The sequence below is a fragment of the Plectropomus leopardus genome, chromosome 8 (assembly GCF_026936395.1).
Source record: "Plectropomus leopardus strain MGB_pleo_1.0 chromosome 8, ASM2693639v1, whole genome shotgun sequence".
Lineage (NCBI taxonomy): Eukaryota > Metazoa > Chordata > Actinopteri > Perciformes > Serranidae > Plectropomus > Plectropomus leopardus.
Window position 1 is genome coordinate 16,789,084 of NC_142183.1, and position 246,958 is coordinate 17,036,041.

The 246,958-nt window shown below is 39.2% G+C and overlaps 10 protein-coding genes across 17 annotated transcripts; 5 read left to right on the plus strand and 5 right to left on the minus strand.

Annotated features, from left to right (window-relative positions):
* Window positions 1–16,093: 16,093 nt before the first annotated feature.
* Window positions 16,094–105,655, minus strand: ccdc88b (coiled-coil and HOOK domain protein 88B). Of its 3 annotated transcripts, none has more exons than XM_088080996.1 (28): window positions 105,432–105,655; window positions 103,704–103,852; window positions 101,064–101,172; window positions 91,612–91,681; window positions 91,359–91,417; window positions 89,220–89,303; window positions 88,212–88,352; window positions 83,038–83,183; window positions 82,573–82,654; window positions 81,336–81,494; window positions 78,732–78,878; window positions 77,615–77,789; window positions 77,276–77,391; window positions 76,825–76,893; window positions 74,581–75,273; window positions 74,122–74,301; window positions 69,654–69,994; window positions 69,314–69,473; window positions 66,309–66,683; window positions 62,600–62,761; window positions 61,674–61,951; window positions 61,301–61,444; window positions 58,441–58,627; window positions 53,017–53,162; window positions 47,296–47,403; window positions 45,261–45,412; window positions 41,721–42,065; window positions 16,094–16,370 (listed from the first exon to the last, which is right to left on the minus strand). In XM_088080996.1, exons 1-28 carry the CDS (start codon window positions 105,489–105,491, stop codon window positions 16,306–16,308), a joined length of 4,902 nt encoding a protein of 1,633 aa, XP_087937122.1. In that variant the 5' UTR covers window positions 105,492–105,655; the 3' UTR covers window positions 16,094–16,305. The 3 variants fall into 3 exon arrangements, with proteins under 3 accessions (XP_087937122.1, XP_087937123.1, XP_042348731.2); XM_042492797.2 differs by lacking the exon at window positions 16,094–16,370 and adding an exon at window positions 41,142–41,341 and having other exon boundaries at window positions 105,432–105,654; XM_088080997.1 differs by lacking the exons at window positions 101,064–101,172; window positions 103,704–103,852; window positions 105,432–105,655 and adding an exon at window positions 94,142–94,172.
* A 1,900-nt stretch (window positions 105,656–107,555) lies between these two features.
* On the minus strand, window positions 107,556–116,098 carry rom1b (retinal outer segment membrane protein 1b). 2 transcript variants are annotated; one of them, XM_088080998.1, is made up of 6 exons: window positions 115,625–116,097; window positions 115,347–115,502; window positions 113,258–113,500; window positions 111,831–112,018; window positions 110,635–110,881; window positions 107,556–108,383 (listed from the first exon to the last, which is right to left on the minus strand). In XM_088080998.1, the coding sequence occupies exons 2-6, from the start codon at window positions 115,494–115,496 to the stop codon at window positions 108,141–108,143; spliced, it is 1,071 nt and encodes a 356-aa protein (XP_087937124.1). In that variant the 5' UTR covers window positions 115,497–115,502; window positions 115,625–116,097; the 3' UTR covers window positions 107,556–108,140. The 2 variants fall into 2 exon arrangements, with proteins under 2 accessions (XP_087937124.1, XP_042349895.1); XM_042493961.2 differs by having other exon boundaries at window positions 115,347–116,098.
* A 3,747-nt stretch (window positions 116,099–119,845) lies between these two features.
* Window positions 119,846–138,800, minus strand: LOC148188883 (uncharacterized). The gene is made up of 7 exons (XM_088080999.1): window positions 134,372–138,800; window positions 132,144–133,773; window positions 127,847–127,875; window positions 125,835–125,963; window positions 125,101–125,167; window positions 124,776–124,883; window positions 119,846–122,739 (listed from the first exon to the last, which is right to left on the minus strand). Exons 1-7 carry the CDS (start codon window positions 134,494–134,496, stop codon window positions 122,095–122,097), a joined length of 2,733 nt encoding a protein of 910 aa, XP_087937125.1. The 5' UTR covers window positions 134,497–138,800; the 3' UTR covers window positions 119,846–122,094.
* A 9,618-nt stretch (window positions 138,801–148,418) lies between these two features.
* scyl1 (SCY1-like, kinase-like 1) lies at window positions 148,419–160,854 on the plus strand. 2 transcript variants are annotated; one of them, XM_042493519.2, is made up of 18 exons: window positions 148,419–148,632; window positions 149,887–150,027; window positions 151,791–151,913; window positions 152,009–152,235; window positions 153,329–153,419; window positions 153,863–154,018; window positions 154,341–154,499; window positions 154,631–154,738; window positions 154,974–155,087; window positions 155,199–155,354; window positions 155,473–155,661; window positions 156,436–156,511; window positions 156,746–156,943; window positions 157,496–157,644; window positions 157,777–157,851; window positions 158,237–158,551; window positions 158,662–158,740; window positions 159,359–160,854. In XM_042493519.2, the coding sequence occupies exons 1-18, from the start codon at window positions 148,525–148,527 to the stop codon at window positions 159,481–159,483; spliced, it is 2,589 nt and encodes an 862-aa protein (XP_042349453.1). In that variant the 5' UTR covers window positions 148,419–148,524; the 3' UTR covers window positions 159,484–160,854. The 2 variants fall into 2 exon arrangements, with proteins under 2 accessions (XP_042349453.1, XP_042349452.1); XM_042493518.2 differs by having other exon boundaries at window positions 148,421–148,632; window positions 157,777–157,866.
* A 2,224-nt stretch (window positions 160,855–163,078) lies between these two features.
* Window positions 163,079–167,516, minus strand: LOC121947982 (phospholipase A and acyltransferase 3-like). The gene is made up of 5 exons (XM_042493198.2): window positions 167,371–167,516; window positions 166,574–166,637; window positions 165,486–165,594; window positions 165,029–165,297; window positions 163,079–163,913 (listed from the first exon to the last, which is right to left on the minus strand). The coding sequence occupies exons 2-5, from the start codon at window positions 166,586–166,588 to the stop codon at window positions 163,791–163,793; spliced, it is 516 nt and encodes a 171-aa protein (XP_042349132.1). The 5' UTR covers window positions 166,589–166,637; window positions 167,371–167,516; the 3' UTR covers window positions 163,079–163,790.
* Window positions 167,517–169,337: 1,821 nt separating this feature from the next.
* ints5 (integrator complex subunit 5) lies at window positions 169,338–177,517 on the plus strand. The gene is made up of 4 exons (XM_088081000.1): window positions 169,338–169,607; window positions 171,147–171,393; window positions 172,318–174,294; window positions 176,331–177,517. The coding sequence occupies exons 1-4, from the start codon at window positions 169,513–169,515 to the stop codon at window positions 177,048–177,050; spliced, it is 3,039 nt and encodes a 1,012-aa protein (XP_087937126.1). The 5' UTR covers window positions 169,338–169,512; the 3' UTR covers window positions 177,051–177,517.
* A 2,326-nt stretch (window positions 177,518–179,843) lies between these two features.
* Window positions 179,844–200,159, plus strand: ganabb (glucosidase II alpha subunit b). Of its 3 annotated transcripts, none has more exons than XM_042493773.2 (25): window positions 179,844–179,896; window positions 181,740–181,841; window positions 182,324–182,432; window positions 182,848–182,975; window positions 184,567–184,746; window positions 184,914–184,979; window positions 187,596–187,653; window positions 187,780–187,861; window positions 187,994–188,090; window positions 188,201–188,381; window positions 188,502–188,655; window positions 189,092–189,327; window positions 189,524–189,650; window positions 189,794–189,873; window positions 190,845–190,985; window positions 191,491–191,587; window positions 191,689–191,790; window positions 192,714–192,957; window positions 193,555–193,619; window positions 194,638–194,714; window positions 194,872–194,946; window positions 195,438–195,551; window positions 195,643–195,752; window positions 196,251–196,351; window positions 197,405–200,159. In XM_042493773.2, exons 1-25 carry the CDS (start codon window positions 179,877–179,879, stop codon window positions 197,512–197,514), a joined length of 2,856 nt encoding a protein of 951 aa, XP_042349707.2. In that variant the 5' UTR covers window positions 179,844–179,876; the 3' UTR covers window positions 197,515–200,159. The 3 variants fall into 3 exon arrangements, with proteins under 3 accessions (XP_042349707.2, XP_042349709.2, XP_042349708.2); XM_042493774.2 differs by lacking the exon at window positions 179,844–179,896 and adding an exon at window positions 179,915–180,155; XM_042493775.2 differs by lacking the exon at window positions 184,914–184,979 and having other exon boundaries at window positions 179,845–179,896.
* Window positions 200,160–201,128: 969 nt separating this feature from the next.
* On the plus strand, window positions 201,129–210,535 carry LOC121948384 (pre-mRNA-processing factor 39). The gene is made up of 15 exons (XM_042493776.2): window positions 201,129–201,285; window positions 202,805–203,055; window positions 203,206–203,331; window positions 203,454–203,572; window positions 204,534–204,701; window positions 204,971–205,154; window positions 205,241–205,345; window positions 205,924–206,050; window positions 206,146–206,300; window positions 206,630–206,756; window positions 208,169–208,440; window positions 208,602–208,786; window positions 208,884–208,958; window positions 209,641–209,812; window positions 209,991–210,535. The coding sequence occupies exons 1-15, from the start codon at window positions 201,228–201,230 to the stop codon at window positions 210,069–210,071; spliced, it is 2,205 nt and encodes a 734-aa protein (XP_042349710.1). The 5' UTR covers window positions 201,129–201,227; the 3' UTR covers window positions 210,072–210,535.
* A 3,137-nt stretch (window positions 210,536–213,672) lies between these two features.
* Window positions 213,673–219,725, minus strand: ubxn1 (UBX domain protein 1). 2 transcript variants are annotated; one of them, XM_042493244.2, is made up of 10 exons: window positions 219,615–219,725; window positions 219,026–219,090; window positions 218,852–218,905; window positions 218,572–218,699; window positions 217,747–217,828; window positions 217,421–217,612; window positions 216,355–216,406; window positions 216,107–216,229; window positions 215,721–215,904; window positions 213,673–214,304 (listed from the first exon to the last, which is right to left on the minus strand). In XM_042493244.2, the coding sequence occupies exons 2-10, from the start codon at window positions 219,082–219,084 to the stop codon at window positions 214,264–214,266; spliced, it is 915 nt and encodes a 304-aa protein (XP_042349178.1). In that variant the 5' UTR covers window positions 219,085–219,090; window positions 219,615–219,725; the 3' UTR covers window positions 213,673–214,263. The 2 variants fall into 2 exon arrangements, with proteins under 2 accessions (XP_042349178.1, XP_042349179.1); XM_042493245.2 differs by lacking the exon at window positions 219,615–219,725 and adding an exon at window positions 219,332–219,578.
* A 3,946-nt stretch (window positions 219,726–223,671) lies between these two features.
* On the plus strand, window positions 223,672–242,594 carry ehd1a (EH-domain containing 1a). Its single transcript, XM_042493006.2, has 6 exons — window positions 223,672–224,469; window positions 232,271–232,368; window positions 238,182–238,423; window positions 239,106–239,276; window positions 240,961–241,125; window positions 241,458–242,594. Exons 1-6 carry the CDS (start codon window positions 224,081–224,083, stop codon window positions 241,989–241,991), a joined length of 1,599 nt encoding a protein of 532 aa, XP_042348940.2. The 5' UTR covers window positions 223,672–224,080; the 3' UTR covers window positions 241,992–242,594.
* Window positions 242,595–246,958: the final 4,364 nt, after the last annotated feature.

The following is a 246,958-nucleotide window of genomic DNA, read 5'->3' on the forward strand; positions in this document are numbered from 1 at the left end:
AAGAGGGGTCAATATTTGACATTTTCGACATACTATACTATGGCGTTTGTGGCCATTTTTGTGACATGCTAAATTATGAAGTTTTGAGACTTTTTGGGCCTCTATTCCCACTTTGTACACCATGACACCTCTCTACAAGCCATAATATGTGGTTTTCAGCCATTCTTAAGACGGGTCAAAATTTGACATTTTCGACATACTATACTATGGCATTTGTGGCCATTTTTTTTTAAATGCTAAATTATGAACTTTTGAGACTTTTTGGGCCTCTATTCCCACTTTGTACACTATGACGCATCTCAACAAGCCATAATACGTGGGTTTCAACCATTTTTAAGACTGGTCAAAATATGACATTTTTCGACATACTATACTATGGCGTTTTTGGCCATTTTTTTTGACATGCTAAATTATGAAGTTTTGGTACTTTTTGGGCCTCTATTCCCACTTTGTACACTATGACGCATCTCTACAAGCTATAATATGTGGTTTTCAGCCATTTTTAAGACGGGTCAAAATATGCCATTTTTCGACATACTATACTATGGCGTTTTTGGCCATTTTTTTGACATGCTAAATTATGAAGTTTTGAGACTTTTTGGGCCTCTATTCCCACTTTGTACACTATGACGCCTCTCTACAAGCCATAATATGTGGTTTTCAGCCATTCTTAAGACGGGTCAAAATTTGACATTTTCGACATACTATACTATGGCGTTTGTGGCCATTTTTTTGACATGCTAAATTATGAAGTTTTGAGACTTTTTGGGCCTCTATTCCTACTTTGTACACTATGACACGTCTCTACAAGCCATAATATGTGGTTTTCAGCCATTTTTAAGACGGGTCAAAATATGCCATTTTTCGACATACTATACTATGGCGTTTTTGGCCATTTTTTTGACATGCTAAATTATGAAGTTTTGAGACTTTTTGGGCCTCTATTCCTACTTTGTACACTATGACGCATCTCTACAAGCTATAATATGTGGGTTTCCCCCATTTTTAAGAGGGGTCAATAGTTGACATTTTCGACATACTATACTATGGCGTTTGTGGCCATTGTTTTGACATGCTAAATTATGAAGTTTTGAGACTTTTTGGGCCTCTATTCCCACTTTGTACACTATGACGCCTCTCTACAAGCCATAATATGTGGTTTTCAGCCATTCTTAAGAAGGGTCAAAATCTTACATTTTTCGACATACTATACTATGGCGTTTGTGGCCATTTTTTTGACATGCTAAATGATGAAGTTTTGAGACTTTTTGGGCCTCTATTCCTACTTTGTACACTATGACGCATCTCTACAAGCTATAATATGTGGTTTTCAGCCATTTTTAAGACGGGTCAAAATATGCCATTTTTCGACATACTATACTATGGCGTTTTTGGCCATTTTTTTGACATGCTAAATTATGAAGTTTTGAGACTTTTTGGGCCTCTATTCCTACTTTGTACACTATGACACATCTCTACAAGCTATAATATGTGGTTTTCAGCCATTTTTAAGACGGGTCAAAATATGCCATTTTTCGACATACTATACTATGGCGTTTTTGGCCATTTTTTTGACATGCTAAATTATGAAGTTTTGAGACTTTTTGGGCCTCTATTCCTACTTTGTACACTATGGCACGTCTCTACAAGCTATAATATGTGGTTTTCAGCCATTTTTAAGACGGGTCAAAATATGCCATTTTTCGACATACTATACTATGGCGTTTGTGGCCATTTTTTTGACATGCTAAATTATGAAGTTTTGAGACTTTTTGGGCCTCTATTCCTACTTTGTACACTATGACACGTCTCTACAAGCCATAATATGTGGTTTTCAGCCATTTTTACGACGGGTCAAAATATGCCATTTTTCGACATACTATACTATGGCGTTTTTGGCCATTTTTTTGACATGCTAAATTATGAAGTTTTGAGACTTTTTGGGCCTCTATTCCTACTTTGTACACTATGACGCATCTCTACAAGCTATAATATGTGGGTTTCCCCCATTTTTAAGAGGGGTCAATATTTGACATTTTCGACATACTATACTATGGCGTTTGTGGCCATTTTTTTGACATGCTAAATTATGAAGTTTTGAGACTTTTGGGGCCTCTATTCCCACTTTGTACACTATGACGCCTCTCTACAAACCATAATATGTGGTTTTCAGCCATTCTTAAGACGGGTCAAAATTTGACATTTTCGACATACTATACTATGGCGTTTGTGGCCATTTTTTTGACATGCTAAATTATGAAGTTTTGAGACTTTTTGGGCCTCTATTCCCACTTTGTACACTATGGCGCCTCTCTACAAGCCATAATATGTGGTTTTCAGCCATTCTTAAGACGGGTCAAAATTTGACATTTTCGACATACTATACTATGGCGTTTGTGGCCATTTTTTTGACATGCTAAATTATGAAGTTTTGAGACTTTTTGGGCCTCTATTCCCACTTTGTACACTATGACACGTCTCTACAAGCCATAATATGTGGTTTTCAGCCATTTTTAAGACGGGTCAAAATATGCCATTTTCGACATACTATACTATGGCCTTTTTGGCCATTTTTTTGACATGCTAAATTATGAAGTTTTTGGACTTTTTTGGTTTCTATTCCCACATTGTACACTATAGCGTGTTTCTTCAAGCCATAATATGTGGTTTTTAGCCATTTTCACGATGGGTCAAAATTTGACATTTTTCGACATACTATACTATGGCGTTTTTGGCCATTTTTTTGACATGCTAAATTATGAAGTTTTGAGACTTTTTGGGCCTCTATTCCCACTTTGTACACTATGACGCATCTCTACAAGCTATAATATGTGGGTTTCCCCCATTTTTAAGAGGGGTTGATATTTGACATTTTCGACATACTATACTATGGCGTTTGTGGCCATTTTTTTGACATGCTAAATTATGAAGTTTTGGGACTTTTTGGGCCTCTATTCCCACTTTGTACACTATGACGCCTCTCTACAAGCCATAATATGTGGTTTTCAGCCATTCTTAAGACGGGTCAAAATATGCCATTTTCGACATACTATACTATGGCATTTGTGGCCATTTTTTTGACATGCTAAATTATGAAGTTTTGAGACTTTTTGGGCCTCTATTCCTACTTTGTACACTATGACGCGTCTCTACAAGCCATAATATGTGGTTTTCAGCCATTTTTACGATGGGTCAAAATATGCCATTTTTCGACATACTATACTATGGCGTTTGTGGCCATTTTTTTGACATGCTAAATTATGAAGTTTTGAGACTTTTTGGGCCTCTATTCCTACTTTGTACACTATGACGAATCTCTACAAGCTATAATATGTGGTTTTCAGCCATTTTTAAGACGGGTCAAAATATGCCATTTTTCGACATACTATACTATGGCGTTTTTGGCCATTTTTTTGACATGCTAAATTATGAAGTTTTGAGACTTTTTGGGCCTCTATTCCTACTTTGTACACTATGGCACGTCTCTACAAGCTATAATATGTGGTTTTCAGCCATTTTTAAGACGGGTCAAAATATGCCATTTTTCGACATACTATACTATGGCGTTTGTGGCCATTTTTTTGACATGCTAAATTATGAAGTTTTGAGACTTTTTGGGCCTCTATTCCTACTTTGTACACTATGACACGTCTCTACAAGCCATAATATGTGGTTTTCAGCCATTTTCTGACGGGTCAAAATATGCCATTTTTCGACATACTATACTATGGCGTTTTTGGCCATTTTTTTGACATGCTAAATTATGAAGTTTTGAGACTTTTTGGGCCTCTATTCCTACTTTGTACACTATGACGCATCTCTACAAGCTATAATATGTGGGTTTCCCCATTTTAAGAGGGTCAATTTTTGACATTTTCGACATACTATACTATGGCGTTTGTGGCCATTTTTTTGACATGCTAAATTATGAAGTTTTGAGACTTTTTGGGCCTCTATTCCCACTTTGTACACTATGACGCCTCTCTACAAACCATAATATGTGGTTTTCAGCCATTCTTAAGACGGGTCAAAATTTGACATTTTCGACATACTATACTATGGCGTTTGTTGGCCATTTTTTGACATGCTAAATTATGAAGTTTTGAGACTTTTTGGGCCTCTATTCCCACTTTGTACACTATGGCGCCTCTCTACAAGCCATAATATGTGGTTTTCAGCCATTCTTAAGACGGGTCAAAATTTGACATTTTCGACATACTATACTATGGCGTTTGTGGCCATTTTTTTGACATGCTAAATTATGAAGTTTTGAGACTTTTTGGGCCTCTATTCCCACTTTGTACACTATGACACGTCTCTACAAGCCATAATATGTGGTTTTCAGCCATTTTTAAGACGGGTCAAAATATGCCATTTTTCGACATACTATACTATGGCGTTTTTGGCCATTTTTTTGACATGCTAAATTATGAAGTTTTGGGACTTTTTGGGCCTCTATTCCCACTTTGTACACTATGACGCCTCTCTACAAGCCATAATATGTGGTTTTCAGCCATTTATGCGACGAGTCAAAATTTGACATTTTTCGACATACTATACTATGGCGTTTTTGGCCATTTTTTTGACATGCTAAATTATGAAGTTTTGAGACTTTTTGGGCCTCTATTCCCACTTTGTACACTATGACGCATCTCTACAAGCTATAATATGTGGGTTTCCCCCATTTTTAAGAGGGGTTGATATTTGACATTTTCGACATACTATACTATGGCGTTTGTGGCCATTTTTTTGACATGCTAAATTATGAAGTTTTGGGACTTTTTGGGCCTCTATTCCCACTTTGTACACTATGACGCCTCTCTACAAGCCATAATATGTGGTTTTCAGCCATTCTTAAGACGGGTCAAAATTTGACATTTTCGACATACTATACTATGGCGTTTGTGGCCATTTTTTTGACATGCTAAATTATGAAGTTTTGAGACTTTTTGGGCCTCTATTCCTACTTTGTACACTATGACACGTCTCTACAAGCCATAATATGTGGTTTTCAGCCATTTTTACGACGGGTCAAAATATGCCATTTTTCGACATACTATACTATGGCGTTTTTGGCCATTTTTTTGACATGCTAAATTATGAAGTTTTGAGACTTTTTGGGCCTCTATTCCTACTTTGTACACTATGACGCATCTCTACAAGCTATAATATGTGGGTTTCCCCCATTTTTAAGAGGGGTTGATATTTGACATTTTCGACATACTATACTATGGCGTTTGTGGCCATTTTTTTGACATGCTAAATTATGAAGTTTTGGGACTTTTTGGGCCTCTATTCCCATTTTGTACACTATGACGCCTCTCTACAAGCCATAATATGTGGTTTTCAGCCATTCTTAAGACGGGTCAAAATTTGACATTTTCGACATACTATACTATGGCGTTTGTGGCCATTTTTTTGACATGCTAAATTATGAAGTTTTGAGACTTTTTGGGCCTCTATTCCCACTTTGTACACTATGACGCCTCTCTACAAACCATAATATGTGGTTTTCAGCCATTCTTAAGACGGGTCAAAATTTGACATTTTCGACATACTATACTATGGCGTTTGTGGCCATTTTTTTGACATGCTAAATTATGAAGTTTTGGGACTTTTTGGGCCTCTATTCCCACTTTGTACACTATGACGCCTCTCTACAAGCCATAATATGTGGTTTTCAGCCATTTTTAAGACGGGTCAAAATTTGACATTTTCGACATACTATACTATGGCGTTTGTGGCCATTTTTTTGACATGCTAAATTATGAAGTTTTGAGACTTTTTGGGCCTCTATTCCCACTTTGTACACTATGACACGTCTCTACAAGCCATAATATGTGGTTTTCAGCCATTTTTAAGACGGGTCAAAATATGGCATTTTTCAACATACTATACTATGGCGTTTTTGGCCATTTTTTTGACATGCTAAATTATGAAGTTTTGGGACTTTTTGGGCCTCTATTCCCACTTTGTACACTATGACGCCTCTCTACAAGCTATAATATGTGGTTTTCAGCCATTTTTACGACGGGTCAAAATATGCCATTTTTCGACATACTATACTATGGCGTTTTTGGCCATTTTTTTGACATGCTAAATTATGAAGTTTTGAGACTTTTTGGGCCTCTATTCCCACTTTGTACACTATGACGCATCTCTACAAGCTATAATATGTGGGTTTCCCCCATTTTTAAGAGGGGTTGATATTTGACATTTTCGACATACTATACTATGGCGTTTGTGGCCATTTTTTTGACATGCTAAATTATGAAGTTTTGAGACTTTTTGGGCTCTATTCCCACTTTGTACACTATGACGCCTCTCTACAAGCCATAATATGTGGTTTTCAGCCATTCTTAAGACGGGTCAAAATTTGACATTTTCGACATACTATACTATGGCGTTTGTGGCCATTTTTTTGACATGCTAAATTATGAAGTTTTGAGACTTTTTGGGCCTCTATTCCTACTTTGTACACTATGACACGTCTCTACAAGCCATAATATGTGGTTTTCAGCCATTTTCTGACGGGTCAAAATATGCCATTTTTCGACATACTATACTATGGCGTTTTTGGCCATTTTTTTGACATGCTAAATTATGAAGTTTTGAGACTTTTTGGGCCTCTATTCCTACTTTGTACACTATGACGCATCTCTACAAGCTATAATATGTGGGTTTCCCCCATTTTTAAGAGGGGTTGATATTTGACATTTTCGACATACTATACTATGGCGTTTGTGGCCATTTTTTTGACATGCTAAATTATGAAGTTTTGAGACTTTTTGGGCCTCTATTCCCACTTTGTACACTATGGAGCCTCTCTACAAGCCATAATATGTGGTTTTCAGCCATTCTTAAGACGGGTCAAAATTTGACATTTTCGACATACTATACTATGGCGTTTGTGGCCATTTTTTTGACATGCTAAATTATGAAGTTTTGAGACTTTTTGGGCCTCTATTCCCACTTTGTACACTATGACACGTCTCTACAAGCCATAATATGTGGTTTTCAGCCATTTTTAAGACGGGTCAAAATATGCCATTTTTCGACATACTATACTATGGCGTTTTTGGCCATTTTTTTGACATGCTAAATTATGAAGTTTTGGGACTTTTTGGGCCTCTATTCCCACTTTGTACACTATGACGCCTCTCTACAAGCCATAATATGTGGTTTTCAGCCATTTTTACGACGGGTCAAAATATGTCATTTTTCGACATACTATACTATGGCGTTTTTGGCCATTTTTTTGACATGCTAAATTATGAAGTTTTGAGACTTTTTGGGCCTCTATTCCCACTTTGTACACTATTACGCGTCTCAACAAGCCATAATATGTGGGTTTCCCCCATTTTTAAGAGGGGTTGATATTTGACATTTTCGACATACTATACTATGGCGTTTGTGGCCATTTTTTTGACATGCTAAATTATGAAGTTTTGGGACTTTTTGGGCCTCTATTCCCACTTTGTACACTATGACGCCTCTCTACAAACCATAATATGTGCTTTTTCAGCCATTCTTAAGACGGGTCAAAATTTGACATTTTCGACATACTATACTATGGCGTTTGTGGCCATTTTTTTGACATGCTAAATTATGAAGTTTTGAGACTTTTTGGGCCTCTATTCCCACTTTGTACACTATGGCGCCTCTCTACAAGCCATAATATGTGGTTTTCAGCCATTCTTAAGACGGGTCAAAATTTGACATTTTCGACATACTATACTATGGCGTTTGTGGCCATTTTTTTGACATGCTAAATTATGAAGTTTTGAGACTTTTTGGGCCTCTATTCCCACTTTGTACACTATGACGCATCTCTACAAGCTATAATATGTGGTTTTCAGCCATTTGTAAGTCGGGTCAAGGTATGCCATTTTTCGACACACTATACTATGGCGTTTGTGGCCATTTTTTTTTAAATGCTAAATTATGAACTTTTGAGACTTTTTGGGCCTCTATTCCCACTTTGTACACTATGACGCATCTCTACAAGCTATAATATGTAGTTTTCAGCCATTTTTACGACGGGTGAGAATATGCCATTTTTCGACATACTATACTATGGCATTTGTGGCCATTTTTTTGAGCTGCTAAATCATGAAGTTTTGGTACTTTTTGGGCCTCTATTCCCACTTTGTACACTATGACGCATCTCTACAAGCTATAATATGTGGGTTTCCCCCATTTTTAAGAGGGGTTGATATTTGACATTTTCGACATACTATACTATGGCGTTTGTGGCCATTTTTTTGACATGCTAAATTATGAAGTTTTGGGACTTTTTGGGCCTCTATTCCCACTTTGTACACTATGACGCCTCTCTACAAGCCATAATATGTGGTTTTCAGCCATTCTTAAGACGGGTCAAAATTTGACATTTTCGACATACTATACTATGGCGTTTGTGGCCATTTTTTTGACATGCTAAATTATGAAGTTTTGAGACTTTTTGGGCCTCTATTCCTACTTTGTACACTATGACACGTCTCTACAAGCCATAATATGTGGTTTTCAGCCATTTTTACGACGGGTCAAAATATGCCATTTTTCGACATACTATACTATGGCGTTTTTGGCCATTTTTTTGACATGCTAAATTATGAAGTTTTGAGACTTTTTGGGCCTCTATTCCTACTTTGTACACTATGACGAATCTCTACAAGCTATAATATGTGGGTTTCCCCCATTTTTAAGAGGGGTTGATATTTGACATTTTCGACATACTATACTATGGCGTTTGTGGCCATTTTTTTGACATGCTAAATTATGAAGTTTTGGGACTTTTTGGGCCTCTATTCCCATTTTGTACACTATGACGCCTCTCTACAAGCCATAATATGTGGTTTTCAGCCATTCTTAAGACGGGTCAAAATTTGACATTTTCGACATACTATACTATGGCGTTTTTGGCCATTTTTTTGACATGCTAAATTATGAAGTTTTGAGACTTTTTGGGCCTCTATTCCCACTTTGTACACTATGGCGCCTCTCTACAAGCTATAATATGTGGTTTTCAGCCATTCTTAAGACGGGTCAAAATTTGACATTTTCGACATACTATACTATGGCGTTTGTGGCCATTTTTTTGACATGCTAAATTATGAAGTTTTGAGACTTTTTGGGCCTCTATTCCCACTTTGTACACTATGGCGCCTCTCTACAAGCTATAATATGTGGTTTTCAGCCATTCTTAAGACGGGTCAAAATTTGACATTTTCGACATACTATACTATGGCGTTTGTGGCCATTTTTTTAACATGCTAAATTATGAAGTTTTGGGACTTTTTGGGCCTCTATTCCCACTTTGTACACAATGACGCATCTCTACAAGCTATAATATGTGGGTTTCCCCCATTTTTACGACGGGTCAAAATCTTACATTTTTCGACATACTATACTATGGCGTTTTTGGCCATTTTTTTGACATGCTAAATTATGAAGTTTTGGGACTTTTTTGGCCTCTATTCCTACTTTGTACACTATTACGCGTCTCTACAAGCCATAATATGTGGTTTTCAGCCATTTTTAAGACGGGTCAAAATATGCCATTTTTCCACATACTATACTATGGCATTTGTTGCCATTTTTTTGACATGCTAAATTATGCAGTTTTGGTACTTTGTGGGCCTCTATTCCTACTTTATACACTATGATGTGTCTCTACAAGCCATAATATGTGGTTTTCAGCCATTTTTAAGATGGGTCAAAATATGACATTTTTCCTCATACTATACTATGGCGTTTTTGGCCATTTTTTTGACATGCCATATTATGAAGGTTTTGACCTTTTTTGGACTCTATTCCCACATTGTACACTATTACGCGTCTCTACAAGCCATAATATGTGGTTTTCAGCCATTTTTAAGACGGGTCAAAATATGCCATTTTTCGACATACTATACCATGGCGTTTTTGGCCATTTTTGTTGACATGCTAAATTATGAAGTTTTGAGACTTTTTGGGCCTCTATTCCTACTTTGTACACTATGACGCATCTCTACAAGCTATAATATGTGGGCTTCCCCCATTTTTAAGAGGGGTCAATATTTGACATTTTCGACATACTATACTATGGCGTTTGTGGCCATTTTTTTGGCATGCTAAATTATGAAGTTTTGAGACTTTTTGGGCCTCTATTCCTACTTTGTACACTATGACACGTCTCTACAAGCCATAATATGTGGTTTTCAGCCATTCTTAAGACGGGTCAAAATATGCCATTTTTCGACATACTATACTATGTCGTTTTTGGCCATTTTTTTGACATGCTAAATTATGAAGTTTTGAGACTTTTTGGGCCTCTATTCTTACTTTGTACACTATGACGCATCTCTACAAGCTATAATATGTGGGTTTCCCCCATTTTTAAGAGGGGTCAATATTTGACATTTTCGACATACTATACTATGGCGTTTGTGGCCATTTTAATGACGGGTCAAAATTTGACATTTGTCGACATACTGTACTATGCCATTTTGACCATATTTTTGACATGCTAAATCATGAAGTTTTGATACATTTTAGGCCTCAATTTCCACTTTGTAACCACCACTTTTTCAAAATTTGACATTTTTGGACTGTTATGGCTGGCTTTCACACTGCAACAAATGACAAGGATGCGGGCACATGTAAAGTAAACAACCAATATTTATTAATATAAATGATGCAAAACGTAGTGGGTTGTGGATATGAAAATCAGGGGTGAGTGAGGGTGTATGGATGCATTGATCATGTGTGGTGCGTGTTGTAGAGTGCAAAAGAAACAAAATGAAAAGCAATGTAGGGCGGCGTGGCTGGCTGGCATCGAAACAGGAAAAACAATAGGAACAACAGCAGCACAGTTTAAATAATCAGGACCGCTGGCCCGGTACACCTGATTAGGCAATCGGCTCCATGTGGCTCAGGACCTGGAGACACAAAACATACACAGTATACAATCTCAGAGGACCCAACCTCTACAACCCATGGCCCTGACTCTGTGGTGGTCACATGACTTTCTAGAATATTGCGTTTTTGGCCATTTTTTTGACATGCTAAATTATGAAGTTTTGGGACTTTTTGGGCCTCTATTCCCACTTTGTACACTATGACGCATCTCTACAAGCTATAATATGTGGGTTTCCCCCATTTTTACGACGGGTCAAAATCTTAAATTTTTCGACATACTATACTATGGCGTTTTTGGCCATTTTTTTGACATGCTAAATTATGAAGTTTTGGGACTTTTTGGGCATCTATTCCCACTTTGTACACTATGAAGCCTCTCTACAAACCATAATATGTGGTTTTCAGCCATTCTTAAGACGGGTCAAAATTTGACATTTTCGACATACTATACTATGGCGTTTGTGGCCATTTTTTTGACATGCTAAATGATGAAGTTTTGAGACTTTTGGGCCTCTATTCCTACTTTGTACACAAGGGCGCCTCTCTACAAACCATAATATGTGGTTTTCAGCCATTCTTAAGACGGGTAAAAATTTGACATTTTCGACATACTATACTATGGCGTTTTTGGCCATTTTTTTGACATGCTAAATGATGAAGTTTTGGGACTTTTTGGGCCTCTATTCCCACTTTGTACACAATGACGCATCTCTACAAGCTATAATATGTGGGTTTCCCCCATTTTTAAGAGGGGTCAAAATATGAAATTTTTCGACATACTATACTATGGCGTTTTTGGCCATTTTTTTGACATGCTAAATTATGAAGTTTTGGGACTTTTTGGGCCTCTATTCCCACTTTGTACACAATGATGCATCTCTACAAGCTATAATATGTGGGTTTCCCCCATTTTTACGACGGGTCAAAATATGAAATTTTTCGACATACTATACTATGGCGTTTTTGGCCATTTTTTTGACATGCTAAATTATGAAGTTTTGGGACTTTTTGGGCCTCTATTCCCACTTTGTACACTATGAAGCCTCTCTACAAGCCATAATATGTGGTTTTCAGGCATTTTTATGACGGGTCAAAATATGCCATTTTTCGACATACTATACTATGGCATTTGTGGCCATTTTTTTGACATGCTAAATTATGAAGTTTTGAGACTTTTTGGGCCTCTATTCCTACTTTGTACACTATGACGCCTCTCTACAAATCATAATATGTGGATTTCAGCAATTCTTAAGACGGGTCAAAATTTGACATTTTCGACATACTATACTATGGCGTTTGTGGCCATTTTTGTTGACATGCTAAATTATGAAGTTTTGGGACTTTTTGGGCCTCTATTCCTACTTTGTACACTATGACGCATCTCTACATGCTATAATATGTGGTTTTCAGCCATTTTTAAGACGGGTCAAAATATGCCATTTTTCGACATACTATACTATGGCGTTTTTGGCCATTTTTTTGACATGCTAAATTATGAAGTTTTGAGACTTTTTGGGCCTCTATTCCCACTTTGTACACTATGACGCCTCTCTACAAGCCATAATATGTGGTTTTCAGCCATTTTTACGACGGGTCAAAATATGCCATTGTCGACATACTATACTATGGCGTTTGTGGCCATTTTTTTGACATGCTAAATTATGAAGTTTTGAGACTTTTTGGGCCTCTATTCCCACTTTGTACACAATGACGCATCTCTACAAGCTATAATATGTGGGTTTCCCCATTTTCTGACAGGTCAAAATCTTACATTTTTCGACATACTATACTATGGCGCTTTTGGCCATTTTTTTGACATGCTAAATTATGAAGTTTTGGGACTTTTTGGGCCTCTATTCCCACTTTGTACACTATGAAGCCTCTCTACAAACCATAATATGTGGTTTTCAGCCATTCTTAAGACGGGTCAAAATTTGACATTTTCGACATACTATACTATGGCGTTTGTGGCCATTTTTTTGACATGCTAAATTATGAAGTTTTGAGACTTTTTGGGCCTCTATTCCCACTTTGTACACTATGACGCCTCTCTACTAGCCATAATATGTGGTTTTCAGCCATTCTTAAGACGGGTCAAAATTTGACATTTTCGACATACTATACTATGGCGTTTTTGGCCATTTTTTTGACATGCTAAATTATGAAGTTTTGAGACTTTTTGGGCCTCTATTCCCACTTTGTACACTATGACGCCTCTCTACTAGCCATAATATGTGGTTTTCAGCCATTCTTAAGACGGGTCAAAATTTGCCATTTTTCGACATACTATACTATGGCATTTGTGGCCATTTTTTTTGACATGCTAAATTATGAAGTTTTGGTACTTTTTGGGCCTCTATTCCCACTTTGTACACTATGACGCATCTCTACAAGCTATAATATGTAGTTTTCAGCCATTTTTAAGATTGCAAAATATGCCTTTTTCGACATACTATACTATGGCGTTTTTGGCCATTTTTTTGACATGCTAAATTATGAAGTTTTGAGACTTTTTGGGCCTCTATTCCCACTTTGTACACAATGACGCATCTCTACAAGCTATAATATGTGGGTTTCCCCCATTTTTACGACGGGTCAAAATCTTACATTTTTCGACATACTATACTATGGCGTTTTTGGCCATTTTTTTGACATGCTAAATTATGAAGTTTTGGGACTTTTTGGGCCTCTATTCCCACTTTGTACACTATGAAGCGTCTCTAGAAGCCATAATATGTGGTTTTCAGCCATTTTTACGACGGGTCAAAATTTGACATTTTCGACATACTATACTATGGCGTTTGTGGCCATTTTTTTGACATGCTAAATTATGAAGTTTTGGGACTTTTTGGGCCTCTATTCCTACTTTGTACACTATGACGCATCTCTACAAGCTATAATATGTGGGTTTCAGCCATTTTTACGACGGGTCAAAAATATGACATTTTTTGACATACTATACTATGGCGTTTTTGGCCATTTTTTTTTAAATGCTAAATTATGAAGTTTTGAGACTTTTTGGGCCTCTATTCCCACTTTGTACACTATGACGCCTCTCTACAAGCCATAATATGTGGTTTTCAGCCATTTTTACGACGGGTCAAAATATGCCATTGTCGACATACTATACTATGGCGTTTGTGGCCATTTTTTGACATGCTAAATTATGAAGTTTTGGGACTTTTGGGCCTCTATTCCCACTTTGTACACTATGACGCCTCTCTACAAGCCATAATATGTGGTTTTCAGCCATTTTCTGACGGGTCAAAATATGCCATTGTCGACATACTATACTATGGCGTTTGTGGCCATTTTTGACATGCTAAATTATGAAGTTTTGAGACTTTTTGGGCCTCTATTCCCACTTTGTACACAATGACGCATCTCTACAAGCTATAATATGTGGGTTTCCCCCATTTTTACGACGGGTCAAAATATGAAATTTTTCGACATACTATACTATGGCGTTTTTGGCCATTTTTTTGACATGCTAAATTATGAAGTTTTGGGACTTTTTGGGCCTCTATTCCCACTTTGTACACTATGAAGCCTCTCTACAAGCCATAATATGTGGTTTTCAGCCATTTTTACGACGGGTCAAAATATGCCATTTTTCGACATACTATACTATGGCATTTGTGGCCATTTTTTTGACATGCTAAATTATGAAGTTTTGAGACTTTTTGGGCCTCTATTCCTACTTTGTACACTATGACGCCTCTCTACAAACCATAATATGTGGGTTTCAGCAATTCTTACGAAGGGTCAAAATGTGACATTTTTCGACATACTATACTATGGCGTTTGTGGCCATTTTTTTGACATTCTAAATTATGAAGTTTTGGGACTTTTTGGGCCTCTATTCCTACTTTGTACACTATGACGCATCTCTACATGCTATAATATGTGGTTTTCAGCCATTTTTAAGACGGGTCAAAATATGCCATTTTTAGACATACTATACTATGGCGTTTTGGCCATTTTTTGACATGCTAAATTATGAAGTTTTTGGACTTTTTGGGCCTCTATTCCCACTTTGTACACTATGACGCCTCTCTACAAGCCATAATATGTGGTTTTCAGCCATTTTTACGACGGGTCAAAATATGCCATTGTCGACATACTATACTATGGCGTTTGTGGCCATTTTTTTGACATGCTAAATTATGAAGTTTTGAGACTTTTTGGGCCTCTATTCCCACTTTGTACACAATGACGCATCTCTACAAGCTATAATATGTGGGTTTCCCCCATTTTTACGACGGGTCAAAATCTTACATTTTTCGACATACTATACTATGGCGCTTTTGGCCATTTTTTTGACATGCTAAATTATGAAGTTTTGGGACTTTTTGGGCCTCTATTCCCACTTTGTACACTATGAAGCCTCTCTACAAACCATAATATGTGGTTTTCAGCCATTCTTAAGACGGGTCAAAATTTGACATTTTCGACATACTATACTATGGCGTTTGTGGCCATTTTTTTGACATGCTAAATTATGAAGTTTTGAGACTTTTTGGGCCTCTATTCCCACTTTGTACACTATGACGCCTCTCTACTAGCCATAATATGTGGTTTTCAGCCATTCTTAAGACGGGTCAAAATTTGACATTTTCGACATACTATACTATGGCGTTTTTGGCCATTTTTTTGACATGCTAAATTATGAAGTTTTGAGACTTTTTGGGCCTCTATTCCCACTTTGTACACTATGACGCCTCTCTACTAGCCATAATATGTGGTTTTCAGCCATTCTTAAGACGGGTCAAAATATGCCATTTTTCGACATACTATACTATGTCGTTTTTGGCCATTTTTTTGACATGCTAAATTATGAAGTTTTGAGACTTTTTGGGCCTCTATTCTTACTTTGTACACTATGACGCCTCTCTACAAGCTATAATATGTGGGTTTCCCCCATTTTTAAGAGGGGTCAATATTTGACATTTTCGACATACTATACTATGGCGTTTGTGGCCATTTTAATGACGGGTCAAAATTTGACATTTGTCGACATACTGTACTATGCCATTTTGACCATATTTTTGACATGCTAAATCATGAAGTTTTGATACATTTTAGGCCTCAATTTCCACTTTGTAACCACCACTTTTTCAAAATTTGACATTTTTGGACTGTTATGGCTGGCTTTCACACTGCAACAAATGACAAGGATGCGGGCACATGTAAAGTAAACAACCAATATTTATTAATATAAATGATGCAAAACGTAGTGGGTTGTGGATATGAAAATCAGGGGTGAGTGAGGGTGTATGGATGCATTGATCATGTGTGGTGCGTGTTGTAGAGTGCAAAAGAAACAAAATGAAAAGCAATGTAGGGCGGCGTGGCTGGCTGGCATCGAAACAGGAAAAACAATAGGAACAACAGCAGCACAGTTTAAATAATCAGGACCGCTGGCCCGGTACACCTGATTAGGCAATCGGCTCCATGTGGCTCAGGACCTGGAGACACAAAACATACACAGTATACAATCTCAGAGGACCCAACCTCTACAACCCATGGCCCTGACTCTGTGGTTGTCACATGACTTTCTAGAATATTGCGTTTTTGGCCATTTTTTTGACATGCTAAATTATGAAGTTTTGGGACTTTTTGGGCCTCTATTCCCACTTTGTACACGACGCATCTCTACAAGCTATAATATGTGGGTTTCCCCCATTTTCTGACGGGTCAAAATCTTAAATTGTTCGACATACTATACTATGGCGTTTTTGGCCATTTTTTTGACATGCTAAATTATGAAGTTTTGGGACTTTTTGGGCATCTATTCCCACTTTGTACACTATGAAGCCTCTCTACAAACCATAATATGTGGTTTTCAGCCATTCTTAAGACGGGTCAAAATTTGACATTTTCGACATACTATACTATGGCGTTTGTGGCCATTTTTTTGACATGCTAAATGATGAAGTTTTGAGACTTTTTGGGCCTCTATTCCTACTTTGTACACAAGGACGCCTCTCTACAAACCATAATATGTGGTTTTCAGCCATTCTTAAGACGGGTAAAAATTTGACATTTTCGACATACTATACTATGGCGTTTTTGGCCATTTTTTTGACATGCTAAATTATGCAGTTTTGAGACTTTTTGGGCCTCTATTCCCACTTTGTACACTATGACGCATCTCTACAAGCTATAATATGTGGGTTTCCCCCATTTTTAAGAGGGGTCAAAATATGAAATTTTTTGACATACTATACTATGGCGTTTTGGCCATTTTTTGACATGCTAAATTATGAAGTTTTGGGACTTTTGGGCCTCTATTCCCACTTTGTACACAATGATGCATCTCTACAAGCTATAATATGTGGGTTTCCCCCATTTTTACGACGGGTCAAAATATGAAATTTTTCGACATACTATACTATGGCGTTTTTGGCCATTTTTTTGACATGCTAAATTATGAAGTTTTGGGACTTTTTGGGCCTCTATTCCCACTTTGTACACTATGAAGCCTCTCTACAAGCCATAATATGTGGTTTTCAGGCATTTTTATGACGGGTCAAAATATGCCATTTTTCGACATACTATACTATGGCATTTGTGGCCATTTTTTTGACATGCTAAATTATGAAGTTTTGAGACTTTTTGGGCCTCTATTCCTACTTTGTACACTATGACGCCTCTCTACAAATCATAATATGTGGATTTCAGCAATTCTTAAGACGGGTCAAAATTTGACATTTTCGACATACTATACTATGGCGTTTTTGGCCATTTTTTTGACATGCTAAATTATGAAGTTTTGGGACTTTTTGGGCCTCTATTCCGACTTTATACACTATGACGCATCTCTACATGCTATAATATGTGGTTTTCAGCCATTTTAAAGACAGGTCAAAATATGCCATTTTTCGACATACTATACTATATGGCGTTTGTGGCCATTTTTTTGACATGCTAAATTATGAAGTTTTGAGACTTTTTGGGCCTCTATTCCCACTTTGTACACTATGACGCCTCTCTACAAGCCATAATATGTGGTTTTCAGCCATTTTTACGACGGGTCAAAATATGCCATTGTCGACATACTATACTATGGCGTTTGTGGCCATTTTTTTGACATGCTAAATTATGAAGTTTTGAGACTTTTTGGGCCTCTATTCCCACTTTGTACACAATGACGCATCTCTACAAGCTATAATATGTGGGTTTCCCCCATTTTTACGACGGGTCAAAATCTTACATTTTTCGACATACTATACTATGGCGCTTTTGGCCATTTTTTGACATGCTAAATTATGAAGTTTTGGGACTTTTGGGCCTCTATTCCCACTTTGTACACTATGAAGCCTCTCTACAAACCATAATATGTGTTTTTCAGCCATTCTTAAGACGGGTCAAAATTTGACATTTTCGACATACTATACTATGGCGTTTGTGGCCATTTTTTTGACATGCTAAATTATGAAGTTTTGAGACTTTTGGGCCTCTATTCCCACTTTGTACACTATGACCTCTCTACTAGCCATAATATGTGGTTTTCAGCCATTCTTAAGACGGGTCAAAATTTGACATTTTCGACATACTATACTATGGCGTTTTTGGCCATTTTTTTGACATGCTAAATTATGAAGTTTTGAGACTTTTTGGGCCTCTATTCCCACTTTGTACACTATGACGCCTCTCTACTAGCCATAATATGTGGTTTTCAGCCATTCTTAAGACGGGTCAAAATTTGACATTTTCGACATACTATACTATGGCGTTTGTGGCCATTTTTTTGACATGCTAAATTATGAAGTTTTGGTACTTTTTGGGCCTCTATTCCCACTTTGTACACTATGACGCATCTCTACAAGCTATAATATGTAGTTTTCAGCCATTTTAAGACGGTGCAAAATATGCCATTTTTCGACATACTATACTATGGCGTTTTTGGCCATTTTTTTGACATGCTAAATTATGAAGTTTTGAGACTTTTTGGGCCTCTATTCCCACTTTGTACACAATGACGCCTCTCTACAAGCCATAATATGTGGGTTTCCCCATTTTCTGACGGGTCAAAATCTTACATTTTTCGACATACTATACTATGGCGTTTTGGCCATTTTTGACATGCTAAATTATGAAGTTTTGGGACTTTTTGGGCCTCTATTCCCACTTTGTACACTATGAAGCCTCTCTACAAACCATAATATGTGGTTTTCAGCCATTCTTAAGACGGGTCAAAATTTGACATTTTCGACATACTATACTATGGCGTTTGTGGCCATTTTTGTTGACATGCTAAATTATGAAGTTTTGGTACTTTTTGGGCCTCTATTCCCACTTTGTACACTATGACGCATCTCTACAAGCTATAATATGTAGTTTTCAGCCATTTTTACGACGGGTGAGAATATGCCATTTTTCGACATACTATACTATGGCATTTGTTGCCATTTTTTTTGACATGCTAAATTATGCAGTTTTGGTACTTTTTGGGCCTCTATTCCCACTTTGTACACTATGACGCATCTCTACAAGCCATAATATGTGGTTTTCAGCCATTTTTACGACGGGTCAAAATATGCCATTGTCGACATACTATACTATGGCGTTTGTGGCCATTTTTTTGACATGCTAAATTATGAAGTTTTGGGACTTTTTGGGCCTCTATTCCCACTTTGTACACTATGACCTCTCTACAAGCCATAATATGTGGTTTTCAGCCATTTTCTGACGGGTCAAAATATGCCATTGTCGACATACTATACTATGGCGTTTGTGGCCATTTTTTTGACATGCTAAATTATGAAGTTTTGAGACTTTTTGGGCCTCTATTCCCACTTTGTACACTATGACGCCTCTCTACTAGCCATAATATGTGGTTTTCAGCCATTCTTAAGACGGGTCAAAATTTGACATTTTCGACATACTATACTATGGCATTTGTTGCCATTTTTTTTGACATGCTAAATTATGCAGTTTTGGTACTTTTTGGGCCTCTATTCCCACTTTGTACACTATGACGCATCTCTACAAGCTATAATATGTAGTTTTCAGCCATTTTTACGACGGGTGAGAATATGCCATTTTTCGACATACTATACTATGGCGTTTTTGGCCATTTTTTTGACATGCTAAATTATGAAGTTTTGAGACTTTTTGGGCCTCTATTCCCACTTTGTACACAATGACGCATCTCTACAAGCTATAATATGTGGGTTTCCCCATTTTTCTGACAGGTCAAAAATCTTACATTTTTCGACATACTATACTATGGCGTTTTTGGCCATTTTTTTGACATGCTAAATTATGAAGTTTTGGGACTTTTTGGGCCTCTATTCCCACTTTGTACACTATGAAGCCTCTCTACAAACCATAATATGTGGTTTTCAGCCATTCTTAAGACGGGTCAAAATTTGACATTTTCGACATACTATACTATGGCGTTTGTGGCCATTTTTGTTGACATGCTAAATTATGAAGTTTTGGGACTTTTTGGGCCTCTATTCCTACTTTGTACACTATGACGCATCTCTACATGCTATAATATGTGGTTTTCAGCCATTTTTAAGACGGGTCAAAATATGCCATTTTTCGACATACTATACTATGGCGTTTTTGGCCATTTTTTTTGACATGCTAAATTATGAAGTTTTGGTACTTTTTGGGCCTCTATTCCCACTTTGTACACTATGACGCATCTCTACAAGCTATAATATGTAGTTTTCAGCCATTTTCTGACGGGTCAAAATATGCCATTGTCGACATACTATACTATGGCGTTTGTGGCCATTTTTTTGACATGCTAAATTATGAAGTTTTGGGACTTTTTGGGCCTCTATTCCCACTTTGTACACTATGACGCCTCTCTACAAGCCATAATATGTGGTTTTCAGCCATTTTTACGACGGGTCAAAATATGCCATTGTCGACATACTATACTATGGCGTTTGTGGCCATTTTTTTGACATGCTAAATTATGAAGTTTTGAGACTTTTTGGGCCTCTATTCCCACTTTGTACACAATGACGCATCTCTACAAGCTATAATATGTGGGTTTCCCCCATTTTTACGACGGGTCAAAATATGAAATTTTTCGACATACTATACTATGGCGTTTTTGGCCATTTTTTTGACATGCTAAATTATGAAGTTTTGGGACTTTTTGGGCCTCTATTCCCACTTTGTACACTATGAAGCCTCTCTACAAACCATAATATGTGGTTTTCAGCCATTTTCTGACAGGTCAAAATATGCCATTTTTCGACATACTATACTATGGCGTTTGTGGCCATTTTTTTGACATGCTAAATTATGAAGTTTTGAGACTTTTTGGGCCTCTATTCCTACTTTGTACACTATGACGCCTCTCTACAAATCATAATATGTGGATTTCAGCAATTCTTAAGACGGGTCAAAATTTGACATTTTCGACATACTATACTATGGCGTTTGTGGCCATTTTTGTTGACATGCTAAATTATGAAGTTTTGGGACTTTTTGGGCCTCTATTCCTACTTTGTACACTATGACGCATCTCTACATGCTATAATATGTGGTTTTCAGCCATTTTTAAGACGGGTCAAAATATGCCATTTTTCGACATACTATACTATGGCGTTTTGGCCATTTTTGACATGCTAAATTATGAAGTTTTGGGACTTTTGGGCCTCTATTCCCACTTTGTACACTATGACGCCTCTCTACAAGCCATAATATGTGGTTTTCAGCCATTTTCTGACGGGTCAAAATATGCCATTGTCGACATACTATACTATGGCGTTTGTGGCCATTTTTTTGACATGCTAAATTATGAAGTTTTGAGACTTTTTGGGCCTCTATTCCCACTTTGTACACAATGACGCATCTCTACAAGCTATAATATGTGGTTTCCCCCATTTTTACGACGGGTCAAAATCTTACATTTTTCGACATACTATACTATGGCGCTTTTGGCCATTTTTTTGACATGCTAAATTATGAAGTTTTGGGACTTTTTGGGCCTCTATTCCCACTTTGTACACTATGAAGCCTCTCTACAAACCATAATATGTGGTTTTCAGCCATTCTTAAGACGGGTCAAAATTTGACATTTTCGACATACTATACTATGGCGTTTGTGGCCATTTTTTTGACATGCTAAATTATGAAGTTTTGAGACTTTTTGGGCCTCTATTCCCACTTTGTACACTATGACGCCTCTCTACTAGCCATAATATGTGGTTTTCAGCCATTCTTAAGACGGGTCAAAATTTGACATTTTCGACATACTATACTATTGCGTTTTTGGCCATTTTTTTGACATGCTAAATTATGAAGTTTTGAGACTTTTTGGGCCTCTATTCCCACTTTGTACACTATGACGCCTCTCTACTAGCCATAATATGTGGTTTTCAGCCATTCTTAAGACGGGTCAAAATTTGACATTTTCGACATACTATACTATGGCGTTTGTGGCCATTTTTTTGACATGCTAAATTATGAAGTTTTGGGACTTTTTGGGCCTCTATTCCTACTTTGTACACTATGACGCATCTCTACAAGCTATAATATGTGGTTTTCAGCCATTTTTAAGACGGTGCAAAATATGCCATTTTTCGACATACTATACTATGGCGTTTTTGGCCATTTTTTTGACATGCTAAATTATGAAGTTTTGAGACTTTTTGGGCCTCTATTCCCACTTTGTACACAATGACGCATCTCTACAAGCTATAATATGTGGGTTTCCCCCATTTTTACGACGGGTCAAAATCTTACATTTTTCGACATACTATACTATGGCGTTTTTGGCCATTTTTTTGACATGCTAAATTATGAAGTTTTGGGACTTTTTGGGCCTCTATTCCCACTTTGTACACTATGAAGCCTCTCTACAAACCATAATATGTGGTTTTCAGCCATTCTTAAGACGGGTCAAAATTTGACATTTTCGACATACTATACTATGGCGTTTGTGGCCATTTTTGTTGACATGCTAAATTATGAAGTTTTGGGACTTTTTGGGCCTCTATTCCTACTTTGTACACTATGACGCATCTCTACATGCTATAATATGTGGTTTTCAGCCATTTTTAAGACGGGTCAAAATATGCCATTTTTCGACATACTATACTATGGCGTTTTTGGCCATTTTTTTGACATGCTAAATTATGAAGTTTTGGGACTTTTTGGGCCTCTATTCCCACTTTGTACACTATGACGCCTCTCTACAAGCCATAATATGTGGTTTTCAGCCATTTTTACGACGGGTCAAAATATGCCATTGTCGACATACTATACTATGGCGTTTGTGGCCATTTTTTTGACATGCTAAATTATGAAGTTTTGGGACTTTTTGGGCCTCTATTCCCACTTTGTACACTATGACGCCTCTCTACAAGCCATAATATGTGGTTTTCAGCCATTTTTACGACGGGTCAAAATATGCCATTGTCGACATACTATACTATGGCGTTTGTGGCCATTTTTTTGACATGCTAAATTATGAAGTTTTGAGACTTTTTGGGCCTCTATTCCCACTTTGTACACAATGACGCATCTCTACAAGCTATAATATGTGGGTTTTCCCCCATTTTTACGACGGGTCAAAATCTTACATTTTTCGACATACTATACTATGGCGCTTTTGGCCATTTTTTTGACATGCTAAATTCTGAAGTTTTGGTACTTTTTGGGCCTCTATTCCCACTTTGTACACTATGAAGCCTCTCTACAAACCATAATATGCGGTTTTCAGCCATTCTTAAGACGGGTCAAAATTTGACATTTTCGACATACTATACTATGGCGTTTGTGGCCATTTTTTTGACATGCTAAATTATGAAGTTTTGAGAATTTTTGGGCCTCTATTCCCACTTTGTACACTATGACGCCTCTCTACTAGCCATAATATGTGGTTTTTAGCCATTCTTAAGACGGGTCAAAATTTGACATTTTCGACATACTATACTATGGCGTTTTTGGCCATTTTTTTGACATGCTAAATTATGAAGTTTTGAGACTTTTTGGGCCTCTATTCCCACTTTGTACACTATGACGCCTCTCTACTAGCCATAATATGTGGTTTTCAGCCATTCTTAAGACGGGTCAAAATTTGACATTTTCGACATACTATACTATGGCGTTTGTGGCCATTTTTTGACATGCTAAATTATGAAGTTTTGGGACTTTTTGGGCCTCTATTCCTACTTTGTACACTATGACGCATCTCTACAAGCTATAATATGTGGTTTTCAGCCATTTTTAAGACGGTGCAAAATATGACATTTTTTGACATACTATACTATGGCGTTTTTGGCCATTTTTTTTTAAATGCTAAATTATGAAGTTTTGGGACTTTATGGGCCTCTATTCCCACTTTGTACACTATGATGTGTCTCTACAAGCTATAATATGTAGTTTTCAGCCATTTTCTGACAGGTCAAAATATGCCATTTTCGACATACTATACTATGGCGTTTGTGGCCATTTTTTTGACATGCTAAATTATGAAGTTTTGAGACTTTTTGGGCCTCTATTCCCACTTTGTACACAATGACGCATCTCTACAAGCTATAATATGTGGTTTTCAGCCATTTTTACGACGGGTCAAAATCTTACATTTTTCGACATACTATACTATGGCGCTTTTGGCCATTTTTTTGACATGCTAAATTATGAAGTTTTGGGACTTTTTGGGCCTCTATTCCCACTTTGTACACTATGAAGCCTCTCTACAAACCATAATATGCGGTTTTCAGCCATTCTTAAGACGGGTCAAAATTTGACATTTTCGACATACTATACTATGGCGTTTGTGGCCATTTTTGACATGCTAAATTATGAAGTTTTGAGACTTTTTGGGCCTCTATTCCCACTTTGTACACTATGACGCCTCTCTACTAGCCATAATATGTGGTTTTCAGCCATTCTTAAGACGGGTCAAAATTTGACATTTTCGACATACTATACTATGGCGTTTTTGGCCATTTTTTGACATGCTAAATTATGAAGTTTTGAGACTTTTGGGCCTCTATTCCCACTTTGTACACTATGACGCCTCTCTACAAACCATAATATGTGGTTTTCAGCCATTCTTAAGACGGGTCAAAATTTGACATTTTCGACATACTATACTATGGCGTTTGTGGCCATTTTTTTGACATGCTAAATTATGAAGTTTTGGGACTTTTTGGGCTCTATTCCCACTTTGTACACTATGACGCCTCTCTACAAGCCATAATATGTGGTTTTCAGCCATTTTAAGACGGTGCAAAATATGCCATTTTTCGACATACTATACTATGGCGTTTTGGCCATTTTTGACATGCTAAATTATGAAGTTTTGAGACTTTTTGGGCCTCTATTCCCACTTTGTACACAATGACGCATCTCTACAAGCTATAATATGTGGGTTTCCCATTTTCTGACAGGTCAAAATCTTACATTTTCGACATACTATACTATGGCGTTTTTGGCCATTTTTTTGACATGCTAAATTATGAAGTTTTGGGACTTTTTGGGCCTCTATTCCCACTTTGTACACTATGAAGCCTCTCTACAAACCATAATATGTGGTTTTCAGCCATTCTTAAGACGGGTCAAAATTTGACATTTTCGACATACTATACTATGGCGTTTGTGGCCATTTTTTGACATGCTAAATTATGAAGTTTTGAGACTTTTTGGGCCTCTATTCCCACTTTGTACACTATGACGAATCTCTACAAGCTATAATATGTGGGTTTCCCCCATTTTTACGACGGGTCAAAATATGAAATTTTTCGACATACTATACTATATGCGTTTTAGCCAATTTTTGACATGCTAAATTATGAAGTTTTGGGACTTTTGGGCCTCTATTCCCACTTTGTACACAATGACGCATCTCTACAAGCTATAATATGTGGGTTTCCCCATTTTCTGACAGGTCAAAATCTTACATTTTTCGACATACTATACCATGGCGTTTTTGGCCATTTTTTTGACATGCTAAATTATGAAGTTTTGAGACTTTTGGGGCCTCTATTCCTACTTTGTACACTATGACGCATCTCTACAAGCTATAATATGTGGATTTCAGCCATTTTTAAGACGGGTCAAAATATGCCATTTTTCGACATACTATGCTATGGCGTTTTTGGCCATTTTTTTGACATGCTAAATTATGAAGTTTTGAGACTTTTTGGGCCTCTATTCCCACTTTGTACACTATGACGCCTCTCTACAAGCCATAATATGTGGTTTTCAGCCATTTTCTGACGGGTCAAAATATGCCATTGTCGACATACTATACTATGGCGTTTGTGGCCATTTTTTTGACATGCTAAATTATGAAGTTTTGAGACTTTTTGGGCCTCTATTCCCACTTTGTACACAATGACGCATCTCTACAAGCTATAATATGTGGGTTTCCCCCATTTTTACGACGGGTCAAAATCTTACATTTTTCGACATACTATACTATGGCGTTTTTGGCCATTTTTTTGACATGCTAAATTATGAAGTTTTGGGACTTTTTGGGCCTCTATTCCCACTTTGTACACTATGAAGCCTCTCTACAAACCATAATATGTGGTTTTCAGCCATTCTTAAGACGGGTCAAAATTTGACATTTTCGACATACTATACTATGGCGTTTGTGGCCATTTTTTTGACATGCTAAATTATGAAGTTTTGAGACTTTTTGGGCCTCTATTCCCACTTTGTACACTATGACGCCTCTCTACTAGCCATAATATGTGGTTTTCAGCCATTCTTAAGACGGGTCAAAATTTGACATTTTCGACATACTATACTATGGCGTTTTTGGCCATTTTTGACATGCTAAATTATGAAGTTTTGAGACTTTTTGGGCCTCTATTCCCACTTTGTACACTATGACGCCTCTCTACTAGCCATAATATGTGGTTTTCAGCCATTCTTAAGACGGGTCAAAATTTGACATTTTCGACATACTATACTATGGCGTTTGTGGCCATTTTTTTGACATGCTAAATTATGAAGTTTTGGGACTTTTTGGGCCTCTATTCCTACTTTGTACACTATGACGCATCTCTACAAGCTATAATATGTGGTTTTCAGCCATTTTTAAGACGGTGCAAAATATGCCATTTTTCGACATACTATACTATGGCGTTTTTGGCCATTTTTTTGACATGCTAAATTATGAAGTTTTGAGACTTTTTGGGCCTCTATTCCCACTTTGTACACAATGACGCATCTCTACAAGCTATAATATGTGGGTTTCCCCATTTTTCTGACAGGTCAAAATCTTACATTTTTCGACATACTATACTCTGGCGCTTTTGGCCATTTTTTTGACATGCTAAATTATGAAGTTTTGGGACTTTTTGGGCCTCTATTCCCACTTTGTACACTATGAAGCCTCTCTACAAACCATAATATGTGGTTTTCAGCCATTCTTAAGACGGGTCAAAATTTGACATTTTCGACATACTATACTATGGCGTTTGTGGCCATTTTTTTGACATGCTAAATTATGAAGTTTTGAGACTTTTTGGGCCTCTATTCCCACTTTGTACACTATGACGAATCTCTACAAGCTATAATATGTGGGTTTCCCCCATTTTTACGACGGGTCAAAATATGAAATTTTTCGACATACTATACTATGGCGTTTTTAGCCAATTTTTTGACATGCTAAATTATGAAGTTTTGGGACTTTTTGGGCCTCTATTCCCACTTTGTACACAATGACGCATCTCTACAAGCTATAATATGTGGGTTTCCCCCATTTTTACGACGGGTCAAAATCTTACATTTTTCGACATGCTATACTATGGCGTTTTTGGCCATTTTTTTGACATGCTAAATTATGAAGTTTTGAGACTTTTGGGGCCTCTATTCCTACTTTGTACACTATGACGCATCTCTACAAGCTATAATATGTGGATTTCAGCCATTTTTAAGACGGGTCAAAATATGCCATTTTTCGACATACTATGCTATGGCGTTTTTGGCCATTTTTTTGACATGCTAAATTATGAAGTTTTGAGACTTTTTGGGCCTCTATTCCTACTTTGTACACTATGACACATCTCTACAAGCTATAATATGTGGTTTTCAGCCATTTTTAAGACGGGTCAAAATATGCCATTTTTCGACATACTATACTATGGCGTTTGTGGCCATTTTTTTGACATGCTAAATTATGAAGTTTTGAGACTTTTTGGGCCTCTATTCCCACTTTGTACACAATGACGCATCTCTACAAGCTATAATATGTGGTTTTCAGCCATTTTTAAGACGGGTCAAAATATGCCATTTTTCGACATACTATACTATGGCGTTTTTGGCCATTTTTTTGACATGCTAAATTATGAAGTTTTGGGACTTTTTGGGCCTCTATTCCCACTTTGTACACTATGACGCCTCTCTACAAGCCATAATATGTGGTTTTCAGCCATTTTTACGACGGGTCAAAATATGCCATTGTCGACATACTATACTATGGCGTTTGTGGCCATTTTTTTGACATGCTAAATTATGAAGTTTTGAGACTTTTGGGGCCTCTATTCCTACTTTGTACACTATGACGCATCTCTACAAGCTATAATATGTGGATTTCAGCCATTTTTAAGACGGGTCAAAATATGCCATTTTTCGACATACTATACTATGGCGTTTTTGGCCATTTTTTTGACATGCTAAATTATGAAGTTTTGGGACTTTTTGGGCCTCTATTCCCACTTTGTACACAATGACGCATCTCTACAAGCTATAATATGTGGGTTTCAGCCAATTTTATAACAGATCAAAATTTGACATTTTTCGACATACTATACTATGGCGTTTGTGGCCATTTTTTTTGACATGCTAAATTATGAAGTTTTGAGACTTTTTGGGCCTCTATTTCCACTTTGTACACTATGAAGCATCTCTACAAGCCATAATATGTGGGTTTCAGCTATTTTTACGACGGGTAAATCCTTACATTTTTCGACATACTATACTATGGCGTTTTTGGCCATTTTTTTGACATGCTAAATTATGAAGTTTTGGGACTTTTTGGGCCTCTATTCCCACTTTGTACACAATGACGCATCTCTACAAGCTATAATATGTGGGTTTCCCCCATTTTTACGACGGGTCAAAATATGAAATTTTTCGACATACTATACTATGGCGTTTTTGGCCATTTTTTTGACATGCTAAATTATGAAGTTTTGGGACTTTTTGGGCCTCTATTCCCACTTTGTACACTATGAAGCCTCTCTACAAGCCATAATATGTGGTTTTCAGCCATTTTTACGACGGGTGAGAATATGCCATTTTTCGACATACTATACTATGGCATTTGTGGCCATTTTTTTTGACATGCTAAATTATGAACTTTTGAGACTTTTTGGGCCTCTATTCCCACTTTGTACACTATGACGCATCTCTACAAGCTATAATATGTGGGTTTCCCCCATTTTTACGACGGGTCAAAATCTTACATTTTTCGACATACTATACTATGGCGTTTTTGGCCATTTTTTTGACATGCTAAATTATGAAGTTTTGGGACTTTTTGGGCCTCTATTCCCACTTTGTACACTATGAAGCCTCTCTACAAACCATAATATGTGGTTTTCAGCCATTCTTAAGACGGGTCAAAATTTGACATTTTCGACATACTATACTATGGCGTTTGTGGCCATTTTTTTGACATGCTAAATTATGAAGTTTTGAGACTTTTTGGGCCTCTATTCCCACTTTGTACACTATGACGCATCTCTACAAGCTATAATATGTGGGTTTCAGCCATTTTTAAGACGGGTCAAAATATGCCATTTTTCGACATACTATACTATGGCGTTTTTGGCCATTTTTTTGACATGCTAAATTATGAAGTTTTCACACTTTTTGGACCTCTTTTCCTACTTTGTACACTATGACGCATCTCTACAAGCTATAATATGTAGTTTTCAGCCATTTTTACGACGGGTGAGAATATGCCATTTTTCGACATACTATACTATGGCATTTGTGGCCATTTTTTTTGACATGCTAAATTATGAAGTTTTGGGACTTTATGGGCCTCTATTTCCACTTTGTACACAATGACGCATCTCTACAAGCTATAATATGTGGTTTTCAGCCATTTTTAAGACGGGTCAAAATATGCCATTTTTCGACATACTATACTATGGCGTTTTTGGCCATTTTTTTGACATGCTAAATTATGAAGTTTTGGGACTTTTTGGGCCTCTATTCCCACTTTGTACACAATGACGCATCTCTACAAGCTATAATATGTGGGTTTCCCCCATTTTTACGACGGGTCAAAATATGCCATTTTTCGACATACTATACTATGGCATTTGTGGCCATTTTTTTTGACATGCTAAATTATGAAGTTTTGGGACTTTATGGGCCTCTATTCCCACTTTGTACACTATGACGCGTCTCTACAATCCATAATATGTGGGTTTCAGCCATTTTTACGCCAGGTCAAAATATGAAATTTTTCGACATACTATACTATGGCGTTTTTGGCCATTTTTTTTGACATGCTAAATTATGAAGTTTTGGGACTTTTTGGGCCTCCATTCCCACTTTGTACACTGTGACGCGTCTCTACGAGCCATAATATGTGGGTTTCCCCCATTTTTATGACGGGTCAAAATCTTACATTTTTCGTCATACTATACTATGGCGTTTTTGGCCATTTTTTTGACATGCTAAATTATGAAGTTTTGGTACTTTTTGGGCCTCTATTCCCACTTTGTACCCTATGATGCGTCTCTACAAGCTATAATGTGTGGTTTTCAGCCATTTTTATAAAAGGTCAAAATTTGACATTTTTCGACATACTATACTATGGCGTTTTTGGCCATTTTTTTGACATGCTAAATTCTGAAGTTTTGACACTTTTTGGGCCTCTATTCCCACTCTGTGCACTATAACGCATCTCTACAAGCTATAATGCGTGGTTTTCAGCCAGTTTTATGACGGGTCAAAATTTGACATTTTTCGACATACTATACTATGGCGTTTTTGGCCATTTTTTTGACATGCTAAATTATGTAGTTTTTGACCTTTTTTGGACTCTATTCCCACTTTGTACACTATGACGCGTCTCTACGAGCCATAATATGTGGTTTTCAGCCATTTTTAAGACGGGTCAAAATTTGACATTTTTCGACATACTATACTATGGCGTTTTTGGCCATTTTTTTGACATGCTAAACTATGAAGTTTTGAGACTTTTTGGGCCTCTATTACCACTTTGTACACAATGACGCGTCTCTACAAGCTATAATATGTGGGTTTCAGCCATTTTCATAAAAGGTCAAAATTTGACATTTTTCGACATACTATACTATGGTGTTTCTGGCCATTTTTTTGACATGCTAAATTATGAAGTTTTGGGACTTTTTGGGCCTCTATTCCCACTTTGTACACTATGACGCCTCTCTACAAACCATAATATGTGGTTTTCAGCCATTCTTAAGACGGGTCAAAATTTGACATTTTCGACATGCTATACTATGGCGTTTGTGGCCATTTTTTTTGACATGCTAAATTATGAAGTTTTGACACTTTTTGGGCATCTATTCCTACTTTGTACGCAATGATGCGTCTCTACAAGCTATAATATGTGGGTTTCAGCCATTTTTATAAAAGGTCAAAATTTGACATTTTTCGACATGCTATATTATGGCGTTTGTGGCCATTTTTTTGACATGCTAAATTATGAAGTTTTAACACTTTTTGGACCTCTTTTCCTACTTTGTACACTATGACGCGCCTCTACAAGCCATAATATGTGGTTTTCAGCCATTTTTAAGACGGGTCAAAATATGCCATTTTTCGACATACTATACTATGGCGTTTGTGGCCATTTTTTTGACATGCTAAATTATGAAGTTTTGAGACTTTTGGGGCCTCTATTCCCACTTTGTACACTATGACGCGTCTCTACAAGCTATTATATGTGGGTTTCAGCCAATTTTATAACAGATCAAAATTTGACATTTTTCGACATACTATACTATGGCATTTGTGGCCATTTTTTTGACATGCTAAATTTTGAAGTTTTCAAACTTTTTGGGCCTCTATTCCTACTTTATACACTATGACGCCTCTCTACAAACCATAATATGTGGTTTTCAGCCATTCTTAAGACGGGTCAAAATCTGACATTTTCGACATACTATGCTATGGCGTTTTTGGCCATTTTTTTGACATGCTAAATTATGAAGTTTTGAGACTTTTTGGGCCTCTATTCCTACTTTGTACACTATGACGCGTCTCTACGAGCCATAATATCTGGTTTTCAGCAATTTTTAGGACGGGTCAAAATATGACATTTTTCGACATACTATACTATGGCGTTTGTGGCCATTTTTTTGACATGCTAAATTATGAAGTTTTGGGACTTTTTGGGCCTCTATTCCCACTTTGTACACTATGACACCTCTCTACAAGCTATAATGTGTGGTTTTCAGCCATTTTTATAAAAGGTCAAAATTTGACATTTTTCGACATACTATACTGTGGCGTTTTTTGCCATTTTTTTGACATGCTAAATTTCAAAGTTTTGGGACTTTTGGGGCCTCTATTCCCACTTTGTACACTATGACGCCTCTCTACAAGCCATAATATGTGGTTTTCAGCCATTTTTATGACAGGTCAAAATTTGCCATTTTTCGACATGCTATACTATGGCGTTTGTGGCCATTTTTTTGACATGCTAAATTCTGAAGTTTTGACACTTTTTGGGCCTCTATTCCTACTTTGTACCCTATGATGTGTCTCTACAAGCCATAATATGTGGTTTTCAGCCATTTTTAAGACGGGTCAAAATTTGACATTTTCGACATACTATACTATGGCGTTTTTGGCCATTTTTTTGACATGCCATATTATGAAGTTTTGAGACTCTTTGGGCGTCTATTCCTACTTTGTACACAATGACGCATCTCTCCAAGCTTTAATATGTGGTTTTCAGCCATTTTTACGACGGGTCAAAATTTTAAATTTTTCGACATACTATACTATGGCATTTGTGGCCATTTTTTTGACATGCTAAATTATGAAGTTTTGAGACTTTTTGGGCCTCCATTCCTACTTTGTACACTATGACGCGTCTCTACAAGCTATAATATGTGGTTTTCAGCCATTCTTAAGACGGGTCAAAATATTCCATTTTCGACATACTATACTATGGCATTTGTGGCCATTTTTTGACATGCTAAATTATGAAGTTTTGGGACTTTTTGGGCCTCTATTCCCACTTTGTACACTATGATGCGTCTCTACGAGCCATAATATGTGGGTTTCAGCCATTTTAACGACACGTCAAAATTTGACATTTTTCGACATACTATACTATGGCGTTTTTGGCCCTTTTTTTACGTGCTAAATTATGAAGTTTTGAGATTTTTTTGGCTTTTAGTCCCACTTTGTACACAATGACGCATCTCTACAAACTATAATATGTGGTTTTCAGCCATTTTTAAGACGGGTCAAAATTTGACATTTTTGCACATACTATACTATGGTGTTTCAGGCCATTTTTCCACTGTGTATACTATGATACATCTCTACAAGCTAGAATACATTGTTTTTAGCCATTTTTTGCACATGTCAAACTTTGACATTTTTTGACATACTGCTGAATACATGCTGAATTCCACTTTTTCCACTTTGTATACTATGACGTGTCTTAACAAGCTGTAAGCTGTTTTGTGAACATATGAAAATGTCATAAAAATGACTGTAAACAACATAGTATAGCTTGTGGAGATGCATCATAGTGTGAAAAGTGGAAATAGGGGCCAAAAAAGTCGAAAAAATTTATAGTTCCGCATGTGTAAAAAATAGCTAATATTTAATAGTTAATAAAGATAATTTAGCATGTCAAAGAAATGGCCAAAAACGCCATTGTAAAGTATGTGAGTGTGTGTGTGTAATTTTGACCCATCGTAAAAATGGCTGAAAACTACATATTATGGCTTGTAGAGAAGCGTCATAGTGTACAAAGTGGGAATTGAGGCCCAAAAAGTACCAAAACTCCATAATTTAGCATGTCAAAAATATGATCAAAAATGCCATAGTATAGTATGTCTAAAAATGTCTAATTTTGACCCATCATTAAAATGGCTGAAAACCACATATTATGGTTTGTAGAGAAGCGTTGTAGTGTACAAAGTGGTTATAGACTCCAAAAAAGTCCAAAAACTTCATAATTTCACATATAAAAAATGGCCAAAAACGCCATAGTATAGTATGTCAAAAAATGTCAAATTTTGACCCGTCGTAAAAATGGCTGAAAACCACATATTATAGCTTGTAGAGATGCGTCATAGTGTACAAAGTAGGAATAGAGGCCCAAAAAGTACCAAAACTTCATAATTAAGCATGTCAGAAAAATGGCCAAAAATGCCATAGTATAGTATACATACATACAAGTAAGTATGTATATAAGTATATATACATACATATAAGTATGACGTTTTTATGCTATTTTGTACGACATGCTATACAATGACTTTTTTTTTTGCAAGATTTTTGTTGTCATACTATACTATGACTTTTTAATGCTATATTCGACGCCAACCTTTCCTACGACTTCTTTTGTGCTGTTTTGGACAAAATACTATACTATGACTTCTTTTTTGTTATTTTGTACAACATACTATAGTACTTTCTGTGGTTTTTTTGGACAACATACCACAACTTTTTTTGCTATTTTGGATGACATAGTACACTATGACCTTTTTGTGCTATTATGGCCAACATACTATTGTGGAGTTTTCTGTGCTAATTTGGACAATATACTATCATTTTATTTTTTTGTTAGGTTGTACGACATACAGTAGTAACCTATAACTTTTTTGTGCTATTTTAGACAACATACTATGGTACAACCTTGTTGTGCTACTTTGAAGGGCATACTGTGGTATGACTTTTTTTATGCTATTTTGAACGACACACTACAGTATGACTTCTTTGTGCCATTTTGGATGACATATATTATTTAGAATTTTTTTGTGATCTTTTGGACGACACACTGTAGTATGATCTTTTTTTCTAATGTGGATGACATACTATGGCATGACTTTCTTGTGCTATTTTGGATGACATGCTATACAATGACTTTTTTATGCTATTTTGGACATCATACTGTTGTATGACATTTTGTGCTACTTTGGACGACAAGGTTCACTCTGACTTTTTTGTGCTATTTTGGACGACGTGCTATCGTTTTACTTTTTCATTTTGTTTTAGACAACATAGCATTCTGTGACTTTTTTCATTGCATTTTTGAACACTTACTTTAATATGATTTTTCTGTGTTAATTCAGATGATACGCTATAGTATGACTTTTTCAGTGCATTTTTGATGACATGAATAGTGTGACTTTTTTAAAAAACAAAACTGGACCACATCCAATACTACTGTTAAATTGTATTTTGACATCATGCTATATTATCACCTTTTTATATTGTATTTTTGGACTATTTACTACACCATGACTTTTTGTACCAAAGTTGATGACATACAGTACTATGAATTTTTCATTTGCTATTTTGAACAACATGCTATACTCAGATTTTTTTAACGACGACTTAGTGTAGTTTGACTTTTTTGATCATATAATAGATTTTGGACAACATACTTTTCAATACTACAACGTTTTAATACTATTTTTGACAGCATACTGATATACGGCTATTTTGCTATTGTAACACATGCTGTAACACATTTTTTGTTCCTTTTTGGAGATCATGCTATAGCATCACTTTTTATGCTATTTTAGACAACATACTTTACAATGACTTTTTCATATTTCGGATGACATACTATACTACTTTTAATGCTATTTTGGATGACATGGTATTGTGTGACTTTTTTAGGATATTTTGGACAACAATCTCTACCATGACTTTTTTTTGCTAGATGACATGATGCACCATGACTTTTAATACTTCTCATGAGTACAAACTGTAGCATGAATTTTCTATACATACTATACTTTGACTTTTGTCTAATATTTTGGACAACATATCTTACTACTACTTTTAATGCTATTTGTTACAACTTATTGTATTATGACTTTTTATGCTTTTTTGGATGACAGACTATGTTTTGATCATTTTATGACCTTCTTTAGGCAGAGCTAACTCAGACATTTTTGTAAACTTTTATTACTAGGTATTTTTAATGACTTTTTTGACATGTTATACCATTACGTTTTCTGTTTTTTTTTTCGTGACATACTATACATTGACTTTTTTTTTTTTTTTAAACTTTTATGCCATACAATACTATAGATTTTTTTTTACTTTTATGAAATACTATTCAGTGGCTTTGGGTTTGTTTTTTGAAAGTGTTTATGATATTTCATACAAAGAACCTTTTTCAAAAATGTTTGACAAATTAAAGGCTTACTAAGACTCATTTTGTATTTTACTTTTTAATACACTTTTAGTTGAAATGACTATCCTCTGACATTTTAATGAGACACTATATTTAAATATTTACTACATACTACACTCTGCTGCTCTATTTTAGTGAAGTCATCCATACTGTACTATCGCTTTTTTAGCAGGGCACAGTTTGTTGCAGTAACAGAAAAGGGCATTAACTGTCAGCTATGTGAAGATTTTTAATTGTAGGGGGAATGTTTAAAATCAAATGCTTGTATTTCATGCCACTTTAAAGGGCTGCATAAAATGTTTCTGAGGGCCACCATTGGTCCGCTAGCCACCATTTCAGAAGCTATAATCTAAATTTTTCTTGAGTGCATGAGTGTGTGCATGAAGGGAGGAGTGTTTTCCAATGAGTATCTGGATGTATGAGTCAGTGACACACACATTCACGCGCAGGTGGAGCTCTGGGGCCCAGGACGACAGGCTGGATGTCTCGACAAGTGTTTTCCCACACCCTCGGGACACGGGGAGTCTTTGGGGGTGGGTGGGTGGGGGATTTTATTTTTATTTTGAGTGTTTAATGTATTAAAAGGGGCCAGGGTAATGAATTATAATCTTTAATGCAGAAACCGATCGATACCACCAAGAGAATAAATCAGCTTTTACTGAGAGCGTCAAAGCCCCTTAATACACTACGGGAGAGAAAGGGAGTGCATACGGGAGGAGGGAGGGAGGGGAGCAGCAGGGACAAACTGTTAGGAGAGGAAGAGTGATCCTGAACCAAGAGAGAGAGAGGAGGATGATGAAATAGGAGAGAGGGGGGATGTGGGGATGTGGGGTAAGGATGGAGGGCTGGATGGAGGCAGAGGGAGGGGACTTATAGATGAACAGACTCACATTTGGGATAACCTCATTGAGTAAAAGCCCGGTGAAAGCATGGAGATTTTGACAGTTTTGTGAGGAGACGAGGTTGCAGGGTCAGCCGGTGTGCGCACACACTCCACTTACTTGTTATTTTTTCACCTAGTTGTATTGTGTTCCCTCTCAATGATCCCCTCCCTGACTTCTGCTGCCTGGAGCAAAATATAATTAATTGAATTACACCACCACTTCTCGATCAAAGATCACCTCACTGCTCTCTTGTCTCGGTGCCTGCCCAACCGGGCGCCTCTGCAGGGAGAAAATGCCTAACAACAATCTATGAATTACAACTTTTTATTAACCCAAAGTGAAGTTTGGGTAGTGTGCACTGATTCTTAATCAGCCGGACTGCAGAAACGAGCCGCAGAAGAGTCAGAAAACAGCTTGATTTGGATTCAGTTGATAGTTGCACAGATTCATCTCAGAAGCAAGCGCCAGGACTAAACAAAAATCTAACGCGCCTCTTAGTATTTAGGATGCCTAGCCGGTTCAGTTAGCGGACCAAGTGGTTTAATTGAGGTTTTTAGTCGCTGAAGGCTCTTTAGAAAGACAGTCATTAAAATTTGATAGCTCAGGCAAGGGCTGTAGGTAAACGGGTGGCGGGTGAGATGAAGAAAGATATTCGTGGGCTTCAGGGGTGGGGAAAGTCTTCCAGTTTAGAAAAAAGAAACAGAGACGTTCTCTGAAAAAGGAAAAAAAGATGGAAATCTTCGGAGCGAGAGGAGGACTTTACAATAGGAGGAAGCCCAAACATTGAAAAGGAGGGTTGAAAAAGTGATGTTTGCTGATAGTGTTACACCCCTTAGGTGCTCAATAATTAAGCAGCTGAGCAGACTCCTGAGATCCCACCGTGATGTCAACTGAGGCAACCATCCATCATTCATCCCTTTGGGAATCACGGGTGCCACTTAATCACTCATTTTGTGCCAAGACTTCTCTCTCACTACTTTTTTTCCCTCTAAGGCTTTTTGTGACTGATTTTGCACTGTGCTGTTTTTTTATGCTTTCAGGGACAAAGCCTGCCTTTAAAAAAAAATTATACTGGTTCATTTTAGTGAGAGATCCTGCTGAATAAACAAGGGTCAAATTGCAAACATATCCTGTTTTTTATTCATCCTCCTTTTGAAGTGCCCGTCTTAAAGAATTTCTTGATAGTGCACACAGTTTTAGAAATGACAAAAAAACAACCTGAGCGCTCTCGCTGCGTGCATAACCACAAGGCTCCCCCGTCGAGAATTTAAAGCCTTACCCTTCACTTTTTGTCGGTGGGCACTGTCTGTCTGTGTGCCTGAAAGCGTGTGATTGTTGCATTGCACTCATAATAAGCCTCTGAGTGACTGGCAGAACCAATATCTTGCTATCGCTTTGCCCTGCGCTTACTCAGGCGGCTCGGTGTGTGCAGCCCCCGTCATGCATCTCAATTCCACAAACACAATGTTCGGAGCCGAGAGAAGGGGCCTGCTTTTTGATTAATGTCACCATGACAACTACATAATTCATGAATTGTATTAGCGACCCATTTGTCATTTGCAAATCATAATTCAGGATGTGCGTTTGGGGGAGAGCTGGCTCGAGAGAACGAGATCTGGCCTGCCATTATCCGTAGTGTTGTCTTTGGCACTCACACACACTCGAAAACATCGCCAATACCGGAAATGCTGACGTATCTTTATCCTAATCTGGGAGGCTGGAGCTGTTTTGAAGCTGCCTGTCCTAAACGAGGGCCCTTTAAGCTTCACAATGAACTCTCAGGTCTGTTCATTTGTAAAACGGCATGCTAATTCCCTCCTCTGCATCTGTCTGTCTGTCCGTCCGTTGGCAGAGGCCTGGCCGGCTCTACACTGACACCATTTGGTACGACGGTGAAAGGAGTTAAAGAGGATTCTCATTAAAGCACTAGTGCAGATCATTTGCTATTAGATCAATGACTGGATTTACACAGGAACCCTAAAATGAAATGGGATTTTGAGCCATATGTGAGCCAGATGGCGGGGTTTCTCCGTGTTTATCCCGCTGTGCACGGATCAGATCTGGGGGTTACAAGGAGATTTACCGTTAGATTTATGTATTTATTTTGCTTCCTGCATAAATCCAACCCTCAGAGCAGTGCCTCAAGCTGGACCACAGATAACTTAATCATTTTTTCTTTACTTAATCTTAAACACATTTTTTATTACGAGTGTCAATTCCAGTGATCTTTATGCTTTCAGTTCACCTTGTCTCAGCGCTAATATTCAACATTTTATGAGTAACAGCTTCTCCTTTTTACCTTGAAGCATATCTTACAAAATATGTGATCAGCTCTTAAAAGTGGTACTTTTTTGACTTTGAGTGAGCCAACTTAGAGAAGAGGCGATCAGAGGGAACAGCAGGAACACGGAACATTTTTAGTTAATCCTATAAAGGTTTGTGGAAGACGAGATGAAGCACTTTGAGCGCTCAACTTTAATGCTTAAGTGAAAATTTGCATATGAGGGCTTTTACTTGTACCAGATCAGCTCCACTTGGGTATTTCTAACACCTCTGAACTACACAGATGTAACATTTGCTATATGGTCTCCCTACTTTGATATTCTTGATGTCTTCGCTAAGCATCTGTATTTGACTGATCCCATACACACTGCAGAGCTGCTGTCTGGGTCTCAGCAATTTACACAGTGTTTGTAGAGTATGAAGCTCGAAAACCAACAAAATAAAGTGAAAGGTTAATAATATAGAAAAAACATCAGTCAGGATCTTCTCATTATAGGGAGGCACACTAGAGATTTCGTCTAACTTCCGGTTTAACGCTACACTAACTTAAATGATTTCTTTTTGTGGCTAGTTTCGATTTTCAAGATGTTATTGGACCAAATAGACAAATCCCAATAGTGAAGCAAGTCATTTTACAGGGGTTGTGATGCTTAAACAAATGTAGCCACTGATTTATAGATGCCTCATTCGCCATGTAAGTCAAGGGGAAAAAAGTCTTTTTGGGCTGCAGGGCATCACATGACGCTGCAGTTACACTGTTTGGTCGTTACCAACATTGGCTTTAAAGCTCGGCACACTTCCTGTGGCTCTGGTATTAACCAATACTACAACAGAATGAAATTTGTGTGTTTCTGTAATAATAATTTAAATGTAAATATTGTAAAATAGCAAAAACAACAGTCAACCTTCTTTATCTTTGGTATCAAGTATTTTCAAGTCAAAAGACGCAAGTTATTGATTAAAAATCTATGTTTAGTTAGTCAAGTCTTTTTTGATTTTGTCGAGTCTAAAGGCTGTGACACACCAAGTCATCATCACAGAACTAGCGGCAATGAAAGCCCCTCGCTAAGTTGCCCTCACGCTGCCGTGTCTTGGCCAAAAAGTTGCACAAGAGCACAGCAAACCGACAGCCAACAAGCACATACTTTCTGTGCCTGTGTGAGACTGCGAGAGGAAATACCCCTTCACACCAGCAGACAGTGGTCGGCGCTAATAGTCATTCAAAATAGGAAACTGGAACTGCATCTTTACGCTTGTTAGCACATTAACGTCACAACCCAATGTTGAAAGAAAAGAGCATATATACTGTTGGCTAGTGTACAACAACACAAACCATCAGGAAATGTTTCTGTTCAGAGCTCAATGGTTAAAGAAAAACAATCTTAACTCATACAACAAGTTTGTTTCAATCACTCCCTCCTAATTTTAGCCCTTTGTTAGGAGTGAGTGATTAATGTCACCTCCATTTCTCTTCTCGTGGCTGAGCTTAATGGGCAATCAGAGAGATTTCATTCACAGATGGGCTCCATGGCCGATTCAACATGCTGTATCAGCAGAAAAAAAGACAGTCGACAAGGGCCAACGTGGGCCGACAGCCGATCATTGGCTTGGTGTGTCACGGCCTTAAAATGACCGAATTTGTGAATCAAGTCCGCTTTAAAGTCCAAGTCATGTGACTTGAGTCCACACCTCTGGCCCAGGAAATAGGCGATTTATTCCTTCACAACTGGGAATCATTGTCAAAAGGATTTATTCATTCATGTATTCAAAAATACTAGGAAGATCTCATATTTAAAGAAGTCATCCATCAAAAACTGGCAAGACAGTTTGCCAGGAGCACATAATAAAAAAAAGTTGTTGTTTTCTCTTTTTTTAATTGAGAGTCGACTTCTGTCTCAGGTTTTTGCGGTGTCATTACTGGATTGTTGATTATCTGAAAAGGAAGAGAAGATCACATCTAATAGGCACATGCATGTTTAATTAAAAAGAAAATTAGCTGTATTCTGAGTGCAGATATTATTGCTACTCTGGGCAATTTCAATTTACAGTCTAATTTCCATTTAGCTTGACATTAAATGTGTTACCCTAAGACCTTTCACCATGCTGAGCACATGGCATACACACACAACCACTTTTAAAACGATCCATCTGAACAAGTCATTTATTTATAAATTTTTAATAATCTACATTTTTCATATTCTCACTTGTTTTGCAGTTTTCATTAAAAAAAACAGATAAAATGACTTGTTAGGATGGACATTTTTGTACAGACACAGACACACATCCTCCTCATTTCACTTTCTCCACCTCACCTCTGCCTTCATCCTCCTCGACACTCTCCTGACTGCTCAACGGTGCGTCTGCTGCCTGGGGTGTGTTTGTTTCGCCTCTCTGTCCCTCCCAGAGGACAGTGGGGGTGTGCGGGTTGGAGCGCAGCCGCAGGCGGGGCGGTGTTTTGTGATCACCAGGACTGAAGGATTGGGAGACTCCAGAGCCTCCTTTGGCCAACCCGAGCCCCCAGCCGTGACGGGATCCCAGTTTACGACGGCCCCCGGAGCCGGAGCGCATGGCCGGAGTCCCAGGAGCTGAGATGTCAAGCTCTGCCTGGGATGGAGCTTTTCTCATGGGAGAAGGAGAGACTGGAGCACTGCGGGGGTCTGAAACAAGATGAATTCAAGTTTATTACTACTTAATTCCCTTGTTTATATGAATTTCATGATAGTATGGATATCCGTGCAACTCTCTTGACACTAGTAAATCAATGTACAACGCCCACAGCATGCTGGTTTTCAACATTTGTCTTTCACTGTGTCCTACCATGTGAGACATTTACTGCACAGTTCAGAAGGTCCATAACTTTTATTCCAATGCAAATGCATCTTTGGGACTCTGACAATGGCAGCTGCAAAAATAACTTAAGGAATTATGGTGGTGGAACTGATCTGTCATTAATAACATTCAACCCCCAAAAATTTCTCTTAACGGTCATGCATCTTTGCTAACCGTCAGTTTGTGAATGTGTCAGTGAGAAGCACTGTGAAGCACTTTGTTCTGCTGAAGTAGAAAAGCTCTGTAAAGTAAGTACTTCACCTGTTTTTTCAAAGCCCCTTTTTAACAATTATAAGCAGTATATAAACAATTACAAGCACATGCTTTGTAAAGTACACTCATTTAGTTTAGTTAAGCAAATGTGTTTATATTTATCCATGCATTTGGAAAACTGCAATTCCTTGTGGGATGCATCAAACAGTAATTATAATTCCCGAAACAATGTGTAAGTGAAAGCAGTGCTCTGTTGATTTAATTTTGGGTAAACTGTTTGGGTATTATATTATTTTTATATTTTGTGCTTTCAAGAAAATTCACTGTGAATAAGAACCAGTCTTATTTTGATGCAAAGATTTGTACAGGAAGTGAAAGCTGAGCTCTGTTGTGACGGCATAACAAAACTATTTTGTCCCTAAAAACAAAGAATAATCGAGACCTCAATATTGATCAAATAATATAATGTTGGCCATAGTCATGCAGCTCTACACTGTACAGATCTATTTGAAATGTAGCAACCTCACCTTCACAACTGTCTTCTTTTTATACAATAAGGCATTTCAAATGACAATTATAATCCATATGTTCAAAAATGATAAAAATGATATTTAAAATGGGTCGACAACACAGTTAGTAAATTCATTATGAGTGTGCTCAAACTGTAATTCAAGTATATTAAAACACCTAAATAATAAAATACATTTTTCCAGAACATTTAAAACCACAGTTAACTAAAGAGCTTAACATGGGGAGAAGCTTGACCTTTATATTCAAAAAGGCAATCCTAACTTATTTAACAGCAGATTATATCAAATTCAAATAATTTAAATTATTCATACATTCTGACTTTGTTTAATTAGATGAAGAATTGCTGTGGCAGAACTCGCCATGTCTCAGTCTGTCCAGAGAGGTATAACACCAGCTGTAGCTGAGCTGAGACCAGCAGTTAAGGTCAAGTTAACCTGCAGCAAAGTGGATTAGTTTCAGGGTTAAATGTTTGTGTTGTGGAAAATGTCACCTCAGACACAGAAGAGAGGAAGGAGGGGAGTTTGTGGAAAATGTCTTGACTGGCCGAGACAATCTCTTTTTAAAATACATCTAATTTATTAACAGCAATTTAACTGGGATTTTATTTATTTTTTTAACATATATTCAGTGTTTGCTACATGCACCATCTTTAAAATACGTAAAGTCAAATTCATCCGGAAGACATTTTCTGTTAGTTCCACTAACACCCACCAATATCTGGCTTTTGTATTTAATCAAAAGGTTACAATCAGCATTCACTCTGACAAATGACTCTTCAACTGGCAGTGATGGAAATATAATATATTCTAGCCTCTTTGCTGACACAATGAAATGAAGGGCCGCCACAAAAACCCTCTATCTGTCACACCAGCCCTGCCCCGTAACCTGTCGTCGTCACCTCTCTGTGTCCCGTCACTGGGGCCCAACCAGAAGTTTCCTGCCCGAAAGACAATGTAGTTCTTTTTTTCCTTTTTCTTTTTCTTTTCTTCTCTCTTCTTTTCTTTTTTATTTTCTGCTCTTTTCTGTCTCTCTCTTCTTTTTTCGTTATCTCCCCTCTACGTCACCAACATGGGCACTTTCACACACGCACACACACACACACCTAATGGAATTAGAACCACAAAATTTGAGTCACACATTACTTCTCCTACCTTTGATGGTGTTGCTTTTGGTTTATTTTCTTGTTGGGTTTTTTGTTTTTTTTAGGTTTTTTCTTGTTGTTTTTTTGTTTATTTGTCGTCTCTGTTTTTGGTCTAGTGCCCCCCCCATTGTCTTGTGCTGTCATATGTTTCTTCTTCCTGACCACTTGTATTGCACATTTAAAAAAAAAAAAAAAAAACCCTCTATCTACACCCAAGCAGCGCTCGAACATTGTTGAAAATTTAGTTTGCACAGGGTTTTAAAGAGTCTGAATGAGTAACAGATATAATAAAGAACTAACCACCGTAACATTTTCACTGGCCTCCATACTGCTTTCTACTGTTTACTTGTTTTATCTTGGCCTGTCCGTGACATCAAGCATGACATGCTAAATAAAAAAACAAACAGAAAAGCATATTCATCTGCTGCATAGCCGTGGCCATGAGAAAGCAGTTCATTGCCTATTTTAAATGGGTTTTTCTGCATTTAAAAACCTGCATACACAAGCTAATTTTGGTGAAAAAAGGGTATTGGAGTGCAGCTGAGATATCAAGTCTCTCTCTCTGGGAAAAAGGCTCAATAAAAAACACCAGTTCTCTTGTTGAGGAAGAGAAAGAGCCAGGCCTCCCAGTGTTGGTCCTGACACATAGTTTAAGAAAGCAGGGTTTAAAGGCAGATAATAGAAAACACAATGCCAGGAAAAATAAAATTAAATGGGACAATAACAGTAAGTCACAAATAGAGGGAAAAAAAATCATAAATGTGGGTTTAGGCTTAAATCTTGGCTTTGAAAATGTCTGCAGAGAGATCTTTTTTCCTCTTTCAGCCAGTAAAATGCATTCCACAGTCAAGGTGCATAAAAAGAGGATGAAGCCTTGCGAATCTTTTCCTTTCAACATGTGGTTAGCAGAGAAAGCCGGTCTCAGTAAGTCTTGGCACTCTACAGGGAGAGATCTAAGGAGAAGAGAGTGGTATCAATGCCGACCACACTTGGTAGTCATGAGATGATTTGTATGCATGCCTGTAGCCTCGCTTGATGGGGTGAGCATGTGAGCATATCTTTGTGAAAACCAGTCTGCTGGTGTTTGTGTGAAATAAAGAGACGTAGTGTGCTGGGCGGTGTGTCTGTGTGGTCTCACCAGGGTGAGGTGTGTGCGCGTCTGATGTAAATTCAGTGCTGTCGGCCAGGTTTTCCACGCTGCCTGCGGCGGTGAAGAGGGCACGTCCCTCTTTTCCTACTCCCCGGGGTTTGATTAGCTTCTTCATCCTGTCTGCAATCCAGTTAGATTTCCTGCGAGGACACAGAGGACAGGGACCATTTACAAAGAGGGATGAGCTCGAAAAGAGTGTGTGTGTTTGTGTGTATGTGCAGTAGGAGGATGCCAAGTCTAACAAGGGCTGCATGTTTTCAAAATGAAAAAAAAAACAATGTTCCAGAAGGTGCCAACTGTCATCTATTGTGCTAAAGAAAGCACTTTGTAACATGACGTCGAGAAAATCTTTTTGGAAATGCTATAATTAAAATGTCATTTCCATATTAATTTGTAACACAAGGGACGAAACTGCACTTCTGTGACAGTTTGGCAATTTGTACACAACAATACTAATTATAAGATTTTCATTTATCGCGCAAATCGCTCGCCAGCTCTCCAATGAAAGACAGGTAGACTTCCTGTAAATAAACAGAGTGCTGCAGGGATGACAGGTTTTTTTTTGAGGCCACCCTGATTTCATTGGATTTTGATTAATGCAGAAAATAAGCTTAGATTATGATACTTATAGTTTTGTTCAGCATGATGGTCTTCACAAATGAACACCACTTTTAGCATTTTTAAGGCGCAAGTGCTTCTGTCTTGTTGTACATTACTTTGTCCTGTCTGCAAATACTTATGTCTTGTTGACTATAACTGCTTTTTTGCTAGTGCTTATATCTTGTGCATAATTGTTCTTTTCCTCCTTATTTTTATATCTTGTACATACTGTGTCTGTTAGTTTATGTTCTGTCAAGTAGAATTGTCTTCTTCAAGTGTTTATGTATTATTCTAACCATTTGGCTTATTTTTACATTCATGTTTTGATCCATGCTTTTAATTGTTTACATGCTTTTACGTCTTTGTGCTTTAGTGGCTGTCTTAACACCTGGCCCAAGGACAACTGTTATAAAAATAGCCTTTGGCTAACACTGGCACATTTATAGCAATGTTTTTTTTTTATGTGCACCTTCCCTGTAAAAATAAAATAATAATAAATTAATAAATGCAATCGCCAGAGGTAAAATGCTAAAGTTAGGCTATAAACAATCTACAATATTAAAGCTCTGCAGTCAGTCCTGTTTGTGAAACATATCTGTTAGCACCTTGTAAGACATGTTGACTCACTCTGGGGTTAAAGAAGGGTTTCTTATATTCTGTCCACACTTGACTTAGTGGACAAATCAAAACAATTTTACAATATAATGCAATAAAAATTACACAGCATAGTTAATGAAACTCCTCTTTGACGTAAAAACTAAACATGAACAAGATCTGAAAAGCATAAAATTGGTTGTATTCCAGTTTTTGACTAAAGACTAGGGATGCATGATCCTAGATTTTTTGCAGATACCTGATATGCCGATATACAACAACTAATAACTAATACCAATCTATCAATATATCCACTATTTCCCCACCTAATTTTAGTAGTCATCAAGTCTCTTCTGCAGTGGAATTAACATCATATCATGCATACTCTTATTGTGAAGGCCCACCAGCAGATGGGGACATGAAATACTATGTTTTACATTATATGTAATATTCATTCACTGTGCAAAATAAGAAAAACACTTCAACTTATGGCTGAATTGTTCACTTTGTTAAAAAATAAATAAAATATGTTGGCCGATTCCAATATTTCATTTTACAACTAGTATCTGCCAATATAGATGACGTGCTGATTTCAACATGTATCCCTCCTGAAAACATAATTTCATATTATCAGTGTGTGCCTTGCACATACTCCCTGAACTGTCCACTTTCAAAAATGTTTTGTATCCATTCATGTTTTAATGTCTATTGTTGTATTTCTGCACTTCTTCTGTGTGAAAGACAGACTGCCTTCTGCAGTGACACTGTACTGAGACGCACATACATGGTTAATTGATAAATGGGTGTATAGTATAATTGTATACAGTACTTGGCTTTGCTGGCTGAAGGTTGCATGCTGGGCTCGAGGACTCTATACTGATCCATAATCTTCTCCACCAATTTCTGCTTCTCCCGACGGAGCTCGCTCAGCTTCTCCCTGAAGGAAAACACAAGAACAAAGCAGCTGAGTGGGAAGGTCTGTTCGATTCATTTCATGCATTTATTATCAGTGCGGGTAGATGGGATTAGATGGAAGTGTGTAACGTGGCTGATAGTGTATGAATCAGCCTGTCCCTGTAAACCCACTACTGAGAAGCCTACTGTGCTGTTTGAACTGGATTCTTATTAAACGAGCTGATCAGAAAAGAGACTGCATGTGTGGATGTTAACGTTCATGTGCTGGTGAGCAGAGGGCTCCGGGTTCGAGCTGCGGTGTGTGGACAAACATAAAGCAGGACACTGATGAAAAATAACCTGCATGCTGCATGAAAGATGGCTCAAAATAAAAATACTGCACACAAAGTTGTATGAGCTGACCACGACACGCAGCTGTGAGCCAAAAAGATCTGGAAGGTTATTAGAGATGAGCAACAGTCAGTATCGAGGTCTGTGTACATTTTTAGCTGCGTGGCTCCAGGCATGGCCATGTCTGTTGGTCACTCAGTCCACCACCATGGTTCAGACTGAAATATCTCGACAACTATTGGATAACTACTCAGATGTTATGTGCCCATTGCAATTTGGATCCATGTCTGTCCAGACTCATATGTAGCCATTACAGTTGACAATGCTTGCGACAGCTGTGGCTCAGGAAGTAGAGCGGGTAGTCTACTAATTGGAGGGCTGGCAGTTCGATCCTTGGCTCCTCCGGTCAACATATCAAAGTATCCTTAGGCAAAATACTAAATCCCCAATTGCTCCTGATGGTTGATCCATTGTGAATGTTTTAAAACAGAATAGCAGGTGGCATCCTGTACTGTGGCCTCGGTCGCCTCGGTCACCAGCACTGTGAGTGGTCAAAACACAGAAAAAGAGCCACACAAGTGAAGGTCCGTGTACATTTCCAGGTCCAAATACGGATGTTGCTGCAGAGGAGCTAAATATTCTTAAATGTGGACACTTCATACGCATCTTCCCCCAGCAGCAGAGAAGATCTATCCAATCAGCAGTTTCAAAGAGGACACACATAATTTGGGTCACTAATTCAGTATCTGACCAAATGTCTTCCCTTCTGTTCCTGAGTTATGATGTTAAGTAATTTGAAGAAATTTCCTCAAAGTGTTCTTCAGATATTTACGACATCTATTGCAAGTCTGTCTATCCTGGAAGAGGGATCCCTCCTCAGCAGCTCTTCCTGAGGTTTCTTCCATTTTTTCCCCTCGTTACAGGGTTTTTTTGGGGGAGTTTTTCCTTAGGCGATGTGAGGGTCTAACGAAAGAGGGATGTCTTATTCTGTAAAGCCCTCTGAGGCAAACTGTGTTTTGTGATAATGGGCTTTATAAATAAAATTGAATTAAACTGAACAAGAATGAGTAAGACAAGGTTAAAGTGATCTTGTTTTTTGACCTATGACCACTAAAATCTAATCACTTTGTACTTGAGTCCAAGTTGATGTTTGTTCTAAATTTGAAGAAATTCCCTTTAGGCGTTCTTGAGATATCACGTTCACGACATAAACATAATGTCTCTGGCCCTGGCTATTACCAGACACATAAAAAATCACCACCCGTGCAGTTGTTATGGATATTGACTAAAGCAGATTTTTGTTCCAGGCTGTAACCATGTTTTTTTGTGCTGTAAAGTTGATTATTTTAACGGTCTGTGGAGACTGACGCTGTCTTGGAGCCGGCCTCAAGTGGTCATTCAATTTAACTGCAGTTTTAGAGCTGCAGAGATTTTTTTTTTGTTAGTCTGAAACATTAGCGTGACACCAATCGTATGTCAACCGGATAATATTTACGCAAAAATATTAAAGTATGGATCACTGGACACTACACCGGCATGAATATCAAATAATGCAGTGTGGTAGATAATAACAATCACAACGGACAGCAACCAAGTCAACTCAGTATTGTCAGTATCATTTCAGTTTAAGTCTAAGTCTAAGGTTTCACTTGGACATATTAAAAACTGTCACACACTGTTATAGCGTACTCAAGAGCACGCTATTATGGAATTTCAGACACAACCTTTGTCTTTTTTTTATATTTCTCATATGTGAGTGAAGCCATTTGGATGTTCTCCAATGTAATAATGTGGCCGTTGGCTCAGTTTATTTTTGTGTCTTTCACACATGCTCTGTATTATCTCTTCAAAAATCTTCAGTGTGTGTCTCCACTACAAACCAAGGCATCAAGCTGGCAGGAGATCAGTATCAAATTTATTAAATATGTTTAGAGTTTGATGAAGCACTATTGAAGGCCAGTTCAGTTCATTTTCTGAAAGCTTATGAGGCCTCCTTGCATGTTTGCTCTCTGAATTCACAACATTTCCCGCAACATTAAGTTTGGGGGGGTAAAGTCATGGTATCATTTGCTCTCCGTCACTCACACAAGAAGTGCTTTTGTAAATCAATCTAAACTGTCTTATGCACTTTCCAAGGTCTTAAATATATTTTGCCAGACACTTCTTCAATGAAAATAAAGAGATGAGACTGACTGAAAGGCTGGAGGTCCAGATGTCTGTGAAGTGCCTCTTTAAATCTGCTTTCACTGAAGACAGTGTTATGTTGATAGACAGTTTATCTTAAAGGCATACTTAGAACTATATATATTTTTTTTTTTAAATCTTAGCCGGACTTGATATGTGATATTTGGTGCAGTTTTGTAGTTGGCCTGTTTACTCACACATCTAACAGACTAATATGAAGCGTGATCACTGGACTGTTTCATATCTTTTTATCATTAACTTTTCTTTGCTTTTTGTTCCATCCAAAAAAAACCCAGAGAAAAAGCCGGATATGACTCAGTTTGCCTTCACCTCATACTTTAATGCCTGATTTTCTGAGCAAGAGAAACTACCATCCACACTCCTTTCACCCTATTTGGACTCGTATCCTGGAGTTAGTTTGGATTACACTCTCACTCCTAATGAAGCCTACCACAGTTTACTTGGATCAGGACCGAGACCTGCATTTCCTGCTCAGATGAGCCGAGCCGCAGGCATAAAACACCCCAGTTTAAATAAACTGCTCTAAATATGCACTGCACGCCTTAGGTTGAGCTTCAGACCTTGGGATGATAATACCTAAACCAACAATTCAGAGGGAAAAGGACTCATCGGGGAATCTGGTGAGGTTTCAGCTGCTGGAACAAACATGAAACCTTTTCTGTACTCAGTTGTAGTTTCAAGAGCCCTACTGTTTTTTTAGTACCATTGTTCTGCATAATCATTAATGACTTCAAAACAGCCCTTTATTCAAATAATATCTGCAGTAAGAGTTGATAGAGTGATACTGGTTCAGGTCAGGATTTGGTGTGAACTCAAATAAAACTGTCAGAATACAGTTACATCAGATGTGCTTGATATCAGTGAGACCTTAACAATCAGCTTCTAATTTCAGTAGTCTGTCACCATAACATGTATTCACGTCCTTTTAACAATGATGTGTACTGAAGAACAATTTGCATTTCATAGCACATCCCCAAGTCAGCAGTTTTGTGCCTGTTAGGTAGCACACAATTTTGTTTTGAATCTGTTTATAATATCTAAAAAATGCAATATTCAATATTCTTATGAGGATGTGTAATCCTGAACTGTTCTAAGTAAAGTTAAAAAAAAAACAATGATCTGACAGACACTAAAACTCTCTGAAGCATCAACACATTGAGTCTATGAGGCCAGTGGGAACCTGCAGGCGGAGCCAATAACGGGAGAAACACAACTGCACATATTCAAAGGGCCAAATATCCTGGAACTAAACCCAGAAGCATAAAATCTTGGTGTTCAGTATCTATATATTATATTCTATTGCCAAAAAATGTATCATAATGCCCATGTCTTTCCCCCTTGACATAACAGGATTAGGGCAGTATCATGGTATTGCAGTATTCCATTTTTAACATCTAACTTGGTGAATTAAGAATTTATTTCAACAAAACCGGAGAGTTTGAAGTGTTTTATGATGAGTTATCGAGGCAATTCAGTCTCGTCAGTCTTCTGTGACCAAGAGAAAGTGGGACTCAAAAGGTCTCCAGTTATGGAAGGAAAATGGGTGAGAATATTTCTTTTGTTAACATATTGCGGTTTTCTATTGTGGGTTTTATTAGTCTGAAAAAGCTGAAAGTAAGTAGTGCACTCGCCATCAGGGGGTTGGGTTGAAGAAGAAGTTGAAGGTGTAAAATATCACATACCACCCAAGCCTGAAAGGATATTTTTAAAAAAGAAAAAAAAAGCACATATTGCTACTTTTGATCAAAAACTCCACAGGGTGCCTTTGAAATTTAGCACCCTACCTTACCCTAAATTATTGTTAACTAGCTTTAAAAATCAGATAAAAACATATTTTTCCTATTGTGTGTCAATCACATATTAGCACAACATACAATGCCTGTTTCTTCCAGTGATTCAAAGAATTTAAACCATGCTACAGTATAAATATAAAAGTTCTTAGTAGTCAAACCCAAGATCCTTTTATCTTGAATACTTCAATGCCCTGCTTATCCAATTATCCCAGCATGCACTGGAAATTTTCTTTATTTGTCATTCAGTGTAATTTCTTTCTTTTTTTTATGATATAATTGCACTGATATGGACCAAAGATTAAATTACATTTCTGTGGGTTTAAACAATACATGGCTATTAAACATGCACTGGTCATAAAGACCCACCAGTGTTACAGGTGTAAGAGGCTGCAGGCCTCACATGGCAAGATCAGTTTTTGAAAACGATCTTTTCAAGAAGAAAGGCTTAAAATTAAGCTACAAAATGATGTAATTTTCAAGAATACGGCTCATTAAACTTAAAGGGTGAAGCCAGCTCTGCATGCTCGCTGTTAGCTCTGAATTAATCTCTTACCAGTCTATTAGTCATTTAAAATGACAACTGCTGAGGGCTGTTTGACTGTGAAATTGTTGTCTTGCAGTCTCAAACCTTTACATAAGTGCTCTTATGTCCTGGATATGAATATTGAGGCTGTTTCCACCTACAAGGGTTAGAAATGTTCATAATTTACTTTAGTTTACTCTAGCACACATTACATAAAGCTGAATTTGAACAATAATAATGTTAAAGGGATGGTTCACATTTTTGGGGGATTTTTTGAGTTACTTATCCATGATCAGTTTATTACATGCAGTGGAGAAGTCTGATGAAAAGGTAAAGCGGTGAAAACACTCAATAAAACGTATACTTAAACTGATTGATTGATTTCTTTTTCAGGTGGGACTTTCTTAGGGAGCTAATATATATTTAGTTGCTGCCCTCTTCACAGCAGCACTTCACTTAGCTTCCACATTTGACTCCAGTCTGCTTCTCCAAACTGGGGGCGTACCAGCTGACTTCTACTGTGTAAATACGCTGACTATTAATAATATTTCATACAACCCAAAATCCAAACTACCCCATTAACATGCTTTGTTGTTCCTCTTCAATGCACGTCTGTTTTCTTATAAATATTCCTAAAAAAAAAACCAAATGATCTGAGCTGTGTGCGTGCGTGCGTGCGTGCGTGCGTGCGTGCGTGCGTGCGTGCGTGCGTGCGTGCGTGCGTGCGTGCGTGCGTGCGTGCGTGCGTGCGTGCGTGCGTGCGTGCGTGCGTGCATATACTGACTGGTACTCCCTCTGCTGTGAGTAGTGCTGGTCACGGCGCTCCAGGCTTTGCTCCAGTAAGGCCCGGTTCTCCTTCAGTAGACTCTGGTTCTGCTCCGCTAACTGGCGGTTCTCCTCCTCCATGTTCCCCTTCAGTTGGGTCAACAGCTGCAAACATGAGGCCATAAACATCAGTCAAAATATATATATATATTTTTTGTATGTGTGTGCACGGGCACATATGCATTCACAAGTAGTAGACAAAGTAGACATGAAATGTAAAAGACAAAAAACAGTGAATCTGCAGAAATATGTATCAGATATGGTTGAATATCAGTCAGCAGTATCGATTGTGTTAGCTGTCTCAAAGACTTTTAGAGTGTAAAAAGATATGAGACACAACTGAAAGAGACACAAAAAGACCCAATAGCTGGGATATTAGTTTTAAAATTGCACTCTTTTTATAAAACCTGACAGAACTGTGAAGCAAGAGGTCAGAGCTTACCACTGACTGACTGAAAGGAACACAAAAAACGTACTGCAGCCTCACAAATGACCAAAGAATTCATTCAGCTGCTCGATGAAGCTGTCTGAACAATACATGAGCTCTGAGAGGTTTTAAAAAATGCAGTTTAAGGCAGCATCCAAGGCCAGCACACAAAAACACATCATCTTGTGTATGGGTTGACTGAGCAGTGAAAAATGTGAAAAGAGCCAATATTATAGTACATCTTCTACATCTAAAAAATGTGTTGAAAGTTCAGGAAACTCTCCAAGAATGTCCACTTTTTAAAGAATCCAACTCATATCATAAGAAAATCGTAAGAAAATAAGTCTTATCGCTCCTAATTCCCTATTTGTGAATATGCTTCCTATTATTTTTGGCTTCTTAGCTGCAGCCCTGTTCAGTTAGTCGGTCAGCACAGCTGCTGCAACAGGTTTTAATTGCAAAAACTCACGTGCTCCCAACAGATTTTTTTCCTCTTCATCAAAGAGAAGAGTTGCTACCTTTCAACTTCTCTACAAAACAATGTAATGAGAAGTGCGAGTGTCTGATTCCCAGAATCTTAACCGACCTAACTACAGCATAACATTGTGGGGGGCTGAATGAGGCATCCAGTGAGGCACATTCAGGTATTTAGGGACTGATTGTGACCTATGAGAGGGGATGGTGCAACATGGAGAAGATTTTTTTACTTGGCTATGGGTAGGGACATTCAGCTTTAAAAGTTTGAGACCTGTTTTCCTTAAAAATGTCCAAAATCACACCATTTTGCACAGCCAGTAACTGTGAAATATGGTTATTCGTGGTGGAGGGAGGGGTCATTCACTTTCCCCCAGTCACTCAGGAGGCTCAAGGAAAAATATGTGCAGCTCCTGGGAGTGGCACCATCTCCCACTAATCATCAGGAGCTCTGAGGTGGAGACTGAAGAAGGTGGACCTCTCCATCCCCGCCATGACCATGTCCTACAGAGGCACCATTCTCACTCACTGCATCTCCTCCTGGTTTGGTAACAGCACAGCAGAGGAGAGACACACGCTGGACAGGATAGTGGGAACTGCTGAAAGAATCATTGGTGTCTCACTACCACGACTGCAGGACATCCACACCGAGCACTGCAGAGCAAACAGCATCATAAGGGACTCCGCTCATCCCTCTCATGGCATGTTCACGCTCATGTGTCCCGGGAAAAGATACAGAAGCATTCGATCTCGGACTACTCGGCTGTTAAACAGTTTTTTTTTTTCCCCAAAGCAATCAGACTGCTTAATCAAAGAATGTGGACCACACATAAGAGACTGTTCTTTAAGATTATTCTTAATTTCTTTAAATCTTTGAATAAAATCGATTTATTTTATTCTAATTTAGCGTAATTTTAGGTTATTTATTAGTGCTCTTATTTATCAGTTTATTATTTTACAGTTTTTGTGGTCTTGCACTGAATTACTAAGTGGTGGATGTGTGAAACAATTATGTTTTTATGTGAAGCATAAAAATGACAAATAAAAGAAATCTGAATCCGTCACACTTCAACAACCCCCCTATGATAAGTAAAGTGCAGTTCTTTAAATATTTGTACTTTGAATTAAGAGGCAGCTTAACTAAATAAGTCTGAATATTAACCTCGAAATAATGTAATATGTGACAAATTAGACTCATCAGACTCAACAAAGACCCTTGTTCTGCCTGTTTAATGTTTTTTTTAGCATTAATCTGCGACTAGTCAGTCATTTAGAAGAATCCACATTGTGCAAAGCAAGTTAATTTGCCTTCTTGTCGAGAGTTAGCTAACAAAATTAGGAATTCAAGACATATATCAGACAGGCCACTAATGAGAAGTGAATATTATTATGTATTATCCCTATAAAGAAATTGAAATCGATATTTTATGAATAAAAATTATGGTTGTGGGTGTACTACAGGTTTTAACTTTCTTTTTATACATATATTTCATACACAAATATGAAAATATCGGTTATCTTATATCGGTATTGGCCATGAGAAGCAGGTAATTTTTCGGCTGAAAAAAATCCATATAGTGCATCCCTAGAGAAGATCAATATCACTGCCATATATTTTCAGTACTTATCGAGCTATAGTGCCACTGCCAGCTGTTGATTAGCAGCTTAGCAAAAAACACTAAAACCAAAAGGTAACGTCTTGCTTTGTCCAAAGGGAACAAAATCCACCTTCCAGTACCTCTAAAGCTCACTGATTAGCGCACATTATGTCCTTAGTTCAATCCCTACAAAAACTGAAGTGTAAAAATGAGAATTTGTCATTTTATGGACAATTATGTATGAACGATTTCTTGGCCGGATGCTGTAACTTCCTGCAGTCTCTGCTGGTTGCCTGGCAACTGCTCAGAGTGAAAAAAAAAAACAGTATGGCACATAACACGCCGTAAAACCCCAACAATGAGATACAATGTGTTAATTAGTGAGCTAGAAGGCCCAACGCACTGAAAGTGATAATTGAAGCATCTCATCCGACGTGCTTCAACTGATGCTCCTGTGGTGCACAGCAGGCATCAGATTTAAATGCCAACACCATAGAACCAGCAGTATTTTAGGAGAAGGGTTTTATTTAGGCATTTTTTTTTTTGCATTTTACAGATAGCCCAATTAATTTTCCATAATTGTCTATTTGAGCAGCCTATAATGTTACATAAAGCTGGGAGGCAACTGCTGTGAGGTTGCTGCTGCTTTTTTTCAGTTGGTCGGAAGTACTATAACGGCAGTAAAATCACTGGGAACCGGCCATCTCATTTCATCTTCTATTTGTATTTTGCGGTTGGGTAAAAAAGTCACATAAAGCACCTCTAATCATAACTCTATACTGTGGTAATTAATTGCTGCTGTTGGGTTTATGTGGCAAGTAAAGTTTTATGACAGTAGATGTCTGTAAACATTCATGACAAATGACAGAGTTGAACTGTTATGCTAACAGAGTCTAACCATTTATTTTCTTTTATTTAAATGTATCTGACATGTGACAACACAATACGTAAGATCTATAGTGTTATAGCTGTTGGTGTTAGCATTAGCTTTTTTTTTGTTTGTTCATAAAGTTTTAAGTGAAAGGGACACTTAAGACAAAATTAGAAATACATATTTTTCCACCACAATGGAACGAGATATCACTTGGTTTGTGGTGTTTAAAATGCCAAAAAAGAAAACAAAAAAGTCAAGCGGCACATCAGAAAACAGTTAAATACTAGGTGCTGGACAGAACAAAAGTATTACCTTGTGGTAATATGGGAGCATCATCTAGCATGAGGACTCTATTTATGTATTTCTGTAAAATGCCAAAAAATACATTTAGAAAACTCAACAGCAATGTCTCTTTCTGTAAATCATGACCCGCTTACTGAAGATAATCTACAGACCTTGTCGTTATCAGTTTCATGTAGGATCTATTTTCTACATCCACCAGCCATATTACCGCGCAGAAGAAAGCATGCATCTGCAGTAAAACATTAATAGCTCGCTCGGTGTTGATGCACGTTTTCTTCTGTGCAGTGATACGGGTGGCAGGTGCAGTTTGGTAGAATAGAAATTTTCGACTGTATTTTTGGATGTTTTGACCCCCATAAACTGAGTGCCATCCAGTTCCTTTACATTTGAGTGAAAGAAGATATATCTACAGTTGATATCTCAATTCACATCAAAACAATCTAGATAAATAAAAAGCACTTCAGGAAAGAGGAAAGTTATGTGCTTTAGATTTTGGGGTGAACTGTCCCTTTCAGCTAATGGAGCTAAAATCCCCCGTCAGCTGTTGCCCAAAACTGTAGTATCGCTTTTGCTGCATGTTGGCCGCTCTGTCTTATAGACTTTGGTCGCTGGAATCTCATTTAACTCTTTAAAATTAAAACAAGCTTTGGGTAGGTTATCAAAGCAGTTTAACACTCCTCATAATGCTTTTGGTGTGTGTTTGGCCATTTAAAACAATTGGTGTGCTTCAAAACGCGTACGTCAAATGCTTTCAGGTAGATTTTTTGTTACCTTTCACCAGAGGCAGTCCAGCTGGTTCCTGTCTATATGCTAAGATAAGCCACATTCAGACATGACAGTAACATCCATCTCCTAGTCTAAAGCTTATTTCCAAGTATTCCTTCAAAGGCTGGTTTCGTCCTAACTGAAAATTGTGGACACGGTTCAACCAACTGACACTAATCCAGAACACAGGCACAAATGTGTGAATCCTGCAGTGATTTTGTGTATCTGCTACTTTTTGTACTACATTTCTTCACATATATCAGCAGACTAAAAGTCCTGTACCAGCTTTTGATTCAGGTTCGTTTTTTTTATGAGCAGCAGATCAAGCGGCAAAACGTCAAATGTGCTGGTTGACTTCTTTACAGGAAAGTCAGTTTCCACCCGTTTTGTCTCCCAAACAACTGGAGAGTCTCCAGCTTGAAGAAGGTTTTCAATATTCAGCGCTTGTTTGACAGAATTACACGGAAGACTTAAGCTGTTCTGGAGGCAAAGATGCCCCCGATCCTTATTAGCTACTTGTTATTCATTTTCTGTTGGGACAAATGTATCTTTTTTTTGCTGACGTGTCAAGCTTTAATTTGCTTTGTATAAGGTATTAGAAATCAGCCCTCTGCTGCTCCCCACTGATGATCTGATAGCTGCTCCTCCCTGACCTCAGCTGTGTTAAATACTCTCTAAAACCTGAAATGAATTCATCATAAATTTTGTTTAATTGCCCAGTTACACTCTAAATAAATTTGTTTATTTTATTTCAAGAGCGTCATGTGTCTGAGTTTCTCCACTGTGAAGCACTAAATCCCTTTTTTACATGTCAGTGGTCAGCTGGCTGCATGAATACAAAACACCTGTGTGTATCTGCAGGTGTGTAGATATACTTCTGTGCGTGCATGTGTGTGTGTGTGTGTGTGTGTGTGTGTGTGTGTGTGTGTGTTTGGTTAATACCTGGTACTGGCTGGTGAGGCGGGCGCTGCTGAGGTCCAGGCTCTGGTTGGTTTCTCTCAGTGCGCTGAGCTCCCCCTCCAGTCTCGTCCGTTCCAGCTGGGAGGCGCTCAGCTCCCCCCTCAGCACTGTGCCCTGAGCCAGCAGCTCCGCCTGTGACGCCAACCACTCCTTCTGCTGGGCCTGCAGCCTGCAACACCAACACACACACGCGCACACACACACACACACACACAGGCTTTACTCATCACCGTCACTGTTCTGTGTCCTGTTCAGCGCTGCTGTGTAGCATTTGTTTGGTGAGCACTTTTTAACTAAAGCTCGTTGTTTTATTGTTACACAACAGGATGAGTCCTCACAAAGGCAGGAAACAACTAAAAGATAAATCTGACATCATCTCTCACAAAATGGTTGAAGAGCACATTACGAGGTCACTCTGTGGTTTTAGACCATTGATTACAAAATATAAGCAATCATCTGTGTTTCATTTTGTAATGAGAACTGCAATAAGATGAGATGAAACTCTTAATGGTCACTGTGGGGGGAATTTGGTAATATTCAGTAATAAACATCAGACTTTTTATGTTCCCAACGAGGATTCAAAGTGTTTTGGAATTAAACTTTTTATGTAAGTTAATATTGAATCAGCGTACAGCATGGCTCAGTATTAAACAAATCAGCAACTGTCTGATTTAAACTGTCTTTAGAGCTTCAGATAAGGATTGTATTGATTATTATTATTATTAATTATTTCTCAATTAATCGGTTAAACAATTGGTCTATAAAATCTTAACAAATAGTAAACCAGAATAACCGCCTTGCCACTGAATGCTTCGGCCAACCCGTCGAGCTGCAGCTCACATCCATGTCTGTCCAGACTCATAATATAGTAAAGACTTTAATAAAAATTTAATAAAAGGTCTTCAGTGTATTTTTTGGGTGGGGTTGGGGGTTGAAGTAATCACATATACTGAATATTTTCCAGTGAGAGACACGTTGCCTTAGTTTAGAGACTACTTTACAAAGGACAACAGAGGACAGATATCGAGCTTCACACATAGTGCAACAATAATCACATAAAGCTTAATACCAGTGAGCTCGAGTGGACTACTAGAGGAACAGGACAGAGCACAAAGTTGTAGCCATGACAACTGATAATGCCTGAAATATGGATGTTGCTGCAAAGAAGCTACAAATTCGAAAACAAGGACGCTCCACACATTTTCAACCACGCAGCACAGAAAATCTACACAATCAGAAGTGTAAAACTGAGCACCCAAAATGAATGTCACCAGTATCTGACCAAATGTCTCCCCTTCTGTTCCTGAGATATGAAACTGAGTAATGGCCAGAAAAGTGTTTTAGGCAGAACATTATGATGTCAAGTTGACTTTTGACCTTTTGGATATAAAGGTAATCCCGTCATCATTTTTTATCCTATTAGACATTTGTGTAAAAATGTGTCATAATTAGCATTTAAATTACTGTGATATTGTCAAAAACATCTTTGGTGACATGACAGTCATTTTTGACCACCAAATTTCAATAGGTTTATTTGTGCCTAATTTAAATGTAAAATTCCTTCGAGACCTTCCTGAGATTTGTTCACCAGAATTGAATAGACACACAAACGAAGAAAATACGAGAAAAATAATGTCTGCAGCCACGGCTGACGCTGGTGTGAAGGCATAAAAATGCCGAGTTCCCAGAGCCCATGGCAACATCTTCAGATTCCTTGTATGTTTTTTTTTCTAACCAACAGTCAAACTGCAAATATTCACATTTGAGAAGCTGGAACTGCATTTTTGACAGTTTTTCTTGCACCTACAATACAATTTTTGGCCACAGCAGCATAAACAAGTTGTGAACACATTTGGCAAGCTTATTAGCAAACAGTTGATATACACATCCAGCAGTTACGGAGACATTATTTGCAGTCATGTTTCTGAACACTTGATTAATAGAAGCCCAATATTCTCCCTTATAGTTTTGTTTCTGGTCTCTACAGACTCCCAAGAGAATCTGCCACATTGTCATTTGAGACATTATTATTATTATTAAAATAATAAAGCTGTTGATTATTGATTGATGATTAATCATATTATTAATTATCATAATACTAATTATTATGTTATTTAGCTTACTTCACAAAAATAATACATGACTAAACAGGTTGAGGAGGCATTTTAAATGCACAAAATTGCCTATTTTCTATCTTTATTTAATTATTTTTGTCGTGTCATCTGACAAGCAGGAGGTCGTCCCATCATTTGAGACAGTTAGTGTAATCAATCACATCAATATGATGATGAAAACTTGGTTGATTACTTAATTAAGGTACATAAGAATCATATGATGATCATCATCATAATTATATACCCACCACCCCCCAAAATAAAATGTAATCAGAAGCACTCTGAACTGTTTTCAGCCTCAGGTCTTAGTAAGACTGATCTGTGGATTAAATACACACAAATCTGAGGTAAAACTGTGCATTTACATCTAAGATTAATTAATTTGTTGACTCAAAAAGCATTACTTTTTCAGCTTTTTGGGAACTGGGGTTGTAAAATATCCAGACAAACCTAAATTTTTTTTTTTTTTTTTTTGACATCTTGTGCTGTCGTTTTGTGCCCAAAAGCCTTTAATCAGGTCCAAAACTGCATTCTGTGCATTCCTATAGTACATTTAAATTCAAGCCAGTTCCTGTGTTGCTCCCTATGCTTCAAATAGAGACCTTAATGCTGCAGCTGCACCTCCACAGTCAAGGCAACACGCACCCATTGAGAGGAGAGAAGTGAAAGGATGAACAGATCTCATTAAAGTGAAGCTGAGGAAGCTGATTGGTGAGTGTATTTGTTACCTCTCGTTGTCGTCTTTCAGCCTCTCCAGCTCTCGTTCTCTCACCACTCTCCTCTGGGCCTCTGCTTCCATCTCCTCTCTCTCCATCTTCATCTCCCGCTCTCTCTCCTCCAGCTGGGTTTTACCATCCAGGAGCTCCTTGTACCTTGAGATTGCAAACACAACATTCACCCCAACAAAAAAACAATTAGGACTTAAAACATATGGCAGAACGAGAGAGTGTGTGTCTTTAAAGGTTGTTTTTGTGCGTGTCATTTTGTTCCAGGGAGAGCTACACGTCCTCGCAAGGGTAGAAAACAACAAAAAACCAAAACGACCTCATGTTTTTGAGTTTATAAAGGGTCTAATTTAATGCGGTCAGTGTGTGTTTATACCTGGCCTCCAGCTCCCTGTGCTGGGCCTCCAGGCTGCGGTTGTTGCTCCTCAGCTGCGAGTGCTTGTCCAGCAGCTCCTCTAGCTCCACCTCCTGCCGCTGCTGCAGAGCCGTCATCCGCTCGTGGTCCCGCCTCAGAGCCTCCATCCTGGCCACCGACTCCTCCCGCTCCCGCGCCCACACCTTGGACTCAGCCTCCAGAGCCGCACAACGGGCCTCGCTCTCACTGCTGCGTGCCAGCACTGCTGCATGCTGGGAGCTCAGGGAAGCTTGCTCCACCTGTGTGTTGTAAAACAGAGAGATAATGTTCGTGCCGACACTGAAAGCAAACAACCAAAACATTTAAAGTTTTTACTACAAATTTATTACCCTTTTACTTCCCTGCGTCCCACCCGCAGTACGCTAGCACTATCAAAAACTTTTACAAACTGCTAGTACTATGAAAACTACATCACTGTGAACATAAAATCAATAGATTTGAAACATTTTTCGGGTTATCGTTCTCTTTGTTGAACCTCAGATTCAGGAGGAGCAATGTATGATTCTGATTTTGATTAGGATGCCTCCTGTGCGACTCCCATTAGAGAGAACCAAGAGAATGAGTGAACCAAATTTCATTTAAGTCTGAAACCAAATTTCAGGGCAAGACGGACCAAACAGCCCAACACTAACATCCACCGAGCCACACGAATGGTGACCATGGCTAAGAATTTCATGTTTACTACATTAAAGCAGTCTTGTAGTCCAATAAATAATAATTTTCAAAAACGTTGCCCAAATTCTAATAATCATAACATGTCTGTTTGCATTGGATCAGGTTGACCAAATGGTAAGAAACAATGTGAAAGTAGAGTCCAAAAAGCTTTTCTGTTTTGGAAGTTGAACAAATAATTTCAGGCATATGCTGTCTATCTGTGTGTTTGTCACCTGTAGTTGGGTGTTGAGTGTCTGTAGGCTGGTGCACGAGTCCTGCAGGCTGAGGGAGTGTCGGCGCAGAGCTTCCAGCTGCTCCTTCAGGTGCTCACACGCCTCCTGGGACTGAGACAGCCGCGACAGCAAAGCCTCCTGTCCTGCAACCACCACCGCTTTCTGAGGGAGAGAAATTACATATCAGGAGAGAGTACATCGCCGCATACTGTGCAGAGGAAGCAGCATCGGGGGGACTGCGCTTTAGTCTCACACATGCCTCAAAATATCCATATTATTTGAACTTTGACCTCTTTTGCAGCTCCCAGTCAAATAATAACTTTCATGACATCTGTCTATAAATACAGACATGAAATTCATCCTGTGTTTAGAGGCGTCTGCATTAATCTGCCATTTATAATTTTTGCAAGATTTCAGTGATTGAAATCTTTGCACACAAATACATTTATAATCCAACCAGAGAATCTAACCAGAAAATCTGCACACTTATTTCTGAGTCTTGACTGTGAAATCTGCTCTGATAAATACAACAGGGTGTTGACTGGATGCTGTGATGAATAGATTAAAAATGAGCAGACAATGTTGTAGTTTGCAGAATTGCTGGAGGTAAAAATTCTGGTGTTTTTTTAATATAAAATTGAAACGAGCTTGCGGCACACCAAAACTCAGCTCTACACCCGCTGAACAATGTGAATTTATGTGAAGATTTTACAAGTACTGGCACAGCGACAACAAATTTCATGTATGAGTCACCTGGAGGGTCTGGAGCTCAGTTTTGGTGTGCAACAACTTCTCTTTTCGTTTTTTTTTTTCATTTTGGATTTTTTCCACTACTTTTTTTTCTTTTTACCAGACCCTGACTAAATCATAGTGCTACAAAGGAGATTGGTGGTTTTTTCACAGGCTCTTTCAGATTTCCTGCTTTTTTACTTTTCTCTGCAAAAGTCAATAGTAAAAAGTGAATATGTACATTTACTTAAGCACTGTAATTTCAGTGAGTTTAATGCTGAGGTTCTTATACTTGAGTATTTCCATTGATGCTACTATATGCTAGTAATCCAAAACATTTCAGAGGAAAATATTGTAATTGTAACTCTCCTGCCTTTACGTTACATTTCAGTTTAAGATTTTACCCCCTCACTTGAGGGGGTCATTAATTACAAAACAATGTTAAAGATTAAATCAGTGCTTCATAATATTTTTTGGTTTTCCAACATGCTTGTAACCTCTTACAAAAACCGTTCCATTAAAAAGATGTTCCCTCTTTAAAGTTGGCCCTGGATGTGTGTGGTTTATCTAATTGCAGTGCGCCAAAAGTACTCCAAACAAACTTTACACATGCTCGCACCAACCTGCTACACCTGCCAACTGACAAAACCTGAAATGAAGGAAAACACATACAGCCACGAGAAAATAATCACAATATAAAATACTTGTAAATGTCCATATATACCATTTAGTCAACCTAAAATGCAACAAAACCACTCCAATCTCAAAAACAAAACCAAAATGTGCAACTCGTCACCACATGCCAGAAAGCTACAAACACATTTTAAACAACTATCAAAACTAAATTCCATGATACAAATGGAAACAAAATGGACAAGCCCTCAATTTTGCAAATCCTGGGGTGTGTTAATCATTGACTTTGGTAGTGTTCAGTCAGATGTGAATGGATATTGTAAGTGTGTAGGTGTGAGGTGTTGTGGGGTAACAGATACAAGCTTAGCAAGGCAAAAGGGGTTGCAGGGAAGAGAGCATGAAGCTGAAAACTGAGGCCTTTATGTCTGGCTGATCTGGCTGGACAACAATCAGGCTACTCTGACACCTTAAAAAAACAACATATGAAAACCACAGGTAACTGACGCAGCACACACACAAGCAGACAGAGCAGGGGCCGTCATATATCTCATCAATTATCTCTTGACCCCTAAGATTAATGTTGTGACCCTTAGGAGGGGGCCGACCTGTAGGTTGGGAACTACTTGTCTAAACTAGCCAGCTGCATATAAAGTTTTGAAAATCAGCTTCACCTCGAGCAGCCAAAAAAAAAAGCAAAATGCTGCTTCCTCACTAATGCATCAATTTTTTAAAATCTAATATAATGTATCACTCACAGATTGAATACTCTTACTTTTGATATTTTAGAGGGATAGCTCAGATTTTTTGAAGTTGAGTTGTGCGAGGTTGTTAGTGTTTTACCTACAGCAGATTTCAGTCGAAACGCCCCCTGTTTTGGTAAAGCAGGCAGGAGTACTGCAACAACTGCAACAAATGTGTATTTTAGTCACCTAAAAAAATCCCACCTTAAACGTCAGTGTTAGTTTAATTTTATGCTATATTTTGAATATATCCACTCATTTTCCTTGAAGTCAAACAGTGATTCCCAGCAAGAAACTAAAGCCGTTATTTCACTCTCTTGGAAGCCAGACCTCATTGAGGAAAACAGTAATTTAACATCACTGAAAATAGGAGCTGCTACTCTACAGTTGCTTCCATCCATTAGTTTGTTTGAATTATTGTGTGACTTTCGCTTTTTGAAGGGTTAGTTTGGATTCACCAAAGTCAAACAACAACACAAACTAACTGATCAGAGCAGCTGAAGATCAGCAACTCTTGTGTTCAGCAAGCCAAAATTATTTTCTCATTCAAGTGTCGTGGCTTTGACGAGAGCATGGATTGGGAACTGAGACCGTTCATAGCTTTCCTGCTGGAACGAGCTGTCTTACAAAAAGGTAAAACTGTGAAAGTAATTAAGGCATAGTGGAAACTTTGATTTTTTTTTTTTTTGGTGGGGGGGATGTTTAAGTGGCTAAAATACTGTAGATTTTAGTGCTGCGCTCGTCCTCAACAGAACATTGCTTTGCTTCCACGTCAGTCTACTGACATCTGCTGTAGGTAATACACTGACTATGGTAAGTAGCTCATATATAGATATATAAAGCCTTCATTTAATCAGGTAAAAGACTTAATGAGATTTAAAATCCTTTTTTTTGCAAGACTGTACTGGCCAAATGGGCAGCTTAAAACGTTTTTACAACAATATATACAAGCAGACAAATATAACTATCACACATTACAAAGAGCGAGCACAATTTCCAGTTAAAATGCATCATAAAACAATCATACAACCCAACTCAAAATCTGAATGATATTAAGTAGATTTTGTTGATGACACGTATGATTTTTTTTTCATCCATCTCAATCAAAAATCAAAATCAAAAAATCCTGACAGCGTTAAATGCAGCAACTATGCCGAGGAACGCGATGAATGAAATACCCGACCTTGGTGGTGCTGGAGCTGCCTCCTTACAGCTTGATGTTAGAGTTCATGTGTGCGTGTGTCCGTCAGTGTGTGTGTGTGTGTGTGTGTGTGTGTGTGTGTGTTTGAGAGAAAGAGAAAAAGTAGGAGCTGGAGCAAGAGAGCTGCAGACGAGATAAGGAAGATTAACAGTAGCCGAGGTGACATTATAAAAACTGATGAGCAGAGATAAAGAGGTAGTCCTGGAAATAAAGTGCTGCACTCGTGGAAGTGGCGGCCCACTGTGAGTTGATAGTCGTCAAGCACCCCTAAAGCAAGAATTTCAACATAATATAGATCATCTCCATCACACAGGAGTTTCACCGAACCAGACAGACATCACGCAAATGAGATTCAAAGGCTCCACACACATCAGTCACAGAAATATATTCAAACACAGATACGCACCTCTCTTTCCAGCTCTATCAACCTCTCACTCAGATGCCTCTCCGTCTCTCCTGTGGCATCATCGTGGGTCACGGAAAGGTCACGACCTTTGCCAGCTGCGGGGGATTGATCCAGATGTGATGCCTTCTGGGTGTGCATCTCACAAATTTGTGTTTCATTTGGGGAGTCTGAATTTGAATTAGATGTAGCATCCTTCTTTTGGAGAACAGATTCACTTTTCTTGAGGCACTGGGAGAGCGACGCAATTCTTTCCTGTGATTGGTTGAGAGAATCGGTTGTCGTCTTTAGTTGAGCCTCAGCTTTTTGAAGTTTGTGGCTCAGACGTTCGACATCTGTCGACAGCTTCTGAGAGCGCGCCTGCTCATTGGTTAGGTCCTGATAAGAGAGAGATAAGAAGTTATGAAGGATTCAAAAATGTGAATGTGTGGAAACAGTGATCGACATGAGACAAATCAAAAAGTCTAAATATAGACGCTGTTTTTTCTTGAGTTTCACATGATAAAGACAGTCCTCGAGCACACCACTACCTCATTTTTTAGAGACTAAATTCATTTTAATCAGGAAGATTTGTTGGTTTACAATGTGCTTTTATGTATCTTCGTATGTCGCTTCAGTACTATTGTCATGCCCCAATCCTATTTGCATACATCTTTTTTTTAAAGATTATTTTTTGTGCTTTTTTGCCTTCATTTGCGCTTCAGCTTGAGTGTGAAAGGGGCTGGAGAGAGAGGGGATGACATGCAGCAAGCGGCCGAGGCAAACCCGCGGCTACTGCAGCGAGGACTTAGCCTCTGTATGTGGGGCGCCTGCTCTGTCAACTGAGCCACTGGGCGCCGCCTGCATCCTAATTCTACACAGTAATCACATCTATTTATATTTACAGTTGAGTTAGCAGTTAGAGGACAAGAAATGAATGTATGCTAACAGGAAATTATTTACTGCAGCGACAGATATAAATCAAACTGTCACTTTGGATAAAGTCAATTCAACAAGAATAAAAAAAAAAAGCTAAATGTTTTTTCCCTCAGATATCATCTAAGTCAAGAATCATTTACTCATTTGTTTCTCCCTAATTACTATCTAGGGAGTTTTATGTTGAGGAATAAACTGTAAACTCAGTGGCAAAATTTTTGAAAATAATAATAACTGATCATCAGCTGATGGACAATCCATGATAAATATTGACAGGAAAATAAATTCCTGATAAAGAAATATTAGGTTATATAGTTACTCAGTATAAGTAACACACAATTAAAAAAGTGGTTTTTTTTGAAGAACAAGTACTTTTCACATTCCTTTTTTAAGCCGCATATCAACTCTTTACTCAAGTATATATTTGGGTCAATAATCTACTTTTTACTTCACTAAATTTGCCTTCTGTATAAGTAAGTCTGCTCTAAATGCAGGGATTAAGGAGAAACAAGCATCACCTGTCTTTTGATCACAATGCGAAGATGAACCCAGAACAAAGGGCAGCTTCAAGTGATAATCCTTGATCCTTTGTTAAGGAAAATGAATATCAATTTGTGAAGTGCATGCTGTTCCTCCCACAGAACACTGAGAACTTTGCTTTAAAAACTTTTTTAACCTCAATAACCACAATGAAGTAAGTTCAGCATACTGAAGTTGAAAATGTAGTTATCTAGCTAACATGAGCGTGTTAATTTTTCATTTTTTCACAGCCAGTGCTGTTTTTCAATATTTTGCATTGACCCTGCTCCTCAGAAATTATTGAAACTGAAAGTAACTTGTACAAAACAAAATCATTAAGTGGGTTCTTTTTTTGTACTTTTTCATAGGTATGTTTCTCAAATGGTAAGTCTCACTTCTACTTGAGTCTTTTTTGTTGCAATAAATGTACTTTTACTCAGTATAGATTTTTCAGCCCTCTACACACCACTGCAAATTAATAAATAATAGTTTGTGGTCATTTGTGTTGCGATGTGCTGCTCTACTTGCATCAAACGTATTTTTTTGTACAACTCAGGAACTTGTCTCGTGTCTGTCAACAAGAGAAAAAAATAAAACTGCATTCCCATCAAAAATACTTCTTAATAACAGTCTTTGCAAAACAGCTTTCTGCGAAAATGCTACCCAATATCAATCCTTCTTTCTTTGTGTTCATCTCATTCATATATTTTTGTTTATTAGAACAAACAGGCTCTCTGGACAAGGAAGACTGAGACAAACTGCTATCCTTTTACAAGGTCCCCAGCGCAATGCACAATATTATATAGTGCTTAGTTAATGACGATCAGTTGTTCAGTACTTGTGACGATGCATTATCGGATACATTGAGTTCACTTTATACAGTGCGGTACAATAATTCTCAGTATACGTTCGGACACCTCAGCTGCTCCAGTCTGCTGCTGAATGCCTCGTCGCATTCTGGCTCAGTAAAAACACCCTCAGTGATTCTCAGTGAGTGACTCCAGAAACAGCCTTGACGGAGTTCTTTCTTCTGTTTTTACTAACCATAACAGTATTTTATGTATCTATAACACTGCATTTTCGGATTCTCAGCAGAAATTTGTGTTTTGTTCCATTGTAGGAATTCTATAGAGTGCTTAAATTTCACACTCAAGAAAACACACTTGCAGGCTGTGAGCAGAGTCTCCTATTCTCATGAGCATGGCATTGTGGGACAAAGGTGTCTATCAACAACGCACTGAAAAATCCACCAAATTTTGTATGCAAATCACATTTTTTGAGCATACTGGAAATTTGTCACTGTTCCAGCATGAACACACTGAATTATTATTCAGTACAGGCACATGGAAACATAATAGAATGAACTATTAGTACTTTGAATAAGAACAGATCTCAGCTCATAAATTAATTTCTGCTGTCTAGATAAGGGGAGAAGTATGAGTGTGGGTGAGTTTACCCTCTACTTCATCCCTGAAGTCAGTGACTAAACTACCACATCTCTCTCTTTCTCTCTCTCTCTCTCTCTCTCTCTCGCATACACACACACACACACACACACACACACACACACACACCTGGGACAGTGAGCTGATCTTGGCCTGAGCATCTGCGTACTGCTCCTGCAGCTGCTGTTTACCCTCCTCCACGTTGGTTAATCGAGTGCTGAGCTCTTTCTCCAGGTCCTGCAGCCGAGTGCAGAGCTCCTTTGATTCAGACAGCTGCTGACCCACACGTCTGCACGAACACACACGTGCACACACACACCAGCGGCCACACACAGGTTGAATGAAGAAAGAGTTGACATTAAAGATAAATGCATGGTGAAGTGAAGTAGCTCTCTCTGATGTCTTGTAAAGTTAATCGTGTACCTCAGCTTGCAATAGGGGTTAAGTGTGTGAACAAGAGTGTGTGTACCTGTGTTCAGCGTCCAGAGCCCGAGCTCTCTGGTTGCTATGCTCCAGGGCAAGGGTCGTGCTCTCCAGCTGCTGCCTCAGCCTCGCTGCCTCTCTCTCTCTCTGCCTCCCCTCCTTCCGCTGGTCATCCAGCTCCGACTGACACACCTCCTTCTCCTGCTCCAGCCTCGACGCCTCCAGCAGGGCCTGGTCTCGCGCCCTGACCAGAGATTCGGCCTCCACAGTGGCTTCACGGAGCTCTGCCTCCAACTCTTCCTCCCGACGACGAGATGTCTCCAAACTTCGACCTTGTCGTTCCACCTCTGCCCTGAGGGTCTGCGTGGTGAGCTCCAACTGGTCACTCTAGCAAAAGAGACAAGACAGATCATTAATGCTGTTTGAGTCTTACTGGCTACTAAAAAGTAGACACATTTTTAATGCCTAGAAGGGACACAAGTTTAGTCACCTACGCACATCGGCAACTAACAAACATAAATCAGACAGGTCACAATAAACACAGTATAAACTTTAAGCTTACTTTAGCTTCAAGAGGCCATTTGTATAGCTCAGGATCCTGCCAAGCCACTAAATCAAAAGACTATCTAATTAATAAATAAAAGACTAAAAACAAGACCAAAAATAAATATGTCAAAAATATAATCCAGTTCTCAATAACAGCTGTGGGCACTAAAGGATCCTCTGAATTGTTCTGTGGGGTGTCTTGGGGTCTCTAACTAGCCACTCAACATACTTTTTAGACTTTTAAAACTGAAGTACGGTTTGGCCTCGTCTCTCTGTTTTTCTTTGTGTATCTTGTAGAAATTGTTGGTCAGAAATTTCTTTTGGGGGCGCCTGGTGGTTCAGTTGGTGAAGCAGGCACCCTGTGTGCAGAGGCTGTGTCCTTGCCTCAGTGGCCACGGGTTTGAGTCCAGCCTTGGCCCTTTGCTGCACTTCATCCTTTCTCTCTCCCACTTTAATTCCACATCTCTCCTATCTAATAAAGGCAATAAAAGCCCCCAAAAATATTTTTTAAAAAAAAAAGGAATTTCTTTCAGGTGCCCTGTGAAAATATTTTTTCCTTCAATAGTACTACAGATCAAATCATGTTCAGATTCTTTACTTAAGTTAAGGTAGCAATTCAGCAAAGTAAAAGTATGCCATTATGAGTAACAGTCCTGTATCAAATACAATACTTAAAGGGACAGTTTACCCCAAAGACAAAAGTAGATATTTTTCTTCTTACCTGTAGTGCTATTTATCAATCTAGATGTTTTGTTGTGAGTTTCTGGGTGTTAGAGATATCTGCTGTAGAAATGTCTGCCTTCTCTCCAGAATAATGGCACTAGATGGCGCTCAAAGCACAAAACAAATAAATAAATAAAATTGAAAAGCTCAACAGCAAAGTCTCTTTCCAGATTCCAGAAATCATGACCCTTTTACTCAAGGTAATCCACAGACCTTGCTGTGAGCAGCTTTATGCAGAAACTATTTTCTTTTAACTAAACTACACCTGCCAAGTGCATCACATCACCCACCAAGCGCATCACTGCGCACTGAAGCATGCATCTACTCATGGATGAGAGGCTCGTTGTGACAGTGGGAGATGTAAACATTAATGGCATCCTCGGCTGAGCTGTCTTATTAGCAAGCTCAGTAGTGCAAGGTGAGCTAGAAGTAGGTGGGTGCTTCCTACTGCACCGTGATACAGTTGGCGGGTGTCGTTCTATAGAAAGAAAACAGTTCCTAGATAAAACTGCTTACAACAAGGTCTGTGGATTCTCTTAAGTAACCGGGTCATGGTTCCTGAAAAAAGGCATTGCTGTTTGTTTGTTTTTTTAAATGTTTTTTGTTGGTTTTTTTGGTGCTTTGAGCAACACAAGCCAAGTTCCATTGACTTAAATTAAATTTATATCTGTACAGCTGATATCTCCCAAAACTTAACAACTCACACTACATGCATATGTTTGATTTTTCTGTAAACTGTCCCTTTTAGTGTGCAGTTGAGTTTTCCCCTATTTCACTTATCTACAGAAACTCAGCAATGTGCAAACAAAGGCAGTGAAGACAGAACTTCAGATTTCTCTATGTTGCCTTTATGTTGTTCTATATGTTTTTATAACGGATACAATGCACTGAACACATTTGTTAGAGCTCAAGGATAAACACGATCTGTTTGGTGTGTGATACTGAATGTAAACATAACTCTACAGGGAACCTTTAATGCTCCTTTAAGGAGCCATTTCCTCCAGAGTTAGAATCACATCACAGTTATAATGCAAATTAAATCAATCTTTGCACCATATTTCCGCATGAATGGACCTAACGAAATGACCAAATCAATACCACATTGTTGGTTATGTTTCAATACAAAGTAATTCAGTAAATAAATAAACAACAAGAAAGAAGCAAAGGAGAAAGAGGATGTAGATGAATTGTAATTTCCTATTTGGGTTTTATTCACCCCTACAGCTGAAAGAGAGTGAGTGCATTTCATGTTTCATTTAACACAGACTGTTATTGTCTCCATTAATCTGAGTCTTTTCTTCTCATTGTGGTGGCTGTAATACAAAGTCTACCTCAGACATAATTGAAAACTCTTTCGTTTTATCAAGTAACCCATCAAGTATTGAAAGGAACACATTTTGATGCTGGCTATTGAGATGTAAACTAACACAGAAAAACGGGCAGTATTTCTATCTAATGTATTTAAAATACACTTTTGATTACTTCTGAGTATTTTGTCATTTCTACTCCTTTTTAGACATGAAATGTAAAATATATGCCTGTTGTATATGTTCATTATTATTTTTGTTTGTGTTTTTTATGTGCATAGTTTTTTATTTTTTGAAATGTTTGAAATAAAATGTATTCAATTCAATTCAAAAATTCAATTTTTATTTTATTTTATTTTGTAACTAAATTCTTGTATTTGTGTATCTGAAACACTTAAAACACATTATTTGATTTGTCATTTTATTTTCAAATGAGACATATTTTTATCCTCTGGTTCACTGTGGCGATCAGCTGAGAATCCCGTCTCCACTGAGGGACTATCTGCAGTTGAAAATGAAACAGAGGAAAGGATAACTCAGAAGTGAGTCACGTTGAGCCGAGCTATGAAGTGGAAATGAGGCTTTTGACTGACAGAAACGACCCAGCATGCACCCCGGACTTTGCAGCCCTTCAAAAAAACATGACTGGCCATTTCAGATCTAAGATGTATAGAATGATATTTTTGTACTTTTAAATGCATGCAAATTACGTGTATTTTATTAAAATACATTTTCTCCTAGTTTTCTTTTCATACATGTGATGAGCAGGTATTTGTAAGTTGTAACAAAATACTTTTTGATGTATTTGTGCCCCTATCTAATAACATAGATGCATTTAACCTAATTTAATGGTATCATATAGCTGTAACACATGCATTTATAACATCTACACTGAATTGGAAATTGCATATTGTAGACAGTAGAAAAATGTCTGAAAAGTAAAAAATGATATTTTCTCAGCCAATACTTTGTGTATTAAAAATATATATGTTCAGGTTTAGGTATGTTTAGGTTAGTAGGTTTTTTGGTACAACATGCACAATAAAAAGTTGATTTCTTTATTAAAGAGGTCCGGTAATACAGTAGAATATTACATCAGAGGGAGGATTATGTACGACTCTCTCTGAATGGGAGGTATTCATGAACCCCTTTTATGGTATTTCTTTAATGCTGACTTAGCACTGTTTTTCTCCTTAGCTTGCAATTTCTCTGATGTCTTGCAATTTTACTGCAAATAGCACATTAAACACATCAGTCTGCACCACTTCTACATGCTGCGATGATGTTTCTGAAAACCGGGAGATTTGGTTCATATTTTTTCTTGAACCTTCGAGGGAAATGCACTAAATAAGTTGTGTCAAACCCTGTGATCTCTCCTCTGAGTGTGGATGAGTTCTTTGTCAATATGTGAACATCTCAGTTCAAAACAGACTTGATCTTGCAACACTGGGTGTATAAAAACATGTTGTTTCGCTCTCAGCTTGAATCATCTGTTTCACTTCATGCTGTCAGATTCACCTCCTGCTGAACACTTTCTGCAATAATATAATTAAATTTCAGATATAAACTCGTAACAAAACATTTATTTGGCAACCAGAACCCCTGTCTATTGTTAATAATTTATAGAGATTATTAAACAACTAGATTTGCTATTAAAAATTTCATCATTATTGGGGGTTTGTACTATGTCTCAAAAACTGTGCTCCTTTTCAATTAGTTTTTACATTTTTTCCCTGTCCCTCGTCCATCTACCCTAAAGTAAAATGACATCTGCCATGGTCATGACAATGTTTGGTGTCACAGCTGCATCATATGTCTGTGCATGTGTGTGTGTGTGTGTGTGTGTGTGTGTGTGTGTGTGTGTGTGTGTGTGTGTGTGTGTGTGTGTGTGTGTGTGTGTGTGTGTGTGTGCGTGCGTGTGCACGTGTACTCGCCAACCTTGCGCTGGGCGGTGCGCAGGGCCTCCATGGTGCTGCGTAGTGTGTCCCTGTCTCTCTCCAGTGTGGCCCGCTCTCCCTCCAGGGTGGCGATGACTGTGGTCTGCATCCTGTGGAGCTCCGCTTGGCTGCGCAGGCGGCACAGCTCCTCCTCCATAGCCAGACCCTCCGACTGAAGAACCTGAGAGAGCATGGGGAGGATATTGAGCTGTGGTGCTGTCGATCCATCAACACTGACATCTGCACGTGCACTTATACTGGAAATAAAAATGTAATGGGTGATGTTTTATCATATGGGTAATGTAGTTTAGTTTCCATCCATCCATGAATCATTCCATCCATCCATCCATCAATACATGCATTCATCCAATCATGCATGCATGTATCAATCCATCAATCCATCCATCCATCCATCCAATCTTCTATGCATCCATCCATCCATCCATCCATCCATCCGTACCTCTATCTGCCTGCGGGCGTCTCCCAGACTCTCTGCAGCTTTCTTCAGACGCTGCAGCTCGGCCTCCAGGACCACCAGTCTCTGTTCAGCCTCCCAGGTTTTCCTGCTCTGCTCCCCGAGCTTGGCGCGCAGGTCCTGGGCCACCGTCGCTTGTCTGTCAGCCTCCTCCTGGGCTTCCCGGAGTTGGTTTGTTAGAAGCTCCACATCAGGACCAGACAGGGAACAAACAGCCTGGTCTGCAGCTGTCGTCTCTGGATCATCTTCTACACCTTTTTGATGATTTTGGATGTCAGTTGTTACTGAGGTCTGTTCTATCTGTATTTTTCTTTCTTTCTCCTTCTTCTCTTTGTCTTTCTGCCCTCCCTCTGCCTCTCCTCTCCTCTTGGACTCAGCCTCCTCATCATCTCCTTTTCTCCCTTCAATATGGAGGACCTCTTCCCCAACTCCTGCTTCCCTCTGGGTACCAATGACTTCTCCTCTTCTCTCCCTCAGCCCCATCAGCCTCACCCTTCCTTCCCCCTCTCCCCTGCAGGATTCAGAGCCCTGCACGCCTCTTTCCACTTCCTCCTCTCCCTCTCTGTCAGGCGTCTTCACTTCTTTCTCCTCCTTCTTGTCTTCATGGAGTTGCAGTTTGGTCAACAGCTGCTCCAGGTGCTGCTTCAAAGTGGCATTTTCATTCTTCAGGTTTTGAAACTGAAAATATATATATTTTTTTAAAAAAAGAGTATAATGGAAGTGAACTTTCAAAGCTTTAAATCTCCTGCATTTTTGCTTCTTTTTTTGTCCTTGTCCATTTTTCAGTCCTCCCATGTACTGAACATGACTAATGCTGAATGCATTGTGAGTATACACCTCTTGCTCTTACTCAAAATACATCCAGGTTCAATACAAGGAAGTAGAAAGGAAGTAGCAAAGATGAAAAAAGCTTAAATGCCAGAGGGAAAATTAGAGATTGATTTAAACATCTTTCGGTTGGTTGTAAAAATAGTACAAAAAGGCACAAATAACCACAGAAAACTCAGTGCAACCTGAAAGGGAGGACAGGCAGCAGCCATCATATATAATAATACAACCCAGAGAATGTGAAATACAATGTGCAAATGATATGGTAACACAGCATTTGTGTATTTAAACAGTTGCACTGCTATAAGTTATCATTGTTTTTTACGGATATGTGGATAGATCTTTTTTACATGGCATTAATAAAGCTTCTGTAGATGTTTGTGTTTGAGTTATATCTAATATTCATATTATTGCTATAGAAAGTACTGTGTTAACTGCTAGTTCAAACAACAGTAACTTAGAGTTATTTTTAAATCAGATTCTGTATGACATTCATAAAGCTCCTCTCATTGAAAACATTGATTATTTGAGTTTTATATATTTCTTTCATCTTCAAAAAATAACAAGAAATATCAATCACAGGGTTATTAGAACCAAATCTGATATCTTCACACGTGCATAAACAAGAAAATGGTAAGATACCATGAAAAGTAGAAAATCTCAATATTTGATATTGATTACACAAAATAAGTTATGAGACTTGTGTCTCGTGTGTGTGTGTGTGTATGTGCGTGTGTGTGTGTGTGTGTGTGTGTGTGTGTGTGTGTGCATACGTGTAAGTATAACGGATATATATATATATATATATATATATATATATATATATATATATATATATATATATACACATATACATATAAGGGATGTTTTTGTTTGTATGTAGTTTCATTTTGAAATGGTTTATGTCATTTGAGAGTGTATTTTGGTATTTTTGGCAGAAAGTTGAGTCAGGTAGTTAAATAATAAAAAGTTAATAAAACAGATTGATAATACGTTATGGTACTCATAAGCAGTCATTTCAGCAATAAATTTAACTTGTTTGCCACACAAACTATGACATGTTTATTATTACTGAATGTTTTGTGTCAAAGATAATGAGTGTTTCAAATATGCTTTTCGGTGCTTTGAGCACCACAAGCAGAGTGCCTTTTAGTTTCATGATACTGCAGAGACAGCAGACATCTCTACGGCTGATATCTCCAACACGCAGCAACTCACATCAAATCAATCTAGATTGATTAACGGATCAGGTGGTAAGAGAAAAATATGTGTTTTTGTTTTTGGAGAAAACTGTCCTTTAAGTATGCCAAAGAGCTTCATGTTGCTCAGCACTGTGTCTGATGTAACAGATTTCTGTTGAATTCGGGTCTGTAGCAGGTCTTCATTTTACTCCCAGCTCACCTCTCTGAGTGTGTTCTGATGCTCCATCTCCAGGCAAGCCAGCTCATCCTTTGCATCTGGAGAATCAGCCTGCGGCGAGAGGAGATGGATGTTTAACTCCTCCAACTGTTGCTTCCTGCTTTTCAAGTTTCATTTGCCCAAATAGTGACAAGCTTCATGTTTGACTTTAGTGATGCCAGGTTGACTTAAATGGGAAGTCTACTGATGATTTTATTAAAAATTCTGCACTGAAATAGTTCTTCCTACCAAAACATGATCAAATATAATATTAAATGCACACTTAATGTGAAAGTGGTATAATTTACATATCACGGAGTTGGACATGTGTTTCTAAAGTGCAGACAGGCATATTTACTAATTATAATGACCTGCTTCAGTGTTTAACCACTGAGAGATTAACTGTTATAGATCATTTCTGTGAGTCACAACCCTCAAACACCTGAACCCTGACCTCTTGCTGGGCCTGCAGCTCCTCCAGTCGTCTCCTAAGCTCTGCGTTCTCCTGCTCAGCTCCCAGCAGCATCAGCGTCGAAGCCTCGCCAACCTCCACACTCAGCGGCTTCTGATCTGAGACAGAGGGAGAAAGAAATAAAGAATAAAAAGAGAAAGACAGAGGAGGGAGAGAGAGGCAGATAGGCAGAAAAAAAAGAGGAAAAAATGATATATGAAGAGATTCACTCGGTTATTGTTGATTGATAACCTGTGGGCCAGTATTACCTCAACATATTTTCTCTTATCAGTTAATTAAAATGTCTTAAATGACAAGGTGCAGAAAGGCAGGCGCTCTGACCAATCAGCTCGCTCAGCTCCTCGTCAGAGTCCAGTTCTGATTGGAGGAAACGGTGGTGAACCACAGCGACTGGAGCAGGAACGCTGCCACTACTGCTGCTGTGCCTCAGGTCCGCCTCAAGGCTCATGTTCATCTCCAGCAGCTCATCAACTCGCTGCCTCTCGGTATCTCGCTCCTACACACACACACAACCACACACACACACACACACACACACGGTCACGGGCTTTCATTCATCATGAAATGCCACTACTGTTCCATAAAGAGTACAAACTCATTCAAAGATCTAAGGGAGGATGAAGGCAGCTCCTTATATATTAAACTCAAATGCATATCTACAAAAACATGTAAGCACACATTAAAGAAGATCTATTTTGCTTTATTTTATTTTCTGTCATATATAAGTTGCAATATCGTATGTTCATATTAAATGTGGCCAAAGTTTCAAATAATGAGGTAAACGTATGTAAAAGTAATCCATATGATCAGGTCTCAGACTGTTCTGAATACTCTGTTTCCAATGTTTTTTTCTACTTTGGCTATAAAATAACAAAAGATCATAATGTATTTACTGATATGACCTTCTGCTCCAGGCAACCTACTGTAAGTATTTATATTACTTAGCCTACCCTGCTACATGAAGCTATGTGCTAACATCAGGGAAACATGCAAACTTAGTTGCTGATGTTAATTCCTCCCGGATTTCAGATCATATAGATGTCTGGTTGTATTTAGATGTTTTCATTTGTGTTTTTGGGTTTTTTTTTAATGTTCATGCTTCATTGATAATGGGAGAGAGAGATGAAAGGTGAGAGAAAGGATATAGAGAGGTGATAGTCATTTCTGCGGCGACAATGACCGTGCAGAGACGCTGAAAGACAGAGGACCTGGAAAAGTTGGTCAATTAGAGCAGAATGGGCTTTTTCGAGAGAGGTGCTTTAAGAATCAGGCACTAAAAGGAAGCGTTTTAGACAAAGGAAGAATGCAGGTGTTCCAGCAAATACATTTTGAGAAAATGTGTTTTTATATTAAAGCATTTAAACTGTTCAAGCAGACACACAAATTACAAGAATGAACCTGAAAATGAGGATAAAAGGTGCCCTTAAATTACACCCACCGCTTCTACGTTTGTGATTCTCTGACGCAGCAGAAGATTGTCCCTCTCGAGCTCCCTTATCGAGGAGCAGCGCGCTCGTGCGTCTGCCAGCTGCTCTTCCAGAAGAACTTTGGTCTCCTGCAGCGCTGCACACAGTTGCTGCTGTTCCTGCACAGAGACACAAAACATATGTGGTGATATATACAGTAATTTCTGTATATATATATATATGTGTGTGTGTATATATATATATGTGTGTGTGTGTGTGTGTGTGTGTGTGTATATATATATATAGTAAAGTCTTCATGTCAGTCAGGCCTTAGAAAGATGGAACTTCAGACCAAACATTTGCTTAAAGAATCACATTGTTTATCTATGTGTATGGAAGCAAGTAAGAGTCGAAATTATTTCAATTTTTTTTTAAATTGTGGAATACTTACCACTGAGTTAAAACTCTTTTTTTGAAACCATGTATCTTTATTTATTTGTTCTGAACTCATCTCTTTTAAATTAAAATACATTTTTTGATTTGCAGTTTCAAAAGCTGAATTTGAATATATTTTTCAATATTCAAAGATCAGATCCAACAAGTTTCAGAATAAAAAAAAAAAAATCCGCATTCAGGTTGCTCAAATTAGGAAACTGAATTGCAGATCTAAAATCTTTAGCTGAGAAAATTCAAACACAACATCAATCAAATTCAACTGGTCAAATTCAGATCCAAAAATTCAAGTTTTTAAAATAGCACCATCTTGACTACCCACGACAAAATCAAGCCTGAATGAAGCCAGTCTTGTGGTCCAAGAAAGCGGAAACAAAAATTGCAATCCAGTGATGACTACCAGGGAGAATGAAAAGGCTCCTGTAAGTTTGATGTTTGTACATAAAGATTCAGGCTTGATTACTTATCCTATCCTATCCTGGGTAGTCTGCTCTTTGAAAATATTCAAACTTGAACATTTGAAACTGATTTTGACTAAACAAATTTGAGCAACCTGAATCTATTTCTTGGCATTCGAACTTTCATTCTGGAATAAAAACTTGAATCAAATTCAGCATTTGAAATTGCAAACCAATAAATTACATATTTTTATTTCAAAGAGGGGAACTCAAAACAAATTGATTCAGCCGCAAGGGTTTCAAAGTAAAGTATTTCGGTGCCATGATTTCAGTGGTGGTTAAAATTCAAATACTTATGTCCCTTATTTGCTTCATTATATGTCCTTAACTGCTGCAGCCTTGAGAGCCTATTGATCTTTGATCCACATTTGTTCTGTTTATCAGCAGCTAAGGAGAGTTTCTAATAGATTTGACCATCATTTCCAGCAGTGATAATAACATTTAATAGCACTCTAAGATTAGAAAACACAGCGACATTGCTACAACAAACAAGCCACAGGGTGAGAAACACATGCAATTAGACAATCAGACAGGTTGTAAACCAGCCAGCAGTTTAGCCAGTTTATCTAAAACACTTGACTCAGTCATTAAACCAAAGTGAGCACACAGAACATATCAGTAATAACCTGACTGGTTTTGTGTTTTCTCTTTCTATGATCTTTTTAGTGATATCTTGTCAGATAACTGATGTCTCCGATCTTTACAATTAACTTGGTGTGAAAAGTACTTTTATTACCGAGAGGAATGATGGAAACAACTGGGCAAATAGCAACAAAGATGTGATAAAAACCAAATTACTCTTGAAGTGTCTTGTGGTGGATATTTTTCTTTTAAAAGAGAAAACCTCTACATGTAAACATTCAGCATTCACTCCTGCGGTTTAAACAACCATGCAATAGTTCCCTGTGAAATTGTGAAAATTAATTATAAACCCAAACACGAGGAAGAAATCATCCTGCCAGCTAATGTGGGCTGTCAGAGAGATGCAGTACGAAGGCAGAATAAATCAAATAAGACTGAGAAGGTGACAGTGAGGACACTGTGAGGTGTTTTACAAGGATATGAGCACATTTTCTGCCTCAGAACAGTTATACTACCTCAGAATAAATCTCATTTAGGTGTAAAAGCTCCAATAACTGAAGACGTACTCCTGCTCTTTGTCAATGAAGCAGCTCCGGGCTGTAAATCCTGATGACATCATACAATATAATCTCTCTGGCTTTGTGCTTCAGAGTTGTTCATACTCACTCTTGATTGAAATGCTCAGGGCCGTGAGAGGGGAATATATGGCTTTTGAGATAAAGTGGTACTTCTTTTTTAAAATACTTACTCGGAGTGAGGTTAAAAAAGGGGATCTTCTTCATGTGACCTTCCCTGGTTATGTTCATGTGATCCTCGCACTGTGAGAGGCGCATGTCTGTGTGCACATGTGTGTAAAGGCTCTGTGAGTTTGATTTTGATGTGTATGGGTGACTCCAAAATGCAACTTACTTTCAAATCAATTTGAATGTATTTCATCGTGTAGAATAGATGCTGCTCATTTTCTCTCTGGTGTAAATGACTTATTCAGAAGTATGTTTATTGAGCTGTGCATTTGCATTATGTGTGCATATGTGTGTGTGTGTGTGTGTGTGTGTGTGTGTGTGTGTGTGTGTGTGTGTGTGTGTGTGTGTGTGTGTGTGTGTGTGTGTGTGTGTGTGTGCCTGTGTGTGTGTGCGCATGTACCTTCAGCTGAGTGCGTGTGAGCTCCAGGCTGCGCAATCTGTGTTTACAGCTCTGGAGCTCAGTCTGGAGCTGCTCGGCCCGCGCAGCTCGCTCTCGGGCGCAGTCCAACTCATCCCGCAGTGCACGCATGCCCCTCACCTCACCCTGCAGAGAGCGGTTCTGCAGACACACACACACATTCATATAGCAGTGGGGATGAGGTCAAAGAAGGTCGTGAACGGATCTCGGGTGTGCAGGAAAGCAAATGTTGACAAAGTCTAACACAGGGAGATGGAAAGGTAGGGGTGTAGGGGTGTACGTGTGTGTGTGTGTGTGTGTGTGTGTGTGTGTGTGTGTGTGTGTGTGTGTGTGTGTGTGTGTGAGTACAAGGGTAGTAAGCAAAATACCGAATTTTGCTGTTTCCTTTTCTCAAAGATTTAAATCCAAAGGGACATTTCTCTCCCAAACCAAAAATAATTTTTTTTTTCTTACCTGTGGTGCTATTTATCAGTCTAGATTGTTTTGGTATGAGTTGCTGAGTGTTGGAGATATCAGCCGTGGAAATGTCTGCCTTCTCTCCAATATAATTGGAACTAGATGACACTCTGCTTATGCCAAAAAATACATTTGAAAAATTCAAGAGAAAAGTCTCTTTCCATAAATCATGACCCAGTTACTCAAGATAATCCACAGACCTTTTTTGGGACTTTGAGCAACAGTGCCATCTAGTTCCATTATATTGGAGAGAAGGCAGAAATCTCTACGGACAATATCTCCATGACTCGGCAATTTACTCCAAAACAGTTTAGATTGATAAATAATGCTACAGGTAAGAGGAAATGTTTGTTTTTTGGAAAACACAAGGAAATTACTTGGGGAAAGCCTCCTGTGACCTTCATGTGTTTTGTTTTGGATTGTGAATATCTAAACTGTCTAATTCAGCTGGGAAACACGTTTAAAAACAATGTTCTTCTGGACAAAACTGCAGTTGGCTGCAATGTGTGTTGTCTTATTGCTGCTAAATACATAACCTAAGAGGAATCAACTTATTGGCTGTTAAAAGCCACCTGTGTTTTGTGCTGTTGGCTGTGCACACATACAGTATCTTACAGCCGTTGCCAAACTAGTTAAATTTAATGTGTGGTGAAGTCTGCCTGCATATCCAAAGCGAAGGTATCTTTTTCAATTTGACAGAGTAAAAACTAAAACAGAACACCTGGTTTCAGTTTCAGATCTGGTAGTTCAGGTCAGGCTGTACCTCTTTCTGAAGTTTCTTGATCTGTTCCTCCATGGTTTGAATCTCCAGGTTATAATCCAATATCTGATCACCTTTATCTTCCCTAAAAAATAAGTCACATATAAAAGCATCAGCACCAAATATGCAACTACACAATTTTTTTCTTTGCGGGTGTTTTTTCTGTTATACACTGGCTGATTAAAAAAATAAGATAAGAGTAGATTATGTTTGCTAGAAATCATTTTAAAATAAACTGAGATTGTATCCAGAAATTATAACTTGCCAACAGTGACCTTTGTGATATAGTCATAGCAGTGAGTACCTGATTTGTTCCTTACTCGTTGCTGAGTAACAACTCACAGTTTTCTGTGACAAAATCATTTGCACATTTTTCATGTTGACCTTTATTGCAACTTTTCTAAAGGTTCTCAAGTTTTTTTTTTTTATCTCACACACACAAACACACACACACACACACAAACTCACAGTTGTTGTTTAAGGCGCCTGAGTTTGGCCTTGCTGTGCGCCAGCTGGAGTGCCAGACCTTGGGGTGGCTCCTCGCTGTGACCACCCAGAGGCACCATGGTTGAGTCAGACTGGGCCTCCCGCTCCCGACACAGCTCTGCTATCCTCTGAGAGAAGGAGGGAGAGAGAGACATGCCAGAGACAAAGAGGACAGAGGAAGAGAAGAATTGGGAGAGAAAATAAGAGACACGTAAGATAGAGCATGGGAGAATTAAAGCAAGTAAAAAGAGACTGGAAACTTAAACAAACTAGAATGGCACACGGAAAGCAGAAAGGCTTATAGTCCAGTGTTTACAGTCAAATCTGAAAGAGCAACCACTAAATGTGTGTGTGTGTGTGTGTATCTTGCAGACTATTATAATTATGTCATAATATGGTTGCGCCTCATCGTCTCAGCTGTGCATTTATAACGTACTTTGAAATTCAAAATTCTTCCAATATTTAACATACATTTGCAAAAAACAGAAAACACCATGTACAGATGTACAAAAATAAAATGCTCAGACTGAAATAACATCGTGAACATGACCACTTGTTGTCAAAAACATCTGTTACGAAACATGTCATGCTCTCAAGGAAGATTTTTTTTTTACCTGGGGTCAAATTTAACCTAAAATCTCTGGTAGAGTTTTTTGCAGCCAAATCACATTTGTGTGTAAGTAAGAATAAAACAAGTTGCATGATATGTGTGTATTTACGTTGCCATAGCCACAAATTAGTTTGTCAAAAAGCATTGTTACAATTATACCATTTCTCCCATGATAGCACTGTCCCCGAGGCAAATTTGCATTTTCAATGATGAGTGCGAGTAGGTTATAAAACGGATTAGTCTCAGCGTCATATTGCATCATATCAGTGGGGGGCAACACACGCACAGTAAAACACGGTCTGCTCTTTCCAAAAGGCTCAATAGTTTGCACACTACAATAGAACACGGGGATGATTGATTTGTTTCACTGAGGTGTCAGCAGTCGGCCTTAGGTTGAAATATGTTTAAAAAGATATGGGTGAGAATTACAATTTTGCGATTATTAAAAAGATACTTATTAAATGACCATAAACAAATGCTTTCATGAGAACTTTTGGCCGCCGTACATTCGAGTGTACCCAAAAGATTCTGTCAGGACGAGCGCACCCAAGGAGGCTTAGCAGATACCGTATTTTAGCACCTTCGGCTGTAACCCTCCAACATCGCAGCTCAAGTTGCACTGCACATGTGACACACCCCACATTGGCTTTTTTGAACAGTGTTGGGATAGCAAATGAATGAACCGCCTTACTCTTCCACTAATTCGTCTGTACTCGTTGCCTCTAAAGGTTTGATTGGTTCGGTTAAGGCAAGAAGAGAAAGGTGGAGAAGGTGGGTAATTCTTTTGCTATCGTCAGATATGCAAATTTTGCGTCCCCAAGTGCTCCGTAACAACTGCTTTCTGTATGAAAGTGGAGCACCTACATGTGTAGGATACCCCAGAGGATTACCTTCACCCGTGAGTGTGGATTGTGATAGTGAATCATCATATTTCTACATTTGACTATTTCAGTGAATTTGGTGAATTTTACTACCATCTACTGGATTTTTAGATGCATAACATTTCTTCCGCCAAGATCAAATGCCCAATCTCACAACGTTTACTAAAGTGGAAAAAGAATTGTAGACATGTCCAGATCAAGTTTGTTTTTCCACGATCAGTCTGGATCATTTAACGCTGAGCATCTGCTGATGCCAAGTCCACAAACGACACCTCTATTTTCCTAAATAACACAGCTGCAGAGTGTACTACCGCAGGGGAAGCTCAGACCCTTCTCTTCCACACACACACACACACACACACACACACACACACACACACACACACACACACACTTCACAGTAGTGTCCAGAGAGACAGCGGGGAGTTGAAGAGTCGATGAGGCTGCACTCTGCTTTGCTGTGCATGACAAAGGATCGTATCAGGTTCTATAGGGTCAATATAGCTGATCCCAATCAGCTAAAAAATGCCTTGATCGCTAATAATTTATGTATCCGCCTTATGATTCAGATCCACTCCAAAATTTAATAGGTTCTTCTTTAGCTCAAGCTACATGCTATCAGGTCAGTAGTTTTTAGTAATAAAAACTAGTAGTAATTCTGGTGACAACCAGAAAAACAAAACAAACCAAAAACATAATCTCCTCGGCAGAAGAAGTGTTGGACGCTCAGAATGTGTTTGGTATAGTGAATTATGATGTCGGTACATTTTGAACTAAACGCAAGTACAATGTTATTATAATGTTTACACACCTGCTGGGTTTCAAACAATTTGCTTTTCTACAAAATGAATGTAAAATGACTGTTCTCTGTTTTTATGTGATTACACTAACTATGGGAGATCAAAGTGAGCCCTTGTTTCATCAGGGTTTATTTGAGTCAGTGAAAATTATTTGATCAAAATTTAATATCTCATGTTGCTCTGATCTCATATTAAAGTCGTAGCTAAAGGTTTGGAATATTATTCATTCTTGAAAACAAAGGTAATCTTTTTAATAATGCCCTTTAATCTCACAAAAAGATGGTAAGAGATCTCAGTGGATTTGAGGATGCAGGATGGAGTCGAGCAAAGAAAACAAGCTTATATATATGGGACTATATTTGGGGTCCAGGCTTTCATGTTCTGAAAACAAGAAAATTACCTTGCTGTGCATCTCAAAACACAATTTCCTGTTTTTTCAGAAAGTGGTCTGACATGCATTTTATTTTCAATTATTGTTTTGGGGTTTTTTTTTAAACAAACTTGCATGGACAACAAAGCACAGAGCTATTCAACCTCAGATTTCACAGTATATTCATTTTCTCTGAATTTTAATCTATTCAACAGCCTACTCCACTGAAATGACATTTTACAGAAGAATTTTACTGCTGGAAAAAAGGTCTTTTCATAAAACGGGGCTGTCTACAGAGTAGAAAGATGCAAATACTTTTGAAATCTCTCTCTCTCTATCTCTCTCTGCCTCTCTCTCTCAACTTCTGTACTCTTTGTTTCCATGGTGGCAGGCATACAAAAATGTGGAAGTACAATCTCCAAGAGTGAGTCAATCGCCATAGACCCTCATGTTAAAATTCCCAACTTGAAAGTAGAAGTAAAGTTTACAGCCAATTATGGTTTATTCAGCTAATTTAAACATTCATGACAAGGAAAAGGGGTGATTTTTTCAATAACTCATGTGTTTTCATTTTTATTAAGGCTTATTGTTACCCATAATTAAGGGTGTGGCCTTTTTGAGTGACAGGCTGTCTGCCGTCCTTTGACAATAAGGTTAGGTAACACAACTATGGCGTATCCCCAGCTTCACAGAGGCATAGCCTTGTCTGCCACTATTTCAGTGTGTTTTCAGTCCTGACAGCTAATTGTAACGTTTTGGTCACCTAAAAATGTCATGTTCAGCATTTTGGTTGTGCTAAAATACCCTCTTAAGACTCGGGTGTTCAGTTACTCCGGTAAGCACATTTTGTTTTACTGGTTTTAGGCTTGTTATGTGCTAGTGAAAATTAGCATTAGCACATTTAACCATAGCTGTAAATGCACTGTGCTAACAAACCCAGCAGCCAGTGTTGCCAACTATTCTACAATGACATAAGTACTTGTTTGAAAAGTCCCTAAAAGTTCCCAAATGGCATCATACACTCATTTGCAAATTGGTGACAAAACATCTGAATAGCAAGAGCGCTATGCCGCACTTTAAATCCAGACAGTGAGAGAGTCAGTATGACCACTAAAAGTTGCTGCAAGTGAATTATCACAGCGAGCAGCATCTCCTCTTCTGCTGCTTGCCCCACTACTGCCCAGTAGAGGGGAAGAAATGGGTAGAGACCGAGATTAGTAGAAATTTAATATGCTGTAAATATTTCTCGCTTTTTCTGATTCAGTCTCATTAAGCCACAAAATTTGTCGCTATACGCTTTTTAGAAATAAAAACACCAAACAGGTCTGAAAAGTCATTAAGTTGGCAACACTGCCAGCAGCTACAGTTAACACTACCCTGTGGTGCGAATATGGTCCCTTCTGGATCCAAAAATCCAAGGTGACAGCCAAACTGCCAAATGTAAAGTTCAAAAGAGCAGTTCACAAACCAATGAGAGACGTCACTGTGAGTATGTCCATTATTTATAACGTCTGTGAGTTTGAGTAATAGAACCAGACAAAATTTGAGCTGAGAGATGCGCAGGGAGATCTGGTTGCTGGTAAGATGAAAGGACGTTTACCACAGTTCATTTACACATACTACCCACACTGTTACTAAATAAAGCTGGTTAAAAATCTGCAAAGTATCCCTTTAATATGAGATTGACTTTTATATTTTTTGTGCCTAAAAGGCAGAATTACTACGACCGTGAGTGGTAATTAAGAGCTACAAACTGAATATGAGATCTGAGCAGCAACAGATATAAAATGTTGATCAAAAATGTGACACAATTAAGCCCTGATGAAACAAGTACTTACTTATGTATGTCCTAAGTTCCAGTTAATTCAAAGTAGCAACTCCATAAAAATGAATTTTCTTATTGTAGTGTAATGGAAATCATTGCTCAGGTCAACGTCAAACATATTTTTTATGCATCAAAGGTCTCCAGCAGGAGTCAAACCAGGGACACTGTTGTTAAACTATATGTTATGTGTCTGAGCCACCAAAAGGCTCATGTTTAAATCATTTTAAAGCACAAAAAAATCTGTCTGATGTATCTGAGTCCATCTGCATGAACAGATGGTGTACATGTATAAAAAGTGAGACAGCAGTTTAATGTCTCGTGTCTGCAATTAGATAATTTCCAATCAGCTGTATTATTCAGTGGGTCGGGTAATGACTGCATTGCTTATAGCTTAGGCTCCAGTATTTCTCACATTGGTGTCAAAACATCATCACATGATATTTTTGGAAATACACTTATTCGCTTTCTTGCCAAGATTTAGATGAGAAGATCAATACTACTCTCATGTCAGAGAGTGGTATCGATCTTCTCATCTAACTCTCGGCAAGAAAGCGAAAAAGCATATTTGCCAAAATGTCAAACTATTTTTTAAGTGTATATGTGTGTGTGTGTGTGTGTGTGTGTGTGTGTGTGTGTGTGTGTGTGTGTGTGTGTGTGTGTGTGTTTATACCTCCAGGTGTGTGTCTCTCTGTGCCAGCAAGCTTTGGATCTGTTTAGCCATGGAGCTGAACGCCAGCTGTAAGTCCGCACCTTCAACCTCCACCAGCTCCTCCCACCTCAGCGGCAGCACCATGCGAGGGTCCTGAGTCACCTGCAGCAAGGACAGTGTTTCAGGCCACATGATAAGATCAATGCGCGTCTAGGAAACCTGACACGAAATGGAAGACATTGAGACAACAAACAATCCAGGCAGTGTGAAGGCTGTGTGAATACAAAGCAGGGACGAAACTGCCTATAAAGCGGCACAAAAAACATATTTTTGTGGCAATGCATCTGTAAGGGAAGCGTGTCCAAAAACTAATGCCGGCAAATCTAATGATTATGTAGACAGGTTTGAAATGTCCTCGGGTGGAAGGCATATGAACAGCGAGCAGGGGGTGCATCCATCCACACAGGAAGAGCACCTCTCACCTCAATGATTTATGAGGCTTAGAAACCTGGCACAAAAAAGGCTGGTGGGCAACACGCTGTTACTGTAATTCAGACATGCTGGTATGCAACATGCTGTTTTTGTAATGTCGGCAATTATTCACGGGGGGGATTTTTTTTTAAAGAGTACAATTTGGCATTTAGGCAGTATTGGAGAGGACAGGGAAATGACAGAAAAAAAGGTAAAGGCGAGCAGAGGATGTGACAGAGGTGGAGGTGGAGAGGTGGACATGAAGGGTGGAGGATCCATTCTACGGTGGCAGCAAGGGGCACCCAGAGGTCCTTAACAGGCTGCCAGCAGAATAACAAGCAGCTCATTTTCACACTCACTTGAAGCACCAGGAGAAGGTATAATAGTTTCAGTGTCTCTGCCTGCAGGCCAGACAGCGAAGAAATTCTTTGCTAAATCATATTTCGGAACAAAACTCCTCTTAGAAGTGCCTCCGCTGGATAATATCTCCTCATACTGATGGTCAGTCAGCGAATGACTTTTATATTTGGGGCTGTCCTTGATTTGATTAAAACGTACCTGCTGGATACAGCTGGCTATGGCTGCCTGAGTCTCAATGTCCAGAGACTGGATCTGCTGAATGAACGTCTCCTTCTCTTCACACTGCAGACACACAGGGAGAAAAAAGAAGTCTCAGGTGTGTCTAAGATCAAAATATATTGATGTCTCTGGCGGTGTGACCCTACTACGCCCCCAAGGTAAATAAAACATGATAAGGTGTACTCCAGAGTGACCTTAACATTGAGAAAACATGATGCAATGCCATATATGCTGGCTACATGCTGGAAACTTACTGTGCACTGGTGCCCTTTTCAGTATTTTCACCCTTGATCCTCAGAGCTCACCACTGATCCACATAATACAGTATATCCAAAAATGCACAACATTCAGTTAGTTCCTGCTTCTATAATGTGATAAGTTAGTGCTTTTCTTTGATATTTTACTTTCTTTATTCTTTTCTTCTGTTTGTACAGTATTTTAAAATTGTTTATTTTTGGGGTTATTTAATATTTCTTTTTTCCAAGTTTATCTTCCTCTTTTTTTTGGAAATGATAACAAAAAACTGTAGATATTTGATTTTGTGTATGGGGAAGTATGCATATGTATGGGTTTAAATGAATAAGTAACCTGGTTAATCAAAATTCAATGACTTATGGAGAAGGGGTGGGATTAAAAAAGTTGTACTACTTCTCCCTCCTTTTTTGACCAAGTCATCATATGTTTGACCATTTCTTTTGCTTTATGTCTGTAAATATTACTTTTTTTGTCTGTCTGCTTTTGTATAATACTTTTTCCATTTCCTTTATTTACATGTTTGGAATAAATCAAACCAAATTAAATATCTTTAGGTTTTTACAGCTGTTAGTTATAGGCTGCATGCAGCATCTTGAGCTCAGAAAAATTACAAAGGGAATTATTTTTATTTGTTTTTATTTTTTTTACTTTTTGTACATGTAATCTTTCTAAACAAACATTTAAGATTAGTATCCGTCCCCATCTCTATCCTACCTTTTTTCCCCCACCCTTCCTCTCTTCCTTCCTGGTGATTGTATTATTGGACAGCTATGGGCAGAGACTGTAAAAAATAATGGATGCAGCTACAGTGACGCCATCCATTGATTTGTTGACTGCCATTTTGAAGCCTTGGGGCATTTCAGCCCTTAGCATCTTGGTTTATTGGTCCTAGACGTGACCAAATTTGGACAAGAGGGTGGAGCTGTGGATGAGTGAGGTATGGATCTGACTTTTGACTGTGGTGACGCCTCACAGGCAGCCTGTTACTGAAGTGGCCATGCCGTTCAATATACTGTACAGTTGGGCATTTTAACAAGGGGAGACTGATTTTATTCTGGAGCCTAAAGTGGTTATTCAAGGAACTGCAGTTTTGGGCACTGTCACTCTGAGTGTATTTTTCAGCCCTGGAGGTTGCTGCTTGGCAGTCAAGCAATTGTCAGCCGAAGTGTTGGTGGTTCCACCCCTGGTCCCTGCAGTCTTGAAATATCCTTGGGCAAGAAACTGAACCCCAATTTGTGTGTGAATGTTTATCTGATGAGCAGGTGGCACCTTGTACAGTAGCCACTGGTATGTGAATGTGCATCAAAATGGTGCTTTAAGTGGTTGCTAAAAACAGAAAAGCCGCATTTAAATGCAGACCTTCAATTTTTTCACTCAGTTGACATTATAAATGCATCCATAATGTGGGCAGGATGTTGTTTCCATGTATGGTATGCAATTATGCTATTTGGCATCTTTTGTCTGTTTCTCTTGTTTTTACTCTTTCTTACTGAAAAATCAATAAAAACCATTTTAAATGTATAAAATATATTTTTCTATAATCTCTATAAACAAATACATTTTTCATTAGAATGACTTAATAGATACTTTAATCAGAGTTATCCTGTCATGACTGAGGTGTTGGATGAGCAGAAATAAAAAAAAGTCTGGGCATCATGTAAGTCTTCAATATTCATTCTTTGGTGACTGAAGAAAATCCATCTAATAATTATTTTACTCTGAACCAAAATGTCGGATCAAAAGATGGATAGACTGAAATGTAAAACACTGAACAACATACTGGTTGCCACAGGTTCAGTCAAACAGCACTGGTGTCATAATTGACCTTCAAAAAGCATGATGGTCATGTGAGTGTGTGATCACCTGCACTGCACATCCTAGTAAGAGCAGCAGCAGTCGCCTGAGCTCTTCCACGGCTGCCTCTGAGGACACAGAAATAACTGTCATCATCATCATCATTATCATCATCATCTCCACCCCCCGTCACCATCCTCCCTATCATTATCACCTTAATGTGTTTCGCAGATAGCAGAGATATGAACTCGTATATAAAGTATAATTACTTTCTTGCTGCTGAGAGACATGGCACTGATAGGATCATGTGGTTATCTTGTACCTGTCAGGGGGTCCTGACCCAGAATGGCGACATTTGGGAGAGGCATCAGTATCAACTGCTGCAGGTCTTCCTGAAAAGAAATGTGAAGAGTTAAGTGAGAAAAATACTCGAGTGATCAGCTGGCCCGTCCTGTCTGTCTGCCCACAATGAGCCTGTATAAACAACAGCAGAAAATCTTTCACCCAGCCTCCTGCAGTTTGTGGTGTAAACAAAGAGCTGATATCTGATGAGAGTTTTTGTTTTGTCCTTCTAGGTCAACGAGTCTTTGCACAAATTAGATTTAATATATTTCAGCAAGCTCACTCTTTGTATTCTCAATAGAAATATAAATAAAAGATCTGATGAATGAATAACATTCCTGTAACAAAAACCTTGACTCTGTTGTTGCCCTTGTGGTTTAAAAAATATGCATAATATAGGTTGTGATGGGTATGCAGGCACATTGACAATATACAGAGTCACAGTTAACATCAAACAACCACAACACATTACAAGCAACAAAGCAAAGATTCCTGTCGCCAACAAGCTGCTTACTGACTCATTCATATATATCACAGATATATCAGTGTTGGTGACATAACTGGATTTGAGTCGAACTTAAAGGGATACTCTGCCGACTTTTCACCAGCTTTGTGTTATAACAATGTGGGTAGAATGTGTCAATGAACTGTGGTAAACTTTCCGTCATATAACCAGTGCTTAGATCTCCCTTCTCCGCCCCCAGCAAATCCAGATGAAACGTTATGCGTCATCCGGCAGACTTTTGCAGACTCTCGGCTGTCACTCAAACTATTGCCGCAACTGCGGACACAAAGAGTATAAAAATCGACAATGGACTGTATAAAAAGATGGACAGCATTACAGCTCCCCCAAAATGAGCCTTAAATATCTCGATCACCCCTGGTGTCTAGCTGCAGTAGAGGCCATCCAGCCCACCCTTTTCCATGTTGGTGAATGGGACAAAATATGCCAAACTAAAAACCCAAAGTGCACGCCAAATACATTTTTCCCAAAGATGGTTTCTGCCATCTGTCACCCTGGTGTTTGTTCAAATGATCTTTTTGTGATAATTTTTGTTTTCATGAGTTATTTAGTTCTACAAAAAGGGGGTTTTCCACCATGATTGACAGCTTTGTATGCTATCCCATGTGCTTGTGTTCAATGGGGCTGCTCGTGAATGTTTGGATGAGTGTTTTGGTGAGAACCCCCCCCATCGTGGAGATCAATACTGCCCAGAATCTGGCTCCGACTGACATCACCAGTGCAAGATAGCAGCAGCTTTATCCAGGATATTTTGGCTCCACTAAAGCATTGCATGAGTAAGGCAGCATGTTGTCCATCTTTATATACAGTCTATGAAATGGACCAATAGACACACCTGCCCTCTTGCCCTCCTCTTTCTGTCTCTCAAACTTGGACCAAACTCCAAACAAACGGTAAAATGAATATAATCGAATACAATCAAATATAAATCAAGATAATGCTACAACACTGCCTATTTCTTGCCAAAAAGGTTTTAGAAACACGTTTTAGTCTACTGTTTGTAGTCTGTTGTAGCTGTAATAGCAAGTGGAGGGAAGTGGGCATCATAAAGTTTCTAGTGTTAACACGATTTCTTTATGTGTTGTACCCATTTGTACTTCAAATGTAAAACTGTCTGTGTAAAAAACCTGGCACCCACAGTGACTAGTTTAATCCGAGACAATTGCAGTAAGACTGAACCAAGAAGGAAAAGAACTTGATGTTGCAACAGAAAAGATTCAAGGAGAAGGAAATTGCCTCAGCAGCCAGACCGTAGAAATAGATATTTCTATTATAAAGACCCCCGACGCAGAGTTCACTTAAGAGTTGATTCAGAGAGGCTCAGGCAAGAAAAATTCCAGGTACATAGTGATGTGATTAATTCTTTAGTCAAATCAGATCTTCAGCATTGGTTAATGTTACTATTAAAACTGTTACTTTAGCAGACAGATTATTCAGCTCATAATTCCTGACATTGCTCTCTCCTACATGAAACTGCTTTCAATAATAAAAAGCATATCTGTAATTCTGGGCTTGTACTGATTTGTATTTGATTAAAACCATTTTGGTTTTGGGTTTTTTTTGTATCACCCACCCATACTCTGCACCAAACAGAGTATGGGTGGGTATACCTAAATACCTAAACCAGGCCATGGTTCAACCAGACTCAGGACCTTTCACTCATATGTGGACTTGAAGCTTCCAAAATCTGGATGCATGATCCAATTTGTTATGAAAAAATAAAACATCAAATGTTGATCTGGGGTCATCCAGACTATATTGGCTCACTGTCTGAATTAAGCATATTTTGTGTTACAATGCTAACCCAGGCCCTGTAAGAGTAGGCTGCACACTAACAGATACATTTTAGTGCACACTGTCAGCATTTGCCTTGTTCAGTAAATAACCATTAATTTCACTTATTAAATCATTCCATTCAAATTCATGTTTAAGTTATATGTAGTTTCAATACACCAAATGTTTGTAAATAAGCTCCCATCCATATTACCTGCTGGTTGTAGATTCAAACTGCCAAACAGGAAGTGGAAGTTTCCAATGTGCTTTGTGGTGAAGGGGGACTCAGACTGTACCATGTTGAATAGTACAGAGGGGGGTTCATTGTTTCAAGGAATAGTCTTTTGAACTACCCTAAACAACTTATATTGTTGCTAATATTGCTATGTGAAGACAACTGTAATAATTCTTAGGAATTGTTATGCGCTAGCTTTGGTTTAAAGGGAACTAATCTGTTTTGTTGACTTGTGGGTTTGTTTGTTTTTTAATTTAAAGTTTTTAGAAGCCTACTCTTGGTTCTTTCCTATTTTAGTATGTAGGTCTTTTTTCACAATCTCAACAAATAAGCCCTAAGTGCCTGTTTCTATTGTGTAAATTTCAAATAAAACATTATTACCATTAACATTCATTACCCATCAATCAACCAACCATTACATTATGTGTCAATAAAACTGAGAGGTTTTGAACTACTTTTGTAGTTGGTTTTGATGTAACTGTTTTGATCAGTGATGCACAATACTGGATTTTTGTTGATATTCATTATGCCGATATTTTCCAACTCATTTTCACCCAAACCAATACTCATATATGCACAGATTTTTCCTCCTAATTGCAGGTAACATCAAGTCTCTCCTAAGGTTGAATTATTGATATTAATATCATTATGTCTACTGTTATTGTGTGTTAAAAAAACAACACTTTTTATAATGCACACATTCACTGGGGGAAAAAAAACTACAAAAGCATTTTTGTAGCAAACAAAAATAAAATTAATTCCACTTCAACAGGCTTGGATGATGCTCTCCCTGGGACAGTCCTGACAAAGCCACAACCAGTGCAAATTTGACTCATTTCAACTCATTAAAGTCACATAAAGCTTAATTTTATCAGCCTGTCATATTGACATAAATGGTCATTTCAGGCGGATATTGATATAATTTCAAAGCCTTTACCTGCCGATACCAATGAAATGCTGATATTATTTTCATGCATCCTAGTTTTGATGATGGTAAGCATGCATGTTCTACCTACAAACAAGCATGAATTTGCAATAACTCTGACCTTGTATGCAAATGCAACCACAGGTTTATGCACTCACAATCATACAGCCTTACAAACAGTGTGCGTATGTCAGTCTATCTGTATGTGTGTTTTAGTCATTGGCATGAACATAAGCACAAACCTTTACACTTGACCTCTATGCCAAACTGACCGTCCATCCAACCAACTGACTGACCAACAGAGCAACATATAGAGCTGCCTGTCGCAGCTAAAAATGCAGCTTTTAACTGACAAAGACCTTACATTGCTGATTATAGGCACTGTATCATCTCACCTGAGCAGAAATAAACATGTTTACAGACTGGTACAAAAACAGTTTGGTTTCTATAGCTGATTTCAACATTCGTGACAACTGTATGAGGGGGGGGGGTATATGAGTCACCCGTTTACATATTATTAAGGCCAAAAGTTATGCATATTTAAGGGAAGCGACAGGCTGTCTGCAAGTCATCATCACAATCTATCAGTCATTCCTCCACAGGTCCACCCTCTCACCAAATATGGTCACACCGGCTCAAACAAATCAAGATGGCGATGGCCAAAGTGCCAAACCCAAGGCTTCAAAATAGCAGTCCACAAACCTATGGCTGATGTCACTGTAGCTGCGTTCGTTATTTATACAGTGTATTGTTTAAAACAGAAAAATACAAATTTTTGATATGAGACATAAAGCATAATGCAAGATTAGAATTTAAATAGTTGCTTAAGCCAATCTCAATTTAAATATCAAAATAAGCTGTTAATGAGCATAATCTGTATGTTTCTATCCTTTTCTGTGCTTGAAAGCATTTCCAATGCGCTGAGCAATAAATGGGGTGATTCAGGACGAGCAGAAGGCCCACCAACACTGTGGTCAGCTTGTTTTATTTCCTGCTTCACGATCTTGGACAAATCTCCTGGCAGATTCTAAATGACGTTTAATCAAGCTGGATGGCAGACGCCTCACACATCCTCCGTCCAGAAACCTGGCTTTCCTGGCAGCAAAAACAAGTATTTTTTCATGAGGACCTTCAGTGCTTTGCTCCTCCTACATTGCCATCTAGTGCAACACCAGAGTATCAGACCGATGACTTCGCTAAAAGAATTTCAGCGGTCACCCGCCTGATACTACATTACTTTTTTTACTTGGTCTACCGAACAATTTTCCTGTTAATTAAAACTGTTTCTGTCAAAGAGCCACACACTGACGTTGGCTAGCTCCTTTCCCAACTGCTCTGAAAGCCTGTTTACATCCTCCTGCGATCCATCAGTGCAAAATCACCAGAAGCAAGTCACAATTACAGCTCTCTCTCTCTGCTGCTGCTTACTGTAATTAATAAACTGTACAGTGAGAAAGGCAATGTACCAAGAGGCAGGCGTTCCCTTCAGCACCTTCATCGTGAGTGAGTTTGGCAAGCATGTGCAGCCAACCTGAAGTTTGTGTTCCTTCAGGGCATGTAGAATATTAGCCACTGCAGCTCTGTGTTGGTCATCGTGCAGCTCATGGTTTATGATGCCAAAAAGACCTGATTAGATATTACATGGAAGCTGCTTCTTTATGTGGTTTGCATGCTATTGTCCTCGCATCAGACAGCCAAAATACATGCTGGCTGGTGTTTGCTTTAGGCTCTCATGCACTATATCTTATACATCATCATTTGGTACGATAGTAAACCCTGCTCGAGTAAGAGATATACAATATGAGTAACACACGGCGCCATTATATGTGCTATGATATGATTCCAGGCCAGTTTCTCTCAAGGTTTCTCTCTTTTTCTGGTGACAGCATGGTAAGAAAAAGAATGAATTAGCCTTTATCCCTCAGTGAAAATATTCTACTGTTGTAGAAAGTCTGAATTTGGAATGACATTTCTCATCAAGCTGCTGGCTGCAGCACTGAAGGGAATTAAAATCCATCTGCAACATTATCTTTTCCAAATTCCATCTTTCTATCAATAATTCCTCTTTATGTTGTTTGGATTGGTGCTGCTTTCTGTTTTACTTGCAGACAGTTTTGATTTTCAATGCGTCTACTGGCTGTCTCGCTTTTCCTTTATCTTTTTTTTTTTTTGCCTTTGTTTGCATGTGCACACCAGATTTCATCTGTAGATTTTTATATTAATTGTAACATGATTTATCGGATGTTCAGAAGTCTTAAAAATATCCCGGCTCAATCTTTAAACGTAGAAGGTCAATTAATTAGAAGGCAAGAGAAATTAACATTTAAAATCCCATTAACCAAAAGCTCTCCATTCAGACGCTTTCAAGACTCTTGAATGGAAAACAATGGAACAGTACAGAATAAAGAATAGAAAACAATAGAACTGAACAAACAGGATAGAAGAATATAATAGACCGCAACTGAATCAAACAAACAGGATAAAGAGAAAAGAAGAGAACAGAACAGTGCCGAATAGAAGAGAACAGACTCAATCAGGATAGACTATAATAAAAAAAACAGCATTAAGGAGCAGGGAAGAGGAACAACAATACAGAACAGATACGAATCAAACAGAATAGAACAAACAAGATAGAATAGAAGGGGACATACAGAATAGAATAGCACCAAATGGAATTGGGTAGAACAAACAGGATAGGATGGATGAGAAGTGAACAAACAGAACCAAATGGATTGAACAGAAAAAAAATGAGCAAATAGAGAAGGATAGAATAAGTGAATACACTGAATAGAATAGAATGAAATGAAAATGGAATAGAAGAGAAGGGATGGGAAGCATAGAACACAAGAAATGAAATAGAAAATATCTGAAATCAACAAATAGAACAGAGCAGAGATGAGAAGACAGCAAATAAATAACAGAGCAGAAGACCAATAGAACAGAACAGAAAATAACAGAATAGAAAAATCTGAACGAAACAAAATAATAGCTGCAGTAATACAGTAACTGTCACACAGATGCTTTCAGATGAACCTATATAATACAGTAAATACTGTAGTTCATATTGTATTTATCCGTATATTCTGCCTTTACGCCTCGATCATCTTACAAATAGCTCAGTATTATTATAGAGCTGAGGTCACAGCAGAGAAAATTAAGTCCTGCTCGGCTGCAGATTGTTGCTGTGGCTTACACTCGCTACTCTCTTGTCATTGTATTTCACAAATACACACACACACACACACACACACACACACAGATACACAGCAAAACGTTGTCAAAAAAAAGCAGCGAAAATCATAACCAAGGTGGAACTGAACGTCCACAGCGACAGCAGAGCCTTTCCTGAGAGCACCAGGTGAAATTTTAGCGTACCACCGCTTGATATCAGCTTCCCAATTATCGCCGGCGTCTTGCGCTCCTCTGCACTTTCAAGGGACATTAGTGATTCACTGAAAATGAGGATGTGAAACCTTGTCGACTCGTGTTCTTGTGTTGTGTGATAACTTAAGCAGCGCATGTTCAGTCCACCTGACGACAATTCAGGAGGTTTTCTTTTGCTGAGAACAGAGGCCTTTGAATCATCCTCCGGGGAAAGAATTGTGTCATTTCCTCCGTGGCCACAGGCGTCTACAATGCACGTTATGAAATGCATGATACTGCTGTTTGATTTTTGTTCACTTTCCGTCCTCAACCCCCCCTAACCACAACTGCAGCTAAAAAATTCAGCTCACCACTCCTCCACTCTTTCCTCGCCCCATTTGCCCGATAATAAGCAGGGACACGTCCACTGAGGACGGAAATTTACCGTGTTTCATCCTCTCTTTCGTGCAAATGCTCCGTCACCCCCCTGCACACACTTCAAAACTTTCTCTCCTTAAGCGAAATATTTGTGTTTTGAGACTGATTGTTGAGCTTCATCTTGTCCTCTTGTTTTTTTCTACCTTACAGCTAGACAACTGCTCCTCCATCACCCCGTCTCCCTCGCCATTTGGTGTGGCCCTGAGTTATGTTTTAGAAGGATATTTTTTTTTACAAGACTTTTCTATTTATAATAAGCTGAGAGTCATTTCAGTAAATCCACAAAAAAACCTGTTACGCCAACATTTTTTCCCTTTTTTTGACGGAAACGCGAGAGAAAGTATATAGAGCTATTCAAGACATCTGTTTAAAAAAACACACATCAAATGCAGAACTAGACCATTTCCAAATGATTGTATAGTCTGTGACTCAGTATTACCTCTCTGTGTGATGACTTAACTTACTGCTGAGATATGAATGCCAGAGTTTGATAAGATATCAAAATATCCAATTAAGCATTGTTGAGGTTTTACTTACAAAGAGATTTAAGTCTGATACTCCAGGAGGTTTCTTTTACATTTTGTGTTTTTATACAGATCAAACTAAACAATACATAACATGTCAATTTTAGATCAGAAATGGTGCTGGGACAATAGGCGGATTTTTGATTTCTGTTTCCTCACATTTCTAATCTTTGTGCTAAATTAAGCTAGCCGACTGCTGTATGTTGTTTCACAACATGAACAGACAGATATGAGACCGATGTCAATGTGATCATCTAATTCTGTGCAAGAATCCAAATGAGCTTATTCTAAAAAAATATTGAAAAAAAAAATCAAATTTAAAAGAATTCAGAGTAAAGGTTACTGACTTTAACAACATGTTCAATGGCAAATTTTTCAAGTTAACTAAAAAGCTAAGAGAAACAAGGAAGACAAATATAAACTTCAAAACCTGCATCAACTACAAATGGCTGGTTATTTGGCTAGTTTTTGATGTGTTACTATACATATGCATTCGGAAATGTTTGACTAAATATTGTCTCCAGCTGGTAACTTGTGAAAATAACATAACATATTTACATATTTTAACCGTTCAGCTGTAAATTGAGACAGTTTGTGACCCAGCTGCCATGTTGCAAACAGTTGAGATGAAAACTAAGCACTATCCATATAGGCAACACAGTAACATAATCTCGACTCATATTTGATTAGCACTGCTTATGAGCAGTGATTGACAGCTGTGTTAGAGGCTCGTCGGCTCGTAGTGGTTGTTCATGTGCGGTAAGCCTATTAGAAACACTGTGAGCAAGCAGATGAACATGATTTCTTTTCACAGAGTATCTGTCTCTTGTACTGCTTTGAGAATATTGTGACGGTTTTACCAAATATGACAAAAAGTTAGCTTTAGAAAAGTTACCAACAGCTTTTAAGCAACACTAAAAGATTTTTTGGACACTCAGCTAATGAGCTGTAAACACAACACAGACAGGTGATCTTTGTTCGCAAACGCTAACACATCCATCAGACAGTCATGTTTCTGTCTACCTGATAATTACAAGTCCAATATACTATCTTCCTTTAGCTCTATTTTTGTCACCAACAACTCCTCAGAAAGATGGTTTTCTCTTTAACAGTTGAATGCTCAAGTTCATTCACCAGCTATTTGATAACACTGCCTGGCATTTGATGCCGGGGTAGTAGCGTATACAGGATTTGCCAAAAGCTTCTCTACTTAAAAAAGCTGCCTGTTGCACCTTAAAACAATGTAAAAGTGCAAAACTTCATGCTATAAAACCAAAACAATGAGCTAAAAGCCGCTAAAAATCTTTATAGGGCTAAGGAGAACTACAACGTTGGATGACAGCTCTCTGTGGTTTCAACACTAAAAATGAGGTACATAAAATAATGCAGTCAAGCAGAGAAAGATAGAAGAATAACTTTGGTTACTTCCGTTGTGGTCAAAACCTCTTACAAATTTTATCTCAGTGATAAAGTGCGTAATTGGACTGAAAGTTCATTATACATTCAACAGATTTCATTCATTTGAGATTGGAAATGTTTAAAACTCTTGAGAAAACCTGTGCATACTCTATTAAATTCTCACACCCTCACATCTGATTTTGCTCCTGATTATCTTCACCTCACCCTCCTCCCCCCTGTGACTCTCCCCTACCTGGTAGAAGGCTCTGATGTGTCGGTTTAAAATGGAAAAGTTCTGGACTCTCAGCATGTGATCATCTCTCCCGCTGTCGTACAGCCTCTCCACCTTGGGGTTTGGGTCTCTGAGACGAACACAGAAAAGACACGTTGGTGTATTTACTGCAGGCTGATCAAACAGCCCAGTGCCACGACTCTCCAGCGGAGACATTCTCATGCAACGGTGCATTTAAGCAGAGTGAATAAAATTTTAATGAGCTTGAGAAGCAGGCTGTGAGAATCCACATGCAATTATTTGTTGAAATAAGGAGGCTTAGGTCAGACCAAATTAATCAACTGTTCAGCAAATACTGACTAAGATCTTGTCTGTTGAGGGAGAAAGGGTTTAATTCTGCTGAAGATAAGGAAATTTGGCTAAGATGACGAGCATGGTGGCACAAATGCACATCTTCATTTGATGAGTCACTGGAAATCTATAGCAAATATGAACCGGTCCTACATTTGTGCCATTCTTTCACACAGGTTGCAGAACAATGTGAGGTTTCAAAAGGAAATGTGAAGGAAGTTACATCAAATCTTCTGCAAGTACAAAACTAAGAGTCTAAAGTCATGCTAGCAGCTCTGTGAGGCTGTCCTGAGCAAAAGGCTAATACTAGCATGCCAAAAATAACAATAGTAACATGCTTACCATGTTTACAAGCTTATTTTAGCACAGTAAAATTTGTTAAAAAGAAATAAACACAAATTAATGTCATTATTTTTCAGGTTTTTGGTCATAAAACAAAATGCTGTACCAATGTCGACTAGATGATGACAAAAGATAAGCGACGCTTTGAGGCTGTACTGAGCTAACAGCTAATGCTAGCATGCTAACGATGATGCTGACATGCTGTTGTTAAAGTTAATGTTAATAGTTTTACAGGTATTCATAAAACAAAGTATTGGACATATAACAATATAACAATGTCGACCAGATGATAGCTAAAGATGCTAGCAGCTCTGTGAGGCTGTACTGACCTAAAGGCTAATATGAGCATGCTATCAAGCACAATGCTAACTTGCTGTTGTTAAGAAGGTATAATGTTTATCATGTTTACAATATTAGTTAAGCATGTCAGCATGCTAACATTTGCCAATTAGCACTATATGCAAAGTTAATGTCAATCATTTTGAATGTATTCGGTCATAAACACAAAGAACTGGACATAAAAATGTTGCTTAGATTAGCTACAAAACTAATGGTTTTAAAACCGTGCTAGCAGCTCTGAGAGGCTGCACTGAGCTAAAGGCTAATACACAATGCCAACAATGACAATGCTAACAAGCTAATGTTTACAGTGTTTGCCAGCTGAATTAGGCATGCCAGCATGCTGACATTTGATTATTAGCAATAAACACATTTATCTGTAGGATTTATGGGGATATATTGGCAGAAATGGAATATAATAAAATAAGTAGCCATATGTTTACTTTAGTGCATAAAAAAAGAAATAAGAATGAAAATAGGAATCCTCGTGTTGTCGTTACCTTGAATTGAGCCATTTCTATCTACATACAGAGCAGGTCCTCATCCAGAGTCTGCAATGTTGTTCTACAGTATCCAAGAAGGGACAAACCAAACAGTGGCTCTAAATGGGACCATTACTGTTTCAGCTACTGCAGTTAGCAGCCCCTCTGCGATGGTCAGCGTTGGAAAAATATTGCTTTTTTTTATGTGTTTATTCAGGGACCTCTGGTTATTTTATCATAATAATAGGACATATTTGATATTCGATTTAAAACCATGCAAATCCGCCATGTCTGTAATTTGTTAAGTAAAAATTCCAGGGCAAATTACCTTCCATATTTCTGCAAACACAGAGGTCATGCTAGGGACATGAGAGAAGATTCAGCTGGTTGTAATCTGCAATCCTCAATGCTAGATGCCACTAAATCCTGCACACTGCTCCTTCAGTGTCATTAGTTTTTCAGGTATTTGGTCAAAAAATAAAAAAATGTACAAATAAAAATGTTGATCTGAAGATAGCACTGGATTAGTCCTACGTGCTAGGGATCACCAAATCTATATCCTAAATACTATACTACCTACTATGACTGCATGTCCCAGATTTCATGGTGATCTGTTCAATAGTTGTGGAAACATTAAAGAACATAAATGTAAATCTCGGTGGTGGCTCTAGAGGAAAAGTCTAGGTAACAACAAAGTCATTATGATTCATTCTCTGGGGAACATGACTGTCTGTACAAAATGATATTTAAATTCCCTAGAAGTATGTCACTAGCATATCTTAAAAAAAACAATTCATATTATTTGAATGCTTTTTAATGGCTCTTCACTCCAGAATTGATTTTTGGTTTAATTGGAGAATGGGTTGTGGGCACATTTTTACATTTTTTTAACCTAATAATAAAAGCCAAGGCCAATGTTTGCAACTGACTGCAAGGTTACACAAGTTTGCATTTTCAGTTTTCTACATTAAAATGTTCTACAAAAGGCAGAAAACTAGCAATTTAGACTTTTTTAATTTTGTTTTCAAATTCAAATGGACCTCTTGCTTTACAGATTGACTGAGAAATTTCCACACGTTCATCAAATTAGGTCTTATTTTCTTATGGCTGCAAGGCTATGAAACAAGAATGTATTGATCAGTCTTACATGACCCTCATGATCTCATTGAGGAAAATCCCATTGGTCAGCCTCATGTAACGATCCCGGGCACTCTGGGAAATTGAGTTTACTTCCATGTACTGGCTGTAGAGCGGGAGGCCGTCCTGACTCTCAACCATCTTCTCAAACAGTTGAACCTGTGAGAGACGGGGAGGGAATATGCGTGTGAGTATGTGTGCAGAAAAGTGTGGCATGAGTGCACTGTAAAATAATAACTGACACATCTCTTGTACCACAAATCGATCCTTAATTTTTCCCAGGAGATCGTACTCAGAGGCAGGCAGAATTGCATAGTGAAAGCTTGGCTAATAGCAAACCAATTTTAACACTGTTGTTTTTCATTGTTCTATAGTCATTTCATTGTGCAATTATCATTAAATTCAGAATTAAATGTGTAAACAAATAAGTTATCTTTGGAGGCTTTTACAAAGATAGATATTAAGTGTACATAAATAAACACTAACAGTAATATTTACTTGTTTTTTTCAAGGCAGTCAGTTTCCTCTTTTTTTTTTGAGCAAAACCAATTCGTCAAATTTTACAGTGTGTCTAGCAGGAGGTGGACAAAGAAGGAAGACAGAGACAGGAGCAGAAAGAGGCACAGAGAGAGAGAGAGAGCAAGAGCGAGAGAGAGAGAAGGGGATGGAGAGGTGCAAACATTTTCACACAGGAAGCCACTTGAGTCGGTGCACCTGTCTGGACAGGTGGAATCTGTGCTCTCACACTGGGAAGCACTTCACAGAGACAGGCAGCCAAGCAGGACAGCAGCCAAGGTCTCTCTCTCTCTCTTTCTGCTCAGAAAAGCGGTGCCAATGCAAACTGCAATATAATGAGGTTTATTCCCACCTGCACCTTCTAAAAACTGCACCGTCTGTAAACACAGAAACAAGCTTGAATTGGTTCGACTGATAAGGTGAAGCAGAGCGACTCAGGACCCTGAGCGACAGGATAAACAGGGTGGCAGGGTTACAGTGGACGTCCTTCAACATATGTGGAGCTCTCGTGTCAGTGAATAACTGCCCCGAGTGACCCCAGAGCAAACACCAAAGCCCGGCCTGCTGCAGGCATCCTGTTGAACCTGACCTCTGACCCTCGCTTTGGAAAAGGGCAACAACACAGATATCCCTTCAAGGTTCAGAACAATATCACATTATATTATAAACACTGTTCATTTACCAGAATGAGAGGAATGATCCCCCTGGGCTGATGCACCCCCCCATATGGAAAACCCAGCTGGAAACCCAGTCTGTCACAACTGCAACAAATCCTCTACTGGTTTTACTCTTGAACACATAGACGATAACTTTGTATTATTTTCAAATCAGAAACAGCCCAAGGACACGGAAGTGTCAAAGCTTTAGTAGAGAAAAAAAGCTGGTCATTAAGAGGCAAGGGAAGCTGCCAAAAGGAGAAGTAGGGTGTTTGTTTTGCTGTACACACAGTCAGAAAGCAGTATCTAGGCTATTTTTTTGCTGTTTATTAAACGCCTACTTTTATATTTAATCTGGTGAATGGAATTGGAAAGCAGGCTGCTCCAAAAGATACCATGTCATAACCTATTTGCGACTGGTAATAATGTTTTACTGCACTGCTGGTCATTGTCCAAGGCGAATTTCTACGGAGTTTCCACAAAAACCCTGTTTTATTCTCCTCTCTGTGCCGCTAAAAATTATGACCTTTTCTCTAACTGGAAGTGATAAATGATAAATGACATACCCATTGCGCCAACGCACTTTCCATGAATTCCTCTATTATCTCCATGATGTTAGAGTCCATTGTTGTGACACGAAAGGGACACTAAACTGTGAAACACTACAGAAGACGGCTAATTAACAAATATCACCAACAATGTCATGAATCAAACACAGAGGATCCATCTCGCGTCAAGTGAAGTAGTTTGACATTTGTGCGGCCCTTCCCCTCCCTCCACCCCGCTGTCTCTTCCTCTCTGACTGTGACAGTTTCATTGCAAAACCACACCGGAATTTTCTAAAACGCACGCTGCTTTTTTTTTTTTTTTTTTTTGTTAGCCGACGTCTTAACACGCCCTCCATACAACGGTTTACATACACAAAGATCTTTAAATACACACATGATCGTCAATATACAGAAAAATGTCAAAACTTACACGGGGTTTTGTGCGTAGAGACAGATAATCTCGATTTTTGAGCGCTGGAAATTTGGGCCTCATTTTCTGTGGTGCGTTTTAAACAACATGACCACAGGCCTGTTTTTTTACACTCGGCGCATTGTGAATGAATGACGTCTGTGTGTATTGAACGGCTGGGTGAAAATGTGTCTGCCCTGTAACACTTTTTTTCTCTGTGAAAATGACAAAAGATTAGACTAGAGACCTTAAAGATGTCAAAAGTGTAGTTTTACCAGTTTACATTCATGTTCAAGCCAATTCAAGTGCTGTCCAATAGCAACCTCTGGTGGTGTATATGAAAGTTTCTAACTGCCCATTTAAAAATGATGCATTGCATCATTCCCATTAAATAATCACTGGGGGGAAGTGTAACCAAGCAGGGCTACTTTTTTTTAGATGTTGTACATTCTGCACAGTATTTTAGAAAATCACCTCTCAGTCTGCAGCATAATATGTGACATTTTGTAGACACTCATTCTAGCCGTGATGTGGGGTTTATGGAGTTTTTTCACAGCAGACATCTTGACTTGTCACAGTAGAAAAAGCACAGGTGAGACTGATAATATTAACGATGGCTCAGTGTCCCAGTGAGCTATTCCAGTGAGCCAGCATGGAGTACAGCGGGGCCTCCCCTCAGCTGAACATCATTAATGTTACTGAATGCACCAGTGCTTTTCTACCATGACATGTCAAAATGTCTGTGGTTCAAAGGTCTGTTGTATTTATATGTACCAGTTCCTATCCAAATATGTAACCAGTTGGTTTATAGATTACTACTAATGTTGTATGTATAGAGAGGTTTCAGTTGGTTACAGAAAATCTTGAATTTGTAAGAACTGACAATGAAAAATTGCAAAGATCTTCTTTATTTTCTATTTTAAATGTGTATTCATTCATTCACTTTCATGGATTTATATATCCACTGTTTTATCTAAGAAAACTAAATTAAAAAACCTTTCTTAAACCACATCATTTAAAATACGCTTTGAACAATACCTGTTAGAGATCTTATTTGCAAACACTCCCTACTGCTGCTGTTGTTCTATTTATCTGCATTTTTTCCCTAATGTTTTTGTTTTAAATATTATTTTATTTTGTTTTAATTATTTAAGATTATTTATTCATTTATTTATTTGTTTATGGGTTGTTGGGTTTTTTTTCGGACATGATTAAAACTGAAATCAAACTTTCAGTCTCTGTTTTGTAATCAATATTAATAAAGACCATGTCTATGCAATCATGTTATTGTTATTAATAAAATAAAACATTCATTGAAGTTATTCTGTGATAGACTTTTATTTAAGAAGAATAAGCACACAGTGCAAGGCTAGGACAAATCACAGTATTATATTCTTTGCAAATAAAAAGCACTTAAAAACTGCTTTTGCTTCATAAAATAACCTCCAGCATGTATGGGTGTGTTGTTCCTGTATGAGTGTGTCTCTGTGCGCTGGCAGTGTGTGTGAGCTGATACTGCTTGTGCAGCAGTTCTGGGATTAACCACATCAGGATTATCAGATTGTTTCAGAGCTGCCAGAATAGACAAGATGACAGCTTCATATAGGGCACCACACTCACTCGTGCACACATACGCACACACACGCGCGCACTTAATCCGACTCTCCTTGCTGAACTCAGATAACCCATACTCGGGGAATTTGCGACGTACAAAAGGAAGCCGACACTACAAAGCAGTCAAAAACTTCTACCTTTAATATATAATTCATGTGACATTTTAACAGGTTCCTAAGCATTTCATTGCAGTTTAGTACAAACTCTACAGCCGTGAGGTGAATAATACAGTGCACATGGGATGAACTTCAGCATCATGTGATTTAACAACTTTGAGCCAAATGTCAAAAAGCATTTAATACACGTGTGTGTGTGTGTGTGTGTGTGTGTGTGTGTGTGTATGTATGCGTGGGTGAATGCTAAATCCCTTTAAACTGAATGTACTCTCTTCTAGATAAAATAAAAGGTACTACACATCTCCTGAACAGATTCTCTGATGGTTACACATCCACGAGGACCTGCACAGAGGAGATGTTTGTTTCAGTGTCTGTGCAGGGCTTGATAAGATTCCCTATTTGTTGCCTTGTTTTGGCTGTGTGCGAGGACGCTGCTGCATTGGATGGAATGTAAATCAAGTCTAACATGTCAAAACACAACAGGTGTTTTACCCGCCACCTGCCAACTCACACCACCAAGAAACCTCAAACACATCCCCTCCCCTGAATCCCTTCTTCCTCAGCTCATATTTAAAGATTTTTTCCCCTCTAACTAGCAGGAGCAGGGGTTGCAGCTTTCTCTGCGTCTGCAGCCTCAGAGGAGCCTTCGGCAGCACTGGGGTCCACCTGTCCAAACTTTAGCATGGCAAGGGCTTGGACTTTGAGGTCCTCAAAGGTGTCCTTCACACCCTTCTCCAGGAGATAACCCTCACTCTCGTCCTCTGGGTTCTCCAAAGCCATGGCTGATTCCACAGCCGTCTGCAGGTAGCGCAGGCTCAGAATAACTGACAGCTAGACAGAAAAAAAACAATAAAATGATCACAGAAGGGAGAGGTTTTCCTTATCATTTGAGAGGTGTCGTAAGCTGCACAGATTGAACAGAAAAAGTTACAACATGACCTGCATTGCTCAGCAGGCCCTGGACTGAACTCGGTTTGAACTTTTTGCACTTGTACATCAACTCTTTGCCTGTTGGGCTACTTGCTCACATATTTCCTTTTTGTGTGCTCTGATGAATAATGGGATAAGATGTTTGCTGCTTTTTCTTTTTCTCTTCTCTCTTCTTTGTACTAGAACTGAGCTGCCATGCTGTACCAGAACAATTATCATCAACTGATGTGTGGCAATAATAATAAAGTATCACGTATCAAGTAAAGCCCCCTAAGGCAAATTGTAATTTGTGATATTGGGCTATTTAAATAAAATTGACTTGACTTGAATCATATCAATAATTACTGAAAGAATTCGAGCATGAAGATGAGTGAGTCATTTTGAATAAGTATTACAAACATTAACACTTTTAATGAACAGTGGGTTAGGGACTGTGTAGTCTCACATCATATTTAAATTTTACTTCAGGCTGCCTTTGCACCATATTAATACACATTAAGATTAAAAGTCCCCCTCCACTCAAAAATGTGTTTTTCTTCTGTTTGTCTCATAAAATGTCTGACTTTGACTATACTTATATCAGTACAAAGTTTGTCAGTAGAGAGGTGTTTTACATCCCTCTACTGAAGGGGACAATGTCTTTGCACTTCCCTAAAATCTAAGATTCAAGTGTATGCTGGGAAAATTAGATTAGGTATGCCACTAATATTAACGCCAACTGCTGTGTCTGACACAGGAATCATGTATATCAATGGGGGGCATACTTCGAAACAACACTAAGTTAACATAAGCATAGTGAAAGTTTTAACAGCAAACATGGTTGTGTGATGTTGAGGCAAATTAAATTAAAGCTTTGTTCCACTAATAAAACCCATCATTGCAGATATTATTGTATGTGCGTATGTGTAAATGATGCAATACAGTGCATATAACACTTGAATCGGGAAGGCTGCAATCATGTATCCAATGCACTGATGAGAGTAAAGAAGGAAGTAGTACAAAGAGCCAAAGTCTGCGAAAGGAGGCAGATTTGGGTGGTGGGTGGGTCAAACACACACAGGAATTTCACCCAGGAGATCGGTGTTTGTATCCTGTGTGCAACTAAGTAAACTTGGGTTATGTTAAGGTACGTTATCACTACGTTTCTTCTCCTAAACCTAACCTACATGACTATATCTAACTTCATGATGCCCAACCATGTTTCCTAAATCTAACCTACTTAACTTTCCATTAAGTATGTAACGTGAAAACGCCATTTGCCATTCGAATGCAAATGTGTATATAAACCATTTTCAGTGTTTTCTTAACTATTATTTTGGAAAACTATGTTTGACAATATATTAGTATTTTTACATAAAAAAGTGTCTGGATGAAGACTTCAGGGTTAAGGTCAGGGTGCACTTTCCTAAAATTTTTCTAAAAGCTTAAATTTAAATTCCTACACACCTTCCCCACTAAAATAACTTTCATACAATCCCTTGCACAAAATGGGTTCACATCTCCAGAGTTTGAGAGTAAACACCGCTGCAGTCCGAATAAAAACGAAACAAAAGAGCTGTGACACAGTCAGCGCTGTAAAACATATTTTCAGTTTTATCTCCTGCTTCCTTTTCCCTCTCTTGCTTGATCTTGCAGCTACATGATTCAGAGCAGGTTTTTGGCTTTTGCTTGAAAATCAGACGTTATCTACAACTCAGCTTGAGGCCTCGTTAGCTTTCTGCACGGCAGCCATCCATCCCCATCATGGTGGACTAGAAAAACAGCCGTACTGAGCTGCTGTGTTTAAAAGAATAGATTGTTTGGCTGGCTTCAGGCAGTGTGGTAATGATGCTCTGTTAAGCATGTGTATGGGTGTCCTGTTCTGGCCGGAGGTCCTGTTTGTTATTTGAAGAGAACGCGTAGTCGATATTGTGATTTGACAAAGGAGTGAAAGTACATGTCTGATTAAAAGACAGAAATCAATGTGTGTCAGTGAGGGTTTCTTTCTCTCGGTTGTCATGGCACCAAGAGACAACTGTTAATTCAAATTCAGGGGGTTTTCAATGTGTGAGTGTAATTCTGGTGCCTGGAGAAGCAAATATCACAGTTTTATTCAGTTAAATGAACACTGTGTCTCGGATAAATACTGTATTTTCCCACCAGTACATCCCACCTGTATTAGGATGACTGACAGCACGCCAGGACCAGTTGAGTTCATCAGCTCCATGTAGTAGTCGGTCAGAGCCTGCCTGCAGCCACGGTTGTACAGGTTGAGTTCTTCTGCTTGGTACTCGTAGTTGTAGTGAGCGTTGTTATCTGTCAGGTGGTACTGCAGGCAGGGGCGAGGGGAAGCAGGGTTACAGCAGCTGAAAGGAACGCCATCCAACAGGAAACGGCCGTCCACATTACTCCTGATACGACTGGAGAAAACAGATTCGAAAAAAAGTTAGAAATGGGAGAAGAGTAAGAGAAGAGAGAAAGAAGAGAAGAAAGTTAACCCTTTGAAACCTGAAAAAATATGTGAATTTGTAAAGAATACAAAATATAGGAAGAAGGCAATAACACGAAAGAAGACATGACCAAAAAATTATCAAGAAAGTTAGTAAAAAGTACAAGAAAAAAAGAGACAGAAAGAAAAGAAAAGCAAAGAACAACAATAAAGGAAATGACCTGGCAAAAAGGTGCTTAAAAATCCTAATTTTGTAATATAATTTTCAGATCATTATGAATGTAGTTTTTTTCCCTAGCCTTTTTTAATTTTTTCCCTCCATATTTGTCCTTAACTTCTTAAAAACAATTTTCTAAAGTCACTAATTTCTTGCAATTAATAAAACATCTATTACCAAGATGCTCATTGCCTTGTTTTTGAAATAAATTGCACCAATTTGTTTAGAGTTCAGAGGCTGAAATACTTGTGAAAGGCATCTGAAAGAAGCACAAGAAAAGTGATATCCCTCCAGGTTTAAAAGGGTTAAAGGCCTGACTGAGAGCTCAATACACACTTAACATTAGTGAGAAATGAGCAGCGCCTCTCTACAAGTGCCATCACGTCATAACCTTTCAGTTTACTCATTCCTTTTCACTTATTTCATCTTTTACCAACCTTTCTCTGCCTGCTTCACGACCAACCTTTCCATCCATTTCTGTCATCCTCATCAAAAGTAAAGGCCAGATCTATTTTTAATACCCCCAACTTCACATCATCCTCTTCCTCCATCCGTCCTCTATAACTTATTGTTTGACCTTTTTGGATGTGAAGTCTAGTCATCTGTCATTCATCTCTGTTTTCTCTTCCTGTATGGCTCTCATCAGTCCAGTTTCCTCTCTCCTCCCTGCATCTCATAACTCGCTGTGCTTTGATTCACTCACTCCTTGACGTCCTTGGAGGTGAAGTCCAGGTATCTGTTGCTGACCCACTGAACTTCAAACCAGTCCTTGAAGTTGTTGTTTCCACAACAGCGAAACTCCATCTGCAGACGATCGATGGTCTCTTTCTGGAAACAACGCCCCGGCACATCTGTGTCCTTGTAAAACCGAATACCGTTCCTGAGGCCAACCTGACAGTAGAGAGAGAAGAATGAAAGAGAAAAAAGGGGATGTTTCATTCAGTGTTTTATTGTGCTGGATAAAGACGCAGCTGTGTTCTTTTTCTAGACAGACAGACATAAGATTGAGATTTTAGTCTAATTTGAAACCTGTTTTATTAAATGATGTTTGGTTTGCTGGAAATATTATTTCACATTGTAAATCAATTTTGACAATTCTTAAAAATACGAACACTAACAATTTTGAGGGCTGATTTTTTTCAGCATTTAAACAAGGGCATAAGTTTTAATCCTACACTATATTGTAGGGTAATACATTTAAAGTGTGTAAGATTTAGTGGCATCTAGCTGTGAGGTTGCAGATGCAACCAACTGAAACTCTTTTGTGTGCAGAGAATATCGAAAAACTACGGTGGTCAATGCAAAAATGCTAAAAACGGCAATGGCCCGATCTAGAGCCAATGTTTGATTTGTCCATTTTGGGCTGCTGTAGAAACGACATGATGGACTCTGTGGAAGAGGACGAAAAGGTATAGCTGCGGTTGGAACAGCTATGTGACTCGCCCATTGTCTGTCCATGACCAGCCCCCTTCACTTGGTCTGAAAGCAGAAAGTTAGTGTATAGCTAGCTATGAAGTGCTAGGTTAATAAAGAGGCAGTTAAAGATGGGATAAGGGTAATGATAATGGTTGCATTTCATTACTTAAAAGGTAAATCAGGTCATCATGTATAATGAATAAAGCAAATAGATAAAGTGGAGTATTGGTATGTTTGGCCAAACATTTAGTACTGCAAGTTGCATGGCTAAAAAAGGCTCATTATATGCTAATGAAAACCGTTATGAATATTATATTTCATATCTGCCAATAGATGCCTCTAAATCCTGCACACTGGACTTTAATGAATTTGAAATTTCAGAAAATTGTGAATATTTTCTGTTATACCGATAAATGCACATGTTTTGTTCTGGTTATAAAATTTTGTTTCTTTCTTTTTTTTAAATTCCTATCCGCATCTATTGTTCAACTTGCAGGAGTATGAACCTTTTCTCAGCAGCCTAAACCCACTTAACTCACTTACATTTTCATCTTTTATTTTAGACAGTTGTCTGTCTCTCTCAGCCGCAGCAGCTTTAGGTTTTGTTTTGTGTTTTCCATGAGGATCAGAAAACGCCATCCTGTCATCACAAGGCCATACTGATCTACCCTTTCACCTGACCTCCTCCAATCATTACTAGTGACTCCCACCCACCTTTAGGGACTCCTCCAGGCGTCCCTGCAGGGCAAAGCTGAGCACCACAACAGTAAGGAGCAGGACACACAGCACTGCAGCTACAGCAAACCAAGCCAGCAGGAAAACTTTCCAACGGGGGAAGCGGGTTGCATCCAAGGAGTCCTGACACACGCGGCTGGCAACCCAGTTGGTACCAATGGAGGCCAGGCCCACCATCATCAGGATGTTGGGCACCACATGGATCTCTGTGTTGTCCATCACCTCGAGGAAGAAGAGAGCACAGTCAAAGATAATACCAGCCACAGGAGCAGCAGCCAACTGCAAGTCACTTTGTCATTTCCTCTGCACTCTTTAGCAAGTAATAATCCTGCATTCAATTAGCCTTATCTATTCTAAAAATTACCTTGGCAGCCAAGAGATTCAATTAGCTGCTGATACGCTGGATGCAAAGGCTACTACGGCAGTGTGATGACAAATTTAATTCATTGCCCTGGTTACAGAAAAGTCAATTATAGACTGAGTTTATTATTGGCAGAGTATTCAGAAGCCTGGCAGCCATAAAGGGCCTTTGCCCCATTGTTGTTTTAAAAATTACCATTAAGAAACTCAGCTCATGCCGGCCACTTGTAACATCATCATTCTGCAATCCAGCTGGGTGAGTTTAGGACAAAAATTTTGGAGATGTGGACTAATTATTTTTGTCAAACATCTGCACAAGTTAAGTATGTAGAGTGGAAAACAAACTACCTAAATGATGTATTTGCATTTTCAGCTCTTGTGAATTCTGTAAGATCATTCCTGATACTACTCTGTTGGTCACATCTTCACACTGGGCTTTTGCTTTGACAAAATTAAATACATTTACACCATAAACTGAAGCAGAAAATGCAGAACTTGTCAGTTCGCAAAATTAAGTGTTTAATTCCTCTTAACTTACAGTGTGATATTGTTGTATGAATCAGTAGCCTACATATAAAATACTACTGGTTCCTACTAGTAGCCCACTTACTAGTTAATGTAGTGGAACAAGGGAATAACTGGGGATTTCAAAGGATAAATGACTTGGGGCCTGTTCTGTGAGTGTCTTTGGAAGTATTGGACACCGATGTGATATGTTAGAGGAAAGGCAACGACTAACTAACTACTAAAAAGTGATTTTGAAACTAAACAGATACAGGTGTCCACTAACAACTGATCAGATTTTTTAGAGCATAACCCAAATGTGAAAGGAACAAGAAGTGAATTTTCCCAAAATCCTGCCTCCCCAGCATGGTTGGGACAGTGGGTAAGGTCAGTTGAGACACCTTGCTCTTTTTATAAAGAAAAATACTGCAGTTTAAATTTGAACACCTCATAGTTACAATGCCATCTCACTAATTTATTTGAGAAATGTTGCTGAAAATGCATAAATCGGTGCATAAACATCTTATTGCAGGGAATGAATTGTTTGTTTTTTTCAAAATGTTCTGATGGAGAAACGTAACTTACACCCTTTTTTACACTAACTCAATAAGACTTTGCTGCACACTAGATATCATGGAATCTCTCATTGGAGATCAATTACTATCAGCATGTGTTCATGGCCTGCAGCTTTCCTGTGCAGCTCACTGGATATCAATGCCTGCAACCTGCTCAAATCGATCAGAGATCAATCCAGCCCAACGACCAGCAGATTGGACAAATGCACCGTTCTCGTAGAGGTCAAAACCTCAACATGCTGGTCACGTTACCTAAATTCAATACACATTGAACCCCCAAGACTTTGGAAAAAAGTGTTGATTTTTACAACAGCCTTTTAAAATCCTCACAACTTTACATGCACGAGTGCACCTAAGTGTCACTGTTTGCATGTTTACACTGTCTGCTGCCTGTTTGTATTTGTGGATTAAAATGTAGAGCTAAGTTTAAATAAAAGTCACAGATAAGCGACAGAACAGCAGACTCAGTCAACAACCATCAGCAAAGGCAAAGGTCTGAACACATAAACCTATGTTTGTGTAACTTTGAATAAACGCCATGTGTTTTCCACGCCATTGTTTTTAAGCCCCCGCGAGTCTCTTAAGTTGCATAAATTTGTGTGCACATGAGAGTATTTCCCTCTCTCTACCTCGGCCCTACGGAGCAGCTCCGTCTTAAGGTAAACACCCAGACAAAAGATGATGGCCCCCCACATCACTGCCATCCAGGACAGCAGCCAAAGGCCCTGCGCCAGGCGCACCCGCCGCTGCTGGGTGAACTTTATCTTCAGCAGCACCATGGCTCACTACCATGCAACACAAAGACAGAAGAGAAGAGTAAGAGAAGGGCAGCAGTACAGTTCAGTCAATTCTGGTCAAAAAATGAGATTCAATCCAGAGGAGGCCAGCTGCATGTAAAGCAACAAACCCAATAGAGGTCACAAGAGGGGGTTTTCAGAGTCGCAGAAACACAGTGGTCAATGCGGGCCTTGTTGTTTGGTGAGTTATTAGCAGGTTGAGCTCATCTAAGTTGTTCCAGGTGGAGGGGATAAGCAGGTAGATCCCTGTGTTGGTAAAGGACACAGTCGACCTCAGAGGATAATCCAAAAGCTTTCACTCAGATGCTGAAATTGTCCCAAAGATTTTAATTTATAATCCAAGTCAGTGCAGAAAAACCATGAGAAAAAGTATAATAATTATTAAATAACAAAGTATGGAAGACAAGAGGTATTCCTTTTTTCCAGAGATGACAGGTTTTCTCCTCAAGTTAATTGTTCACTCCGCTGTAGCCCCCCCTTCAAGCTGATTTCTTCCTCTTGACGTGATGTTGTCTTTTGATGGCGCCCCTCTGGGTCTTTGCGTGTGCAGCGACCCCCTAAACCACTGTTCCCATAGTTGGAGGATGCAGAGACTGGCCAAAGAGAGAGTTTGGAACCGTAATCCCTCCAACAGAGTCCCTGGGATCCTATTAAAGTCCAGGGGCCAATGGGAAAGCAGGACAGTGTCTGATCAGCAAAGTTGTCATGATGGACACGTAGTATGAGAGGGACTATTGGACTGTTATGACAGGTGGACTTACCTGAAACCAGCACAGGCTGGACTCTATGGATGCCTCAGAGGCAGAGTAGATATCAGGCACAGTTCGCTGAGGCTAAATATCGTCATGCGGGTGTGTGGAAACATGAGTAAGCATATCTGATTTACCGTCAGTAGTACCGAATGTGTAAATTGTGTAATAAGGCAAAGATAGGAAGTAGGTGGAACGAGGGATGATGTTAAACAGGCCCAAAATTCCTCTCACACACTGGCAAATGTTCTGTGTTGGAAAGAGTATTCAAAACATTTACTTAAGTAAAGGTACCAATACCAAATACTCCAAGCAGAAGTCCTGCTATCAAAATCCTATTCAAATTAAAGTACAGAAGTATCATTAGCTGAATGTACTTAAAGGAACCAAAAATATGTATTTTTCGTCTCACCTGCAGTGCTATGAATCATTCTAGACTGTTTTGTGCCAAGTGTTGGAGATATCGACCATAGAGGTGTCTGCCTTCTCTCGAAATAATGTAACCAGATGGCACTCTGCTTGTGGTGCTCAAAGCGCGAAAAAAATACATTTGAAAAACTCAACAGCAATGTTGGTTTCCCAAAATTATGACCCGGTTAATCCACAGACCTTGTTGTGAGCAGTTTTATGTAGGAACTATTGTCTTTCTATTAAACTAAACCCACCAACCATGTAACTGTGCAGGAGGAAGCATGCATCTACTCATGGACAAGAGGCTCATGCACAAAGCTAGATGTAAATATTAATGGCGTCCTCCATATCTAAGCTGTAACGTTAAGGCCCAGACACACCACACTGACATTAAAAAACTAGCAGCGACAAAGCCAATGTTTGCGTCGCCTCTCGTCACCTCACGTTGTGTCACATCATCTCATGTCACCACACGTTGTCAGTCTTGGCCAGAAAATTGCACTTGAACACACCACAAAGACGACAAACAACGGCCAACCAAAATGCATGTTTTCTCCTACGTGAATGGCAATAACTCTCAGCACGAGTCTAACATCGACATTCAAAAAGGCAAACCAGAAGACCGTCTTAACTCGAGTTAGCCATTAGCACATTAACAACACAATCTAATGGTGAAAGAACCAATTTACTGTGTGCCTGTAAACAACAATACAAACCATCAGGAAATATTTCTGCAGCTCAAAGTCTAAAGAATAATAACCTTACCTTTAATATCAAGTTTGTTTCAATCTCACTCCCTCTTGAATTTAGGCATTTGTTTACATTTCTCACTTATGTTTCCCTTCTCGGCTGAACGGCTAGGATGCCAGTTCAACACGCTAAAAAAATTATACAAGGGCCAACAGACGCTCACCAACAGCCTAACACTGACCGTCAGCCCACTCGTGTGTCAGGGCCTTTCGCTAGCTCAGGGGTGCTAGGTGAGCTAACAGTAGATGCAGGTTTTCTTCTTCGTGGTGATACGGTCGGCTGGTATAGTTCAGTAGACAATAATAGTTTCTTTATAAAACTGCTCGCAACAATGTGTGTGGATTTTCTTGAGGAACCAGTTCACAATTTCAGGAAAGAGACATAACTAAAGTTTTTCAAATGTAGGCCTATTTTTTGGGACCACAGCACCACAAGCTGAGTGCCCTTCAGTTATGTTATACTGAGAGATGGTGGACATCTCTACAGCCGATATCTCCAACACACTGCAACTTACACCAAAACAATCTAGACTGATAAATAGCAATACAGGAGAAATTAAAAACATGTATTTTTTATTTTGGAATGAACAGCCCTTTTAACTATGGCTGTCAAAAAAAATGATCTGGAGTGGAAGTATAATGTAGTATAAGATAGAAATATTCAAGTATTATTCTGCAATCAAAATTGTACTTCAGTGAAGCACTTGAGTTGATGTACTTAGTTACTCGCTACTACTGCAAATGTCACCTTTAATGAACCCAACTTACTGACCCTGAACCTAATTGCATTCAAATTCTGCATTTGTCTGTTCCAAGTTAACAGAGCTGAAAATCTGCACTTACAGTATTTATGATGTGGCATTACATGTGACTGTATGAATAAATGTCAAAAAGAAAAAGACCACATATCCACTGATTAATTTATTGGATGAAATGAGGTGAAAATTGTCCCCAAAATGATCTCAGGGATTTTGTGGGGGATGGCAGCACAGGCTGTCTCATGTGAAGTGAAAGTAAGACAATAGACAGAAGCGCTTGTGTGGGATTATCTATGCAATGCAAAAGGGAGGGAGGTTGGTGAGGCTGGATCAATAGGATTAAACTGTTATTAAACGTATTTATGACAGCTTGAGTCAGTCAGGTTGAAGCCAGTCTCGTGTTACTTTACAATGCACCAAACAGAAAACTAAATCAAATGCTCACCACTTATGCATTAATGTTCTTTAACCACATCACCACTGATCACATTTACAGTGACATCTTTAAATAGTGAGATTGATGGAGAGACTTGCTCATGAGTACACTTCTTCAGCCCTCTAGTGGCAGAGATGGTAATGTCCACCAGTCAAGTTAGAAAAAGTTGTCTGGTTACACTTTACAATACAGCCAGAAACTATAGTTCCCAAAATTTACTGCCTAATTCCTCTAAACTTACGATGTGATATCAGTAGCCTTCTTAAAAAATACCACTGGTTCTTTCTGGTAGCTTACTCGCTAGTAAATGTAGATAGAGTGAAACAAGGGAGTAATTGGAGATTTTAGAGGAAAGGAGAAATAACTTATGGCCGACATCAGGTGTAGGCAACCTGCCACTCTGGGGGCGCATGCAGCTGTTTAACCCTTCTTTAGTGGCTTCCAGTGGTTTCGTCAAAAAATTATGTAGAAATGATGAATAACTGTGTTATTTTAGAAACATTTTTCATTCATGGTCTTAGGCCTAAAGTGATTCTCCAGTTTTAAAAGTGCATAGCCTATACACTAAGTAAAATCAGGTTTAACAGTTTAGTGCATCATATATCTACAGCCTGGTGCCTTTTCCTCTAAATGTCAAGGAGCCAAGGAGCAGTGAGTTTTGAGTCTCCCTTGCGAGACAAATTATGGATTCCAAATTCCAAACTTTGAAGGAAAATACAGAATTTTTACAACTTTATTTGCCAGTGAACAAGGTCAAAGTGGCCAATAATTATATATATATCCCACTGCAAAGTAGCCACATTTTGGCAAAACATGAATGCTCATTTAGCCTAAATAAATGTGTTACTTACCTTCATTGTAGAGGTTCAAATAAGCTTTTAGGCTCAAGCTTTTTTGGCTCCTCTAACATACCTCGTAGGTATAAATTATTTGTACTGAAGGTATACTGCAGTAAATCGGCACCATACCCATAGGTACCATTTACAAAAACATAGTATAATTCATTACTAATTTCCTTAAATTCCCTGTAGGTACACACTACTCACAAAATAACTTAGTATAACTTCTTTCTTGCACCAAATTAAGGATAAATATGACATTTTATAAAACTAATATTAAAGGTTTGAGAAGAGTCAAGCTCCCTTGATGTTGTTTGTGATATAACGAGAAATGTCTTCTTATGATGTGTAAAGTTGACAAGTACAAGGAATGACATCTGTAATCTGCATTCATTTAGGATGATTATTTTTATTGGTAACACAACCATAATGACAGTTACATATTTATGTAGACTAAGAGTATTAATAAATGCATAATGCAGGGGGTAAAGTGTACACTGATGACAGACGGGGGCTATACAGATTCAAATAAATAACAATGTGTTGCTGCTGCACTCTATCCAATCTACGTTGTCACAATACCTTCACGTAATGACATCTTTCACATTTGTTCTGCCCACCAAAGCTCTAAACATCTGTTCAGTTTCATTTCAGAGAGGACGTTAATTCATCATATATACACATACACAAATTCAATGGATATTTACACAAATCTCTACATATACACGAGTAAATGTTTCACTGTCTAATAATTTAGCAATATATTCACATAAATAAGCAAATCACTTGAAAACTTTGACTTCGTATCAGTTGAACTTTAGTTTATCTTGATCCGATCTGTCAGTTATCAATCACCTTCCTACATATTTAAAAAACACACAAGGAAGGTAAGGAAACACAAACGTGATTATTTCTGCGAGAAAATGACAAGAGGTATTTCTGCCTGATTGAATTGTTATTTCAGTTTTTTTGCTTGAACACCTCTGTCCAATCTAAAGTTATATTTTCAAAATACACTGAACTGAATGTCGTTGGTCAGAACATTATGTTTGCAAAATTCTTTAACAGTCACAAAACATTAAAAAAAATGCCACAAAAGCAATTACTTCCATAAAACGACACAACGTATGGACAAATCAATATATCCTTTTAGCCTTTCAGGTGTTCACCTTTAGTTTAACACAGTTATAATACGGTAGAGTTTGGGTTCTTTCTACAAATCCTGTGTTAACTTTTTTGTGTAAAACCAATGAAAATGTTAAACAAATGTACAAGAGAAGCTTCTGCTGTATTATGAAGGTGATGGTAAAGATCAGTTGGATCCCAGTTTCATAAACGTGTCATAGCAGTTAAGAAAAACTGTAATAAACGTGATAATAAAATGTTTTTCATGAATGGCACGTGCTCAGAGAGGTAAGTGGCTCTCTCAGCAGCAGACTGGATGCTGTTGGGTTTGAAAATGTTGTTCATTGTTCAGGTAGCTATTATAAGTCTTTTGCATTGAGTTATTTAACTTTATAGCACAGCCATATCACAAAATCTATTTTTTTTTAACATGTAAGAGACTACAGTTGTTGAATAACACCGTGTGTTGACCTCAGACTCATTATTGCTCAGAATAGAAGTCCTTGATGTCTCAGACTTTTATAAACCTCGTCTCTCATTGTGTTGATTAGTCTGCTTCCACTGAATGAAGAGCTGCTTCTAAAAATACAGAGCATTTATCTTAAAAAGCTTTTTAAAGGTCATTCTTTGCATCAACTTGATGACTATAATCACAGACAATACTGGATGAGGGTTTTTTTGTCATTTCATCTATTCACACTGGTCTGGATGGTAAATTACATATTATTAAAACAATCGCTTTAATGGAAATATATTTGGAACGAACACTTGGAAGGCGTTTCCTATAATTGTATTTAGTTTTCTATTACTGCATGTTCACATTTGATTCTATATTTTGGTATTTAATTGGTGGGTTGAATTTTTCCACTTCAAACTTTTTTTCTTTTAGTGTTGATTGGATTTGCTACACAGTTCTTTGATTTGGTGTGCGGAAATCTTGCACTTAGAGACTGTTCGTTGTTTATCAGAGGAAGCGGATCACTGTGTGACCGAGGGAAAACCTTCCCTCCTTTAAACGAGACGTGGAATGAAGTGGTTTTGATGAAAAATCACTATTAAAAGCTTAGATTTGGTTTTGTTTCCTGATGAAAGCTTTCATTGCACATGTCTTCAAAGATGGTCAGAAACTTGAATATCCAACAAAATATTCTGCACTCAGTATCGTATCGTAATACTCGTATCTTGCTACGATAAATGGTGTAATTTTAGCGATTAAAAAACACAAATCAACAACAACAAAAAAAAACTTCCCTTTTACAACAATTCCGTACAATATTGGAAATTCTAATGTTTCAACATAATGCAAAAATGTCTACCTTTTCCTTTTTGTATTATTTTTTGTAATTCTTAATGGTACACCTAAAAGTACATTATACACAAGACAAAAAGAGATTTTCTGTTATTTTGGGAACATGCAATGCATGTGACAGCAATGGCTTATATATGATTAAACACATATTTCAATGTAACATGAGAATGTACATTCGTCTTGCCATACAGTTGGATGACATTTTCATTCTGCCACTTTGCCAGTTTGCTCCGCTCCTCCTGCCCACTCCTGCCCGCCCTGCTGCTCCTTCCCTCCACCCGCCTCCCCATGAGGATGCAGCTGCTGCAGGAAATCATCCAGGATCTGCTGGGCTGACACAGAGGTCACATCCACAACGTCTTGCTCCAAAAGCGTCACCTTTACCCCGCCCTTCCCACCCCAGCTGTCACCACCCACATGGGCCTGCTGGAGGTTTTTTGGGGTGTCAGCATGCTTAGTGCCCAGTGGAGGCTGCTGCTGGCTCTGCGGATAGAGAGGCTGTGGTCTGGCAGCATAACTTGCAGCCATTTTCTTATAGATGGCAGTGCTGATGTCTGATACACAGAAAGGAGGGCTGTGGCTGGACTCGTGCTTACTACAGAGGCTGCATTCAGTTCCTGTTGTGGGGACCTCTTGCTTAAATGGTATGAAGGCAGTCGTCCTCTGAAGACCTGTCGCTGATTTCATCAACCAATCATGTGCGGCATCCTCCATTTTTGCAGCATGGGATTGGCCGTCTGCTTGTGAGGTCGCAGAATGGCTGTTTGGAGCAGAGGTGGTCAGAAACTTCTGTATGGCTTCAGCTGAATCAAAGTGCTTTTCCAATAAGTCCTTTATCAAGCACGGCACCTGAGACACAAAAAAGCACAACATTAACTCTGAATTCAGCCCATGGAAAACATTTTCATTTGACCGAAACAGCTTTTTTTTCCCACTTATGAAACATTGCAAAGGTACGGCTATTCCTATCCTCTAAAGACGCTGAAAACTTATTCATACTTCTATTTCAAGTGGATTCGATTGTTGCAATGCTCTTTTTTACCAGCCTTCCAAAACAGTCAATTAAAAAACTTCTACTTAGCCAGAACTGTAACGCTAGACTTTTAACCAAAACAAGGAAGAAAACTTTATTGCATATAACCTCGATGTTAGCTACACTCTACTGGCTCCCAGGATATTTTAAAATAGATTTTAAGGTTCTTTCGCTTGTTTTTAATGCTTTAAATGGTTTGGGACCTGCATACATTGCAGACTCTCTGTCGTTCTATAATCCCTCACAAGCTCTTAGATCATCTGGGTTTTTAAAAACTCTCAACTATACGCACAAGAAAATAGGCAGCGCAGCTTTTGTTAAGTGTAACCACAAGCTGTAAGAGAAGCAGGTTCAGTGAACATTTTTAAACAACAGCTGAAAACCTATTGATTTAGTATGGCTTTTAATGAATGTAATTCTTGTAAATGTTATTTTATACAATTTCTCTCTTTTTTTTCTATTCTTACTGGCGTCTATACTTTTAATCTTCACATTTATGCTTTCATTGTTTTTGAGCTGCATCCAATAAAGTTTATGAATTTATTTTTTATATATAAATGGAATAGTGGATCTCCTGTATTATCGCAACCTTTTTAAAAACAGCCTGTTTGTTTTACCTGCAGTCATTTCATTGGAATTAATCTGAGTTACATTAATGGATATGTTTTCTTGCACACATGAACAGACATATGTATGGCCTACACCCAACCCGCTTCACTCTGCAGGTCCTTTTGTGCCTTTTAGCAACATTTTGCGAGTTAACCAGTACTTAAGTACTTTACTCACAGTAAGTACAATTTTGAGGTACTTTTTCTGGGAACCACTGGACTGAAATACCACTAAACAATAAAGTAGTTAAAACTAGCTCCACTTTAACAGATTACAACAGTAAAATGCTCCTTATTGATGCATCAGCATTAATAATCTAACATTTTTAGACATAAAAATATATCGTACACAGGGCACATCTGAATGCATTTTTACTTGAAATTAAGTATTTTTACATCGTTGTACTGGTATAATGCAAAATACTATAGGGTGTTTAACAAAATAATATAGGAAATATTCAATGTACATTATATCAGTCAGCAAACATATTCCATTGTATTTGGTTTATTGATTTCAAGGGAGCTTTTTTACAGCAGCCATTTGGAGTTGTCATAGTAAGAAAAGCCCAGGTTAAATTGATAATATTAATGATGGTTCAGTGTCCCAGTACGGCATCCCAGAGAGCCAGCATGGACTACACCAGCACCACCGTGTTATTGAATACTCCTGTGCTTTTCTAGCTATGACAAGTCAAAATGTCAGCTGTGAAAAAGGTTCATGGAGGTTGACGGTGGCTTAAGCACAGCATGTGCAGCAGTTTCATGTGGAAGAAAACAGCCAAAGTAAAGGCTATTAAAAATAAATCAGTCTCTGTATCAGCAGTTATGCAATGTAAAAAGATCATGAGCCAAAAATGCAATCAGGTCATCACCACTTTTGACTGTGCTCTCTGACTTGGTGATAAGCATTTCTACAAACAGCCACTTAAAACAGAGTGCCCAGTATGACAGTTCAATAATTCATTAAATTGGGGGAAAATGATTTCAAGGTGACTGCTTTATCATCTTGGGTGTGATGAGGTTCAAATTGAGATGAGGAGCAGTGCAAAGATCGGTTTAAACACATGCAATGCAAACGTAACTTTGAAAACAGGGACACAGGTTGGTGGGGTTTGGTATCTCATTTCAAATATTGAATGGCCTGCTTAACCACAAAGAAGAATGACTCATCCCAATAAAATCTTTAGCAAAATATTCGCTATCTGAAATGCGTATGGATGTCCAGTAGGTGTCACTATGCTCACATTGATGTTTTCCAGAGCTGCGATGGTTCTATGGGCGTCCTCCAACTCTGAGCTCAGCTGTGACACTCGGTTCAGCAGGTACTTTCTCTCACTGCTCAGGCTCTCTGACTGCACAAACAAGACATACAACAGTGTGACGTTTACATGAAAGTAGGTCATGGCTTTTAAATGCAGTGAGTTCAGCGCAACATCAGCCTGGTAAAGCCATCCTGATGACGTGAGCTCAATTATCAAAGGGCAAAACAGTGTTGGGCTCTCGTCATAGAGATGGTGTCACCAGGCTGAGATCCCACCCAAAATCTTATGTCCATGCAAGTTTTCTCACCGCTATATGCAGATGTTCCCCCAACAGGTTATTGGCCTGCTTGGTCCCAGTGTGAGTCTCAAGAAGGCTACAAGACGCAGAAAACCAAAGAGGAAGCAGAAAAGACAACCATCAAAAGACCTATAATTTAGACAGTATCATTTCTGCACACACCACTCTATAACCATGTCATTAGCTTTCATCCAGGGTTAAAGACAGTTGTTATCAAGCCAAGTGGCAACCACAAACTCTCCTAACAAGTGTGTAACAACTGACACCAAACTGGAGCCCAGTGTGAGACGACCATTCACTGCAGTTGCTCAGTCTGTTGAAGAATGTGTGGCATGTGCCTGGCAGGCCACCACAGCAGCGGTTGTTTGGTGAGAGATACAGGCTTGAGGGACACAACAGATGTCTCGAGTCCCCCGGTCTATGTTGACGGGGGACACGTGTCACTGCAGAACCAAAACACTCACAGAAATGCACATGGTAGAATGTATGTTCCATGGATCAATTGATCTATAAAAAGTGTTATGTAAAGCTGTAGGTTAGACTGATGGATTTAGGCTATCAAATCAATATGTGTACTCTCCCTCTCTCATGTGGAACAAGTTGTTCTTTATATACTGCATCATCATACTGCACATGGAAGAGATGTAAACTTTAGTACTTCTTTGTGCATACTAATCATGGGTTATAAACAATGTTTTTCTGATATATGCATGTTGAGTTTTGTTCTGTTTATGATCCCAAACCTTTTGTATTTCTCCTTGACATGACTGAGCTCGTCCCTGGTCCTCTGCAGCTCCGCCTCCAGGCTCTCGATGCAAACAACAGTCTGCAGCAAGTTCTGGTGAAGATCTGCATTCTCATCCTGCAACGCCCTGAATGTAGAGGAATGATGGGAGATGAAGTTTTGTTTTGTTTTTTTTAGAAGATTACAATGTGTTGCAAATTTTGGACAAATATTTTTAAACATATCCTGTTTTAATATATTAAATAAATACAGGGGTTCTGAAAACAAGTCATTTGCCAGTACTGACCTCAAGAACTATTCCCTCCAAACTAATTGCCAGAAAAAAATGTTTCTGGACACCTCAAATATGATACATTTGTAAGTTATTATGTACTAAAACTAGATGACTTTTCATGCAGAGGCAGCAAGTGCCCTCATAAATGTTTGGACAGTCTTGTTTCAGCACTGTATTCCAGCACATCAATTAAATGTGTGTGCACTGTGAAAACATCTGTTAAACTTGTGGCCCTTTTTTGCACCTTGAAGAGTAAAAGGGGTGACAAGTTTTTCACTATTCACCCAGTATGAATGTGAACACTATATGCGTCCTTTCTGAAAGTCAGCACTTCAACCTCATAGCCATTGTTTCATTTGAATTCAAGTGTGCTGGTAACCAATTCGGCAGTAAAAAAAATGTTGTCATTGTACATTTACTTCACCTTTGCACCATATTATGACCTGGATACCTTGAAACTTTGCATTTTAACAACACTGTGGTTTATATGTGGTTAGGTGTAGGCACAAAGTCAGCTGGATATGGTTTGGAAAAGATCCCATAGTGGCTTAAAATACGAGCTTTTGGGTACACAATCCAAGAAGTGATAGGCTCTGTAAGATATAACCACATTCTGTGCTGCTCTCCCGGCAAGAGACACAGTGATGTCACGTTAAAAAGGGAAAACACTTTTAGTGGCATTATCCCTGCTGGTAAAATAGTAAAGGGTCACTAAAAACACTCACATTTTGGTGTCCGAAAAGAAGTTGGGAACACAGCAATGACTGACAACTAGTTTTGTTGTTTGTTGGACTTGAACAGTCTGCAGCTTGGCAGCCATCTTTCCTAGGTAATACACCACGCCATCGACCTCCCACCGACAAAGTCAGCTTATATTTTATGCCACTTTAGAAACTCTGCTATGACAGGCTACATGCGAAACGTGCAAATGGAGCATATTTGTGGTTTGCTGAAACGTACAATGCCAACAATGTCTCTTAGCAACTGGGCTAACTATTCAAGATGCGGCCATCTTTCATATGCTTCAATTTACAAATCTAGTCATCTTGCACAGTCAGGCAGTTATTGTTTTTTTACATTTTGAATAATGAAGACAAGCTACATTTTGCATCATGTTGATATCAAACTTTGTTACTACAAATAATGATTTAGAATTCAAAAGGAAAAATGTATTAATATTTGTTTGACTCTCAAACAAACACTACAAAGATGGCTGCTGCATATACCAGTTAGCACAATTTCAGCTGTAAAGCTACAGAGATCTGGCAATCGGCTCTGTAACTTGACTCAAAAAGATAATATTATACGTGTCAATTTTACAGGTGCATCAGCCAAATATACTACAAAATTACATGAGCAGAATAGGCTGGGAAAAACTGCATCAGTGGACATGCATGTGTGCATTGTGTAACTGTTTGTTTTTGTTATGAATACTAATATTTGTTATGTAATGTTAAAAGTCCTCTTTTATTTGGTGCTTATCTCTCTTTACTTTCTCTTTCACATATTCTCATTTCTAACAATGTAGACATGGTTATATAAATGAGTTCCATAACTCCCACATCTCTTCCTGTTGAAGCAGGGGTGGAGAGGATGCTCATTAGACTGATCAATAACCACTGACCCATCACAACATAGACAGAGCGAGGTAGGACACTGCGAGACAGACAGAGACATATGAAAAAAGCTGCAATCAATTGTGAAGTGAGCAGACAGGAAGTATATAACACACTTACTGGAGATGGTCGGCGTCACACAGTGTGTCCTAGAAGAGAATAAAAGAAGGATGAGAGAAAAGTGAATTATACTCATAAGATATGTAAGCGATTAAGTTATTTAGGATATAATAGATTAATTGTCATGCAGTGCAATCACAAATGTTTGGACAGTCTTGTTTCGGTGCTGTACTCTAGTACGCAACACAAAATAAAACGTGCACTGTGTAAAAACTGCAAAACTTCTGGCCCTTTTTTAATTTAACTTTAGTTTAAGTCGAAGAGTAAAATGGACAAGTTCTTTGCTGTTTACTCAGTATGAATATGAAAACTCCCTTGTTAAGTCACAGCTTCAACCACAATGTCTTCATTTCATTTGAAATTCAGTGTGATGGTGTGGAGCCAAAACAATGACAAGCATATCAATGTCTGAGTCAGAGGTGGAACAGGTGTGGCCCCTGGCGCTCCAGCCCAGAAAGATTTTTCAAGGCCTTGAATCTCCCATGTGGTTTAACCTACTATTCGATGTCCTAAAAAAAAATCTAATATAATGGAGTAAATGTTCTTCTCTTGCTCTAATATTTAATTCAGAGCACTTAAGACTACATTTACTGGGATTCTTGATTTGCACTTGAGCAGTCAAAATTATTGTGGCACGTATTCAAATGTAGCAGACTTGTTGGCTAGACATTAATTTTGTTTCTTTATTTCAGCAAAGTAAAACAAAAATCAGTTTCAAGGTTAGAAATGCTGTTTACAACAATTCCTCTTTTATCTGTTATGTAATTTAAAAATAGTAACATCAGCCAAGTTTTGTAATGAGTCATCCTCAATATTTTTTTTTGTGCTACTGTTTCAGCACAATAAAGACAGTTGGAGAAAAATGTATCCACTTTCTGAACATAGACACACACACCGGCGAACGTCTGTGTTTTGAACTTAATAAGAAAGGTTACAATTGAGATTCACTCCTGCGACGAATGTCTGCAGTAGTAACAGGTATTTATTGGCTCCAGCTCCAATCGACATGATAATTTTTGCCCCTTATGCAGCATGATACAATGCCGTGCCGCCACAAAATACTGTTCATCTCTGTCCAAGCAGCACCAGAAGATCATTTAAAATTAGTTTGCACCGAGTTTGAAAGAAAGCCTAAATACATTTTTGTTAGAAAGAAATAACCACCAGAACATTTTCATTGGGCTCCATGCTGCTTTCTACCGTTTAGTGACTTGTTTTTAGGCCTGTCCTTGATGTTAAATGTGACTCACCAGAAAAAAAAGACAACTACTGCTGCAGACTACTGCAGAGCCATGTACTCACCTCTGGTCTACTGCCAGTGGTAAAGGAGACTATAACCTATTTTTTTTACAGGTTTTATCACATTTTAAAAACCTGCATATTATTATAATTTTGGTGGGAAAAGGGTATTATTTAAGAAATGGGACATAGGCTTTAGAGTATGATTGTATTTTCCTGGCAGATTTTTAGGTATTCTATCATCTGAAATGGTGCATATCGCTGGGGGAGAAAAATCTATTCCTGACACCCCTGGGTTTCGGCTGAGTCCAAGACATTTACAGTGTCTGGCTCCGCCCCTGGTTCTAGTACAACATGCACTGATAAGACAGGCAAATGATGACTTGTGTGGAGTCCCTAAATCTACAGGAAAATGCAAGCAACACAAGCAGTTAAGGACTGATTCAAGGTTTGGTGAATATGTGATATATAAGGAGCAGTAAGCAGTAAAAATAAGGACATCACATCCATCCATTAATTTTCTATGTACATCAAGGGAGCTGGAGCCTGGCCCATGCACTCGTTGTGTAAAAGGCAGGACACACCCAGGACGAACAACCAGTCCATTACTGAGGACATGACAGATTGAATAAACTATTGAGTTATGGCAGACCTGCTCCCGGAAATGGACTCTACAAGAATCAATTAGGTCTTAGCCCCTCTGTATGTGTGTGTGTGTGTGTGTGTGTGTGTGTGTGTGTGTGTGTGTGTGTGTGTGTGGTTATGTATATGTCAGTGTGAGTATGTACAAATTCACTGAAGCTTAACTTGAAAAGACAAACTGAGTGAGACCAAATCATACACAGCATCCACATGGAAAAAAGGCAATGTTATGCAATGTTGAGTGTGTTATCAGTACATAAGAGTGCCAGTCTGAGCAGTTTCTTACATAAGAACAACGTGATACTTGTTCTCTAGCAACCAACTCACTCTCACATTTTACATAGTGCCTGCTGCACAAATGTGAGAGGCTGATCTCAGTAGACGTGTCATGTGTCGGCTTATTGTTACTTTTGCCTACGTTGTTGATTCAAAAAGCATACAATAGCTCAGGGCTGGTGCTTTAAAACAAAAAATTACACCATTTAAATTGATAAGTAAGGTAGTTTCAAATGGAGTTTCCCCTGAAGCACACAGCAAGAATCTGCTGCAATGCTGAAGAATGACTCAGCTCGCAGTGCGTAGTGTTTGACACGTCCCACACAGCCTGTGACTCAGCTATACAGCCTCTGCAATAGAGGAGCAGCGCTGCATTCATTACATTCATCCTCTTGTTTCTACGCAGAGACATCCTCTCCTCTGTGAACTATTATGACTTTGGGAGCTTCATCACTGACTTGTTTTACAGTCAGACTCATGATTCACCTTTCTTTCTGAGGAGTGACTCGTGACATCACAATTTGATTCGTGTCTTTCTTCACAACACCATGCGGGTGTTGATGGTCATTTGTGGTTTAATGCCAAGGTTAATCTTATTTGATGTTTTTTTTTTAAATACCATATATCTTATAAATGGGTATAAATACATTATTTTAGCTGACTATGATATATTACTTAGGGATAACACAACATAGATATGTATTTGACAATTATGACAGTGGAGAAACAAGCTTATAAATAAACATGCTTTTGTATTTAAAATGATTTCAATCATGATGCCTGATATAACTCATTCCTGCCCTTAAGACTGGCGAATGTCAGTTGTCAGATAATGCAGTTGTATAATATTAATCACATACACATACTATATGTGTTTAAAACATTTGATGTCATCAACTAAAACATGTTTTCATCTATGTTTCCTGACTTTTTTCTGAACTGAAATAATCCAGTGATGGCAGTTCCAGCAGCCAGAAAAGGGACAGTTTATTTTGTCCAATTGTGGGGCTTAATTCATGCTGAGTTTGAGCTCACTGAGCAACTTATTTCTTCTGGCGAGCCAAGTTTGAGCCAATGCTAGGCCAGTTCATTTTTACATCAGGCTAATGGAGTTGACGTGACTCTGGGGTGTCAGTCATGCCATGTTTTAGCAGAGTCAGGCAACCTAGATGAGGCCCCGACTTATTTCTTTCGGCATGCCGCTTTTGGGCCGATGCTAGTACATGTCATGTTTAAAAACGACCCAGTGATGCTTCCGGCATCATCATGCCCAGTCACAGCCAAGTGGATCATCCGGACACGGCCTGACTTATCTCTTCCAGCATGCCGAGTTTGGGCCAGTGCTGGACCAGGTCATTTTGGCTAACTAGGAAGGTGTACCCAGTGTTAACATTTCATTTTTAGATTGAAATGTCCCTCCCTGGCTGCTGTTGTTTTTGTTTTGCCTGTTTACCTTACTGCTTGTGTATGCTACTCTTGTAATGTTTGTTGTATTGCCGATCGCTTTTGTCTGTTGGCTACCTAAAGCTAGTTGTCACATGTAATGTTTGTTGTTATTGTATATAGTCAGGGGTGTTTTGGGAAACATCTGGATGTGTGCTTCTGTCTCTTTTAACTCTTAAACATTGTAACGCTTTCTTGTTACATGTAACATTTGCTGTTTTTATGTAATTACTGGGTTTGGTTTTTTTTTTGGCAATTTGTAATTTTCTAGTAATTTTTGACCACTCAAAGCACTTTCACACTACAAGTCACATTCACCCATTCTCACCCATTCTCACCCACTGCTGACTGGGACTGCTATACAAGCTGCAACCTGCAACTCAGTTTTTAGCCATTCACACAAACTCACACACTGACTGAACAGCAATCAGGAACAATTTGGGTTTAGTATCTTGCACAAGAATACGTTGACATGTCAGTTAGAGGAGCCAGGGATGGAGCAGCCAACCTTACATTTAGAGGGCCACTCACTCTACCTCTGAGACACAAAAGCCATTGGCTTTTGCCCAGCCACCATTGTGAGAATTAAGAATTTGTTCTTAATGACTTGCCTGGTTGAATAAATTTAAATAGATTTCCTCTTGCCCCTCCTGTCTTTGTTTAAAAAAGAGCAAAAATACCATTAAAGTGAACTCACCCTGTGTTGATTAGAGTGCCCCACATGCTGTGACTGGTGTCGGCCACTCTGCTCTGAACTGTGGGAGGTAGCTGTGGATGCCGTGTCTCTGGCTCTGGGTGAGTCAGATTTTGAGGATGAAGACTCCGAGCCAAGGCCCTGCCCTGCACCCTGGGCTGAGGATGGAGGGGAGCTGGCGGGTCCTTTGTGCCCGACGCCATGGTGCACCTGCTGAGGCTGGTGCTCAGGGAAGTGCTGGGTATGTTGACTGTGGGAGGCAGTGGGCTGCTGTTTGCGGTGGTGACGTTGTTTGGGCTGGATGGGTTCAGGGCTGGTGCTGGTGCCATCTGTGAGGTGAGGGCCACATCTAACGTATCTGCCCCCTGATGCGGAGCTCCCGGTGGGTGACGGCCTTCTGTTTTTACGGATGCTTTCATGGTGAGTGTTATGAGAGTAATGGTGAGGTGGGGGGCTACCATGGTGGTTCCTAGCTGCATATGAGTTAAGTTTGTCAGGATTTGAGGAGTCCTGGTTTTTACGTGAGCTGCTGCGAGCTGCTCTCTCCTGTCTGCTGTGCTGTTTTGGGTTCTGCTCCTTCTCCTCCCCTGAGCTCTCTCTGTGCTTCTTGGGTGGCAGCTGAGGCTTGACTGGGCCAGCTGTTGGTGCTGGTGTAGGTGTCTTGCCACTGGTTTTATCATTGCTCACACCCAAGATGTTTAGAGCAGATGGACTTATAACCTGTTTTGTAATCTCATCTAGAAAGGCTGAGAATTGCAACTTTCCCTGCACAAAGTTCGCCCTAGCCTGCTCTATCTCGGCTTGAGTTGTTCCTTTCCCTTTCTGTCCACTGGGATCTTGCCCTTTGGAGACTCTTGGGGACAGCACCTCCATCGACTTAGCCTTGCGAATGTCAGTATTAGGCTCCTTGTTTTTGAGGATGCCTTTGCTAGGCAGCTGACTAGAGGACACTGCTCTCTTGGGGCCCTTGGAGACCCCTAACAGAAAGTCCTCATCACTGAAAGCCAAGCTTCGGTTCAAACTAGCTGCCTTATACAGAGGTCGAGAGTTGATGTGCTGTACCCTGGATCGTTCTCCTCCAAGATCACTTTCATTTCCCTGCAGGAGGCCTTCTTCACTTCTGCTGTGACCTCGGTCAAGAGAGGCAAAACCATGCTTCCCCCTCTTTTGTCTACTCCCCTGTATCTCACTACAAACACTGCCATTCTTGTTGTGTCTGATGGTGGCAAAGACGATGGGCTCGCTGCCGTCATCCTCCCTGAAACCTGCGCGCACATCTGAGATGTTGGAGCAGGACAGGGAGTGCTGTGGCTGCGCAGCATGGCGGAGAGAGAACGGATCATTTGCACTTTCTTCTGTGTACCATGAGGAAAAAGAAGAGGGCGAGGAAGAGGAAGAGAGTGAGGATGAAGAGGCCCTAGAGAGAGTTACAGGTGTGTCGTGGTTGTACAGTATCTCGTCCTCTTCGCTTTGGTGAAACTGCTGTGTGTGATGACGATGGTGGGCACTGTGATTGCCGCCGTGATTGCCACTGTGATGGGGGTTGTCATGGCGATAGCGTCCATGTTGATGGTGACGGTGGTGCCCAATGCTGTCATCTGTGTTTCTGTCTGTATCATCAAACAATGAGTACCTACAACACACAGATGCAGAATTATGAGCAACGTTAATGATGTCTTTGCTCATATACAAGTATAATCATAAGAAGAATAAAAAATAACTTAATTTATATAGCACTTTTCAAAACTTCCATTACAAAGTGCTTCAAACGTGGCAAACAAACAGCACGATAACATTGTAATACAAATTCATAGTCAACAAATAATAAATAAAACAGCTAAAAATGAAGAAAAAAATGATTAAAGTGCCCATAAAAGCACTGAAAACATAGAAAACTAATTAAGAAAATGCCAAACTGTAAAAGTGAGTTGTATGAGACCATTTAAAAAAGGGCTGACCGGTGCGTATCATACTGCCGTGACGGGTGCCTCTCTGCGCTAGTCTCTGACGCTAGCATCCACTGACAAAGCAGGGGTATTTTTTTCAGTTTGAGAAAGAACTAGATCTTTCATTAATTTTGATGATCTTCAAGGAGTTATTCATACCTTTACCACTCTGAATTATTTAAATGCCGTGTTTACATGCCTTGGCCAAAACATCATTACATGACTTGACAGTGTTAATACCTTTTCTATTAGACGTGAATGTAAATCTGGCAGACTAGATCGTACCTGTGTGACTGAGAGTCTTGGTGATGGTGATGGTGTTGGTGTTGGTGATGGCGATGGTGCTTCCGAGGCTTGATCTCATCCGAGTCTGAGGGGCTGTGAACAGGCTTAAAAAATTTCTCCATCATCTGTATCTCCTCTTGTGGTAAGTGGTCGATGCCGTCCTGGTTGGGCTGACGAGCAGCACTGATGGGGATCCCTGTTGGTACTCAGCTTTTTCCTCTATTATTGTTTTTTGTTTGTTTTTGGAGAATTTTTGTCTCTATAAGGCTGCAACTTGTCTTTTGGTGTCGGGTGCGGAGACCATTACTTTAAATCAGACACCAACCTACTGCTGTGCCCGACCATGATAATACATAAAACACATGATAAAGCGCTTTAAAAAATAAATCATATTCAAAACTAAGAAGTTCTCTCCTTAAAAAAGTATCTGTCTCAACAGAGGATGAATCTCCAAGTGTATCAGCAAAGTGTCCAGTTGTTGAAATGTTTCTGAATAAGTTATTCTCCCTCAGCGGCTGGTTGTAGAATAATGAAAAATGCTTGTGAGCAGGAATGTATGAGTTCCTGGATGGTGGTTTGATTTTGCATCACGTCTGATGTAACAGCTGGGTGCTCATTGAACCAGCTAAAAGAGCAAGACCTTTGTCCTCATACAGGACACAATCGAACCGAGCCCTGTGGAACAGGATCTATAACATGGTTCATTTAACCCACAGATATCGCTCGCAGAGGTGGGGTTTGCCCATGTTTTTGTGCTGTTTAGTGCTAAAACTCTGTGTTTATATCTGAGAAACCTGTGAGAGAACTTTGGTTGTCTTTGTTTTCACCACTATTATTATTTTTATACAAAAATCGAGTATGAGCATTTAAAAAAAAACTATTGAACTGCCCTAGGCTGGCCCATTGATTTTTAGGTTTCCTACTTCCATCCGTCTGCAGCCAACGTGATTACATTTATGAGGGGTGGGCGATATACGGTACATACCATGGGATGTAAAAATCTGTCAGCCATCAGAGATTGTGACATACGATCTTCACTGCAACTGTCACTTTAGTGTCTCTGATTGTTTTAAATCATTGTCTGCAATGTTGCAAATCTATAAGCAAGACTGCTATAAATTTTATACAACCATGATTCCAAATATGTTGGGACACTGTATAAACTACTGATAACACAGCAATTAATGTGACAGTTGGATCAGGCAATGGTATTAATAACTTAAAAAAAACACAATGATAAAAACATTTGGCATTTAAATCCATAAAAATTATGAGCAAAAAAGTGGAATGACACAGGAAAAAAAGTATTGAACCCACTAACTGAAATGTATCTAATATTTAAGGAAGCATTTGTTTACAATGCCAGCGTCAAGACGCGTCCTGTGTTCAGGGGGGGTTTTGGACCATTCTCCCACACAGACAATATGTCAATCTTACGCTTATAAAGAAAAAAAATCATTTAAAAAACTTAAACAATGCATGTCCTCGGTTCCCTTAGTAAGTGTTTTTAAAAGACAAGGTGATGTAAGCGATAAACATGCCCCTGTCCCAACGTCTTTAGAAAGTGTTGTAGGCATCAAATTCCGAATCAGTGCTTACATTTACAAAAAACAATAAAGTTTTTCAGTTTGATCAATAAAAGTCTTGGACTGTATTCATTTAAATATGTCAAAAAGGGCTTCCAATTCAGTACATTTTGTCCTTATTTACGTTTTACATAAAGTCTCAACTTCTTTGGAATCTAGCTGTAAGATTTTTGCTTCATTGTGATGAAGTGCTTCCATATGTTGGGTAATTTGGCAACTTGGTCAGAAAAAAAATCTTTTTTGGGTGAACTGTTTGGCAATTGGTTTTCCAGTTTTGTTTTGGTGTGCAGTATTTCAATACTTGAATTCAATACAATTGATTCAGGTTTCGTCTCTATTTTCCAAAAACCTCCCAGTCGTTATCACAGTTGAACGCGTCTCGCAGCTTATAACACAATGCCTGAGTCGTTCAATGCAAATAGAGAACAGCTCCTTCAAAATAACGTTGATTGGCAAGTATCACACAAAGGTCTTTAGGAGCCCACAAAGGCTTTGGTGTGGCATGGTTATCACATGAAAGAAAATGTCTGTCTCTCAGTTCATTCAGGTTGTGAGAGGCTGACACTCACTCAGTGGGCAACGCACCACACCCGGCTGTTGCTGATCAATGACAGTGATCCTCCCAACCCTTTGATTTCACACATTGAGCTTTTACTCACAAATATGAGCTATCAAAATGAGTAGGCCATATCAAGTCTTTCTTGTCTTCTAACACGAGGACATTGAGCTTGGCCCAGACCTCTGTAGAGGGGGTCAGGGCTTATTTTTAAGGCACTCTGGAACTTTCTTTATCCTTAAAAAACTATTTTGTTCCATGAATAATTATGAATTTTGATGTTGAAAATATTAGTTAGTATTTAGCATTGAACAAAACACTTTATAACCGCTATCAATTAAAACTATTTCTGTGGGTAGCCTAAAAATAAACTTCATTACAGATTATAAGAACTGTGCTTTTTATTTTTATTAGGCCTATTCGTATTTTTCAAATACAATTAGGTTATATTGCAGTATATTCAGATGCTGCTCTATTTATTAAAACATTTGGGGGGCGTCGCGGACAGTAAGGCATAACAATGAAGGTTTTTTTTTTCTTTTTTACCAAATGCAATTAGAATATTGACTTATTTATTGTGTTTTTGTTTAACCAAAAGTCCTAAATCAAAAAATGTTCAAGAGATTTAAAAAAACAGAATATTCGGTTGGGTATTTTTGCCCAGTGAATTACCTCAAACTAGTAATCGGCTCTAAAAATTGCTTCCACATTATTCTGTCGACTGACTTTATTTCAGTACTCGCTTAACTGAAAGGTGGGCAGAATCCCAAAGTCACTGTGGTCACAGAGAAAACATGAATCACAGGCTTTCATTGCCTGGATATAATGACCTACTTTATTAGCAAGGAAGGAATTGCATATAGGATTGATATGCTTTACACCAAGATTATTGTTCTTAAACTGTGTCTGGATTTTAGGCTGAAAACTCGCACCTGGCCAGGCGCTTCAGCCCTGAATGATTTATAAATAGTCTGGATCTAAATATGTAGGCTATATATATTTTTAAAAAATAAGACTAGGCCTAATAATAATAAAAAAAAGGCCTGAATCTAGTAATCTGACATTCTGTTCATCTTTCTAAAAAGAAAATCTGCAACTTGACATAAATGTCTTACAAATTGCAAGAAAATGTTAAAAGCTGACAAAAAATACCTGAAAATTAGCTGATCAGAAAGAGAGCAAGATTTATTAGAAAATCATCGTAAAATAAGAAGAAATGTCCAGAATATTATAATTATCATAATCATTTATCAAAATTAACTTACAGACAAAAATATAAACTGTATATTTATTATTATTTCTTCTTTTGATCTGTTTTCATTCTATCACTTTTTATTGTCATTTTCTGTTTTGGATTGTTCGACTTTTACTTTCTTTCTTTTTATGTGTGGTAATTTTTTACTAATATCTTGCCAATATTTGGGTACTTTCTTGTTAGGTTGCTTATTGCCTTCGATCAATGGTTTTGGAATGAATCAAACCAATTTGTTTAGTTTTCAAATGGTTACTTATATCATTTTTTAAGTAGTCTGAACACTGATTACTAACAACTACTAATATTTTTCACAATAAAATTCATAGTTGTTATTTGAATTATTGGTAAATAGGGTGCCAGATTGCATTAACAGATAGATAGATAGATAGATAGATAGATAGATAGATAGATAGATAGATAGATAGATAGATAGATAGATAGATATTGTATCAATAAACGGGAGCTATCATGACAATAGTTGCATTAAGGGAGGTTGCCCAGACATGTCCATGATAGTGTAATCCATGTTGATAACCAGACCAGCAGGAGAAACTATGCTGGGAGGGACAGACCATGGGACAGACATGACAAATGGCACGTTTTTCACTGCACCCTCTGCTGGTGAACAAAAGTATCTCCTGTTTTGGCCTTTCCGTTCCTGTAATTTTCCACCCACAGGAGAAGGACCTCACCGTCTGGCACTGGAAGTTTCTGGATATTTCTAGTTTTATCACGTATACGCTGCAGCTAACACTTACACAGTGATACTGTTTCACTTATGTTCTGGTTGAATTTGACATTGAAGCTCAGACTAACATGAATAATACTTGTAAAATGGGTCAACATGATACATAATACCACAAACATTTGATTTTAAAAAATACTGCCAGGGCAAGCAGCTTTTGTGTAGCTATGAAACATACCATAGGCGTTATTGAACATGGGCCATCCAAAGTTAGAGGAGATGAGTTTGCTGTTTTCTTTTGTTCTTCAATCACAAATAGCAAATCAATGCAGTAAAGGGGAAGTAGATCCGGCTATTCAGTCATATTCTAGTTTGATCCGGTTTTTGGGACCGTGTTACACTCAAGTAAAATCAATCCGCCTATCCGTGCCTGTGACGTCAGCTGTTTTGGATGTTACTGCATGTAGTGCAGGAGATACAAAATGTTCCGTTTTACATGTAAATTACGTATGTATTTTGTGTTTCACATATTTCTAAATCGTAAATTATCAGGCAAAACTAAAACAATCACACTTTACTCACTCCGTGTGAGAGAATTTGAACGGGAGCACTTTTGCCTGTTTACTGTGATCGAGTGCCCAATTTACCATTCATTTTCAAATATGGATTACTATTCTCATTATATTTAATCGCATTTCATGTTCTGGAGTCTAATGTAAATCTACAATGAAGTTTTGTCGAGTGAATGTGGGACTACTTTTTTCACCGGAAGAATACCTTCAACTGCCGTAGCCGGACAACCCAAACAGTATAAATATCGCGAGTGACGCCATTTCAACTCACTCTGCATTGACAAGAGCTCGTTGCAAGATGAGGCGCGGCAGGTTAACCCGATCTTGCTTATTTCCTTTCAATACTTAGATTTACAATTTAATCTGACGAAGAAATGTAGATTTACTCTACCTAACTTTATTTGAGTTCGGTTTTTTTTAAATAGAGTGTCGATCTGTCAGGGAGCGATAGGACCTGTCTGTAACGCCTAGTTACAATATAGATTGAATCTTACCTTCTAGTGTCTTTTTAAGGAAAACTTTTCAGCAATTAAGCTATTTGTTTTTATACGTTTTAGTTGGCAAATGTCAACGAAAATCAACCTTAAATAGAAACTTGGGCTTCATTATTTTTTGACGATGCTAACGTTACTTAGCTATTGAGCTAAAGGCAGGCCAAGAAAGCAAAATACAGGCTACATGTTATTGCAAATGTCAAACGTTACTTTCTAACGTTCATTTTGTTAGACCGACAGCAGTCAAAGTAACATATTTACCAGTATTTTGGTAAACGTTTTATTTTTTTAAATAATGCATCGTATCCAGGTTTTTAAACTGCGTAACGGCTGTTGGCTTAAAATGGGAGCTGTGACGTAGCATTCCAGTAACAGTTTACCATTGGTTAATTTGAATAGCTCGTGACGCAGCTTCAGACTGAAATAAAGAGGGAGTGGTCAGAATTTAACCAGCTGTTATGTCAGCAATGTCCGTAAAAAGAATGTTCGATAGCCTTCGACAACTAAAGATACAAGAACAGCGAGTATTTTATTTAGTTGGTCTTTAACAACTGAAGATGCAAGAATTGCATTCGTTTATTTCATTTATTTTTTTGGCATTTAAAAACTGAAAGATAAATGAACTGCAAGAATTTATGTAGTTGGCGTTTAATAATTGAAGATAAAGGAACCGCAAATATTTTATTTTGTTAACGTTTAACACCTGAAGAATCAAAGAGCTGCAAGTATTTTATGAAGTTGGCCTTTAACAACTGAAGATACAAGAACCAAAAGTATTTTATTTTGGTGGCTGTAACTAAAGATACAAGAACCGCAAGTATTTTATGAAGTTGACCATTAGCAACTGAAGATACAAGAAGCAAACTTAAAAAAAAAAAGATGGCATTTCATGGTGTGCTGTTGAAGATTGCCAGACAGTGAAGTTGATTTGGTCATCTCAGAAGGAAAAGGTCAGAATGTTACAGAATTTAAAAAAAAAAAAAAAGTTTGTATCAAATATCAGTTGACATGAAGGACAGATGCAACAGTCTTGGACCAGCAGATATGATGAGGATACTTAAAAAAAGTGAGAGAAGAGAGTCCTTGACTAAAAAAAAAAAAAAAAAAAGTGAGAGAAGAGAGTCCTTGACTCAAAAAAAAAAAAAAAAAAAGAAGAGAGTCCTTGACTCAAAAAAAAGAGAAAGAAGAGAGTCCTTGACTCAAAAAAAAAAAAAAGTGAGAGAAGAGAGTCCTTGACTAAAAAAAAAAAAAAAAAAAAGAACCAAAGATGCAATCAAGACAATCAGTATTGTTGAAGATAACCAAAACAGTGACACCAAAAGGTCTGTCATTTTTTTAGGCAAGCTTTGATATGCTTACTTTTTTTTAAACTCGATTCCTTGAGTTTCAACCCGATGTTATTGCACATCTAGAAGTTTTTATGTTCTGAAGTTTGAAGCGATCGTCTCTTCTTTGACAATAGAAGCAAGAAAACTACAGTTAAGGAGTGGCAATGCTCAGAAGTTTGAAGTGATCGTCTTTATATTGAAACAAAAACGCAAGAAAACTACAGTTTAGAAGAAGGGGCAATGTCCTGAAGTTTGAAGTGATGGTTGTTATTTTGAAAGAAAAACAAGGAAGCAAGAAAATACAGTTAAGAGTGGCGATTTAAAGAAGTTTGAAGTGATCGTCTTTATTTTGGAAAAAAAAAAAAGAAAAAAGGAGCAAGAAAACTACCGTTTAGAAGTGGCAATGTTCTGAAGTTTGAAGTGATCGTCCTTATTTTGAAAAAAGAAGCAGAACTACAGTTAAGAAGTGGTGATGTGATCATAAGAAAGAAGCAAGAAATCCAAGTTTTAAAGTTGCTTACGAGGAATCAAAGCATATCAAAACCGCTCTAGCTGTGGTTCAAAGGGACCACATGCTCAGATGATTCTATGGACTTTTTTTTTTCCTGTTAACTTTTTTAAATTGCTTAGAAGACAGAAGATTTTTTTTTTTTTTTCTGGGGGGGAAATGGACTGAGTTACCGGGGGGAGGAATGGACTTAGTTATTATGAGGAAGAATGGACTTAGTTATTAGAAGAAGAGGACCGGCGAGGACGTGGGACGCAGGGAGGACCAGAGTGGAGCCAGGCAGGACAGGACCAGAGGGCGAGGGAGGACCAGAGTGTTTCCAGGCAGGACAGGACCAGAGGGCATGGAGGAAAGAGCAGAGTGGGCGCCAAGAGAGCAGGAAGCAGCTGTCGGCGAGTGTACACCAGAGGGAGCCAGAGGCACAGGGCAGAGTAGCAGCAGCAGCCATCGCTGAAGCAGTCGAGCAGATCCAGAGCAAGCCAGCCAGTGATGAGAGGGTGGGACAGGGCGCTCAAGTGTCTTCTAGCTTCACAAGTTTAAGGCGTTGGTTTGTATATTGGGTAGAGGTATCTCTGTACCATTCTCAGGTATTTAGTTTGATATAATCCTTTTCAGAACACAATTTCTCGCACAGCTTTCTCTTCCTTTTTTCAGGCAAGCCGTGTAAAGCGTTTTGTACCGTGGTCTCCCCTCCTGTTGTGCGATGACATAAGTGTGGTGGTGTCTGCTGTGATGAATGCCTTGGTAGTGTGCTGGCGAGAGGAACATCCTATGGGACTTCTCTACCCCCACTGCGATCACAAGTAGTTCCCCCAGCCGGCGGGAGAGGCTGTCCTTTGTTGTTCGATAGGTCTTCCCCCAACGAAGCTTTCGGCATTGGAGTGTAAGAGTGGATGATCTCCTGTGCGGCCGATTGATGTGTGTATACAGCAACCCTTCAGTGCTTCAGCTGCGCATCATTGGTACAGATCAGCTCCATCTACCTCTTAATGTGAGCAGTGAGTGAATGCATGAAATGTACATGTGGGTGTAACTATCCGGTACATTAACTCATCATTGCCTATGCTGTCTAGTAAACAGTCATTTTTTTTTGCCATCAAAAGGAAATATATATAAATATATATTGAAATAGTTGATCCTGGTAGTAAAGTTTGTTGGGTTAGGGGGAGGGGGCATTTAAAACGTGTTTCGAGTTCTTCTTTTTACAGGCCTGGCCCCCTAAAGCTGATCATCGAAAGAACCCCCCCTGTGTGATAGCTGCTCGGTACAAGTTGAGCTCATCCTATTAACTATAGTGCTTTGGATCGGGATCATGCGCATCCACTGCGGTTAAAAGAGATTTAGGAAGGTATTTGGTATTCAATAAATCCATTAGATTTATCATATGATTTTTCACTGTATGGACCGTGTTGTAAATTGGGTTTTATGAATCTTTTGGGTTATGGAGGGTGGGTTTGGGGGGGGGCGTTAATCAGTCTCTTCCCTAGACTTTACAGCTCCATGTTACCCATCGCGAAATGGCTTGAATAGGAATCGTCCAGGCACACCAAACAAGATTGAAGTGGACTCTTTGCCCCGCAGGATAGCAACTTCAAAACTAGTCTCCCGGTGTAGCAAGAAGCTCTGTTTTCCGAGGGATCGTGGTAACCAGTCTCTTTACTAGAAGTCATTGTAATTCTGTCCAGGCTTCAAGTTGCTTTGTGTGGTTGGGGGAGGGGGTTGTGTATTTGTTACTTTTTGCAGATTAAGTATTATGGGCCGCCCTTCAAAAATCTACGTTCAAGTCCACGTCTACAGTTCATAAGGAAGGAATCCCCCTCGCGTTCAGGCTTGTGGTATTTAAATGTTCCTCTAGCAAATTGATTCAATCTTTTTTACTGCTGTTTTCATAGTCTTAAAGTTGTGTCCTGCTAAGGGAGCACTGTAAAGTTATTGACTTGTCGTTTTGTACTGCAATTGGAGGGGTATTGTGGGGAGAGAGGTCTTTTCCTTTGCATTTTTCAGTGTGCTGTGTCCTGTGCGCTTTCCAATACCCGAGACCATCAGGATCTCTCCTAACTCATTGTTTGTACAAGTTTCCTTGCGCATCGAGCATCACGTAAGATCACTAAATGTGTTCACCTTTCTCTTAACATTCATTGTCTGGCTAAAAGCCCTCCATTGCAATTCCTTACAATTAGTTATCATGTCTTGTATTGACAATACAATGAGTGAACTATCTGTAAAGGATTTTCTTATTGCATAATAAATGCATAGCTTGTCGTGATTGAATACAGTTTTGGTATGCATTTGTCCTTTTTGGGGGCTTGTGTGGGGGAGCTTTTCTTGTGCTTTTTCAGGTATGACTAAAGCTTGGAGCTTTGTAGAGCACGGATGTGACCTGGGCTCGAATGACATCCTTTTCAAAGTGGAAAGTGAAGGCAGATAAGTTGAATCCATCAAACATTGACGTTGGAAATCAGAAAATTGTCAACCCTAGAGGGGTCACCTATCTTGAATGGGCTCAACTGCCCTCATTGTTCTTGACACGAAAGCAACTTGCTATACTTGGCTGTAGAAATAGCACTGTTGTGCTTTCTTACCAAGAGTCTTGTGATAACGGGAAGCTTTGATGGAGCCTCATTGATTCTGACGTTATCTGCAGTAAAGCATTTGGGTAAGGATAACAATAGTCAGTTCTACGATACTGTGAGGGGGGGCATAGGGGTGTCTCTTGTCTGCCTCTTGATCTTACAGAACAGTCCAAAAGAAGAAAGCAGTCGACAACATGAGAATCATCCAACACGCAGTTGAACAGTCAGGTTATTTTTGATGTGTATAGATATGATTCATTAGCTCTCAGCTGCTCGCCCTTGTGCAACTGTGCAAGTGGCAGGTTGATTATATGAAATTGCTGGCAATCGCGCAACTGTGCGAAGGTTTCAAATTTGAAGCAGCTGAGGAAAGCTGTGCATTGTGCAGCTTTGATTTGGTCTGAAACGCAGCGCAAATGTGTTGCTTTAGTTTCTATTGTGCATTGGTTTTGGTTGGGTGTATCCCTACGCTTCTCTTCACAGAAATCAGAGTGCAAGACTGGTTCAAGCACGAGTGATGTCCTCTAACCCGGAGCATGTAGTAAGATGTTGGCTTAATTCGTCAAAATAAACTCCTGCAATGTTGTAGTTGACAAAATGACATCTTGGAACTGGCTTTATGTTAACCTCAAATCATCAGTAACAACAATGCTTTACTAGCATATTCCTCTTTGGCCACGGGGCCCTGTTGCTTTGCATCTTAAACCATAAGATGAGTAGAACTCGAATCTTTGAGTATTGTGTGGTGGGTGTGTTGTGTAGATCACTCTTTGTTTCAGATCATTCTCGTCTGTCCGCTCCGATCTCGCCTGCCTCTGAATGCAAAGCCATCTGTGGAAGCTGTCAGCGAATATGAGTGTGGCCCCTGAATGAAGTACCAACCCCATGTGCGCTTGAGCTTAAATCTGATCCCCCCTCCGACGTCCTTCGCAGAAGCACCGCTCTCTGTGTGTTTGTGTGTGTGCCCTTTTTTCTTTTCCCCTTTGGTTTCTCAGGTCGAATTGCCTAAAATTTGTCTTAATTTGTCATCTGGGATGGCCTAACCTGTGATGGAGCACTGAGAAATCCAGTCACATTAAGATCAAGAGCTGCAAGCTTGTCTCGCTAATACTGCATCACTTCAGTCTCATGGGTGCTAAGTTAAGTAATTTCGGTTCCCTTGATTTTTCTTTAACATACCATGGCTTTAATGTGTAACTCAACATTTTGCATGCACATCAGCTCTGCATAACATTTTATTCGTAACACACAACATACTGTTCATGAAGTCGTTGTCAAAGCATTGCCGTAGTTTTTTTGGTCTGGGGTGTTTTGGGGGGTGGGGCAACGTTTTTCTCTCTTCTTTCAGATATCTCGTTCAACTTAACTTGATACTGAGCCAGGCGACTTTAACCTGCGGGAGTCATGAGATGACTTGGTACACACTCTTAAATACTTTGAAGAATTGAGCTTCATTGAGGAAGAAATAGCTGCAGTAAATGCTGCCACGCCAGTCGCGGTAAACTCTGATCGTATTGGCATCATTTGTCATATTGGCTGAGAATTGGTAAAAGTGTGGGGTGTCTGTGGGAGGGGGGCGGGGCTTAAATTGTCTGTCTTTTTTCTATTACAGTGTAGACCCACGAGTCCTGCTGAATTGCAAGCTTTGAGTATCACCAGGGACGCTGGTATCGTGGCTTTGTTATCAAACGCATTCGGTGGAAATCAGTCGCACAATAATGCAGTGTCGTGGGGGATGCTGGGGAATGGGGAAACCAGTTGTCTCTTTTTTTCTAGTTTCAGCCTCGTGACCGAGAGAAATCCCCATGTGGTGACACGAAAATATAGAAGCCAGGTGTTGAGGGTTTTCTTTTCCTGGAGGAACAAAGCTTTTGTTCCTCCAGGTTTTGCTTTTGCCCAAACTACAGCAACAACAAAAAGCAAAAGACTCCGGTGGTGGCACTCCTGACCTTGTCGGGACAGGGTTCGATCCCCTGCGGTGTCTTGCTTTCATAGTATGCTGTTTGGGGATAAATCACGTAGCCATTCAATGAGCTTTTTATGTAGTAATATTGAAAACAAATGGCTTAATATATATAAATAAATGGGACAGCAAAAGGGTCTTGGATAGTACTTGAAATGTTCTACTACACAACATTTCTTTTCACAAAGAAACTGCACAGAAATGTTTAGGTTCATGATGTAAGACGGACAAGACAGACGAGCAGGACACATACAGGTGACAGGGTTGTTATTGAAACATTCGTAAATGTTATTTTGTATTACTGTATATGTATTTGTCTCTTAAAAATAGCATGTTAACATAAGTGTGATCAATAAAACAACATTCTGTTGTTGTGGTTTTCAATTTGATTTCTCATTTTTCTGATTATTTTTCAGTTAAAATGTTGAAATTGTGACTTCAGAGGCTTCACACTTTGCAGATCAAGCGTTCATAATATTAAGAATTAAAAACCTTATCGTTGGGGGGTCGTCATAGTCATAATTAAAGTGTGTAAAATATAGAAATAATTGCTACAATGTATTACACTATCTGAAAAACGATACAGAAGTATCTGCTGCCGAGCCACCAGACTATGGAGCGGCTTCTTTCCCCGGGCTGAGAGACTCCTCAACTCCTCCTTCAACGTCAAAAACATGTAGCAGGATTTGGGGTCAAAAGTCATTGCATTTCTTCTTAAACCACATTTGACGAAAAATGACAAATCAATCTAACTTGTACCTTGTTAAATGTTAATAATATAAAATGTGCATAATATGCTAAATATGCCAATTGCATAAACAGTATAGAAATATGTTCATGCCACATTACATTGTTTAGAACTAGTGTGTAAGGTTTTAAAAAATCTTAAGATTTTGTTATGTTACAATGTACAACAATGTACACATCATTAGAAATAAGTGTGTACAATATGTGTGTTACATTTACAGACTGACTGTACTCGGATCTTGCAAGGTTACATAATGTCTGATTGTATTTTGGTGTGTTGTTATACTTTAGGCAAAGTAAGATTAGAAAAAAAAAAATCATAATCATAGAACTTTTTACTATTTCTGGAATTGTTAATATTCATAAAAACAGGGTCAGACATTAAAGCAACTTACCTGCACTTAAATGACATCCAGCAATAGATTACCCTGTTAGCTAAGGTAAACAACGAAAGGGCTATGAAGACATTTTAGTTGCTAAATTATTATAATAAGGGCATGTAACACAGACTTTGGTATTATGAAATGTGAATGTAATTATTTTTTGTTTGTTTGCTTTTTAGTTTTTATCTTTTCATCTTATGTATTTTTTGGTTTGTTCTTTCCTTAGGTCTATGTATCTATGCATTTTTGCAATTATTTTATATTAAAGTTGTTTTTAAAAAAACAAACAAAAAAAACCCTAAATGTAGTATACTTGGAAGAGACTTATTCTGGCTTAAGGGAAGGGAATATAAATGTAAATGTTTGTATTTATTTTACCACCAGTTTTGTTTTTTTAATACTTGATTTTCAAGTCACGTTTTCTTTAAAAATTGTCAAAATTACATTATTTACCATAGCAAAAAAATAAAAACAGAAAATATCATTGGCTTTTCAAATTCCTGACAGTCATATCATGTTACAAACACTTTTGTGGAGGGGGGGACTTAGCTTAAAAGAGTGATTTTTCATCAAAATCACCATGTTCTATGTCTCATTTCAAATTTTGTAAAAAAAAAAAAAACAACACTTGAAGCTACTATACAACATGGAAAAAAACAAGACTTTTATTTACTTTATTAACAAATATATTTTAAATATTTTGAAATCTAACAACTAATTCATGGTGAAAGGAGGGTCATACATTATCTGCCAGCCACTTGGGAAGGCTCAAAGCACAGCCACCCCCTCCTCTGATAAATATAGAACAGTCCCTTATTGGTATAAAGATTTTATATTATTTTGGGATTATATATTATTTGTAATATTTGGTGTAATATTTCAACCACAGAAGTCCTCTGTCCAATTATTCAAATATTCACCATGTTTCAAACTCTTGAATGTAGGCTATATTTAACATGTTACACATGTTGTATATACTGTTATTCTTACTTATGTATATCTCTGTTGTTCATTGTAGCATTGCACACATCATTATATTTTTATATTTTGAACTTACATACTACTGGCATTGAACTGTAGCACAAGGCACACTTTTGCACACTTTATTATACACTTATATTTATATTTTTACACACTTAAATACTCGGCATATTATACATACTTTATTTTTTGGAAATATTAACATATTGTGCTTATTGTTTACTTTTACTGTATTTCTATTTTTACACTTAACTTGTATATTCTTGTGCTTGTACTTATTTTTATTTTCTATAATTCTCAATGCTTGGCAACAGAGCGACTGTAACGACCAATAATCAATAAAGTATTTCTGATTCTGATTTTGATTTATTGACTGAGCATCACGCTCTTGCGGAACCAATGTGCAAAGACGAAGTCAACACGAATCAATTTGTCGTCCGTGCCATTAGCCAGCTAGCCTCGGGTAGCTAGCAGTCAGTGTAGTTCTCCTGTGTGTTGGATGAGGCGTGGAGGAAAAAGGAGATGTGGTCCTTTTTTGCCAGGGATCCTGTCAAAGACTTTGCTTATGAAATTCTCCCAGACACCCAGGAGAAGTCTGGAATATGGACTCTACACCGGGGGAAGAGAAAGGTAAAAGATCCGCCGCCGCTGCTTCGCTAACGGTCAGAGTTAGCGTCGTTAAGGGCCTGTCAGTTAGCCGGCTAGCGTTAGCTCTAGTGTCTTTTAGCTACTTTGATTTAGCCTTTAGACAGGATGACTGGTGTTTTATTGGCCTAGCTACATGTTAGGTCTGTCAGTATCTTTATCATCTTTCTCGCTGATTCAGTGTCAGTGCGTATTTACTTTACAAAGGCTAATTTAGCGTCATTCATTTTCGCTAACGAAGTGGACTCCGGCTTTGTTTACTCCCGAGATGCAGACACGTATTTCTCGCCACGTCACCTCGTTTTAGCGGAGTTAATAACTGTTACTGGGACCGTTTCAAGCTCATGTTTTATCACATCAATAAAGGCACATCCCGTCATCACTGACAGCACCTCACATAAACAACTGTCCTGATAATTATCGTTGCAATCTGGACTCTCAGTATCATCACCATCAATGCAGGGCCAGATAAAGAGAGCCGAGCACCTGCTTCCTGTTTTCATCATGTTTATTGCAATGTACAGTCTTAGTCTTAGGCCACTTTAAACTCTGTTATTAAATCTAAGTTATAATGATCATATATATATATACGTATTTCTCGGTAGACTCTTTATTAAAATGCAACCAGAAAATACAGGAAATATGTATGCAGCATTAAAGACACAAATATTTTAAAATGAAATAACTTCAACAAGCTAACTTCAACAGGCTAAGTATTTTCTGTGACCTCCCTTTCCACTTAGCATGTCTTAAACTCTCTTGAGCAGACAATATTCAATTTTCAATTCAGTGTTATTTATAAAGCCCATTATCACAAATCACACTGACTCAGAGGGCTTTAAAACATACAACATACAACCCCCCCCCAAAAAAACAATATCCAGGGAAAACGTCAGGAAGAGTGAGTGAGGTTCCTCTTCCAGGATGGACAGACGTGCAATAGATGTTGTAAAAAACAATAAAATTACTATAGATGACAAAATGATGTATTTGAAACGGACAGAGGTGCATAGCAACAATAGTAATAACAATAACATTATATATAACAATAGTAATAGACACATGAGATTTGCAGTACTAATCTTCTCATGTACAGTATTTGGACCAGGTTGCATTCAAGACATGTCCAAAGCTACTTTGTTATAGTTGTACTATTCCATGTCTCACACTGAATATTAACTTCAGTCTGAAAAAGTCATTTTGTTCTGACTTTTTGGGGTTTTTTGTGTGTGTCCTCAGACCAATGGAGAGCCAGTGTCGGTGTTTCTGTACGAGGTAGCACAGGGGACAGAGCAGCAAACACAGCTAGCCAAAGCTGCCTTTAAACGCATGAAGACCCTGCGTCACCCTAACATCCTGGCTTATGTGGACGGATTGGAGGTATGTGTCTGTGGATTTTGCACCCAGCGCGGCAAACACACACTGTCATTGTTGATGTTCATAATTGTTCAAAGGAAAATGTCGGCTTGTGTAGTGACATTTTAAAAATAGTGAGTGACCATTTTTTAGCATATAATAAGTGTCTCGTTTCCACTATCTTGCTTTTCTCTGCATGTTTACGTTCAGATAGAGGTGAGTGTGCATATGCCACTGTAGGCCTGTAATAGTTTTACACTAGTTGTATCTAGTAGTGTACTACATAATATAAGCAGTTTTTACACTGGTTTGTGTGCTCAACAATATCAAAAAATACCCCAATACAAAAAGTTCACTTGGGCTGTACTATTGTTAGGATTACACACTTGATATTGGCGCATCCACTTTTGCATGTCTTGCCAAAATAAATCATTGAAAATTAAATATATCAAACGAAATTTGACAGATGATTTTCCGTGTTTGTTAGTTGCATATTCATAATCCTGAAGATGCCTACCATTCATCATAGCGCCTGAAACTTTGCAGCAACTGGGAAGTTGCTGAACTCCCTAGCTCAGTCGAATTCATCCCATCAAATGCTACAGTGTGTGTACAAGGTTGTGCTGTAGTTTAGTAGGTTAAGGTAATAATTCGGATTTCATTTTTTTGAAGTGGGGCTGGATGAGGTATCCATAGTCAGTGTATTAACTACAGTAGATGGCAGTGAGCAGACCACCACAGACGTTTAGCGATGCACTGCTGTGGACAGGGGCAGCAGAAAAATGTATTTAAGCCACCTAAAAAATGTCCACCCAGAAAATTAAGTGTATGCCATATTCAAAATATTTTTAGCGCTTTGTCTTGCCCTTAGACAGCAATTTCCAATGGGAGACTGAAGTAAGTGAGAAGAACAGTGATTAACCATCAATGAACACAGGAGTTTCTGGTCTACCGCTGCCTTGATCAGTTATTTACAATATTTTTAACCACTTAAACTTGCTGTCAGACCACCCTTTCCTCTGGCACTCCACTTTCTCAACTGTAAATCTTTCATAATCTATAGCACAAGTGCAATTGTGCTGCTCACTGTTACACCACAGATCATTGTTCTTAGTTGGATTTATTTTTTTCATAAACAAAATCTGACCCAGTCAGCTGATCTGTGTATAATATGACTATGGATGAGTACCTCATACAACGCTGCTTTAAAAAAAATCCAAACTATCCCTTTAACATTTACTTACATTTAAATACATTGTGATGATTAAATAATAATGTTTGTTATGAAAAAATATTATGTATCATATATGGCTAATAAAAAGAAGAGCATTTGTTCATTTTTGTTTATTAGTATATAAAGTATTGTATGTATCGCTGCTGCCGGGCGCAAATCTCTTATCTCCAAAATTGCTATTTTTCAGGAATCAGACAAAAACGCTGTGTTTAAAAAAAAAAACAAAAACAAAAAAAACAATGGAAATAGGAGGTTTGGTCACAACTCTTTAAATACATTTCATTGGTTGAGAAATGTTAAAACCCACTGATAGACATAGGGGGTGACCAATAGAATTTATTCATGAAAAATAAATGAAAATAGAAAAATGTGGAAATATGAGGTTTACGCACGACACTGACAATATATACGCTCCTAATATCATTCTGATATTATTTATAGGATTTTCATTCAGCTGTTGAGTATTTATGCCATAAACCTGGTGCATTAAAACATACACAATAGTTATATAAAGATTTGATAATATTTGATTTTACCTGCGTTTGTTTCACAGACGGAGAAGAGCCTGTACCTGGTTACTGAGCAGGTGACCCCCCTGGCAGTCCACCTGAAGGCCCAGGCAGAGAAGGGTGGATTCGGGGAACTGGAGGTCTCCTGGGGGCTGCACCAGATAGTGGTGAGGACAGAAGAGAGAGAGACATCTGATACTCTGAGGAGAGCTGTTTCTCTGTAAGCCCTTACTCCTCCTCTGCTGTTTTTCTCCTCCCACAGAAAGCTTTGAGTTTCCTCGTCAACGACTGCCACCTGCTTCATAACAACTTGGGTGTTTCGGCTGTTTTTGTGGATCGAGCCGGGGAGTGGAAGCTAGGGGCCCTCGACCATGTGGCCCCTGAGCAGGGTGACCCTAGTGGGGTCTCACTGCCTGCACCAAAGGCTGTTTACCCTGACATGGAGAAATATGAACCACCAGAGATGTCCAATAGCAGTGGAGAGAAATGGTGAGAGGCGTAAATGTCACAGAGTGAGAGGAGTTAGTCTGAATAATAAGATGTTATACGGGAACAAACCGGGAGCAGCAATAATAATATTTTGATAAAGTGCAGAAATGAGAGAATTAATAAGTACATAATTCAGGGTTCCAACAGTCATGGAAAACCTGGAAAAGTCATGTAATTCCAAAATTTTGTTTTTGTAGGCCTGGGAAAGTCATGGAAGTAGTAAACCCTTTGAAATATTCAGAGCAGTCATGGAATTTTGGTGTGTGCAATGATGTTAAGTGTTAAACTAAACTTCGGTGGATAACCTTCATCGTAAGGTAACATAAGACCAAATTCATTTTCAGTATGGTCATGAATTTCAAAGATGCCACACTTTTGTTTTGCCCTGCTACTACTTTTAAATTTTTACTGAACTTTTGAGATGGAGAAATGTTCATTTTATGCATTGTGATGGGAATTTTATTATAGGTCCTTGAAAGTCATGAAAAAAGTTTTGGAATTTTCTCCATGAAACTGTTTGGGAACCCTGATAATAGGACTGTTGAAAGCTATCTGAGCTAAGTGTTAAAATATTTAACCCATCCCTGGTTACTGCCTAGTTTTCCAGGGTTTCCATGGTCATGAAAGTCCTGTAAAAGTTATGAAATCTGAAAAACTGTTTTCAGGCCTGGTAGTGTTTTGGAATTAACAGAAAGTTTTGTAAAATTTCTGAATATACATTGTTTTGGGTGTTGTTTAATTGTCTTTATGTTCATAAAAATCCCACTGGGTCACTGACAGTTGATTAGATCTGAGGTTTTCTATCCCACAAAAATGAGCATGGCCTTGATATTTTGCAAAGTACAGTTTTTTGCCGGTTTGGTCTTTTGGCATATGTCTAGTTTGTGAGTAAAGATAGCGTTAGCAGTTTGCTTATTCACAAATGCCTGGGATGTGTGTGTTTTTAAGCCTACCACTTTTACAATGCTAAAATAAAGGCATGGTAATTGGGTAAAATATTAAGGAAAAGCTTTAAAAATTTGTTGGTAAAAATGTGTGGGAACCCTGTTTTCGTTAGATACTTTGTATTTAAGTGTGTGCATGTTTGTTTCAGGGCAGGGGAGGTGTGGCGGCTGGGCTGTCTGATCTGGGAGGTGTTCAACGGGCCACTACCTCGCACGTCCTCCCTTCGTTCACTGGGAAAGGTACGACACCCGGACTGCTCTTTTGTGATATGACTGCACCGTTGGCATTTATTACACAGTGTTTTTCCCCCTGCGATAGTCTACAGATACTTTCTTTAGTTGTTAAAGGATTTAATAAGTGTTGAGACGATGTCAGCTTAACTTCTATAACGAAACATTTGCTAAAACTGAGGAATACTTGAAATAAGACAAATTCAGACGATTCTTTTTATTTAGCTTTAGAGGGCAGACGTTGTGTTCATGTGAAGACGAAACATTGTCAGATGTATCTTGAGAAGAGTTAGCAGAGATCGTGAATAAGAAGCACATGTTGCCTTCAAGCAAAAATTTAACCTGACGTTGCTTCATGGTTCCAGCGGCAGCTAAAAGGAATCTTTTGTGACGTGAAGAAGTGTTGTTCACATGGCTGTCCTCTCTCTCATGTGTCCTCTTTGTGCCCACAGATCCCCAAGGCCCTGGTCCCTCATTACTGTGAGCTGGTGGGAGCCAACCCCCGAGCTCGGCCGAACCCAGCCCGCTTTCTGCAGAACTGTAGAGCCCCCGGAGGGTTCCTCAGCAACAGCTTTGTGGAGAGCAACCTTTTCCTGGAGGAGATACAGGTCTGCAGAGCTCCATAAAGACTCGAATAACAGCTGTGTTTGTGTCTCCGCCACCACTGCGCTACAAATAACTCAACAGTTTTTTAATACGGCTCCACTGAGACTATGGCGGGACAAATTTGACTATGGCTGCCTGTCTTTGTAATTAATGGGAAACACTGGTGAGGCTGGAGGGCGGACAGTTTTGTGTGTGCTGTAAAATGACATCTTTGATTGGAAAAAACAGCAGAATTTGGATTTTATTCAAAACTTCATGAGGGTCTCTTGTTTGATGTAACAATTATTACTAATATGATTCTTATTATTGTGGTTCTCTCTCCAGATCAAGGAGCCAGCTGAGAAGCAGCAGTTCTTCCAGGATCTGAGCGACAATCTGGACTCTTTCCCTGAAGACTTCTGCAAACACAAGGTCCTGCCTCAGCTGCTCACCGCCTTCGAGTTTGGCAATGCAGGCGCTGTCGTCCTCACGCCGCTCTTCAAGGTGAATCTTTACCCTCTGGCGCAACTTTCACACCTTGTTGAATATCAGACGGTGTATCACAGCATCCCCAAATATCTCTGATGATTTTCAAAACATAACCCTGATCTCGTCTCCTTCTGTCTGTCCGCCAGGTGGGGAAATTCCTGTCAGCAGAAGAGTACCAACAGAAGATCATCCCCGTCATAGTGAAGATGTTTTCCTCCACAGACAGAGCCATGAGGATACGACTGCTGCAGCAGGTATTTAAGGCCATTTCGGGTTTTTTTCATGTTGGTGTTTAATTTAATTTTCCATTTGCCATCTAGCATGAATGCTTTGCAGCTTTAGAAAGAGGAATGATAAATACAGTGAATAGTAGGATAAATTATATTTTTAAAAAAACAGGAAATTATATCCCAATCTGTCATTTTTAAGCCTGTCTTAAAGGATAAAAACATTTATTTGCTTTAACATCGTTTCTTCTCTCTGTCTCAGATGGAGCAGTTCATTCAGTATCTGAATGAGGCCGCAGTCAACTCCCAGATTTTCCCTCACGTCGTTCACGGCTTCACAGACACAAACCCTGCCATCAGAGAACAGACTGTTAAGGTAGTGTGCTTGCCTTAGACAAACACAAACGGCGGTTTATACAAACAGTGACTACTTATCAGTTGTGTACTGGATGCTTCTGTAGCCATGACCCTTCTGTTGCTCCCTCAGTCCATGTTGCTGTTGGCTCCCAAGCTGAATGAGACCAACCTGAACCAGGAGCTGATGCGTCACTTTGCCCGGCTGCAGGCCAGAGACGAACAAGGCCCGATCCGGTGCAACACCACCGTCTGCCTGGGCAAAATTGCTTCCTACCTCAACGCAGGGGTAAAGTACAGCCGCATTCATATTGTGCAACACATCATTTATTTATTGAAAAAAAAAAACACTTAAACCGGTAAAGAATATGTTCACATGGAAGAATGTGGTTTCTCTCCCTTCACAGACTCGACAGCGTGTTCTGATTTCTGCCTTCTCACGAGCCACTAAAGACCCTTTCCCAGCGTCACGCTCTGCCGGTGTGCTGGGTTTCGCCGCCACACACAACTTCTACAGCATAACAGAGATCGCCGCCCGCATCCTGCCCACCCTCTGTGCCATTACTGTGGACCCTGATAAGAGCGTCAGGGACCAGGTACACACGACTAATGGAGACAACACGGTGTTTCTTATTGATTAAATGCATGACTGCAGTCACTGCTGTGAAGACAAGAAAACAGTTTGTAACTGCTTAGCAATACATTACTCAGTATTGAATGTTTCTGTATTCATCTTGTTATTTATTAGCAGCGTAATGCCTCGTTTGTTTTCAGTCGTTGTCCTTGTCCGCAAACCCCAACAGAATCTGCAAATTTCTTTAGTTTTCAGTGGTAATACAGAAGTTAAATCTGTCAAATTCTGCTGTTTTTTGTTTGTTTTTCTTTGCTTGTGATTTTTTTCTTTTGATAGATAATATTCATTTAAAATAACTTTTTGTGATGTGGAGGTATGGATTCTGTGTGGGCATGCTTTTTTAATCGTAAAGATAATGAGGAAAGAAAGCTGGATTAATTACTAATAACAAACAGAAGCCAGGCAGTTTTAAATTAATTAAATAGGAGTATTATCATGTAATAACCCCAATAAGACGTTAAAGCTGCTGAGATGCACCTGCAAGATCATTTAAGAACAAAATAATGGCAGTTTCTTTGTAAAAGAAAAAAAAAACTTGTAGCTTTTGACTCCAGTTAATTGATAAGGTTAAATACATTTGAAAATGCAAAGATCCCAGGATACATTTTTGGAATAGACAGAGAGGTTAGTGACGTATCCAAAGATAGGCTTTAGAGTGTAGCTGGCTTATGATACTATATGTTTACCATATGCTGATGTATTTCTGCTCAAGGTGTTCTTCCTTTCTCTCTTTCAGGCATTCAAAGCCATCAAGAGTTTCCTTTCCAAGCTGGAGACTGTGTCAGAAGACCCCACCAAACTGGCTGATATAGGTATGAAACACACTGCACCAAGTTGCCAAGTCCTCTCATTCAGCAAGAAAACAAGTGACTGCATGCAACATATTTGTTTACATACCTTGTGCAATTTCTGGGTAAAAATAAATAAACACTTCTGCGTCTGAAATCAAATACCTTGAGCAGAATAAAGGGACACATGTCTTTCAGTTATCCTTCTCAAGTTTTAAAGCTGAAATCTTGACCGTGTCTCTCCTGCCTGTCCTGCAGAAAAGGACGTAGCGTCGGGTGCTCAGGCTGCAGGAGCCTCTTCCAGCTGGGCCGGCTGGGCCGTCACCGGCATGTCCTCGATAACTTCTAAGCTGATCCGCAACGCTCCAGGGACAGAGGGAGGTGCAGCAGCAGAGGGCAGCGAGCCCGCCAATGTCACCACCCTGACCAGTGCTGCTGATGGAGCACCTGAACCTGGTGGGGTTATCACATTTGATCAGTTGACTCTTATTATAAAGTTGGACTAATGTTGGACAGTTTTGTAAAAAAGAGATCAAAATTGATGCGGCAGAGCCAGAAATAATACTTCACATTTTTTTTCTCCCTTGTCAAAACTTACTGCCTACATTACCCATAACGCAGCTCAACTGCAAACAGTTTGGTCAGAGATTTGGTTGTGTTATGCTGGTAGCAGCTAACGTAGCCTCAAGCTCTTAGCTTCAAGCAGAGATGAGGAATAGACTACAGAGGTCTGATAAGCTCACTTATTTTTAACACCACACCTTCAGATTTCTCTCATTTTTAAATTTGTAGTTTTTCAGACCCAACCTGTGTTCACTCAGTGGACATCACGTGAGCTAGTTGTTAGATTTTGTGCCACAGAAGGCCTCATTCAACTATTTGCACATGTGCATTACCCCTTTGTGGAAAAGTAAGCACGCTTTGATGTGTAAAATCGTTGCAGTTCCCCTTTAAGAAGTCCTAAATATGCATTTGCAGCCATATGTCTTGTTTTTCTTTCTATCGTAGGCGCTGAAGATAAAACTCCACAAGCCTCTGCGACTCACCATGCTGCCTCTAGTCGTGCCAACCAACCACAGAGTCATGAAGGAACAGACAACGATCATGAGCCAATAGGAGACCGCTGGGATGACGAAGAGGACTGGGGAAGTTTGGAGGTAAAAGTTCAACACTTTTAAATGAAAAAAAAACCCAAACTCATTATTATACATGTGTGTATTAGATTATATGTGGTATTATTTGTATCTGTAAATTAAAAATTGATTTATTGTTGACTCTGTCTTACGTAGGAGCCGGAGAAAGCTCACACTGAGACGGATGACTGGAACACTGACTGGTCGGGAATGGCATCATCCAAAAAGAAGGCCAGTGACAGAGGAGTATGAGCCCTTTAATTTGGATCCTTGATACAACACCACCTTTAGTGCTGATACTTGTACTTCTAATGCTAATTACAGCATTGATATTACTGTCACTACTCTTAATAATATATTGCATAGGCTTGATACTGGACTAAACGTGTTTATGGTGAAATCTTCCCTACGTATCCAGACATATGTATAAGGATCCAGACGTCCGCCGTCCAAACAAAAGTTTCAAACAAACGATTTTTTTTCTTCTTCTTTCTTTGAGTTTGTGATCTGACGAAATGTCTGAAAGATTTTATGAAGTTTATAAGACCTTTGTAATCAGTGGTGTCTGTGCTGCTTTCTATAATATTAATTTCAATCTTTTGTCATCAATGTGTAGGTGGGCCGGACCTCTGTGGCGGTGAAAAAGCAGAGCGCAGACTGGAGCAGCTCTGGCTGGGACGCCGATGACAGCTGGTCCAACGAGAAGGAAGGACAGGGTCAGAGCTCTGCGGGCGAGGAGGGCTGGGGCAATGACTGGGGAGACGAGGACACAGACACAACTTTGGCCAATACGACGCTGCCCCTGCCCGAAGGAGTGCGGTTAGCCAGCGAGTACAACTGGGACAGCGGCAGCTCGGCCAAAGGGTCCAGTCAGAACGACCTGTTCGCCAGCGTGTCACAGAGAAACACAGCCGGCACTGCTGCCGCCATGGTGAGGACGGAGGGAGGGAGGCAAAAAGAGGACACATGAATGTAGCAGTGTTTACACCGCAAATGAATAGACATAGAGTACAGTGATGTGTGTGTTTTTCTTCTTGTTAGACTGGTGACGGCTGGGCTGCAGAGGCAACGGGAGACTGGGGAGCGGAGGAGAGCTGGGAGTCAGTGGACGGTAACCAGGGTAAGTCTCTCTGTCACATCACTGAACCATTTTTACTTTTCTGTCCAAACAACTTCACATGAACCTTTTCTGTATTCACACTAATGCTCCAGCATCCTTATGAGATGACCAATAAACACATCCTCCCTCCCAACTCATCAAGTACAGACGCTTGGTCAGTGGCCCCACACGTCAAACTGTGTGGCTCTGGGTTCCCCTCCAGCGTCAGTTTTGGACACTTATGGACAGTGTGTCAATATACTCTTTGTACATGCAGTCTCTTTTCAAAATAAATGTCACTTTTCACAAGAAATGTAAAATTTCTGCTAATTAAATTCAGTCTCTTTGCAAAATAAACCTACAACGCAGGTTAAAATGATTTTTTGGTTTACTTTGTTAGCTTTGTTTGACACATTCACCGCCCCACCCTTCCCATTCGGACTTTCTCGCTCATTATGCCATGGCAAAAAATTATATTGACCAGTGCATCTCATACTGACGCTAAAGGTGCGTTTGTACGTCAGTATCTAATGCTGAGGGCCACTGTCAAAGTTTTAGTATTTGACGAGTTGGGAGTGAGGCCAGGTTGATTTAATTGTATGACTGGGTATTGAAATACCTTTGTTTACTGTCCTCCAGGTCTCAGCAAAGCTGAGCTGTCCAAGAAGAAACGGGAAGAGAGGAGGAAAGAGCTGGAGGCAAAACGAGCGGAGCGCAAAGCTGCTAAAGGGCCTCTCAAACTGGGCGCACGCAAGCTGGACTGACGGGGATGCAGAGAAAGATGTGAGGGTGGGGATGGAGAGCGAGGAACCACGGTGGCTGGACCCGGAGAGGTGGACGGAGGCCCGACATTCCACAAACAAAGGACCAGAGAGAAGTGGTGAAAATACTGTGAACAGGTGGAGGAAAACGTTCCTGTTGGTCAGCAGATGGCTCTCAGCTTTGAGATTCTCTGTCTGTCTTCATTCAGGAACTGACAGAAGGGTGAAAAGCAACAATCCAGCGCTTCATGGATGCATTATTGTGAATGGCAGAGCTGAAACAAACACACAGGCTGACCATTGAAAAAGCAGCACTGAGCAGCGCTCCTTGCCGCCTGAGTTGATCTAAGTGTCCCCCCCCTTTTTTTTTTTTTTTTTAAATATAGCTCATTAACCTGCAGTTGTAAAGTAAATGTATATAAAAGGTGCATCTTGTCTTAAAATGACATGAAGAAATGACTTTTTTAAAGAACTGAGAAGTATATATAAGAGAATATCAGAATCAAACATGCATTATGATACTGAATGTTTTTCAGTACACACACACACACTCACACACACACACACACACAGTGGATATGAATGTTTTAGTTCAGCTGTCACTAACTTACAGACTTAAAATCACTCCATGCATGCCCTGTCGTATTTGTGTGGCCTAACAAAAACGTGTCATGGCACAGATTTTACTTTGCACATTCAACACAGTATTTTACCGAACTGAACCGGACAGATGAAACTGTAAATGTGTAACACACTCAGCGGACACATGATGGAAATAAGTAGATAAATTGATGCTGGTGAGCTGGTTTCAAGGGAAAATCAATTTGTGTTTACATGCCTTTTTTCCTGTGTGTCCTCGTAGTGCTGTGGTGGAGGTCTAACGAAATCAAAGGAGTTTTATTTTGAAATCCTCTGAAGGAGCCTGTATAATCCTGCAGGAAGTCAGTCTTTGTTGAAAAGTATCAGGTGTGGTCTGGGTAAAGGAGTTCCCTAAAAGTTCCTTTTACTCTTTTATTTGTGCCTTTATTTAATTAAAGCGACCTGCTCTGTAGGATCACATCCAAGAACTCCAAAGTTACAACTGAAATTTCCAACCTGAAACATCTCCCCCCTTTTCAGTGCAACCCCCAGATCTTCTGTCTGAGTTGAAAATGCCATTTTTAGTTTTGGTGTTACAAACCAAACAAGATGCTGTAAAGATGCAATCAGCAGCCATCACCATCGGAGCTAATGTCCAGGTGTGGGTGGTCAGGTAGAGCTGTGTGGACTGAGGAAGACTGGATGCAACCTTTTACTGAGAGTCCAAATCTGTAGCATGTGAGCTGTTCTAAAAATAAATACAAGTAAAATAAATGTGTGTTTCCTTGTAACAAATTAATAGTCAGTAGTCGTCTGTCTCCTCAGCAGGTGTGTGAGGTGCAGCAGAGAGCGAGCCACAGGCTGCACAAAGGTTTAAATTACCTCAACACTCTCAGCTGTTCCCAGTTCTCCCAATGAGCGCCTGCCTGCAAAGAGCGCTCACAGACCGGTAAACCACAGAGATGACACCCTGTGGTTTTTTTTTTTGTTTGTTTTCATTTTTTTATATTTGACCCTTTGATAATGTAAAAGGTACAGCACAGGTAACAAAAAAATAAATACATAAAAAAGCAATATATCTGAAAGAAGTATAAATGGGGAATAGAAATGGTAAAAATAGAAAAATAAGCAGATGAGAAAATAAATAGGTAAATATATACAAAAAGAAACAAAACATATACATACTTTTTTTATTAATTAAGCTGAGTGACATCACTTTTTTGTGGTGCGTTAAGATTTCTTTCACAAGTATTTAAACCTTTGAAACAAATTGGTTTTATTTCTTTTAAAAACATGGGGAAAAGGCAATGAGCTACTTTGCAATAAGTGTCCTGCAAATTGTGAAAAAATAGTAAACTTAGAAAAATATATTTTTAAAAAAGGTAGAAAAAAATCCATAAAGTTATATTTAAAATGTCATAATTATGTTTCAGGAATATAATTATTTAAAAGAACTTCTCCAGTTCATTTTCTTTTTTGTTCTTTTTTTTTTGGTGCTATTTTTCAGGTAATTTTCTTGTAGTTTTTTTGTTTGTTTTTACAAATTTCTTGAAATTTTGGGGGATATTTCTTTCTAAGCTGCTCTTAGCCTTCTTACCATGTTTTGAAAGAAATAAAGCCAATTTACTCTGGGTTCAAAGGGTTAAAGAGCTTTGAGTTGCAGGAGGACAGATACAAACTTGGGGGGGGGGTCGTCACAAATGTTCTGGGTATAATACTGCACTGCTGCATTCCTTTAAAAATGTTATAACCTTTCTGCTAAATGCAGTTATGATATAGCAGAGAAATGGCGTTCACAGCCCACAGACCTTTTTCAGAGCGGATATTTTGACGTGTCCTTGTAGAAAAAGCACAGGTGTTACCAATCACACTAATAACGGCTCACATAACTAACTGTCCCTGTGAGATTGAGCCGGTACGACCCTGGAATCAAACGCCCTAAATGTAATTCGTTAACGTCATTATTTACACCTGTGCTGTCCCTGCTGTGACATGTCAAAGTGTCTTATCAGTGGAAAAGGTCGATTATTTCTGAAGCTGTGTGCACAACTCTGTTTATTTTCCTCATTGGCTGTAGAAATGCTGTTCTGTACAGTTAGTCTATGACTGCTCCATAGAGCTGTAACACTGTAACAATTGACACTGAATTTCCCAAACTGTCCTAAAAAGAATAGTCAGTGGTAAGCTTTCTTCTGGATGATTGTGAAGTTGTGGAACGAAGGGAATCCTACTTCGGTGTACAAAACATTAGAAAACAGTGAGAAAAGCCTGTTATAATATCCTAGAGCCTAAAATGACTCCGTCAAATGTCTTGTTTTGTCCAATCGACATTTACAAACCCCCAAATATCAAATATACTATAATGTGAGACAAAGGAAAGCAGCATGTTCTTATTTTTGAGGACTTGAAAATATATCACATTTATGACTTTTTTGATTTAAAAAAATGACTAATGATAAATTGGCTAAACATTGCAGGTTAATTTTGTCGATCATTTAACTGATTACAAGTCTAGTGTATAGACTTTAGTGGCATCCAGCGGTGTGGTTGCACTTTTCACATGCAGAGCATGGAGGAGCACCACAGTGACTGATAAAAAAATGACAAAACGATATCAGCCCTATCTATAGCCTGTGTTTGGGTTGTCTGTTCTGGGCTACTGTAGAAGCAACACGACAAACTCCATGGAAGAGGAACCGCTCTGTAGATATAAACGGCTCATTTTAACATTATGAAAACACAACGATTCTTATTTTTTAGTTAATTATAGACAATACATACCATGTCTGCCAGTTGATGCTGCTAAATCCAACACACAGGACCTTTAATTGACCTTTTGTTGCAGCTCTAATCATGACACTTTATCCGAAAGTAAAATAATATAAAATATTTGTTTTCCGTGTGTGTGTGTAGCTTTGGATAAAATACTACATCAAGTGACAGTGAAACACAATTAAAATCTGATTTACAAGCATTAATACAGACACGTTTGCATAAGAGGGGACACCATGACACAATCCAGAATCACACAAATTATTCTTTATTCAAAACAGTTACAAACAATTAAAAGTCATAGGAAGACAAAGTGTTATAAATCTATTTGAGAATCCATTAGAGATTAAATGTCATCAGAAATCTGTAGTTTTTAAGTTCAATCCACATGATTCACGCTACAAACAGTAGGCTGTAGTGCATTTATCGTTAGATCTTCTCTGTGAGATGAAGCCACAGCATCATCATATTTAGCTTATTTTGATTATGTAAAATATTTTTACCCTGGTTTGACTTAAGTAGCTAATATTTTTCCATAAGCAACTATCAGCATAGCATTTTATCAATAGAAAAGACCTCAAACCGCTCACATCCCTCAAAATCCCCAAAATATCTACATTCATCTTCAAAATCTTTATATTAAAATATTAAAACACATTTCATCTTGGCAGCTTCATTAGTGGAAAAACCGTTTGTTGTGCTTGAGTGTGCTGTTGTTACAAGTTTTATAAAGTCTGAAAACTACAGAGCCTTGATCCCGAACCAACCAGCTTCATATTCAAACCAAAAAAGGCATGAGGGACACATGGAGGTAAAGTTAATTAGGCAAGACAGAAATCACATTTTTTGGCTAAATCTCAGATGTTAATTAGTTTTCTGTGAGCGACCGTGATAAGTATCATTAGGCTTTGCTGGTGATCTGTTAACTGAGCTCCTGAACGTGCGACCCGGGACTCTCATCACTGTGTGTTCTTGTTTTCTTTTTTGCTGCCTCCGAACAAAGCTCCTGCCAGAGCCATGATACCCAGACCCACCACCGCAGCCACACCCGCCACCATGACGGTCTCGCCGGCTTTGCGCACCTGCAGAGGGAAACAAACAGCTTTTAGTTGTTGAGCAGAGACATAATGAGTCTTCTTCACATTCAAATCTCTATTAACATTATCCACAACTGTACGATGCCTATCACTCAGACATTAAGACATTTTCCAGCTTATTTTTGATGCAAAGCAGAAATTTAGTTTATGGAGTGCTGAGTGCTTACAGCGCACATCGCATAACTGCAACGTTATCCATTCGATTCCAGCTGGGGACGTTTGTTGTATGTCTACTTCTTCACTGACAAATAGTCCAACAGAGGTGAAAATGACAAAAGAAAAAGACGAAATGTGGATTAAGCTGTCTAGGAGGTTTAAGGGGTTTTCTTGGATGTATCAATACATTTTTTCCTCACTATGAAAACAGGTCAGTATTGGTTGGTTAATTCTATGGAGTTCCTAAAGACCCAAAACTTGATATTTTTTTTATTTTGTATACGCAAATTAATTGTCCACACAAGCTAAGATTGTTTTGTAATGTCACAGTGACCTATGACCACCCAATTCTAATAATTTCATTGCTGAGTCCAAGTGGACGTATGTGCCAAATTTGAGGAAATTTCCATGAGTGGGACGGACGGTCAGACAACCTGAAAACACACGATGTTTGGCCACAGAAGTTGTCGACGCAGAGGCATAAAAAATGGCTGTTTCTGAGAAACTAAAAGACAATCGAGTATTTGGTACCTATGAATTCATAACAAGTTGAGTATCAACGATATGTACACATATGCAGTGTAAAACATGTAATACATTTAACAGACACAATATTGGCATTTTTCAAAAACCCTGACTTTGACTATTGATAAAAGTCTAATTTTTCATGTGATCTGAAATTTTCAAATTTGTTCCATTGGATATGCCTAAAATTATGCCAGATTTCAAAACTTTAGACCAATCAGAACAATCATTGTGGCATTTTTCACATACTAAAAATAGTCTTATGGCACAACTGGGTTGTATCGTGTTTTTTGTTTCATGTGCAAGTAAACTTAACTCATGCCCGACTTAAACAAACCGGACTCCACCGACTCGATCCTGCCTTCCATCTGTGTTTCAAAACTGTCTCATATATAAAAGACTAACATGCGTCCACTGACCTGCCGGGATTCTGCTTTTCCGTAGCGCAGCTCGTTTGCAAAGTGCTCACAGTTCCCCCTGAAGACACAGTACGGCAGCTCCTCGCCCACCAGCGCACAGGCCTCCCTCACAATGACGTGAGCCGGACGGGGCTTGTACTCCTTGTCGAGGCTGTTGTTGATTTTCCACTGGTTGGTTCCCACCACATCCCACAGCTCCTCTTTCTTCACCATGGCCTTCTCAGTCAGGACAGACATCATACTGTTGGCGCTGGCCCCCGGGACCTCAGCTATTAATAGAAAGGGAAGGAGAGAGAACTTGTGTGGTGCATGGTTCATGCAACAAAAATGCTGTTTTGTGAGTGGTTTATGAATTATGGATCAGTTCAACCACACAAATAATCTGACACTGTAGTCTGAAAAATTGCACACGACAGTGCACGTTTTGTGTGTGTGCGTGCATGCATGGCGGACTCACAGGGTGGTGCCAAGTGAACAATGAAGCCATCGCCGACATACACAGCCCAGTGCTGATAGGAGCCCCGAAAGATCTCAATCAAGTCTCCGACCTCTGGTTTCTCATCATACTTGGATTACAACAGAAAGAAACAAGATTTGACTTGGCAACAACTGCAGCATATCTGACCAACTCCCTGGTTTAAACAAACATAAGATGAGATAAGACTTGTATTTGGCTATGCAAATAAAACTTACTTGATATTAAATACGATTAAGTAATACAAAGAAGAACACTTTAGACACACTATAAAAGTTGCATAATGACACATAAAAAAAGAACAAAAAACAGCTGTTACATAGAAACTAGGGGAGACTGGGAACAGTTGCAACAGCTTTCATTTCCCCCATCAGAAACAAGTTGCTGCAACCGTCCTCAAGCTAAGCAGCCATATCACAATACTCCACACAACACAATTTTCTAACATGCACAATTCACTGTGCATACATGAAACAATACATAAAAGGATAGTTCACCCAAATATATACATTTGTCAGCTGCTGTCTACGACATGAGATTACATTTATATTTTAAGTTAAATGATTATTGGAGTTAACAGAATAATGTGATTATCATTATTTCTTATAAATATAATATTATTGTTGTAATTGCACATTGGTAAAAAAAAAAAATAAGTAAGCCATTATTGTTTATTATACACCGAATAAATCATCTAAAAGTAGAAACTTTACTCTATTTGTTTTCACTTTGGGAAAAGTGAGGAAGAGGGATACTAACAGAGGGATTCCCCACAAACAAAACACAATAACTGTGATATTGTGTAAACATATAATATATTATTGCACAATTATTATACCACTCCTGAGAGAAAAAAACAAAAGTTATTAAACAAAATTTAATGTGTTTTTCAACATGTTGCAACTGTTCCCATGGTTACAGGATTATTTATGTACAAATGTATGTAAAAATAATAATTAAAAGGTGACACACACACACAAAAAAACAGAATTGAAATGGAAAGATAACAATCAGCCAAATTTACAGCATTTACTCATTTTCTATATTCTGGTAAAGTGATATTTTCTCACCAGTGTCGGGGCCATGTCAGTGTTTCTTTTGTCTGTAACCCTGGACTGGTTTGACTTTGAGCACCTGCAGGAACAAATCATCTTAAAATAACCAAATATTAGCACATAACATGAGATTCTGAGAGAGCAAAATTAAACATTAAAGGAAAAGAAAGGTAAAAATAATTCACTTTCCCTTTGGTCATAATGTATCTATATGTTTTTGCCTGTTTGCAAGTCTAACACAGCACATTTTAAGAATACATTATATACAATACAGTGGTGGAAAAAAAACAATAAGTACATTTACTCAATACCTGAGAAGAATTTTAAGGTACATTTTCTTTACTTGGGTATTTAAATTACACGTTACTTTATACCTTTACCCCATTACATTTTGGTGGCATATATTGCACTTTTTACTCCACTACATTTATTTACTAACTTTAAATACTAGTTCAGTAAACATCTCTTTAAAATCACATCATTAAAACCTTCATGCTGGTAGGATTTATTTCAGGGCTGCTGTATTATACTGCAATAATTTTAACTGGGTGTACCTAATAAGTGCTGAGTATTAGACTAATACTGCAATTATCGTCCACATAGAATTAAAGACACATTTGTAACACCGGAAACAGAAAGCGAAACATCAAGATAGTCCAAAGCTAGTGGTTAGCTTGAACTGGTCTTTGTTTACATCATCTCAGCGCCTCCAACAGCTGCTGGTTTTTAGCTAACGTCACCTCAAAAAATACTGCAGCGTCAGCACAACACGCAGCCTCGGCCTCTGAGCTATAAACAGATCGTCCTCTTACCTTTTAATGCGACGCCCACGGCAAGTTTTAATGCGAAAAGCGACACCAGAGACACCGACACCGGAGACACAGACACCGGAGCTCAGCTGCGAGCGATCAGCTGATCTATGATCTGTGGATCCGCAGCACGTGACCTTCAGAATAAAAGCGTCACCCAAACGTCAAAAGGGACCTTCATCTAACACAGACCTATGACGTAGTTTTAGCTAAAAATAAATGAATCGATAATAAGACTGGAAATGAAATTATTATTATTATATTAGTCATTTAAATTGTGATAATAATAATAATAATAATAATAATAATAATAATAATAATAATAATAATAATAATAATAATAACAATAATAATAATAATAAAAATCATTATCATCATCATCACAACAAATATAATATGATATAATATCACCATGCAGTATAATATATGCATTTCAACAGCATCACAAACTTTAGCTTTAAAAAAGATCACACTGTTAAATCAACACCGCTCTATAACAGTTTCTAAACAAAAACTACTGTAAACTTCATGTAGGTAGGAGTTACTGTATATTAAGCTGAGTTAGTTTTAGCCAGGTGTACTTTAGTGACAACTGAGAATATTTTGGAGATAATAAAATTAAAAAAGCTGATGCAAATCCCTCACACTGGTCCAGTGACCTTTAATTATGTGTCACAAAATCCCAATATGTCATGACTATCTCTCTGCAGAATGACGACATCACCATGTCAAATGTAAAAGGTTGCCAGTTAATGGTGGTTATGATGCACTCATGTCTCTAATGTGGCATAACATAGAGTATTTATTAAAACAATCCTGCTCTGTTGACCTTTTGTTCCCTAGACTAACAGTATAATCACAGTGGTTAAAGAATAACCTTAAGCTCTTTAAGTATGCCATAGTGTACAAAGGTGACTAATTGGGAAACATTTTTAGTAGAATGAGTTTAGTAGAAACGCTGTGAGGGCATTATTACTTTATTTAATAAACCAGGATATTTAAGTGGAAAATTCAGTTCTGTAGGAGAAAAGATGAAACCTTAAATAGTGAATTAGAACATTTCTGTTCGCGAATATTTAAAAAAAAATGCTGATAGAATAATAAAATTAACCAGATAATCAAGGGCGCCAACACCTGGATTAACCCCTTGAAACCTGGGCAAATGAGCTTTATTTCTTTCAAAAACATGGCCTCTTGGACAGGTCACCCTTGTGAAAGAGATCTTGATCTTTATGGGTTTTTTATCTAGTTAAATACAGGTTAAATAAAATAAAATAAAAAATGGGATGGAGGCAATAGGCAACTTAAGAGAAAATGACCCAGAAATAAGCAAGAAATTGGGAAAAAAAGAACAAAAAATTACCTAAAAATTAGCACACAAAAAACAGACCAAAACCAACAAAAATCAAAACAGAAAATACAACAAATCAAAATGACCATGGGGAAAATGACTTAAAAATGCTAATTTCAAATATATACCTATGGCAATTATAAGTAGGCTATATTTCTTTCTTTCTTGCAATTTGCGAGGCATTTCAATTTGCTCTGGGTCCAAAGGTTTAAATACTATTTAAAGCGTCTCTGTGAACATGAAAGTTGCACTCAAAACCTGTATAAATGTGAAATTCAATGTAAATATCAATATATATCTTGCACTCCAACCATTCTTGTATATAACACTTTAATTCCATGGTTCTGTTTCTTGCACTGTTACACTGTTATTTGTGTTACTTGTTTTGTTTTGCACTGCTAGACTCGTACTTTTTATATTTTATATTTTATATTTGTATCTTCTATTTTATCTGTTTGTTTGTTTTTTTCTATATTTATGTTGCACCAACCCACCAGAACAAATTCCTCGTATTGTGTTAACTATACCTGGCAATAAATCTTTTTCTGATTCTGATTCTGAACACAACACAAAGGGTTAATAAATTAATAAATATACCCAGCACCACTAGGTGTCGCCAGTGACGTCAGCTGTCAGTGTACGTTGTCGTTTTTTCTGACGACAAAGAAGTCCCAACTTCCGGCTTTGGAGCGCCCTTTCGGTGTATTTTTGTCCTGAAATTGGGCTCAGAAATCAACACAAAGCTGTTTCCGTCGCTCGCGTCGAAGCCGAGAGGATTTTGATGTGACGTTTTCATGTTGAAAGACCAAACGATGTCTGTGGTGTTTGACGGGAGTCCGCTGAAAGCGATGCCGAGCTCACACACTCTCACCCCGCAGACTGCCCTGAGGTGAGTCCGCTGCTGCTGGAGGGGAAGCGGCTGCTCTCACACAACCTCCACACTCACACACACTCACACACACACACACTCCAGAAAGTCACTGTGTACATTTTATATCTTAAATAACTGAACTGAGCTCGTGCTGGAAGTTACTGTGATAACAAAAGAGCTGTTGGGAAACGTTACTTTGAGATTTTCAGTGTAATTCTGCTTAAGGTTTAAAAAGATGCAAATGAAAAGCTGTTTCATTTGTCATTTTACGCTGGTTATTTGTCAAAAACAACATAAAAATGTTGATATTATGTCAGTTGTATTAAAGCTTGTATTCGTTTTCCTGTATTTTTTATTTTATACAAGATTTCAGTGGAATATATTTTATGTAGCAGTGCACCTGAGGATTATCTGTTTTTCCTTTTTTAAACTTTTCTATTTATTCAATATAAAGACAACACATACAACATGTAGGACAGAGGATGTTCATGAATTCACATACTTATCATATTTTGGTCTTTTCATGTCCATCTTCAACAATACTAGCTAATCAATAGTAATACCATTTCCCACAATGCAGTCACTTACTCAGCATTTAACTCCCACCTTTCCGTTTAGTCCAAGAAAAAGAGTGCAAAAATATACAAATATGACAAACCTGTTATAATAATAAAATATAAACCAAAGTTAAAGGCAAAGCAGAATGAGAAACAAACAATTAAAAACAAACAAGAAAAAATAAGCAAAAGCAAGAAAACAAACTATTATTATTATTTCTATTATAAATGTTTTGTAGTTGATAAATTGACTAATAACTTAGTTAACTGAAGGAAAAATAATCTGTAACTTTTTTGATAATTTATGAGTTATTTGTTTTGTTATAGGTCACCTTCTTAAGTATGAGATTTCCTGTGTTTGTCTTATGTGATAGTAAATTAAATATGAAAACATCTTAACGATATCTGTTTAGGCTAAGGCTGTAACAATCAATTGATTAATTGTTGAATATTTTTTTCTTACTAAATTTATAAGCTATTAATCCGTTTAAGTTTTCTTTTTTAAGTCTCCACATATTCTGATTCCAGCTTCTAAAATATTAATAATTTCTGGTTTCTTTACTTCTCTATGACAGTAAACTGAATATCTTTGGTTGTGGATTAAAAAAAACACTTAAAGACATAATATTGGGCTTTGGGAAAATGTTGATTAACAAATGAAACTATTTTCTGACATTTTATTAATCAGACAACTTATTGATTAATCAAGAGGCCTAGTTTGGACTGAGCAAGTTGAGAATTTTTTTTTTTAATGTGTTAGAGTTACAGTGACTGGTAAATCACAAGGTTATTCTATCATAAAATGAATTGTTAGTTTCAGCCCTAAAATATATTGTTCTCTTTTATGTTCTTGGTAATGTAAATAGATCTTTTGGGTCTGAAAGAAACGTCCCTTCATACATATACAGCGACACACCTCTTTCTTCTGTAATTTTCTGCTTGTTTATGCTGAACTTTCCATTCTGCCGCTCATGTCACTGTGTCCACTCCTCTCCTGCAGCGCTCAGGAACTCTCCCAGGAGATCAAGTCCTTCATCAGCGGCGTTGACACGGTTCAGGGCCGGAAGCTCAGTGTCCGGGAACACGCCCGCTGTGCTGTGCGTCTGCTGCGCTCGGTCCCGGCCTGTCGGGGGGCAGTGCTGGAGCATCTCAGGGGCGTTTATGATGAGCACGTCTCCGCCTTCCTGCACAACCTGGAGACGGAGAGTGACGCCGGCTCCAGCTCCAACCTGGAGGACATCATACAGGTGAGAAGGACACACACATAGGACTTGTTATAAAACTGGAACCATATCGTGAAAATCATGAAGCGATGAAGATATTTAAAGGTAAAGGGACTTTTCTTGTGCTGTTTTCAAATGCCTATCACAGGTGTTCAAACCTATGAAACTTGAGTAAATTGGGGAAATTTATTCAAAAATATGTTGGGGAATAAACAATAAGCAACTTGTAAGAAATCTTCCACAGATTACAAGAAATTAATAGATATGGAAATGTATTATTTTTTTAAATGTGTAGGGGGAAAAAATCTGTATCTCTAGTTATCATATTTACATATTTAAAATTATATAGAACTAAAAACCAAAACTAACTAAAAAGTTACAGAATTATTAAACATTTTAAAGCATGTTTTTTAGGGCATTTCCTTGTTGTTATTGTTGTTTCTACACTTTATGTCTTTTTTATTTATTATAATTTATTTTTATACTCATTTTCATGTAGTTTTCTTGCATTTCTTTCATTTTTTTAATGATTTTTTTTTAGCTTTTGCCTTTAGTTAATAGGACAGCTTAAGCATGAAAGGGGGAGACGGGATGACATGCAGCAAAGGGCCGAGGCTGGAATTGGCCTTGCAGCCGCTGCAGTGAGGACATAGCCTCTGTACATGGGGCGCCCGCTCCACCAACTGAGCTACTGGGCACTCCCACTTTTAAATAACTTTTGGGTCATTTCTTCATTTATTGCTTGTTGCCCTCTTTCCATGTTTTTGAAAAAATCATGCTAATTTGCTCAGGTTTCAAAGGGTTAAAGGCCGTGTCACAAGAGTAACAGATCCAGACGTCGCTCAATCTTGCCACACTAAAAGTTTTCATTTATCTTTAAAATTACAATAATGGTTGGGAAATTCCCTCAGAGCGCGGTTTTAGTTATTTCTGGTTCTGTTCCTTTAGGAGGTCCATGGCGTGCTGTCAGAGTTCATCCGTCTCAACCCTCGGGCCTGGGCGCCTCTGGTGTCCACCTGGGCTGTGGACCTGTTGGGGCAGCTGAGCAGCAAACACGCAGGCCGCAGGGTGGCCCCTCACGCCTCCAGCCTCAACGAGCTGCTCCAGCTGTGGATGTCCTGTGCCGCCACCCGCTCCCTCATGGAGGCCTACTCTCAGTGTTTGGCCGCCATGCTGGCCTGGTGCCCCGACGCGTGTGTGGATGCGCTGTTGGACACGTCAGTTCAGCACTCTCCGCATTTTGACTGGGTGGTGGCTCACATCGGCTCTGCCTTCCCGGGTACTATCATCAGTCGAGTCCTGGCGTGCGGACTCAAAGACTTCTGCTCTCATGGCGCCAAGGATCAAGGGTTAATGGTGATGGGCGTGGACAAAGGCAGCAGAGTGCCAAAGATTGGCTCGGTGGTGGGAATCCTTGGACACCTTGCAGCGCACCACTCAGACAGCATCAGGAAGGAGCTTCTCAGGATGTTTCAGGAGAGCCTGAGTCCGTCGAGTCCGCTTTCTCCCACCTCATCTTCAACATCCTGGGAGAGTTCCCCTCAGCTCCGCCGTGCTGCAGTACCGTTTCTGCTGCAGCTGGCTGCAATGTCCCCCAACCTGTTTGGTGCGGTGTCTGCGGAGCTGGTGGAGCTGCTGCGCCCTCCCGTGCTGCTTCAGCTGCAGGTGTTGCTGCAGGGCCTCCCCAGAGAGGAGCTGGACAACATGCTGGGGCTGGCCGTCCACCTCATCAGCCAGAGCCCTTCAGGAGGGTCGCGAGTCCTCCGTTTCCTGGCAGACACGGCGACCCCGGCCTCAGTCATCATCTCCGGCCCTACTCCCTCCCCTCACGAAGGAGTCAGAGAAGGTTGCGATCGCCTCCTCCAGATGCTGCTGCTGCATCTCCACAAACTGGTCTTCAACCGCTCCGACGGAGCTGAAGTGAACCCCCATCACTCGCCGTCCTTTCAGCCCCAAAGGGTCATCCCCTTCTTGGAAGAGCTGCAGTCTCACGTCGGAGAGCTCTGTGCCGAGACGCTGCGACTGGAAAGGAAGCGTCACCTCTGGCTGCACCAGTTGCTGTGTCTCCTGTCAGTGTATGGGGGCCCCAACGTGGCCACTGAGGCCCTCTGCCAGCTGCTCACACAGGCCCACAACCCAGAGGAGCTGGCTCTGGCCTGGCAGCTCCACACCACGCTCTCCTCTTGCATGGCGGGACTCATTCCTGCCGCTGTAGCTCGCTGTGTGGCCCAGATCCACACACACACTCTGGGGCCCCGGCAGCTGCGGCAGCTGTTGCTGAACCTGGCCGCAGCCATCCAGAGTCAGGATGAGGAGAGAAGAGGTGCAGCAGGTGTTCAGTCCTCCATGGCGATCCAGGTGGGCTCGGCGGTCTCGGGACACCTGCATGATTTTGGCCCGCTCCTCCTCCACGGTGACCCGGCTGTGTCTCATGCTGCAGTGCGCCTCCTATCCTGTAGCCCACTCCCTCGCACCTCCTCCCCAGCACACCTGCTCCTGCTCTCCCGTGCTGCCGTCACTCATTTCTTTCTGGCGCTGAGGAGAAGAGGAGAAACAGGGAAGGTGGGGAGAGACGGGGGACAGGCAGCCGAGGCGGTGAACTGCTCTGTCCTCCTCCTGTCCCGGTTCGCAGCGTATTCTCCGCTCACCCTCAAAGCGGTGCTTCAGCAGCTGGTTGAGGGAGCGCTACATAAAGGCAACGCTGGCCTGTTTGGAGGGCAGATCGCAGACATGTCTGGCGCCCCTTTGCCTTCACCGTCTGTGTCTCCAGACATCGGGGCCTCTTTGCTGGATATCAACTGTCGGTTCGGTACCACCGTCAACTTTTCTGGCAGCGTGTGGTCGGTGTTTCATGCCGGAGTGATTGGCAAGGGGCTAAAGGCCCGCTCAGAGGCACAGCTGCCTGACCCATCGGGGGTCATGCAGGTGAGTTGTACAATTTGAGAAATATAGTTTAGCACAGTTTCAGGCAAAATGTAGAATCAGTAAACTAACAGCAGATCAGTTCAGGGCTCTGCAGGTTGTTGAAAAGTCTTAAAAGGAATTTAATTAATTAATCTAAAAATTAGGCTTTATTTGCTATTAGAATGTCTCTTAAATATTAAGACATGGTAAGTAGGATTTCATGATTTTTTTTGACATTGCATTGTAATATCTCAAAAATAATTGGAAACATCAACTTTTGGGAAATTATTTAATAAATTCCTCTTCTTAAACTCATCGTGATGAGAATCCAAGCAGTAGATTCTCACATGCAGGTAAACCAAATAGATACTTTTATGATAATATTATATGTTCATTGCCTTCCACGTGTTCCTCTCTAAAAAGTGTTGTTTTATTCAACATTTGATGTAGATAATCTAACTTTTTCACTGGACGAAAAAAATATGATGTTATATGTTACAATTAACATTTGGGCAGTATAAAATTGTCCGTCTTCAATTTTGGTTATTAGAAAATTGGTCTCAACTTCTGAGTGGCATTAAAAAAAGTCTTAAATCTAATTTGCTTTAAGCTGCAGTAACTCTGGCATTGGACACTATATACATATTAGTGAAATGGTTTTCCCCTTGCCTTTTTTATACTGAGATCGCACTATGGGGCCGCTACAAAGTCCCTTCTCTATGTTGCCTTTGCATTTTTACACAGAGCCAGACAATGGTGGCAACATGCCTTGATTTTTAGACAGAATGCTGGCATCACGGAATCAAAAGTGATGGCATGACATGTAACACAACAGCGTTGGCCTCTAGTGTGACATAAGACATATGCGTTGGCAGCAACCCACTAGTAATGAAATTTCACAATCACATTTTCCAAGCCTGGAGAAGTCATGGAATTAATAACAATCATTCAAAGTTTTGGAAAAGTCATGAAATTTTGTGTAATGAAAATGTTACACTAATTTTCTGTAGATAACCTTCCATGTAATGTAAAAGCAAATGTATTTTCTGTGGCTCACGACATAACGTAGCTCTCTTATATGTGTCACGTGTGGCAAAGTTTTGTTGACCATCACACAAGTTTCTTCATTTTCTCCCCATGTTCCTTCTCTCCCTTCATCTCTCCTTCAGCGAGCTGAAGTTATGTTCGAATAGAGTTTGAATCTGATATGTTTGAAAAACAGAGGGCGAGTGGGGCAAGAATTTTTCTTTTTTTAAATTATTATTATAGGTCTTTAAAAAAAAATTGTCCGTGAAAAAGTGTGGGAGCCCTGACAATAACAATGGCATCACATAGCAATAAGAATCATTTATCCTCTCTGTTATGTGGTGGCTGATCTCGGCTTCCAGACCTCATTGTTTTCTCAATTATCAGACTATTTTGCCACTGTTTTTCTTTGAGTTAGCCACTAACTACTTACAGCTGCTTTTAAAATCTCCAACACACAACACGTCATCAAAAAGTTACATATGCCCTGCTGGCTGTCCCCTTTACACACACACTGTTTCAGCACTGTTGCTGCCTCCTGTGCTGGCTTAAACGCAAAACGACTCTGCCATCCCATTTCACGATTGTACCTTTTATACAGATTGGCAAGGCGGCATAATGGTGCGGTATTCTTCCTTAAATAAATAGACATTGTAAAAAGGGATATAGTCTAGCACAGTTTTCAGCAAAATGTCGATTAGATAATCTTACAGCAGAAGAGTCAATGCTATATAGTAATAAAGGAAGTGGGTTTTACATAATAAATAGGTCATGTATGCACATTTCCGAAACCACATTTTCCACATAAACATTTGACAGGAAACTATGAAGAAAGTCTTACTGAGTGAAAGTAGTTACACAAGTAAATTCTGAATATTTCACACATTGCAAATATATTATCTATTCTACATCTGAAAATGATTAAATGTAGTAGAATTTGTGTAATAAATGTTATTATATGTAGTTTGTGTTTGATGTGCTGCTGCAAAAAAGACTAAAAATGCATCACTGTCTTTCTCTTCTCTCTGCAGAACATCCAGACTCTGCTGGCTGTCGTGGTCCAGTGTTGCAGCTCCTCCGGTCTCAACGGCTCAATCAACGGCTCCCGACCACCATCTGACCCTGATGAGCCGTTGCCCATCAACGCCGAGGCAGCCAAGGTTGTTGCAGTTACATTAGTTGAAAACGTCTGTCCAGATGTGGCCAACGGTGAGCTGTCCTGGCCCCCGGAGGAGCACGCCCGCACCACGGTGGAGCGAGACATCCACATTCGCCGTTGCTTTGAGGCCCACCCGGTGCTCTTCCCTCTGCTTCAGGTGGTGGCGGCTGGACGTCCGGCTCTCTGCTACTGCTCAGCCGTGCTCAGAGGTCTCCTGGCCACTCTGCTGGCCCACTGGGAGGCATCCCGCGAGGCGTTGTCCACAGACTCCCCGTGGCACCTCCAGGCTTCCTGTCTCCTGGTGTCCTGCATGGGAGAGGGTCAACTCCTGCCGCCCGTGCTGGCCAACGTCCATGAAGCATTCCCCCACCTCACTCCCTTTGAAGTGAGGCTGCTGCTCCTGGCCGTGTGGGAGTATGTCAGAGGCAACGGGCCCTTGCCCCAGAAGTTTGTGTTTAGCTCGGAAAAAGGGCTGTTCTGCAGAGATTTCTCACGTGACGGTGACGTGGCGCGATACGTGGCACCGATTCACAGCGTTCTACATAAAAACATTGACAGATTGGGACACCTGTGCTGGCGTTTCCAGCTCTAAAAGGCAGTGGAGATCAAACTGTGCAGAGCAGGTGGCAAAAGGATACATAGAGACTGTTAAATAGTTGGAAAACTGTGTTACATTGCTCCAAGATCAGACTGCAGAGTTACTGCCACTGTACTTCAGTTTCAAGTATAGCTGTGTGCGTGTGTGTGTGTGTGTGTGTGTGTGTGTGTGTGTGTGTGTGTGTGTGTACCTTTTGTACCATATTTTTAGATCTGATTTGTTTCTATGAGAGACAAGGAGACAAGAGAAATGGCACACATGTATATGATGTTAATACAGAATTTGCTCCACACAACATACAGCCTTAATGTGTCATTTTAGCCGGAAAATACAACGTTGGTAATGTATAGATGTTTTTGTATCATTTTCAGATGTCTAACACACACACTGCCTTGCGTTTTGTTATCCACCCAAAACTGTTGTTTCAACCACTTTACAAAATAAATCATTTGGTCTTAGAATGGGTTTTGAATTGAGCGTCTTTGTTAATGCCGAAATGTTTTATCAGTGGTTACCACAAAGCCATACTATCAATTTACATCCTGGAAATGTGTGAGGCCAGTGGTTTCCACAAACCGTCTAAATGCAGGGAAGTGATTTTTTCTTTGTAGAAACTGATTAATTTGAATAACATTTGGCGATAAAACTACAGTATATTTCCCAAGATAAAAACAAACATTAGAGAAATTATGAAAAAAAACCAAATCTCTGTGTAGCAGAGTTTAGTTTGTTCTCTTTGCCCCAGTAATCATCTTGTGATCCCTTTTGGGGGTCCTAACACCCAGGTTGTATCTGGGGAGGACAAAATATGATTTTATAACATTATTCAAAACCACCCCTTGAAAGTTACCATAGAATTAAATCTACATCTCGTCTCACAACCTTTTTTTTTTTTTGTTGTTACCCCTTTAAATACACTAAAACTTTACTTTTCTGGAGGAAAATTGCTGTGCAGCAGTTACGAGAAGAGTGCAAAAAATATAGGCCAAAGTCAGGTTAATAGTACGGATCCTTACTGTGATGGATGTCTTTTTTTACCATCTTGAGTCAGATTTACCAGGGAGGATCCTCGGGTTGGGAACAGCTAATTTATATAATCAAAATGTAATCATTACAGGGTTATTTCTGTTATGCAGCAACATTTCAGCCTCATAACTCATAAAAAAAGATGGATTTTTCAGACAGTTTTGCATTATATAAGGACAGTGACAGGGAAACATTGGTTCTCCAGGGGTAGACTGGTTCATAATTGTCTGTACACCAACAGGGTGAGGAATTTTCAGCTATGCTAGCCGCAGCTGTGTGAATGATCCAGATTTAGTCAGATAATCTTCTACAGATTAATTGGATTTTAACAACTATATAAAATATATTTCCCCTTCTTTTCATTGGACCAACTGTTGTTATAATTAAGTTTATAAGGGTGAAAATGTAAGAGTGTAACAAACACATAAATGTTAGTTAGTCCTTCCTAATATATATACATGACCCACAGTCATGGAAAACCTGGTAAAGTCATGGAATTTCACATCACATTTTCCAGGCCTGGAAAAGTTGTGGAATTAGTAAAAATCATTGAATGTTTTGGAGAAATCATTGAACTATGTTGTTTGTAATTAAATTAATTGTTAGTTATCTGTGGATAACTTCCCAACATTTTTCTTTAGCTGTAGCGTGTCTTTAATGTGTGTCGATGTGTGACGTCTACATATATGACATATGTCACATATGTTTCTTTGGTCTCTCCCTTTATTTCGTCTCTCCCCTCATGTTTTAATCTGATACCTTTGAAACTCTGGGCAAGTGGGGCAAGATTTAATTTTTTTTTTATTATGGTTCCTTGAAAAGTCATGGAAAGGTTTTTAAATTTTGTCCATGAAAATGTGTGGGAGCCCCATATATGAACAGAGAGAGTTTAATAGCAACTGCTAAATAATTAAAGAATATTTTAACCATTTTAGCTTTTTATGGCTTATAAGTCTTGTAGAAGTCGATTACTTTGCACTGGGGACATGATAAAGTAGAGCACATATATCAAAACATAAAAAAACCATTTTATTTATTCAACATAAAGATAATACATACAACATATAACGCAGAGATGTTCACATACTTATCATATTTTTTGGTCTTTTCATGTCCATCATCAACACTACTGAGTACCCATTCAAGGGTAGTACCACTTCTCATAAAACACTAATTTACTTGGCATATACTTGGATACTCAAAGTATGACAAAACAGTAATAATAATACTAAAATATAAATAAAAGTATATTAAATGTCCATTATCATGTTTATGTGATATGGTAGACCTTAATCTATAATGTAAGATATTTGTTGTAAATATTTGACACAATTTAAAGAAAAAAACGAGGAAGTAATTCATAGGGAGATAAATGTTGCTACATGACCCTACATATTCACAAAGTTGTGTTTGGTTTTTTGTTTGCTTGTGTTTGTTTTTTCAAATTGCATTACATTGTACACGTGTTTTCATCACTTTTTCGTTGCAGTGGGACAAATCCAGAGCAAATGTGTGCACTGCACTGAGTGGAGCCTGGAGATGACGTGTCCGAGTCTGAGAGGATAAATATGCAAACTAAGGTCACGTACATCCTCCTTTTTATTATCAACAAGATAGAAAAAAATAAATAAATATTCTAAATACTAAATATTGTTATTTAATATTTTGATTTACTTTATATTTTCGAATTTAAAGAAAAAAAAAAAATTTATAATTTGTTGAGATTTTTTAAAAAATTTTAACGATCTCTGTTGCGGAGTGAAAGGGGCGGAGTCAAGCGGAACTATAACCAAGATGGCCACCTTCACTGAAAGGTAAGACAAAGCAGGTCCGCCGTTTCATCGTGATTTTATCATTAATTTGATACGTTATCAGCGCGACGGAGGCCAGAGATTATCGCTGTGGGTTCATACTAAGTGGACGTGTGAGCTTTAGTTAATGTTTTGGGGTTTAACGGCCGCCAGGAGGAAATCATAGTGGAAAAGTCTGGAAACCTCCTCAATTGAATTAACGGATTGACAGGCTGACTGTGCCGCTTTTAGCAAGGTTAGCACGATATCCTGATCCGGAGAGGTAATTAACCACAACACCGCTGTCAAACATACACACACCATAAGTCAGCCTGTGTAATACTTGGGCATTGTAGTCAAATTATTAATTTGTGTTCGTTTTCTGGTGTATTTTACCGGAAATCCGAATGAATGCTAGCTAACTTTAGCATACATTAGCTGATACGTTAGCTAATACTGTCCCCTGGCATCACTTCAAACCCATCACATCACCCGGCTCTGACAGGAGGGTGACGGCTCCAAACGTGTCTCTACGTGTAGGCCTGACACGAAAAACAGGACTTCAGTTAATGTTTTGGATGTTAATATATGCGCAGTGTGCAGCTGCAGCAGGATGAGGAAACGGGAAATTGGTTTTTGCTACTGGTGACATTTTCAGGCGCTGCTTTTCTCTTGAAGACACATTTACCACCACAGACAGATCAAAGTCCGCGTGTGTGTATATAACATCTGTCCTGTGTACGTGCTGCACTTTGGTTGGGGTCCTCTTCAGGGTTGGAAATTACCACCAGCCACAATCCAAATGCGGGTACAAGGTGCAAGTGTATGCTAGATTTGCGTCACTCACAAGCCCAAAAAAAGTATCTGTTGAGTGGGTGGTAGATTTAGGAATCCAGATACTACTGTGTCAGGTGGATATAAAAGTTAATTTCCAACCCTGGTCCACTTGGGTAACTGCCAGTGGTGGATGAAGTACCTGAAAGCTATACTTGAGTAACAGTACATATTTCTTATCAGAAAATGACTTTGGTGGAAGTTAAAGTCGCCTATTAGAATATTACTTGTGTAAAAGTCTTAGAGTATACAATATTTACTGTACTTAAGTATCAAAAGTTTTTATTTTTATGATATTACAAAAGGGGTCCTGCAGTATTTTTTTTTTTTTCAGGGCTGATACCAATTATTTGTAGTTAATGAGACCGATATGCGATTTTGGAGCTGTTGATGCATTTACAATAAAAAAGAAAATCTTTCTGTCAATATTTAGAAAAATACAACAAACTACAACACAAAACTTTGTTTAAATTCCTTTAGCAAATGTTTAAACAAAATCTTTCAACATCATGTGCAGCATCTTCCCAGCAACTTCCTTTTTTATAAAGTCGAGTGAACTTTTAGATTTAAAAAATTGTAAATAAAATAGCTCCCTGAGGTTTTACAATGTAAAAGTTCCTCCCATGCTGAAATTTTCTTTGCAGTTTTTAATTAATTGATTTTATTGCAAATATTAAAATAAAACTCCAATACAGATAATCAGCAAAATGCATGACATTTCATTGCACATGCTCAAAATAATGGCTAATTTAAAATTAATAATTTACCAAATGACTCTTGCATTACCATCACCAAAGTGTTATGTTTTATGTTATGAAAAATATTTCAAAAAATAACATTTGCCATAACATTAAGATTGATGTTAGTACATGTTTTTTTCCTTCAGTATTGGCTTCTTTGAAATTGGTCTTAAATGTAATTTCATGAAAGTTTGAAATCCCACTTGACTTAAGCTGTAGGAACCGTTTTGCTCAGCTAACTGTGGGCCAGTGTCCATCTTAAGTTAAAGTTGTCTCCTTGTTTTTCTTTCAAGGATGGCGCCTGTCTTGGTGCTGTGGCTGGCTGTGTGCGTCAGTGGGTCATGGGCTGTGGACAGGGGCAACTTCAAGACCTGTGACCAGAGTGCCTTCTGCAAGTGAGTGCAAGATAAAAAAATAAAATAAAAAAAAAGACATTTACTTTTGTATTCCTCTCCTCCGCAAAACAAACAGACTAGGTACATAAAACCAGTAAAAACACATAAACCGGTTTTCCTTCACAAATCAGTGTTTCTCTAAAGCCTCTCCAGAGCCAGGTTTTGGTTTTTCTATTTTGGGCTACAGTAGAAACATGGCAGAGCAACATCGCAATCTCTCTGGAGAAGGCCTTGCTCCCTATTTAGATATAAATAGCTCATTCCAAAGTAACAGAAACACAACAATTCTTATTTGCAGGTGATTATACACTAAAGAAAACACATTATATTATATTATATTATATTATATCATATTACATTATGTTATATTTCTGCCAATATGTCCTCCTAAAACCTACACACTGGACCTTCAAAGAAAATAAAAGCCCTCAGGTGCTGATTTATCACCGCTGTCCACTGTCTTAATTTTAAATTTTAAACAGGCGTCAGCGAGCGTTGAAGCCTGGCGAGTCTCCCTATCGAGCCCTGCTGGAGACCATGGAGCTGACCAACACCAGACTCACGCTGCAGCTCATCAATGACAACAATAAGGTAAATCGCACACAGAGGAGCGTTTCTCAGCGTGGAAGCTATGGCTGCAAGAGGCACTAACAGCTTAACGTCACGTGTGGTAGATGTGCTTTAAATCACAAGATCCTCAACTGAATTAATGAATAAACTGTTGACTAAAATTGTAGATATGGCCCAATGTTAAGCCTGTTCCCAGATTGGGAAATCTTGATGCCATTATGAAGGCACAAGTTACCAGTTTCCCTTCCTGAGGCATCAGAAGCAAACGCCTAATATGGTAAACTAAGTGTAATGCTAAAAAAAAAAAACTGGCCCTTGGCTGAACCCATTTTCAGGCCTCTGTAGTGTTTCTGAGATAATAATACTATTCTGTACTCTCCTTTGCTCTTCCTGTACAGTATATCACTCTTTTCTCTCTCACCCGTCTCTTTCTCAGGTGCGTCTGCTGCTCGAACTCTACCGTCTCCAGGGAAACATAACGAGGGTGAAGATTAACGAGCTGAAGCCTCTGAAGCCTCGCTATGAGGTCCCAGACGTGCTCATCAGGGAGCCGCCAACTGAGCCGTAAGTCTCCAGAGGGGGTTACTGACTGTGTGTCGTGGGGTGGGTGTGTGGAGGGAGGTTTTGATTTAGCAGAACAAAGTGAAAAGGCAAAAATAACACTTTCTGTTTGTAGTCCTCTATGTTTTTGTTAAAAAAAACTGCTTCAGCAGGATCCCTCTTTTAGAAAAGATAGATCTACATGTTTTGTTTAAGAAGGCAGAATAACAGTGAACATTTGAGAAAATAATGATAATATAAGCCTGTTTTATGGAAGAAATTTTGACTTGTCATAATAGTAGAAGCACAGGTATGAATGATAAAATCAATCATGGCTAAAGTTCATTTAGCTGCTTCAGTTTTGGGGTCCTGGTTTTGTGCATGTTGGCTCACTGGCTGTGTTTCCATGCACGCTAATTCTACTGTAATTCTGAATATGACAATATTTTTTAAAATTGTTGCAGGTCATGTAGACAGCATATTTTGTTTAGGCATTCCAAAATGGGCCTTTTTCCAAATTTCACATTTTTAAAAGCGTTATTTGGACATGTATACAGCACATTCAGAATATGCATATGCATCTCATTTGGGGTTTTTACCGTACTTTCCGACACAGGACAGCAGTTTTTAAGGCTGAGGTAGATATGCATGCCCAAAAGTAAAGGCCAAATTTCTGGATGGGAGCAGAAACACACCTACTTCTCAACAACATGAAAAGCTTGGATATTAGCAGGTTTTTGGAGATGTGCAAATATTGCAACTCCAACCTTTTCAAGAAGGTGATTAAAGGAATAAAAAGGGGAGTCAGTGTGTAACACGTCCGCCACTGATGGGCAACTTGGAAAAAAAAATCCTTTTTGTTGCAAGAAAGCAAAATGACAAGCAGCTCCAGCGGTTCCACTTTTGTATATTTTGATGTGATAAACGAGATGTTCGGGCACATTAATCAGAGTTTGCACGGCTGCTTTAAACTAGTATATTGGTGGAATTTTTATTTTCATTAGCGGTGTTCACAGCGTTGTAGAATTATTGCCTTTTTCGCAATAAGGGCAAAAACTGGACTATTTTGTGTATGTAAATTGCTCAATGTCATCGCTTACTGGGACTTGTGAATTGAACAGAGCGGTCATTAATGTTATTAGTAACACCTAAACTTTTCAAACTGTCTGCTGTGAAAAGGACTGGTTAAGTAAGTAAATTAGAGCTGCCAAAGAAATGACTCATGGGTGTTTCTGAATTAGGTAATGCCTAATGAATAAAATGAAAAAAAAAAAAAAAAGATATTTAAAAAAACATTTTATCAGATTTTAAATATTTAATGAAAACAAAAAGATTGCTGTGTTTTTCTTCAGTTTGAGGCTTGTACCCATGCTGCTTAATTCAATTAAAATTCTTCCAGTGACGTGATAAAGCCCACTTACAAAAGAGCCTTTTTTCATATGTAGCCCTCTGGCATTGGTTTAGTTTTCTTACAAGGACTTAATGAGACAAATGTGAAGCATTTAGATGGACACTGAATACATGATAACCGTTCTAATTTGTCCTCGCTTTTCTTTTTCTAAACCAAATCCTCTCTTTAACTTCACCTCCTTCTCTCCCTCTCTCTCTGCCTCAGCCTGTCTCTCTTGTCTCAGGACGAGAACGGGGTGGTGCTGTCCCTGGGGGCGGAGTCTCAGAGGGTCATCGTCAGCGTCCGGCCCTTCCGATTGGACATCATGGAAGGGCGCGACGTGCTGATGTCGCTGAACTCGCGCGGCCTGCTGGCATTTGAGCACCTGAGGATGCGCAAGGACACGTGAGAAACCACGCATGCAAACACACACGTTGACAAAATGCCAGCCCTCTCTTTTAATCCACGTCCTCACTCAGTGGATGATTTCTATTTTTGTTCCCATGAAATGGTTTGTTTTTTGAGTATTGTCTCTGACTCGTTGTTCTGTCCTCTTCTCCCTATCATCCTAGTTTCTCCTATAAAGTAACTAGCACAGTGGCTAGCGTGTGGGATAATATCAAGAGGGTATTCTCTAGGTAAAGACCCTTAAGATTTGTGAGTGTGTATTCTGTTCCTTGTGCTAATGCTGCCAATAGTGACAAAACCATAGGGACCCCCATCACACCAAGTGCAGTGTTTACCCTCCAATAAATGTGACTGAGAGAGAGAGAGAGAGAGAGAGAGAGAGAGGAGTGTGGGTGAGTGTGTGCATGTCGGTGTTTAATTTGATCCAGGATCTCAGGCCAGCCCCCTGTTACCATCCTCATATTTATGAAGGATCTTTAAATTGAAACTAAAAGAAACACCTCTTAAGATTCTGATTTTTTTGTCTTATTTCATGAAACAAAGAAAAAATCATCCTGATCTTAAAAAAAAAAACACATTCACCTGAATGATGTAGATTCTGCTGTGCCAGCCAGTACTTTCACCGTCTTGTCCGATTAATGAAATCGTCCACGTAGACTAGAATGTCGCTCCAGCAGATCTAACATTGCAGCTGCATGACTGACTGTGTTTCCAGTTACGTTGAATGAAACTAGTTTTCACGCTTGCCTAGCTCATGGTGACAGCTAACTGCGATAGATGAAATATAACACTAGTGGCAGCGGGTTTGAGCCGGTTTAGACAGCACAGAAAGCTTTTCTGTTGTCACACACACGTAGTCTGAGTCCCGCCAGGTAGTTAGTGTCTTATTTGCAGGTGCTGCAGCCCAGCTCCCAAACCCAACAGCAACTTCTTTCTTTGTGGTTAAACCTCCGTTTCAGGGGTTAGAGTTTTCTAAATTGGGACATTTTCTGCTGATTTTTCTGGGACCGTGCTGCTTTAGAGCTATAAAGCCATTTCCTCATTACTGCGGGAAAACAGCTTCGGTTGGCGCCCTCATCATTGTTGTGTTTTTGGTGTGACAGTCCTGCAATAATGTGTGCAGCGTGGCTGCAATTTAAGATAGAGGCTAAATTAATGAGCTGAGGTTACCGAGTGTGACTGTAAAATAACAAGTCATCATCATATTGAACTGAAAACTTCTACTATGTAATAAGTAAGTGGAAGTTACTGCTAAGTACTAGGAGTATTACTGCGTATGTAAAGCATTGTGTCGCTCCAGAGGGAGCTGTGCAAAGTCTGAAAAATAGCCTCTGTAGCCCCCTCCTCATCTCTGCTGAAGGTCAGAGGCTCAGGGCTGCATCAGCCTTTAACGGGTCCAGATCATTTAATCCCCTCACTCCACCGAGTTGACCGACTCCTCTGATGCATCGTTACATGAATCAGTGTCTTGACTGACAATCCACCGTACCAGTGAATGTAGCGGTAAAACTAACGTGATGGCAAACTGTTGCAGAGCGATGCGTTAACCAGTAACAACAATGGTGACCGCTATAGACAAGATGGTGGCTATTGTTTTCAAAACTATTGATTTATCAGCACGTATAGATTCAGAATAATGGCAACAGTTTCATTTTCCTCAGTATCAATACACCAGCACAAGCTGCACTTTTTGCTCTGGCTTATTGGTAATATTAACTACAGTCATTCTGCTGTTCTCTGCTACCAAACAAGAAAAGAAAAGTCGTCATCATGTAGCCTTATATTTATCTTTTAACAAAATTTTAAAATTGCATGCCCTCAATGTCAATTTTTCTCCTGTGGTATCGACAATGGGATCAAATATGTATCTTTCATGGTATTGTACCAGAGTTAGAAATTCCTCTATTGTGACAACACTGATAGATGCTGCTATCAAGGCTGTTTGAAGTCGACATGTCTTCTCAATATTGCCCGACATCTTTTTTTATTTTTACTTCATTTCTCTCCACTCTTAAAACCCCCAGCAAAACAGTTATATTGGCAAGCATCAACGTGGACTTCAAATTACATTAGATTCAGGCGGATAACGTCTAGCGATTGGTTAGAGGAAAATGAAATCCCCTTCCCCACGCCGACTGATTACACTGAACTTAAAGTCAAGCTGAAGATGGAAAAGGAGTGTTAATGAGATGACAATTGTTTCTGATTTCAGGCAAACATTACCTGCTACTAGCATAAAAAACAGAATTTTTAACTGAACTGTTGGTGGCTGGGTTGCATTATGGGTAATATAGGTACCGGGTGTAGGGGAAGAGCCTTGTTTTTACGCTGCAATGTGAAAATGGCATAACTGGCTTTTAAGATGCATTTTGGCACCACTGCCTCTTGCAAGTGCTGCAGATCATGCACCTCCACAACTGTGTGTGAATATCTTATTTGACAATTTTGGTGTAATACCATGGCCTCAATCACACCATGTTCTACTGGGAGCCCACTGGGTACCTGCTGGTTCTGTAAGGAGCCTTGCGGGTGTCACAGTCAGTGGCCTCTTGAGGTCCTGTCCCATAATGCCAAGCTTGAAATAGCCACAAGGTAGGGAGTTGCTCAGTCCCCTTTGTCATTAACGTTAGGTCAGTCAAGACCTTGTAGAGTATCTGTTAGTTGTCATCACTGTGGTGTCAGGGAGTATTCACCAACCTCCCTGTCTGTATGTCCTTTTCCTTTTTATTATAGTTTATACTCCCATATATTGCTACTCATTTCAAGATGGCATGACTCTGCCAAAGTGACACATCTTTCTTGTTTCCATATCCCTTCCTCCGTCCACTCTTTGTGCCACGGAGCAGTCAGGCAGACCCGGAGGCTGAGAAGAAAGAGGAGGCTGACCCAGCAAACCAGGCCGAGGTACCACATACTAAAATACACTTTAATTTCCTCTATTTATTTTAAGCACACCACATCTGTGCTATATCTCAGTCTATATGTCTTTTCTCGTCAATGATGTTACTTTCCTTCTCGTTTGACTACCAGACAACTAAAGAAGAGGAAGAGAAAGATGAAGACGGGATGTGGGAGGAAACTTTTAAATCGCATTCAGACAGCAAACCTAATGGTAAGCTCCGCATATATTTTCAGTTAGCTAATTACCCTTCTCATAATAGCGTTTGGTGTTATATTTGAAATAAGTCTTGTGTGTAAATGATGATTACATCTCCTCTCACTAATAATTGCTCTCGCCTCACAGGTCCTTCTGCTATTAGTTTAGACTTTTCGTTGCCGGGTGTGGAGCACGTCTATGGCATCCCAGAACACGCAGACACCCTCAGACTCAAAACAACAGAGTGAGTGTCATCAACATGTCATATTTCACATACAAGATGGAGTTTCCATTGTGGACCGTGTTTCCTGCGCTGCATTGGATCAAGCCTGAGTGCTTGTTTTTCTGTTTCAGTAATGGAGATCCATATCGGCTCTATAACTTGGATGTGTTCCAGTACGAGCTGTATAACCCTATGGCCCTTTACGGAGCTGTCCCAGTCATGTTAGCCCACAACGCCCAGCGGACCACAGGTATCTTCTGGCTCAATGCCGCTGAGACGTGGGTGGATATCAGCTCCAACACAGCCGGGAAGGTATGAACCTTATTCGTTCTCCTTAAGTTCCCAGGGCTGTTTTGGTCAAAAATAGCCAGCAGTGAATGTCTGCTGCTCCAAAGCACAGAGCTTCAATGACTCACTTTGGTCTCTTTCCAGACCGTGTTTGGAAAAATGCTGGATTATGTTCAAGGCTCCAGTGAAACTCCACAGACAGACGTGCGCTGGATCTCTGAAAGCGGCATCATTGATGTTTTCATTATGCTTGGACCAACACCCAAGGACGTCTTCTCTCAGTACGCCTCCCTCACAGGTAGGAAGATGGATGACCAGCCTTTTGCACAAACAGGGTTGTGCACAAAGAGTTGATGGTTATTACTGCTAAATACTAAGCGATCTGTCATCACAAAAAATATTCACAAATATGTTTATTTCTTGTATATTTTCTCACTTTCAAGCTGTGACACTTTTAATGACACACAATTCATGAATTTAAAGTTTGTTGTTGCAATTAAATTAAGTTTATAATTAATTATAAACAGAGTTGAATGAATGATGGTTCAGACATGAAACGCAAAGGCACTGGCTCTGTTTTTATCAAGTCTTTGAAAAATCATCTTGTTGTTTCATCCAATATCTTTCAAAAAGAAAATCAAGATAAAGTTTGAGCATCCTTTACTCCTTCACACAAGATCAGCAACTGACCTCCTCACATGTTCTTACCTCCTCCTTCTCTTGTCGTCCACCAGGGACCCAGTCCTTCCCTCCCCTGGCTGCTGTGGGATATCACCAGTGCCGCTGGAACTACAATGATCAGGAAGACGTGCAGTCAGTGGATGCAGGCTTTGATGAGCACGACATCCCCTATGACTATATCTGGCTCGACATTGAGCACACCGATGGCAAACGCTACTTCACCTGGGATCCACACAAGTTTGCAACACCAAAGGAAATGCTGCAGGGTCTCGTGGACAAGAAGCGCAAGGTACATGCGACAACCTAACTGTACCAGCAGGCAGTGTTAGGATCCACAGTTTTGTGGCTTTTCTTGCCATAAAACTTCAGTGTTTGTTCTATTTTCCATCTAACTTCTGAAACCTCAGTAAATTACATGCAGGCGTCTTCTTGACAGTACTTAAACTTTCGAAGCTTTCCACTGAATAGTCTTTATTTTACCATAGATGGTGGCCATTGTAGACCCTCATATCAAAGTAGACAGCAACTACAAGATCCATAATGAAATCCGCAGTCGGGGTTTCTATATCAAGAATAAAGATGGAGGAGACTATGAGGGCTGGTGCTGGCCTGGTAAGAGACTGACAACTCAACATCTGTAACATTACTTTATGATCTTCACTCAAAAACATGACATTTGTAGTGACGTTTGCAAAGATTATTGACGTGAAAATTTCTCTCACATTCCTCTCTGTACTTTGAACCATGTCCTTCAGGTAGTGCCGGCTATCCAGACTTCACCCGAAAAGACATGAGGGACTGGTGGGCCAGCATGTTCGCCTACGATCAGTATGAGGTGAGGACTCTTGTCCCCCTGTGGCTCAGCTAAAGACAAGCAGTCATAACTCTGCTATCATAATTGAAAGTAAAATACTTAAGATTTATCATGTAGGCTGTTTCTAGGTGCCAGCTGTCTACAAGAAAGGACAGCAGCTGAAAACACTCATATCAACAAAGCATGACACCAGATCTATTAACCAAACCTTTAATTATCACAAACGCTTTTTCTGCAGCACCCAGTTTGATTAGCATACTCTTTTCATTATGCAGGATTTTAGCAATACATAATCCCTCTCAATCATCACGTACCTGCAAGAGGTGTGTGGCAGTGTATTGTTTTCCTGAGACTCTGCCTTTTAACAATATTTTCTTATTCTCTTCTTATTTTCTGTGCTTGGGATGTTTGCAGCCTTTGCCCCCACAGCGTGCAGTGATCGAGCCTCTGGTCCACTGCTGAAAGCCCTTGCATTTGTAGTATTATAAACTGGATTATTAGAGTGACATTTGTGGAAAAGTTATAAGCCAAACATTTCCTACTGCAACATCTTCAGATTAAAAGCATTTAACTGGCGAAATACAAGCTGGCTGTTATCATGAGTACTCAAAGGGAATACTATGTGTTTTTCCGTTAGTTTAAAATTTAACGCTATCGTTCATTAGAAATGCATCTTTATGGCAGCATATCAGTTTAAAATATTGTAGAGAGTTATGAAAGAAGAAGGTGCTACAAGCGACAGGCTGCACACCTCCATCTGAGTGAGGTAATCAACCCTTTGCACTGTGCCCTGCTGTCTGCAGACTCATGAGGTGTACAATGCAAAATCAGATGCCTCAGAACTGTGTAGCATTAAACCACATCACCACCAGTAACTCCTGGTGTCACCAAACCAGGACTGAAATCTTTGTTTCTTTAAAATTGCACTTTTTCTACAATATGATCATTCTGGCCTGGAGACTTAACGTCCACAACCTCTGTCCATCCTCCAGGGGTCTATGGAGAACCTTTATACATGGAACGACATGAATGAGCCGTCAGTCTTTAACGGGCCAGAGGTGACCATGCACAAGGATGCAACGCACGGAGCCTGGGAGCACCGTGACGTGCACAACATTTATGGTTTCTATGTGGTGAGTGCACATGATCTGCCTGTGGCTTTGTGTGAAAGACTGAAACTTTCTCTTAAACTAAATTTCCTTGCATTTTATCCCCTTTATGTTTCTCAGTCTGGTTGAATATTCATGCATGAATGTAACTATTATGCCGCTGTAGTTGATTTATCAGAGGAAATGACTGTCCAAGCATGTAAAAAGATGTTGGTACCATGTAAAAAGCAGTAGATCATAATGCTGAACATAAATTAATGCATCTGCAAAATAATATTACCTATAGCTATTAGTTGTGGGCCGCTGTGGATAGATGAACATGTATCTATAATTCTTATTGACATTAATTTTTCAGCAGCAGCAGGAATTAAATGTGTGACATTATGATTTTGAAATATCCTCACTGATATGAGTATGCTAACAAATGAAAAATCCCTTTTAAAGAGAACCAAAAAATGCTTTGAAAACTAGATGATGTGGGTAATAGTACCGCCTCTGCTCCACTGATTATCCTCTGCACAACCTGCAGCAAATGGCCACAGCAGAGGGTCAGATCCAGAGGTCAGGGGGCGTTGAGCGACCATTTGTTCTAACCAGAGCCTTCTTTGCCGGGTCACAGCGCTACGGTAAGACCTTAAATGATTTTACATGAATTTCACCTGCTACAAACCTTTTGTGTTGCCTTTGTTAGCAGAGGACGTGTGTTGAAGTGTGTTTGTGTCTGTAGGAGCTGTGTGGACTGGAGATAACGCTGCTGAGTGGGACCACCTGAAGATCTCTATCCCCATGTGTCTGAGTCTGGGCCTGGTTGGAATCTCTTTCTGTGGCGGTGAGGGTTTTTAAGCTTTATAGTCTGCTGTTGCACTGATAGTTTGTCTCTTTGGTAAAAACAGTAGACACTAGATATCAAACAAAAGCTAGAGACTGCAGCGTATTAACTCACTGTGAGCTGTAATCTCACTACTTCTGAGTAGAGGAGCAGTCTCTCTCTCTGTGCTGCTGCCTGCATGTAAGCAGCTGCTGCTTGTTCAAAAGAGTATGGAGACAGTCAAGAGCACTCACTCTGTAGCAAAATCTGGACACCAAAACGTCCCCAGAATAACACTGCAAAGCACACTGAACAGCCCCAAAAAAAACCCTGACTGCTCAACTTGAAGCAATCGAAGTTGACTGAAGGATCTCAGACTGCTGATTCAAATCTCCCACTTTAAAGGGGAACCCTAGTATCTAATCTGCGTATCTAAAAATAAATAGCTCCTCACACTGCTGTGTATTGATGATTAATTTATTCCAGTGGCACAAACCGGTCTCGATCAAACATCGGTCACTGTGGGACCTAGGGAGTAAGTTCACCCAAGACACATGAAGTCATCCACAGAAATGTGGTCAGTCCTGCTCTTTTCCTGGTTCAGAAGTTGTCTTTAGATATTAAGAAAAGTTGCTCTCAGCAGCTTCTTTAAAAGCTCCGAAGAGGAAACTTATTTAGGCACTTTCATTGTCATTTAGGAGGACTCCTAGTGGACAGATAAGATCCTTTGTGAATATGGCAGGTGATTTATTTCATTGCATCTACATTTAATAAAGATGATTTAGTACAAGAAAAGCACACACTTATTCCTGTCTTCCTCCAGCCATACACTCCAAAAATAAATGCTCTTTGGGCGTTGTTGTGTCTGGCCTTTTTGTTTCATTTATATCATCCTTTGAACAGCCTGGATGTGACACTAACTCTGACCGCACTCTGTCTTATAGCTGACGTTGGTGGTTTCTTCAAGTCTCCGAGCACCGAGCTCCTGGTGCGTTGGTACCAGACCGGAGCGTATCAACCGTTCTTCAGGGCTCATGCCCACCTGGACACTCCCCGCCGTGAGCCCTGGCTGTTCGGTCCAGAAAACACTGCGCTGATTCGGGAAGCAGTGCGTCAGCGCTACACCCTCCTGCCTTACTGGTACCAGCAGTTCTACCACGCACACCGCACTGGAGAGCCCATCATGAGGTGAGGGTGGAGCGGGAAGCATTGTTTATGTTTGTGTCTCTTTCATGTCCTCTTTCTATGGTTACAAAACACAGATATCAGTACCTGCTTTTCTGTGGTGTCCAACTACAGATCAGATCAATGCGGCTTTTTTAAGTAGCAAAAACACAACCAAACTACTTCCTGACAGAAAATAATAAAGCATTCTCCAGCAGATCCTAAGGTTTCAATTTATTATTTATGTACAAAACTTAATGATTCAAACCTTGTGCAAACATCATTTGGGAAATAACATAATGCGTCTTGCTGATAACTTTGTGCTCGACTACCCACAGTGTCAGCAGAGCGTTAATACCAGTATATTAATATGTCATGTAATCGCACTTTCACTGCAGTGTATTTCAGAGCAGAGGTGTGCATTGTGTACATAATACAGACAAATGGAAATGCAAAACAAAATGTTTCCCCTACTCTGAATCACAACAATGCAATAATTATCCCTCTGCACAAAATACCTTGTCTTGAGTTTACTGCAGATTTTAGTAATTTGCTTTGATGCAGATGATGTTATTTTGAAATTTAGTCATTTCTACTCACCTGTGTGTTTCTCTGTTTCAGACCGCTGTGGGTGGAGTATCCTCAGGATCCTGCTACGTTTGCTGTGGATGACGAGTTCTTGATCGGTGAGACTGAAAATACCAAAACTTTAATTTTTTTTTGACTCAATGAAATATATGTGTGTGTGTGTGTGTGTGTGTGTGTGTGTGTGTGTGTGTGTGTGTGTGTGTGTGTGTGTGTGTGTGTGTGTGTGTGTGTGTGTGTGTGTGTGTGTGTGTGTGTGTGCAGCTCAGTTGTCTGAATTGGTGGTTGTTGTTGTAATAAAAGGATAGCATTAGAAATGATAACAATTAATTTATAAATTAATTGGTAGTTAAGAATTTAATCAAGCATGTGAAATTTAATTGATCAATCTATAGGCTGTGCATTACTGTCAAAGTATATTCAATATGTTGCTTTGATTTAGGGAAAAAAATATTAGGAATTGTTTGAAGTTTGTATTTTTTTGTCAAATGATGAATCGATTAAATTGTTATTTTTAGCAATAATTAATTAAGGAAAGTGCATACTATTTACACTAGATAACGTGTTTGGTGTAGATAACTTCTGTTTAGCATGCAAACAGCCAAGGTACAAGATAGGGCAGCTACATATGTTATCTTTTTTATCATTATTGCAATGTCAGCTTATGTGATAAACACATTAACACACAACACATTTTAAAAGCCTGATATTGCACTGATGGATTTATTGACTTAGTTGAAAAATGCACTTTAAAATACACAAACAGTCTTTTTTTCTTTCTTATCTGCGCCTTTTGTGATCAGTTTAATTATTTCAATCAAAAAATGATGGAAATAATGTCCTTTTTATTTACTTTTCAGCAACCCATTTGTTGTATTTTAGCCATATACTAAAATCAGCTGCAGAAAGGCAGAACTGAGAACCTTTTAAAATGTTTTTTTTATGGCAAGAAATATCATTATTGCAATATTTAACATGATCCCATATTTTCCTTATAGTTTGCAGCTCTAGCACAAGAGGACAAACTACAGTAGCATGAAAACTTTATATCAGTTGTTACAGTTAGGCATGATTTTAAATGCTGATCGGCTCCACTGACGTTACTTAACTCTGCTGCAGGAAGAGACTTGCTGGTGCACCCAGTTACTGAGGAGGGAGCTCGGGGAGTCACCGCCTACCTGCCTGGCAAAGACGAGGTGAGAGGAAGACACACGCAGGCTTTAACAGATCTTACAGATACTGACTCTTACTGGTGTTTTCAGGCTAAACATCTGCTGTGATCATTACTGTTTCTGTTTGAAAAAGGTGATTTTCATTCAGGCGTCGTCGTTTTAACTTGTGTGTGTTCCTCAGGTTTGGTTTGACGTCTTCACCTTCCAGAAGCACAACGGAGCCCAGAACCTTTACATCCCCGTCACCATAAGCTCTGTAAGGCACACACAATTTCTACATTTTAAGGCCCTCCACATCTTTTAATAGTTATTATTTTCCTATTTTCCCTAAGAAATTTGCCCTGATTTCTGTCAAAAACAAGAAGGCAGTTAGCAACAAAAGAAAAAATGACCCACAAATTTGCAAGAAATTAGTAAAAAGTATAAGAAAAAAATATTTAAAAAAAAAAAAGAGTGAAAGTTTCCAAGCCTGAAAAATTTTAAATTTACAATAATTTTGTAACATAATTTTAAAAATGTAATTATGATAATTTTTTCTAAATCTAATAATTTCTTGCAATTTGTAAAACATTTTTATCAAGTTTCTCAGTGCCCTTTTTTACCATGTTTTTTGAAAGAAATTGCAACAATCTGCTCAGGGTTCAAAGGTTTAAATAACTTGTGAAAGGTATCTGAAAGCAGCACAAGAAAAGAGAGGTTGCACCAGGTTTTATAGGGTTGATGTTAAGCTTTCTTTCTCCTTCTCAGATTCCTGTGTTCCAGCGTGGCGGCTCCATTATTCCCAGGAAGAATCGAGTTCGCAGGTCCTCCACCTGCATGATGCACGATCCCTACACCTTATATGTGGCTCTTAACCCCCAGGTAACTCAGTGGCACACACCGTGATGACAGCTGCTGGACGCTGACATTTTGACAGGCTGCATTTTCATATTCTTGACCTTTTGTCTGACAGAGAACTGCAGAGGGTGAGCTCTACATAGACGATGGCCACACCTTCAACTATGAAAAGAAGGAATTCATTCACAGGAGGCTCGCCTTCGCCAACAATGTCCTTTCTTCTGTGTGAGTGATCAATAATGCTTCTTTCAGCGAAAATCTACCTTCAAATGGGCTCTCAGATATATTTAGTTAAGATCTTCATTGTGACACAAGAAGGGGTCGACAGATTATGGACCTGGCCGATTATCAGCGTCTATACTTGGCATTTTGCTGATTATCTGTATCGGGGTTATTTATTAATTTTTTATTAAAGTTTTCACTATCTTCATAAAAAAAGGTTTTCTAAAGGCATTTAAACAAAGTTTTGTGTTGGAGTTTGTTATATTTCAAATTGTAAATATTGACAGAAATCTTTTCATTTTTATCGTAAATGCATATCTGTTCCAAATATTGGTCAGTAGTCTCATTAACTACTAATAACCGACAATATCAGTCGACCCCTATTTACAAACATAAAATAATTCAAACATTTCTGATCTGTATTATGGGGGTTACTTTCTAATTTTCTATTGTAAAACCTCTGTGCTGAAGTATTAAATCCATGTCTCTGCTGGTCCACAGTGATCTGGCTCCAGATGGCCAGTTTACCACCCGCTCCTGGATTGAACGCATTGTCATACTGGGGGCCAGTAAGCCCAGTAAGGTTACCCTTAAAACTGCTGGTGAGTGCCATAAACAGCCTTTCTGTCACTTGTTTAATGCATTTAAAGTTATACACTGTATGCTACTAAATCTGTTGAAATGCCTCCAGCTTCTTTACACGAGGAAAAGGTTTTATACCATTTTGTTTTCTAAGAGTTTTATGATTTTTTAAAAAAGTCGTCTGATACCGTGGAGCGATCTTCACACTGACCTTAAGTGAATTAATGTGAACGCAGTTTTAAACTGAAAAGGTTTTTCTGTGGTCACACTTAGAGCCGGGTACATTTCACTGGGTGAAACTGGGTATAAATGTTTTTACTTGGGTGCTGTTTCCTGGAGCTGGTTGTATTGTCAGTTCAAAATTGCAGGATTATGTGTGTGTGTGTGTGTATATGTATATGTATATATATCATCATGGCATACGGTCATGGTCAATATGGACAGCCACAGACGCCGTTTTGAGTATTTTACCGGTGTTTATACGTCTGTCGGTCTGTGGACAGATTTTGTCATTGTGAAAGTCATAACTGATCAAGATGCAGTCCCAAAACTTGACAGGTGTTAACCCTCTACTGCTAGCTCACCTAACACCAGCTAACGTTACAGCACAGCTGAGGCGGCATCAGTGTTTACTCCTCGTGCTGTCATCTGGTCCACGAGTGGATGCTCGCTTCCTTCTGCCAGTGATACAGTTTGTGGGCAAAATTCGGTCGAGAGAAAATAATTCCTGCATGAAACTGCTCACAACATGGTCTGTGACATCTTACTTTAAGTAACCGGGTCATGATTTCTGGAAAGAGACATTGCTGTTGAGTCATTTTAAATGTCTTTTTTTGGTGTTTGAGCGCCACAAGCCTTTATATCAAAGAGAAAGCAGACATCTCTAAAGCCGAAATCTTCAACACTCGGCAAAACACCAAAACAATCTGGCTTTATAAATAGCACTACAGGTTAGAGTAATATGTGTTTAAGATTTTGGGGTGAAATGTCCCTTTTAAGATTGATTACAATGAGATTTTTTTTCTCCAGAAGGTCTTCTTTTTCTAAAACAGCCTCTTTTTTCTGTTTTGCAGATGGTCAGGAGAGCCAGCTAGAGTTTGACTTTGATGCCTCCATGTCGGTGTTGACGCTCCGCAAGCCCGGCATGAACGCAGGGGTGGACTGGAACGTGATGCTTCAGTAACCATGGAGACCGAGGAGGAGGAGCAGGCCGAGAAATTGACTGAATTAGACTAAACATGAGGAGAGAGACAGAGAGAGAGAGAGGAGGGAACAGACACAAGGCGCTGATGCCCATGACTTACTACAGCAAGACGACAGGATAGCCATCATGGAAAATAAAGGACATTCACACAGAACACATTAAACACAAACAGTTTTCATCCCTTCACCCACACACACACAGACAGACACACGCATTAACTCATGTAGATCTGTCAGTTGAACTGAGCCATGTAACGTCTCTGCCACGTCCCTCTTGTGTTCAATCATGCTGTAAACCTAACAAAAAGAGGCTACTACTAGATAGATAATTCTGTTTGTCACATTTTTTCAAATAGATAACAATTGAGAAAAATCATCTTTGAAATGAATCTTTGGGGTAAAGAAAGGAAAACATTCAGGCACTCTTTTTTTTTTTTGTCCACTTGGTTTATCCATCCAGTCTGCCTCAGTAGAAAGATCACTGCTCTGGAGGATCATTTGTCATTTTAAAATGAAGGTTTGCACTTAAAGCACATGCTCCACCTGCTGGTGATTCCCTCTTATGTGTGTCTGACTTGATGCTCCTCCAAAAATCATTCCAGCGCTCTCTGAAGCCGAGAATTGAATCAGTGCAGAGCTCGGCTTTCTTTACTCGTGCCACATTTCATATATTTTGGGCAGGCCAACAGTCAGCTGTGTGGCTCTACACTTAATGGGATAATTCGGATATTTTGAAGGTGGGTTGACTGAGGTTCTTATCTGTAGTCAGCTAAGCAATGTACTGCTGTGAACAGTGGTAGCAAAACATATTTTAGCTAGGGTTGGGCTTTTTAAGGGAATCTCATTTAAGTACTCACATTATATTATTATACTCACAAAAATAATGGAATGTAAATTGGCCGGCCAGTGAAAAAACATGCAATTTGAATTTCATTTATTCAACAGTCAGGCTTCAGTTAGCCTAATGAACCGTAAATTAAAAGTAAACATAAGAAAAACCACCAAAATTTTTGTCGCTGCTGTTTGCAATTCAGGTTAAAGTCAGTTCACCGTCTTTGCGGCACGAGCTAACTCAGCAGCAGCTGCAAACACCCGACACCAAAGCCGTTTAATGGTCCCAAAAACTCTCACAGACGCCAAAACAGCGACTCATCCCTAATTTTATCCCCCTAAAAATTCAGTAACAGTTTAAATTATATTTAGAACATTTTCATTGTTTGCCATCAGATGGCCCTTTCCAACAGGGAACTGAAGCCGTTGCATTTGCGCTCTTACAAAGTCACCAGAGTCCACTGAGAAAAGCAGTAATTTTACCTCACTGAACACAGGAGCTGCTGCTCTGCTGCTGCTTCCATCAGTTTGTTAGCTTGTGTAATTTTGTGACTTTGGTGATTCTGAACTAACCTTTTAAATCACCAAAATCACACAATAGTACAAACAAATTAACTGATCGAGGCAGAGCAGTAACTCCTGTGTCCAGTGAGGTAAACTGAGTTGGTATCAATGGAGGGTTTAGAGGTGAAAATGTAGCGTACACTTAAACTGATAATGATTTTTTTTTTTTCTAGGTGGCTAAAATATGTTTCACTGCTAAGCCACTCCACAGCAGTACATTGCTTAGCGTTGAGGTGATACTCTGGCCTGCTTTTTCTTTCTTTTTTTTTCATTAATATTTTATTGAACTTTTCTTACTTAAGCACATTACATAAAAAATACATAAAAATATACATAAGTGATTAAAAAAAACAAACACAAAAAAGATCCATATTCCTTAAATCTGGGGGTGTGCCAACCTACATGGATCAGTACCTCATACAACCCCACCTCAAAAAATCTAGACAAAAAATGGTAAAAATAAAAAAAAAAAACACTCATCTCTCTTCCCAATTGTGTCCAGTTCATTCTTGTTTTCTCTGAGCTTATCAATGGAGAATTTGTGTGCGTGGAAATGATTCCTTATCATCGCTTCACCGTGGAAGCGATCAGGTTGTTCAGCTGCTGCACAGAGAGGTTTTCGGCTTTTTCTTTTGAACAAACTCTGCAGTGGGAATCACTTCAGGGGACTGAACCACTGGTGTTTGCGAATCATCCTGTTGACGTAGTTTCTTTGTTTTATCAGCTTCTTTTCCCAGCGTTGTTTACTAGATTATTTTTAATGCACTTGAGGAAGAGTGAGAACTTAAAAGTTGTTTAGATTTTCATGTGTTACTAGATGTCGGGACCGTCCAGGATCTCCAGTGTGTCATTTGGATCTTAATGAACGGGTCATTTTTAATGCTTGAAAGGTCTTTCACGAGCAAATGTTCATTTAAATCCTTGTGATTTAAACAAAAATCAACCCTAAATGTACACTGGGAAGTCATACATGTTCAAGTGACTCTCTGGAGACTCTCTGGTTCGTGTCCCGTCTTGTCAAATCATTGGACCTTTTTTAGGGGTTTTGTTGTTCTATGAGTTTGTCTCCTTGATTGTTTTTATGATCATTAATTTACATGTTGCTGCAATTTTGTTGGTGATGGCTTGAATTGATGGAAATGGAAGTGAAGGAATTGACTGTCAATCAAAGTTGTCAGATGTACTCAAAAAGATAAGACCAAGTGAAAATAAAGTTGACCAAATGTTAAAGATGTCTGGTGTTTATATTAATTTTGTAATCAATTACATTTGCATAATTTAATGAGACATCAGTTGCTGTTTTTTTTTTTTTTTTAAAAATACTTGCATGCATATTTGTTAAGGCCTGTTGGCTAAAAACCTAAAACACAGCATGTTTTCTTTAAAAATTGGCAGTAAAATAAATACAAATACAGCCATTTAAACTTAAATGCCCCTCACCTAAGCCAAAATATAAAGTATTAATTGCTCCCCACAGCTTAAAATTTTTTTTGACACCCTCTCCCCCCTCATAAATAACAATCAGTCCCTAACCGTTATTTGTAGAGCTTAGAAATTACAGAACAGTTGACTTGGACTTTTTATTTTAATTGTTGATCATTGGTGCTTTTTATTAATGTTTATATCATAGTTATAGTAACACCTACTTATTATTATTCCACACGCTTGTGTACATAATAGACTTGTTTATTTATTACCTTTATTTATTCAGTGGTTCTTGTTACTTGCTGTTAACCCCGTAAAACCTGGCTGGACATCAGTATTGTGCTGCGTTCAGATGCCTTTCACAAGCATTTAAACCTTTGGAATCTGGGAATATTGATTTGATTTCTTTTGAAAATTAACTACTTGGCAAGAAATGTTTGGCAAATTGCAAAATAAATAAATAAATAGAGTGATACAAGAAAATTACAAAATTAGCTGTGGGGAGAGCATTTGATATTACATAAAAACAAGTCAGGAAAACGTTATAATTCTCATAATTACATACTTCAAATTACGTTACACACACAAACTCATATATATATATATATACACACATATATATATATACACACATTTATTTTTTTTTTTACCACTTTTTAGGGTCATATTCTTTTTCTTTTTGTTTTTTCACATTTTTTCTTTTCTTTTTAATTATTTAGTTGGTTAGTCATTTTTGCTTATTTTCAGGTAATTTCTCACGGATGTCTCATAATTTCCCAATAACTTTTTATTCTTGCTAACTTTGTCGCGCGCAATGTCTGCACACACACACCGGTCGCGCGCCTGGATGACGTCGGCGAGTCGTTTTCCATCATGGCGGCTGAAGGCAGTGAGGAGATGAGCGGCAACGGGGAGCTCGAAGAGTCCTCAGGTAGTTTGAATAACCTTAATGAATATATTACACACCGTAAATCGTTTCGCAGATGTTAACGGGCTCTGTTTGTATCTGTAGGTATTTTAACGAAGGCTCATATCGGAGCTTTTTTAAGCACCAGCATGACAAGCTAGGCTAGGCTAACGCTGCACACACCACCAAGGAGCACAGCGTTCACTTCACTAACTTTAACTAACTCACCTCACCGTTTACCGACGTAACTCTTCACCTTTTGTTACAAATTAATACAATTATGTCCGTAACAGCTCAGAGGCACCGGGGTCAGTAACGGAGAGCAGACCCGGTTAAACTCGGTGCGCTCAGATTTAAATGAATGAAACATACCTCTGCAGGAGAAACCAGGAGGCGTTTCAGGCAGAAAAGCCGAAAATTTAGTATTTATTTTTTGTTTTGTTGACTGTTTATATCGCGTGTGCGTCACAAATAACTGGCAGTGATTTAGCTGCTTAGCTGGTTTGACTGGTCAGTGTCATCTTTTTAAATAAAGTCAAAATCAACCAGCCGCACCCTGTGTGGATCTGACCATGATCGTCTATCTGCTTAAAGTTTGTGTGAGTGATTTACATCTAGTTTGTACTGGTAATAAAAACTGTAGCACGTGCGTGTGTTACTTACATTGTTATTGTTGTGTTATTGGAGCATCTGTTGGCCCAATGTATGTATGTATGTGTGTGTGTATATATATATATTCAGGAAGCAGAGGAAGGTTCATGAATAACATCAAATTACATTCACAAATTTTAATACCATGTCAGTGCTAAAGTGTTTTGTCTGTTTTTTATCCTATACAACATAAGGCAGAAAAAAGAAAGAAACTAAACAGAAGCAGGCAAGTCTGTGTTTCTGTTGTCGCCACACCTTAAGAAAATTAAGTAAATTTAGAGGAATTGGCCGGGAAATTGTAACGAGGTTTGAGACGTCTTATTGTGTCTGAGCGTTCAGTAATGTCACAGCTAAATAATTGTTATCTATTCTGTCATTTCTGACTGTGGACATTTTTTTTATGTTGTGCGCACAAGATAATATAAAATTAAATTTATTATCTTGTGGGAACAACTGTTATTTTATGAGACCAAGCAAACCATCTTAAGCGCACAAAATAATTATCTTGTGCACACACATACAAAAACAATCACTTTTCAGGACTTGAGTTGGTCTGTAATAGCTGTATGGTGATGAAATTTGTTGTTAATCCACAGATTATGGGTTTATTTGCTGGCTGTGATATTGTTGTATTAGGCTATATATCACTGTTTAGTGGTGACATTTTTACTTCAGCTGTGTGTGACTGATCAGTCTAAAGGGCCTTTTTGGAGAGGTAGGGATTATAGCTGAGGTCCCAAAGAGGTAAAAAAAAAAAAATGCCTATTAGAAGCTTCATGAAAGAGGTCTGAATTTAATAATTGAAATATTGAAGCGTCAAGAAGGGCTTACTTGTACTTCAGTTATGTAAGTGAAGATTGAGTTACTCACCTCTAATCTCGCTCCTCTTCAGCCATGGAGGCCTCTGAAGTTCCTGCATCGCCTCAGACTGAGATGGCAGAGAATTCAGAAGAGAACGGCAGTCTCGCCGTGGCCCCTGAGGCCCCCGTAGCGCCCGACCCTGCTACCTACTCCATGCCTCAAGCAGCAGAAGACGAGGAGGGAGAACTGCCTGCGGACTTTGAGCGCCTGTGGAAGGCCGCCCACGACAATCCTCAAGACTTCACCAGCTGGACCGACCTGCTGCAGTACTGCGAGCAAGAGGTGTGTGAAGCCAACATGTTGCCCCTCAGTAATGATAAGGTTAAAATGTTGACCTCTAGCGTCCCCATGAAGCCACAGCGCACACGTGGTCTGGAGGTGTGCTGATGCCTTACATGAGATTTGGACTAAAGTTCTGTCTCATCTTTTCAGAGTCACATCACAGCGTCACGCAGAGCGCTAGAGGCTTTCCTGGCTCGCTATCCACTCTGCTATGGCTACTGGAAGAAATTTGCAGATCTGGAGCGCCGTGCTGGATACAACAACAAAGCAGAAGAGGTAAAACGTGAGAATTTACAGCTTCTTCCCCATCACACTATGATAACTCATCTGAAGTCTGTATAGGACGTGTTTTTCACTGGTTGTCGGTTGATATTGATGGTCGGGATGTGTTGTGTCAGGTGTGCGTTCAGGGTCTCCAGGTGATCCCCCTGAGTGTGGATCTGTGGATCCACTACATCAATCTGCTGCTGGGAACACTGGACATGAACCTGCCCGAGTCGCCCATGAGGATTCGCAGGTACTCTCTCACACACACGCCAACACACACTTTAAATATTTCAGAGGACGAGGAACAAAGAGGGGAATTTCACTTAAAGCACCGTTTTGCACTGAATACATTAACGCAGCCGTGTGCTTCAGTGGTCGCCATCAAACTCTGGAATTTTCTACAGAACGTTTGAAAGTGTTGCAATAATATTTTCCAGTTTAAGAAAATGTATAAAGAACAAAAAATTAGACTATATGAAGCTGCTGAGTAGAATCTGTCCCTTTGTTGAAGGTGTCTTGATTCTGATTGATGTATTAATTAAATATTTTTTCTTTTTGAGTTTAAAATCGATCTTATTTTTATGTTAACTAATTGACAAACCACATTTTTTTGTTTATATATGTTTTGAGAAAGGGGCAGGTAAAATAAGTTTTTTTTTTTGCTGCTATTTTTCAGTCATATAGTGTGTATTAGAGTTGTTTTGGATTTAATTCTGATTGTTGTGTATTAACACGAGCGGAACAAATAAAAAATGAATGAATACTCATCGTTTTTACCTGGATGTAGTTAAATTCTCCACAATAATCATTATTCTTGCAGTGTTTTGACTTTTGATTACTGTTTTATCACCTTACGTTTGCAATACCTCCATACACACACACACACACACACACACACACACACACACACAGACACAGAGTTATACTGACGGCCCTCTGTAGTAGTTCTACTGCTTAGACTCATTAATTATACTGCTGTTTTTTATTCTTATTCTTTATTTCTTTCTGTATCAGTGTTTTGTATGTGTCGCATAAGCAACATGATGCCTAAATTTCACTCTGGATCAATAATATCTTGTGTTCTGTGTTGTTTGGCGTGCACAGCACAGATATAATAGAAATTGAGAAGAAAATATCCTCTAAAGGCAGCAAAGCTACTATTTGTGAAAGCTGTTTTTGTGCTTTAATTGTTCTCTGACCTCAACTCTCAGTGTGTTCGAGGATGCGGTCGCAGCAGCAGGTCTGGACTTCCACTCAGATCGGCTTTGGGATCTCTACGTGGAGTGGGAGAAGGAGCAAGGGAACATGAAGAACGCAACAGCTGTCCTGGACAGAGTCCTCAAAGTCCCCACACAGCTTTACAACACCCATTACGACAAGTAAGACCACACACACACACACACACACGAGTGAGGTGTGTGTGCCAATCCAAACTATGAAAATAAATGTATAGAAGAAAAGAATACTGATGCTTCGTTGTCTGTACCAGGTTCATTATTGTGATGATAGATGGTATATTTCATTCACACAGAGGATTTTTTGGGAGGAGAACATTAAATCTATTGTGATCCTTTAAATATTCTTCCCTCCTCTTTCTCACTCTTCTCCCATTAATCTCATTCTGTTTTCCCGTCCTGCCGTCCGTCAGGTTCAAGGAGCACCTGAACAGCCACGAACCCAAAGAGGTGCTCTCCCCAGAGGAGTACGAGGAGCTGAGAGCGCTGTGTCGTCAGAGTCAGAAGGCAGAGCGCGCAGAGCGGGCACAGGAGGAGGAGGAGGAGGAGAGGCCGCCAGGGGAGGAAGAGCCTGCCACACCCGAGGGCACAGACTCAGTGAGTAACATCTGACTCGGTTTGAAAGTTTTATACCAGTGAGACTTGAAGAGATTAAATAGACAGTTATTTTTCTGTGTTTTCAGGAGGAATTGATGCAGAAAATAAGGGAACAAGTGCTGGTTCGCAGGGACAAAGTTTACCAGGACAACGAGGGAGAAGTCCGCAAGAGGTGGCACTTTGAAGACGCTGTGAGTTTTTTCTTTCTTCTCCACTCTGTTATTTTATTATTTCTCTCATTTTCTCTTGCTTTTCCTACCTCTGTCTCTCAACTGGAGATATATTTAATTTTATTTTCTTTCTTCTTTTTTTTGTTTGTTTTTCATGTGATATAATTGATATTTTGTAACCCTTGACCTTGTGTAATAATAATAATAATAATAAGAAGAATAAAAACAGACTTCTGTACTTACACTGCCAACATATTAAAACATATAAGTGCCAAAATTATTATTCAGATCAGAAACTGATCAAGCAATAAGTCAGTTAATACCAGCTTTCAGTATCCGACATTTTCCGTGGTTTTGTGCTTCAGAAGCAGCTTCAGGGGGTTTCTCTCGACCTTTCTGAAAATCCACATTCTCAATACGTCTGCTTTTGTGCTCAAGACCAAAAATAGTACTAATGTTCTTAATTTGCTCAGAGTATCTATTTTTTTCCATGACTTGCAGTTTTTCATAAAAATATTTAGAATTATGTTTTTGTTCACATTTATTGAACTCGTTGCACTCTTTCATCACTTGCTGATTTATTTTTCTTCGCCCTGCAGATCAAACGTCCCTACTTCCACGTCAAGCCTCTCGATCGCCTCCAGCTGCGGAGCTGGCACTCATACCTGGACTGGGAGATCGCTCAGCTGAACAAAGATACCAAAGACCCCCAAGACCCTCAACAAGGTGACGACATAATAAACAAGCTGTCACATTAATCGCACAGTCTCCGTGATTCTGCAAGTTTCTCTTAACATCTGAAAATGTTTTCACTCTACTAGATCCAAACCAGACAGCCACAGAGGGGTCAGAGGTCACGGCACAGCCTCAGGAACAGTCAGAGGATGCTGTGGTTGCCCATGACGACCACAGAGTTCGCATCCTCTACGAGCGCTGCCTCATCGCCTGTGCTCTGTATGAGGAGTTCTGGACCAGGGTGAGGAAGAGTGTGTTTGTGTGTAATCTGTATTTAGTGACAGAATACATAAGAAGGCAAACAGTGGTTAAAATGACATGTTTAGTTTTAGACAGATAGACAGACTTTGTTGTCCACCTCAGTGGAAATTTATCAGCGCTTCGCTCAGACACAGCAAAGATACATACAAACACATAAACCAACACACCATTAAAAACACACACATATAAGATACAATAGTGCAAATAGGCAGGTAGGATCAATAAATTATATAAACATATGTGTATAACATGATCTCTGGTTTGTGTGTGTGTGTCTCTGTGTAACATGTTCTTGTATGTGTCGTTCAGTACACTCAGTACCTGGAGGCGCAGAGTGTGGACGAGGCACGGGCTGTTTTCAAACGGGCCTGCGAGATCCACCTGATATACAAACCAAACATTCACATGCAGTGGGCCACCTTCGAGGAGCGACACGGTACGACAAAACACGAACGCACGCCGGCACTATGTACAAGTGCGGGGGAGTTTTAGTGCAGAGTTCAGTTGGGTGAAGGCCTCAGGGTGAAACTGTTTGGTAATCTCGATCAGAGCTGGACCCAACTCAGAATTATTATTATCGATATAATGATTATCATGTACGCAGCTACCTGTACCAAAGAAAGCACTCTCAGTCGACTGAGGGGTCTCCGACTGATGATTTCAATCTCTGACTTTCAAGAGGCAGACCTAATCTGACAGTCTTTGATGGACCTGTAGCACTTTTCTGAGGGCAGAAGGACAAACAAGCGACGGTCTGCATGAAATAAGTTCTTTGAAGCTGCATTTCCATCAAAACTTCTTGTACCTTTGTCAGTGGGGCTTTGGCAATTCATCAATGTAGACGTCAGTTACGGAAATATGTCCATTTGCAAAATGTGCGTCGGCACATCACAATATAGTAATATAGTAAACTGCAGCCCAGTTAGTGATTATCTTAACTGTATATTACCACAGTCATTAAATAAATCCTTAGTATAACCGTTTTAAGTTTCAAGTCAAGCACTTAAGGGATGACGCCTGATGAGCTGTACTTTATGAAAAGATAAACTTCTGATACTCCAGCTCAGTGAAAGGGCTGCGACGAAATACAGTGACTAGATTAATTTGTGTGTCACAGCAGTCCTTTTGAGTTTGAGGTCCTGCATTTTTCTGATCAGGCATCAGACAAACAGGATCTATTACAATAATAAACAATCTATATTCATTCAGACCTTTATTTAAATCAATACAGAGAGGCCCTCAGTAACAGTTAAAATTAGTTGCAACAATAGCAATGTCAAATAGCTAAAAAATAAAAGTAAAGGATAACATTGTGTAAAGTACTTTTTAAAACATTAACACTCAAAACAAGATCTGAAAGAAGGCATTTGAACAGCCGTAATGGTGGAAGAGAGTCCAAGTTGAAGTTCATTTGCAGAAATTTTTCCCAGCTCAGTTCTGATTTAGGAAATGTGGAGCAACAAGATATCCTGAGACCGAGTACCAAGATTATGTGAGTTTAGAGGTAAAGGGGATGAAATATAGGGGGGAAGAGTCTGTTTCAGGGCTTTATGATGAATAAAAAATGATGCTGATCCATATGATATAACACGGCAGTAACTTCAGTGGAAGTTAGACTCATTTTAAAAAATGCTTCAAGTATCAGAGTTTCAACAGAAGACGATTGAATTCTGTCATTTAAATGCTAACAAGACAAGTTTTTGATCTGTATTTTTGGGTAAATATAAAAATAACAACGGCTCCTTGACCCAAGTCGCGTCCCTCTTTTTTAACAAAACTACAATAGACGATTGCATTTACATTCTGTAGCCACCACACTCATGAAACTCCCTCATCTTCTCCCATCAGGGGACTTAACCGAGGCCCGGCGGGTGCTGGAGGCCCTGGAGAAAACCCTACCAGGTTTGGCCGTGGTCCGTCTTCGCAGGGCGGCTCTGGAGAGGCGAGCGGGCCAGCTGGACCAATCAGAGGCCTTGCTGCAGGAGGCCGTGGCCGAATCTAAAGAGAAGCCCACGTTGCACGCTTTCTATTCCATCAAGCTTGCTCGTCTGCTGCTGAAGCTGGGCAGGGACCCCACCAGAGCCCGCACGGTCTTACAGGAGGCGCTGGAGATCAGTCCGGTGAGATAACAAACACCCACAAATATTTCAGCCCGTAACACCATCACAGGTGGTGACAATATTTGCGAACCATTGGCTGTAAAGTTTTAGTGTGGATGTAGCCTAAGACACACGCTGTATTAACTCTAGTTTCTAAATGGGCTCTTATTTTCCTCCCTCAGGACAACGATAAGTTGCACCTGAACCTGTTGGAGCTGGAGGTGTCGGGTGACCCCTGGGCGTCAGCTGAGGCGGTGCAGGAGTGTGTGACACGAGCACTGGCCGCTCCCCTCGCTCCACACACCAAGATCCTCTTTTCTCAGAGAGGCCTGCAGTTCGCCGAGGACTACAGCAACTCTATCCAGAGGTCAGAGCTCAGCAGCGAGTCTAACGAAAAACCCGATGGCGCTATTTGTCGTCTTTGACCTGAATGCGGTTGTCCACTGTCCGTGTGTCCTCTGCAGTGTGCTGTCTGTCTATGAGGAGCACCAGAAACTGCTGAGGGAGCTCGGAGGAACGAAGAGAGGAGCAGAGAACGGGTAAATTGATCAAGTAGCAGCTGGTGGTGTTGAACATGTATTAAAATCCAGTTTGAATGTCAGAAACAGTATTTTGTTTGATGCCCTTGTTGCATGTAAGACTGGTTTCCGCTAAACAAACTGTCAAATCAGTCTTTTTAATTCTCAATCCACAGTGTTTTCTTGTTTGAATTCATACTTAAGGAGCGCCCACTAGCTCACCAGGTAGAGCGGGCGCCCCATGTACAAAGTCTGTGTCCTTTCTGCAGCAGCTGAGGGTTTGAGTCCATCCTCAACCTCTAAAAAATGTGACATAGTTGCAGCTTCTCTGTTTCTTTTCATTAGTAATCTATGAAGCCTAAGTTAGTTTTGTAACGTCAGTATTGAACATTTTGCATGCTACTGTTTTAAAGAGCAAGGCTTTGCTTTTCTGTTTCAGTTTTAGCAAAACTTTTTGTTCATTATCGAGTGCTAGAATCTTTTTTTTTTTTTAAGAAAAGGAGAAAGCATCTGCCAGCAGTATGTTTACTTTCTTCTAATGCACGTCCACTTGTTACACAGATTGTCTAGAATCAAAAGTCATGTTCAATATTTGTCGAACTGCCTGTGAGATTTTTTTTTTCTTTTTGCTTGATAATTAAGGTCTGGATTTATTCTAACAAGTAAGTAGACAGTTTGTAATAACTTTCACAATAATCTTTAGGGATGAGGACCCAGAGAAGCTGAGCAAAAGTGACGACGGCTCTGCCGTCGCCGTGTCTGCACAAGTCCCGCCCACCATGCCACATGTCCCCATCACCACACCCCCTCCTCCGGTGATGGGCGCCGACGCCAGCTCACAGGCCGCCTACGGGGGATACAGCAGCTGGTACCAGGTAGGACTGAGATTACATTATAGACGGCAACTGAAATAGAAGATGATTGTTTGGGTGAAAAAAACTTTCAGGAAATCTTATTTAAAAAAAAATAGAAAAAGCCGCACCAGACTGCTAAAACACACTCTGTTTGAGATGTTGCATGTACTTCATGACCTGTTTGTGTTTATTTTTCCAGCAACCGCAGTACGGCAGCTACGGTAACTACGGCTACCAGAACACCTGGAACTACAGCCAAGGCTACTATCCTCCCAGCTGAAGCGACTCTGACACCAAGCAGCCACAGGAAACGGTTTGACCCAGGATGACAAACAAACTGATCCACCGAGTCCTGCCGGTCCACCTGCTTCAACATCATCATCATCATCCCAGCATCCTTTCCTCTCCGTCCTTCCTCTGAGGTCCTCTCTGTCCCGGATCTGTTAAGTAAGGGACAGGAGTCGAGCTCTTTTAGCATGTTGTGTTATTTCAGTGTTGATTCTGAGGGACAGGTGGAAAGACGATGAAAGAAAACAGTGACGCTCCCATTCTCAGTGCATCAGTGTCTCACCATTTTAATCAGAACTATTTTTGTATTTGTCTGCAAGCCCTCTCTCCTGTTTTAAACTCATCCGGTTTATCCACCGCTACAGGTAATGTATGATTGACATTTTGTACCATTCCAGAGTAGGCAATTTGTTGTTTTTTCTAATGTATATAAAGGTGTTTTATAGTGTGTCACAACAGGACGGTTTTGTGTTTTTTTGTTTGTATTTTCATAATGAGGGTGAAAAAACAACCGTCACACTCATTATGTGAAAACTTTTGGCCTGTTCACATCTTCAGCATTGATTTCCAAAGTCAGGAAAGAGTTTTCTGTACATCATTGCATTGGCTCTTGTGCAGAGTGATGCAGACAAACTTCGTATCGGAACCACGACACGCAACACCGCACCTGACCAGCCAGCCTTCAAAATACTGATTCGTTACACAACCGTCAACACAAGATCCGAAACTTAACCGGAAACTGCGAATCCTGTAATAAACATGCGCCGCTCAGATGATCCACTGAGGTAGCACATTTAAAGTGATCAATTTGGGACGTTTCATACATGTAAAACAGAGAGATTATGTTTCAGAACAACAGCAATGCAACTAAGACGATTTAAAAGAATATTTTCGGGTTATTCTCATGTTGAGTTGTTAATGTGCCTGTTACTAACGCTAACGTTGGCATAGAAGACGAATCTAACACACAAACTCAACAGAGGATTAAAACATTAAATAAATAATTACTCTCATTATCAGGGTTCCCACGGATCCTTGAATCCATCAATCTAAAAATAAGGCCTAGTTGGCATTACAATGTTGTAAATCAATTCTTAAAAATGCCCTGTCATGTGAGGTGGGATTTTTTATCATTTTCCCTGACTTTGCATTGAAAAAGCTGAAAATATGGGTAACTTTAAAAATAATAATAATAATTTACAGAATGCCTTTTGCATTAAGATCACCAAAAAGTCATGTTTTATGTTCCAATATATATTTGAAAAATAAAATAAAATCCCCCCTAACCATAAATCATTTCTTTTCCCCTCTAATAATAGCTACTTTAAAATTTGGTCTTAATTTCTTTCCAGGTGGCATTAAAAAGGCTTAAACCCTACTTGCCGTAAGTTGCAGAAACCCTGATTTTATTTTCATCCAACACCCGGGATCCGACTTGCATTTTCTTTCTTTGGACCTGTTAACCTGTGTATATTTAACGTTGCAGGTTCTCTGTGAAAGCAGGTTAGATTTTTACAGCTACATTGTCATCATCTTTTCAAATTAGTGAAAAATCATGTTTACAAAAATCAAATTGCCTTAATGTTCAATTATTGTGGAGGTGTAAATATCCTGTAAATGCAACAGTAGTGGTAGGTTATTGTAAAACGGTAAGCTGTGTTTAGGCAGTTTAAAGACAAATTAACATGCATGGGGATACAATACCAACTAACAGTGTTTACATCTAAAGGCATTTTTGTAAACAATGTTATTGGTAGCAAAAACATTTTAGAGTCTGATTACAGCATGTAAAATTATTCATTGTGCAAACAGCAGTGATTCGCATCTTATGCGTTTAGGTCACCAAAGTCGCACTCAAAAAAAAAAAGTGGCCAGGGTGTGCAGGCCTGTTTTTCGGTGGGGGCGGGTTCTCCTCAAACCAAACTCTGAACTAAAATTAAGACAAAACATCACCTGTGAATTATGCACCCATCAGGATGCAGGACTCTGCTCTGGTGTAATCTCATTTTCAGTTTTTGTCAGTTCGATGGTCACATAGCCAGCAGGTTTTGGATGCTTTAATCTTTTTAAAACAGAGAGAAACTCTCTTTATTTGTTCCCTTCACATTAAATCTCTTAAAGTCCTTTGTGTGCGCCCTGCTAAACGCAAAAGTCACTTATTCACATATAAGTAGAGAAAACACTCAAATTTTATTCTTACAGAATCACTGGCAACAGTCACTTATAGACAGTTTGAAACTGGACAACATGGACATTATAAATGAGTCTCTCTGTTTCCTGTTGGGGTATTTGTTAATGCAGTAGCCGACAAGGAAACTATTAGTTTCTTTGGCAGCTGACAGGAAGTTAATGGACCAAATCTGTTGCCTTAACAACAGGCTCAGGTGCAGAAAGTTTGTGAGAGCCCAACTGTGAATGTAGTGTATTTTTACTCCAGGCTGTTTGCACTTTTCACACACACATTGTTAACCCTGCATTAACCTGAGCCCAGGGCTCCACCATTCACAAAAACTCGCCTCTTATACTCTCTTCTACGAGCCCGGGGCTAAATGTCAGCTCGCAACTCGTGTTAACAGTCTGCATTTTGTTTGTTTGTTTGCTTAGCCCCAGGTTAGGTCTATTTTCAAGTGATAATCCAGCAAACTCAGGCCTGCTGGCCCTGCTCCAAAGCAGGGCTGGGCTAAGGTCGGGGTTAATCCTGACTGTCCCAGGGTCACGACTGTGCCAGAGTTAATGCTTTGTTAGCCTCAGAGTAACAGTGCCTTTAGCCTGGAGATAAGTGCGCATTGAAAAGCCCGCAGAGCAATGGTGCCCAATGTTTTTGGTCTAAACAACCCCTCATATGTGTCAGATTGTTAAAGTATCCATCGATTCCCACCGTGCGTTTTTAATGTCTAACACCATTCATTGATAAGATTGGATATTGTAATTTTTTCATACAATTGAACTCAATATTTAGGTTGGTTTTGGTCAGCGATCGTATGACTGCTGCTACTTGGAGTAAAGCCGAATGTGTTAAGTGTTATTCATCACTTTTAGTTGTTTCAACCATCTATTTATTTCTTATTCTTTACTTTTGGCTACCGATTTAAACTTCTCTGCTCACTTGCTAACTAGCTTTTATCCTCTTTACTGCTGCATGCAGTGTTCAGGTCTTACAGTTCATTTTATTTGTGGATATATAATTTTTAATCATATCAGTTCTATTGAGGATAAGAATACTGAAATTTTAGTTTGCTTATTGTCAACAAATCACATGAAAACACTACAACAAGCAATGATCTGTGCCTCAGCAGTTTCTACCTTTCCTCATGTGGAACTTAACCCAGAGCTCATTTGTTCCTTCTGGAGACTAAAAATTTTGATAATGGGTCACAAATACACACTTTCATTTTTGTAAAAAGGCGAATCATTTTCCTGTAACAGCTGAGCTTGGTAGTTTTTGGCAAACATTACTGAAAAGATGCTTGAGTGAATCTTTGCAGCATCACATTCGCAGTAATGAAGAAACACGTCTCCCAGAGCATCAGTGCGGTTTTTCGACTTCCTCTCAGCAAGGTTACATGTGAAAGTTTAAAAAATCCAGTCCACCATCCTAATTCTCCAAGTCAGCTTTATTTTAAGTAGATTCTTGGTGATTATGTAGACATAATTGTCAATAGATTTAAACATATAAAAAAAACTGGCAAAGTAGAACGTCACAAAATCAGGAAGATCGTGGGGATTAAATTTAAGGCCCTTTCAGAACCAATCAAGTAGGTTTTGTGTGATACTTTGCCAAGTTAAGATCAGGTTAAAATTAAACGACTCTGTTCTGTAAAGTTTTTATTGTGTTGTTGAAGCAGTATCCATCAGAAGCCAGCTATCTTCACTCTCAGAAAAGGAAAAGTCAATCTCACTGCACACAAACCAATCTATAACAGGTGCAATCAATCAACCCAGAGTGGCATCAGCTGACATTCAGTGAGTTAACCAAACTGTTTTTCACTGTAAACTAAATGCAGTTACACACGATCTGAGCATCTGTAGCCTCGAGCCGCATCTCTGTGCTTCGGTTCAGTTAGCTGGCTTAGTGAGTGATACTTAAGAGGTGGTGAATCTGTTCCCGGTTCAGTTCGTTTCTGGTGTTTCTTGTGTCAATGTGGAAGTGGTGAGGTAGGCTCACAGAGCAGATCCTCCTGATCTCACTTTTTGGTAACAACCAGCGAAGCGGAAGGCACCAAACCTAAAAAAAAAAAAACAGACATGGGGGAAAAAAACACATCAGATACAATCTGCACATGTCTGAGCAGAAAACCTGCTCAGTGAGCTGCTGAATGGACCATTTCAGGTCCATGTAGACGGTAAAAGACATACGCAGAGTTAGTTAAACCCAAAACCTCTCCTGGAGGACCACTTGTCCTGCATGTTTTTGGTAAGGTAAGGCAGCTTTATTTGTATAGAAAATTTCATACAACAGGGCAATTTAAAGTGCTTTACGGAGCAATAAAATACAAAAAAATTTAAAGGATAGAGATTTACAATAAAGAGTACAGAGATAAGATATAAAAGTTCAAATAAATTACCAGAAAAAAAGTGGCAAAAGTGCAGACGAGGGGTTCAAATATAAAAAGATTATTTAAAATGATTTAAAATAAAGTTTTAACAGCTGAATTAATGACCAGCTCGTCATCAAACAGCTTCAGGAGTCCATAACGAGTTGATGATTTGAATCAGCTGCATTGAAACAGAGGGAGCCTGTTCAGACCGGATATTAGCATGTGTTCCTGTCATCCAAATGCAAGTAGACACCCAAGACACATCGCCGTTCACACCTGTGTCTATCATGCGTCTCCAGCTGACCACTTGTGTTCAGATTTGGTTTCTGCCCCGCGGCACAGTATCATGTCCACTCGTGTGCCAGCTGCTCTGTAGCCGCTTGCTGCTCACGTTAGTAGTTTTGTCAGTACAGCTGGAGGTACCACTGTCAGCAGGATTCAACACGTCTCCATCCACAGGGGAAAAACAAGGAACCGTCACGCAACTCTTCGTCCAACTCGACATAAAATGGGTAAGTGACAGAGCATTACCGCACCGCCATCAAAACAGCCACCACTTCCTGTACTGATGACGTCCTTTTCAGAGACGGCGTCAGCGTTTATACTACAAAACGTGGTCAAATGTGTCCAAGACCACCTCAGCAAGTGGTTTGCATGATCAGATTGGAAATGCATCCAGGTAGCCATTAATACTTATTAGTATTAGCCCTATCCTGTTGTGACCAGATCATCCAATGCGCATGTTAATATGAGGAGAGGTTTGGGAAACGCTGAATTAAATTATTAGTGCACGTTCATAAGTCTTTTTAAACACAAGAAAACCTGCTTAAAATCTATGAAGACTCCCATCGCCTGTAGGCCAGAGCTGTGTACACGGTTATGCAGTCAATAGAAAGCAGCATTAATTTGTTTCTTTCTTTGCCTGTCTTTCAAACTCGGTGCAGACTAATTTGGGAACGACTTTCGAGTGCTGTTTGGGCTGAGACAGCCAGTATTTACTGGCAGCCCGTCTTTGAGTCAGTAGTTTTTGTGCCGTGGGAAAGGGGCTTTATATGACAGTAAATGTGCTCTATTTAAAATTTAGCTTCCAGCCCAGTGCTCACCCAGTTCTTTGAGGGGCTTCTCCATGTCCAGTTCGGTGTAGACGTGGCGGGGATAGGGTGACAGTAGCGTGAAGTCCTGACCCTCGGGTGTGTTGCCGTTTACCTGCACGTACACGCGCACTGCAGCCAACGGCTCCTGGGCCTTGAAGACTGCTGTGATGATCGAGCCATCCAGCAAACGTACCTTTATCGTAAAGAAGCGTAAGAGAAAAGGAGCAAAGTGTACCATTTAGTTAGAAAAACTGATTTTGAATTCTAACTTGAAGTCAAAACTAGTAATTGGTGTTGTGTTAGTGTTTTGTTTTGTAATTAATTTACACAAATCTGTTCTAGTGAGGGGTATTCATGTGTGCTCTGTGCTCAAGTGGTATGACTGAAGTCTGTACCTGTATCCTGGACTCGTCATACTCCTTTTTAGTGGGTGGAGGGCCGTGACTGGTGGGTGACGAGGGGCTGGGTTGGGCAGGTTGGGATGATGTGGCAGTGCTTGTGGGTCCACCACCTCCAAACTAAAGAAATCATCAAAGCTGTTATTGGTACCAACTAGAGTTTTAATAGAAAGAAATATAAATGTAACAGTAAAAATGTAAAACTGTAATTGTAAAAGTAGCTGGATGAACAGCGACTGGGTTACCTTCTGCGCTCTCTCCTCTCTGTCTCGTGCAATCTTTTCTTTAACCCTTTGCCTGACAGAAATTAAGACAAGCAATACAATGACCAACATGAAGATCGTACAGTAGTTCCAACTAACAAACTTTGACAGATTAGAGGTTGTCGAGTTTAGAGAAGAAATGCCACAGTTTGATGCAGACTTCAAAGGACAGAGGAAACATGTTAGGGCTGGGCAAATTAGTGCATTTTATGTAAAATTTCAACAATTATGGAAACAAGATAATTGATTATTATGATTTTGCAATGATGCGCTCATTTAAATCTTGTTTTAAATCCAGCGCTCCTCTTTTCTTTACAGTTATCACTTGCATCAGACGCTTTTTAAGACTTTTTCAAGATAATTTTAACCTAATTTAAGACTGATTTTATTTTTCCTCTTAGAGCTTTTTATTGTTTAATCAATTGTAATGCTTAGTGTCTTAAAAAAAAAAAAAAAAAAAATTAAGATATTAACTTTTTAAGGACCAGCAGCCACCCTGGTGTTAAATGATTAAAAATGTAATATTGACCAAAATGTTGGTTGTAATTGAGCAGCCCTAGAACATCTGCTATATTGCATATGAATTTGTTACTCATTTCTGATCTGAGCTTTTGAGTTACTTATCTCGTGCTGTGTGGTGGGATTCCCCCCTGAACTTTGTCTAATTCTATTTTTTCCACCCACTTTTTATTATTATGGATGAACAGGGTGGCCTTCAACCAAGTAGCTGCATTACTTTCCATTTTTATACTGTCATCATCTTGTTTTTGAGCAATTAATTCAGTATAATGAAGCAGAGTTAAAACTGCATATAGTAATTTGCCGTTTTTGGATAAAATGTCGCTTTATTTTCTTCAGAGAAAAGTAAAGTTTTTTTTTTGTTTTTTTTTTTTTAGGAGAAAGGAAAAAAATAAAGAGTGAAAACATCTTTGGATGTTTAGGTACTTTATAATTTTATCCCTGGTCAAACATGACAATTTGGTCCTTGAAAAGTACTGTTACTCCTCCGCAGTGTAAATAATTATAGACATTACTATAAACATGTTACCTTGCCATTTTGTCCTCCATCTTCTCTCTCCTGCGCTGCTCAGCAAGTTTTTTCATATCATCATCCTGCAGCTTTTGGCGAATCTGCTGAAGCTCCTGGCCCTGTTTCCTCCGCTGCTTCTCCCTCTCCAACTCCTCCGCCCGCTCTCGCTCTCGTCTCTCCGCCTGCTTCACCCGCATCAGCTCCTCTAGCCTGAAAAACGCACACTCTTACACTTTAAAGATGCTGCAAAATGAATGGTCACAGATCATATTTTCAGTGCTGTATTGTCAAAAGCTGCGAGTTCAGTACTGGAGCAATTGTGTGGATAGTGTTTGCACTCTGACCTTTTAACTTGCTCAAGTTTCTCTTCCTCTGTCATTGGCCTCTTTGCACTCTCGCCGCCGTCATCGTAGCTGATATTTTCACCTGCAGCCAAAAGGAAAATGGACAGAGAGGACAAAAGAGAGACAGAGAGTTGTGCTTTGTGGTATTGTCATGTCTTACTGTCAACCACAAATCAAAGCAGAAGTCGTATGCTGTGTAACAGCATTACCTAACCTACATACTTGACACTAAAAACCTTACACCTTCAGCGCCGACAAAGAAAACCTCGACCACAAAACACTAACAGGGAAACATAGAAAGTGAACCGACCACTTCAATCACCTTGGTGGAGGTGATGAGAAAAGAAAGCAAAACTGAAGAAAAAGATCAGTGCAAATTAACAGAAACGGCCACTTTAACGGTCCAGTTTCTCATCACCCTTAAAAAAGTGTAAAGAAAGTGTCAGTATGGGAGGAACTTTTACTTTGAAAGACCTCAGGGAGCTATTTCTAGTTAATCATTTTTTATTTAAATTTTCACAAATGTTAAAAAAGCTTGTTGTATATAAAGTTGAGAGTTTCAGTTTTGATTAAAAACTTGCCAAAGGCATTTAATCAAAGTTTTGTGTTGGAGTTTGCTATATTCCAAATTCTAAATATTGACAGAAAGATTTCATTTTTATTTGTTAATGCAAATCGGTTCCAAATATCGGTCGCATTAATCACTAATAATCAGTATCAGCCCTAAAAACCAATATCGTTCGACCCCTAGTAATATGTATCTTCATATTTAACATCCCTAGATGGCTTTTCTGGTGGTGTCTGGTGTGCTTTCATCACCCTGACCTTCAGCGGTGTCTGCTAGTGACGGCTGTTCTGTGGTGGACTGGCTGTCTGCTGTTCCTCCCAGGACGTTCCCCACAGGGGGCACATACGGCTCATCGATGTCTGGGTCATTCTCATGCTCCATTAACCTGTGATGACACATCACATGAAAAGATGAGGGCTGGTACTTTGTGATTACAAGAAAAACATGCTGCTGCATCAGTAGCTCGGGTAAGCCTCGGGCTGATGATGGAGGAGTTGGTCCAACACTTGTATGTTCACTTCTGTGTGTCAAACTCACCAGTCCATGGCTTGCTCTATCCCCTGGTTCCCTGTGTTGGCCACCGCCTTTTCCCTGAAAACACGTGAAAAAGGACAGACAGGTTCACTCTCATCTTACACCCTTTTACTTTCACTTATTTGGAAGCAGGAACTACATTAACCAGGGTGAATTTTGGGATTTGGTGTCACTCACGCTCTGTTTCTGTCAAAGCCCATCTCCAGCAGGCTCTCTAGTGTTGTTAGCTCTGCCATTTTGACCTGAAAACAGACACAGCTTAGCATTAACAAGTGAGTCATCATCTGACATTTGGACATGTTGTTACACTACTGTTAAATCCAGATAATAGAGGGTAAGTCACAATAATGAACCCAGCACGTTTCTGCTAACTGAATATCAATACAGCAGCTCATGACTTCTCTTTATCTTACACCAACATAACATACAGAAAATAACACTATGTTGACAAATATAAAACAACCTCATTTAACACTTATTTACCCCCGCTCGCTAGTTGAAGCGATTTAATATCAGAACTGTCGTTATCCAGAGTGCTAAAATTAGCTTTTATGTGGCTAACGTTCAAATTGCGAAAGCTAGCCGAGAAGCCTCGCGAGCTAGCACGATTAAAAACGATCAGGACCTCTCACGAGTTTTATATCACTTTAGCTGTTAATGTTTTAATGTTTGTTACGTGTGAAGGCACACAAACGTGTTATTTTATTTCCCATAGAGGCTTCAACAGCTTATTTATTCACGAAGACAACGATAGCTAGCTACTCACACATCAGTCAACACCGCTTCCACAGTACGGGAACACACATAGGTCATACAGAACCGCACGAGAAAAGCGAATCTAAAAAATAAAAAAGCTCTTTGGAGCCCTTTCAGAAATCCTGTCATAAGGGACTGTTCGTTATTTATTAGAGGGGAGGAGGTGGTGTGAATTGGTAGAGGCGCCTAAATATGTTTTAAGCACTAGGGAAGTTAGGTTTTTTAATTTGGCTTGGGGGAGGGACATTAAACGTTAAATTGTTGTATTTTGGATCTATTTCAAACACTCATGACTTAATTTCTGTTCACTCTCAGTTTATTCATGTGCAGTTAGGCTACAGTCAATATTACTTTATTCAATATTTTATTTATGTAAAATGTTTTCCCTTATGTTAAAGTGCACTTTTTTATGTTCAAATTCCCATTTTGTTTTGAAAGGTATATCTTATTTTGAGGGACCCTTAGTCTAAATTATATAAACAACATAAAACAAGTTTAGAATATGCTTTGTTTACTCTGAAGAGACAAAGAAAGAGAAAATTCCTGACTTGTGCATCTCGGTTGCATCAACCGCAATCAGATGCCTCTCCAGTTGGTTATTTAATAATTAATTAATTATAATTAGGTCCACTCTGCATGACTTATGTCTCTGTCTAGTTTGTAGAAAATGTGACAGCAGGCAGGAAGCAGTGACACAGTGAATGAAGAGTGTGAGGAGGCTGAAGTGTCTCTTATTGGCTGCTCTCCATCTTGTGAGATTTTTATCCCATCTTCATGTGTCTGTGGGTGTTCAAACAGAATGCTGACTTTTATGAGAAGGTTGGGTCTGTTACATATTTACAGTGAGTGTAATGATTAATTTTTTTCTCTCCCCCACGCAGTCTTAAGCAGCTCTCGTTCAGGCGTCCGCCGATACTCAGGGACAGACTTCTGCCTCAGCCTGCTCACTTCTGTCTGACTTCTCTCCTCTTTTAAAAGCTCTCCCACTGACTGTTTCTCTCTCCTGTTTACCTTTTTTTGTTTGGCTTGCTTTCTCTTACACATTCATTTGGTCTTTTTTATTCTGTATTTGTTTTTCTTTCAGAATTGCTGACTGAAATCAGGCTCACTTGCAGTATTTACTTGGTAAGTATGAACATTTTCTTTACATTTAAATTAAAATTAGTACTCAGGGAAGTTTTATTTCATCATATATCAGACGCTTTACACTGAAGTTATGGGCCATATTTATGAAACATACATAGGACAGTTCTAGTTTGCTTTTGCACTAAGATTATCACATATATTTGTATCAATTCTTTATAAACTGTGCAACCGCTCTGCAAGCAACTTGTCGCTGGGAGTGCATTCATTTTCAATGAGCAGTAAATCACAGATCATTTGAGCAATCTAGTTGTTAAAATTGACTGAAATCTAATCTGTTCAGGATATAAAAGGTACTCTCTGTAGATTTTGACCCGATTTTATCCTGTCAAAATTGTATGAGAGAAGGTTTCTACAAGCCTTGTTTATAATATGATATTTCTTCTCAAACTGTCACACTGCATCAGAGTCTCTTCATCACAAACACATATATGCTAATGTGAGTGCTGAGATTTACAATATCTCTGAATGCACTAACACTTTCACAGCGGAAAATTCTGCTAAAATATGTAGGCGGATGAGCAAAGTCGAAGGAGACAACAGGGGTGAAGGTCCCTTTAGTCTACCCTTAAATTGCTTTATGGCCCTGTTTTCCAACGAAGGAGAGGGTTAAGGGTCAAAGCTCAGTCTGGATGAGTTAATTAAGAAATGATGCATGCTCATGTTTACTACTTGTCTTCAAAGCCATATCAATGCCTGTTTGTAAAAGATTAATTTTAATGGTCTAAAGGCTGGAATTCATTTGCTGGGATGGCACTCCCTCCTGACTCCTATCACACTTTCATCGAGTGAATGACACTGATTTTATTGGTGTCATAACATGTTTCTCAGAAGCAGTAAAAACTAAAATCAGAAGACACAATTGTGGATGATATTTTACTAACTTTTTATTAGACATGGCTGGTATAATCACATGAGGCCACAGATAAAGAAAAGCAGTAAAATGATTTGATTTCATGTAGCCAGTGAGGCTTGACCAAAAGAGGGCAGCATTATTTCACATATCACTGGTGCCAAGCAGTTAAAATATGTTGTGAAATTCTTACCTTAAACCATCTGACAGTAACAATAATCTTTTTAATCTGGACCTAACAATTCACACTCAATATAACTCACATGCCAAAGTCCTGAAGAGCATGCTTAATCTGTATTTTGATTGTCAAATAATCACATAATGGAAAAACTGCTCAAGTATTTCCAACACTTAAGTAGTCTCCATCTGTTTGTCTCACTCAATGTCAGCAGAAAACTGTGCAAACGATATTGTGTTGAAATGAACAACTCTATCAGTTCTCATGGTGCGGTCAGCTGTGCTGTTTTTGTGGGTCTCACCAGCTGTAACAGCATCTCCATATGGAAAAAACTCTGGCTTCCAGTGGAGCTGCTGTTATCTGTGGAGGGACACCTCTTGTCATCGAAAAGTTGCTGGGACACTCTGTAGCTTACGGTTCACACATTTCAAACATCAGTTGGTTGTGTGCAATAATATCGTCTTTTTGCTTTTTATACATTACTTGCTATTTTTATGCTTATTTCTGTGCAGGTTGCTCTTTGAAATAAAAATAAAGCCCTCCTTAAATTCTGTATAACTGTCTTTTTCTTACTTTATTATGCCTTATGTACAGAGAAAACACAGATGACACTGAGTGACACCTATTTGTGTGTGTGCGCGTGTGTGCATTGAAGAGCCATTTCATATATATTGTGAAAAAATCAGGACCTGAAACAACATACACTTAAAATGTACCAGATGTTTTACGGATATTAATTAATGAATCATTTTAAGACAATGCTGACATTACATAGAGACAGAAAAAGGAACACAAGCAAAATATATTTGCACATTATCTATCAATTTTTATTCTAATAGATAGTATCAGACAGAACTTAAACAAATGAAACATAAAATGTTTTAATAACAGAAACCCAAAGTATAGCCTAAAAAATATGCTAGAATGGAGTTTGTATGAATGAATGAAATACTTTAAGTTGTAGTGTCATACAAGGCCCAAAATTCAAACAGAAACTAAAATTGAAAATGCATCTCTCTCATAGTTTGAGAGATACACAATATTAAGACTGCAAAGTAAAAACAAAACTGAAAATAGATGGAGATGGTAGGGACCATATCTGAAATTAAAACTAAAACCACATATTAATATGAAACCACCATTTTATGTTAAAGGTAAACAGTTACTGTAAATATCACTGACTTACATACACAAATGAATGAATGAATGCTTTCATTTGTATGTCCATAGGCTACATCAAGACAAAAGCTTAATATATCATCAGCCTTCTAACACAATGACATAAAACAGGAATCAAGTAATCTTATTAAATTAAGGGTAGAAGAAAATATTTGTGAGAGGAGGATTCTGTTAAAACTATAGACTGTATATTAACTGTATATTAATATATTATATTATGTTATATGTCTATGATTAAAACTAAATATTGATACCTAATGATTTATGCTGCTAAGACATCAATATATGTGTGTTATCCTGTTGATACCCACAAAACAAAAGAAAAATTCAGAGGCATAAGGGACTCTTCGTTATTCATGAGAGAAAGTGGGTGGTAATTTCTAAGCATTTTTTTTAAGCATGGGAAGTGACAGATTTGTTTTTTAAATTTCGGATTAGTTAATGGACACACAGCTTTAAATATTTGTATTTTGTATTTATTTTGAATACCATCTGAACCCCCAAAATTCACCAGCAGTTTAAAAAGATCGCCAAAACCACACACCATATAAGCAATATTGTGTATTTGTTAACACTCTTGTTTGTTTTCAATACATACACCGCTGAAAGTAAATTAATCACTGTGGCGTGCTTTATGTGACAGAAGAATATTGCACACGCACCATGCTGGCATCGCTGATGCTCTTATTGTGAAATCTATTTGCAACATTTCCGGCAGCCGCGTGCCAACCTGCCTTGCTCGGAGGGGTTCACCAACTGACAGCCGGCGCGAAGCTAAGCGAGTTAGCCAACCGCTAAGAGGCGTTAAAACTGTTAGTCACCGGTCTGTAGTATTAGACTACATAACTAGCTGCCAGGAGCTAATAAGTATTTGTGGCGGAGTTTAGTTGGCTGTCTTTCATTAGTCGACGTCAGCTGAAGAGGGAGTCCTCCCTGAATGACTGACTCGTAGTGTGTGTGGCTAGCTAGCGAAGAGGCGGAGGGTGGGGACAAAAAACTTCCCCAGACCTCGCCCAGCCGTTGCTTCATTCCAGCAGGCAGCTACTCTCTTAAACGGTGGGAGAGATCCACACCATTATACTTGGTAATTACCGACACAGTAGGGTCAGCTAAATCAGTAAACATGTTTAGGAAAAACTTGAAGAAGGACCCGGAGCTGTTTCAAAACGTGTCGGAGGGTCTGCGGCGGCTCTACCGGACCAAGCTGTTCCCGTTGGAGGACACGTATCGGTTCCACGACTTCCACTCCCCTGCGCTCGAAGATGCCGACTTCGACAACAAGCCCATGGTCCTGCTGGTGGGTCAGTACTCCACCGGGAAGACCACCTTCATCCGGCACCTCATGGAGCAGGACTTCCCCGGTATGCGGATTGGCCCCGAGCCGACCACGGACTCTTTCATCGCGGTGATGCACGGCGATCAGGAGGGGGTGATACCGGGTAATGCTCTGGTTGTCGACCCCAAGAAGCCCTTCCGTAAACTCAACGCCTTTGGAAACGCTTTTCTGAACAGGTAAAACCTCTCCCCAGGAAACGTTAAAGAGCTTACACTAAGAAATGTGAAAAATGCAGTTTACTGGGATTATAGGAATTGAGCTCTATAGTTATTTATGAATGGGTGATTTAAATGAGTATGCCATATTAATGTCATATCGCAATGTCATTAGTCAACTCAGCTGTGTTAAAAACCCTACCATGACAACACATCAGTCATGAATGTCCTCCCTGCATGTCCATACAAGTATCACTCAGGTAAATCCACAGCATGCTGTTGCACAATGTTCACAGCAGTCTGAGATCAGAGAGCTTTCCCTATGTCATCATCCTGAGAAAATGTTTGTGTTGTAGCGATATACAGGTTTAAATTTTAATTTTTGTGTAACTAACCCCCCCCCCCCCCTCTTTTACATGCCCTTAACTCTTCATAACCTGAGCAAATTTGCTTTATGTCTTTCAAAAATGGAAAGAAGGCAATGCGCAGTATAACAAGAAATAAGCAAAACATTAGCAGAGAATTGGTTAAAAGTTGCGAGAAAACAACCGGAAATTAACCCAAAAAAAGACACCCCCCCTCCCAGGAAGTTACCTGAAGAAGTGACAAAACGAAACAAAGAATGATTAGTATTCATAACAAATATAGATTTCAGTAAGCTCAAATACATTTTAAATACATTATTATAATCATAAATATTTCTTTATTTATATGTTTACTTATTTATCTGACAAGTCTAATAATTCTCTTTTTTAAGATAATTTTCAGGTCATCTTCTTGTCAAATTTTACAGTTTTTTTTGCAGTTTGTGGGACATTTCATGCCAAATTGCTGATTGCCTTTTGTTCCATGTTTTTGAAAGAAATCAAACCAATTTTCAAAAAAAAATCAAAGGTTGTGAAAGGCATCTAACTGCAGCACAAGAAAGATGGTGTACATTTAAGTTTCAAAGGGTTAAGGGTCACTGTAACTCACAGTAATTCTGAAGTTCTGTAATGCCGTGATACATGACACCTCGATATTTTCTGTGACCGTTATCGTATTGTTAAAATCTCAAAGCGTCGCAGCCCTAGTGTCAATAGCTATGTGAAAATGTTGCTCTGTGTATGGCAAAGCAAAGGACAGAAAGGTGCTTTCCAACACCCGATCCCATTGACGTCCCTGTCTCTCGTCCTTTCACTTTGACTCAAATCCTGCCAGTTAACATTGTACTTTGCCCTCCTTCACTTTTTCATTAAAGCACCTGGCAGAGCCACTGGCAGTGACAGATCATTTTGTCCCAATGTCACAGTGTGGCCCCTTGAACACAGAAGTAGTTGTATGTGTTGCTGGGCAACAAGCTGACCTTGTCCTGCCCTCGGATGTAGGCGTCATAAGATTCGTGCCCCGTGGTCATAAAAATGGTACCTCATCGGTAGAGGCCGACAGGCCCATACCTGAGTTGAGGCCTTGTGAAATCTTATCACAAAGGTTAAAGGTTTCTGGGCTGGCTGTCTATCATGTAGTTTTGTGTCAGTGAGTCAGCAGGTGTTTCACTAAGACATGCAACGTATCTGAGTTTGTTCCACATGACTGATGAACCAGAGATTGTGAGAAACCTACGTCTTATGAATAACTCAGTGACACTAAGGCCTGGCATTCAGCCTTATGTAAAAATGTTCTCATGACAAAAACTCAAATGACTCAGAAGTATTGCACAGGTGGGACTTTTACTGACTCATGCAAGATGAGAAGGCAAAAATGTGAAAATGGAAGAAAACAGAGAATAAAAGCAGAAGAGAAAGTAAAACAAGCAAATAGTCCAGAGAGGGGACTCAGAGTGAAAGGTGAGACTGCAGGTAATATGAGTCAGAGCCAGCATGACGATGCTTGGTAAAAAACATCTTAATCCAATCTGTTGTGTGTGGATTTGTGATGACATCAGATGGCTGACTTCCATTTGTTGATGGTGTCACTTTCTGTAGAGGATGTGGGTATATCCCCTCTCTTCCTGGTGGCCAGTGTGGTGGTGTCACCCTGCACAGGAGTAGACAATCAAACAGATGGACAAATAATTATTACACAAAAGACCCACTTGTGAACAGCCATGATTTCAATCTTTTTTTATTTCTTTCAAATAATGTTTATTGGCTTTTTTGTTCATTTGAAATAAACAGAACAAACTCACAAACCCCATCCCTCATAACAAAATGTCAGGAAAGGGGAACACTTGAACAAACATGTATCAATCATGGATAAAAAAATAAAATAATAATACATAAAAAAAATCTCACATACACTTATACAGCAGTGTTCACATACATACCTTAATACATTTAAATCAAAAATCAAATAAACATTATTTGTTGACTAAATGAAAAACAGCTATTATTTTTAATCTGTTTTATGTTGTATTAGCACAAACACTCAAGCTGACACTTCCCCTTTTAGCCCTGTTTCCTATTATCCACTGAGGTCCCTTCCCTTAATTATGTGGAGTATGCTTTATCTTGCATGAGTGCAAGTGTCTGCCAAACAGTTATCAGTCAAACTCGTAAAAATTGAAGTCATGCATTTCAGATAAAACGTTAAAAAGAGTGGGAGCTGTTAGACCTCACAGGCCTCGATTCACCCCTCTGGAGTTTATTACAGACTTGAGGGGAAACCAGATAAGATTGTGTATAAACAAAGGCTATTGTCCTCTGTAGCATCATTTGTCAAAATGTTGGACGCAATCCCGTGATATCACGGGTTCTTTTTGAATTTAGACCGGAGTGGTTTTTCATTGGCTTACAGAAAGCTCACGATTGTGTGAAACAAAATATGTTTGTATGCCGATAGCAGGTGCATGGACTGTTTGAACAGCTCTGATCTACGGTTTGTGTAGATCTAATACAGAATGAATCAGTTATAATGGCACATACACCACAGCAGTTGATAAAAAGCCTGTCAAGAACCAGATCCACACAGACATTTGGAACTGGGCTGCTTTGAGCTCAGACTGGGCCAGTTTTCCACTTTCCTATGAGGAGGCCAAAAGTATTTGGATTGGCCTTCATCTGTTGGTTGACTAAATGTGTTTGTCTTCGTAGATTTAGACACGAAGGACATATTGTTAAAAATTTACTGATTTATAGAAGTATTTGACAGATATAAAGAGGCTCTTTGCATAATACTAGGCCATCTGTGGTAGAAAGGCGTAATTATTTTTAAATTGGTGCTACATTTTCGGAGAAAAAATGAGAAAAAGAACTGTGGCATTGGCTTTTGCTCAAAAGGTAGAAAACCTACAACTACCAGAATGCATCTTTTGGATCATGTAATGCGACCTCGTCCGTTCAACAACTTAACTGGTAACCTCTTTCTGAAAACCAATGAGGGGAGAAATATGCAACTCAGTATCAGAATCTTGGTTTATTTGTGACCAGCACTGCTCAGAAAACATTTGAGATAAGAAATATGCAACTCAGCGATGCCAATTTTTCGCCCCTTGTTTTCACTGTGCAAGATGTAGCGGCACCCACTTCCTGTTCGCAAACTCTCACCGTTATGGTAAAACAGGGTGTTTAAATACATTTTAGAAAAGAAATTGACAGTGCAGTGACAAAATCTTGTTTTGTATTTGATCAGCACTCCCTACTTTTATCGTTTGATAAGATTGTGGTCCGAGTACATGATGGTGGCAGTATGGTTGGCGGGCAGACAAAAATGCAGAAGTACAGTTTGTAGTGCCTAGTAGTTTAGTAGTAGTAGTAGTAGTGCCATGTCTTGGCACTGGTCAGATGGATGGAGGTTTACCGCAGTTCATCCACACATACTACTCACATTGTTTTGATACAAAGCTGGTTGAAAATCGGTGAAATATCCCTTTAAGGTGGAGGCGAAAATGCCATGTCAGAGGAGCACTCAAGACCATGCTCAGCGTGATGGTAGTTTCCACAGGGTAGCTCTTTAACCACAGTCATTCAACCTGCAGATTAGCATTTAACTACCAGCCTCAGATGGTTCTCACTCTCAGCATAATCAGTTATTTATGAGGAGAGTAAACAGAAATCAGTCACGTGATCCAAACACCTACAGTTTGCTCTTGGATTTGGCAAACTCAGGAGCTTGTGTCTCATGTACTCTACTCGCTTGACAATTTTTTTTTTACAGCTTTTCCATCATTTCTTTTTTGAAGCAGCTTGGTTTCAGATCTTGTTTGATTGCATGTGTACTGATTTTTACTAAATGCTACATGCTTCCATAAAAGTCACTGCAGATATTTTAGCTCTTGCTTCCTTTTAGTTAAAATACCACTGCAGTCACAGGGCCTCAGCGTGTGCTCTCTGTAAGCCATTAGTCAGTAAAACCCGAGTCAGCAAAGTTGGAGTTCCGCACTGGCCCGCCCTGGCCTACGCTGTCCCGCTCTGTCCTGTCCTGCTCATGGCCTTTCAGTCCAGGACACTGACTCTGCACTTTACTCAGATAGGGATTGACACACACAGCCTTACAGAGCACATAACAAATACACGAGGACACCTGTACATATGCATTTAGTGTGATTTTAGAGGAACAAAACATGGAAAAGTGACAGTTTCACCTCCCTGGGCACATCCCTAGTTCAAGCCACAGCCGCCCTGTTTCCGCTTCTCTACAGGAAGTCGAGGTTACGATGTGAGGGAAGGTCATAGGTCAGGAGGTGGGGCAAGAAAGGAAGACCCTGGATGCTTTCCAAATTGCATACTTTTTCTTGTTAGTGTTAACAGCTACTACAGCAGACCATACGAAGTGTGTACTGCTGTGTGCAGTATGCACACAGTTGAGACATACTACTTCTTCATAACACTGCACCCTGACCTTTGACCCTCTTTCTCATATAGCGCTGCTGATGTTACTATTTTTTTTATTTATATAAAAAAAGGAAAGTAAGGGTAAAAAGGAAGTTAGAAAAAGGAAATGATTTGAAAAAGGTGCATAAAAAAATATGATAATTTTGTTCCATAATTTTAAATATGTAATTCTAATAATAATAACATAGCCCCCCCCCATTTTTTTCCCCAAGACAATTTTCCCTATGTTTTTAAAAATAATTTTCTTAACCGACTTCTTTCTTGCAATTTGTGGAACATTTATACCAAGTTGATCATAACCATTTTTCCCCATGTTTTTGAAAGATGTCACACTGATTTGCTCAGGGCTCTAAGGCTTAAATAAGCTTACATGTGTATTTGTCTATCATTTTCATTTTTTGATGTTGATAACTTCTAGGATTTTTTTGTTCCCTTAAATGATGCATATTCCTAATATTACCATGCGACTGGTCATTAGTCACTTAAATGCACTGTCATCCGTTATTGCAGCTTCTTTCACTTGTCAGTCAGCTGTAAAGGTGTGACGAATCTGCTGCTGCACAGAGAATTGTGGGTAACAATAGCCACAAAAGCATGCTGGCATGCATACTGCAAAATCTGACCAGATGTGCTAGAACACCCTGGTATTTGTTGGCATACTGCGTTTGACATACTATGTATTGGGACATACTGAATCTCTAATATGGGTATTTGAATGCACAGCCTCTTACATGAGCTGGAGCCAGACCCCCAATCACATGATGAGGGGCCTGATCTGGAGTATTAACCCATGCCTTCATGTCAGGACCACAGCCTCACAGAGAAGATGGGTTTCTCACATTCTCGAGACATGGTCAAACAGTGCAGAATCACAGATAGTTAAAGACTCGGGGCCCCTGTGCCTGGTAGGGTCCTCTGTTTCTTAGAACTGCAGCTCGAGTTCATCGCAGCATATTTTCCTGCAAGCTCTCTGTGGAAAATGTCGGGATAGATAGTTAAATGGAAAACCGGTGCCAAAATTCCAACTGGATATCATACGCCATCAGCTATGAGAGGGAGTGGAAAAACCTGCATGTTTGTTATCTTTGGCAGTCAGTGTTATTGTAATGTAATAGTGTGCATAAGATCACTATGCAAGAAGCCCATCTCTCATATTTCTTTGACTTGTTCATTGTCCTTGGATTTTCCTTTTTCCTCCCTACGTGTGGGCTCTCTGTTAGGGTTTGTTGGGTGTGTGTGTGCGTGTGTCTGCCCTCAGTGTGGTTGCAGCAGGAATGTAAAAGCACGGTTCTCTCGGTCTTATGACCCAGTGCCTCTGAGCTCATGTTGTGAGTATCGGTTCAGATTGAGTGAAAGGGCAGCAGAGCGAGAAGCAGTACTCTAAGCTGTGGGGTGTCTTAACAATCCCCGTCTTTGTCCTGAGTGGGACACCGTGGGTTTATGCAAAACCACTCATCCTGTCACGCTTTACAGTGTGTATATCTGTCTGTGTTTGTGCGGGTGTGTGTGCCTTGGCTTGATTTCTCTTGCAGAGCGGCACTCCCCTTTAAAGTTTAAACGTCTGTGCCCGAGCTTAAAGGAAACCATTGTGTAGTGAATCATAGTACGTTGGGAATGACTCAGGACTACAGTTCATAACTTGTAATGTATTGTCCCAGTGTTTCCCAAACATTCCTACATCAATGGTAACCAACAATCAAGCCCCCCCCCACCCCCCACACGCACTGTTTAGAAAATCTGACTAATTCATACTGTAATCTGTTTTTGCAGATAAAAAAAAAATCCACAGATCCAGAGTGTCAACTCGAACTGAAACAATTATTGATCAATGAATTAGTCCATTCAAAAGAAAATTAATGGACAGAAGTAGAAAGATGCCAAATGGTCATTGGTTTAGCTTTTTAATTTTTAGTGTTTGCTGCTTTTCTTTGTCTTTAGTGATAGTAAACTGAATATCGAAGATTTTTTTATTAAGAAAAAACAAGCATTGAAGAGGTCACCCTGGACCTGGAAAGGGATCTTTCAATGGGTTCCCAAGGATCCTTACAAGTCTTAAAAAGGCATTGAATTAATTATTCTCAAAATAAGGTCTTATTTGCTATTAAAGTGTCTTGGATCAATCTATAAAATTCTCAGACATGGGAAGTAGGGTTTTATGAATCTTTTTTTCTGATGCTGTATTGTAAAAAAAAAAAAACTTCTCTTCTCCTCTTGCATTAACATCACACAGATCAGGATAGTGGAACCAACAACACTCATCTTGTTTCTGGCCAGGATGCTCAGAGCAGAGGATCCACATCTGCTAGTTTGTTGTCACTGTGCCCTGAATGGTATAGTGCACAAAGTGCATATTAAATGAAAATTGGCTATTTAGCCAAGACTTTGCAGCATGGATGAAACAGACGAAAGACAATGCATATAACACAATTTTATGCCAAAAAAAAGTTCAAACTTTGAAAATTTCACATGCAGAGTGAGAAAAGCAACAGCACCAAAAAACCCTGACAACAAACGCCATGTTCTTCCCCAAATAATCATGTCATCAGTAATCTAGAGATAAATAGCAGATGCCTCAGCAATTAGAGTTATTGTTTATATTGCTTTGTGTTAAAGTTAAATCAAATGTCAGGCATCAAATATGATGTGTGGAAAAACTCAAGTAGTTTGCCTTTATTGTTTTGAAATTTAAGTGAAAATGGGTTAATAGCAGCACCCTGAACCCAAACCTTTCCTTTCCAGCCACTCGTACTTTTGGTTTTAGCTGTCTGTCCTTTACAGCAAGGGTATTCCACTTATGTAAATGCATGAGAGCATGAAGGTTGTTACTGAAAAGCTCTGGAATAATGTCTGTTTAATGCCAAGCTTATGTATAAACACTCACCAGACTGGTTTCTGGCATCCCTCCCACCCTCCCTCTTTGCCCTCTCTCTTCTCCTACTCTCTTTTACTTTCTCTTTCTCCCGGCTGTACCATGCACCATCCCCTCTCTCATTTCTGTATTTTCTCGGCAGGTTCATGTGTGCCCAGATGCCTAACCCCGTCCTGGAGAGCATCAGTATCATCGATACACCTGGAATCCTGTCTGGAGAGAAACAGAGGATAAGCAGAGGTCTGTCTAATGAAAACATCCACACTTACATCTATACTACTGTTAAACACAGCCACTCCCTCGCTGCTCAAAAACTCTGAAATATTGTACTCGCACGCATGCAAAATGAACCCACAGGAAGTCACAAGTTCACATATGAAAGGAAACAAAAAGTGACCTACATACTCTTCATTTCCCCAAGTTACTCTCTGGTATTTTTGTTTGCCATGTGCTACAAAGTCAACTGTAGCATTCTGGGTGATGTGCTGTCAAACCTGTATTTAACTCCTCATGCCCCGAGGTCAGAGCCTAACCAAACAGATCATGCAGGCCTTCACATCTTGAAGGTAGCAAGGCGCAAAGCACTTTGAAGTTCATTTCCTGACTTTGTACCTGTGGTTCTCTATGGCATCATCTTTCACATCCGTTCCTCTTTTTTGTTTTGTTTTTCCTCGCTGTTTTCAGATCAGCTTGTAGCCAGGTTTAAGTCAAAAAAACAAACACAAACATTTCTTCTACGTAGCTGTGCACCCTCTCCGTTTGTCCTGTGCTGTTTCATTCATTACTTTATGTTTGAGTCATTTCCTTGTGCTCTGTGGTAATAAATCAATTCACCTTTCTATCTATTTGTCCACATGCTGCGACAATCCTGTGACCTACAGGATCACTTCAGAATTGCCACATACGCAGTTTTTCTTTTACTTTTGATGATCCTACATAACTCAGGCAGAAGATAACAGTGCAGCTGTACACAGCTTCTGCTTTTTCTACCTGATTTCAGCTCCTTTAAGAGGAAGCACACATACAAGAGTTTTGTGTACTCTAGGGAAAGGATGTGGAGTAAAATGGCAAACATAGCAGTGTTTCCCAAGACTGCCCCCTCCCACCACCTCCTCCTCTACCGCCTCAGAGAGCTGATACACAGTCAGTAAATCTGCTCTTTATTAGTGAGTTGGATTTCCCACAACACACAGTAAGAAGAAAGAAGAGTAGAAATATTATGACGTTGGGATTAAGTCAGATTCTGTAAACAGAAAATTAACTGGCAACTATTTACAAAATGTATTCTTTTAAGGCATTTTTCAGCAAAATGGCAAACTTTCTTTGCTCTTCTCATGAGGATTTGCTGCTCGTCTGTGTTTAATGTCACTATTAATTGAATATTTTTGTGTTTTGAACTGTTGGTAGGATGGCTGTGATTGTATGGATTTTTCCTACAGAGGTAAAAAAAAAAAAGCAGCGCGTCACCTTGAATTTTCAATTGTCATATCGACTCAAAAAATAAGATGTGGTGATGGCTCCATCCCTACGTTAGTTGTATGTGACTGGTATTGTGGTGATGGGGTTATCAAAGTCAAAGTCAGCTTTATGGTCAATTCTAGACATACAGGAATTGAAAATACGTTTCTCCCCATGCTAGGTGCAAAGAAGTCGAAGAGAAAATAAAGAATAAAAACTATATATATGACATAGTGTATAAATATACATACATAAGCTATATGTTATTGTCATGACCTTAGTCGGAAACACACAGCAAGCAATCTGAAGACATTACTTTTGGCTTTAGAACATTTTTGCAGCCATTTTACAAGTTTTCTGAGCTTTCATAGATCAAACAAGTAATCAATTACTGGAAAAAAGTAGTCATTGGAATAACTGACGATGAAAATAGTTGCAGCCATCATAAGAAGCAGAAAGGGCGTGGAAATAATACAGATTGGTTTGCAGACACTGAAAAGGCCAAACAAGTGACTGTAAATATACAAGTGTAAATTACCATCCGATAAGAAACTGAACAAGTGTCTGTATGAATGAAAAGTCATGTCTCGGTGACCTGACTGACTCTCCAGAACAAAGCAGACAGACTCGTGCACTCCCTAACTTTCTCAAGCCCACACACATTCACACACACACACACACACACACACACACACACACACACACACACACACACACACACACACGTTATCCTTTTAACTGTTTCTGTATAAACACAGATACAACACTGTACTACCCAGACATACAGTACTCACTGTGTCATATATAAACAGGACAGGTTGGATTGTGCAGCTGAGGTGTGACGGACATGTGTGTTTGTGTGTGTGTGTGTGTGTGTGTCAGCAGAGCCAGTTTTACAGTCCAAAACAATGAAATTGTGTTGTTCATTCATGGACGGTTTGTGATTGCATAACACATAGTTATGGATTCATTTTTGATGAGGTCAGCAAGTGTGGCTTACAGCTTGTTCCTTAGTGAAGTGTGAAGTGCTGAAAACTATAACGAAACTGTGATTTTGCAGAACTGGTTGGCGTCTGTCCCATAGTCGCTGCTGCTGATGATTGGACATGAATACTGAAATGTTTAATACCATTCAGCAAGTTTAGCTGGCAGGAATAAAAAGCTGTTAGGAACTAAGTTGCACATTTTAGAAGTTGTTGACATAACACATCCCTTTAGTATTACATAAGGAGTAGTTTAACATTCTGGGAGACACTCCCAGTAATGCGGCTCATGTTTGCACACTACATATGAAGCTACCCCCAGAGACAGTTAGCTGTGTGTAGCATAAACTGGAGATGGTTAAACACCTAGCCGACTCAGTCCAAAAGAAATGAAATCAAGTAAAAATAAAGATCACTAATTAACATGATTTGTCTTGTTGGTTTACTATGTGTAAAAGTCCAAGAGTATAAACGACAGCTGTTTTTACAAACTGTGCTATATATCCTTTTAGAACTAAAAGTATTAATTGATTTGTCAATTAAAAAACAATAATACGCAAATATTTTGTGACATATATATATATACTGTATATGCCAAAAATTCTATATGGTGGATTTTGTTGCCTGTGGACAGAACCAGGCTAGCTCTTTCCCCCATCTCCAGTCTTAATGCTAAGCTTAAAGCTAAACTAACTAACTCCTGGCTGTAACTTCATACAATGGATGTATAAAAAGACCTGGATACAGCATTGGAGGTGATAATGTGAGATGTGACAATGTGAGTCTGTGAGAAAAGGTCTTTTTGCCACACAGCATCACATGATTGGTGTAATTTCCTTGTTTGGCAATTACAGAAACTAGCTTCAAAATATTGTGCACCTATTGTGGACGTGCTTCATATTTCCTGTGCTGACATGTCATGACATTGTATTAATCTTTTCAACTAACTCTCAGCCAAAATGTGAGTGATTGGTTCCCGAAATGCCAAAGGAAAGATTTAAAAGAAAAAGTGACTTCTAATATTTCCAGATGTTATATTTTTTAACAAGAAAAATAAATCTAAAGTCTGGTCTTTCAGTTAATCTGCTCTCTGTCAATGATTGGCACGTGATTATATGAGGCCTAACTTTCCAAATTTGTAATATATCCTCGGGTGTATCCCTCCCTGCATTTCTGTGCACAGCAGTTGCTGATGCTCTGTGCTATAAGTAAGTCTAAGCTTGAGCAGCTGTCTCTGTCTGATTCCCTGACATGTGTGGTAAAAACAGACTCGAGAGAGAACGAGCAAATGTCCTCAGCTTGCTCCCACAGGGACCTTGAGCTCTAAATATTCCCCTTTTATTCTTCTCTGCTTTCACATGTCGTCATGACCACAAACAGACACAGATCCCTTTTTGTTTAAGGTGTTTTCCTATATTCATGTTTGACTTTTACTTTCACTTAGCTCTACCCTCATCAATTTCTCTCTCCTTTTCTATCTATCTATATCACACCCTCGTTTTGTCCATCTACTGTATCTCTCCGTCTCTCTTTTGTATACATGTGCTCAGACTCAGACAAAAGCCAGCTATGTTGGAATGCATGTGCAGCAGATCTACCGCTGATTGTGCGACGGCCGAGATGAGCTTTTAGATCAACTGCATTCTTCTCCGATCAGATGACACACAGACGTTAATCAGAACCATAATTTCTCTTCCTCACTCTCTCCTTAGCTAATCGGGGCAAAGAAAAGCCAAGTGAAAAAGCCCTGTTTTGTGTAATTTGGTTTTGTCCCCTTGTTTCTCAAATGACCAAAGACAGTGAACAAGTACAGTTTCTGTTCTGCGGCACAGGCTCGACACTTTTTGGAGTTAATTTTAATCGCTGTGACACTGCATAGTATTTTATTTTAACACCTGTTTTTCCTGTCTATCTCGCATGTTTTTGCTCTTGCTTTTCTTTTCTGTCTTTCATTACTATCAGGCTTGTCTCTTATCAGGCACATTGTTGGAAAATGAGGTAGTTTCAGTCTTGATGCCGTCGATTGACAAGAATTTCTGAACTGTCTTTACCTTTAAACGCCTCTCCTGCTGTCCCAGTAAAGCTGGTTAATAGGTAACCGAGAGGAAAAAGTCCTGCCTCTTAAAAGCCCTTATCTAAACACCGGTGGATCAACATGACTTGCAGTATGAACATAGAACCCTCAATTAAAACCTGCCAACACACAATTATTGATTGATAGGAGCCATTTAGCTCTTTGTCCGGTTTAACTCTTGTATTTCTCCACACTCGAATACTTGTTATGGTGTTTGTAAGAGCAGTTCTCGTGCCGAATGTGAGACATGCTGTCATACTGACATGAGCTGGAAAAAAAAAAAAAACAATGTGCCAATCCTCTGTAAGGTAGAACACATTAGGGGAGGGCGATACGGCCCTAAAAAATATCTTCATTTCAGGGTATTTTTGTAAAAAAAATATTCTTGATGTGACAAAATACTGAAAAAATATTTCATTATTAACTCCAAGAACATACAATTGCAACAAAATATCTTATAGTTTTCTATGCCAGCATAAACAGTTTGCCTTTAAATATTCAGTTAAAACAAAACAAACGATCCCTCATCACTTAAGTTTGTCAACAACAACAGTAACTCAGAGTGATTGTGATTGGGATGATAGTGGGCTATTAGTGGCTCGTGTCCATGTTGCTTTGTACCAAACAGTTTACCAAACAGAATGAGACTCACTCAATTAATGACCAAACCAAGAAGGTGTAAAGATTTTATATTCAACAATAGTACTTACAAGTACTTTGGAGTATTGATCCATGATATCAGTGAACATTGTGCAAAAACTTGTGTAGGTAAACCAGAATTAAAATGCATTAAGGCAGAATTTCCATTAAAAGAAACCTCCAATGACAAAGAAGCAGAGTAATTGACATAAAACAGACATGCTCGATCTGAGTACTACCTCTCCTCACTCACAATTTGTATCAGTAATGTACAATCTTTTTTAAGTATTGTTTATTTAGTGATTTTAGACGCATAAACATACTGTATGTGTCTGCATAGCAAAATGAGGTGTGGAAAACTATATGTAAGTCTGCACGATACTTGCACACAAATTTGTGCACGTGGCTTTTTGTTACCTTAGAAAGAGCCGTTTATATCTATATACGGAGCGGGTCCCCTTCCATGGCTCTAGATAAGGCTCTTCAAGTTTTTCGCATTAACCAGCATAGTTTTTCTTCACCCTTGGCACACAGGAGAAGTTTCAGCTCTGAAACCACTAAATGCCCCTAAATCCTACATGCTGGACCTTTAATTAGCAGATTTTCTTTCCTTCAGTCCTGAAATGTTTTAATCCTGGTTCAATCATGTATTGCACTTTGTAACTTTGTTCTGAGAAGTGCTTTATGAGTAAAGTTTTTAAATATTATTATTTTAGAAAACTTATTTCAGACGTTGCCAGCCTAAAAACATATAAGATTTAATATTATTTTGACCTGGTGTCAGTGCAGTGAATCAGCTGTAAACAAAGCCAGTAATGATGCAATGCATCATGGGGCAAAACAGTGTTGGTGCAGATCTCATGTTAAACACATGGTCTCGTCTCTTCTTCTCTCTCCAGGGTACGACTTTGCTGCGGTGTTGGAGTGGTTTGCAGAGCGCGTGGACCGCATCATCCTCCTGTTTGATGCCCACAAGCTGGACATCTCAGACGAGTTCTCTGAGGTGATCCGAGCTCTGAAGAACCACGAGGACAAAATGCGTGTGGTGCTGAACAAAGCAGACCAGATCAGCACTCAGCAGCTGATGAGGGTCTACGGAGCGCTGATGTGGTCTTTGGGAAAAATCATCAACACTCCTGAGGTAAAAAGCATTTGTTTTTCATATTTCTGCCTTTTTTGTCATCCATACATTTATTTAAATGGACGACATCAATCTTTGTCAGATCTGGGAATGAAAATGTTAATATTCAGAGGGAAAATTTGGCTCTCAGGTGAGTCTGTGCAGAAGATAGATGACTTTTCCGAGTATGCTGTAATAGAATAGTGGCAGATTTTAAGATTATTTCAGCTAATGTTCTCAGTTTATGATTGTAACAAAAGACACACGAAAAAACTTTTACTTGCTACCAGATACCGTGTGACCCAGCTTGTCGCATGATTTTTCCCTGACTGTTTAGTTAATGTTTGATCACGGCAATATTCATAAACCGATCCCAGAGAAACCTTTGGATCATGTCGAAAATTATTCATTGACTTTTAGCGTGCTTTGTAAAGTCAAGCTCTTCTACGTGTGTAATGCACAGAGCACACAAGTTTAAAATTTTTATCGTTGCTTCACTGTCACCCTCACACTCCAGCATTGCATCGTCACACATCCTGTTTGTCTATTTTTAGTGTGCAAGTATTTCGTGTCTTTTTAAATATTCTAGACGGATTGCAGTGACATGCGTCTTGTGAAAGAATTTCCTGTTGTGTGGGCGTTGACAGGAACGTGATGAACAGGGGAGATTAATGAAGGTTCACTTGTGTAAACTTTATTCCAGGTGGTGCGCGTGTACATCGGGTCTTTCTGGGCCCAGCCCCTGTTGGTCCCAGACAACAGGAAGTTGTTTGAGGCAGAGGAGCAGGACCTGTTCTTAGACATCCAGTCACTGCCACGTAATGCAGCTCTACGCAAACTCAATGACCTCATCAAACGAGCACGCCTCGCCAAGGTCAGTATTAACAAGACTGAGAGTCTACAGGCAAGCTGGCAGCTCTGTGAGCTACAGCGGTGCTTTGAGCTTAATGATGACATCAGCACGCTGACGGAGACAATGCTATCATGCTGATGTCAATCAATCAATCAATGCTCACATTTTCTTATTAGCAATAAAGACAAAGTAAAACTGAGGCTGATGGGAATGTTATTAGTTTTGCAGGTGTTAGGTCAGAAACAAGTATTCAGTGAATAAACATTTTGACCTGATTATTGCGCTAGATGAGAAGTTAACATAGAACTGAAGTTTTTTTGATTTATCCTGAGGGGAACATCTGTCATTGTTTGAATCACATATCAAATATTTACTATATGACCAACGTTTGTGCAGGCATTTCTCTTAAAACACAGGATGTTTGCAGGTTCTTATAATGGTCATTTATAGCCTTTATAGTGATTTTATAAATATTAGGGCTTAAAGGGCAGGAAATAGTCTTAGGTTTAAATTTGTGAAATCTAAATTGCCACAAACATTTTATCTATTTTCATTTATCTAACCTTTAAATGAGTAATTGAGTCAAGATTCTTTACCTCAAAGTCCACATTTCTGAGGTTACAAATCTTGAACCCAGTCACTGAACCTAATACTTTATTTTACACTTGCATTTACCTTTTGGCAAAATGCAGCTTAACCCAACTCACGCCAATAACTATATTCCTACATGAAACCTTCCTCTGCTCCTGTACACATACTATTTACCTCTGTGCTTACCAACAATGCTCATATTAAAAAAAAAAGATGATTTGTCCAAAAATCTGTCTTAAATTTGGTTTAAAACAATCTTGAAAAGGTCCAAAAGCAATAAATGTAACAAAACAATGAAGGTAAATGACAAAAAACAAACACCTGATTAAGAAGCTGCACCAGCATGCATCTTATTTTCTCTCATGTTCTTTCTCATCCTCTCTGGACTACCCCCTGTCCCTCAGCCTCATAAGACGGGGATTACACAAAAGAATTTCCTGTTTCATGCAACTTTGTTGATGTTTAATATCTTAACTAACCAAAGGCAGAAGTAAGTTCAATCTTCTGTCTGAAGATTACAGAAATAAGACAAACCAGTAACCTTGTAACATTTACAAGAAGAGAAGAGGGATGATTTCTTATTTCTGCTATCACTCTATTTCGGTGTATTTCGTAAGTTCCAACTTCAAAAATCCCCTCGGGACACGTTTTGAGACACATAGAAGTACTTCGCTGTCAATTAAAAAATGTATGTCTGATATTCTTTTTCCACAAACAAGAAAGTCTTATTTCTAGTTTGTGGAAAAAAGTCAGGTTTATATTTTTAACTAGTTAACTAGTTAAGTTAACTAAAATGTTTTTTTCACACTTTGTTTCACTTTTTAGTTCAGTTTTAGTTAACTATAATTTCCTTGGTGAAAGGAGGTGGGGCTATGTATGTATGTATATATTGGTGGCATCAGAAAGTCTCTAATCCAGATGATGATGACGCATTCAGCCAGGTCTCTCTCCCTGTATTTTACTACAGAGTCTAATCCATTCAGGATATGTGCCTTTGAACACCAAACAATTCATTAATTAGCTCAGTTTCTTTAATCAGTTCATCGATTATTTTCTATAAAAGTGCAGTTCACTTGTCACTGAATATATCTCTTATTTCCTTGGTGTTATCCAGGTGCAGGCCTACATTATCAGCTCTCTAAAGAAGGAAATGCCGAGTGTGTTTGGAAAGGACTCCAAGAAGAAGGAGCTGATAGCCAACCTGGGAGAAATCTACCATCGGATCGAGAAGGAGTATCAGATCTCTCCTGGCGACTTCCCCAACTTGGCCAAGATGCAGGTAGAGATACATTTCAAAAAGAGGCACCCAGAGATAAATGTGACTGTGAGAGTAACATAAAATAATACTGTGACTCTATTTCTGACGCCTTATATAAAGTGTTAGAAACAGGGTTCGGAGTAGAATGACCTTCCCACCTTTACTCTCTTCACATCTCTGCCCTTCTTTCCTGCCTTTGCCCTTCAGGATGGGCCAGGACGGGGATGAGATTTATTTTTCCTGGTTTGTCAGGAAATCCTGCTTCTTGTACGCTACACCCGTTGGTAGCCATTGAAGACTGATCTATTTCTATCACCAATTCCTGTTTTCTCTCAACCCCCTCAACCCTTCAGGAGCTGCTGAATGGTCAGGACTTCTCTAAGTTCACCTCGCTGAAGCCCAAGCTGCTGGAGGCGGTGGAGGACATGCTCGCCAGCGACATCGCCCGCCTGATGGCCCTGGTGCGCCAAGAAGAGGCCGCCATGCCCAGCCAGTCTGTCAAGGGCGGAGCCTTTGATGGAGCCATGAGCGGCCCCTTCGGTCATGGCTACGGAGAGGGCGCCAGCGAAGGCATCGACGAGCTGGAGTGGGTGGTGGGTCGCGACAAACCAACATACGATGAGATCTTCTACACCCTCTCTCCCATCGACGGCAAAGTGACCGGCGCCGCCGCCAAGAAGGAGATGGTGAAGTCCAAGCTGCCCAACACGGTCCTGGGGAAGATCTGGAAGCTAGCAGACGTGGATCAAGACGGCCTCCTCGACGATGAAGAGTTCGCCCTGGCCAACCACCTAATCAAGGTGAAGCTGGAGGGCCACGAGCTGCCGCCCACGCTGCCTGCCCACCTGGTGCCCCCGTCAAAACGCCAGACAGAACTGGAGGCCTAGAAGGAGGAGGAGTGGGGGGCAGCCGAGAGATGAGCCATGTCAACCTTTGCATCATGTTCAGGACTCGCCAGACAAAAGTCCGACCACAAGCATGAACAGCATCATCCTGCATCACGCTGTGAGTCTCCAGGCTTCCTGACACCACGAGGAGGTATCGCTGTGATCTTTTTCACCAGAGAGAGACTGGAGGGGTTCAGGGGGGAGGCGGGCGGGAGGGGAGGTCCATCTTCGTGCATTAGGGGATGATATTTAGGTATTAGAAATAAACAGAGGGAGGGAGGATTGATTTGCAAACTGATGAAAGGACATTACCCGATCATGAACTGACGGGTAGTCGGAGGTTGCATGACGGGGCTGAACATGGATTCCCGCATCCTGTGTAAAAGATGTCTTCTAAATATACAGTCCATATTATTATATGTTGATCCAAAGAAATATAGTTTTTTTCCATTTGGAGAGAGGAAGAGGAAATAAATCGAAACAGCTGTTAGAATTGTTTTATCTATATTTTTGTATTTCCTGACTGTTAACTTTGACTCTTTCCAAATGCTTCCCTTTTTATTATTTTGCCAGATAAATAAAAAGGAATACTGTAACATCTTACACCTTTGGTATGACGATTTTTATTGATTCTTTCTGTGACGTATAACTTGAGCTCTTTTTTACAGAGATCACACTATATGGCTGCTACAAAGTCTCTTCTTTATGCCTCATTTGCAATTTTACACAGAACCAAACAAAAGCAGCGTCATTCTGCTCCAGTGTGTGATTTTAGATAGCATGCCAGCATCGCTGAACAAAAAGAATATGACGGGCATGGCATGTAACACAACAGCGTCTGCCTCTCGTGTGACAGATAACATAAGCTTAGGCGGGTCTTTCTAAACAATAACAAAACAGCAATAACAGTTATTTACCGTTACTCTGTTATATGGCGGCTGATGTTGAACTCTGCTCGGAGGGTAAGGAGCTCCTGAGTCTCATCGGTTCGGTCCCCAGGTCCTGCCAGCTGTCCTGTTGCTACAGACACCATTTTCTGCTGTTACTACCTCTTGGCTCAGAGGTGAGACAACTTTGTCCCCCCATGTCTTGATTTTACTTTATATACAAAACAGCGCAATATTGCCACTTTGAACAGACAGTGTAAAAAGTTGTTATCGATTGGAATTCATCAGAAGTTTGACTCGCAGGTGAAAGAGACCAGGGTTAGTACAGATCCTAAAAAAGTCGGATGAGGAGGGCCCCGTCTATAGACGCTGTGTCCTCACTGTAGCGGCCGCAGGTTCGACTCCAACCTGTGTCCCTCTGCTGCATGTTGTCCCCTCTCTTTCCCCCTTGCACGCTTAATCTGTCATGTACACAGTAAAGGCAAAAGCCAAAACCTTAATCTTTAAAAAGTCTGACCAGGATTTGAATTTATTAATCTGGAAATAAGGCCTTGATTGCTCAGACTTGGGAATTAAGATTTAATCAGTCTGTTTTTTTTTCTGATGTTGCATTTTTAAAATCTCAAAATAATTGGTAACCTCTATTTTTATTATTAGAGTGAATGCCTCTTGCATTAATGCCCCACAGATGAAGCCAGTGGAACAAACGACACTTAAAAATTGTTTCCGGCCGGGATGTTCAGAGCAGAGGAGCGTCTTCCTGCTGCTTAGCTGTCACAGTACCCTGGAATTTGTGAATCCCAGGATGATGAAGGAAGGCCCGCCTTAACCTCACATTTTTACCCTAACCCTAATTAAATCCACTCCACTCGCCTAAACCTCACCAACCCAACCAATGACGGCAATAAGCACTAGCCAGTCATAGGGACAGATGGGCGGGTCATTCCTTCACTATCTTTGGATCTGCAAATTTGCACCCTGGACAATATAAGAAAGTGCAAATTTGACAAACAATGTCTATAGTTAACCAAGGTATTGCAGCATGACAATGCAACAAGGCTCAGTGGGCTTTAAACAAAAAGTTTCTCATGGTTGGTATCAAGGCAGTGGAATCCCTCATGCAGTGTGAAACATACAAAATTGTCAAGAAAACTCACCAAAACATAGAATTTAAAGAAGGAGAAATGTAAAATACAAGCAAATATAGAAAAGGAGAATATAGACATAAAAAATAAGACCTGAAAAAACAACTACAATATATAGTTGTATATAGGTTACAGTTTGTGGTTTTAATTTTTCATTTTACAGTGAGGGTCATGTCAAGGACTGTGTCACCCAGAGGTCACCAAGACACTGACCTTTATTTTGAAATGCCCCCATTTTGATAGTTTTAATGTAGTATACTGCCCTCTGTAGGACAGAGAGTCTCACTGTCAGCTGTGACACTGGACATATAAGGCCATATGCCCATGACACCAGTCGACTGCATATTTCTGAGGGGAAATTGAAAACAGCAGTGGAGGCAGACACTTGTGACTTTCTCTGGAGCTTTTTTGGGACACATGGAGACAATTTACAAAGCTAGAAATCCAGGCTCAAGCAGACAAGCTCAAATCATAACCAGAAAGACAGGAAGCTGTTGCTTTATTAAAATCACATCTGGAGTCTGAATAGAGATGAATCTGGCTGCTTATAACACTTAACTTCCACCTTGTTAACCTGTACTGTTATATAACCTGAGCAAGTGTGAGTCTGCTCTGACGTCTGTTTGCATAATTCAAATAGGATGTGAGTGTAAGAAACCGAAATGTAAATCAGATGCACCTCAACAGCTGATAGTGAGCCTAAAGGCAGCAGCAGCAGCAGCCAGGTGATTGATGCAAGGCCAACACGTGTGTCAACACATTCCCATACTGTATCTTTCTTTGCAGGCATGTTTACATTTTTCCACATCTGTTCCTCGGCCTCGACATTACCTGGTTGTTTTCAGCACCAATAGTCCTTTGAAAAAGACGTGCAATTTAATTTTCCACGCTTCACTGAGAGTCATGCGTCTCTCCCTCAGCAGCACACTCAGCGCTGCGTGGAGACTCATTGAAATTCTGCACACTGACTCACTGGATTATCAGTCAGCGTCAGACACACATGATGCTCACCAGCTGGTTTTTTCTCCCACAGTGACAGCAGATTTCATCTTTGATAAAGTCCAGAGGCGCTCTCTTGTGTTTTCACAAGTTATTACAGGTGTTATGTTTGGACTCATATTAGGGACAATTCTTACACTAACTACTGTCAGTTGTGTGCTTTATTATTTTTTACAGGAGAGTCTTTGACAGCAGTGGCTCCCAACCTTTTTCAGGTTGTGTCCTCAGGATGGACGTTAGTTATAAGTAGTTGACATGACTCTGTCAATCTTCATCTTGATGACTAATACAATATATTTAATGTGCCATAATTGATCTCACATGAATGTATACGTTTAATGACAGCATAAAGCGGATTCGAGAAGCTCTTGGTACAGCAGAATCTGTGATAAAACATACCAAAAACATAAAGAAACAGGCCAATGATTCAGCCTCATAAAGTTATTTCACCATCGCTGTGTCTGACGCTGGACTTTGATATCTGCAAGGTCTTAATCTTGCAGTATTTTAACCTTCAGACACTCCGGAGCCTCCTCACATGCCTGCACACAGACTGTGAAGGACTCTGAGACTTCCTATAGTCCCTAAATCATGACCGAGGATGAACTTTTCATTCATACAATTGCTTATACGTGATGACATTTAAATAATTTCATATTGAATCATTTTCCATGACAGCAGTTAAATCAAAGAATGATTTTTTTGATTGTTTCATTTGAAAGATTTGCAAGGCCTCAAAAGGTGACGTTCTCCAGCACAGCACCTCATCACTTTGGTTTTATATACGTATATATATACAGTATATGTGTGTGTGTGTGTGTGTGTGTGTGTGTGTGTGTGTGTGTGTGTGTGTGTGTGTGTACCATAAGCGAGAAAACAACAGAGGCAGAATAAAACCTAAGAATAGAGAGATACAAATAAATAAGTAAATAAACAAATAAATAAATTCATAAAATGACAAAATTAATAAAATAAAATAGATAACAGATAAACACTTAAAATACTCAAACTATAAACAAGAGGTAAATGACAAGATAACACAATGTGAAATAAATATATATGTTCATTTGTTATTGTCTGACAAAGTATCTGTATAATTAAAAGCATTTTGTTTACGCACACTCACACATATGCTAGTAAATATAATATATATTTCTACATAAGTGAAAGCTTCTATACCACATGATCTATATTTATAACACAAGTCAACGCTTTTCTAAGGTCTCACTCTGCAGCATTTCTGACAGTAACTTCTGCATTTTTCATTATTTGTATAATCTTTTGGAAATAACCGCTGCAGACTCTACTTTGATGAGCACTGACAGCATTAGATAACGTACGCTCGCAGTGTCTTCAGGGTTCCTCTTGTTCTGGTATGATAATATATTGACAGAGAGCTGCGTGAATGCCCACAGTGGTGTGAAGTGACTGTACGTCCCTGTGTGTTTGGATAGCTGCCTCTCTCCCCCCACTGCACGTATAACTATCTCTGCTATACAGTGTTTCCTTTTTCCTGTCGTCCTCCGTTAGGACGTCATCTTTTTCCCTCTTCCCTCTTTTTCTCTACATGTTTACAGCTTTTCCCCTGTTTTTCTGTTTCTTTGTTCTTCTGTATTCCAGTCACTTCCACCCCCTCGACTCTTTACTCTCTCACACACACTATTACGTCTAAAAATAACCACCCAGCCCCCTGACATACTGACCCCCGTGGACAGTTGACTGGGTCAGGCTTATATAATGCAGTCATGTGGAGGGAGTGCCGCTTCTCAGAGGCAGGTGAGGAATGAAGCACCTGTATGCGTGAGTACAAGTTGAACTACATATAAGTACACATTCGATGTTAACGCCACAATATCTTCGACTGAGGTTAATAAAGTGGAGCTTTAACCACCCAAATAGCTCTAAAAGATATGTTGAAATAAGGTTCCCCGAGATT

What these genes read in the sequence shown, in the direction of transcription:
- rom1b (XM_042493961.2), bottom strand. Translation starts at nt 115,496, where the DNA reads ATGGTGCTGCTGAAGATAAAGTTCACCCAGCAGCGGCGGGTGCGCCTG. An exon ending in AGCTGCTCCGTAGGGCCGAG is followed by an intron (nt 113,501 to 115,346) that starts GTAGAGAGAGGG and finishes TTCTTCCTCGAG; the next exon opens with GTGATGGACAACACAGAGAT. An exon ending in GCCTGGAGGAGTCCCTAAAG is followed by an intron (nt 112,019 to 113,257) that starts GTGGGTGGGAGT and finishes CTCTACTGTCAG; the next exon opens with GTTGGCCTCAGGAACGGTAT.
- ccdc88b (XM_088080996.1), bottom strand. Translation starts at nt 105,491, where the DNA reads ATGGACTCTAACATCATGGAGATAATAGAGGAATTCATGGAAAGTGCG. An exon ending in AGAGAGACACACACCTGGAG is followed by an intron (nt 83,184 to 88,211) that starts GTATAAACACAC and finishes TCCTTCTCTCAG; the next exon opens with AGGATAGCAGAGCTGTGTCG. An exon ending in AGCTGCAGGCCCAGCAAGAG is followed by an intron (nt 76,894 to 77,275) that starts GTCAGGGTTCAG and finishes CTCTCGCCGCAG; the next exon opens with GCTGATTCTCCAGATGCAAA.
- LOC121948384 (XM_042493776.2), top strand. Translation starts at nt 201,228, where the DNA reads ATGGCGGCTGAAGGCAGTGAGGAGATGAGCGGCAACGGGGAGCTCGAA. An exon ending in TGCAGTACTGCGAGCAAGAG is followed by an intron (nt 203,056 to 203,205) that starts GTGTGTGAAGCC and finishes TCATCTTTTCAG; the next exon opens with AGTCACATCACAGCGTCACG. An exon ending in CACCCGAGGGCACAGACTCA is followed by an intron (nt 205,155 to 205,240) that starts GTGAGTAACATC and finishes CTGTGTTTTCAG; the next exon opens with GAGGAATTGATGCAGAAAAT.
- LOC121947982 (XM_042493198.2), bottom strand. An exon ending in TGTTCACTTGGCACCACCCT is followed by an intron (nt 165,298 to 165,485) that starts GTGAGTCCGCCA and finishes TTCTATTAATAG; the next exon opens with CTGAGGTCCCGGGGGCCAGC. An exon ending in GAAAAGCAGAATCCCGGCAG is followed by an intron (nt 163,914 to 165,028) that starts GTCAGTGGACGC and finishes TTCCCTCTGCAG; the next exon opens with GTGCGCAAAGCCGGCGAGAC.
- ganabb (XM_042493773.2), top strand. Translation starts at nt 179,877, where the DNA reads ATGGCCACCTTCACTGAAAG. An exon ending in GGATGACGAGTTCTTGATCG is followed by an intron (nt 193,620 to 194,637) that starts GTGAGACTGAAA and finishes ACTCTGCTGCAG; the next exon opens with GAAGAGACTTGCTGGTGCAC. An exon ending in ACCTGCCTGGCAAAGACGAG is followed by an intron (nt 194,715 to 194,871) that starts GTGAGAGGAAGA and finishes TGTGTTCCTCAG; the next exon opens with GTTTGGTTTGACGTCTTCAC.
- LOC148188883 (XM_088080999.1), bottom strand. Translation starts at nt 134,496, where the DNA reads ATGATGGAGAAATTTTTTAAGCCTGTTCACAGCCCCTCAGACTCGGAT. An exon ending in CAAGACTCTCAGTCACACAG is followed by an intron (nt 133,774 to 134,371) that starts GTACGATCTAGT and finishes TGTGTGTTGTAG; the next exon opens with GTACTCATTGTTTGATGATA. An exon ending in GTCAAGGAGAAATACAAAAG is followed by an intron (nt 125,168 to 125,834) that starts GTTTGGGATCAT and finishes TGCGTCTTGTAG; the next exon opens with CCTTCTTGAGACTCACACTG.
- ehd1a (XM_042493006.2), top strand. Translation starts at nt 224,081, where the DNA reads ATGTTTAGGAAAAACTTGAAGAAGGACCCGGAGCTGTTTCAAAACGTG. An exon ending in GAAACAGAGGATAAGCAGAG is followed by an intron (nt 232,369 to 238,181) that starts GTCTGTCTAATG and finishes TTCTCTCTCCAG; the next exon opens with GGTACGACTTTGCTGCGGTG. An exon ending in CCAACTTGGCCAAGATGCAG is followed by an intron (nt 241,126 to 241,457) that starts GTAGAGATACAT and finishes TCAACCCTTCAG; the next exon opens with GAGCTGCTGAATGGTCAGGA.
- ubxn1 (XM_042493244.2), bottom strand. Translation starts at nt 219,084, where the DNA reads ATGGCAGAGCTAACAACACTAGAGAGCCTGCTGGAGATGGGCTTTGAC. An exon ending in GGCTTTGACAGAAACAGAGC is followed by an intron (nt 218,906 to 219,025) that starts GTGAGTGACACC and finishes ACGTGTTTTCAG; the next exon opens with GGAAAAGGCGGTGGCCAACA. An exon ending in GAGAGGAGAGAGCGCAGAAG is followed by an intron (nt 216,230 to 216,354) that starts GTAACCCAGTCG and finishes TGATTTCTTTAG; the next exon opens with TTTGGAGGTGGTGGACCCAC.
- ints5 (XM_088081000.1), top strand. Translation starts at nt 169,513, where the DNA reads ATGTTGAAAGACCAAACGATGTCTGTGGTGTTTGACGGGAGTCCGCTG. An exon ending in ACCTGGAGGACATCATACAG is followed by an intron (nt 171,394 to 172,317) that starts GTGAGAAGGACA and finishes CTGTTCCTTTAG; the next exon opens with GAGGTCCATGGCGTGCTGTC. An exon ending in ACCCATCGGGGGTCATGCAG is followed by an intron (nt 174,295 to 176,330) that starts GTGAGTTGTACA and finishes TTCTCTCTGCAG; the next exon opens with AACATCCAGACTCTGCTGGC.
- scyl1 (XM_042493518.2), top strand. Translation starts at nt 148,525, where the DNA reads ATGTGGTCCTTTTTTGCCAGGGATCCTGTCAAAGACTTTGCTTATGAA. An exon ending in CTTCCTACCTCAACGCAGGG is followed by an intron (nt 155,355 to 155,472) that starts GTAAAGTACAGC and finishes CTCCCTTCACAG; the next exon opens with ACTCGACAGCGTGTTCTGAT. An exon ending in CCGGCACTGCTGCCGCCATG is followed by an intron (nt 158,552 to 158,661) that starts GTGAGGACGGAG and finishes TCTTCTTGTTAG; the next exon opens with ACTGGTGACGGCTGGGCTGC.